Raw genomic sequence first — 273,834 nt, 5'->3', positions numbered from 1 at the left:
TTTCAGGAAGCATTGAGTACTTTCAGAGAGATGTTGAGAAGACAAATTGAACCAGATGGATTTACATTTGCATCTACTATTGCTGCTTGTGCTAGACTTGGAGCTCTTCATCATGGGAAGTGGATACATAGTTTGATGATAGAGAAAAGAATTGAACTAAATTACATCTTATCTTCTGCATTGGTAGACATGTATGCAAAATGTGGACAAATTAACACTGCAAAAGAAATTTTTGATGGTGTCCAACGCACTGATGTTTCTATATGGAATGCGATGATTAATGGATTAGCAATTCATGGCCTTGCTTTGGATGCTATTGCAATATTCTCAAGGATGAAAGGGGAAAATGTCTTGCCCAATTCAATAACTTTTATTGGGATTCTAACTGCATGTAGCCATTGTGGCTTGGTTGAAGAGGGTCGCAAATATTTTGATCTGATGAGAACCTTATACTTGATCCAGCCACAGCTTGAGCACTATGGAGCCATGGTTGACCTGTTGGGGAGAGCTGGTCGTCTAGAAGAAGCCTATGGAATAATTAAGGAAATGACTGTCGAACCTGATATTGTTATATGGAGAGCATTACTCAGCGCCTGCAGAATGCATAAGAACTCTGAGTTGGGTGAAGTAGCCATTGAAAAGATTTCACATCTGAGTAGTGGAGATTATGTTTTAATGTCAAATATTTACTGCTCCATCAAAAAGTGGGACAGCTCTGAGGGGGTGAGATACATGATGAAGGAAAAAGGTGTTCGTAAATGTAGTGGAAAAAGTTGGCTGGAATTTGGTGGTGCAATTCACCAATTCAATGCTGGTGACAAATCACATTGTGAGGCTATTCTGATAGACAAAGTGTTGGAATCATTGATCCATAGAACCAAAACAGAGGGGTTTATGTCTGAAACAGACTTGGTTTTTATGGATGTTTCTGAGGAGGAAAAGGAGGAAAACTTGAATTATCACAGTGAAAAGTTGGCTGTGGCCTATGGGATACTAAAATCAAGTCCTGGGGCTGAAATTCTGATATCCAAAAACCTTCGGACTTGTCTTGATTGCCACTCCTGGATGAAAGTTGTATCAAAGCTATTAAACAGGGTGATAATTGTGAGGGACAGGATTCGATTTCACAGGTTTGAGCGTGGTACCTGTAGCTGCAGAGACTATTGGTAGTCACTCTTGATTAAGCTGGTGAGGATCTGGTTCTTTGTTTTTCTTTTTTAAAGTATGGCTTGCACGTCCTTTTGTTTTCAGCAGGTAGGGTTGTAGGAAGTTAGTCTTCTGGAATGCATCCTCTGAGCTAACCCACGTATTGCCAGGGCCATTATATTTGTGCTCAGACCAAGGAGTTGCCCTGGCTCTTCAATGGAACTTTGAGATAAGAGTTCCTGATCGATTAATTTTCATGTTCTGCTGCAAAAGAAAGCGTAGAAGATCCATCAATTTGTCAACAACTTGTTGCGAAGTTCTTCTGCAGGGTAGAGTGAAATTTTGCGGCTGTCAAGTTACATATTCAATTTAACATGTGAAAAAGGTCTTAGTGTGAGATTGTTTACATATCTTATTTTTGTCTATTTTAAAATGATTGTTAATCATAGATGCTTAAGTCTTTTTATTAATGAAATAGAGCATTATTTGTCTGCAGGTCAGCCTGGAGTGGTACAGCCATTCTGAATTTACATGTTCTAAAGAGCCCAATTTATATAAAGATAAATGCTTGCTTAATCTGGTAGCTGACTCTGTAACATGAGCATCTGCTATGGAGAAGTGAAATAGATCCCCCAAGTTTGAAAATGGAAGCAGCCAAAGCGAAATAATGAAATGTTGCCAGCTTGAAAGGGCCTGCTTTTTGGTAAGTTACATGCTTCTTTTCCCATATATCTATTGCAGATTCTGGTTGTGTAGAATTAGTCTCAAATGGACTGATGAAAGTAGAACTCCACGGTTCGACACTCACACACATAGGCCACCCACACTGTGTGTGTGTGTGTGTGTGTTGCTCGCCCCTCTGTCCCGCTGTTGCCTGCTTTTTCTTTATCGACTGAAATCACCTAGAAGAATCAATGTGGAGTATGTCCAACAAATTGAATACCTACACCTTGCTTTTGTGTTTTTGGAACTATGGGCTTGTTAATGTGCCCTTCCATTTTTGCCCTTCTCCTTTTGCAATGTTATCTTGTCTTCTTTGAGCTAAACTAAATTGAAGCCTAGTGTTGCCTGTTAATAAACTGATTCTGCAGGTCCACTGGAGTTGGACTAAATTTGCTGGTGGTCTTTAACCCCATCATGATCCTAGTGACGCAAATCGTTTTGTCTCCTTGTAGAGTTGCAGTTTGCTGGAAATTTTTGTGCTTCTTTGGACCTGAGTTTGGTGTTGGTGTAACTGTGCAAGGCTACTTGGAATGTGCTGTTCATTTCTAATCCTGCTTTGCTCGTAAACCAACCGTTAGTGCTGCTTTGTTGTCTGCAACTATATGGATTCACTGCTTCAGCATGGTTAGGAAATTATAAGCTTATGAGATAGATAGCGTTGAGGGCTTGGAAAACTAGGAGGATCCAATAGTCTAATCTTGTATGGAGGATCAATTTTGTCTTCTTCTTATCAAAGATTCCTCCTCGAATTCCTTTTTTTTTTAAAGCTTCTCCTTGAATTCTTAATTGGATAAACTGATCTTTCTTGTTGCTCATGCAGTACTACAGTTATTGTCGACCTTATATTTGTTCCCAATAATGAATTTTTTCCCTATAATTTTCTTACATTTCCTTCCGATAAAGATTAAAAGCTGCTGGGAAACAAATTTTTGACTCAGGAATTATTTCATGTGAGAATGACGGTAATCCTCTCAGCCATGTGTTAAATCAAGTCACAAAATAGTTATAACCACTATTTCAAAGCAGTCATCAATCTTCTCAAAGAAAAAAAGTTGCAAAGACAAAAAAGAATAGGATACTGATATTGGAAGTAGTGCTTCTAAAGGCATGATTATGTTGTTGGTTGGGCATCTTCATGGATGGGAAGCAGACGTAGTTTGCCTCCATAAGTTTCAGGAAGTTGGCTTTCATCAATGTCTTCAAGTAGAGTCGCCTTCAGCCGTTTGTCCTTCACAAGGATAATCTATTGGAAAAAAAAAAAAGAGGATATCAGGTGATTCAGAATTTAAAGGCACAAATATCTGAGTGCAGGTCATTTGTGTACCTTTTTCTTGGTATTTTTGTCAATAAATGGGTACAAAGCCTTCCAGACCGCCCTGAATATATAAGGCACGTGAATAATCAACAACTTTCCAAGTCTTTCCGGGTAGTAGTCCTGCGATTGAACTTCGAAAGCAACTCCTTAGGTAGTAACTTTTTTTTTTTTTTGTCACGGCGATAATATTTGTATAACTCACTCTAACTTAATGTAAGAAAAGGAGGAGCCAACGGGATTTTCCGTCGGAGGAAGCCATAGTTAAGTAGCAAGGGTGTCAAACCCTTGACTTCCCAGCCCCTGCTAAGACATTTATACTGACAGCGTAAGAGGCTGTTGGCACTCCTTAGGTAGTAACCATCACCGCATTCGTTGTCACAATTAATACTGACGTTTGAAATTTCAACTCGTGACCTTGTGTTCTTTTGTCATGTACAAAGTTTTCGTTAGTCAAAAAAATTCTGTTGTTTGCCGGCCTGTGACTCGGGGGTTTAAGTTTAGGATTAATTTTCTATACATTGACAGTGTATATACTTTCATCATTAGATGTGTGATACATAATTCAAATATGAATTTAAAAATCAAATTTTGCATATGTATCGTATATCCAACCGTGATAGTATATACACCGTCAGTGTATATAAGATCTACTCTTAAGTTTAACACCTTTGAGGCACTAATACTCTACTTTTTTTTTTTTTTGCCATTTTCAATCAACTAAAGTACAGCTACTAGGTTGAGGTTTAATTATTTTTGGTACAACATATTTCCGTTTTAGGGAACCAAGAGATAACGATAGATGCCATAGCCGCAGTGAGTTAAATCAGGGACAAGTATCTGAGACTGGTGACTTTGAACGTGTTTAATAACCCCATTAAGTACTTAAAATTAAGGGACTACGGTGTTTTCCTATTACGCAAATTGGGCAAGAGTGCCTTGCCATTTTTCTGAGTACTATAATTTATGCTAAAGAATGTGCAATAGTTATAAAGAAATTACTAACCTGCAAGATGGATAGAGCTCCAAGATAGGCACGGAGATCACTGTTACAGTACCCCCATCCTTGAAGATCTGCAATTACTAAGAACTTCTCTTGCCCGGGTGGCATCCTGTCATAGGAATCAAGAAAAACCCAAACATTATCCAATTGAATGATGATTTTTGCAGCGTGGAAGTTGCCTGATTTGCTTTCTCGTTGCTGCAGTTCTTTTTTTTTTTTTTTTTTTTTGACTAATAAACTTCCAGAAAGAGGCAAAGAGCAGTTAGTACCTGGAGCCCAATCTGTCCAAAGTGAAAACTACAAAACCTGGAAGTGAAGAAAACACATTGTAAGATCAAGGAATATTAGCATGTAAATCTGCTTAAGTCTTTTATTGTAGTACAAACGTAACCTACGTACGTTTGAACTCGTCTAGACCTCCAATTTCGTTTTGGAAATGTCTGGCTCCGATGAGTACAGCAATTGGTCGTCCCTTCTTATCTATTCCTTGCACGAACATCTTGTTCTGTGCTATTTCATTTGGAACTTCAGAAGAGGAAATGTGGCCACTGGGAACAAACATTATTCTCCATTTCAGGCACTTTAGGAGCATATCAGAAGCTTTCTCTACGTCTAGATTCCGAGCACGAAGAAACCTTCGGATTGTTAGATCATCAACCTCCTGCAAAACCAATTCAAGATCAGCTATAATAAGAAAACTCCAGGTGATCACCAGCCCTAGTATATTCAAGAATGTCAGCATGTTACAGAAGAATAATAAGGCTTCTTTACGTACTTTTTGAACTTTAGCTGAACGTTTCAAAGAAAATAAGGTCTTTGCGACTTAGATCAACTCTTTGTGATCCATTGAAGGAGAAAAGTATCTCAAATATAGGCCCCAGACTGATAAGAGTTCTTGAATTTTAAAGAGAATATCTTTTACAAAGATATAAGTATGCAGTAGAGCAAAATGCCCCGTCGGGTTGGGTTGGGTGGTAAGGGGTAAAGGATCGTAAGATCTGTTATTTACCCCCAAAAGAAAAAGTGCAAAAGGTCTAATGAGCTAAAGATGAACAAGAATCAATGGTTCTTTTCTTTTTTAGAATCTAATTTAAAACCCAAAAAAAAAAAAAAGAATTCATTGACAGGCAAATTAAGAATATGCTTTACCATAACGATGAAAAAGTGAAGAAAATCGTGCTTAATTAATTGCATGAAAGAGTAGTAACATGATGATGTACCTTGCAAGAAGGATCTTGATTTTCAACTACGGCTCTCATGAGGCAAACTTTGTTTTTCTCCACCTCATTGCTCTGATCACCACCTTGTTCGTCCACAGTACCATTAATGTCTGCTTCTCTCATTATTTGTTGTGTAGGAGGGTTGATCGAAGAAGCCTCGCCCTCCCTTTTCTCCACTATTAGACTATTTTTCCCTCCCGTTTCCATTGCCTTTTTTTTTTTTTGGGCACCACAGACAAAGCTGGAACTGAAGTGTTAAGGTGTCCACTCCCCCAGGGAAGCATTTGCCACCGCTTTTTTCCCATATCTATGTATATATCCAGACATGAATTTGAGGAAGAAAGGAGATACTTGATGATGATGATGATGTAACGGCTCATTAACGCTGCAATTGACTTGAATGAAGTTCCTGTTGGTGTTGGAAATCAATAATTTTGTACGTCTACAATATGCAGAAAAGTCAGCAAGTAATTGCCTGTAAATCAAAACAAGACACATATGCCGCCGGCCCCCTCCCCAGAATTCCAGAAACCCATAAAAAAAAAGCCAAAGGTTTACTTGACTGAGCATTTTCAAATCGTTCTGTCAAATATATTTCCTATACATGTTTTAAGTATCTCCTACATGGTTTTGCCAAATATAATTTCTTATTATTAAGTGGAAAGTATTTGCCATTGAAAATGGATTTTGACACGGGGGAAATTTGACCTACAAAAATTTACACGAAATGGCCCTACTACTTGTACGCGTGACAATGATATGTCTAATTGTTGGTGTTGCACACAAAATTATTGGAATTCAATGCTTCACTACCTAATTAATCGATATAGTGTCGGAGGGTTGTTTGGTGCCGTGACCATGAGGCGTCCAACTACTTGTTTCCCTCTGTCTTTCCTCAGCCATAAATTGCTTGGCCACAAGCCAGGGATGTGATGTAAAGTCTTATGTGCAATGGAGTATATATACTTATATACAATGGACATGAAACTATGGAATCCTGCACTTGTGGAACGTTGACTTATGGACAAGTGCTGTTTTTTTTTTTTTTTCGTAATAATTGTATAACCTGTTCTAACCTAATTTAAGAAAAAAAGAAGTCGTCGAAGAAAGTCACCCGAAGCTGGTAGCCACAGTTACATGACAATTTTGGCGGACAAGTGCATTTGCTGTTTGTAGAAACTGCAAAGTTAGTGACGCAAAAATATCTTAGTAATTGTGACCGGATTAGAAGTTTCATCTATCATGTAGTGCGTCCGCATGCATACAAGTTGGCTGGCTAAGGTTGGACTTCAAAGTTGTATGTTTGTGCACATCCTCTCGGTGATCAATCAATCAACCCATCGTACACCACCACCATGTGAGTGCATATGCATGCATGAATGAATCTTGATACGTTCTACGTATACAAAAATTTGATATTCAAATTGAAAATCAGATAATATATCATGGATTTAGAGTCATCAATGTATATATACTGACAGTGCAAAAAAGATTAAGTTATCAAAGAGTATGGAATATGTATTTGTGTGTACATCGTCCGAAATTGTTCTTCCTAAGTATGCCACAATAAAACTTTGCTACTTATAAGTCAGTAGCTATATATTTATAAATCAATAGTTATGGTTTTGTGGTGAATATTGGTCATTACAAGTAAAAAAAAATTTTTATCACAGCTGAACAGCTGCTTAGCTTTTTTGCCACATATTACTTTTTTTTTTTCCGCTGCAGGTGAGATTTGGGCCCAGGGACTCCCTGGTGGCCATTGAGATAAGCTTAGTGGTTTTGCTGCCACATATTACAATATTGAGTTTGTTTGGATAAGAATTTATTTGGATGATTTATTTGATCCAGTTTCTGTAGCACTTTTTGTGATGTGATATATGTGAGATAAAAAGGTGATTGGAAATTGTGTGTATGATGCAAGCAAAACAAAATCTGAAATTTTTTTTCCAAATTTTTTTACTGATAAAAATGGTAAAGAAAGATGCAGTTATCCATCGCTGTCAATAATGTCTCCGCTCTCAATGAGTTAAATCTGTTAAGAAATGCCCAGCTGGATTGCGCAATTTCAACAACCCTGTTTTTCTTCGGAATTTCCACTCAAGTACGTTAATTTCGGTCTATTTACGCAATGTTAATTTAAAGATCCCCTGCCATAAATAAATTCGGTCGACCATTTACCTTTAGGCCCTGTTTGATAATCCAATTCAACACTCAATTTAATAGATTCTGATTTTACTATGTTTAGACACATTTGATAATAAAAAATTGAACATCTAAATTAATTAAATGACACTGAATTTTTTAGACAAAGCTTATTCCTAAAAATAAGTGATGATTTATTCACTTATCACTGAATGTGATATGCACTCAAATGTATCTGATTTGATATTTAACAATTTAATAACTTAATGGATTTACATTTCAAATTTTAGATTTTAGATTTTCAAATTTCAGCTTTATTAAACACTCCCTTAGTTCGAAAATCAGGAAACGGGAACTGTTTTCCCATACCGTGATATTCGTTTTCAGAGTTAGAAATCCTTTTCTTTTTTTTTCTTTTGGCATCGATTGCACGTCTTTTTTTTTTTTTTTTACCTTCAATTGATAGTTAACACCAAAGAAATTACAGAAAAAAAAGGGGGAGGAGAGTGAAACTACTTCACAAGTTGACACAGCAAGCTATTCGGGCTTTATATATTACTAGAGATGTTCACCGTGCTTGCGCACGGTGGTACGTTGTAAGTATGCCCAGGTTGAGAGGACAGCAAGCATTTATTTAAAAATAGATTTGTTGTACAGAGAAATTATTTAGCTGACCGTGTTTGTTTTTGAATTCTTAACAGGGTTACAGAATATATATTGCAAATGTAAGCACATTTGTATTTTTTGTCCTATAACCTTTGACATGCACTTTGGTAGCTCGTTAGGAGTGAGTACGGAGACATTGAGGTTAGAAAAAAGGAATGTTTGGAAGCATTCGCGTGTTGGGGGTAACTTTTTCAGCAGGAGAGAATTTGATTTGGTAAGTGGATTTTCGTTAGTGGATGGCGTTGTCACAACAGGCAATTGTATGAGAGCCGAAACACCAGACAGATAAACATCAACTCAATGGATACAGAACCTGGTAAAGATGCTCGATGACCACCCAAAGTAACATTGGCAGGACCAGCAAAAGAACTTTGTTTAGGAGGTGGACACTGGCTGGTTCCAACATTAGCACGATAGGCACTACATGGCTGATCAGAACCAGCAGAAACACGAACACCTCTGTGTATGCCTGGTGAAGCCGCTTCCTAGACATCAGCTCCGCGTTTTCTTTTTGAGAGGCGAGCTGTAGGTCCAGGACCCGAAGGAGCAAGGGCCATATTTTTTTTCTTTGCAGCATTAGCTTCCCTGCGGCGCCGCAAGAGGTCATCCTTCTTTTCCCGTGGCATTTCTGCATAACGCTGCCGACGCTTGGCATTTCTATCCATTAAGCTGGGACGGCCAAATTAAACAGTTCACCGGCTCCCAGATATAAGTCAGCAAGCAGCAAAAAAACACCATAACATCGACAAGACACGAAAGCTAAACAACACCGACAACAGCACAACACCACAAGACCGACAGGCTAGCAGACAAATTATGCAATCGAGGTGACCGAAACAATGCCAACAAGAAAGGAGCGGCAAAAGCTAGCAGAAAAAGCAGGGTAGCTTGCAGGGGGAAAAAAAGAACAGGCTAAACAAATTGGGCAAAAAAATTGAATGAGCATGGAGGTCAAGTTGAAAAGCTTACACAGGTTGAAGAGCAGAGAGTACATACAACTCCAGGAGACGCAGCACACAATTTGCATTCAAGAAAGGGAAGAAACACACAAAATGCGGCGTCCATGCGAAACAGAGGAAAAAGAATCCAACATCTGCATATAAACTTCGAGCGTAGAACAGCCAATATAAATGTAAAAGACATAAGTACGATTTCTTAGCTCAACTGGGAGAAAAGGCACAAATAATATAAAACAGCAAGGACTCATCTATAAAAGCGAGTTTCAGTGGAAAAAGGCATGACATTTTCTGTAAGAGGCAAAACCCAGCAGGAAATAACAAAGAACAATTGAAGGAACAAGTTGACAAACACAATGCACACTATATAACCACCTAAGCAGCCGACACAGAGCTAACGAAAACCATTTAAATAGCAGACACCATGGCAAAGCAATATAATAATAGAAACCAAGCTTGCTAACCAGTAAACAAGTCAAACCGAATGCAAATTGGTAGATGAATGGGCTGATTAAGATCAAAACCTGGATTAGCACGAAATAAGAAATAAAAGATGATAAAAGAAGGCTAAAGCGAAAAATAACGAACACCTCTTCCAGCCAACAGCAACAGGGAGTATATCGACATTGATGCTAACAGTCCAAAAAGTGTAGGAAAACCAGGGAAGGCCGAGAAACAGGTGAAAAATGAGCCGCTGGAGAGGAATGTATAAGGGTAGAAGCTTGCATGAGGATACGAATGAAAATGGTACGTTCCATCCCTATGCATGACGAAAAGGTGGGCAAAGGAGCTTCATGAAAAGACGCAAAGAGCGCTCGTGCGCCACAAAATCGAGGAATCATCAAGGCGGCCGAAGGCAGAATAGCCAACGAACATATAGCTGGCTGTGTACCCGAAGGAAGCACCGATAACTCAATTAAGTTCAGGCAACTCGTTAGCTACTCATAATAGGAAGCTAATCATCATTACCCTGCTTTTAACAGCTCCATAAAAAGCATCATGCCTTTCGATAAGGCTGCAGTAATTCATTTAAGTTCTGGCATCTCGTTATCTACTTTTAATAGGAAGCTAATAATCATTACCCAACTTTTAACAGCTCCATAAAAAGCATCGTGGCTTTCTATAAGGTCATCAGTAAAGACACAATAATTGCCGTAAGGTTCCAAGGACAAAAAGCGGTTGATGGTTTTTTTTTGTTCCAAGAAACAAGAAAAGAACAAGGGACGCATATGCCATCTCATGGGCTACTCTCACAACCCGCACGTGAGAAAGACATGGAGGACGACCATACTTTGGCGCCCTCTTCCCAGTTTATATACATTCTTTAAATAAACCCACAGGTTTAAGTTAGGCCACCAATATTAAATCTGTACACTGTTTTTCATCACTCCGATCATGCAGCTTTGTTTGGGCTGAAAGAAAGATCTGTTGGGCTGTTTCTCATCTTAGAAGCTAACTCTAAGAAACCCAAAGCCTTTCATCTCAGACTATAACCCAAAAACAAAATCCAACATATGCTGCCAAAAACATATAGATACTTTTTGCTTTTTGTAGAAGATATCTCTAATATTATACGGCATAAGCTAGTAATTTCATAATCAAATACTCCCTCCGTCCCACTTTGATAGTCATGATTGTTTTTTCACACAGTTTAAGAAAAAATAATTAACTTTGTTGGAACAATCAATTTAGGTAGCTATTTTCCTAAAATACCCTCACATTAATTAGAATATAACTTTATGGGAACTTGAATTGATGGTAAAAAAAAATCAACTCTCATTAAATGGAGTAAGTTTATAGTAACAACAACTTACATTGAATAAGGGTATTTTAGAAAAATTAAAATACAACTACATTCTTCAATTGGAAACTGGACTACAATTTGGAACAGATGAAAAAGGAAAACAGAACTATCAAAATGGGACGGAAGGAGTAAAATATCTCTATAAATTTGACAATTAGGCTAAAACATTCTTGTTATTTTTTTTTTCCTTTTGATGGTCCAGATGGAAGCAATCAATAAATGACAAGTTCATATTAAATTTCCTGTTGATTGCCCCAAATATTAACTCACACTGATTATGAATTATAAAGCTCTCTTGTTTAAAAAAAAAAAGAAGAAAAAATTCTAAATCTCTGCTAGTATGAGAAGTTTTATACAGTCATCATAGAGACATTATAAGTTAAAAGTAACGAAAACATTATGATTTATGGTGCGAGGTGATAATGGTCTAATAATTAAGATTGAAATCTTAAATCTTAAATACGGGTTCAGATTTCCCTTTACCCTTTCTCATCTCTTAAATCTCACGTTTCTCTAGCTAAAAAAGAAATTTAAAAATATGTAAAAAAAACACACACACACACAGTCTTCCATGGTCCAGAATTAAATTAAAGATGATCCTTGTATATGTGAAAAACATGCTACCCCATGGCTGAAGATTTTTTTCCCCCCTATAAAACACCTCAATCAGAAACTACCTTGTATTCACCCAGCATTTTCAGACAATTTCCCTCTCCTTTTAAATCTCTTTTACAATTCTTTTGGCAGGTCAATAAATTTCGGGCGTTAAAACCAAAATTGGCTTTAGGCCGAACCACCGACATGTGATAGAATACTCCATTCCTCAACCTGTTTACACTAACCATACCAATTTCGTCAAAATGTTTTCACCAAAATACTACAAAAGCAACAAAAATCAATGCCGACCCAAAAAAAAAAAACAAATAAAATTCAATGCATTCATTATGTATCGAGTATTTGCTTAAACATAATTGCCACAAAAATAATGCCATCTTCATTAGTGAGCAAACACATAGCAACCTTCAGCACCAGCACCACATGAAAAAGAGAAATAAGCAACCAAGTAGTAATAAGAATGAAGGAGATGGAATATTAAACTAGAAATAAACAGCAGAGCAGCCTTGAGGCCCTTGACTATGAGTTTGGAGCAGCAAACTTCGTAGAAGGGGGTTTTCATTGAAGTGGACTTCTTATCGAACCCAAAGAAAATGAAAAGCTCCTTTCATCAAATCTTCCCCGAATCATATGTTTATTAGCTGTATATTACACTAATCATCAGTAGATCCATATCCCCAACAATAAATATAAAAGAATATATAGAAATACTACTACTCTATTACTCGTTTGTTTCCAGGAGTGTGTATTTTAACAGCTGCTTGACAACCAACTCTAGACCAACCAGTACCATCCCTCCCTTCCTAGTTCCTCCTCCAGGTCTTTCCCTGTTTCTTGAAGCAAATTTCTCACAAACCCTTTTCTCTATCAATTTCATTTCTCTGATTTTTGTTTAAAAAAATAGAAAAAGAAATTGCAAGATTTCATTTTCTCTGTGGTGTGTCAAATCCCAATTTGCAAGAAAAGCCTTTCAACAACTACTTTGCCTAATGACATTCCAACTATTTCTTCCTCCTACTTGTTATTAAGTAAATTGATGCCGAGGCCTTTGTCTTTGGTCTTGGGGCACTTATGCGGTTAATAAAGGATTGATCTTTCTGGGCCATCCTAGGTTCCTCAGTTTTTTGTACTGATTGTTTTTGGAGTCGCAGATTTGAGTTGTGAAGAAAGAAAAATGAGGAACTGGAGATGGGGTTTAATTGGGATTGTTTTTCTTTCTTTTGTGATCAGAACTGAAGCTTGGAAGTTTAGCAAGGCTCAACATGAACACACTGAAAGAATTTCAGGTAACTAGAGTCCCGCCTTGGTTTGTTGAAAATTGTAAAAGGCATAAAATGAAAAAAGTACTGAAGCAGATTTCTCTTCCTGTTCTTACTGGGAGGAATATGATGTGTTCATTTTCAGTTGGAATATGGCTGTTAATTTGGGTTGAGTTGTCTTTGTGTACTGGATTTTGGTGGAATTATTGAATTTTAGATTGATATGGGTGTTATCTTGCACAGTTGCATCTAGGAATTCTAGTATGATTCCCAGCTGTGATTTACCATATTTTGTAGCTTTTCTTGTGAATTGTAGTTATGCCACTGTGGTTAAGCATTCATTGGATTTATTTACTTGTGATTGTTTGGTATTGGGGTTATTGCAGTACTGGGATTTGTTTCACCTGCAAAATTGTCACTTAGAAGTTGGCTAACGTTGGATAGATTTAATAGTGGGCAGGATGGTAGTGTAATGGGTTGGTATGTATGTGATTTCATTCTACTCAAGCATGTTTCCTTGATGGCTGCTGACCTCTGTTGGACAACGTTGTTGGGGTTTAACTCAAAAATACGGCTCTATGTAATTATTGAAGCCAATAATCCATGATTTTGGTTTGAGTTGGCGATGTTTTAGAGGTACTTTTTGGTTATGCTGCTAAGGATTAAGGGTAAACACTGAAATCAGTAAATCTAGTAAACTAATATCTGTAATATGGATGGTCTTTCTGGTTCTGAACGATGTTGTCATGTGATTGTTGATTTTGACCTAGCTTATGCTTCATATTGGATGCTCCTGGTATTGGTTTATATTGAATGGTAAAAATTGATCAAAAAGCTATTATGGGTGTTTGGTGGTTTTGTTATAGATTAACACGCTAAGATTCCTCTTATTTTAGTTGACCTGCAGATAGTTAACGACCACTTTTATTAAGCGCTACCCTTTGGCAGAAGGGAGAGGCTTGTTTCTTAAAACATTCATCCTCCCTGGCACATAGTGTTGGTGTTATTGAGACTGAACTTGTGATGTAAAGTATATATGCTGAAATCTAGTAGGTGGTAAAAAACTAGCTCTTTTCAAAAATCTCATGTTTCACCTGTAGAGAAATGTCGTAGGAAATCTTGGATGATGTGCTTCAAAACACAGTGGGTGTGTTGGTAGGAGATTATTTGTAAAAATTATTTAGCCTAATAGTATAGTAGTTTTTGTGATGTGATGTGTGTGAGATAAAAAGGTGATTGGGATTATCAAAATGTGATAAAAAATTGTGTTTATTATGCAAGCAAAATAAAATTTGGATAAAATTTTTTCCAAATCTTAGTATCCAAACGATCCCAGGGTTTTGTCAGTTGATTGTTGTCGTTTTGTACATGTTTTAAGTATCTACTGGAGGGTCAGGAGCTGAAACTACATACTACATTCGTGGTCATGTTTCTATCTTTGTTGCAATATGTCTGCTGCGTTTACTTTATCATACTTTTATTTTGAAAATTTAGGTAGTGCTGGTGATGTCTTGGAAGATGACCCAGTTGGAAGGTTAAAAGTTTTTGTCTATGAGCTTCCCAGCAAATACAACAAGAAGATCCTGCAGAAGGATCCCCGATGCCTCACTCATATGTTTGCTGCTGAAATATATATGCATCGTTTTCTTTTATCAAGCCCTGTTCGAACCCTCAATCCTGAGGAAGCTGATTGGTTTTATACCCCTGTCTACACAACCTGTGACCTGACTCCTAATGGCCTCCCCTTACCCTTTAAATCACCACGTATGATGAGGAGTGCAATACAGCTTATTTCTTCTAACTGGCCTTACTGGAATAGAACTGAAGGTGCTGATCACTTCTTTATTGTGCCCCATGATTTTGGTGCTTGTTTCCACTATCAAGTAAGATGTCTCTCCTTTTGTTGCCTCCCCCACGTTCCCAACTTTTGTTCCACTCTAGGGATGGTGATAGGAAAAAAAGAAACAGTGGATGGAATCTCTGCTAAAAGATTTATGAATCTCCAAATAATACTGACAGCAGATTCTACTGAAAGTTATCTGGATTGTGTAATTTCTAGGGGGATTTGATATAATTATGATATTTTTTCAATTATCTGAGAAATGACTGGGGCGAAGGGGGGGAGAAGACATTATATGGTCTCTGTTTTCATCTGATGTTGATCATTATTTATGACCATGGCAGGAAGAAAAAGCCATTGAAAGAGGGATTCTCCCGTTGCTTCAGCGTGCTACGTTGGTCCAAACTTTTGGGCAACGAAATCATGTTTGCTTAAAGGATGGTTCAATCACCATTCCTCCATATGCTCCTCCACAGAAGATGCAAGCCCACTTGATCCCTCCTAACACTCCTCGATCAATATTTGTTTACTTCCGAGGGTTGTTCTATGATGTGGGAAATGATCCAGAAGGTGGCTACTATGCAAGGTACCTCTTGCTATTGTGCATGTTAGTGTTTGCTTCTATGATTGTTTCAAAGTCAAGTGCTACATCAGGTTGTCATAGTATTAAGCTTCCAGCAAAGCCAGAATCAGTGTGGTTTTAACTGAATAATTGTATAGTTTGACTGGAGTCAAACTCTTGAAAACTTTGCCCGCATCCTCCCCTTCACCCAAAAAAAAAGGGGCCCCCATAAAAAAGGAGATGATGACTACTGAATAACTTAATAATCGTTCATCTGTAAAGTTTAGCAGGGGAGCTAAATTAGGCATATGCAAAGAGTGAATAAAAATCGTCAATTTGGGCCAAGACATGCCTAGAATGTGAAAATCTTCACTTACAGCTTTTCAAATTTTCTTTAAGCTTCTTGTGAGACACTGACAATATTGACTGATATGGCTAAATCTACCTTTTCTTTTTGGCAGAGGTGCTCGAGCATCTGTGTGGGAGAACTTCAAGGACAACCCTCTCTTTGACATTTCGACCGAGCATCCAACAACCTACTATGAGGACATGCAGCGAGCTATTTTTTGTTTGTGCCCGTTGGGATGGGCCCCATGGAGTCCTAGATTGGTTGAGGCTGTAATATTTGGTTGTATCCCAGTAATCATAGCAGATGATATTGTGTTGCCATTTGCTGATGCAATACCATGGGAAGAAATTGGGGTCTTTGTAGCAGAGAAGGACGTCCCAAAGTTGGATACAATTCTCACTTCAATCCCAACAGAAGTGATACTGAGGAAGCAGAGATTGCTTGCAAACCCTTCAATGAAGCAGGCCATGTTATTTCCCCAACCGCCTCAATCGCGTGATGCTTTCCACCAGATCTTAAACGGACTTGCTCGGAAGTTGCCACATGACAGGAGCACTTTCTTGAAACCCGGCGAGAAAATCTTAAACTGGACAGCAGGCCCTGTGGGTGACCTGAAACCTTGGTAGATGGTTTGACACTGATACTGGAAATTAGTGTGGCATTTCCTCCAACCTTGTTAGCACCCTTGTAGCTGTACTCACCTGCTGTTGTCATACTGCATTGTAGATTTTGATCTTGCAAATGCACGAGAGGTTGCATTTGTTTTTGAGCAGCACATGTCGGAATTTGACAAATTTGGATGTTGCAGACCACAAACAACTCCCAAATTAATAGGGAATCAAGTACAGATGTGTTTATTCTTGATTTTTTTTTTAACTGATCATCAATTCAGTGATTCACTATAGCGCACCATTTTCTCCTAAAAAGGAAGGGCCCCCAGTAGTTTTTGATTCGTCTATGTCACTTCAATAAACCATTTTGGAAAACATTAGAAATTGAGATGGCAGCTAGGGACTTGATTTCCAACGACCCTTTGCATAAAATCTTGCGAGCATGTTAAGCTAAATGTATACTCTCCGTTAGCCTCAATGTCCAATGCATCCTGAAGTATATGAAATGTCTTCCTTGATTAATTTCTACTTTCGCACAGAAAATTGTTAAGTAAATTTTGCAGTATACTCAAATTACGTGCTGAATTTAGACGACTAATCAACTTTTTGCAAATGGCTCGTAACAAATAAATAAGAAAAGTCGCCAAATGTTTCCTCGACTTCATTTGATCATATGCTTGAATTGTGCCCAAAATTAAGTTTCATATATCCACAACCCCAAAAAAAAAAAAAGAAATCACTATATCATAAGTACTAGGAGTAATAAATACAGCTCAATAAAAGATTGTGAGAATCAAGGGGACAAATTGAGCATGTCTTTCAACATTGGACTTGCTGGAACGTAACCAGACAATCATAAACACTCTCTACATTGGGTTTGATGTTTGGAGGTGCTGTTTGGGTTGCCTGCCCCCACGTTCGCTCCTGTGGTCTGAGTAGGGATGTACGCGAGCCGAGCTACTCGCGAGTAGCTCGGTCAACGACTCGGCTCGAACTCGGGTTGACCGAGTTCGAGCCGAGTTTCGAGTAACTCGAATGAAAATCGAGTCGAGTTTCGAGTTGAAATAGCCCAACTCGAGTCGAGTCGAGTAGCTCGACGAGCCGAAGTTATTTAAATAATATATTTATAATTTAAATAATATATATGTATTATAATTATAAAATGACCATTATGGGTATAAGTTATATGAAATTTACAATATATCCTTCTTTATAATAAAATCCTATAATGGCAAAAAAGTAATAACATAATTGTAAAAAGACCTAAAATGAAAAAAAATTTCGAGCCTCGAGCCTAAAGGAAATTTTTCGAGTCGAGTCTCGAGTATCGATTTTTTGGGCTCGCTCGAGCTTTGGTGTATATGAGTCGAGTCGAGCTCGAGTATAGCAATACTCGAGCTCGACTCGGCTCGATTACACCCCTAGGTCTGAGTGAGTCAAACTCGAATGGTGATCGGATTGGTAGAGGAAGGAGAGAGAGGGGGAGAGAGAGTGGGTTGTGGCGATAGTAGGCGGTGGATAGAAGAAGAAAATGTGGTAGAATTTGTTATTATTTATTTAGTTTTTGTAAGTTATGCTTGAAATTGCGTATTTTTTTGAGTTGTTTTTGGGATTTGTTACTATAGACCTCAAAAGAAAAAAAAAATACACCAGATTCAAAGCAGAGCCTTTTATTTTTGGGCACTAAAAATTACTGAGCTTTTTTATCCACAAATGGAGATTCAAGAATCTGAGGCGGTGGACTTAATCGACTTGTTATCAAAAGGAAATTGCTGATCCGAATGCGTACGAACGATGTCTCTTCTAGACGAACAAATTACCGATCCACTAGTAAAATATATTATACACTGTATAATCAACTAGTAAAACTAAAATTGGGATACTCGTTGAAATTCTTGTACAGTGAAAACCAAATCGAGACTGTCAAGTTTGGGATAATTTTTTCGTTTATCTTCGATTATAAGCAACTCAAGTCAGCAAAATGCATTATTGTAATCATGTAATGCCATGAAAATGGTGAACGAATGAATAGGGAGAACAAGGGATTAGCATTTAAAAGTCCAAAATGCGTTACAAATAAATGGTTTAAGAAACCGATTTGAACACCACAAATTTTCAGGAGTCTTGAATCTCCAATTTTATACTATATATATATATATATATATATATATATATATATTTCTAGCAAGGGTTGGCTGACTGTCAATTACAAGTTTAAAATATATAATTTCAGGATGAGATTTATCTTGAATAATAGAATATTATTTGAGATATTATTTAAAATAATTATTATACTATCAATTTTTTGTGATACTGTATGATATATGTGAGATAAAAATATAAAAAAATAAATTAAAAAATATTATTGTATACATATTATTAAAAAAAATTCTTGGATACATATTCCCTTGGGTGTTGGAACGTTGGAGAAGATAAGAAAGATGCAAAGGTGAAAAGGAGAACTTTTGTGGGGAGCATGACAGCCACACTTCACCCATTACGCAGTCTACTCTAATATTGACAACCAATTGCTACATTACACAAAATTTGACATTATCGCCTCATCTCTTCCTCTTTGCTTCCACAACTGCTGGGCAAAGACTCGACGACTCTCACCAGAATTGGGAAGAAGCTAAAGAGCAGTGGAAATGGCCCTGCAGCTACCCGCCAAGACCATACCCTCGCCTTCTTCTCTAGCCCCGACGGGCAATGCTGGCCTCCGGCCACCTTCCGATGCTTTTGCTCTCAAATCGTCCTTCCTCGCCCCTTCTCTTCACCTCTTGCTTCCTCCTCATCAAGAGTCCGGCGCTCCTGCAACTGCTCCAAAATTCTCCATGCGGGTTGCCTCCAAGCAAGCCTATATTTGCCGCGATTGCGGGTAATTTTATTTGGCTTAATTATTTGCTGACAATTTTGTTCTTTCTCTGCTTTACTGAGTTGTTCTGTTACTAGATTGTAAATGCGATTTGTACGATATATGCAGGTATGTCTACAATGACAGAACGCCCTTTGAGAAATTACCGGACAATTTCTTCTGCCCTGGTACATTTTTCTTCGTCTCAAGCTACCACATCCCTTTTATCCTGCATTATCAGATAAAATTGTCCTTTTCCTAAAGCTCTGAAAAATCGTTCGGTACTCATTTTATTCATGTTAATTTCTTTGTTCCCTTAGAAATTAACGTGATCCTTATCAAGGATTTTTCTTTCTGTGTTAGATGCTAATGAGGGTGGTAGTTGGAACAATTTTCGTCAGCAGACTGTCAGTAGAACTTAGAATGTGCACAAATTACTTGTGCAACTTTTTACTTGCATCTTTTACATACTTATGATTTCAAATTGGAGTTTGAAAGTTTGTGGGCTTTTTGGAATGTTGTAGAAATGTTTCGTTCAGTCCTCTATTGGCAACACGACCATTGACTACTGAGACTGAATCTTGCAGTTTGTGGTGCTCCAAAACGAAGATTCAAGCCATATGAGCCCAAGGTGGCCAAAAATGCTAATGAGTCGGATGTTAGGAAAGCCAGAAAAGCACAGATTCAAAGAGACGAAGCAATAGGGTAAGCCATTGGGCTATGGATTTTCCTCCTTGAAGCTTGGTGGAATTGTAAAATCTTAGCATTAACTGATTTCATGCTAATTTCTTGATTTCCTTCTTGGCTTTTTTTTGGTTTTGGTGGGGAGGGCGGGAGCAAGATGTATATGCTTACAGCCTTACACATGTTTTTGTGGCTGTTGCAGGAGAGCATTGCCCATTGGAATTGCGGTTGGAATTGCAGCATTGGGTGGTTTATATCTCTACTTAAATAACACCTTTTAGGCTCAAAACACAGCAACAAAAAAGTTGTGCTCAAACTTCTTGAGACTGGACCAGTTATTACTTTTCATTTCATCATTCAATTTGGTAGTTTATTGGTTAAATCCATTGAGATAAAAAGAATCCAAGAATGAGAGGACTGCTTGGTTGTACTCTTCAACCTTTTTGTGCTTAATCCAGCAACGAAAATTTTGCCTCTACTTTACTGCCAATATGTTATTTTCTCTTGCTTTTAATGGCAATGATGATTTAATTGTAATCGTGTGCGTGATCGTTCACTGCCCGTTCAATTCATGGCAATGAATAGGAATCACATTGGAAATCAAAGATTACATCAACGCCAATCAATCAGTAACTTTGCGAATTACTTAGATTTGAGAGTTTCAGATTTTTGCTTTATCAAACACATTCTAAATCTGTTACATTTGAGCATATATCAATGATGAGTGAATACCGTATCACTTTTGGAACAATTTTTGCTTAGGAAATTCAGTTGGTTATCAAACGTGTCTGAACATATTAAAAGTGCTAAATTAGATCGGAGTCTGAACATGTTAAAATTTTTATTAAATTTAAATATTAAATTAAATTATTAAACTCAAGCAGAGTCTGAACATGTTAAATTTTTATAAAATTTAAATATTGAATTAAATTATCAAATTCAAGCGATATCTTACTAGAATACGGCCATACGTAAATACTTAAATTAGACGTTTCAACAAAAAAAAAAAATTTTGGAACCTTTTTGCCTGCACTAGCTGATTCCCCAAAACCCCAAAAAACCAAAAAGGAAAGGGTTAGTTTTGTCAAATCGTCTCAATTGAATATGTTACTGAATACTGATAACTAGTGGGGGTAGGTAATCTAATCTAATACTGCTAGTATTACTGCCAGTGACCAACTAGCCACTGCCTCCTCGCCGGCGTCCGACACTTTTGCCGGAGCATAATTTCTGTCCCCCTGAGATTTCCCCGAAAAAATTGAACTTCGAACTGACTATAGATTTAACAAATTGGAGATATGGATGAATCGATTGGTTGAGTTTTCACTGTAACTTACTGAGTAACAGAGCAAGTAATTACTAATAGTATATATCAGTGATGAGCACGGGTTCGGGGTCGGAGTCGAAGTCGTCGGAGCCTGACTTCAACCCGAACTCAAGCTCAAACGGTTGGGGCAAGGCGCGGGGAGTGGTGCTTAAGTCCCTTGTGTTAATCGGAGGTGCCCTGTTGCTCAAACGCCTCACCAAGTCCACTACTCGCTGGGACCACGCTCGCATCGTAGCTCAATCCCTCGCCGGTGAAAAGGTAATCTCAAATTCTTAATCTCTAAATTCTCAATTTTCTCTTTCAATTTTGGAAAATTCGAATTTATATTTCTATTAAAGTTTTAATCTTTTTTAGTTTTCGAGGGAGCAAGCGTCTAGAGATCCTGATAATTACTTTAATTTGAGGTACAAATCCTTTCGTTTATTCATTTTTCGACATTTTGGGTTTTGCAATTGTTAGTCGTTGAAATTATTTGGTAAAATGATATTTGGAAAAATCTGTAATTGCATTTTTTTTCCTTTTTTCCAATTAATACACCTTATATATTTGAGTAAAAGAAAAGAATGAAAGAAAGAACTGAACTTTACTGGCAATTCTGAATGTGAATTATCAAATTTCTTATTTCTAACTAGAATGAGTATTTTAGATGGCTATCATGCCCAGCTGCCGAAATGGTTGATGGTTCGAAAGTTTTGTATTTTGAACAGGTTAGTATTTGGAATTGTGACTGGAGCTGTTTCAGTTGATGCTCTTGATTTTTCACGATATTGAACGTGTCAATTCCAATTATATAATGAGATTCTATTTGTTGTGGCAGGCATTCTGGAGAACTCCTCATAAACCATATCGCCAGGTTGATAAAGCGTGTATTTATTGTTTGTAAAACTTATTTCTGCATTTTGCTTATAGTAGACAGCCCAGTTGCTCATTTCAAGAAATTCTGGTGGCTTTATGTCTTTGATATCCGAGCAGTTTATCAATTTGAATGCTTCTGGGAATTTTTTTTGCCGCCAAAGAAATGCTTCCCCAGTTTTCTTGCTCCTTTCTTCTTGGTTTTAGCTATAGCGGTTTAATTTTCTTATTGACATTAACTGTTGACTGAATTATATGTGGCCATTTCCAGAGATTCTACATGGTAAAGCCTTGCCCAAAGGAGATGAAATGCGATGTTGAGGTACTCTTAAAGTTTGTTTTTAATATTTATTCTTGGTACCTTTGTTGTTGCCACATTAAGCCTTAAAGAGTATAATGGTTCACTTGTTGAACTTGTACCATGTAAGCTAAGTGAACAGTTTTTGTGTGCATGGCTATTTGTTTAAGTGTCTAACTCTTGTCTTCAATTGATTACGTTTGTTGGGTTAAACACAAATGCCATAGTTTTTTTGTGGTTGGAGACGAATGGGGATGTAGCTATGCAGATTATTTTATCAAAAATGACTTACAGGTAAGATGACAAAAGGTTTCAACCGTCGTGTAGGGAAGAGACATCCAATGTATCAATATTCAGAAGCTTTAGCAGTTTAGCTGGCTGTCCACATTTTTTCATGATTTCTTGTTAGTTTCTGTCTTTTTGCCCCCTTGGAAAGAGAAAAACTGAATGGGTGCAGGGAGGGGGGTTTGAAAGAGGAAGCTAAATAGCAGCTAGGATACCAAGCTTGGGATTTTCGGTGCTACTTTACTAGCTAATAGTTTTCCTATTTCTTTGAGTTTATAAAGAACTTAGATCTATCAATGCTAAAGATTTTGCCACGTCTCTTTCGTACTAATTGCAGGTAAGTACGCATGCCATCAGAGATGCCGAAGAGTATAAGAATTTTTGTGATCGCCCGAAGGACCAGCGGCCAGAACCTGAAGAAGTTATTGGGGTATGCTTTTAAGCAGATTTTTGCCAGGTTTATGAATTATAGATTATCTCAGCTTCTGATTGGCTACAAAGGCCTTAGAGTGAAATCTCGAAATAAATGAAGAAAATGTCTATATTCTATAAACAGCATAAAAAACAGGTTAACAAACCCATAAACAGAATGTCATTGGGCTTAACTTCACTTTTATCTAAATTTTTTCATTCAAATGGATATTTGAGGATCTCTTTTCCTGAAAAAGACGTCACTTCGTTATTGTATGACGCTGCCATTTCAATCTGACTGGTCAAGGATTTATATCTTCTCCAGCTCGATCTCTCTCTTGCTCTCTGATTTGAGGCCTTCTTTATTTAATTGTGGCTTTTAACTTTGATTTTGTATGAAGGACATTGCTGAGCATTTGACAACTATTCACCTCAAACGTTGCGACCGTGGAAAACGCTGCTTATATGAAGGTTCAACTCAACCAGATGGATTCCCTAATACATGGGTATGAATCCCCATAATTTTTCTCAAACATAATTTTCTACAATCTGCATGTTATGTGTATCATGTGTTCGTCTCCTCCTCCTATATTTCTTTATAATTTTTAAAACTCATTGAATCTTAGCAGAATGGTGCGGCATACTGTACATCAGAACTCTCTGTGTTAAAGAACAACGAGGTACACATTTGGGATAGAGGCTATGATGAAGAAGGAAATCAAGTTAGTTTTCTTTGCTTCTTGAAATATTGTCCCCAAATGTGATTCCTTGAAAATGATGTTGGAAGCTTCTCTTAACAAATTTCCTTTGCCCAATTCTTTTAACTGATTTACAGGTGTGGGGTGCAAAAGGAGGTCCTCACGAGTTCAAGCCAGCTCCTGCTTCAAGTTTTGATGACATGTTCTCTCCCTTGAATTTTCCTCCTCAACCTTTAGAAAAGAGGATACAAGGTTCATTTGTACTTCAAGAATGATCACTTGCTCTACAGAAGCGGAAAATGTAAATACAACTTCACATCCAATATATTAAGAGTTTCTCTTTGGAAAATTTTCCCTTGGGTCATGTATATTGTGGTCATCATGATTGTACGATGAGGAATCTCGATTTGATGAAGTACTCAATCGCACCTCGAAGTATAGGCATTGAGTCTCAAAGTCTCAATTTTGTGAAAGAAAGCATTTCGATTAGGAAAACAAGCTAGGAATGCATCGATCAGGTTTCAGTACTTGCTGGATAAGCCAGAATTCCTGGTTTATGCTGCATTTTCACGCAAGGCAAGAGAACCGGTTGCTGGGCAACCACCTTTCAGGGGCCCGAGGGAGTTAGTCAATAGAAAATATGGATCAGGGTCCTGCCTCATCTAACTGTTTCTGTACATGGGCCTATTGTCTGGCTTGCTCGAATGGTGTCTAATCTTACATCTTTCGTTAGAATGGACGCTCTTGGAATTTCAGTTGAGCTAATTCACATTAATCTCGGTATTAGTGTTTGAAAATAGAAAATTCAGTTATCTTCAAATTCCATGAAATCTTTTTCAAACTCCATGAATCTGATCTCCTGTTGCTTTTAAAATCTCTCTCATATCAACGCAACACATAATGGTTAACCTCTAAGTCAGAACTTTTAGGTTCCCAAGTAGTGGGTATAACGTAGGAGAGATCATCATCATCATCATCATGAGTAGTTCATTTGCAGAGCACAACAACAGAATAAACCAGCAGCAGCCCTGCAACAGATTAAATCACCCGGAGGTTCGTGTCCATCGTTTAGACGACGACGTACGCTGTCTATGTCTAGAGAGGATCATTTCTGTATGTATACTATGTATGCTGGCGTTATTTTTCGTTTGGTTGGTTCTCGTAATCGTTTTAGTGTTCGAAGGGAATCCTGAATTCAAGACCAGCTCCACGTTAGTTTCTCCTTTCAAAATATCCAATTCTCAGATATCAACAAATTGGACCATTGGATTACTGGTCACAAATACCAATTACCTGACTTCTACTATCTATGATGGTTTTGACGTACTGGTATATCTAGACAATGGGCAGTATCTTTGTGAGACTACGTATCCCGCATTTGAGCAAGGATCAAGGGAACAAACGAATGTGATCATAGGACCAAAGGCGTGCGCGCAGGTTCTCACAGCTGCGGCTGCAGAGAATATCAATGGTGGAGTGGCCTATTTCGAAATCAGAATACGGGTTCGCTATAGGCATGCCATGGACAAGCATATGAGTTGGATTTGGCCAGGCAAAAATTGGAAGAAGAGCAACGTCCGGTGCAAAAATGTGGAGGTCTGGTTTCCATCTAATGGCACGCAAGGCAGGATGGTAGGAAAAATGAAGCAATGCATACCATAAAATATTAACACTGAGGTACGTAAATTGTTATTAATATCTAGATCAGTGATGAAAACCTTATTCCCCGTAGCTTGTTATATATTTGTACGCAAGTCAAATTTATTGAATATGCACATTCATTCAATGCAAAAACACTTTATATTTTTTATTCACCAATTAAACGTCAACATACAAGTTTTAATATATTGTATGCACTAAGAGTTCGCATTGTATGTGCTATCGTAACCAAATTATCTATGTACAATCAGGACGGTTGAAACTAGTAACCACACGAAAACATATTTCAAATTAGTGCTGCTAAAATAATACTTCCAACCAGTTTCATTACTTTAAGTGAATGCGAAAGTTGTATTAGTGGACGTTTTATAAGAACGTTGTAAACGATTTATGATTTTAGGGGCATGCTCTGATCCTTAGCGATAATCAGAGTCGAACTCACATAAATTTTTTCTTGCCAAAAAAAAAATTCTTAAGTGGATTAGAATTTAGGCATGCCCCGAGCTTGAGGGATTTTTAATAATATTCATTGTACAATTGGAATTTGGCCTGGCCAAGTCACCTTTTCCTAGTCCACTACTAGAACTACTTTAGCTGTAATTGGATTTTCTCGTCAAACTAGGATTCGGGTTATTCTGAAATTCTACTAATCGAAATCTACCCTTATAATAATGCTCTATCTAGCTATTTTCTTGTCGTACTTTTAGTTCAACTCTCTCATAAATAGCTATTTTCTTGTTGCCACCACCACCACCATCACAATGGGCAGCACAAGTACACAAAACGCATTCAGAATTACTCAGCAGCCACCTTCTTCTGTCGTCTATGGCATCCCTGTGGATGGTGCCGCCGCCTATAATAACGGAACTCCTAACCCCGTGGCTGGTGCCGCGGCCTACAATAGCGGAAGTCCTAACAATGGCAACTGCTGCTGTGGCTGTCTAGCAAAGCTTGTTTCAGCGGGTGTTTGTTTCTTGTTTTTCCTTTGGTTGTTGACTGGAACAAATTTATTATTTATAAACGGCCCGGAATTCTACGTCAGCTCAATGCTGGTTTCTCCTTTCAATGTAACCCAATCTGGAATAATAGCAGCAAATTGGAGCATTGGACTATTAGCCAACGATAGTTCATACATCCTCGACGGATTTGAGGTGTCGCTATTTTATGACAATAAGAAATGTGGCAACAATAAGCAGTATCTTTGCGACGCTAAAGCTGCGGACCTTATGGCTTCTGGGAAAGATCCAGGATATCAGAAACATCTATTGGCAGGGCCGAAGGCTTGTTGGCAGCCTCTGACGACTGCAATTGCGCCTGAGGATATACGCAGTCAAGTCTCATATTTCGACGTCTATTTGGAGGGTCGCTATAGATATGTTAAATCCAAACTCGAACGGTCGTTTTGGCCTGGGAAAGGTTGGAGGAAGATCAGTCTCAACTGTGCCGAGGTGGAAGTTTGGTTTCCCTCTAATGGAACCCAAGGCATAATGTTAGGAGGGATGAGGAAGTGTGAGTAGTTTCTTTTTTAAATTTCATGCTCGTAACTTTAGTGACCAATGCTTGGTCGTTTGATTTTTGTAGTTGAATTCGTTCTAAATCAATAAAATTCAATCGAGTTGAGAACAACAATGTTTGTCAATTGTTTTGATTGAGTAAATAGTTATACACTCAAGTACATGATTGAAGTTAAGATAATATCTTCGACTCTTTTTTTAAAGAACCATTTGTTCTTGATTTCAGTTAGAAACAAGAAGTCCAAACTCCAACGAAGTGCATCCCTAGGTGTAAATTGTTAAGGTCCCAAATTATGGGCATCACCTTACCAACTGTACCACCTGATTCAAAAAAAAAATATTTTTTTTTATTTATAGTGCTCGTAATGTTCTTGTTCAGAGTACCAATAATGTATGTACATGAACATATTCAATTTTTTATGCTAACCTTTTTTAAAAATTTTTTTTTTATTAAATAGAGTTATGAGATATATGCAATAAACGATAGAGAGAAAAATAAGAAAACAAATAGGGGGTCTTTTTTCTTTTCTTATATACTTATACATTAGTAATACTTTAAATTTTTTTCCAATCATACGATAATGGTTGTTTAGAAGTTTAATCAAAAAAATTTATGTTATATCTGGACAATAACTTGAATAAGCAAACTATTGGTACTGTATTTTCAAAATTGAAATCTCGAATCATAATTTTGGATTTTGCAACATCTGATTTATCAAAATCAAAATTTATAATTGGCTCATATATATAATCAAGCTTTGGCCTAGTCAAGTCACATAGTGTATTTTCAAAATCAAAATCTCCTAGCATAATTTTAGATTTTGCAAAATTTGATTATTCAAAATTAAAATTTATAATTAGCTAACATAATCAAGCCTTGGCCTAATTAAGTCACGTACTATATTTTTTAAATTGAAATCTCAAATCATAATTTTAGATTTTGCAAAATTCGATTATTAAAAATCAAAATTTATAATTAGCTAACGTAATAAAGCCTTCTATCAATCAAAATTTATTATTAGCTAAAATAATCAATCGAAAACAAGCCCTCTATCAATCAATCGAGCTCTTTTCTTATCTTTAACACATTGCTGTTAAGCATTTATCGTACTTTTTTTGGTCCAACTCTTTGGTTAAAAATAAAGAAAAAGAAAACGTGGTCATCATCATTATGGGCAGCATAAATACAAACAACGCATTCAGAATCAATCAGCAGCAGTCTCTTCTGTCATCTATGGCTACCCTGTGGATCCTGCTGCCCCCTACAACTACTAAGTAAATCCAATGGGAAAGTAACTAACACCAACTTAATTATGACATGCTAACAAATAGAACTATAAATAACTAGTTTGGTTTAAGACTGTGAAGGTCCCTGCCACGAAGAATTCTTCCTTTGTCTGTTTTACTTCATTGCTTTTTTGCTGTGTTTTTAAACTCGGACCGGACCGGCCGGTCCGACCGGTTCAACCGGGAACCGGTCAAGTGTCCGGTCCGAGCTGCTCTAAAAACTCGGATGACAGAAACTCGGTCAAAACCGGGTCAAAACCGGATTTGACCGGAAACCGGTAAAACCGATGAGAACCCGGTTTTTTATTTGCCTTTTTTGTTGCCTTTTTTTTTTCTTTGTCTATCTAAATTCCTCCTGATCTCTCACCTCTCTAAAACCCATTTTCACCTCCTCAGCTCCTTCAATTTAGCCACCACAATCAGCGCTTGATATCTTTTTTTAAATAAGATTTAATCTTAGATATGGGGAAAAGACCAAAAAAAAAGAAAGAAAGAGAGATGAAGAAAAGAGCAGATTGAAGAAAAAAGATAAAAGTTTGATTATTTGTTAGTTTTGAAAATAAATACCTAAGGATATAAGAATGGAAATCCTGAAAAGAAATAAGAAATAAGAATGGAAATAAAACTCAAAAAAAAAACGAAAAGCAGAAAGAATGGACAAGACTAGCTTGTCCACTTTGTTCTTGAAGTTGCAGTTAGAACCCAGAACAGACAAGACTTCAATGTCTATTGTAAAGCTTACTCTTGCAATGAATCCATGTCAAGAGAACTAAAAAATCAAGAGCATCATCAAAAATTCGCTGGAAAAACTTAAAGATTGCTCAACCTCTTCGAATTCGTCCATCTCAAAACACAGGGGAAATGTTTCTCAAAACATTCGGAGTGGCTGCCTAAGAGCTTTTGCCACCGATGGGCTTGAGACTTGAGAGCTTATGCGGCCTTCTATGTTCTATCCTTCTTTGGATTTTTTTAAAAAAAAAAGAAAAAGGAAGAGTGGAATGAACGGAGAACAGGAACAAGAAAAGGTAGCATTAGTTTAGAAAAGCCTTTGTCGGCGGTTAGAGGTAAAGGAGGAAGGAATTGGGGGAATATTAATGTAGGGTTCAAAAAGCTTTTTCAATATTGTATTCTAACCCCTTGGATATTGAAAAACTATTAACATACCTAGAAATGTTTCATAGTCTATAAATATTCTCCACAAATTTAACTTTGAACTTGTAAATATGCATTAAATTATATGAATTACTATTTGATTGTTCTAATTTCTTTGCACTTTCTTGTTAAACAGCTTTGAAACATCAAACACATATGTATACACCTTTATTGATATTAGCATGCTTTTAGATATTTTACATAATATTTTAATTTCAAAATAATTTTTATTAATAACATTGAAGTTATGACAAATCTAAACTTATGAAGTTGTAAACCACCAATTTAAAGATAAATTTTATATCTTATTTTGATTAAATATTATTAATAAATATTTATGACATATTTATGATGTCATTTAATTTGACCCCAGTTGAACCCGATCGAACCCATTGACCCCTGACCCCTGAGCTCAGCCGAGTCAATACCCGGTCCGAGTCTGAAAACATAGCTTTTTTGCTGGGTTTATTTCCTACAGATCCTGCACTTTTTATTGTTATTGTTATTATTTTTTTCTTTTCTCATACTCGGAGAATGAGCTCCGGCGATGCAGAAGTTGGACACCCACAGCCGCGGGATAATCAGAGCATATATTACCTGGCCGTGGACGTTCGACCGGTAAATTTTCCGATAGCTAGGACCGTCGTGCACCGCCCACCTCGTGGCAACGACAACCAGGTGGTGCATGACCATAACCCTGACCCTGGCTGCCCTCTTACGGTAAAGATAATGGCGCGCCTCGTCTTGCTAGCATTGATTGTACTTTCCTTGTGGTTGCTGATTGCTTTTAATTTGAAATCATTTACCAAACATCTCTAAATACATGCATTCAACGTTACGTGCCACATCAGCAGTATTAGTAAGTGAAAATATGTAGTCTTACATTAAACAAGAAAATGAACAAATATAATGGACAGAGGATCTTGTTTACTTAACACAATCGTCTGTGTTATATATTGGTGATGGAAAATAATTTATATATTGACTCCACTTTTCATGTCCTAAAATTTCTATTTGTTCTACATTATATAAAATGAATAAGTTGGAAGCGGATAAATTCACACCCCTTCATTCTAAATCCATATTTTTAATACATTATATAAAATAAACTTCTTCAAATTTTCTTTGCCAATTTTCTAATCTTTCTTTGCAAGAAAGTTGTACTCTAAGGTTGCTTTGACCTGCATTGGAATAGAAAATGGCTTTTTTTTGGAAGCATTTTATCAATCTGGGAAACAATGAAGCCTGTTTTGTATCTAAAATCCTACCATAGCTGAATAAGTGAAGCTAAAGTGCCGCTTAGACTAAGTGATAACAAAAGGAAAGAGCAAGCTCTTTCATGTTCCCTAGATAAAGAATTCCGAAGAGTGTGACATCATATACTGATCAACTAACCGAGTTATTTTCTCCAATGAATCATAATCTCATCTAGGCATGTCAATGGGTAGACCCTACCCAGACCCAATATATTTGGGTAGGATTTGGATTTAATTTCTCAAATCCAGACCCTACCCAGACCCAGACCCTGCGAGAGAGCCGTGGGTCTGGGTAGGGTTTGATTTTCTAGAATTCATATCCAAATTCAGATCCATACCAGACCTTACCCAGACCGATACATATTTAATTAAATAATATGTATTAGTAAATTTATAAAATAATACTCCCTTCGTCCCACTTTGATAGTCCTGTTTCTTTTTTCACACAGTTTAAGAAAAAATAGTTAATTTTGTTGGAAAAGTAAATTTATTCCTAAGATACCCTCACATTAAATAGAGTACAATTTTATGAGAACTTGAATTGATGGTAAAAAAAGAATCAATTCTCATTAAATGGGGTAGGTTTATAGTAACAACAACTTACATTAAATAAGGGTATTTCAGGAAAATTAAAATACAATTACATTCTTCAATTGGTAAGTGGACTACAATTTGGGACAGACTAACAAGGAAAACAGGACTATCAAAGTGGGACGGAGGGAGTATAATATTTTATGGCTATTGGATCGAATATAGTAAGATTTTATGGCATCAGAATCTGCTTTTAGTGTTGGTAGTTAGGTGATTGATGAAACTCGTGCCAAATTACTTCTAGATATGATTGAAACATTAGTGATTACTAATGATTGAATTGAATAAAAAAAATGAGTAGGTGTTTATAAATTTTCCTATTCTATTATTTATTTGCCATCGGTCCTTAGTTAAATGACTTTTATCTCATTCACTATTTTAGTACTGGATTGCGAGACATTTACCAACATTAAGGTTTAAATAAGAAAAGAGGTACAAAATTACATTTCTTTAATAAGACTAAATATTTATATATATATGTTATGGTTGTTTTCTTTTTTAAAAACTAATCTTAGTTGTCATTGTAATTGGTACAAACTTTTTCAAGAAAAGGAGAAAAGATAAAAGCAAACAAATGAAATATTGGATGTGGATGCAGTTGAATCTTTGAAAATATATAGAAGGAGTCAATAATAATCTTTCTTTGATTTCACAATATTACATTCAACTTGTTGAATGTTAATTTTATTATTTGAAAACAAAAATTAGATGGTATTTATATTATTTATGAACTCTATATATTTTAATTACATTTTTACTTTAGTATGTTCAGAAAATACCCATGGATACCCATTGAATACCCAGATCCATAAGGGTTTGGGTATGGACTTACTTTTTCAGACCCAAAAGAGTCTGGATCTGGGTCTGGGTCTAACTAAATTAAATGAGTTTGGATCTGGATCAAAGGGATCCAACCCAAACCCTACCAATTGACATGCCTAATCTCATCTAATGTAATTTTTTTTTTCAGTACATAAAACTGGATCAATAGTGATTTTTCACTTATTCTCCTTGATAATTCAAACCCGTGAGTTGTCGATTACAGGTGAAACGTCTTACCAACTAGGTTACAATTTTATTATCATATCTAATGTAACGTATATGCTAGTTGGGATGTAACTACAAAGGTTTTTTTTTTTTTTTTTGGGGTACCAAACTTGCTCTAAGAAACCACTTAATCCTTGTGCCTTCATCCATGTTGTTATTTTCGAAAAGTACTAAATAGCCAGGATAATTTTTGGGTACAAATTAAGTTTCTTTTCTACTATGCCCAAACCCCAAAAAAAAAATTTCTTATTAACCACGAATCAAGTTAGCTTCTTACATTGATCTTAGGTGGTTTTTTTTTCCTTTTATACTTTGGGTTCATCTAGTGTAAGTAGTTCTCTTGTTTGCTTCGATGTATTGAACATGTTTCGCCTCCTAATTCGGAAAGGATCACTTTCTAATTGCAAGTTGACTATAAGTAGTCTTAATTTCACAACATGTATTTGTATAGCTTATTGTCTTGAAATTATTGAGCACAAAATACTTTGATTCATAGTCAAAAACACACTCATGACTCAAAAACACAACAACGATGATTGCTGAACAATGTTGAAAAGTTTAGTTGCTTTCTCTTTTCTAGTAATCTTTCGTTTAAAATTTGATGCAAAAAATATTAACCTCCCAATGAAGAAGAACGAGTTGGGCATTACCACATTCATATAAAAAGTTTTGGCTGCATTTTTTTTTTTTTTTGGTTTTTTGCTTGGACTTGGAATAAAACAGTTAGAATAATAAGTTTTAATACATTACAGGTTGCAAACATGATAATGACAAGAGTTTTAGTTTGATAGCAAGGTGGTGTTCCTTGTAATGGTTGCATCATTAATATCACAAGGGCACCAGTACAGCATAATTTTCAAAAGTGGAAGGTGCAGCAAAATTTTGACGAACAAATCTCAAGGGTTTTATATCCAGTTAATTCCTTTTGCAATTTTATAATTAGTAATGAAGTATAATTTACATGTTGACTCCACTTTTTGCTTAATAAAATTCATATTTGTTTTCTATTATGTGAGAGAACTAGTTAGTAAAAAAAAAAAAAAAAGCAAAGTGATAGCATTATATGGTAATTTTAAGAATTATAAGCGCATACAAATATATAAGTTGTTACTCCTTAAATAGATTTTTTTTTTTTTTTGGAAGAGGGAAAATTTGTTCCGGTCTCGACCAACCAGGGGCTCAATAGTTGGTTGGTTTTTGACAAAAAGAGAAAAAAAAAAAAAAAACCAACCTATTCATTCCATTAACAGCGATGGTGATTTTGAGCCATGAATAAAGAAAATAAATTATATTTGAAAGGATCGATCGATGAGAATTTTAAGAAGACGGTTCTTTAACATCATATCAGGCGGCCTAGGAAAAAGCGCTTTTTTTACTCATTTTAAATCGGTAAAAAAACAAAAGTAGGACTGCGTAAAACTAAAAGGTGGAGCGAACAAATCATTATTCTAAATCATCACACTTGTTTAGATATAATTACTTTAAAAACACTAATTTCCCAAATCCAGAACATACAAAGGCAATAGCGGATTTCATTGTGAAGCATTTTTCTTGCTGCATTTGGATTGAGGGATTTGACGAAAGATTTGAAATCCTCTTTAATTGTTTACGATATTGTAAAGGTATTTGAATTTGTAAATGATCAATGATTGTTATCTAATAATTGGTACATTATAAATATATATAGTATTTAAAATATATTTAATAATTGGTACATTATAAATATAAATACCTATTAAGTAATCCAAACCATTAGAGCGATTTGTTATCCTCTAGTGTTGGATAGCAAAAACTAGAGCAAATGCATCAAATTTTGCCAATGTTTTGGTACACGTAAGGTCAATCCGCGGGGCTACACTACGAATATGCATTCAATTGTTCATTCTGTTAAATATTCGGCTTAGATGACATAACCATGCAATTAGTACCCTCATTAAAGATCATGAATTGATGCTTGGTTTTATTTATACTTTGTTGGTTAAAACAAAGCCAAACGAAGGTGATGTTCCGTTCCAACTTCCTAGCAAGCAAGAAGGCAAGAAGCAGAAAAGAGTCGGTCGAGATGCCATTGCCAGTATTGCAGTCACTAGTCAGTAGACATTTTCTCTGAGATGTCTGACCAGCTTAAGGAATTTGGTGTATTGAATTGTGTACCTTTTCTTGGCTCAACCTTCTATTACTTATAAAAGTCTTCATCTGATAGACTATGAGGATATTGAGCTTATCCTCTAACCCCATAGTAGTTGTCACATTCAAGAGTACGAATCTCACTAAGTTACTACAAGTAGAGTCCCTTTTGAATCCAAGTTCTGGCCTTATCCCAAGAACCTGGGACTAAGGTGCTCCTTGCTACGCTTTTGTTTGAGAAAAGCCCGAACAAGACAACTCGGCCGTGACACGGATCCTTCCTCTATATAATACATATTACATAGTTAATTCGATACACGCGTTTTTTTTTTAAATAGTCCGAGAGCATGAGTTCCTTCGATGCAGAGGATGGCCACGAACAGCCGCCCAACAATCAGCGCAGCGCATCTCTTACCCTGCCGTGGATGTTCAACCGGTAATTGTTCCAATACCTAACACCGTCGTGCACCACCACCCAAACAACCATCTTGTCCATGACGATTTACGTCCTCACCCTTGCCTTCTTCCTTGTCTCGCCATAGTATGGATTCTCTTCGTTCTAGGAGTGATTGCAGGAATGCCATTTTTCATTTGGTTTGTCACTGCTTATAGTGTTTATACTAACTACTCTCCCGAGTTTCAGATTGACTCTATTTCAGTGTCCCCTCCTAACATTTCCAATTCTCAAATTTCAACAAATTGGACTATGGGAATTGTGGTCACGAATCCTAACAAACGAAGCCATATTGTTTATGATGGCCTTGAGGTATCGCTATTTTACGAGGCCGACCAGAATCTTTGCTCTACCAGGATTGCGCCTTTGCGTCAAGGACCCAAAAACACAACTACCTTGGCTGCTGAATCACAAGCATGTTTGCAGGATCTCAATGATCACTTGTTTGCAGGTGTAACTGAATCGGCTGCCAGAGCGATCTCAAAGGATTTGCGAGGAGGAATCGGGGATTTTAATGTTAAGTTGCGGGTTCGACACAGATACGTTAATCCATTATGGCCAGGTAAAAATTGGATTCATAAGGATTTTGATTGCTTAAATATCAAGGTTTTGTTTACAAGTGATGGAACCAGTTCAAAGATACTTGGGTGCAAGAACTGTTTTTAGGACCATCAAGTTGGCATGTCGTTGTGTCGTCCAATTTGACATAGAAGTTAATTTTGTCGTCCAATTTTTGTGTCGTTGTGTAATTTTTTTACATAGAAGTTATGCAAATTAAGGAGTAAAACTTGAGTCTCTTTCATTCTTTATGTGATGTACTCTTAATTTTTTGAATGCTTTAGCGTCTCATTAAAAATACATTAAAAACAAGTTAATTATGTTTTTGTTTCACAGAGAAAGAAAAACCTTTAAAGAAAAAAATTGCAAAGCTATGCAGGAGAAGAACTGTATAAGCTAAAGAGATTCTTTCTATTTCTTGGTATAGTTTTAGGAGAAAACTGAGTTTTATGTGTGAGTTAACAGATTAATTGTGTCAACCCATGGATTGACCTATTATGACCTATTTTATACAACTCATTTTTTACATCAATTATAGTGTCGTGTTTTCCATCCCGAATTTCCACCACTAATTGTATAATTCGGGCGAACAAGTAAAAGTTTTGACGGCTTTTTTTTCCCTTAGAATAGAGGTAAAATGATTACATGTTTTTAATAGCATTTTTCAAAATTTTTTCATAGTATAAGTGGAAGAATTAGAATTCGAAATTTCTCATTTACACTTACTTTTTCTGAATCACCTAACCCATACCAAAAAAGGTACTTCAGATGGTGAACATCATAATAGTACCCCCCAAAAAAAAATTTAGCTTGACACCAAAGTGGCGCAAATTTTTTTTTAAGCCATTATTATTTCCACGGGACCATTGGTAAAGGATTTTTTTGTTATACATTCATTTGTTAATGGCTACCGTATTTGGTTGATATAAATCTCAAGTGTATCTTTTCACCCATTCGTTCATGTAGTGTTATACTATTTGGTTGATGTAAATCTCAAGTGTATCATTTCACCCATTTTAGTGTTCAAGTTACATCAAATACTAATGTACACCAATCTAGTAGAAAAGTATACCAAATGATGTAAGACTAAAACCAACTTGACAAATATATAAAAGAAAGGATGTAACTTCTTAATCAGTGGAGAGTGCAAGTGCAGTGAAATTTTGATAAACAAATCTCATGGGGTATATGTCTTTTTGCAAATAATTAGTGATGGACAATATTCCAATTTATTGAGGCCACTTTTCACGTCCTAATATTCCTATTTGTTTAACATTATATAAAAGAACTAATAAAAACATCTCCATGGGTTTCCAAAATATGAGGCCAAAAATAAGCGCATTTTATCCAATTCAAATAATCACGAACAAAAGATAGAGGTGCATAAACACAACAAGTGGAGCGGATAACTTATTTCCCTTATAATTTGCTAGGTTTGTTGATGATGCAAAAACTTTTGAAAACTTTTAATATGGCTGAATATTTTGATTTGCAACTATTATTTGGAGTGATTGATGAAAAAGAATTGGTTATTGAGAGTATAAAGAACTTGAGACATAAATAAATAAATTAGCCTCAACCCCTGATTCATAAATTTTAGGTAATAAAACATGGAAAAATTGTTCAAAACATCCTTTACATTTTGCAAAATGACTTTTTTCGTTCTTCACTTTTAAAAGTATAATTTTACGTCCCTTATAAATTCACATTAGTTAAATTTGATCCTTACCTAGGTTTTCGACTAATTTTTTTATCGGAATCTATCAGCATGTGATCATTTTTAAAAAGCAAAAATGTCAAATCAAATTTTACATAATCCAATCCATAATCCCTCCCATTTCATAAAATAAATTTTTTCGTCCCTCACATTTCACAAAATAAATTTTTCTATTTCTCATATTTTACAAAATGAATTTTTTATCCCTCATTGATCATGTGTCCGAATAGTTTTTTTTAAACCTATGTATATATTTATTTAATTTCACCTAAATAATATGAATATCATGTAATATATCTCTATTTGATTTCTCCTTAATGTATTGTTCAGGTAAAATCAAATAGATATATACATGAGTTTAAAAAAATTGTTAGTTTTGTACTCATGTTTATTTCTTTTTACTCGAAAATTGAAAACAAAGAAGACATTTAATGCTAAACATTATTGAGTGTTTATATCGAATTAAATTGGGACAGAAAAATAAACAAAGGAAAAGTATGATAAAAAGAAGTGATTGGCACTTTGAAATCTTAAAACAATTACAATACAAATAATTCAACTGTTGGTCTTAAGAGTGTCGAGTAGAAATTTTCGATTTAAATTACAATTTGTTAGCATGACTATAGAATTCGAATTAGAACCCATTAATTAGATGATCTTATTGTACAACTCAATAAATGAATTATTACCACAAGAGAAATGGCCACAAACATTGAATAGGTTAACATCGTGAAACCAAATAGATATATACGTGAGTTTAAAACAAAATTGTTAGTTTTAAACTTATGTATATATCCATTGAATAGTATGTGTACAACTACAATTAGTCTGTTTATGTGAAATTAAATAGAAATATATTATATGCTATGCGTACTGTTAAGGTGAAATCAAATAGATATATACATAGGTTAAAAAAAATTATTCATACACATGGTCAATAAGGAATGAAAAAATTCATTTTGTGAAATGTGAGGGACTATGAATCTGATTATGTAAAATTTAATTTGATAATTTTATCCCTAAAAAATAATCACATGCAAGGTATGTGGTGAATTCCGACCAAAAACTAGTTGAAAACCTAGGTATTGACCAAATTTAACTAATGTGAATTTGTAAGGTACGTAAAATAAAAGTGAAGGACGAAAAAGTCATTCTATAAAATGTGAAGGACATTTTGAATAATTTTCTCATAAAACATTATAGGACATGATTATACTAGTTCATCAATTAATTATAACAATTAAGGTGTGCAATGTGCATGTCAATACGGGTATGGGCCTGAATTACACAAAATCAACCCCCTACCTCAACCCATATTATTTTATGCGGTATGCATTAAGATGTTAGATGGATACCAATGAAAAACACAATGAATTTGGATTGGATTTGACTAATCCCAACAATTTGACATGCATAGACTTATATTCGATTAAATCCATTTGCGTTTCTACGATTACCAAATGGAGATAATTTACATGTTGACTCCACGTTTGATATAATTTCTTCTTGATTTTTATTTTGTGAAAGAACCTAGTAAAAGATTGACCCACCAGTTGCCAAAATATGAGGCATAGGAAAAGGGATTTTCATCATTTTATAGGATCGATCTTTACCCATTAATTTCTTTGGGTCGACTTAGAACTCTATCTCACATCAATCTGTATTGCTAGAGAACCAAGCATATCTTTGGGTCGACTTAGAACTCTTATCTCTCTATTGCTAGAGAACCAAACATCGCCGAAACAGAAAGTTGATGCTGAAATGTACCACTAGTTGAGAACTTGAGACATAAATAAATAAATTAGCCTCAACTCCTGATTAATAAATTTCCATGTTAACAGAAAAAATGACAGAGAAAAATTGTGTATATAATATTTTTTATATAGGAATAAAATATCTATTTATACATAAAAATATTTGCTATTATACTAAGTAAATCTCCTATAATTATGCTACAATTATGCTAAACAAATCTACTATGATTATGTTATAAATATGCTAAACAAATCTCCTATAATCATGCTAACATTCCAATTGCCAAGTGCAAACATACTCAGTCAAGATGAGTTCTTCTGCACCATCTAAACATGGCTTCCGACAGGTTGTGGTTCCCATAGTTGATAATCGACAATTCATGGGTGCCGATCAAGTTGCCCCCAGACCCACCCAAGAATCCCCATGCGGTAGAATCTGTGCTATTGTTGCCTGCATAATCCTCGTGCTTCTATGTCCTGGATTGTTTGGATACACGATTGAACTGGTTAATAATTTCAAAGATCCCCGGTTTCAAGTAGAATCTTTCTCATTCTCTGCTCCCAAGCTTTCCACTAGGAGTGATAATATTAATGATATTCCAATAACAGCAAATTGGAGCATAGGGATCTCGATCACGAACCCGGCTAAGCACCATGCTGTCACTTTTGAAAATATTGAGGTATCAGTCTTGTACGATGCCACGAAGATTCTTTCCACGGAAACAATTGGAACATTTCGTGAAGCACCAATGGATGTGACGAGGTTTGTGGTGCATCCAAAAGCGTGGTTGGAAAGTTCAGTCGCGAGTGCCATTGCTAATGACTCAAGGGCTGATGGAGCTGTTGATTTTGATTTGAGGGTTTGGGCCAATTCAACCTATATTATGAAGATTACTCACAAGAGATATCATCTTGTTTTCGATGTTCATTGCAGGAACTTGAAAGTTGGATTTTCGTCTAATGCAACTGAAGGTGAGATGCTGCTCGGAGGATCAAAACAATGTCTGATCGCGGGCTATCTGGAGATGCATACATATAATTAACTATGGAGTCGACTATTCTATTTACATTTTGTATTTTGGCTTCTAATGGAGAATCTGATTTTTGATGATTGTTCAAGTAGATGAGGGATACTTGATTTGCATTTTCTGGATGTGATTCGCAAGTCAGTTTAGTCATTAGCCTTTGGTTTTTCGCAGTTATCTATTGTTCTCGTAATACATTTGCACTTATCTAACTATGGTTTTTCTTTCTTTTTTCCCCTTAATAACACGATAAAGTATATATGGCTGCCATTGTAAAGATATAGTATAACAAGATAAGGGTCCCATCTTTTGTTGTCCTCTGTCTAATGATAAAGAGATTTGAGCTACAATCTTGTTTATAATCTGTTTAAACTTATCCCTTCTTTTTTTCCACTGTTCTCCTCAGTCTTTTATCTCTTTCCTTTCTGGTGCTTAATTTCAATGTACATGAACATTACAGCTTAATTTCTATGGTCCAGTCCGGTTTTCAAAACAATGACTCGAAGAGAAAGTGCCATGCTGCCCTCATTTATTTTCCCAGCTAAAACTGAGAATCTGTTGAAAGGGTCGTGGTCGACCGAAATTGCTCTGGATTTGATAGCAACTACCAATCAAGAAAAAACAGCGGACTGCAGAGATAAAAGTGAAGAGGAACCGAGAAGCGAATAAAATTGTTTGGAGAAAGAGCGCTTTCAAGTGTGAAAATTAAGTAGGAAGGATCATGTATTAATACTAAATTCCGGGTCTTATTTGCAAACCTGAAAGAGATAGTTAAGCGGTCCTATGGTGGAAGAGAGCCTTCAAAATTTGGGGCTGTTCGTAAAAATTATTGGAGATTGCAAGGTACTTAGTTAAGAGCTTCTAGACTTAAATACTTTTTGGACCGGCTCACACTTGGAAATACTTATTGGACCGGCTCACAGTTGGGTAGCCCCGGTCTTCAAATACCTGATGGTTCAAATCGTGCTACATCATCTCGTCAAATGGTGTGGCACAATCTGAGTAATTGGATTTATAAAGACCAGGTCTACCCAAGTTTTGCCCTATTGGACCAGATACTTCGTAGCGATAATATTTTTCAAAATTAGGTTTGTTTTCTTCACATACTTAGGTAGGTGGACCTTTTTTTTTCACTCCTAAGGAAAAAATTTCTTGAAAAATGGACCTTGATTCCATAGGCTTTAATTTTCTCCCTCTTCATATAGGTCTCTGGTGTACAAAATTAACATATCAATTATGATACCTGAGATTCTTCTTAGCAATGGTCGCATCAATTTAAAGAGATATAATACTAGTCAATATTAATCAACCAACAGCTTTTTTCAATTTTGTATAGGATAAGCACACTAAAATGGTCTACCCACCGTAAAATTCTGACATTATCTCCACTTCTATTTTACTTGCACTTGTATTAGAAATTTAGAACACGATAAAAATCAAAACATGATAGGATTAGGAGCTTGTATTAACCCTAAATCAGATCCCATCTTTCCTGCGAGTTCAGGAAGTTCCCCCACTTGAAACAAAGAGTCATTAGCACACCTGAAATAAAATTCTTGTAACTAATGATGCCAATGTATTGTCCTTCTTTCTTTTGTGAGTTCCCCAATTCTAACGTAGTTTTAACTCACAAGATCATTGACAATGGGTTCTTCGGTTGCAGAAGATAAACACAGAAAAAACAATCTCTCCCAGCCTGTTGTTGCTCTCTCACAGAATTATTCATCAGCTCTAGAAAATATTAAACCCCTCCAATCCCCAGCCTGCAGTGTCCACGAACGTTCCACTAGTTGTAACCATGCTTACATGTACCAAAGACTTCGTCCAAGAGATGATCACCCCACTACTCCTTGTTGGATGGTCATCATATCTGGAGTAATTTTTTGTTTAGCAATTTACGTTGTACTCGTAAAAGGGGTTTATAACACGATCGAGCACCCCCAGATTCGAGTTGATTCTGTCCTACTATCTCCTACAAATGTATCTAGTAATAATCAAACGACAGGAAATTGGAGTATAGGAATCCTGATAAGGAATCCTTGTAAACATGTTTCTGTCGTTTTCGAAAATCTTGAGGTATCAATTTTTTACAAAAATACTGAGTTTCTGTCCAAGGCAATCGTTGGTCAACAATTTCGTCAAGAACCCGGAAGACAGACGAGGCTAATTGTACAACCAAAGACGTGGTTGCAAGGAGATGGACATTCTGTCGCGACTGCGATTGCTGATGATGATGGAATCGCAGAGGGAGTCGTTGATGTTGATCTGAAAATTCAGGCCAACTCAACCTACTTGCATTGGGGTATAGGGGGTGGCAAAGAGAATAGGATCTTCCATTCTCTTTGCAAAGATTTGAAGGTTGCATTTTCTTCAAGCACAACAGACGGAAATATGCTCCGAGGATCTAAAAAGTGTTCGGCCAGTTGATAAATCCGTAGAATCCAGGAGGAAAATCTAGTTTGTCATAGAAGTGATAGTACTTCATTTGCACTTTCTATTAAATAACTAAATATGTACAATTTGTCAGCTTAGTGAATGTCCTTCAGCAGCTTATTATTATTGTTTACATAACTCTTTTAAGTGCAGTTTTCTTTCTCCTCCTCTTCACAAACAAGGTATGGCATTTGCATGTATCTAAATAAAGATGGTAAGATAGCGACACCATCCTGAATGTGCCTAAGATTGTTCAGTATAGCACCTCCTATGCATCTGGGGATAGCTTAACTCTTATGGTTCATATTTTGTTTCAAGGATGACGATTGGGGAACTCGCTCAAACTCAAAACTTATCTCGAGTTTCTTGATTTGCTAGCTACCCATACCATACGCTGACTATACCCTCATTAACATGTATAACAGGTTACATGAATCTTGACTATTCTTGTAATTTGGTCAAAGAAGATAATGAAATAGTAAACAAAAAATAAAAAGGGTACCATATTTCTAAAATTTAAACACCACTTTCAAGTCTTTAAACTTTCCAGTTGCAAACAAACTTCCATTTGACCCACAGCTTGGACGTGGGTTGGTGACTGAGATGAAGTTTCTCCATCGGATTATGCAACGCAGATTCAGCAAGGATGTGGTTTGCATGTTTTATGCTAATGCTGCAGAGGGGACTATGCTATTGCTAGGAGGGCCAACTCAGTGTGCAACTATATAATAAAGAAAAACTGGTAACACAATTTCTATACTTATTTTTGCTTTCCCTGTCCTGGAATTTGATTCCAGAATTGCTAAGTTTCATTTCACTTCCAAGTCTTTGGTTTGCTTGCGATAAAGAAATGTTTACTAGTTTGATAACCAGAAAGGGAAAACGGAGATACCCGAGAAGAAAGGACTAAAAATCATCCAGCTGCATTGATAATTACTTGCAATAAAAAGACATTAATTCACATACTTATAAGTTTTCCTCCCTTCATCAGATTTGCACGAGAAACAGGACCACCCAAAGTATCAAGCACAGGTTTTGTTTCCTCTACGGCCTCCGTGAAGCAGTATACAGGAGCTTGCCACTCGGGGTCTTCAAGGACACTACCAACCTCAAATGTCATCACATGTGCTACCATTCCTACAGCAATTTCGACCACCACACATATAACAACTATATAAAACAAAAAAGGTGCAAAATTCCAAGATGTTGAGACACCTTAAAACTGGAGCAACAGATGCTTGTGTATAACCTTTCTAATTTTAACTAATATTTACATGAATTCCACGCGGCTACATTAAATGCTTGTGCATTCCTAGACTAATGAATGATCATGCGCGCATTACGAGCATCTGAAGCATTAATCTCCCCAAAACCAGGTCCACACGAGTTTATCCCTTTGGGGGGGGGGGGGGGAGGGTGGGGGTGGTGGAACCCAAGGGAAGAAATGCAACAGTTTTTCAAGGTTAGAAATATGACCGTCACCAATTCAGATTTTATGCAAAGCTAGACTAATAATAAATTAATAACACATCTTACAAGCTTCATTGATACAGAATTAAGAAGAATAACAAAAGTCAATTTACCTGTGAAGAAAGCCCAATAAACAGGTCTTTTGGTGACACATCCTCATAGTACCAAATGAAATCAACCTTCTCCCACACATTACAGAGAAAACCGTCCATGTATTTCTGACCAAGATATGTTGCACCATCGAGCCAATTTGGTCTTAGAATTCCCACTGGGAAATGCAATACTCTGCATTCTTTGTTTGGAGTCCAAGGTGTAAATGTAAGAGGTGCCATTGTCCCATTCCAAATCATAAAGAAGCTTTCCCAGCTGGTACTGAATGATGTTGAAGTTTCTGCCTCCTGGCCAGTCATACCACAGGTCAACCTTTTGTAGAGATCCCTTACTGTTATTCACGAAAAGAATTGAGTGGAATTGTTCTGGCCATGGGACTGGAATTGGGTCTGTAGATTCTGAGGCAATCAAGGAAAAGCAGAGGGAGGATTCAGAGAGAAGAGTGGTCAAGAAGTAGTAGAAGATGAACTTGTTAGGAGAGAGCTTAGGCATTTTCTTCCCCCCCCTTCTCTGTCTCGGACGTCAGTTTTCTACTGAACTTCAAAGAGTCCGTAGACTGGAATGTGCAACGGTCAGGGTCCTCAGGGAGAGTAGGAAAAGGAAGAGGTAAGAAAGGGGCTTTAATGTTGATAAGGTTTTTCTCGTCTTGTGTAAATAATTCGCTTGCGTTCTTTTATGTGGGCCACAAAGGGGAGTCTATTTCGGTTCGTCCATTTTTGACACACTGTTTGTCCGCATCCTCTGCTTTCTTCGTTTAATGCAGCAAAAGAAACATGGGATGCACCAGGGCAGGTAAATTATCAGTTATTTATGCTTAAGCATCAATGGCTTCCCTGACAAAAGTAGGGATGGACGCATACCGATGTTTCAACTTGCCTACTTCCGAGATGTCCAAACTCTTTTTTCTTGCTCAAAAGTGGCTCTGCATCGCAGCAGTTTTGGGTAGGTAACTTGAGAAAATTCTCCCGTCACTCGTGTAAGTAAAACTTTTCAATGGAACGAGTGGCTGGCTAACTTATTTCACACCCACAATACAAATTGCTGCATCACGTAGAAGACGATAAAGGCAGAGCTTGTCATGGAAGGCTGTCAAGTTTTGTAGTTATTACAGCATGTGTTTCAAATCTAATACAGTCTCCCTCATGCACAGCCTTATCACAAAGTAAAAAACACAGTACTAATAACATGATTTATTTTAGGTAAATATATTCTAGTGTCGCTCTATGCTACAGCCGGCATGACAGAGAACGGCAACAGCTGACCCTTCAGGATCAAATATCGTTACTGATTCCCCACCACTGGGCCATCACGTCCTTTCTTGAAATCATCCCACCCCCTCACCCATGGCTGCCCAGGAGTTGCTCTTGTCTCTGGAGAAGCATGGCTGTTCAGATTGTTCATTACCCTTTTCTGCACATCAGCAAAAACCTGCAACCACAGTTTTAGTGCGTCAGAGTGCAATAAATGGTATTAAAGAATAAAACCAAAACAAACAACTTTCAGTTTTAACTCACAGGATTCATTCTTACTGCCTCTGGAGGTTGCCCCTGACCAGTCAACCACTTCCATAAGTCCGGATTTTCCTGCCAATACATATGGAAACAACAATGAAGAGGGGAGCATAGTCAACTAAATCAAGTAAAAGTGGCTATCCAAAACCATAAAAAAAAATATATATATAGTATTAATTTGAGCCAGACGAATCAATTATCAGTGCTTTGTCTGTCAGAGACCAGAAGCTCAAGAAAGATGAGCACGTAATTAAAATGGCAGAAACTGTAAATCCTGGGCCAGGTCAGACATTACGTGTCTCATAAGACGGAAACCTAAACTGACGTGTGCTATCATGCATACCATATATGCTGAGCAACATTTGCGATATCCTAGTATGAAACAGCCAAGTCATCCAGTGGCAGGATGAACAGTTCAGACGAGTCAAACCAATAAGATATCCAGACCAACAAAATGCCACCTTATAACAAACATGAAAACTAGAAGACGAGGCTTAATACAACTTAATTTCAATCAAATGGTGAAGGGCCTGTAAAGTTCCAATCATTTGAGGAAAAGTGAGATTGAACGGTTGAGAAGCAGAAAAGTCAAGGACAAACGAAGATACCAAGTCAAGGACATGAACAAGGGCTTTAATTCCATTTTCATCCATAGAATGAATATGATCTTCAACCCATCTCCCCAAAATCAAATCCAGCTCCAGGAACCCTCTTTGTCTGCTCCTGTAGAGCAGCCTAAAATTTAGCAAAGAGTATCAGTGAAGCTGGACTACACAAAAGAAAAATCAAATGGTAAAAAGGGCAAAATAAACAAAAGGTATAATCAATACACAACAGAATACCTATTAAACAACCGCCTCTTGCTTTCTTCATTGGAAAGATCAATATTCAGGGCCTGATTTGAAGAATAAAAACATGGCAATGAACCAAGAATTGGCCTAAAAGAGCAGAAACAAAAATGATCAAATAAAAAGTAAGCATATAAATATAGATAAAACAATATTGTATGAGGTCTCTAACCTGTAAATATTGTGAGAGGACATTGTGGAGGTGGCAACTGAGGTCTGATTCGAGGAATTAAGAATGCGAGGAATGGTGAAAAGAAGAGCCCTTCTCAAATTTGCCATCTTGGTAAAGGCTGCATATTGGCATGTCCAATTTTCAGAACTAAATTAGAAATCAGATGCTATATCAAGTTATTGTATGATTTAAAAACGACACCCACTAATTCCCATCATTTGGCAAATAGTACTTCTAGTTCCAGATTTCCGTGTATGGGTCACAATAGACTGCTGATCTTGAGAACCCTAGAGAACTGGAATTAGATGCAACAACTTCCATTTCTAAATCTACATCTAACCTAATCTGCATTTTTTGTTTCACTCAATTCTGGATTAGAGTTGCATCAAACCAAATATCATCATATAGCACTATCATTTACATTATTAAAAAGCATTCCTTTCTAAACTCCTTTCACATACAAATCATACAAGCTGCAAATTTGCTTCCAAACCTACTGCAGCTAAAAGGAGCCTATATGAAGTATCCTTTTCCTTCCCATTCAGTTAGTAGATTTACACAATAAACTCATCTAAGCTCAAATTCGCAATAAACAACTATGACAAATTACAAAGATTTCTAAATTATCCCCTCTACAGAATTTTCCTTCTAGGCTATTGTAAATGAATGCTACCAGAAGCCCAAAATTAATATGTAAATCACAACATCAAAATGAACTGAAAAAGAAAAACTTGTACAGTAAAGATCATTGCTTTACTATCAAGAATAGAAACCAATCTCAACAAAACTCAAAATTTAATAAGGAGAGAGAGAGAGTGTGTGTGTGTGTGTGTGTGGAAAATACAACAAAATGGACAGAACAATCATATCAGTTTAGAACCTCCAACTCCGGCAGGATTCTAAAACTCATCGCGATATTCAAAAATTCAACCGGTAAAATCAAGACATGGATGGTGGTTGATGGAAAGAGGGAACAAAACCGTAATTTCTTGTATGAAATTACCTCAGACGACGGGACTTTGAAAATGTTGCAATGCTTGGGGTTCCCAAATCTTCATCCAAAAAAAAAAAAAAATCAATGACAAAAAGCTTCAAAAAAAGGGTCAGAAATATAATCCTAGGCCTAACAACCAACTACTAACCAAAAATTGGAAAGGAGTTTAAACTTACATCTTGGGCCTCCGTGTAGAACCTTCTGCTTGAGGTTCTAAAGCAAGAGAAGTCAGGGAGTAGATGATTAATTTCTGTAATTCTCTGAATCTGGAGGAAATTGGAATTGGGTTCTTACCTACTGCTCTTTTGATTTGAAGAATAAAGAATTCTAAGTTTTGGGATGCTATTAACGATTACCGATGGAAATTGGGATTTTTTTTTGTTTTTATTTATTTTGCATCGTACATGCGGTGCTAGCGTGGCTTTGTAATGTCCAGTCCGCCTGGTTTCCCGGGAAAAGGCGCAAATTCCTCTCGCAGCTCACTCAATTGCTCATTCGAGCTGAAGCTATCAAACTTTAAATTAATGTATTCGACTCAAAAGTTTGTGAGCTTTGCAAAATTTTCACATACGCATGTATATTTGATAGTGAAATTATAAAAGTCTTTATTACTATTATTATTAAAGAATTTGAGCTCGACTCAAGTTTAAATTCATTTTATTTTCTTGAGTGAGTTCGAGCTCTTTAAAATTTTCTTGAGTGAGTTTAAATATAATATTCGTCAAATTCGAGCCGAGTCAAAATTGAATTCGATGTTATTGACTCGACTTATTGCTATCTCTGGTGATTATTATATTAAATTATTTTTTTAATCAAGAGTGTTTTTACAAGAATATATTGGTTCAAAGGGACATTAATTGTTAATAGATGTTAGAAAAAACTTAAATTGCTTTCTGTGGTGCATGCCTGTGCCTGTTGATGATTTAACAGGAGAAGAAATGACAATGGGTAGTAAAAGTACAATGGTGATCTATTGAGTAGATCAACTCAATGCATCATTTTTAACTCCAATTTTGAATGGCAATACTTTTTTTTTTTATCAAATTTCCTTCCTCCTAATATACCAACCAAGAAATTACGCATAATTTAACTGTAACATGGTGAGCACATATTATATCACTGGTCAAATATTCCAGAGAAAACAGGCGAAAAAAAAAACATTCATAGTGAGGATACACTATTCGAACCTCGAGAATTTGCTATTGCGTTTACTTGTTGAGCTGATTGGTTTCTAAAGTAAAACATGGGCAAAGGAAAAGAAACTTGCACAACTGAAAAGAAACCTATTGGTGCTAGATTAAAATTGTCTTGCATTTCCTTCGGCTCTTGCCTCCATCCATCGCCATGTTGCCTGAGTTAGGTTGGTATGCGACCAAAAATCTCTATGACAGCCCAGTAGATTCTTTACTCCAACAGCTAGCTAAGTTGGAAACACTGCAGTTTCAAAGGCAAATCCTAGCACAAGACTCTGAACGTATATATTTTCCTTCTGTTGTTTCTGGTTACGCATGGTCTTGGCCAAATACAAAGTAGACTGTAACTCAAATTCAACAACAATAGTCAATCACAAGTTTAGAAATTGATTTCACGTCTCTCTGCAAAAAACTTGCCGTTTACAGACAGCTCAGGGAGTAGTGCAAGCCAAACTGCTGTATCAGCCCCATCTTCAGGAGGAATATGCCCAGCCCAGCCAGTCATGGCAGTCTTAACCCATCCTGGGCAATAGCAATTGATGTATATTTTATGACCCTCAGGCCGATCGGACAGAATTCTCGCCATTAGCCTTGTGTAGGCATTAACTGCTAGCTTTGACAACGAGTAGTCTGTATATACCTGCGGCCATCCGCCAGATTCCCAAGTACCATCTTTGACTTGTTCCAAAAATTTGTTCATAGTGCCATCAATTAATTCCTCAGACAACGAGTCCACATCTTCCAGTTGCGCTCTCAACGTAATATTTCCAATTCTCTAGCAGAAAATAAGCAAACAATTTGAATGTTTGATGCAGGAAAATGTATTTGTAAATTAGAAAATCAAGAATAATGTGACTAAAAAGAAGGTGATCTCATAGAATTCTCACACGATTTCTCAACTCAAAGGATTTATTCCACAATCTCTTGTGGTTATTTACTGCTACCATGTGTAAGTATTTAACCACTTGATTGGTGGATTATCCAGAATTGCACAGATTGCCAAGGAACTCATATCAAGAAGCAGACTAAGCTGCTTTACTTGATAATGAATGAAATAGAGAACAGCAATCTTTTTTTTTTTCCTTCCTGCAGGGGTTTTGGGGGTTGAAGTCAAATGGAAGGGAAACATAACTTTAGGCTACAGTAACAACAGAAAAACATTAAGAAATACATATTCTAACAAAAAACACAAGTCCTAGATTATGTGAGAAGACACACAGAATGAAAAGGATTCCAATTTCCTATTTAAGTTTAGAACAGCAGAAAAAGAAGCACATATGCTTTGCCACTACTTGTGGAGGAATATACCTTCCAACAAGTATCACAATTATCATTGTGCATGCTACAGGTACCTCTGTTATTTTGGCCTTAAACATTACATTCATCAAAGCAAAACAAATAGATGTTTTTGGGACCAAAATCATTCCCTGGATCCCAAAGAGGTACGTACGTAACCCAAATTTATTTATTACGGATAGCACAATTACCCAATCAAACAAGTTAACAGGTAAGAAACAAAAGTTCAAGACAGATTTCAGAAAACATGAAAGCAATACAAATAGAAATACATGGAAGTATCAAAGTATTACTTACATTTCGTCGGCCGTTTAACCTTCCCAAACGTGAGGTGACACTAACAATACGAGCACCTGAAGCTGAAGGCCTAAGTAATGGAATCATAGCTTTAATCATGCTTTTGGTGCCAAAGTAGTTTGTCTCAATAACCTTTTCAGCATGTTCAACTGAGTTTTCTGACCCAATATTGATATTAATTCCTGCATTGTTTACCTACAAATTCACATTAACAACTGAAAAGTAGCTTAGCTTCAATCAGAGAGGATATGACAACAGTAAGGTAGAGTGAGAACGCTTTAATAGATAATCAGCCTTCTTCTTATCTATAATCCCTTATTTTCTTTTCTTCTTTCTCTTTTCTTTCCTCCCTGCATCCTTGATGAAATTAATATGTCACATGCAACAATTTTAGCATAAGTACGTATTGAAATGGGTTCCATCATACCAGTATATCCAAGCCGCCATAATTTTGTTGTATCCATTCAGTAAATGTCTCAATTGATGAAGGATTCACTATGTCCAATTGATGAAAGACCACATTTAGACCCCCTTCTTGCAAGACCTTTGCTGCCTCTTCACCAACACCAGTCTCTCGTGATGTGAGAATGACGGTCAATCCATGCATTGCAAGTTGGTGTGCAATCTCAAAACCAATTCCCCGATTGGCACCCGTAACCACAGCAACAGTGTCAGAAGACCACCATCTGAAATACCAACAACATTTACAGATCTTATGTTCAAAGCTTTTTTCTCTAAGAAATGTATTTTCCGATGTTGTAATTTGTCTATAGTTCCACACACACTCACGGAAGTTGTTGCAAGTGAGGAATAGGCCTAACTAGATAAATTATGCTAAAGGATAACTTAATAGAGGACCTGATACTGTGATCAAGAAAAACACTTCTGTTCATTAAAACGTCACAAATTAATAGTGGCTTTATCCAATGATAACATAGTAATGGAGTTAGTTTAGTGGAGTTCATGCACTTAATAAGTGAACTGAAATCTACTCCCAGATTCGTGGATAGGAAGTCTGTGTTTTTAACTACTTCAGAATTATCTAGGATTTGATTCTCTTTATTAAATTGTTCAAATTTACAAATAGTTTAACACATCTCATGTACAAGTCAGATTCATAAGCAATGGACATGAGACATATCGATGAACAAACACTTTATCCATGGAAAATAGAAAGTATTAAATGAGTTAAACAGCTGCCTGTATATTCTAGCCATGTCTATAGCCAAAATGCGACCATGTAAAAACATAGTCAATGACATATGACTAATTTCATAATCTTTAAATATCCTTCCAGTGAAGGACAGGAGATTAGCATACCTCTACTAATTCAAAAGAAAACTGGCATTTCATGCATACATAATTATTCAAGCCATAATTTAGAGGCTAAAATGGGTGAATCAAACTATGCTTTTAAGTGCAATAATTCCAGCATTAACCTTACTGCGTCTAAATACCGTGGCATTCATCCAACCCTACAAAAGTTCCCATTTGACACCCTCAAATCCTCATTCAAACTGCATTATCCTAAAATCTCGCCAACCGCTCTTAATAAGATATGCATTAGATTGAAACAATGAGCTAATCAATTATAAATCTCAACCTAAAGAGAACGCACCGAGAACAACAGAAGATAAAAGGAAAGAGAAAATAGAATACCATGTTCAACCTTAATCCTAATGCTTTTGTAATGTATGAAATGCTGCAATATGCAATCAGCATGCATATCAGAAGGAACCCATTATCGAAATCCAAGTAAATTTACATCCTCAATCAAGCAGATAAAGAAAATTAACCCGTTTTAGCGAACAGATTATGTAATTTCAAGGGCATACAGATTTACAACGATTAATTATTCAGGATTTCTAACAGATACATGAAAGCAGAAGAAATTGCTCCAAGAGTAACTAAAAGAATTACCTTTGATGATCGGAATAGGGAATGGTGCGGAGAAGAGAGATCTCTTGGCGCCTCATTTCTCTTTTCTCCCTTGCCCTTTCTTTTTTATCCATCATTGTAATTCTGGATTCAAGGCTCTGGGCTGTTGGGATTCGTTTGCTCTAGCTTTTCACTCAATTTTTCTTTCTTTAAACTTGTGTTTCTTTTCCTTTTCGTCTCAGATTTTCTTTTTTTCCCTTGGATTGAGATAGAAATGGAGGAGTGCATAAAAGAACAGAAGCTGCGGTTTTTGTTCCCGGCATATTGGGAGCAGACCCTTAGACTCCGCCTCTTTCTTAAACAGCCAACAACTGCCTCGTCATTCTCCTACTTGGTCAATCTTCAATTCTTCATAATCTTTTGGGATAATTTCAGAAACGTCCCTTGAGGTTTTTAACAATTTCATTTAGCTCCCTCAAGGTTTTTAAAATTATACATACCTCCATAATTATTTAAAATGACAATACTACCCTTAAATATTTTAATGAAATTCCCTTGTTTGGTATGCTTATATTTAGAATGACTTTTAAAATTATTTTTTCATTCTTTGTCCTTCTTATTCCTTTTTATTTTAATTTTTTATCAATAAAATTGTAGAACTACTACTATTATCTCTATTTTCTATTGTAACAAAATGTTGAACTAGTGATTTTTTGGATGAGTTAACTTTATACGTAATCCAATGTTTTTTGCTAATCTTTGTTTTCTATTTTTTGGTATTAAAATTAACAATAAATAAAAAATAAATAGCCCAAAATTACTATTAAATTATGATAATTTCACTACTCAAAAAATTCAACTTTAAATTCATTATTTTGACTTTTTCTTTTCATTTTTTTAAATCTAAATCCATAATAAAATACTATCAAAATTATCCTATCATAGTGAGAAATTTATTATTATTACAGTTGCTTATCAAATAGTAGGTATGGACATAAAAATTTTGACACATTTTCCTTATAATTATCTAGATAATCTTATAATTGTATAGGAAAATAAATTAAAAACTCACTACACAAGGGCATTTTTGGGTATTCATTTAAAAATTTGACTAAGTCAATATTATTTTAAAATTTTATTACTAAAACTATCAAATCAAGGGAGGTAGGTGTAATTTTTTAAATCTCAGGGGAGCACAGTGAAATTGTCAAAAATCTCATGGGAGGTTTCTGAAATTATCCCTAATCTTTTTGTTCTATAGATTTCTAGCCTTCTAGGGCTCTTCTTTTTTTTTGGATAAAATAAAATTTCTTGAGGCCCTTTGATAACGAAATTTAATGTGACATTGAATTGATTAAGCACCACTACTTTGTATACAAACATTCAAGTAAAACTCTACTTACTAATTTGTTGAAACTAGCATTTTGACCCATGATGTGCACGGACTTATATTTTAGTTCAAAATAATAATACATATTTATATATTGTAATATAGGATAAAATATATGACAAAGGCTAAAAAATTATACTAAATTTATAATATAGATTACAGTTTATAACCATATATCAAAATTTATAATATAAAAAACATAAATTAGGATTGATTTATTTTCCACGATTTTAGAAAAAAAAAATTTCTCCTATTTTGTAGCCCTAAAATTGTTAAGTGCTTGTAAACTAATGCTTTTCATATATTTTAATATAGATTAAAAAAATCTTTGTAAGCTGTGTTTCTAGAGTTTTTAGAATTATTGAAAACTATTATCATTTTCATTCTCATTTTCAGTTCGCTATCCATTGTCTCATATGACCTTCACACATTCAATCACAGTGCAATTCCTCCTTTCATTTTTTTATCACCTTTGTCATACTCCACAATTTCTTTCTTTCTTTCCCTTTTTCTCCGCCCAACTTTGTAGTTCACTTTCATTTTTCGACCTTTTCCGCTCTTAGTATTCCATTCCTCTCTCCTCTAACTTCCTACCCCTAATTTTTCACGTCTTTTTCTTCATCATTCTTCCAAACCCTTAGACAGCCCCTCCAACCTCCATCCCTCACGCCCCAACATCCTCCAATTCCTTTTCCCTTATTTCTCTCTCCTTCTTCCATTTGGCCAAACCAGAATAAAGTAATATTACAATTTTTCATTTAAGATATATTATGCTATACAAAATCTATAGTTTTCTCTTATATGCTTATGAGAATTATATGTACATATATGTATATACTATGTTGTGTTCGTGTTGGAATTTTCTTTTTTGAATAATAGTAATTATGATTGGCATTTTCCATCTCTATTGGCCCGAGAGTCTTAATTTCTCTATTTTTTTAAATTGAAAACATAATTTAACATATTGTCAATGTTACACTACTATAAAGTAAATTTGGCGAGTAAAATATAAAAATGAAAATTCAATACAAAAGTATAAAAAAATGCCAAATTTAGTTATTTTTCATATTAATTTTGACTTGGCCACACACAAAAATATTGAATTAAATTATTTCAAAATTTCAAAAGAAAAATTTTGTGATTCATTTCATATTCAACCTCCAAATTGAGGGGTTAAACTTTGAAGTAAAAGAAAAATTTCCATAACTTGTAATTTGGTTTTACATTTTAAAATGTACTTATATATGTACTTTCAAAATAAAATTGGAAAGATAAAATTTGAAACAAAAGAAAAACATAACTTGCAATTTGGTTTAACATTTTGCAATATATTTAATTTTACCCCTCATAATATGAAAATCATATAAAATTGAAAATTGAACACAATGGTTGCAAGCATTGGCATCTAAAAATGCAAACGAAAAACTGATAATATCTTACAATACCCCTAACTATTACACACACACATATAGCAGTTACATATTTACATATGAAGAAAACAAAAAGAATACACAAAATAATGAATAAGCATCAAATTTGGATAAGATATGTACAAATTCAGTAGATGCAGTTTATGGTCAAATGTTCTATATTTTTCCACGTTGAAATGCCAATATGACTTTGTTTTTTATTTAGCGATTTCATAATTTAAACTTCACGAATAGTACCATTCTTGAATTTTTAAATCTATGACTAATGAATATTATTTCCTTTTTGTTTTTTTATATAATTTACCATTTTAGTTAAAATTACTAAGTTGAAGGGTAAAATATTGTTATTTACTTTTTTACTTTTAATAGGTGTGGTAATGTTTCCTTTTTATTAACCCTTATATTAATAGTTTTCAAACCAAATTCCTATATAAGTGGAATATCTTCTTACATTTTAAATTCAAAAGGTATGAAAAGGATATATAATAGTTAAAAATTTTCAAAATTCTATATAAAAAAAATGAGGAGTTGGAAGCATTTGTACTTAACCATGCTACAAACTCCTTGTCTAATTTATATAGATATAGATGTTATACCAAAACTCATTCAATTACTATATGCAAAAAAAATTATTTAGAACACACGTTTCTATTCACATGTGCATGCATATTTTCACACACACATGCATGTGCACACATTCTTTTCTATTCACGTGTGTATTCATATCGTCTTTCTCTCTCATGCATTTTTTTTTCCTTCTCTCGTTTATAAAACACATATTCTCTCTCACTATATAACACATTTAAGTAAACAACGTACACTTATAAGCAATTTTTCATACTCTAACCACATAAAATAAGAGTTATTTCCTGGGTTTTTTCTTCCTGTTTTTGTGCAAGCCAATAAAATAAGTGAAAGAGCGCTAAAAGATTGTACTCCATAAAAAAAACAAAATTGTGATCAGAATGATCAATAAATCACTCCAACGAAATAAAGGGTGATTCATAAATAGTTGACAAATGTGTTTAGGCTTTTTAATGTCTTTTGGGACAAGTAAGCCAGGCCCATCCGATTGAAGTAGACTTCTTATCAATTCTCCCATGTTGTGCCCACATGCAAAAAGATTCATGGGCCAGCAGCGCTTAACGTAGTCAATTCGATCATGCAAAATAAAGAACTTGGCTTGATTTATAATAATACAAAATGATGGGCTCTACACGTGTACTTGTCTATTTTTGCTTCATGGTTAAGTATCTTTCCCTTCTGCGTAGATCTTCCGAGATAACGTTCTACCTAGACTAAGATATTTCCGCTTATCAAAATATTAGTTTAAGCTTCCCTCAAGTCTTTTTTTTTTTTTTTTTTGGTGTTTAGATCAATCCTTACGAGGCTCGACTAATCCCACTCCGGCCGGGGAGGAGAGATCTCATCCCCCCGAACACGTTAATCACGGTACTCGAACCCTTGCGAATGGCTGGACAACGGCCTTAAGGAAGCAACCGTGACCAACGAGCTGCCTTGTGAGGGCAGCTTCTCTCAAGTCACTTTGTCAATTTTTTTGAGAATGGCATAATTTCTAGGGAAATGTCACTCCAAAAGCTGCCGACTAAAATTTCAATTCAATGACCACATCCTTTTGTTTTAATATTCTTCTTTCTTTACTAATTAATTAGGTGTAAAATTATATGATAATAAAACAACATAAATTTACAGTAAACTAATAAAATAACTCCAAAATCTAGAAGACTATGGAAAAGAGGCTATTTTTTAACTAAATATTGTCATTAATTATTGACGGAATTTTCTCTGTTTTTTTTCATGGAATTTGGCTTTTTTTTTTTCCTCAAAAACTCAGAAGATGCTGGTGAACAAACATCACATTTTCTTCTCGGTTTGTATGAATTAAAAATTATTTGTCAAAATTTATTTATTTGTATCATCAACATATTTTTTTAATCGCCTATTATAGTATTTTTTTTAAATTGTGTTTGGCTTGCACTTTATTTACAACTTATTTACGCAAACTGACTTGCTTGCATTATCAGCACATTTTTTAACCACTTTTTTATCTCACATATATTACATAAAAAAAAATGCTATAGTAATTTTTTTTTTCAAAACATTATCTTAAATAATCTTCTATTATCTAAACACACTACTGCCGCTCCCAAATAATCTCCTAGTCAAATAATCTATTATCCAAACGCAATCATGAATGACTGGGAAAAAAGCTTGACGCGAAGTTTGGCTCATTGCTACTTAATGCCGCTCCCCTCTTTGTCCCCGAATTCATTAATTTTCACAAGGTCCACACTTTCATCATATTATTGTTACTTGGTCCAAGTTTTGCTTGGTCCGAGTCTTGGAAGCTGATTGATTGTCAGGTTGCAGGCTTGCAGCAGTCTGAATTCTCGCAAGTGCCGGTGGAACACACCTACAGAGAAGCTAATGGAGGAGCAGATAGCTGTGGCAAAGATGGAATGGAAAGCTTTTGTGCTCCTTTTGACTCCCTGAAGCAGGCCCTCCTGGATTAGGAAATATTTTTACTGATTATTTTGCTATTTATGCTACTATTGTCTTATTTTACCAAAAAATAATAATAATAAATTCCATGTCTAGTAAGATACCCCGTCGCTTTCTGTCTCAGCAGAATATCGTAACAGAGAAACTTGTCATTTGTCAAAAATTTTCCAGACAACGACTGTATATCAGATCCAAAACGCAATAAACTTGTGAAAAAGTTTTTTTTTAAAAAAAAAGAAAAAAGAAAAGACCTGCAAAAATACTTCCTACTAGCGGCCGGAAACAAGAATAATCTGCCGTCTCCTAGTCCTATTTTACGATTTGGATTGAAAGATGCAGGGTAATGAGCTAAGCACTGGCCTCAGCAAATCGGACACGTCGGCATCATTGACTGCGCCCATATCCATCCGCCACCCAGTTTTTTTCCGCCAATGTTAAAATAATGATTGCTCTCAAGACTACGTAGCATGCCCTTAAAAACCCGTTCTTTACATTCACATGTTCTCTGCTTCGCCAGTTTCTTGTTTGAGAAAAAATTGAAACTTTCTTCTTTTGCAGATGTGCTGTGAAATTTGGTAAGCTGTTTTTACATTCTTGATTGTTATAGTTTTGATAATTGTTCGACTTACTACTGAATGCTGTTTTGTTTATATGATTCCAAGAAAACATTTGGGTGTCATAAACGTAGACTGTAGGTAATAAATATTCAAGGGAAACAACTAGAGCAAGAACCCATCATCGTTCTTGGTTAAAATTTCTTCTTGCGTTAGTTTTCTGAAAGTAAGTTACCTAAGGAACAGTAGTTCTCTTGTTTCTGTTGCTACTCTCTCTGGTGGAGACTGGAGGATACTCCGATTATGGTCAAAGTTTATCATTTCTATTTCTGTACTGTCTATTGTTATGGAAAGACAAACTTTACAGTTTTGTAGCCCGGAAATTTGAGTATTTTTATGGGTAGTTTTCTGTTGCTAACTTGCTATTCGAATTTGATTTCTGGTTGTAGACTCTTTCTTTTCTCTTTTATTGTCCGTAATTAGCCACCTAAGTTAAAGCCACTGCACTTGTAGGTGTCGGATGCTGCTGTTTCCTTATTGTGATGTTCCTACTTTCCTTTTTTTTTAAATGATCTAAACAATTTGGTCCATGAGGTGAAGAAGAACAAGGAGAATAGGAAGCAAGTTAAGTATGTGATAATCCGCATAGTTAAATTAATGATCCTGCCGCTTTTTTGTTTATCTTGGTGTGTAGCTATGCAGTTTAATGATATGGGTAAGCTATGTTTGTTGAAGGTGATGCAATTGGATGAGATTTTTTGGAACAATTTGGCTATTACTGACATAATTTCGTCATTAAGCTTTCTTCCCTAATGTTATACAGATATATTAAAGAAGTGAGAATAAGAAGATGGCAAAGGGTTCGAAATGCCAGTTCATTTTCCTGGCTACTTTGTTATTGGTGGATACTATTCAAAGTTATTTAATGTCTGGGACAGATGAAAATGGGGTGAAAACTCTTGTCTATTTGTCACCTAAGTTTGAGCTCGGACCAGGATCAGTGATTAATAAGTATTACTATGACATTGATTTCCCAAGAGGCCATATTGCTGTTAAGAGTTTCGATGCTGAAGTGATTGATGAGGCAGGAAACTCCATCCCACTTTATGAAACTTATCTCCATCACTGGGTTGCTGTAAATTATTACCAACGTAGAGGTGTTGAAACGCCCAAATACCATAGCAGCGTTGGTTTTCAGAAGTCAAATTACATTTCAGCTGGGAATAATGGGGTCTGTGCACAAGTACTTTCCCAGTTTTTTGGCCTGGGATCTGAGACACGAAAAACAAGCAACAATGTACCAGATCCTTATGGTATAGAATTTGGTAACCCTGCAGTGATACCTGCTGGTTATGACGAGAAATGGCTTCTCAATGTGCACGCAATTGATACACGGGGTGCAGAAAATAGGTTAGGATGCACCGAGTGCAGGTGTGATCTCTATAATGTTACTGTGGATGAATATGGCCATAACCTGGACCCAAGTTACGTTGGAGGCTTGCGATGTTGTTATGATGAGACCAGATGCAGGTTGAAAGAAGGGTTTCAAGGTGTGAAGCGAAGCCTTTACTTGAAGTACACTGTAACATATGTTGATTGGCATAGCTCCATTGTGCCTGTTAGAGTGTATATATTTGATGTGACAGATAGATGGAAAAGGTCTGATGGAATCAGTTCAAGACATGACTGTCTGGTAATATGTCAAGTCCTTCTATCTGTTATTCTATTTATCTACAAAGAAATTATATATTAAAAAAAAAACTTGTTGATGGATATAGTGAAATTTTTACACGCCATTCAGGATTTAAAATATTCTGTACTACCTTGAAACAGATTGAGTATGATGTCGAGTCTTGCCCAGCTGGTGTTACAAAAGGTGGTTGCGTTCATACTAAAAGTGTAAGCATAATTCTGCCTGCTGGTGGCAACGTCATCTATGGTGTTGCACACCAGCATACAGGAGGAGTTGGTTCAACTCTTCATGGAGAGGTACTTTTGTTGTTTCACGTTTCACTAGCTATGCATCAAAATTGTTGGCAATTGATTCTGCTTTCTGACATAATAGTCATATTTGATAAGTCTGCTCCTTAATTTATTTCCTATCTTTTTTAGAAAAGAAATAAAGGTTTTCTGCACTTAAGTAATTTAAGATATGTGTAATGCTCCTAACAACTCGCCAGCAATTGATGTATCCCTGAATTTGGTATCTATTCATCTTTACATTTCAATTCTATGTAAGGAGGAAGTTCTAGATGTAATTTTAGTAAAGCAAAGAGATGGACAATTATTACTTCAAAAATTTCCAATTGATTTTGTGTTTTGAACCTTTCACGCAACTGTATATCATTTATCGTTCACAGATCTAATGTCAATTAGGGAAAGACCTGCCTTTCCATCTTATGATACTTCAAGCATCTTCTGCCTCTTTTCTGTCTTTTGAGGCTTTAAGCAATAGCCTCATTAGTGTGATGCTCCTTGATACTGACGTGGCATGTCTGTACTCTTAAGTTCATGGCCACAAGTTGTCTGTCTTAAGTATATCTTGTCATTTCCGCTTCTAAATATATTTTCTTTTTAGTACAAAGGCAAGAGAATAAAAGGGAAAGGGCAGAATGAATCTCTTGTTGAACTACCTGACTTTGTGCAAAAGTCATATTGCTAGTAAATATTTCCTCCAAGATTATTGTTTTCCTTCCTTTATACTATAGAAGGCTAATGATGACAAGAAACACGCTGAGTAGTTGCAAGTATGCCTTTTGTGATAGCTTGCTGCCATTGGCTTTTGCCAATAACTGGCATCTAATTATGAAATTGATGCTAAAAATCAAATTAGTTCATCTATTACTTCTGTCTAGTTTCGCGGATCAGTTAGATGTGTTCATATAATTGATTCTTGTTTACTTTTATGCATTATGTTGAAATCTCTGTTTATTGGTTGCTGATTAGGTGGTCTCATAGTGAATTCCCTGCTTTCTTTTTTTTGAGTCTTGATTCTCTGGTGGATTATTCAGGATGGAAGAGTTATATGCTCGTCACTTCCAATTTATGGAGAAGGGAAGGAACCAGGAAATGAGGCTGGTTACATTGTAGGGATGTCTACGTGTTATCCTCAACCTGGTTCTGTGAAGATATCCAATGGGGAAACTCTGACTGTAAAATCTTATTATAGCAGTGAACAAGGGCATACAGGAGTCATGGGACTTTTTTACATATTGGTTGCAGATTCAGACTCGTCCGCAAAACTTAACTCTTCCCAGCATGCTCCAGTTGGAGTATGAGTCTATTCTGTTTTCCTCACGAGCTTTTTAATTAACCAATTTGGAGTGAAACTTGCTCTCATCGTTCTGATTTGTGCAGATACATAAGAGAGTGTTGACGCCCGATTTTATCGTGGGTATGGCGCTGCTAGGAATTGCAGTTCTTGCTGCTGTTATTGTTGCTTATCAGAGAAGAAACCAAAGAGGGGATAACTACGAACCAATAACGATGTGAGCTTGTCTATCTTAATTTTGATGTCTGTTGTATCACCATCTTTAGATGGTTTTAAGTTCTCTCGTCTCCTCCATGTCCTCTTTGTCAACAGTGTAAACCACTTCGTATACATGTACTTTCTGTGGCAATAATATGGCAAGAATTTGTTTGGTTGTAACTGGCAGCCATATGTGTGTGTAAAAGCATGGATCTTCTTTCAGTTGTTTTATTGATCAATGAGCTCTTTAACAATACGAGGAAACAGTTCACCATGGCATCAGCAGCTGAGAATTTGATACTCGCTTTTCACGTAGCATTTTCAGATACTGCACAAGGTGCAATCCTCATAGAACGGAGAGAATTTTATGCAAAGGCTATCGCTAGTGATGGCTCAAAGGAAGAGCTCTGACAGAAACCGGACTTGTCATAGCATTTACATCCAGTGTGTGTGTGTGTGTGTTTAGTGGACATTGTAGTTCAGGAAACGCAAACCATTTTGTCCGAGGTAACAAATCATCTGTAGTAAAGGTTGGATAAATGCTGGATTCTTTACAAATTTGCCAGTCTTCAGCTGCAACCTTCCAGTTCCAGGATGATTTACAATCGTTTTACAACTGCAACCCCATTCCTACATTTAGCTGCACAAAAAGTCGCCAGAGTTTAATACGAATCAAACACACACGTTCTCAATTCCCTACATACAGGAGTCTGTAGACTCTGTACCCATCAGAAAGCGATCCTGTGCTAGTTTGAAAGCCGCAGTCTTTGAAATATTAGAACGCACAACCAAGCTTCTCTACTTCAAAAAATTCATGGCTTTGACTTTCAACTGATAAACTACTGGGCATTGTCAAAATATGGAAGTAGTGCGGAATGGAGAATGACCCCTCCCCCAAAACTAAGAAAGACTCGCTGAAGAAAGACAAAATGGATTTCACTGTCCCTGATGACAATTGAAAACGAACCACCTTTTTAAAACTGTTTTCTCCTCTTTTGAGTTTTGACCATTTCATTTTTTTATGTCTAACAAACTTCCCCACAATGGTTTCAGCAGTGGTTGTGGCCTGTGGGTATATTCAAAACACTCCATTGGAGGCTCTAGCCTCTAGGTGACATATTAATTTGACTTCTTTTTTTTTTTGTCAAACGATCAATTTGACATTTTCCAATGTTCACACAATGGGTATTTGAATAATCTTAAAAGGCTAGTACAAACTTTTGAGAACGATCATTGACCTCATTTGGGCTCTTTATGTTCATCATTTCCAGCTAGAGCTGCTTCCCTGGTTCTTGCTTCTGTAAGTATACCCATTTTGAGAATTCAAATATGGCTCTAAATTAGTTTGGGTTAAAGCTGCTTCCCTGCTTCTCTGGTTCTTGCTTCTGTACTACATACTTCAAACTTGATTATAAATGTAGCACACACCAGATGGACATATGCAGTCAAGAGTTTTAATGCTATCCATTTTCAGTTAATCCTGTTTATTTCCCACAATTTTTCTCTTCTACGTGCTTTAATTCTTTATGTGCTTGTTTCATATGTCTCGGATTTTCAAGAACTACTATGTGCTTGTTTCTTATGTCTCGGATTTTCAAGATAACAGTCCAAAGCTTGAACCATTTGCGTGTCATATTTATCACTGGAATCTAGAACATAAATATTGTAATTTGAACTTCTATGTGCTTGTCAATAGCAAAGTAGTTCTCTATCTCTCTCTGTCTCTGTAGATATGTATCGTGGACGGAATTTGAAGTTCAGTCAGTTTTCTTTCAACCTGGAGTTTGCTAACTGTTAAGAAATAGTAATAAGCTTTGAAGCTGATATCACTACTTGGATTCCTCTGCATTCTTACACGGCAAGTTCAACTTTAGCTTTTCTTTATTTCCAGATAAACAGAATTTCATCATTCTTGTGCGTATCTCAGTCGCTAAATGTCAAAATGTTCCAGATCTTTTGGTTTTTTAGTGCTATAAATGCATGTCTGATACTGTTCCATCCATTAGCTGGTTGATAATAATTGCTTGATCCAGTTGATCCTGTTACTATTCCATTTATTAAGCTGGAAAACTGAATATTATTGTTGTGATGCATTCAAGCTCAACAATTTCTTCTGAATTCTGATAGACATGACAATGAGGAAAAATTCGCAGAGTGTGAAGTACTTGTTCTTCGTCTGCTTTCAGAACTCGCTACTGGTATGGGTAGTACCATATCAGCCATGAAGTAGCCTCAAATTCTGACATGCAAATTTTTTAATCAAATGAGTATCAAGTATATGACTGACTAACAAATTTGAGACTTCAATTGATTTATCTGGTTTTATACCTCATTTCATTTTATGCAGAGAAGACTCAGAAAATGAACTGCAATTTCTGGGTAAAAAAGAAAGGAAAATGAACTTTAATGTCATGTACTAACAGCAAAAATAATTGTTTTACCTGATATGATGACAGAAAGGGACGGAAATGTGTTCAGATTGCTCTTTGCTATTCTCCTTGGTATTACTGCTACTGATGGCAATAGTTCGTTCTACCCAAGTTCATCTAAGCAATGCTAACGGCATCAAAACTGCTGTATTTTTGTCACCTAAGTTTGACCTGGAACCAGGATCAGTAGCTGAAAAGTTATTTCACAATATTGACTTTCCAAGAGGTCATATTGCTATAAAGAGTTTCGTTGCTGAAGTGGTTGATGAGGCAGGGAATCCTGTACCTCTCTATGAAACTTATCTGCACCACTGGATTGCTATGAGATACTACCGACCGAAAGCAGTTGAAAATTCAAACAGTTCAAGCAACCAGAGGTCTGAAAAATCAGATTATGTTGTCATTAAGAACAATGGGATATGTGATGACCATCTTCCCCAGTACTTTGGCCTTGGATCTGAGACGAGAAAAACAGCAACAGCTGTGCCTGATCCTTATGGAATAGAAGTTGGTAATCCAGCAGAAATTCCTGCAGGCTATGAAGAAGGATGGATACTCAATTTGCATGCAATTGATACAAGGGGTGCAGAAGATAAATTGGGATGCACAGAGTGCAGGTGTGATCTGTATAATGTTACTCAAGATGAGGATGGCAATGCTTTGGAGCCAGAATATATTGGGGGAATGAGATGCTGTTATGAGGAAACAAAGTGCAGACTTATAGAAGGGTACAGGAGTCCAAGGAGAAGCTTCTTCATGAAATACACTGTCAAGTATGTCGACTGGGACAACTCCATCTTGCCTGCTAAAATATATATACTTGACGTAACTGCTAGATGGCAAAGATCGAACAATTCTAAAGAATCAAATGGTCACAACTGCCAGGTGATTGACCACTTTCGTATGAGCCGTGCATCTTAAGGAATAACTACTGCTCTGCCTCCAAAATATGCAGAGGCGGCAGTTTTATCATGTTCCCTGTGTATAACAGGATGAGTGAGAGAACCTACATGATGTCTCCTTAGGTTTGAAAAGAACTTGTGTAGACCAAACTAAAATTGACACAAGTAGGAACAGGTCATTAATGGAATTCAAGCTACATTTTGATTGTGATGGAGTCCATCTTAAAGATCATGCACCTATATACAGGTCCTACGAACTTGTCTGAAATCATGAATATTGTGATTAGAAAGATTTACTACTCCTGATGACTCTAGTACTAAAGTCTGTTTTCAAAAGCAATTGGCTATTGCAGATGTTATATATCTTATTCAAGAACCTGTTAACTTTATGATTAATGGTTAAAGTTCTACTTTAACATTATCATTATCAAAGTAGACGGTGTTGCTTCAACCATTTTGCTTTCTTTTAGTGCATTTCCTCTTCAAGTTTTTCAGGAAACTAAAAGGTTTTATCCATCTTGACAGATCGAGTATCTAATCGAGTCCTGTTCCACAAACACAGCTCATGATGATTGCATCCACACAAAGAGCGTATCCATAGTTTTGCCATCTGGGGGTGAGGTCATCTATGGTGTTGCACACCAACATACAGGAGGTCTTGGTTCAACTCTTTATGGGGAGGTAATTTAATTCAAACTTTTCCTTGTCATGCTTACGTGATAGATACATGACAAATTTTTTTCCTTCTCTTCTAGTTCTATCTTCTATCCTTTATGAGATGCACCTAGGACTATCACGTTGGAGTATTCCAGGTTACATTGAGAGGGGAGCTCTCTTGCATTAGTTGAACATTATTATCCTGTATTAGCTTGCAATGCTAATTACAATCACTTAATAACTTTCCTCGACATAGTAATGTTGTTTTTCTGAATTTGAATTTCTGTTCTTTCCCGTCAATTTTGTTAGGATGGACGCGTTATATGCTCCTCCATTCCAATATATGGGCAGGGAATGGAACCTGGAAATGAGTCTGGCTATATAGTTGGAATGTCAACATGTTATCCTCAACCTGGCTCCATTAAAATCTCCAGTGGGGAGTCTCTAACTCTTGTATCCAACTATAGCAATGCTCAAAGGCATACAGGCGTCATGGGACTCTTTTACATCTTAGTTGCTGATCCTGATCAACACTCACCAAACGCTACCTCTGCTCCTCATGCTTCAGTTCATGTAAGATCCTGCTCCACTTTTGTGATCTATCCCATTATTCCCTCTAGGATTACTTGAACACACGATCAATCTTAACGTGGCTTAAACAAATCTTCTTGAGGCAGTGAATGTCTCCGCAGGGGGGGGGGGAGAGAAGGACTGCCAATTAGTGAAAGATGTTAAATAGAGTGTTATGAGAGTATTGATATGCTGTCATGTGATGTGGTTAAGAGTTGTGATTAGAGAAGGTACTAATTTCCTAAACTTAATCAGCTTCTCCTGAGATTAACTATGCAGTTACTTGAGATTATGCAGGAGCACAAGAAAACGAGGCTACCCCATTATGTTTGGGTGGTAATTCTTCTGTTTCAAGCAGCACTGGTTCTTGCTCTTGTTATCACTTATCAAAGGAAGTGTAGAAAAGCTGGATACGAGTCCATAGCGACCTGAGCTTGGCTCATCAATCTCCTCTCCTGGGATTTGGGAACTTCTGAAGAATCACTTGTTAAAGAAAGGCTGTAGTGGTAATTTTCTTTTGACATCTCCTATTCCTCACGTAGAAGTTAAAACTTCAGAGAGTACTTCTCCATTCACCAAAAGTACAGAGGCTAAGGCCTGGTTTTTATTATATATAATAATGCAGGATACTGTTTTCTTGTTCCTGCATGATATGCAAAATGTGATTTTGACTTGGGCCATGAATTAAGTTCTCTCTTGTTTGATTTGGATTCCAGCAGAAATGCTGCGATGGTCTCATTCCAGCTGTGACCAGATGAGAAGCGAATTTGCTTCCCACTCACCCCGGACTCCGAAAAGCACCCATTTTGGTCCATCTGGAAATGGAATAGAATAAGAAGAAAGAATTACAAGTTTTAGACCCTAGAAAAAAGGTGAATATTAGTGGGAAAAGCACACCTATGCGTGTGCAAATTAAGAAAGAATTAAGCCCTTTTTTTTTAATTAAAACTAGTTGAAGTTATTAGAAGTTATAATTTCTTTTAGCAAACAAAACAAAAACAGTTATTAGTAGAAGTTACTAAATAACTATCTTTAGTAGTTTTTCTAGGGATAATATTTGAAAAATTAGAAAAAGATGACCCAAAATTTTAACGCCAAACCCCCTCTTCATGCTTAGGCCTGTAAACTTAGGGTGTGTTTGATAAAACTGGAATTTGAAATCTAAAATCCGAATCCATTAAGTTAAATTGTTAAATATTAAACCAAATACATTTGAATGTATATCATATTCAGTGATAAGTGAATAACTTATCATTTATTTTTAGGAACAAATTTTGCCTAGAAAATTCAGTACTATTTAATTAATTTAGATGTTCAATTTTTTGTTATTAAACGTATCTGAATATATTAAGATCTAAATTCATTAAATTTAAGTATTGAAGTGAGTGATCAAACAAAGCGAATTAGGCTTGTGGCTTGGAACAAGTTCCGTGTCGTTTGATTTGGACTTAAAACAGTTATGCTGCAATGGCTCCAATTTCCAAATTAAGACCGGATCAGGCGCGAATTCCAGTCTCATTTGGTGGTAATTCTGCTTTCTGGCTCCAACTGGAAAATGAGAAAAAGAACTAGAATAGGGGAATAGTTACTACTATTGCGTTTTATCATCCTCTCTGGTTTTCTTTATCAAATTTTCTCTTCGCCCACAGAAAAGCAAGGGAATAAACCGCTTTAATCATCTCAATACTTGGTAAAGTAGAAAGAGAAGAATGCCCATATAAATGTAAAATATGTACCACCAATTTTTTAATACATCAGCTTTAATCCAGTCAAATAAAATACTTGCGGTCAAACGTCAAAACGAGAGGTTCTCGAGCCCAAAATTTTTCAGAAATGGTCTCCAACTCTCTGGCCCACCATGATATGACCTTTCCAATCTCCATCCAGTGCGTCCATTCTCAATTTGCCAGCATCCCAACCTTCCAGGCTTCCTTCCTTCCACACACATTGGAAAAAATCCCTGGACTCCACTTTTCTTTCCTCGTTCAACTCCCCTCAAATGCACAATACATATTTGACACGTGTACATTAAAGATTGCAGCCTGCCATCTCCATCCCCACCCGCCACACAACCATATCATCGTCAACCCCCCATCAATAATAGTTAGTAATTGCATTTTTTGGGTGACCCTCGGACACATTAACATATAAGCTAGTTTGAAGCTGTACACATTGGCAATACTAAAACTTGATGGAAAGGGCGTATATATTTCATTCACTCATGTAACACGAGATTCACAATAGGAGGCCGAGGTTCATAGCCACAACAAGAAAAAATGACCTTGTCTTAATTCAAGTTAACTCAATTGATAACAACGAATTATTTTTTTTAAAAAAAAATTCTGTAATTGAAATTCGTTGTCGATATGAAAATTTTGTCGGTAAAGATTTGTAAGAACGTCGATCAATGATTTCGAAAGCATGCCCTATAAATGTCATCTGTAAAAATGCATGTAAACGATTAGTGATTTCGAGAGTATGTCCTCACCTACGGTGTGATGGTGATCGAAATCAAATTCATCTAAATTTTTTATTACTAAAAGGGAATTTTTTTTTTAATTTTATTTTAAAGAATGACCTTACCTTCTTAGCCTCCTCAATTTGCAACCTCCAATTTGACCATTTTCCCCGAAATCCCAATATTCCTTTCCAAGCCTCCATCTTCCAATTTCTGTTCGGTTACAATTTACTGTCCCCGCTTCCCTCCTTTCTGTCTGAAACTACAGGCCCAGCCAGCCATTACTGCTTCTTTGCCAAAAAGAAAAAGAGAAAAAAATTATCCGTCCCAATTTCCACCTTCCATCCCGGAAGAATAAAGCGACAACCATTTCCAAGCATCCCTCGTAATAAACACGCTTGTGCAATTTTGCACTTTTACTCTTTCAAACTTGGCACTCTTCTTAGTATTATTCCTTTTTTTTCTATTGACCCGAAACCACAAGTAAAGATCCTGTTTAGCAAACCGGGTCAACCCTTCGGATCTTCCTAGAAGGAGATCCTCACCAGATATTCTCTTCTTTCACCTCTTCTCACTCCACTTTCTTCAACCCAATTCGTTAGTTATTAAACTATAAATATTCTTCACTCTCGCATTTGGTATCCCAATTCATTTCTCGTCTGTAAATTCAATAAATTCATCATATTTACGGGTTGGATGTCTAGATCTACAAAAACGTTGAACATCTTGAGACTCGTGGTGAAATTGATAAACCCAGAATTCTTTTGCACATGTCTGGGGCTGGAGAGGCTGTGGGGCATGTAAATTTCCCTGCAATGGCAACAAATGACCGGTCCGGATGCTGCAATCCTGTGAAGAAACCCGGCCCGGTTTCAATGGACCATGTCTTAGCAGCTCTCAGGGAGACTAAGGAGGAAAGGGATTCAAGAATTAAGAGCTTATTTAATTTTTTCGATTCAGCTAATGTGGGGTACTTGGACTATACCCAAATTGAGAAGGGCCTTTCAGCTCTGCAAATTCCAGCAGAGTATAAGTTTGCAAAGGAGCTGCTAAATGTTTGTGATGCTAATAGAGATGGAAGAGTGGATTATCTGGAGTTTAGGAAGTATATGGATGATAAGGAGCTGGAGTTGTATAGGATTTTTCAGGCTATTGATGTGGAGCATAATGGCTGCATTTTGCCCGAGGAACTCTGGGATGCTCTTGTCAAGGCTGGTACTTTACTTGTACTTTATTTTCTTTGACACTGCATTGTCTGATTCAAGTTTCGACTTTTATGTGGTCTATAGTTGTGGTTTCTCTAGTCTATGTGTTTCGTGTGCATATGCTTATAATTTGTATATCTGGATGTTGGAAAGAGATCATCATTCAAGAGATTCTAGAACACAGGTTCACAGTGACTACTAATGTGGTTGCTTTTGGTAGATGGTAGTGGGATACTTAATTTGAGAGTTTGCTCGATTTATTATGGTTGTTATTAATAGTGTCATGTATTAAATTCTGATTGCTATATACCTGGATTCAAAGCTGAGCTACGTTGTTTTATTTCTGTTTAAAATGGCATGTTAGTTTGAACAGAAATAAGCCGTTTGGCTCCTCATGTGGTAGGAATTGGCTGATCTCTTATAGTCTTAAGAAGCCCTGATTGGGTTAGCTGGATACCGACGAATATATCATTGTATCGCTCTTGTTATATCCATCACTTTGTGATCAATCAGTCGCAGAACCTGCACTGCTGGAATAGATTAGTTTAATCTTAGACAAATGACCTATATCGCAAATTTTTTTTTTTTGTGTTGCAGGTTGGGTGGGAGGGGAATATTTCTGCCTTAGCTGTCAATGTATTTGTACATTTGTGAAGTAGGAATTGTTCTAAGTGCAAGTTAGGATTACAAATTAGTTGTTTCTGTTTTTTTTGGGGGGGGGGGGGGGGGGGGGGAGCAGCTTTTATTTTAATTAATTAATTATTTATTTTTTTGTAGTGATAAAGGTATCAGCCAGACTGCTTTCTTAAATGGTTGCAAGTAGTGCAATTATTGTATTATTGCTGGCGGTAATGTTACTATTGCTGTGATCTTGAATGTGGGGATTATATGAGAGAATCGCTATATGGCATTTCACTAAGCCAAGAGGATAAAAGTGCAAATCTCACTTGTACAGAAGTTAATAATCCTGTTTAGTTTGTCTTTGAGTTTGATATCAAGTGGTTACTTGCTATTGGTGTTGCTGTCTATCAACTGTAGTCACTGCATTATTCTGATAAAGATAGGGCTGCTGAAAGATTTCAACCTTAAGATACAACATAGATTGGATGCCCTTTTTGGTTTTTAAGTTCAAATTAAAAATAATAGGAATAGCTTTTATTGTAATTATTACATGACTAGTATCAGTATATCGTAATTTTTGTTTGGTTTTGTATTACTGTCTTGGCAAAAATAGAAACACCTATTATTACAGCTGTAGGTTGAACAATTAAAAAGGAAAAAAAAAGACACCCTCCTTCATAAGATGCAGGTAATTGTAAATCAAATTAAGTTGCTGTCATTATTTCGTAAGTACTGTAATTGTGACGTGTCAAAAGATAATGTAACAAGGATTGAGGCATTACATATATGTTTGTGTGTGGTGACATGGGAGAAAATAAAGTGTTGATGTCCCAGTAGGCTACTGCCAAATAGTAAGATTAAGAAAATGGGTGAAGAATTTGCATAGAACTCATATAATGCGAGTCCTGTCAAGGTTAAGAGTTCAGAATAAGTAAGCTGGATTGATTTATATGATAGTGTGCCCATATTTAGTGAAGCTATTAATTTTTGTGGTGAAGATTTGAGACATGATCTATGGTGTATCTGAGTCCTAAAGACACTCTTGAGAGATAGTAGGTTTGATGTTTGGAGAATTCAGAACATTTTGCAAATGTGTAAAGGGACTAGTGTGTATCTTTTTACTGCTAGTGTTCAAACCTTTTGGCTTCTCAGATGGAAAGGCTAGACTTGTGCCTATTTGTAATAACTCTGAAACAGTGGAATTGGTTTTTATTTCTGTTCAATATCCTTCTTGAGTCCTCATATCCTACGGTGCATTGATAGTTTAGATAGTTTTCCTAAAAACATTAACTTTGGCTTTAATTGTCTGTTTCCATTGGTCTTACTATGTCAATGATAATGGTGACTAAAGGAAGAGTTGCTGATTTATCATTCTTATCTGAGGGTTGGCACATGGATGTCACCGTTTTTATATCTGTGCTTTTGGAAACAACATTTCTAGGTCCGCAAAATGACAAGAATAAGTTTACTCGTGTATTATATTTGATGAATAAGTTACCTGAAATTTAGAACAATTTTCATAGCTGCTATGAGCCTTTAGAAGAAAAGATAAAGGTCCACTTCAATCTCACTGAAAAGTTTACAATCCCCTGTTTACATAATTTGCCATATGATATGAACAAATATTTAACATTCTTATTGGTATTGGATGTACTTTTTGTATCCGTGCATGAGATTCTCCCATATATGCTGGTCTTTAGGTACTATTATGGATCTTTTAAATGCTGTGATAGAACCTAAAAGTGTTCCTTTCAACTTTAGTATTTTTTCCCCATGTTGACAAATTAAATGGTGAACTTTGAGCCCTGTTTTGGATTTGCTAAGTGATAGAGTATTCACCAAAGTATGGATCAAAGTAGATTGGTAAATGACTTTCCTGAGTTGAAGAAATGCTCTTTCTTCATCATGGCCAACTGATTCAGGTAAATTGTCGGGAGATCTTAATGTAAATCTTTGATGAGATACTGATTAAAGGACAAAAAGAAAAACTTTTCCTAGTGCTGAAAAGCCATTTAGTTGTCTGGCTATCTAGAGTAATGGTTTTGTCTACAGGCTTTGGTATCTGAGCACATATAGAGGGTTGTTTGGAAGATCATTATAAAGACAAGTTCTCTAAAATATCTTCATATAAAATTTCAGGTCCTATGGCTCAACGGTTAGTTCAAAATTAGTGCATATGTGAAAATAACTCTCCCACAACCAATATAATACATAAAACTTCTTCATTCGCATTCCCTGAAATTCATAGAGGGTCTGTTTGGAATGTGGGATTTGGGTGGATAGGATTTTAAACCCTTTACCCAAATCTCTAGCTTTTCTGTGTGAAGTAGGAGCAATTTAGGTTGGACATTCACCAAGAATTTAAGACTATAATTAAGTGAATCCAAATTCACCCAAAATAGAGGTTATCGAAATCCATACTTTAACACCTCTTCCTTTCTCTTCTAAACTATTCATTTTTGAGCTTATATGGAGCAAAAGTCATGCCTCCAACTGCTGTTGACCATGACACCACTTATACGGAGCTAAACTTGGCCTGTCAACTGCTGTTGACTGCACCAGCGGCATTCTCTTGCTGGTAGTGAGAGCGCTGGAAAAAGAGCATCTCTGTTAAGTGGGGTTTGAGCCATTCAGTGTGAGTTTGAGTAACGAGAAAATATCTGGTGAGATTGCCATGACGGAAGGATCTATTGGTGGTAAACAGAAGCAGCAGGAAGGTAGGCTTAGGTTTCAATGTTCTGTGATAAGAAGGAAGAAGAAATAGAAACTTTTAGCTCATTGCTTTTGTTAATTGTAATTTTCTTCACCCTGGGATAATTGCTAACCATGTGTTTTTAGCTAATGTGAAAATCTTTCCTTGGATCCAACTCTTTCTGTTCAATTCCATCCCGTCATGTCTTCCATAGGATCCAGATCCATCTTTTCAAATGGATCCAAAGAAAAGACCTTGGCAGAAACATGAGGTTGCTAAGGACCTGAGTGTCATGGGTCTGGGTAATGGGAAAAACCCTTCAATGTTGGAATGAGACTTCATACTCTTATATTCCTTGACCTCTGAATGGGGTGATCTAAATATACTGCGCCTTTTTAATTATTGATGTGCAAATAGAATCCTTTTTTTCCCTATCATAAAAGGGGAAGAAGCTGATTTTGCATGGCATCAAATCTGAAGCTCTTTGATCACCTTGGTGTTGCAGCTTGTAAGTATCGGTCCGTCAAATACTGGCTTTTTTGTTATAAATTACAATTCTTCCTCTGAGCATCCCTTTGGGATTTTCAGAATATTCTTTTATGTGATCTTTTGAAATTTCTTGCATATTGATCCGAAATTAGTAGGTTGTGTAAGATTGAGGATAAATATGATTGCTTTTCTGAGTTTGGACAACGTATGCCAGAATTTGAGGATAAGTCGCAAGTTCAATCTCCAAGTATGACTAGAGGAAGCTCTTTCTCACTTTATGAAAGCACCTCACGTTTTTTTTCATCTTCTTCTTGGGAATATTGTTGGTTGTTATCATTGAATGATTCTATGTTTCAAGTCCTTATGAACCAAGTATTTAGGCCTTCTGAATCTGATTTTTCTGCTAGATTTTCCATCTTTTCCCAGAGCCATTTACTTTAATATCATTATATGTCTTCATCTTATAAGTCATGGCAGTTTCTTTCTTCAGGGATAGAAATGGATGATGATGAACTTGCTCGCTTTGTGGAGCATGTTGATAAGGATAACAATGGTATCATAACTTTTGAAGAGTGGAGAGATTTTCTACTGCTCTATCCACATGAGGCAACTATTGAAAACATCTATCACTATTGGGAAAGGGTATATCTAGTTGATATTGGTGAACAGGCTGTTATTCCAGAAGGCATCAGCAAGCATGTTCATGCTACAAAATATTTAATTGCAGGGGGAGTTGCTGGAGCTGCTTCACGTACTGCAACTGCACCTCTTGATCGTCTTAAGGTGGTTTTGCAGGTTCAGACCTCTCGTGCATCTGTTGTCCCTGCAGTTAAGAGCATATGGAAGGAGGGCGGCTTATTTGGGTTTTTCAGAGGCAATGGGATAAATGTTTTCAAGGTTGCTCCAGAAAGTGCCATCAAATTTTACACTTATGAAATGCTGAAGAATGTCATTGGAGGTAACAAGGAGCACCAGGATATTGGGACATCAGGGCGCCTGGTTGCTGGTGGTTTGGCTGGTGCTGTTGCACAAACTGCTATTTATCCAATGGATCTTGTGAAGACCCGATTACAAACTTATGCTTGTGAAAGTGGGAAAGTTCCAAATTTGGGAAAGTTGTCAAAAGATATATTGGTTCAGGAGGGACCTCGGGCTTTTTATAGAGGACTGGTACCATCTCTTCTAGGGATTATTCCTTATGCGGGCATCGACTTGGCTGCCTATGAGACACTTAAAGAAATGTCAAAGACCTATATTCTTCATGACAGTGGTATGGAATTTATGCTTTCGTTTTTTAATGTCTCAAGACTTCTTTGATCGTTTCCTTTTGCTGTGTTATGGGGATATTGTCTTTTCTACATCATCAAACAGATGTCTTTGGTGAGAATTGCTTGTGGTTTAAATTTAAATGGTTATTGGAAAGCTAGTAGGATGTGTAATTTATTTAGTTTTACAGGCCTTTGAAATCTTGTTTCCTGGAAATTCGAATTTTATGCAGAGCCTGGTCCTTTTGTGCAACTTGGTTGCGGTACAATTTCAGGGGCCCTGGGAGCAACATGCGTTTATCCTTTGCAGGTTGTCAGAACAAGGTAAAACTTCATTACAATATGCTCTTGCTGCAGCTTAATTTGTCTGTCTGGACATTCTAGATTCAGCTCGTGATTTGTCTTAAATGCTAATGCTTATTTTCTCACTTTGTAGAATGCAAGCTCAGCGATACAACTCTGATGCTGCTTACAAAGGAATGTCTGATGTGTTTAGGAGAACGATTAAACATGAAGGTTTCAGGGGATTCTATAAAGGACTATTCCCAAATCTTCTGAAAGTTGTTCCTGCAGCCAGCATTACGTACTTGGTTTATGAAACCATGAAGAAGAGTCTAGATCTCGGGTAGCTGACGCTTTACCTGCTGCTCGTAATTGCGCATTTAGAGATGATGATGAAGAATAAGATTTTTAATCCCATTTGAAGGTATCATTGGTGGTGATATACACTAGGTATTGATTCTCCTGGGGATAGAGTTTGCTGAAGAGCTATCCCTTGGGATTGACTGGCTAACTTATTATTACGCCCGGAATTAAGGATGGTATTTAAATACAACGTCTGTTTATTTGAGTTCTAGGATGTCCTTGTATACTCTAGTTAGATCATCACGAGCAAGATGAATAGATGAGGTTGAGACCTTGCCATTTTTGTCATACCAAATAAGTAATGTGGATGAGTGGAAGTTCCAAAATTTCTCTTTTAAGGATGGATACTCATGAGGTTTGATTTTGGTTTGCCTGTTGAAAATCAACACACATTTTTATAACCAGTAGTTACCCATGCATGCTTTAATGGGCAACTAAGAGCTTAGCATGGATAGCTGATGCGATTCTTTCATTACTGTCTGCAAATTGAGGATGTCAGGGCTATTATAGGATGTTGCAGGGAGTCTGTAATGTGATAACGGATTGGTGAATGTTGTAAGGGGTGAAAGATGCTCATCAGGTTTTTTTTTTGTTGCAGTGATGTGCATCGTTTTGGTTAACAGGAAAATTAAAAAGGAAAAAAAAAAAGGTTGTAATTATTGTTCTTTGATAGATAGCTTTGGTTTCAATTAATGATATTTTTATTCGAAGACTTTGAGTGGCTCGTCGGTCGTTTTCATGAAAGGTTGTCAGCCCTTCCCAGCTTGAAGAGCCGAGCAACGCATAATAAGTACGCCAACTTTTACTATAATGTTTGAAATGATTTTATATCGGCAGTTATAATGCTCACGATTGGTTATCTTAACAATATATACGTACAAGTAGTTAAAGTAAAAGTACTCTTCATCATAAATAAAGCGACAATAAATACTTATTTTTTCTTCTTCCTTTACGTACGCTCTCTCCAGATAACTACCATGCTTATCTTGTAATTTTTTATAAGCACGACAACTTCATGGGAACTTTCTCACTCTCATGTAATTTTTTCACGAGCTTCTTTTTTACTTTATAACTTCAAAGTCAATCCTTTTATTCTCTCTCTGTTGCGAAAGATTAAGATAAACCAACATGTAATTACTAATTAGTACCCTCGTTCGTACGTTAATCAAGCATTACCATTTGTCCCAAATCATCAACCAATGATGAATGATTGATGATCCGGGCACTTTTTATATATATATATAAACCAGAAAAAGTTATATACAGATGCTGAAACCTTTTGAGTTAATGTATGCAGAAAACGTATCATTTGTGTTACTACCGTGCATGAAGTCACTGCCGTTAACTACTCCGGTTTCCCGAACACGATAACAATGGGACTCGAACCCTGATGAGACTGGATAACGGCTCCTAAGGAGATTTGCCGTGACCAACCGAGCTGCCCATGAGGGGCCAGAAAAAGTTATATACAGATGCTGAAACCTTTTGAGTTACTGTATGCAGAAAACGTATCATTTGTGTTACTACTGTGCATGAAGTCACTGCTGTTAACTACCCCCGTTTTATTGATGTTTTCAGGATACATGTTTGTATCGATACAGCGTTGGAGACATTTTACACAGGAAGAAGACCTCTCAAGGTTAAGGGGCAAGATTTTTCATTTTTCTGCAGAATTTATTTTCCTTTTTGAAACCAACTGGAGAGTATTGCAGATCAAATCGGCTGGTGGTATATCAACTTGAAGGTTGGACCTGATGGATATCTATCTACATTTGAAAACTGCAATCGGATCAAGAACGATAATTCTTCTGCTCACCTTCTAAATTCAACAATAAATTATCCTTTGCATCATCAACATCAAGCAGGGATTTAGTTAATTTGGCAAGTGAAATGGATCGACGATCTATCTTGTTTGTTAGTTTCACCGAATCATAATGATAAGTTACGTACGGACGTACGGATAACAAATCAATCTCTCAATCATAAGCCATTATAGTATTACACTACTGATCTGATTAAAACTAGCATACAAATCAATCACCTCATCTGGGGTGGTCGGTCTTACCGGAAGTGAAAAACTAGTACAGCTGCTATATACACGAAAGAAATTCACTTCATTGGAGAATTCATTGGTTAAAGGACCATTATGCATGTACAGCTCTGGTCAAATAACATCAGGTACATTAATTAGTTGAAAATCCAAAAGAAAGAAACGCATCCCCCAAAAAAAAGCAAAAAAAGGAAAAAAAAAAAAAAAACCTGGAAGAAAGGCGTGGCCTTCCCTTTGCCTATATGACTTGCCTGTGTACCCTTTGGCATCCATGAAATGATGATCAAAGGGCAATTGCATCCACGTATAAACAAGTCATTTTCAGTGTCTTCTTTCTCTTCTTTCTTCTCCACATATCTCCGCCACCTTTCTCAAGACTCTTTTTAAGATTTTAAGCTGCAAAACAAACGAGCTAATGATATGATATGTTTCTTGAATATCTATCTCCTCCCTCAAACCCCAATTTATATATAGTGGACATTCTCAATATGAGGTGGAAAAAGAACTTAGTTATGGATAGAAGAGGTCATGATGCCTGCCTTCGTCAAAAGGAAAAGAAATTTGCTGGTAGCACAGCACAATGTAGAGGATGGTGACAAATTTGCATGGTCCCCTCCCTAGCATTATTCTTCTTCTAAGTCATACTTATCCACTAACAAAGAATGCTTTTATTCTTTTAACGCACAATTAGGTCACAAAAGATTGAAAAAATCTTACTCATTCCATGTGGAAAAAAGTGAAATTTAAAGCGAGTGAAAGAATAGGGGTTGCAGAAAAGTTTGTCAACAGGTGGCATGGCATGCAATGTGAATTTTTTTTTTTGTGTTTGGCTGTTGTTGGTGGTTAAAGTAGTCATAGGCTATGAAATAGAAGTGCATATATAGATAAATAGAGGAGGAATATATATATACATTCTTTTCTTGCATCTTTATGCCTTTGTTGTAGAGTACAATCACCTTGCACCGTCCACCTCTTAACACCTCATTTGATTGGAATCTGAGAATCTTTTTTAGTCCAAAGGCACTAATCAGATTAGTGGGAGACATTATTATCTGACCAACGACCTCAATGCGGAAAACATGGATGCCATTGCCATTGCCATTGCCATGCTTGATGAATTTCCAAAATTTATCTTTTTTGATGAGACGATAATGCTTGGATGGAAGCTGTAGGGCTTTGGGATGGTGATAGCACGGACCTCTCTCTTTAATTGCTTTTCTTCTTGTCATATTTCGTTACTTATCTAATACAGTAAAATGCTTCAAGAACTTTTATCCATCTATTTCCTAAGCGGGCAAGCGCTGAAGAAACAGTTTGACTGTTGAGGGGAGGGGCAAAGTGAAACCAGCCTGTAAATACTACATTGGATTAGGTGTATATTTACCTTTCCATTGTGGCTTTCGCAGACCTCGTGTATGAGGAAATTCTCCCAGTTTCTTCGCTTCGGTATGGGAGTGTAAGTTTTGAAACCTTTTTGTTTTCGGCCATAACCAACCATACAAACACACCAAGATTGTCGTTCCCCAAAAATGCCATTAAAAATTTTATGGTAAAAGTTTTTCATCTGCATGTACTACTACAGTAAAATATTTTAAAAATATCTCCAAAAACAATTAATTCAAATGGAGCCCGAATTTGTTCGGATAAGACCAATCGGTTAAGTTTTCATGAGTATATTTTTTCTTTTCCCTGACCAACCTCCCTTGAGAGTGAGACTACCCATTTTTAATCTTCAAAATTTTATCACTATGCTCTCCATAGGTTTCTAAAGTGCTATTAGCTTCTAATTTTGAAAAAATCTAGCGTCTGAGGTTGTCTTCAACTATTTCTTCTCTCAGTTTTTAGCTTCTTTAAAGCTAAAAGTTAAGAACTAGAAAATTATAGTAATTTACAAGAGACCACCTACTCTATTGAATTCTAATACTATGTAAACTTCCCCTTCTAAAGTCAGCTTTTCAAAAAGTCAGAATCTCTTAAAGGTAAATATTATATCCTTTATCGATCTAACCACCAAGGTGGACGTGCCGGAGTGGTTATCGGGCATGACTAGAAATCATGTGGGCTCTGCCCGCGCAGGTTCGAATCCTGCCGTCCACGTTTTTGTGTTATTATGTCATTTTCCTTTTTCACTCCACTCATGCATTTTTCTTACCACTACAGTGTGATCACAAAATGATAACCTAATCCCACATATTCAACAAGTTCAGTTCAAAGACTCCTCCCAGTCCCAGCTGAAGCTAAAATTCCAGATTGCGTCTTCTCTTCAAAGCCAATTTTTGACGCTAACCAACCAAATTGAAATACATACATTGCTATGTAATTTGTTTTGAAATAAACACACACACGTTACCAACCTACCAAAGACAGCCAAAATTCATACAGGGCAAAAGCCTCGACAAATGAATCCCCCTTCTCCTTCCGGAGACAAAAAAAAAAATAGAAGAAAAACCCACCCGCATTCCACAAAGACCATTAGTATGCGCTAGTAATAATGCATAAACTATCATCGAAGCTCATTAAAACTCTCAAACTAGACTGCAAAACCATAAAACAAGTCCACCAAGTCCATGCCCAAGCTATCACAACAGGCCTCATTTCTTTCCATCCTCCTACTCCCTTCCTCGCTCAAATCCTCCACGCTTTCACTTGCCTCCTCGCAACTTTTTCGCCCTCCATCTCCACCGATCCAACTTTCTCATCCTATGTCACTACCCTCTTCAATCTCATTCCTGACCCATCAACATTTTGCTACAACACAATCGTTAGGGCCCATACCCTCCTCTCTTCCCCTGAAACAGCCTTGGCTTTGTACGCTAAAATGTGCCAACTCTCCATCCCACCTGATACCCACACCTTCCCTTTTGCCCTTAAAGCTTGTGCCCGGATGAATTCCTTTTCACTTGCCAAAGCCCTCCACTGTCAAGCCCTCAAACTCGGGTTTATAGCTGATTTATTTGTTTGTAACAATCTCATTCACGTGTATTCTACTGCCGGTGATGTTCACAGTGCGTATAAGCTGTTTGACAGGAGTTCCTACAGAGATACCGTTTCATATAATGCGATGATTGACGGATTTGTTAAGGCTGGTGACACCGTGAAGGCGAGGGAATTATTTGACCAGGTGCCTAAAAAGGATGCAGTTTCTTGGGGTACCCTTTTGGCAGGGTATGCAAAACTGGACCGGTCCAGGGAGGCTATTGACCTCTTTGATCAAATGCTTGTGTTAGGAGTTAAGCCTGATAATATCGGACTGGTTTGTGCACTTTCGGCTTGTGCACAGCTGGGAGAACTGGAAAAGGGGAAAAGAATACATGAATACATCTTGCAAGATAGGATTCAAATCGATGCGTACTTGGTCACTGGTTTGGTGGATTTGTATGCCAAATGCGGGTGCATTGAGACTGCTAGGGAGTTGTTCGAGTCCAGTCGTGAAAAGAACTTGTATACATGGAATGCAATGCTGGTTGGATTTGCCATGCATGGTCATGGAAAGCTCTTGTATGATTACCTCACCAGAATGGCTGATGCTGGTATAAAACCAGATGGGGTGACATTTCTGGGCGTATTGGTGGGGTGTAGTCATGCAGGTCTAACCAATGAGGCTAGGAGGCTTTTCACCGAGATGGAGGGTGTTTATGGAGTCCCAAAGGAACTGAAGCACTATGGTTGCATGGCGGATTTGCTTGGACGCGCAGGCTTGATTGAAGAGGCTGTGGAGATGATAGAGAAAATGCCCATGGGGGCAGATGTTTATGTGTGGGGTGGTTTGCTTGGAGGTTGTAGGATGCATGGCAACACTGAGGTTGCTGAGAAAGTGGCACAGCGTGTGATAGCCATAAAACCTGAAGATGGTGGGGTATATTCTGTCTTAGCCAATGTTTATGCAAATGCAGAGAGGTGGGATGACTTGGTGAGGATGAGGAGATTGAGTGATAGAACAAGGGTCAATAAAAGTGCCGGTTGTAGCTTGATTCAATTAAACGGGGTATCACATGAATTTGTTGCTGGGGATGATGCTCATCCTCTTGCTGAGGAGATACATTTGGTTTTAAATGTACTTGAGCAGCATAAATCTGAAGCTGTCTGTTAAAGTTTGAAAGACACAGCATGTGAAATTTGTCTGGCTTCCTTGACAAAGAAGGTGGCTTAAAACAAAGAGCGAGAATTAGGTAAATATTGCACCATGTCCATTAATTAGTGCCAACAAAAATATTTGGCCGAAGTGTAAGATCATGTCTATCAAGACTGTTTTTGCCGGGAGGCAAAATTTTGATACAGGCGAGAGAGAATTTACAAGAGAATTAAGCTAAAAAGTAACTAAAAATGTCTCTTAAGGTGATTATGCCTTCTACTTGTCGGCTGCTGGCCTCAATGACAATAACACGCCGCACAGCTGGAATGAGCGTAAGACAGGATGAGTTAAACTTAATATATAGAGCAGTTCAAGAAGGTTTAACAAACAGCAAGAATAAGTGAACCTTGATCTGAGAGAAGCTCCATCACCCTATACAAGGAATCAAAACGAGTACAGGTCTGATACCGACTTTGGCTAGTTACATCTGCAGTCTCCAGCGCCTGAATCACAGAATCAGTACAGGAAATTCAGAAACTTCTATAAGGACAAAATACTCTCCTCGGCTCTATTGTTCAGTGTCAAATGTAAAAGGTGCGATTACATGTCTAAAAATGGCTCAATGCAGAAACCAACCACGTCAAGACTAGGCCAGAAGTCAAAATGAACGGACATTCATTGAAAATCTTTAAATGTTTGTTTATCATCAGATTCAAATGATAATTCTCCTGTAGACACCTGGGATTTAAGATTTTTTTGTATTGCTTTGTTCAATCTCCAGAGATTTGAAGTTTCTGGTGGATTTCATTATGATATTACTTTGTGGTTTCTCAACATACCACAAATCTCAACTGTCTACTTGACCTCATTTATCTCTATAGCTTCGTCCACACCACACATGCTTTATGTTTCAATGGAGTCACCAGATACAAATTCTCATGGATATGGTATCTTGAAGTACAACATGACTCATTTCAGGAATCCAATTACTTGAAAACAAAAAGCAAGTAATATAGCTGCTTAAAAAGTTGCTAGAAGGAACAAAAGCAGCACAGGAAAATAGTATTTTAGGTTATGCCCAGATCTAAAGAGCACGTAAGGCTGCTACAAATATATGAAATAACACATGGTGAACCTTTCTTCCATTCAACAGATCCTTTTGTGTGTTATGAACTGTTACTGCCTTGTATGCAATACATCTGAACACTGTCTACTGATAAGTCGAGATCTCTCATCTTTTATTAGGATCAGATGCAAGAGATGGGAACTACTAATATGTCAAAGATGCTCTGGTCACCCACAAGGTTTAAAATATAACAGATGCCAGAAAGTATGATTCATGTCAACTTACTTGAGATATAATTGTCTGATCAAGCTGAATACGAGTATAACCATTGCTGTTTGCCAAGGAGGTGATATCACTACATGAACATAGTCATGTTACCATTTAGGAAGTTAATACAAGTGAAAGAAATTGATGTTTTAGCCATTAACCTTAGTAGATTTGTAAATACTTCGGTAGTTACCTCTTACAGTACACATCTACAAGAATCCCATTGTCATCAACTATAGGTACAGAACTTACACATGCTGTCAAGAAAAGATCAAAAATCAGAAAAGGGTATATACAATTTAAGCGAATAAATAGTATCATAATAATAAGACCTAGAGAGTTCAGAATTATAGTGATCTCCATGCAAGAATAGGAAAGTGAAGGAGTGACATAATGATCAACTAAATGGGACACTGAAAGATACAGTCTTTCTTAACAGGAGATGTGATTGCAAAGTAGCTCGTTTCTTATAATGTTTTCAGTGTGCAATAATGTTCCAAAGAGAGAGAGAGGAGTTTAAAGCATACAGTAGGAGAAAAAGAGAGTCACACTGCACCTTGGATTAATAAATTAAGAGCTGAACTAAGTGGCTCACTGGCTCGCAATGTTAGCAGTAGACGATCACCGCTCTTCCCAATTTCTCTAGCCCACGTACCTAATGGCAGATTACCAACTGGTTGCTGCAGTAGAGGCAGAAACTCCAGATGTCTTCGAAAATGCCCGCATATATCTACAATTTAAATAGAATGTTAAAAAATAATGGTTGACGTCAACAGCAGATGAAAGAATTAATTGAGTACTAGACATCAAAGGTATGGAAATCTCACGTTTTAGTATTCCGGAGAGGCATGCTATGAATAATAAGTTAGGACAAGACCCATCTTCACTTGAACTTAAAATTGGAACTGCAGAAATCTTGTTGTGCAGAATCCTCAAAGCCACATCTTTCAACGACTCATCTGGACCAGCCTGTTGATTGCACCAAATGAACATAGAAAGGGGTTTTACCTGCTCTTTGTAAACTGGAGGTAAAAGTTGCTAAATAGTCGAAACCAGAAAACTGAATCTTCAAAAACTTTGCAATGAGAAATATGCTTGGTTTCCTGATCCATGAACCAAGAAAAGGAGACAAAATAACCATGATACATCATCTTATTAAGAATATTTACTTGGATTAAAGCCGTTCGGCAAAGCGGCTGTGAGGTCCCACTGACTTCTCTATGATGTCGAAATTTTATATCTTTCCAAGCAGAAATTGTGTGCTCTTCAATTTCTTCATCAGTCAGTATAGCACGATTACGGTCAAGCTGCAGAAAGTTTGAATTTTATGCAGTCACACATGAACGAAAATGGTAATATCGGAAAATTGCTCGAAACAATGACATGAAGTGTATGATAGGAAAAAGAAAAGAGTCAAAGACTATCAATCATTTTGAATCATCATAATGGCTTCGATACAGGTAATCAATTTCATTTAGGATTCTCTTTATATTGACAAATCATAAGAACGATTATGCTATTCCTCAAGTATCACCAGGAATAGGAAGCCTAAGATCAAAAGATTTAACTGCAGAAAAAATTGTGAACTTAGGAATTTTGACGCTTTACCTTGACTTTTATAAGTAAAACTTTTGTTGAGTTGCATTATAACAAGGTTAAGAAATCCCTTTACATGCTTGAGATTAGGATACCTACCTGAATGTTTTGGTATCCAAAGTCTCAACAATAACTAAATTGCAGTAAGTTAGATGTTGACAGTATGATTACCTACTCCAAGATGGTAAACAAGTTGCCCATTGAATCCAGCACTTGATTCTTTTACATATTAACATGTGCAGAACCATTATGTAGTTACTTTGTACTATACATTGCACTGCATAAGATAGTAGCACTACATGTTCACTCCTCTCTTTCCTGTTTGAGAGATTACCTGATATCCTTTAGAATTTCTTAACATTGATACTTGTAAAGGTAGGACTTGTCCACCTTGGAAAGTGATAAGTGATTCATATCACAACAGGTTAACAACTTAAGAGGGCGAAATTAGATTCATCTCTGCCACTTGGTAATCATTACAAAAAAATAAATAAACACAACTTTTCTCTGAATATTAAACTCAGATTGTTAACTTTGGAGTGTTTAGAAAATCCCTATTTAATTTTCCCTTAGTTTTTTTATTTTATTTTAATTTTTTTAGGGGTGTCCCGCAGGGAGTGGACCCCGCCGACTATTCCCCCACCCTCCACAACTTGCTGGCAGCAAGGTTCGAACCAGGGACCTAAGGCTCCATCTTCAGCAACCTCAACCACCAGACCAAGCCCTGGAGGGCTTAATTTTCCCTTGGTTATGAAAGCTTAAATAGATGATTCAATTACTCTTAAATCCTAGGAAGTAACAGCTGGAATATGAAAATATACCTGCAACAAAATCGATATGAAATCGGAGGCAGTCAACATCCCCACAATCTTTGTGTTTTGTTCATCCCACAGAGGAAGAACTGCAACACCCTGAAATCAAATAATTGAAAAATGCCACAATGTTAAATAATTGGAAAAGGGTTAAAAAATAAGAAAGAGTTTCATAAATAGAGAAAAGGATTGAAGAAGAAACAAGAAAATAAGAAGCTTTTAAAGGCTTTTGCATTTACCAAGAATAAAACTACATAACAGTTCAAATTGATTGACTCGACTTCTCCATAAGGCCTTCCTATAATTCATTAAACAGTTATTACTTTCCAAATTAAAGAAAGAGTGTTACTTTTACGGTATCCATAAGTATATAGAAGTCCATTTCTAGAAAGCGAGTTTAAAGTCTCTCTTTAAAAAAAACACTGAATTTAAGAAATCGACTTCTTCCTATCCCTCCTTCACTGTTATTTTTCTTCTCTTCTTTTGAAATTCACATCTTTATTCTCAAACACATTAGACATCATCAAACATCATCCAATCCAATCTTCCCAAAGCATATGAAGATTCAATGATGCATCTTCACAGCTGGTTTACCCTTTCAAACGATAAAAATGAAAATCAACCACAATATACTCTTAAGGTCCAAAACCAATGACAATCAAACGACAAAATATTTATAAGGGCCAAAACCCAAAATCATATTCACCTATAAACTTTCTGTAATCCTAATTTATGGGTTTGGACCAGCCACTGCACGCTAATGGTGCCTACAGTACTATGCAATGTAGGCTCTTGACCTCGTATTATTTGCAATCACTGGGTCCAATGAAAGGTTTGAAGTTTTGCAAATCATTTGTGTTGGAAAATTGGTGGAAGAAATTGGTATCAATAATTACTCAGTTATTGGGATCACTTATGGTAAATTTGTGGTGAACCCGTGGATGCCGTCTCCGGTTTGTGCAACTTCCATAATCTGGAAAATGTCCAGCTCTTAGAAATCGACTTTAAAGTTGATTTTTGAGAAACCAACTTCCATAATCTGGAAACCATATTTAGTTAATTTGGAATAAGAATATCAATATTGGTCTAAATTGCCCATTCATCAAATTTCATAAATTCCGCAGGACCAATAAATTTCTGACAACTCAACTACATTACTTGTAGCATTGCCAATAGGATGAGTGTTTTTTATTTTTACCTTACGATTCGTGATACTCTTTTTCAGGAACTCAACCTCCAAGAGCAAACCAAAATATAAACAGTGACAGAGAAGGCTGGCCAAATAAAATAGGTTCTTTAACTAGTTATAGGCTACTATGCATACAATAACATAAACAGGAATTTACTTGAGTAGAGAAAGGCAAAGAGATTCTACCTCTTCATACATAAGATGGAATGCCTGCTTCACTGCAGCTCCAACATCCAAAGCAATAACCTGTTTTTTAAAGCGACACCACCGTAAGTAATCACTAACAAGGCAATAGCTAAAACATCATTAAAATAAAAAGAAATTTGGATATAAGTGAAGTAGAAGGCCTTCAAACCTTGCCTGAGTCAGGCATCAAGTCATATACTGTAGATGATGACAAATGCAGCGACAGACGGTAACGCAAAACATCAATCTCGTTGATTGGCAATTGAAATACAGGTTTATGAAGTGAGCCACCAGAAGGTGTCCCCTGGTTGGTTAACAAACAAACAAGCAGCAGATCACATACAAGAGTCAATGAAACAGGAAACCCTGTTTTGAGTCTTGAGTATTCCTGTATCAGTCTTTGCATGAATGTATGTGCATAGAGAGAGAGAGAGAGAGAGAGAGAGAGAGACTACTTGATTCTGATGTAAAGATTGAGCAGAAAAGGAAGGACATAAGATTTCTGTTTCCTCCACATAAGCCACGTTGTTAATCATTCCAAACCCATCCCGAACACAATGCTGTTCCTCGTCAACTCGCCAGACATCATCAACCAAGTACTTATACTACATTAACACAACTGCATTATATCTGATGTAATGACATAACAGATTTACCTAGTATTATGTCACTAGAGAACATAATGGTATGTGTGAAAGTTCAGATAAATCACCAAACCAATTTGAACTAGCTCAGAAAGACATGCACACATTTGCGCATAGACAAGGATTAACTTAAGTGCTACATGTCCATGAATCTGCAGATTTCTATGATGAGCTCCCACATATACATGTTAATGCACATTCTCAATAACACTAGGCGTATATTTGCTGGAAACATACTGATGCATGTCCAGGAAGAAAGATTTTAGCTAAGTTTATCACCATATCCAGGAAGAAAATGCAGAAATCAGATTGTGCAATTCACAGAACCATGGCCAACTCAGGCTTGCTGCTTTCTACTTCTCGTGAATCCAACTAAATTTCAAATATTGCAGCACATCCTTCATCTATAAGTCCACAATTCTATCGAAAACATAATCACAAATACCACCTTTGATTGAGCACACTTAACTACTTTTACTTAAACTAACACTGCTAGCCCTATCAAACATGACTGCATGAAGATGAACATCGTAAAAATCCAATCTTTACCTGATAATAACCCGGTTGAAGATCCAAAATCCTCTGAAAAACAGTGGCACAACCCTCCACATTAATCATCTGTATCCTCTCTGTCCACCTAGAAATTTATATGAATAGATACTAAGCTGAATTAAAAGATCTGCTGAAATAAAGCTCAAAATTTGCTGAATTAAAAGATACTAAGCTGCAAAGAATCAGATAAGAAATTTAATGAAAGGAATAAAAAAGTACCCATTAAAGGAACCACAAAGAAAAACTCTCCCGCCCCCATAACGCCAGGTAAAAACTTTGTGAACCATTTTAAATCTTGAAATTCGTCAGGCGAATTTTGGACCAGGTTTCCTGAATATGTACATGGATGAATGCCTTAATTTATATGGGAAGAGAAAAACTGTGAAAGCAAGCTGGGTAAGAAACTTAAAAATATTCTGGGCCGTGAAGAATCCGCCTGCAAACCCCACTAACAAAAAATTAGAAGTGAGGAAAAGTCAGTCTGGGCTTCGATTTTTCCGATGGAGCCAACCAAAACTAGTACTAGTGAAAGTGAAGGAATCATTAATTTATGAATTGGAGCTTGTCAGAATTTTGGATACAATCTTGCTTTGTAGATACGATGAGTTCATTAATATAGGTCTAGTGAATTTGGAGTTTGTGCTGGGAATAGTTGCAAAGATTCTGAGATTTTGGTTCTTTCATTTTTTTTTTTCCCTCTCTTTTGATTCTTCGTTCCACCTTCCCCGATGGGTTTTGGGTTTAAGAATTCGGTTCGACTAAGCCGTGCGATAAAGGCGTGATAATATGATTTAAAAGTAACCCGCCTTAGAGCGTGCCAGCTTCAAAATCTAAAGGCGCGGTTGAAATTTTTATGCAGTAGAGACACGTCAACATTAGCCCATGGGGTGAGGTCCGTAACAGATAAAAAGGGTGAGATTTACGAGTCACCCCTTAGATTACATGCAAATACATTTATTCTCGCAGAACGCGCTCCAGATGCAGTTGAGATCCTCTGTGCCATTACTCGGTACCAAATTCAGTGTCAATCCCACTTATCACATGATGGTAGAAGAAATTTAAATAAATAATACATGATAAATTAAATAAATAGGACACTTGACATAAATATAGAAGTGGCACTGAATTGCCACTGGAAAAGTGACACTGAGGATCCCGTGTGCTCCAGATGTCACTTGCAAGTTGCAACCCTCAATTATCTTCCGAGACAAAAAAAATATTAAGAAGCATAAATGAATAAGAATGCATGGTAAGAAGGTGAATTTTGGACGGGCGAGCCGAGTCGAATGTATACGAACTCACCTGCCAAGAGGGAATAGTCGAAGTCTTGTTCTTCGATCTTACTCTGATACTTAAATCCGATATGGATCGAGTATTAGACGAGGAGTAAAGTAGTACGAGTAATAATGAATATATACCTATCTTAAGTAAGAGGAGGTATTTATACTAAGAGCATCTCTAGCAAAATGATGAGATCTACTGACTGTCTGACGTTGCATGATAATCTAGGGCGACGGTGTCAGAAACAGGACAACAATAGAGTGGCTGTCAATCGCATCAAGTCACCAGTCATCCGTCACATCATCGACCGAGGCGTTAGTAATGATGACAGTTTGGCCAAGGTGATCAATGATATCAAGGTGACTCAGTCAAGGTTTTTGAGAACACAGGGACTGAGGCGATTTACCTCGGAGTTGTTGAGGTACCTATACATGGAAGCAAATATTTGGATAGATTCGGTCTATATAGATCTAACGATTCAAAATTTATCACACCATCTCACTAATTCGAGTATTAAAAATGTAGCAAAATTTGGACCACTAGATCTACAAGACAAACGCTTGGATAAACCCGATTTATGTAGACTGTGGGTATCATCTCTGCCGAGATGGTAACTAAGCTCGTTTGCTCCGTGAAGATCCCTGCCTTCGTCGTTCTGAGTTGAGAATCACCTCGGCCAATCATATTAGTTTCATCTTCACTTCAGATCCCGTCATGAGCCCAACACCTAGCATCTCGAAGGTGGAGATAGCCAACTATCGTCAAGTTGATATGACTACCTGCCGCCCTGGTGGACAGGGTTACGACTAAGCCTGCCGCCATAGACTGCCATCTGGCAACCAGTCAGGTTTAGACGTCATATTCTATCTGTAAGGTTCTTCTCTATAAATACTCCCCATCATCTATAAATTAGGTATGAAAAATCAACTGCGGACATTCTAAACAACTCTCTCTTCACCCCTTCACTCTGTCCCCAAACTGACTTTAGCATCGAAGTGTGGATCGGGGGATATGACCCCGGTCATTATGTATTTTGGCAGGTGAGCATGTGCTATTGACTCGTCTCGTCTGTTCGAAAATCACCTCGTCATAAATTTATTGATTCAAAATTTGTCACATCATCTCATCAATTTAACTATCAAAGATGCAATAAAATTTGGACCACTAAGTCTACAAGATCGGATCTACTGTCAGCGAAATGATTATCTCATTTTCAACTTTAGGCATGTACCATTCGAAATTGCAATTGGCAAAATGATCATGTGTGCCTCTTATGGAAATGATGACGGGGCTGGTTTCACTTGTTTGTAAATCATTTACGAATTTACTATATATATATAAAGGCCCACCGCCACTCCGATTTTCACTCGTTTGAAAAACTCGGACCAAAGTTCTGGAAAGATGACGCGGAGCTAGGAGACATGCCCGAAGCGGCGGTGTCCTCTTAGTATTATGACACGTGCCCCAAATTGCCAGCTGCTGCAACCCAAGCCCATGAATGTACCCTTTTATAGGCCATCTATATGACATGAAAAATGTCAATAAAGTCGGTACTTGAAGATAATTTCTGGCACATCTATCAAGATTTTGAGCGTAATTTCTTAGCAGCTTGCAAATTCGCGGAAGATTTTCTGCATAGTTACTGCTAAAAACTTGCTAGCGATCATGGCCCTGAGGTCCTCGGTGAGTGTGTAAACTGTAATGTTACTTCATTCAGAGCCGATCTTGGCTGTGCAGAATGTACCTTTTTCATCAATTAACTGGTTTGATCGATTCAATTTTGCAGGCTCAATTGAAATATTATTTCAGTCGCTTGAGAACTGGTAGCGGAAATTCAGGTTTTGCAACATCAACCATTCCCAAAATGAAGCCTCATGCCCCAACAGCTGATATTGATCATACCCATGAACCAGACATGAAACTATGGTAGGTTTTCTTTTTGTGCATTCTTCTTGTGCTAGAGGGAAAGAGGTTATCGGATGTTATCAAAACAAGGGATTGTGGCAAATTTCGAAGGAAAAACCTGTTGGCTAACATTTAATTGCTAGTACTAAAGTTTCAAAAGATGTTATGATACATGAAATCTTCAAGGCAGCATTTTTTATTCTAAGTATCGTTGTAGTCTTCTTAGGACGTAGATTCTAGGTTTAAATATTCATTTTTCATTCGTGCCTCTTAAATTTGAAAAGAATTAAAAAAAAAATTATACCATAGCTGTAGTGGTTATAATAGCATGTACTGTATAGGATACAGTAAATCTTTTGACAATGACCAAGTGATGATTCTTTTTACTACTTTTAAGTAGTTTTGGATTAATTTTATTTTAAGTGCAGGCCATTGAAGGCAGAGTTTGTTCCAGTATACGTGGCACTTGGGTTGATAGCTATGTCTACGAGTTTTGGAACATACACGGCATTGCATCAGCTGAAGAGGGCTCCAAATGTGTATGTGAAGAAATCAAGAAGGGAAACCGTTCCAGAGGTGGCGGAGCCGGAGCGGGTGGCGGAGGATGTCGATCAGTTCATCAACAAATCTTTCTTCAGGAAGGTGGCTCATGTCCAAGATTCTGACCGCCAAGACACCGTGCCTAATCCCATCGCCGGAGATGTCTATGCATGGTATGCAGCATGCATGGACCATTTATTCCTCTACTAAATTAGTTTTATTTTGTTTTTTTTTTATCCCCAAAATAAGAAGTAGATTAATGAAAGGAACAACACAAAATCCAACCCCCTTAATATTAATGTTGTCAAGTCGTTGCAATTCTGTCCTGTTTGGATTGTTTTTTTTTTTTTTTAACAAAAAAAGTTTTACTATTGTTGCGAATGCATTTTTCAGTCATCTTTTTATCTCACATGTATCAAATAGTTATAGTTTATTCTTGTATAAAAATTCCTAAAAATAGCAATCCAAACGTTACAATTTTCTACAAAAATTTCCACTTCCCAACAAGTAATATTAGGGAATTATAAGCACTTAGGTTTACACAAAATTCTAAGCGATCAATTGTAAATGCAGGAAGCCACATTTCAAAGCGGCGACATTGAAAGATGTTGGAGCGGAACCACCGAAAGATAAACCACCTAAAGATGCTTGAGCGTATAGGCAGCGTCCTTGATCCTGCAGGACATTTGCTACTACTTTTCTGGCTCTCTGTTTCTCTTAACTTATAAGGCAATGAGTTCTATTTTGATGATCGACTGTAAATTGTTTTGAATAATATGAGACAAAGGGATTTTCTTCAGGATGTAAATCCCCTAATGGTGTTTTTTTTTTGTTTAAATCAATGAAAGGGATCAGATTATTCTGTTTTTGAGTAATTTGTTCAGTCTTAATTACAGAGAAGAGAATAGTAAACGAGAAGAATTTTGGTCCATCATACATATTTTGGTCAAATTTGAGCACGCTAATCATTTTTCATGTGGTATGGCATGTCATGTCAATTTCAGAGCTCCGTTCAACGGGATCCATCAAGAAGTTAGGGAATCAAATTCTTTGACTAATTTTTCACCAAAAAAAAAATTAAGTAAAATTGACTTTTGCATTGTTTTTGCAAATTGAGTGATCTTTATATAACTAGGCCAACTTTTAAAAGAGTCAGTGGCCACCACCTCTCTTGACGGACCAAATTGCCTGTCCCTCATGGGCAGCTCGGTTGGTTTCAGCAAGTTTCCTTAGGAACTGGTGTCCAGTACCCGTAAGGGTTCGAGTCCCGTGGTTATCGTGTTCGGGGGATGGGGCTTCTCCTCCCGGGCCGGAGTGGGATTAGTCGGGCCCGTAAGAATTGACCCGGAGTGGGTCCGTCAGCAAAAAAAAAAAAAAAAATCATCTTACAATGTATAGTAAGTATCACTTTTATGTCATGATACATATTAATTTTTTAAACAGAGAGAAAAGATAGAAAAGACGAATGCATAGTTGGGACATTTTTTTTTCCAACTAGTAATGTGAAAAGATATTCCCAACTTTCTTTCTATATTTCTAATTTGACCTGATATCTTTTGTATATTTCCACAGCGGCCTGCTATCCTTTTATATTCATCTTATCGTGTACGTGCCTAAGAACTCAATTATTGCATTAAATAGTTAATATCCCATTAACTAATTCCAGCAATGTATATTTTCCTTTCGCCAATGTAGATAACTATATGTCAAATTTTCAATTCTCATACATTATTTTCCATAAAATTCTTCATGATATTATCATGCCAAACAATTTTCTAGCACTCACATATTATTATTTCTTGAATCTTGACCGATGAAAATTACAGTTGGGATGATCGCAAAGCATTTGTTTGGTACCAGTTTTTCAAAAGATAAAACACTCAATTCACATTAATATTCACTTCTGCCTTGTCTGGCAGGTTCCTTGCAATTACTCTCCCACATCATCCTTTAATTTATGAATTTTAATGTGGAAATATTGTCTGGTTTATTTAGTAGGAAACAGGGAAGGAAGGTCCTAACAAGGAATATACTGTTTTATATACTTCCATCAACCAATCTTTATCTTGGTAGACTTGGCTCCTGTCCAAAGTCAACGCTCTCAACATCACAGGCATCCATCGAACAATCCCTGATAAAATACCAGCTTTCCCATTTGTTTTTTCGGGCAACAGGCAGCGTTTCTCCTCTATGAACATGGGGTCGACCGGAGGAGAACCAGCATGGCCTGAATTGCTAGGAAGGAACGGTTGGGAAGGCCTTCTTGATCCATTGGATGATAGTCTCAGGGGCCTGATTCTTCGCTGTGGCGATTTTTGTCAGGCAACCTATGATGCCTTCAACAATGATCAGAATTCCAAGTTCTGCGGCAGCAGCAGGTATGGCAAGAAATCATTTTTTGAAAAGGTCATGTTGGAATCAGGATCAAATTACCAAGTTATTGGTTTCATCTATGCCACGGCTCAAATAGGTGCACACAAGGCGATTTTTCTCCGCTCATTGTCCCGCGAATCCTGGGACCGTGAGTCCAATTGGATTGGCTACATTGCTGTCACAACAGATGAATACAGCCAAGCCATAGGCCGAAGGGAAGTTTACATAGCATTTCGCGGGACAACAAGAAATTACGAATGGATCAACGTGTTAGGTGCAGGGCTTAAGTCTGCAGAGCCACTCTTACGTCCAAAAGCTTGGAAAAAAAGGGAAGATGGAAGTGTAAGCACCAGTGATAGCGATGGAGATGATGAGGAGAAGATGCCAAAAGTTATGCAGGGTTGGCTCAAGATTTATGTTTCCAGTGATCCGAAATCGCCTTTCACATATCTAAGTGCCAGAGAACAGCTTCTGGCCAAGATTGAAGAGCTGAGAAACCTATATGAAGGTGAGGATTTGAGCATTACTTTTACTGGGCATAGTCTTGGAGCAAGTTTATCAATTTTAGCTGCTTTTGATCTGGTTGAAAATGGGCTTCACGACATCCCTGTAGCAGCAATTGTTTTTGGTAGTCCGCAGGTGGGAAACAAGACGTTCAATAACAGATTGAAGCAATTTCCAAATCTTAAAGTCCTCCATGTCAGGAACAAAATCGATTTAATCCCACACTATCCGAGCCATTTGCTGGGGTATCATAATTCAGGAATCGAGCTAGTTATCGATACTAGAAAATCGCCGTTTTTGAAAGACTCGAAAAATCCTAGTGATTGGCATAATTTGCAGGCAATGCTACATGTTGTAGCTGGTTGGAATGCAGCTCATGGAGACTTTGAACTGAAGGTAAAGAGGAGCTTGGCTTTAGTAAACAAATCTTGTGGATTTTTGAAGGATGAATGTTTGGTCCCAGAAAGTTGGTGGGTTGAAAAGAACAAAGGAATGGTGCTTGGTGAAAATGGAGAATGGATTGTTGCAACACCTGCAGATGAGGACCTACCAGTCCCTGAACATTGATGTAGAATCCCCATAAAGATTAGATTTGAGTGGCTACTAATGAATATAATTTGTTCTTTTGCTTTTTCTTTCTTAGTGGTTTCTACTATTGCGCCTTTGTGTATCCCTATCTACCCTTCATCTGCATCTGATATTGGACTAAAATTGTCGGCAAGGCTTGAATTGTCACCATCGACTTCAATGTTAAAGTAAAGAGCTGATTTAGTCGAAATCTGAAATAGGATTGGCAGCCAATTTGTTCTCTTACGATGTACAAACAAACCTCTAAAATGCACGTCAATTTAGAAGGCTTAGGTAAAAAAATAATAGCATGACTTCCACTTTTACCAAAAAAATTTGTTTTGAAGTTTTGGTATTTGCAGAGAGCTGTTACCTTGGATTGATTGGATGATGGTATGCTTCCGAGTTCCAACTAATTTTCAGTTTGAAAGGTCTAAGTTTCATACTGTCATGCATTCACTAGTGTGTCACCATGATACATCACCCAAAAAACTAAAAAAAAATCAAGTTTTCATTGTGCATTAAGTTTTAACTTTGGTTGATTTCCTGATTACGAGTTACCTTTAAGTTTGTTCTGAGAGGTCACTCAATCTATTACTCCAAATCTCAGGATATGTCATCATATTTTACTATTTTTTTTCAAAAAAAAAGTAAATTTCATTAACGAGATTATTAGAAATCGTTTAGCATAATTTGATTTACATCACAAATACTGCACTAATAGAGGTTAAACATGTACAAGAAATAACAGACCTATAAAAATTTGAAAAATTATGAACATATCTGAAAAATATTTAAAAAAATTTCAGAATATCTTCTAATAAGATGAATTGCTACAATTCCCTTCTCTATACAGCACAATCATCAAATCTACTAATTAACTGCTTTAAGATCCAATAATGATGATGAAATCTGTCGAGATAAACTTAAGATCTTAAAAATTTTCAGATTTAACAATCATATCTAATAATAAATAAGAAAAAATTACATAATAATTATTAGGAACTCCTGGGAGAGCAAAAAAAAATTACTCATTAGGAACTCCTAGAGGAGAAATAGAGAACTCCAACAAAAAATACTTTAGGTGAATTTTTATTAGAAAAATAAAATAAAAAAGGAATTCACGGAAAGAGAGACCATGATAGTCTCCCTCTTGAAGAGAAATGCCTTTCGAGAAGGAGAAGAAATAGAGTGAAGAAGTTGGTGAAAGAAGTGAGGGGAAGAAGTAGTTTTAGAGGCCCGGTTTGAACACCCTATCACATATTTTACCATTTTGGTAAGGATTGTCGATTCAAGACTGCCCTTGGTAATGTTAGGTCATGAGTAAAATTCTAGGCTGAATTATATTTTTGGACCCTTAAACTATAGATTCATTTCTACTTTAGCCATTCAACTTAATTTTTTGGAAATTTTACCCTAGGGTATGCAATTCATCCATTTTAAGTTTTAAATCTCAACTTTAGACACTTTATACTCTAAAATATGAAATTCATCCCATAAAATTGTCAAATCTAACAGAATAAGACATAAGTGGCGCTCATAGTTGAAACATTGGGATGACTTTTATACTTTGGGTGGTAAGGCATCTAAAGTTGAAATGTGAGAACTAAAATGGGACAGATTTCATACTTGGAGTACTAAAGTGAAAGAGCTTAAGGGTCCAAAGTGAAATTTAACCAAAATTTTAAACCATGGTTGGAGCAATGAAACATGTTGGAGCTTCCCGGACGGACATCTCCAGAGCCAAAGAGAACTGGAACCTCATCATTGAATGGGATTTTTCCCACAAATATTTTGATGGGAATCAGCCTTCTTGTACATGACAGATGATAGTATAGACTATAGATAATGTATTTCTTTCTGCAATGTTTCGGTAGCTGCTGTGCTTCCACCGAATGTAAGCTTCCCTTCATTTAAGGAAAAAAAAATCCACAAAGCTATATATAGTCACCCATGTTTTTAAGATTCATTTACAGTTTTCCCTACTTAGCAGTATATAAAATCATCATAAGACACATTTCTGAATTCAAACCTAATCCAAGACATGATCAATATACCTTTACACGCATTTTGTACGAAATTTATGTACTAATAAGTTTAGAGGTGTCAATCCCCTCTGTCCACAGTGGCCACTTCGTCTGTTTGTCAATTTTCTATATTCATTTAACTGTCATGCATGATTCTCTACTTATCCTATCCAGCATAGAACAAGGAATAGAATATATATATTGGCACTTCATGACACTCAAGAGATCATGGACAGTTTTGTGTTAGTTTATAGAATCCATACCCTTCTGTTTTTAGCTCATGCGTTTAACTTAATTTAGACCATAAACTTGCCATCGCAATTATTAACAGGATAAGATCATGGGCAATTGGGTAGGGAATTCCATTCAGATACCATGATTATGGAGTATATATGTCTTTCCCCCGTTGACATTAAAATGGTTCCCAAAGGTTACATGTCTATGCACTGCCATAGGCCGGTATAGATAAACCCAATCCTGCTTAGTACGCTGATTAAGACACCCAAAGAACATTCCAAGCCTTTGCAGTGATGCCTTTTTGTAAAGTCTAGTGTCCTATACAAGAACCCAGAACAATGCACAGAAGATCTGTAGGTAGCCAAAGAGAAATAGAGAATACTCGTTACAAGTATTAAAAGGTGGCGGCCTTGACCAGGGAGTGCGTTTTGGCGTCTTTGATGGTGGTCCAGGAACCTCACCATCAAAACCAAACTATATGCACAATAATGGTACTGTATTTGGCTGCATAACCACTAAATTAACATACTTCAGTGCATTCCAGACTGATTAATCCATATTTATGTGTTCAGCACTGGCACCGGTTGTCGTTTGTCGTTCCCTTCGAATTCTTGATACATATAACCAAGCAATGTTTCACGAATAATTGGATGTGAAGACTGCTAATCGCACAAAATTAAAGTCTTATAGTTGAATCCTTGTGATATTGTGGAGGAAATTAGAGTCATCGGGGGGCAGGGCTCCCATTTCTCCTTCGAAAGTAACCAAATGCGAAAGAAGAAAGAATTAATCTTTCCTACACTAACAGTATATACATTATCAGCATTTGATGAATGACAACTATGCGAAATTTGAATTTAAAATTCAATTTTTACACACGTATCATGAATCAAACGGTGATAGCGTATACACTGTTAGTATATATAATATTTACTTCAGAAGAAAATGACTGCAAAAGTAAAAGTGGCGTTAATTTTTATTCCTTTTTAACTCGACCCTTGGTTGAGTTAAGAGTCGATTCTCTTATTCCCTCATAAGATTAAGCCAATGAAGGTTGATCTTTGGCATATAATAAAGACACATGGATCTATGAACTTTATCATCTTGAAGCTTTAATTAAGCTTTATAGACTTTTGGGACAAGGAACAAAACGACACGTTGGCTTTGCCTGGTTTTACATGGTCTAAGACCACCACTAGCTGCAAGTGATCGAAAAAGTGATTCAAGATTGTGATGTAAGGCAAATTATATCAGCAATCAAGTGCAAACAGAGAACCATTTCGTAGGTATAAAAGCCCAGCCATGGTTAGTGCCCATGGCATAGCTGCGAGAAAACAATTCAATTAGAATTAATTTCCCAGATATGATTGGAGGAAACTTTCAGCTGCCCTCAAAGGCTTCCAGTATTCTTAGTTATACAGCTATTGATAATGGCTAATAATGTTAGAATATGGTTGCCCGAGGGGGCAGGCTGAAGACTTGCTCCATTGACTCGGAAGGCTTACATTTTTGTTCTTTAACTCGATCGACCATCAAGCATCACTATTGGCGGGGCAGAAAATTCCATTCGCCTCTTCAGTGTCGTTTTTCCAGGGAAAAATGAACTTAACTTAATATAATTTGCTTCCGCGGCTTATTTTATGTATTTGCACAGGAAAACTTGCATTTCTATTTGAGTTGAACTTGGGTGCAGGTATCAAGCTGGACTTGTCAATACACATCAAGAATCACTTCCTGGAATGGAGAGCTAGTCCTATATATGTTATTCCTAGGTAATTATGTGGTTTGAGTGATAACCCATATATGTAGTGTGACTGTTAAATTACATTATTCATCGTTATTTCTTGAACAAAACAAAGTGATGAAATTGTTAGAGGAATTAATTGCCTTCGTTACCATGATGAAGGCATGGCTTATTGACCAACCTAATCTCAACATTTCCATGTTAATACAGACAACCTAATCTGTTGTTCGAGTCATATAATACTGGTACATACCTAGAAAAAGGGCTAATCAAGCTCCTTTGGCCCGAAAGTGATGATACTGGTTACTTATTGTTGACAACCTTTTACTACCATGTAACTAAGTAGTTATTGGAAGGTGAAGTCTCAATGTTTTGGCAGCAATAAGTGAACCACTTAAAAAACGGGCAAATCCTAGTATGGAAAAATTAGCAAGGAGGAAGCTTGATTTGTTAGGAAACTCTCTTGTTTTTTTCCACTTCCTCCAAAGTTAATTAGTTTGAGTATATATCAATTCCTTCCCCATCAAGTTAAGCCTAATTATTCCAACTTACACTTAGAAGTTCCAAAATAATAAACTCATTTCTTCTTGCTGTCCTCTCTGGATGATGAGTGGCCTGGCCAACTTTGTCGTCCTCGTCCAAGAAAACAATCTCTTATTGACGGCCCCTTCAAGGAGGTGGAGTATCTTCTATGCAGCATCACTTGTCAATACTTGATTGAAACTTGCTTCCACGGATTCACCTGATCTTTGTTATATATGTTTCCTGCATTGAAACTACTCCATGGAAAAACAAGGTCTTGTTTAGTTCTTTTAATAAAGAAAGCCACTAAGCCTTTGTTTTTATTAATTTTTTTCCTTGCATACCATGCCTGGAATATCAAGGGCATATTGCCTGGCTTCATGAATTTCTTGTACCCTGTGACGCGAGGAGCAGAAGCACATGTATTTTCATATAATATTTACTAAACAAAATTAGAACTCAAACTGCAAAGGAGTTTGTTGGAAAGAGCAAGGAAACTGCAGCCGGAGGGGGCATATTTTTCTACGTCGTTCAATCAATGAGGTTCACAAGATGCTATATATATGGAGGTAGCTCAAACCCTTTTCTCCCATCTCTCTTCTTCCTCTCTTTTTTTTTTTCATTTTCAAATAAAACATGTGCTAGCTAGTACTAGTGTATGGATTATCAAGAAGTCTTTGGAGATCCAAAGTCAGAAATTATTTTGAAACTAACACACATTCTTGAGTTTATGCTAATTAAGATGACATGAAATTGATCAGAAACTCAGCTTTCTCTGAACTCTCTCCCTCAACGGCTCTCCGTCTAGCTTACTAAATAATGGTGGCTTGGACGCTTGACGTAGGAGACGTTGAGGTGATGGTTCAGTAGAAGCTGATTTTCTTCATAGTTTTGAGCTGCACTGCTGCATCCATCCGGTGATATTACTATAGGGGTCATCATCAGTGTACGATAAAACAGATGGTAATGTGACACTAGCTGCGCACGAAGATCGTAACTTTTCAATTTGTGTGAGATCTATAGTACAAGTTTTGGACTAAGTCATGAGTTATAAAGTTGCTTTTTTTTTTTTGTTTTTAATATAACCAGACATTAATTACTCGAAACCATGATCATCTGGGCATGCTGCGCTCCCAAAAACTCTCAAGAATCAGAATTAGTTTTAGAAGAATTACTTCTAATGTTGACTTGTGTATATGAAGATCTGCACCATTTTATCACAGCCTTTGGAGGAAGCAGTTGCAGGAAGCCCATATATTGAAGGTATTCAATTTTTATTATCTTTTGTATTCAAGATTTTCTTTCTTTTACTTTTTTTTTAGTTCTTTTCAGGAGCAATTACTTCTTTGGTCTCTGATCTTACATATTTGAGGTAGACTAACTATGCCCTCTTATCATATTAAGACAAAATAGAAAAAAAATTGCACATGTACGTGGCTCATCATTCCAGAAGTAAGTCTAATTTTCTGCCGTTTTATATCTTACACAACAACCGATTTCACCATATATGATATAACCCGGAAGGATATGACGAATTAACAACCTTTTTTTTTTTTTTTGTTCATAAAACTGAAATCATCAGTTCAAATCCTTTGTTTATCCATCATTTGGAAACCCAATATGGTGCAATAACGTATAGAAATATCATAAGGTGCTGATGCCATTCCATTTGCAACCTGTTTCTGATTTCTTAAATAATCAGCCTAGCTATAGTGGTATCTACTTACTCTCAGAATTTATTTTATAATTATTTCCTGAGGAAAAGAAAATTAGAATTATGAGTACGTAAATTTGTGCAGAAGTACCTTACATTGCATGGCTAAATTGTCCACTCAGCCACTAACAGCTAAAAAAGAGTTTAATTTCACAAGCAACATAGAATCCCGTATATAGTTTCCACTTAAAGCATGTACTTTATATAGCTGAAAACAAAAAGGAAAAGGAAAAATAAGTGTTTTATTATTTGTACATGAAACAGGAAATAAAGAAAAACGTAACCAGTAAGTCCCATTTAGAATTGTGAGCAAGTACTAAGAAGTTAATGTAATAAAACCACAACTTGTTGCTTCATGTATAGTATTCGAGTATCAAAAACTTTGGGTTTATTCTCAGTTGATTATTTTAACGGATTATAAATTTTGATTCAGCATTTTTTTTTTTTTTTGCTTTGTAGTTAGATTATAAATTTTTTAATTATCATAAAAGCTAAAATCCATAATCTATTAAAGACTAACTTTAACTGATTTTGATTATTTGGTATTATCACTTCCATAATCAAATTTTGCAAAATTTAGAGCAAAGGAGAACAAGGCCTTCATGAGTTAAATTTTTTTTGGTTGTCTCTTGGAAAAATGGCTTTCAAGACTAAATTAGCTAGGTAGTTCATTTATTTAAGCACAGCTAGCAATTCGTTTGGAGAACAAGTGCTATTATATTAATATCGTATGGGCTTCTTTGAATTTAGTTGTGAATATATACTGAGTAAGTAGTAAAAGTTTTTGACCCTTGAAATTTTAAGGCGACTTAATAGGAATTATTTTTCCAAGAAAAAAGTTACCAAACCTGTGTTCGAATGGAACTTGGAGACCAAATGTGCTTGGGCAGGTCCTGAACAACGCAACTGTGAACCTCTGATTGAAGAAACAATGGCAATCAGGATTGCACTGGCTAAAGCAAAGTTGGAAGGGTGGAGATTCAGACAGATTGTAAAGTAGCAGTGGAGAGAATTATATTGGGAAACACTGCTGACCCAAAGATTGGATATTCAGGTGCTGCAGAGGGAATTTAGAGAGTGTTACTTCTCTTTTGTTCGAAGAGAGGGTAACCATCATGTTAGTCACAAGTTGAGAAAGTATGTCGTTAACTTGATTAGTGAAATTAAGTAGCTAGAAGGACTTCTTCCCTCTCTGGTTAGTTACTTTAGCTAGAGCAGATGTAGGGGCAGTTGCTCCAAATTAGCAACAGCTTTCGGTTTTTAAATAAAATGTTATCGTTGGAAAACCTAAAAAAAAAAATGAATGGAACTTGGAGAAGTAATTTACCCCACGCTTAGTATAAATCACTAGAGTTACTAGGGTTTGTTCATGTTGTTGTCACCTGAAACGTGCCATGAAATTATAAAATGAAATTAGCGCGCTTATCTACTATAACCTTATCAAATTATTTGGATAAATTTCCTTTTGCATTTATATACATATATGTGTGTGCGCGCACGCGCACGCAAGCACGATCCTGGATGCAACCCCGCACCATTGAGTAGGCCGCTCTTCTAGTTTATCCCTGTTAACGAGGATAAATTCGCCTCCTCCTTATAGTATAAAGATATAAGATGGATGCAAAATGTCAAGGGAAGTAAATGGATTATCTGCTTGTCATCTTCTGGTTATTGTCTTCAATCCTTATAATTCTACTCATAATCTACTACAAATCATCTTAGCTTACATTTATAAAAACGAAAGAAATTGTGAATGTGTTGATTGGTGTTTGGCCATGTCAAAGGAAATTCAAATTCCTTTTACGGCAGGCAATGGATAATGGATGTCCTCCGTCTTTCACAAAAGAGGGCATCAAATCCACATTTGGTATAGTATTAAGAACATTTGTCAATCTTTGAAGCAACTTTTTTCCACTCAGTTGTGTCGTGTCGGATTGGCTAGGAATCATCAATTGCTGCGATAACTTTACAATTAAGAGAAAGTTTTCATAAATTCTTTCTCGTTAACACAGGGCCAAGATAGATATAGATATAGATATATATATATATATATATATAGGTTAAGTATGATCAAGTTGATAGGAAATGTTGACTCAGTCAATTTCATGTTGATAATTAGTCTCGATTAAGAAAATTCAATTTACAAGCATAGTTGTTGGATTAGTTGTGGTTGGATTCAACAATTCGTGCTTAATCATGTAAAAAGCTTTCTCAAGGCTTTTGTAAATCGTAATCATTCTATTCCTCTTTCAGGTGAAGCCGTGGAAAAGTTCCATCTTTATCAAATCAGTGGCGTGCTTCCATTCGTTAGAGAATAATAACTAAATAATCAAATGGACACCAGTACTAGTGACAGACAGGATAAAAAGCCCACCAGACTGCCCAGCATTTTTTTATGTTATCAAACAGATCCTCAGTACTCATGCTGCTTAAAATTTTTTTTTTTTTTTGTAACATGTCTAAGCAGATGATTCTAGATCAGCAAAGTGAGATGTTACAAATATAACCAATATTTTTTAGTAAAAGAACCTTATTATAATCTTAAAAAAGATATATCTAACTCCACCTATTACAAATTGAACCTTATAAAAGAGACTCGCCGAGTATTACAGACTCTCAAATTATATCAGCAAGAAATATACGCTAGAATGTTTTAATCATGGATGGGATTGTGGGTTTAAGGTGTTATTCGTTCATTCATTGTGACTTTCTATGAGGTCATATTACTTCTTTTTAATTATTGGGAAATTGGAATTTCTTCAGGAACGATTACAGGTGCTAGCGAGTCGAGCCGGTCGCAAGCTGTTCATGAGTGGCTCAAGTTCGAGCTACTTCTTCAATTATTACAAATCTCAAGTTGCGCGAGTTTGAGTTCTCTTGTAATATATTTCTTTTAGTTATAAAATGACCGCTATGTATTTATATTTACACAAAATTTGAGTTTTGTTAGAGTATTCAAACTCGATAAGGCTCAAGAAGAAAATCGAGTTTTATCAAGTCGAGTTTGAGTTTACATATTATCCTTATGAATCAAGTCAAGTTACAAGTTCTCTTACTCGATCGTGTAAAGCTGAAGCTCAAATAGCTTAGAAATTCAATGAATTTGAACTTGAGTACGAGCACTACTCAATCTCAACTCGACTTGTCACCAACCCTACATTTGTTGAATTTAATCCTTCCTTCTTTGGGTGACAAATCATACTTTTTTTTTTATTTTGTGGCTGAAAAGGGGAATTATACATTTCTTGAAGGAGTAAGTAGGAATGTTCTAGCCCCTCCTGGGCAGCTCGTCTGGCAACGCACGCCTCCTTAGGAGCGTTTGCCAGGGTTCGAGTCGTGCAGGGTTACCGTGCTTGAGGGGATGGGGCCTCTCCTCTCGGGCCGCTGGGGATTAGTCGGGCCGCCTTCGGGTCTTGACCCGGACACCCCAGTGTCGAAAAAAAAAAAAAAAAAAAGTAGGAATGTTCTGTTCTCACCAGAAAAGATCAAGTCAAGCAAGCTAAAAACAGTGGCCCTACACATTGGTCGGATCAACCCATTTCCAACGGTGGATCTAATTCCACTGCATCACGACTACTAATCTCGTCACTACTAATTACGTGTCATTTTTTCATTCGCCCACCTCACGTGGCTCCAAATATCATTGGCTGAAACCACTGAGCCTCCGTGCTTTCCACGATCTACGTATATATATTTAGATATAAACTAAAAATCTCCTAAATATCATTCTTTTTTTTTCCTAATTATCATTCGAAGCTCTCACTTTTGCTCTCTCTAGGCCAGGATACAGAGCTTCTGGAGACTTCTTCTCATCTCCTTCTCTTTATTTTTCTCTTCAACCCGTAATAATCGATCGGCTCGGCATTAATTTCGAATTTCGTTATTGAGTTCTTTTCTTTTTCCTGAGAATTTTTTTTGGAAATTTGGTGGTAAATAATGGAAAGAATGAAGCGAAAACCTAATCTGCGGTATTTGCTGCTGATGCTTGTTGTCGGATGCTTTTTCTCGCAGCTCAAGGCGTCGTCTAATTCTGTAAGTGTTGAATATGTGAATGTATGATTGAGTTTTTTGAGGTTCTAGCATTGGATCTGGTTTGGAAGTATGAATTTTTCTGTGTAACAGCTTTCTTGTTTATTTTTTCAGGAATTTTACGAGTCGTTTGAGGAGGCAATCGAGGGGAGATGGGTTGTTTCTGAGAAGGAGGATTATAAAGGTAAAATTTTCTTTATTGGATCTGTTTTTGAATTTCTCGGTTTTAATTTCAAAGTTTATTTGTCATTCAGCTGTTTGATTTCAGTAAATATAGTTTGTGCAGTCTTGTTTTTTGCAATTTTTTTTTTCCGAATTTGTATGATTTGAATCTTTTGAGGTGGATGGAAGTGCCTGATGTTTAACTTGAGATAGTGCTATTAGATGTTGAATTTGTATGTTATTCTGTTTGTACATGTTTAGTAGACCATGAGCCGTGGGCTTGGCTGGCATGATCACTTTGTTAGGATTAATCATTACTGGATCTTTGACTTCTTAAAGAGCTAACTTTTAATTGTTTTGAGTGAAATTGAGATTACGTGCAGCTGTTTTTATAGTCCACTTACCTGCAATTGTGTTGTACTATTAAAAATATTTTTTATGCTGAACTTTAATGGATTTGAGTTGCATTTTTAGCACTTTTTAGTAGGATTATTTGCCGACTGTGTGCAGATTTATGCCCTTGGATACTAGTGTAATAGTGCATTCAAAGATTCTAAAGATATTGTCATTAAAGCTCCACAAAAATGAAAATTGACATTGCAACACATGATAACTTGTGGCATGTCGTGGCTTAATGGTTTTAAGTTTATCCAACATTGGCACAGCTCTTTATACGAATTACACACACTAGAAATCATTCCAGAAAAATGGAACCTTGTTTTTCTGTTTGTTTTGGTTTGGGGGAGGGCGGAAGAAGCAACCTTTATTCTCTATGGTTCTGGGTTTAGATAGATAAAAATTTAATTGTTCCTTCAAATTTTAATCTGAATTAAACTTGATGTGAATTTGACTAGTCTGATCCCTGAAAGCTGCTCACAAATTTGCATGGACTAGCATTGGTTTGTTAGTCATAGCTGTATAGAAACCAAGCTAGGAAGATTTAGTGAGTCCTGAGCATCTATCCAAGGCATAACTGCTGGCTTGAAAATTTGTACTGTAGTAATCAAGAATACAATACTTTATGCTTACCCATGAAGTTTAAATTTATGGGCCTATGCTCGTTTTGATGTATACATGTATTTATTGAGAACAGTGTGAAAACAATTGTCTGCCTGTCCCAACACAAGTTGCTTGTCTCATTGAAGCCAGGCGTGTTTTGTTATTTGTTGTTTCCTGTTCTGATATAAATTGTTTGTCTCATTGGAAGCAAGGCATAGTATGTTCTCTGCAGTGTAGTAGTTTATCTAATTAATTCTGTTGCTAGTAGTTATAGAAGCCTTACAAAGTGGCATTGGCATTAGCTCTTTGGACAATGTTGTTAGGTAGCTCTCCTATTTTATACTTGCTCTTAACTGATGAGTTTTTGGCTGCGTAGGTGTATGGAAACGTGAGAAGAGTGAGGGACATGATGATTATGGGCTTCTTGTCAGTGAGAAGGCGAGGAAGTATGCTATCGTAAAGGAGCTGGATGAGCCTGCTGATCTTAAGGATGGAACTGTTGTCCTCCAGTATGAAGTTCGCCTTCAGGAAGGATTGGAATGTGGTGGTGCCTATCTTAAGTACCTTCGACCCCAGGATGCTGGGTGGATGTCCAAGGAATTTGATAATGAATCTCCATACTCCATTATGTTTGGACCTGATAAATGTGGAGCCACGAACAAGGTTCATTTCATCTTGAAGCATAAGAACCCCAAGACTGGAGAGTTCATTGAGCACCATCTTAAGTTTCCACCCTCTGTTCCTTCTGACAAATTAACTCATATCTACACTGCCATTTTGAAACCTGACAATGAGTTGCGGATCTTGATTGATGGAGAGGAGAAGAAGAAGGCAGACTTTCTCTCAGCTGAAGATTTTGAACCACCACTTATCCCTTCCAAGACAATTCCTGATCCAGATGATAAGAAGCCTGAGGACTGGGATGAGAGGGCCAAGATTCCAGACCCTGATGCCACAAAGCCAGATGACTGGGATGAGGATGCACCACTTGAAATTGTGGATGAGGATGCTGTAAAGCCTGAAGGGTGGTTGGATGATGAGCCTGAGGAGATTGATGATCCTGAGGCAACAAAACCAGAAGACTGGGATGATGAAGAGGATGGTGAGTGGGAGGCTCCCAAAATTGACAACCCCAAGTGTGCTGAAGCCCCTGGTTGTGGTGAGTGGAAGAAACCAATGAAGAGGAATCCTGCTTATAAGGGAAAATGGCATGCACCAATGATTGATAATCCCAATTACAAGGGTATTTGGAAGCCACAGGAAATACCAAATCCAAGCTACTTTGAGCTTGATAGGCCTGATTTTGAGCCTATTGCTGCTATCGGCATTGAGCTTTGGACAATGCAAGATGGTATCTTGTTTGATAACATTCTGATAGCAAGTGATGAAAAGGTTGCAGAATCATACCGAACAACTACTTGGAAGCCAAAGTTTGAGGTAGAGAAAGAAAAACAGAAGGCTGAAGAAGCAGCTGCAGATACAGGTGCTCTTAAAGGCTTCCAGGTAACTTATTGTACTGCCTGTTTGTTCATTATTTTCTGTATATGCATTGCTGCTTGCCTCTCATATCAGTGTTTGAATAATTTACAGAAGACAGTCTTTGATCTCCTCTACAAGGTTGCAGACCTCCCTTTCTTGGGCGAACACAAGCTCAAAGTCTTGGTGAGTCATGGGCTCATGTTATGTGCTGTTTTATAATTCTTTGAATTTGGATTCCGTGTGTGGCTAAAGCATATATGCGTTTATATTGTTGCAGGATCTTCTTGAAAAAGCTGAGAAACAGCCAAACCTCACAATTGGTGTTATCATCTCAATCATAGTTGTTATCTTCACACTTCTATTGAAGATCATCTTTGGCGGGAAGAAGCCTGTGAGTCTTGGGCAATTCTTTTATTCATTTCATTCTCTTGATAGTAAAAAGTCTCAGCTTATTGGAGCCTTTCTGTAGCTCATCATATGTTGAATTGCTTTATCTGCAGGCTAGAGCTAGGGAGGAGCCAGAGAAGACTGAAGAGCCAGCTCCTGAATCTTCAAGTAATCAAGAAACCACTGAAGAGAAGGAAGAGCCAAATGAGGATGCAGGTGCTGCACCACGTAGGAGGATCAGGCGTGATAACTGAGAACTGTGTCGGATGCTCCAGGGGGCAGACTAAACACTTTTTTGGCTTAGATATTTGGGTTTAGTTCTTTTGCAGTTCTGGAATTTTCACTCATCGGAATCTTGAGTTTTTCCCTAGGATTATTTTGACCGTCAATGTATGACTATGTATATGAGACTATTGGATTGGGATCAGCAGGTTGCTTTCCTACGTAGAGAGGTCATGAATTTTCACATTATTAAGTTTTTTAATTGTTGACGTATTTTGGCAGATCCACCACTGAGTTCCGTCGAGTCTCAATGATATCCGGATTTGCCTATGTTGATTAGCCCATTCCCTCGTTGGAATTGGAGTTGGAATTGGAACTGAAACAAGCTATGCATTTGATAGCTTCAGTTGCCGCTGTGCCAGAGGGCGATGTTGCGCAACTAATAGGATCCTTATGGTGGTTAGTAACTGTCACAAGTTGCTAAGCTCTGTACGAGTCATTTGGTTCGAACTGCCAATCTTTAAATATCTCAGTAACAGTAATGATTTTAACTAACATTAACATGGGATAACTTAAAAAAAAAAAAAAAAGAACTCAAACAATTGTCGTTATAGATATATTAAAATTATCTGCAAAAATGAAGACGATGGTTATTTACCAACATTCGTCACTAAAAATAACACAATATTAGATCAAATAATTGGCTAGCTCAAAGAACAAATTACTGGTTTTCAATGAAATCGCTACTTCGTATAAAAACATGTATACAACTGTATTGTGTAGAACTTGGCAAAGTCTTGCATTCAACTCCATCAAGAAAAATATTCGACTTTTCAAATTAGAAAACCCGTTCGTAAACTAATAGGCTTCAAAGCTTTGGACTTTTTTTTTTTTCCATCTTGCAGCATGTCTTCATTGATTACTTCCATGGCAGATCTATGCGTAATAGATAGAGCAGTGAGTAGTTATTTCGAAATTGGGGGAATGGTGAATAGGAATTTGAAGAATTTTCTTCTTTACTTTTTGTGCTTTGCGCAAGCACAACATATCCAAATGTATGAAGTCTGAATTTCTTTGGCTGCGATAAGAAAAATCCCTACCTGGGTTTTGGAGGGTGGTTGCAGCAGCACGTTAGGAAAGAATGGCTGTATAGTCAATGGTATATAATACTATTTAGGAGACAATAGTCAATGGATAGAAAAGAATGGCTGTATGATTCTTCTTGCTTTTATTTGATATAAAATGGTAAATATTAAACCTTGTCAGCTATGCTCATTAGTTATTCAGTTGACAAATTTTTAATTGGTTGCTGAACAACTTATAAATTATGCAATGATCATAGTAAAACTTGTTGGGCTATGCAATTACATGCATTACCATATAGATGTTTACTTTCAGGAAAATTTGAGTTGTGATAGTCATTACCATAAATATTATAAGTTTGCTCTCAGGCAGACCTCTTGGATTGTGATAGTTTTAATTTCATGCTCTTCTTTTGCCATGATCAATTCTTCAATGCAATAAATGGACATTGCCATCTATCAATTTCTTTTGTTTACGTCTGATGACTGTCATCCAGTGATGTTTAACATTTATACTATCATTCCAACTCAGTACTCATTACCGATTATCTGGTACGAATTGAAGATTTTGATATTCTTGCCAGCCTCGTGGCCAACCTTGTGGCATCTGGAAGACACGAAATCTTTCCTTTTTTTATTTTTTTTATTTTTTTTTGTTTTGGGTATAACAACACAATTACGTATGATGCAGTTAAGAAAACTTTCGTCAAATGCGCTGGTAATCCTGCTCTGCAAAACACAAGCCAAATGCCTGTACACTCTTCTTTTCTTTTTCTGTTATCAAAATAAAACCAGCTGCCCGAGCATCCGGTTTTGCTTTTCCGTGGGTAGGCGTTGACTTTTTCTAAAATAGAACAGTAGTAAAAAACTTGGAGTCGTCCTACTGTGCCGCAGAAACCAAAGAGGAGAGATAAATGCAGGACATATTACAGCCTTAGAAGATTTACTAACAGTTATTTGGTCGGAGTAGATGAAAGTAACTATAAAATATAACTGATCAGTGAAAATACATGCTTTCATCTCAAGTCTAGACTATCAGCGGGTGATTTAATATTTAGACGCTATCGGTAAAGATATTGCGCCATTCTTCCTAAAACAACCGAAACTCGCCGTAATATAGCACGGCGTACCACCGCAATTCCAGGTGCATCAGCCTTTTTAATGGATCTCTCCTTTCATCTCTACTCTTACGATGAGGAACACGATTTTTCGGGGAAGCAGTTGAGAAGGGTTAATCAAACTCGAATAGAAATTAACAGAGAAAACTGCTCCTAATCAGAGTAGAAAAAGCCCATAGCCAAGTAGCTGAAGAAGGTTCAGCTTAGCTGCAATTCACCTTTGAGTTCGGTGAAAGAGAGCCACTTTGCATAACATGGGTTCCACGCTACAGCTACAAGAACAAGATAAACACTTCCAAACCCTCAAGTTTACGAATAACTCTCTTCCAGTTCCCCAGGAAGAATGGGGGAATATTTGAAAGAGGGCATTGTGGAGATCATCCCATCCAACATATACATCTTTAAGCAATTACCTCGACTTTCTAAGTTTGTAACCCCACCAATCCAGCCTGTACTAAACTTGTATCCTTGACCTGCAACCTGCCCCCTGAACTGATAACTCAAATTACAGGCAATTGTTTCGGACATCCACATGCCATTACAGCATGGCATGTTGACACAATTTTGACACTTCTTTTTCAAGGTAACAAATTATAATAGAAAAATATGTGAAATTCAAAAAATTGATGTATGCCAATATTTATGTCCAATATTAACTTGACAATCTCTGCTACACTTATAAGGAGAAGAACGCGATCTGCTGGAGTTCGCCTTATTGAGAGTGTATAAGTTAAAAAAAAAATGGGAAAAATTAAAAAATAAAAAAAAAGGAAAACAAAATTTGTCCCCTCTCCTCCCCAACAACATTTTCACGCTAAAACCGGTTACAAAATTGAAAGATGAAAGCTACTTTAACAGCTGATGTTTTTGTATTTTTATAGCACTTCATGCCTGTAACTTGTAGCTGGCACAATAGTCCTTCTAGATTGACTCAGGCTACAAAACTGGTTTCTTACCGCTTGCCTGCGGCTTTCCTGATTGGAGGACCGGTGTCCTCATCATCGGACTGAATATCTCCATACTCCCACATCCCAAGTCGTTTCTCCCGTGCCTCGGTCTGGTACTTTTCCAATTCATCCAAGGCCTGTTGTCTGTCTTTTGGTTCCCATCTTCTCCTTTTCTCCAACCTAGCAAGCCCTTCCTGGAAAAATTTTTCAATGGAATCAGAACCTCATTACCATTTTTGATAAACCATAAATAAAGAAGGGGTGTACCGGTTAGCAAATGGAAATAAAGCATAATCATTCAAACCTGTAACATGATGGCATTTATGCTGGTGTCACTTTCTGTATCAACCAAGGTAACCATAAGGATATTTCCGGTTCCTTGTCCTTTAACTTTTCCGCCAGAAAGGTCTCGGTCCTCAATCACGGCCTTGAATTCTTTGGGAGCACTTAGCAAGTGTTCACTCAGGCGCACAGCTGCTTCTTGCCCGTAATCCTCCTCCAGGCTTGGGACCTTCAAGTATGCAAGCGAGCATAGCTGGGCAAGGCCAGGTGCAGAGGATACAGAAGGATCAACGGGTCGCAGTTGACTATAAGGAACAACTTCTTGGTTTCCGTAATCAATATAGAAAACTTCGAACTTGTCACTAGGGGATGCAACAGGACCTCGAGGAGCACTTACAATCTTCACAACATTCAATTAGAGAACATTAAGAAAACAAGTAGGTAGAAGTATAATTTGACAGAAGTTGAACATAGTTGAGAGAAATTCAACACAAAAAAAAAAGAGAAAAAAACAGCGAGTCAGCCATAATCGTGAACTCACTAAAGCACGGTTCCAGGAGTTATCTGCACTAAACTGAGCAAGAACAAGATCACCCTTCTTGGGATTAAAGGCACCAATAAGAGGAGCATCTTGAAAATTCAAAGCAGCAAGTTGTTTCTGAATAGATGCTACTTTCTGATCAGCAACTGACTGAACATAAAATTTACCGCCTTCAAGAACTTCAGTCACAGTCACCTGAAATACATGAAGCAAATAGATAATAAAACTCTTTCAAGAAATAACATATGACCAAACTATTGTTCATCTAGTGCGACCAGCTACCTTGAACTCTTCTTTCTGTCTTCTTTCGGAAGTCGGATTGTTAGAAACCTCCTCTCCTTCAACAAAATTCTCCCATATCTGCATGCAATGTGTATCAGAAATATGATAACAGGACTAATCCCAGTTATCAGAAATATGTTTCAGAGAGTTCTCACGATTCACCTTCAATTTTTGCCTTTTTGCAGATTGCTCAGCCTGCACAAGGAGATGGGAATCTGGGATACGGTCGGTCCCAAAGGAAGTTTGAAGCCTTGCCAAGCCAGCTTCCAAAAGGGTTACAGCCATGTTGGTTTTTGACTCCCACAATGATCCCAGGAAGGTCCCGGTTCTATCAACAGTTTCCACTTCAATCTGAGTGAAAAAAGGAAGAGTTAGATAACGAGGAATCATATTACAGGCAGCTAAACACTCTGATGAAGGAACAACTGCCCTACCTCAACATCCCTCTGCATTATCTTCCGCCTCATCAGTGCAATGGCTTCATCTGAATAAGGCTCATCACGACCTGGGCATCTGACTCCAGAAAAGGAGAATGCAATGCTGCATGTTTCTTTAGGTATTAGCAGTTTAAACCGATGACCACTCAGGACATACTCCACCACAGCAGGCATCCTCCTATTCCTTTGCAAAAATGGCAAGAAGTCTCTGGCTTTCTTTGCTGAAGCCTAAGAAATTAAAAGGAAAAATACCGGATCAGCAACACGAGTCTGTCAAAACTAGACAACTGTATGAAGTTTAATGAAACTAACCGTTAGCAGGTCTGTAATGTGCATGGTGGGAGGATCCTTGGCAGAATGGATACCCTTCTTTCCAGCAATAGCACGAGATTCAGCAGAGAGAAGGGCATCATAATAATTTGATCTTTCCTCGAAATCCCGATGTCTGATAACAGATGCAAAGCCCCGAGAAACTAAAAGCTCAGCAACGTTCACCCCAGCCTGCTGACCGCCAGCAGATGTAGCAGGTGGAGCATCTTCCCCATCCTTAACTGGAGACACCAGGAAAACTGAGCCAAAGTCCATCACCCTTGAATCTGCACCAGGAGCTGGAGCTACAGGTCCCTCTGCCAAGCTCACCTTCCTGGAATACTCCATTGAAACATGTACCTGAGATGATACAAGATCTTTCAAGCTCCACATCTTATCGTCTCAGGATATTTAGGGCCAAAAAGGTTGTTACATACCTGACGGCCAAGAAGGCGGGTTCTAAGAAATTCCTTGGCTTCCCTGGCATAGGGAGCGGGTTTCTCATCCCTACGAGGATTCCCTATTTTCGGACACCTGATACTAGAGAGATTGACTCGTCGCTCAGCTGATGGATCTCCATATGGCACGGAATCATCAGCTACAACAATGCAATCCCCACTGACAACCTCAATTACCTGAAAGGCAGATACGAAGATAAGCGAACTCCAACACTAATAGTACGAGCCAAGCAAAGCAAAATTGCAGATGATTATGAATCAACCAATACTTACTTTTCCTGTGAAATTCTGGTCATGGATTGCCTTTGAATTTGTGGCGGGGGGAACATAATTTGTCCAATATCTCAAGCGGCCCTTCTTTGCCTGAAGTTCTGCATTCTTCAACTTCCGCTTGGCATCATCCTCCAATAAGCTTGCACTCCACTCAACATATTTGCCTAAACCCTATACCATAATAGACGTAACAAGGGAAAGGACAATTAGAATCACTCAATGAGGACTGATAAAATTAGAAAATCTAAAGGAAAATAAACTTTAAAGATGACGTCGAAACAACTAAAGCAAGCAATTAACACAAGAAAAAAAAAATCATCTGGACTACATCTTGCAGAAGTTCATATACTCAAGCAAATGGCAATACAACTGAAGCTTTTATACCATACATGTTCAACAAGCTCCAATGCCAGGTCCTTTGCTGAATCACCATCTTGATAATATACTGAGCCTATCAAATTGCTAAATTTGTCAACACCCTCCAAGACAATCCTAACCTGAAAGTCATGAGATTAGAATTGATACAACAACTCAAGAAGCATGAGAATGAATTATAACTGTCCAAATACTCACATCTCTATTCAGCACACGAATTTCAGTGAAGTGTTTAGCTTCTCTCCCAAATGCATCAGGCGCAACTTCAGTGATAGATGCTGAAGACGCTGCAAGTCTCTGGGCTGATGTTAGGGGTGCACGAGGCTCAGCAGAAGAATCACCATTTTGTTCATCAGAGGCACTCTCACTTTCCACAACGGCTTCTGCTGTAGCTCTTCTTCCCATAGATGGTGCCTGGTTTCGAAAGGGCAATAAAAATCAGATCACATGGAACTGGTAATTTCATAGCCAAAAAAAAAAAAAAAAGAACTTCACCACAGAAGTTTAAAGCTCAAACCTGAATGCCGGCAACAAATACTTGAACAAATCGAAAATCTGGAAGCAAATAAACACGAAGTGTGCTTCCATCACGAATCTGCTCCACAATGGCTTCCATTGGCCTCCCCTTATTTGCAGAAAGGAGTCCCATTGCATCTAGGTTACTGGGATCACCAATAGCAGAGGGAGGCAAATTCCTGATAGATGCCTCAGCGGCACCTGGTACCTGAAACCACCAATGCAATGAATGCGTTGGCAAACAGTTCTATAAGCTTTTTGACAAATATTGTTGTACAACAAGATGACAACATCCGCCTAATCCGAGAACAAGAGCATCAACAATGCAATCCTAATATCAGGTACTTTTTGACATAAGATAGAGCAGTTAGATGTGTATCTCAGGTATATGGGAATGCGTATTAAAGTTTCTGACTCTCACCTTGCTCCAACGACCAAGACCCTGCTGCTTGGCTTGTTCTTCAAGATGCTGTAACTCAGCCAAGAAGGGACTAGCTTCTGCTTTTTGTTGTCCCTGCTCCCTAACCTGCAGCAACCACTTCAGATTAATGCTTAATAACTCAAAAGCTACAAATTGTAAAACATGTTCACAAGGAAACAAATATTCAAGCTCAACCTTTGCCCAGCCTTCGGAGACTACAAGCAACGCTACATTCTTATCTCCAAGAAAAACAGAGCCAAATTCTCGGCCTATGGATGGTACTGTGTAATCCACTCGGAACGTGACTTCCTGCAAGAAAATAAATCATGGTATTAATAAAATTCTCATCTTTTAAAAGGAAAGGAAATATCACATGCAGAAACCAGAAAGATCAGTCTTTTAGCACCTTCCCAATGCAAAGCTTTCTCAGATACTCTCTGCTGGCCCATGCAAATGGCTCATCGACACTACCTCTACGGGCCTAGAAGAAGAGAAAAGTTAATCAACAGAAAAGCAGAATCTAGTATTCATCAACCCAAAGGCCTCAAACAGAATAGCACACAGATTATATAAGAGCATAGCTAATGGGGGGAAAAAGGCAAATCCCAAGTCCAGAAACATAACAGGACTTGAAGCACAAATTTTCTAAGAAATCAGTAAAAATATGAGCTCAAGGCTGATCAGTCTAAAAAATTCAGCTAAAAAATCCAGGTCTATCTTTAAATCTTGATATGGTGAGAAGTTATTCAAGCTTATCAAAAGATCAGGAAAGGCCCAGAGAGAGAGCGAGAGAGAGAGAGAACGACAACAAAGAATACCATAGTTTACACTACACAAAAGAATTCAATATCTCTGTCTGAGAAAGAATACCAATTTTGGAGCAATCAAAGATGACAAAGTGATCGTCTTTTCAGGAGGTATTTCAGCCTTGGTGCTCCCAACTATCACCAGACTGTCTCCTGATGGAACAGCTTTCACTTTTCCTCTCAGCCAACCTGTTGCTCCAGCTGTTGACGCCATCTCAACAGCTAAATTGCTGCAAAAACATAAACCTGGTCAGCAGCCTATTAAATCACCATCCTTTAAAAAATTAATGCACTTATATAACTTCAGTACTTTATCAGAAAAGACCTCCACCAAGATTCACCTCCCAATTGTAGGCACTATATATCTCAAGTAATTTAAAGCCACTTCGTGCTTATTATAGGCACTATGTATCTGGATATCTCATTCAATCCATTTTCAAAACGGACAAAAATGATAGTATCCACCAAATGGACCAATGATTTTAATTTTTTGAACCCCAATGCTCTCATGCAAGCAGCAGTCACCACAACAGAGCAAAAGGTGAAGATGAAAATGTCTATGTCAAACAAAAATGTCTTATCAGTTAAAGCAAATAACTCCACATTCATATACAACCATGTACAAAGGACAGATATAAGACTAGGATGTCACAGGCTAATTAACAGATGGCACAATTGCATTAATTTTGCCCAACAAATTGAACGAAACATAGCAGTAGCAACCATACATCTGGAGAGCTACAATTCGAATCTTTCACTAAAAAAATCAGCCGGTAGTGCAATAATTTAGCAAAACAACATCTTTTGATTAAACTTTGCACCAAATGTTTTTTAACAACTTAGCAAATCTAACCATTCGATTTGACTTTTAACCAACAGTAACAGAAAGAACAATAGTTATCAAAAAGAGAACTAGATACCATTATTCCAACAGCATACTCCAAATTTATATGCAATGGAAGTTATTAAGTGCAATCATATAGAAAAATCCGTTGAAAATAACTAAAACATTATAACCACAAAAATAATATCTTTGCAACCAAAGAACCAAGTTGAAATTGTGACATTGAGATTTCAGATACAATACTATATAAATGAAGTGCCTTTGATTCATCATAAAATCAATGACAGTTATTAAAAATATGCATTCATGTTAACTCCATAAGATAAAATCCAAATCTTCATTGAGGGAAACATATTGAAGACATAATTCCAACAATAATCACATTGGATGCATAATTCCGACAACAAACGAATCTTTTGCAGCAAAAGTTATCAAAATTAACAATCATTAGAAACAAATCCTTGCAAGGAAAGTACAAAATCAGTCATTCACTATCTCCATAAACAAACATCTGCCAAAATAGAAACTTGAGATCAAATAAAACAAAATCTCACAACTTCAGAAACAAACCATGAATTTATCCACAAAATTATACCACATCATATAGACAATTTTATTAGAAAATAAAAATTACCTCCCTGACAGAACCAAAAATCTATACTTTCAACAAAGCTCAAAAGATTTAAAAATTTTTATTCATACATAAAACTACTTTTCGTTCAGGGATCATGCACCATCAGATTGAGAAATAAAATTAAATCACACAGATAGTAACTTGCATTAGATTTGGCAAAAACGGGAAGAAGAAAAAAAATCAAACCAGAGTATCTACACATGCATTTTACAAGTTTAAGCATATTTCACTATGTAATAATCATTATTTCTTACATGAACAGAAAAAGATCCGCAATTTACACATCAACGATCAGCTGAATTAAACCTTAAGCCACAAACATAAAAAAAATCAATAAAAAACAAAAGCAGCTCAATTCACTCCGCAAACACGCATGCAAGCATATATAAGCATATATACATTAACGAAAACTCATACATAGACAGAGATCTGAGACTTTTACCTCAATGATCAGTGTGAAATCAATCGATCGGAAGCGGAGGAGCGAGAGGAAAAGATTAAATCGATCCGGTTGAAGTTGTTCTAGAAACTCATGGAGATTGACCTTCGGATCGATAAATTCAAATTCCCAAGGATGGAGGACAGACTTTGGCCGGAGAAAGAGAGTAGAGAGCGAGAATTGAGATGCAGCGGTCGGACGGCGGATCGGAGAATATACATGTATGAAATAGGAATGGATATATATATAGTGTGAGAGAGAGAGAGAGATGGGGACAGTGAAAGAGATATAGAGAGTGAAGGAGGGTAAGATTCGGATTTCACCTCCATTTTGGGTAAATTTACTCAAAATGCCATGAGGGAGTTCGTGTAGGAGTGCAATACACTACTGTTAGCAAGAAGTACATAAAATCTATCAAAAGTTTGTACTGCTACTCCAGTCAGAATTTCGGATCACCGTGTTCAGAAAATTGCTTTCGTGGTCCTTCATATTTGGAAGGTTCTTCTTTTCCGGACTTTTATAATTGAAATACAGCAATTTGGTCCTGACATTTTTTTTGGGGCTAAGTTGGCCTTGAGCATTATAGTTTTGGTTTTCTCTCTATGTTGTTGATGGCTTATATGTTGATTTGCTGAAACAAAGTTTGAAACTCAAAGTTCAATTGTAAACTATTTAATGAGTACTTATCAAGTAGTCAAAGGTATTTTCAAGTAGATTACACTTGAAAAACTAGTTTTATATAAATATTCAAATGAATTGGGGTTTGAACTCAATTTTTTCAAGCTTGAATCTAGACAAGGGATGTGAATGAGTTTTTTCAAATGATATGATAGAAAGAAATATTATGAGAATGTCTCATAAACCCAATCTATTGATTTCTTCTAATAGATTAAAGGATTAAAAACAAAAAAGTTTCTGTGGTATATATAATATATAGAAAAATTCTCAATAGTTTTAAAACATACAAAACAACAACTCATGTTTTGAACTAAATTGAAAACTTAACAGAATCCAGTAAACTTAACGGTAAACTTAACGGAATCCGACAAGTTTAAAGGCCGAGATCGTCATTCTCGTTAAATTCAACGAATTCTGTTAGTTTACGATTTAGTTCAAAACATGAGGTGTCATTTTGTATATTTTGAAATCACGATAGGCTTTTCTATATATTAGATATACCACATGGGACTTTTTGTTTTTAACCCTAGATTAAATAAAAACCTTATATTTCCATCATTGAAATATTAGTTGTATATTTTTCCATTCAAAACAATAGGGAATGAACTTAAAGGCTTTTTTAAGGAATCTTGGCACGGGGCTTTGAAGTCTTAATCATAGTTTAGAAAGATGAAGAAATTTAATTTGGTGAGATTTAATAACCCATTACCATAGACAATTTAAATCACATGATCAATTCGACTTAAGGTCTCATAGTAAGATAAGTTATTTATTTTTATAGTACAAAAAAGTTAGGGCAATTATATATTAGTAATAGGCAAGTTCTATGAGATATATATCAATTGAATGAATGTTGAAAATCGATATAATATATAAGATTGCGATGACATCTTCATTTGGTGGCCAAAAGAATTTAGCTTTTAAACCCAAAAAAAAAAACCAAAACTATGGTGCATGTAATTTTAGGATAAATATATAATCAATCGCTTCCATCCAATTTGAAGTAATTAGATAGGATACATAATTCTTTTATGTCAGAATCCATTGAATTCGATCAAAAAAGACATATTTATTGAAATCTTTCAAATTTTATGACTTCACTTTATGAAAAAAGCATATGATTTAACTCTCAAATTATGTACATATATGACATGACCGCCATAGTTTCTTTTGCATGACAAAAATAATTAACTATGTATGGCAATAAAATTACTATGTTTTAAATATCCAGACTAAATACTTATATTTTAAAGATGTGAGGGACTATTCAAGAAATTTTCCATTTTCAATATGAGGGGGCACTTTTTGTTAGTTGTAGATTAATTGCTTTTCTGATTTCAGTTGAGGAGGTGTTCAACACAAAGAAGGAGGTGGCCACTGGCCCGCTTTATGACGACAATGAAGAGACACGTCAGACGGCGGACCAAATAGAAAACTCGCATGTGGATTTTTCTCCGTTACTTTTGCCATGTCATCACCACGCTGGTTGGCGCGTCGGTGGTACTTACGAGGTAATGAGCTCTTTGCAATTTGAATCTACTTGCGGTTAAAATCTGTTATGCTTCTTTTTCTGGGACGGTACTTTGTTGATGCGAGTGGAATGAGCTGACCAGCTGAGTTCGTTCGTTGTTTGGATAAATTGGATGACCGTCGAAATTGGACTTACCCCGGAGATTTTTGCTCTAAGTGTTTACATCTCGCTAGGATGTCTTATATTCAAACAAATCCCTAGAAATCTTTCATTTAAATTGTCATCTTTTTTTCTTTTTGTGGGATGAGAATTAGGGTTATACACTAGAACTAGAAAGTAGAACCCACCTCAATTTTGTTCCATAAAAAAGGTTAAGCTTATGGAATTATTTGGGGTTAGATTAAAATGGTCATGCCGATGATAAACAACCCAAAAGTAATTTGTTATTGCCCAGGCATTCCTTACATTTCATGAAATTACTGATCCTTTTCTTCTGTAACCTATATGGTCAAAGCATTACTTCTCGAAAAGAAATTAGAAGCATTACATATTGAAAAGAAATTAGAGATAGCAAAATTCACAGGCACTGTTTGATAATTTAATCTCACAAAGCTTAATGAATTCAAATATTAGCATGTTCAAAGCTTTTGACGACAAAAAATAAAACAATTGAATTAATTAAGTGATATTGAAATTTACAGACAAGACTTTCTCAAAAAAAAAAAAAAAATTAATAAATGATACGTTATTCACTTATCATTTAATATGATATACATTCAAATATATCAAATTTAGTATTTAATACTAATTCCGTAACTTAAAAATTTCATATTTCAAACTTTCGTTTCAAATTTCAATTTTATCAATCGCACCACCCTAAACGTTATCTTTAATAGTATTAACTTTCCTCGCTGAACTAACCTTCACAACCAAACTACTCAATTAATGTCGATCACTTGCAGTAAAATTCACCTTTAATTCTCTATTTCATTGTCACTACATTGACATGGTTTTTGAACATGGTCAACAAGATTTTGTTAGTTTTACGGATTTAAAACATGTCCCAAGCAAGTCATTTTTCTTTTAAATTTCACGTCATGAAACAAAAATTCCATTCCAACATCCACTTCTTCCGCTCCCACATTTCCTCCCTGCCAACTGCCATCGGAAAAAAAGAGACAATAACCATTAAAGGACCAAATATTGAATTCCCAAGGTTCTGAGTAACTCCCCCAGTTCGATTTCTACTAGATTATCTTACAAGGATGCCCATCATGACGACAGGTATGTTCGACTTCGACCACCCAGTTAAGAAGCATCCTAAAATGCATTTGACCAGGCACCCTCTAATAACCTCACATGGTAATGTTGCGCAATTCCAACTTATTCAACTCAAGCACAGGACCCTTTATTTATTTAATTAATCGGGGGCAATAAACTGGACCATAAATGTTGAAATGGGGAACGTCGGGATGCTTTAGCCAATTTAAACAATTCTCAAAATAAATTAAGAATTTAAGCAATTCTCAAAAAAAAAAAAGGGAATTTCTTTAGGTCAAACAAAAATACATATGGTAGCTTATATAAAATTCTGATGGTGCAGTCATATTGACCATCATGCATCACAAGTTATATAGACTATAATAAGAAGAGGGGTACCGGATCAATAGCTTCAACCGCGTAATTGCCGTGGAGGTATTTGTTTAATGGGTGGATTAGGAACCGAGTCATTAGGTCCAAGGTCATCAATAGGAGGACGCTGTTTGTGATGATCAGTTACTGACTGGTAAGCCATTGCCAATGCGAGAGCCTGCAAAATATGTACTATTATATATTGTACGAGAACATGAGCTGCTCCTAATCAAGGTCAATCCTGTGCAAGAACCAGTGTAAAGGTGAACAGGCATAATATTCATCGCATGATATCAAAGTTCTTCCGACTTCTAGGAAGCAAAAGATCAGTTTTTGCAAAGATTCTTGCATAAAACTCTCAAGTGTATTAGATGATATCTCATCCTATTTGAACCAAATAGTAACTCTGCCACACAAATGATGAAAGAAATTGTACTTATTTCAGCCTAAAGGATTATGGGTCAGATTACTTACAATATGGTCGTGCGCTGGCGGAGCATAAATACCGGTGGTGATTGTAGTTCTCCTTCGGGTGTCTGCTGTTGGTGGATCGGATATCTTCTTAAATCCTGCAGGAACAACAATAACAGGTATACCTACAAGGTTGCCCACACACACTCTTTCCCAATCTGTGGCATTTCCAACAAATGCATCAACTCTGAAACTTTCTTTAACTTCCCGTATAAGTTTCCCCCGCGCTCTTTGTGCCTGCGAATGACCATCAAAGTTTTTAACCGCTCCACAATCATTATCAACAGTGCTGGGTCTTGATTTGTAAGCTATTTTTAATCTTCAAAGCATATGGCAAGGACTAAGAGTCCAGAAATGCCGTCGAGTAGTCAATCTAAGAAGTTCGATTGTGTGTACTAAATTGAAGCCACTGAAATTTGGCATCAGTGATTAGAAACAGGAGAAGCGGATCCTATAAGCATTCTAAAAAAGCAAACAAAGTCCAAGACCTGTTAGAAAGTACTGAATATATGATTTGACGCTAGGAACATGAAAACTCAGATATTGTGCATGAGTACAGGAGATAAACCGAAAAATTTACATATCTTTATAAAAGAAGATACAAGAAAGGATTCAGTGGACTAAAGAGATCAAACCCTGTTTGGCTCAGTTGCTCAAAGTCAAATGCCTAAACAGCCTTAGATTTTCATAATATTGGCCAATGCCGGAGTAATAAATAATAAAGTTTATCCACATCTATTCTTCCCCAGCCCAATTAAAAAGATCAGAACAACTCTGAACTCTGTTAATCAAAATTTCAACCAATAACCAATCAAATCATCATGATAGATGCCATCGAGCCAATTAAACTAGAAGTCTAACAGTTATGCATATTTTAAGGTGTCCTGCATTAAGAATATCCATCTCCTCCAGATCCAATGATATAGGCATTTTACACTATATTACACAAACCACATTAAGTGGCCGTGATGGCACATTAACTTTTAATAGTTGTGCTTCCCAACTCAGAAAAAGAAAAAGGAAAGAACAGAAGTACCCAATAAGAAGAAGCTACCTTTTATGTAGATTTTCCCATAATTGTTCATTTTTCAGTTTTGATGAATCACTTAACAGATGACATACCTGCACATAGTCTACTGCAGGTATAACACGTGCTCGTTGAAGTTCAAGAGGCCACTGATCCTGAGCTTCATATTGATCATCCAAGTTAGCACGCTGCCATTCATCGAAGTGGGCCAACATGTCAACGTCCATTGTAAAATTCAAGATGCCTTGTGCAGATTCAACAGTGTAATTCAGCTTAAAGGGGACCATGTTCACCCCCTTTGATTTAAGCACATCAACAACCTGTAATTGACACCCAAGGATCAGAAATAGGATTACGAAACTTAATTCAGGTAAAGGACATATTTTGCTCACTTCCATCTCAGCATCCTCCAGATATCCAACAGTTAGCTTTGTTATGTCCACTGTAAATGGATCCACCAATGGAATATCCTGGGATGAAAGATCTTCCGGATCCTTTCCTCGTATCATATCCAGAATGATTGTGCAGTCTGCTGCACTTCTGCAGAAAGGGCCTAATTTATCCTGTCAAAGAAAGAGACCTTAATTCTGAAACTCATAGAAAATGGAAAGAAAAAGAAAAAATAAAACTGTATAGCAAGCAAACTACTACCAAGCTCTCAGATATGCTCATAACACCAGTTCGACCAACAGTTCCAAATGTGGGACGCAGTGCAGTCACCCCACAACGAGCAGCAGGGTAAGTTATGGAACCAGATGTTTCTGAACCAATAGCGAATGGAACCATACCTATATGTAAAGGAAAGAGAATGTCCAAGTTGAACGTGTGAAGCTCCAACTAGTTATGGAAAGTGCTCGCTAATGACAGAAATACACCTCACCACATGAACACATTTTTCACCCAAAGAGAACAATGTTATGCTGGTATAATACAAGAAATCAGTGCCATAAAGAGCACCATAATCCAGGAAGATACCTGCAGAGGTGCAAGCAGCTGGTCCAGCAGATGAACCAGTGGAGTATTCCTCAATATTCCAAGGATTCCTTGTCCTGCCTCCAAACCAGATATCATCGTACGCCAGTGACCCTGAAACGAGTTTTGCAACAAGAACTCCCCCAGCAGACCTCAGCCTGTATCATCCAGAATTATCCTTTATCAATACAATGTCAAAGAGTACTAGTTGTAGCATCTGCAATATTCTAGTACCAGGTACCTTTTATACACCCAAGCTTCAATATCAAGAACTTGATCTTTAAAAGTCTTTGAGCCCCAAGTCGTCCTGTAATGCGGGACTGCAATGATGTCCTTTAATCCATATGGAATCCCATGTAGAGGACCTATGCAAGTCAATATTTTCACATGATATTAGCTATAATGTGGTTTGGAAGCAAATTCCAGAATAGAACAAATAAGAAAATTGGAAACACGTGCAGATGACAAATAAAAACAACTGCTGCTCACTTAACTGTTTTCTAAGGTTTCTAACTAAATAAAAAGTATGGAAGCATGATGGCGATTATGTTTTTGAACTAGCCCTATACTTTAAGATCTTTGTATTCACAGGCATCTGTTAAGATTTGCCAGTCCATGGAAATATATATCACTGCAAATCCAGTGTGGAATTAGAAACAATGGATAATTACCAAGGTATTTGCCTTTCACAAGTAAATGATCGGCCTCTTTTGCCTGCTTGTATGCTAATTCCTCAGTGATAGTGACTACTGAGTCAAGGACAGGACCATACCTGCCACAACAGCACCAGTAAAGAGTCTTCTAAATACTAACAGATGATACTAAAACACCAGAAAGATTGGTGATACCTTTTCAATCTCCTTATAAAGATCCCCGTTAGCTCCTCTGACGTAATTTGTTTTGTTTTAATGAGTTGCCCCAATTCAAGGACCTGAGGCATCCATAAATTATATTTGAAAATGGAGCAATTAGTCACACAATATATGGAACTGAATGCATGATCATATGCATCATGCTTTAAAACTATATGGATATTATGGACCTACACTCATGAAGGCAATATCTTCATCACTTTTTGGCCTCCTTACACCTTCAAGAGAAGGATGACTGAACCTCTTGGTCGCCTGCTGTAAACTTTCATTTGTCCGTGCAGGGTTGAAAACCAAATAAGATGGATAATGCAATCCTCCATTTTCAGAAGCCACTAACTTTCGATTGGTTTTGATAATTGGAACATTAAACTCTTTTGCTGCCTTTTCAATATCCCGTACCTTGAGAAAACCAGCACTTGCATATAAGAAACACCAAATGAACATCAAAATATACAATTTGTTAAACGTCAGCAAAATACCTTATTATCACTAAAGAAGCTAGCATCAAGTATCTTGAACAGACTTTGGAGCTCAGAATCATGTTTAATCTTTTTCAAGCATTCACTACTGTGAACATCCAATTTCCTGCTGTCCTGGTCAAGTATTCTCAAGAACATCAACACAATAAAATAATTAACTTAACATCATCCTAGCTTCCAAATGCACTACCTGCACATACAGGTCGAGGATTGACCCCAGACTCCCTGATATACAATTTCCCAGATTTTTTTATATGAGCTCACCTGTTTTGCAAATGTTAGTGGTGCATGTTCGGATTTTTTCAAGGATCAAATGACAGTAAGAGTAATGAGATATACCCCAAAATAAGTGTCTAAACTTTTAACAATATAAACTCTATAAGTTGGTTTCAAAATTTTCACACACTAGATTTACCGACTTGAAAGAACCTTGCCGAAAACATATCTCCACATTTTAATGATACTCCCAAATATGCATAGATAGATGCTAATGCATCAAGCTGGACTTAGCGCCAACAGCTGGCAGAATAAAGATTCCTTATTAACTTTAGTAACAGGAGAGCAATTATGTGACCTCAAGCTAATGGTTTCAAGTCTCTCGAAAAATGACGGATACCGTTTGATGATCAATGTGGCCCGAGATCCACTGTGAAACAGTTCTATGTTGAAAGAAAGGAATCATATAATTTAAGATATGTTATTCAGTGTTCCAAAAAAAAAAAAGGAGTGAGCGAAGAAATTGTGATGAGACTGTAGTGACAGAGGAACGAACTCTAGCAGGAATAGCATCTATCTGAGTAGAACCTCAACTAAAGCAAATGTGAAGTTTAACCAATCAACCACTGAAGCAAATATGAAGTCCCTAGCCTCAGTAATTATAAAGAGCAAAAGTACAGAACTCAGAAATGTCTGGTCTGTAGCTTTCTTTCATTGTAGTCTAATAACAAGTAAAGCCTCATTGTACATCTTCTGTTTAATCCATCAATTAACTTCCAAAGCTTCATTCAACAGCAAACGCTACTATTATTCAACATTTAGAACAAGGTTTTTAACCAAAAATATAAGCCATATACTAAATTTTGAGCGCAGTACGTTTTTTTTTTGGGATATGTTCACACTTCATATCAGACTCAAGTGAAAAGGAAGATACATGGTGGCTTTCCAATGAAAACAATTACTCAAGTATCAAAGCCAGCAATTAGAAGAAGTCAGAACTACTAATGACTTCTTCCACACACCCAGAAATAGACAATCGAGGGGAAACTTGTCATTAAAAGACAAAGAAAAAAGAAAAAAGAAAAAAGGAAGAAGAAGAAGAATCTCTTATTTTTACTACACTAGAACATCTGTTGCAGGAAAAACTCAGATGCAGTGCAGCAACGATGTAGAGTCATACTGCACAATAAACCATACACATTTTCTAAAGAAGCTGCTTCTTGGGTCCCCTTTAGGCCTTTATGATGATTCATTCACTTATAATATGAAAATAAGAACCGGAAGAGAGACAGAAATTGAAGTTCAAGTAGTACCATATTGGTAGAGTTGGCGGCAAGTACCCGGCGATGGTCGTCTTGGATGAAGCGGTGCAAGCTACATTCTTGGCTGCTGTACCCGTTAAGGAGTAGGACACAAACTGCAGAAAACTCCAGCAGACGTGTCCATCCCAGAAGCCTTGTACGACACATGGTGGACTACTAATTTTACCACGTTATCCAACGAGTGAAGAGTTCAGGTCCCGCCTCGTCTTTGGCCTCTGCAATTAATCAGTCACAGTCTGCTAATTTGTACTCTGATTTTGTAGTTTGGAGCTCAAATCTTGCTCGAATTCCAGCACTTTTTCGTACTCTGAAAGTCAAGATTAGACTGATTAGACCGGCGGAAGTTTTGGCTTCGTTTGGGAGCGGAGGATTTGGACAGAAAAGAAAGGGAAAGAAGAGAAAATCATTTGTTAGTTTTTAGTAGAAAAGAAAAAAAGGGAAATGGAAGGATTTAAGAGGATGAATGGTAGATAAAATTTTTCCTTCTAAATTGGAGAGAAATTGAGAGAAAGTTGGAGGAAACTTATGAAAGTTTTTTAAAATACTTATTTTATCCTTAAAAATGTCTTAAATAAATATTTAATGACATTGATATCCAAAATCATTTCATTAATTCTCAAAATTCCCAAACAACATAACAACCCCTTCTCTTCTCTTCTCTTCTCTTCTCTTCTCTTCTCTTCTCTTCTCTCATTACTTAAGTTTTCCCTTCTTCTCTTTTCTATCCTAAACTCCCAAACTTAGCAAGGGAATTTGTACATTAGGTCCGCCAGTTTCATGTCTTATCTTACTATAGGATAAGCATAGTACAGAGAAAGTTTCTTCAGTTTCTTGCTTCTTTCCCATTTGATAATATGATATTTCTCAACTTTTACTTCAGCAAATGTATCCATTTATATTTTACTGTAATAGCATAAGCAATCTCTAACATATGATCAATCTTTGCCTATTAGAAATATAATAACAATAATATCTAAACAATGGTAGTGTTTTTCTTTTGGGTCCTATGGAAAATCTATCTTGACACTTGAGTAATGCTAGTAGCTTTCCTTGACCTTTTTCAGCAAATAAAACTTCACTCTCTCATAAGCAACCATTTATAATATTCAGGTCTAAACTCTAAAAGTGGATACAAAGCATACACTTTGAGAACATAGAAATTCTATTTTTTTTTTTTTGGTCAAAAAGAGACTCCAATCTTGATAAGGGAGGAAGGGAAAAAGACAGAATTTAAAAGTAAAATAGAAAATTTCATGAGATCAATAATGTCTCTACGAACTAAGGCCCCATTTGACAAGAGAGTTTTTTGAGTATTTGTCTAAAATTTTACTGTAACTTACTATAAAAGTTTTTAAAATTTTGTTGAAGTGTGTGTTTTTTTTTTTTGAATATTTTGAAATGTATAACTTAAAAATTTAAAAAAAAGTTTTGAGGTTAATGTAATTAAAGTTTTTAAAAAACTTATAATAGACAAACTTGACAAAAAATTTGTCCGTGAAACAAGGCCTAAGTTAGATTACTTGAACATCAACTTCTAACTTACAATTAACTGCCTTATTTTAAAAAAAAATTTTATTAGCTGCATCATGAGACAAGTTGGGGGAAATGGTATTTGCATTTCTCAATTAACCTCTAGAAGACTAGAACCCCTTTTGTTAAATGAATTGGATGAAGTGGCTAAAACAGAAGTTGGGCCATTCTCCAAAGGGAAGAGAGAGTTTAAAAAAAAAAAAAAACTATCGTAACGTGCACAAGTCGCTTTTTTTCGTTGAAAGCCCGTGTACGTTGACCACCGGCCTTTCAGGGTTCCAGTTAACCACCGGCGATGGCATCCAAGAACGCAATTAATAAAATAAAAAGAAAAAACCTTAGAAAAGTGAATATAAAGAAGATGATGGGCCCGGTTGTAATATCCACGCAGAATCTTTTGATATTTGACCTGGGCATTGCCGAACTGGGGCTTTTTCTACTCCTTGAATGCTGGCCATTTCTTTGTTTAAGCGAGGGAGTGCATTGCTCAGGAATCTGCCTATAAAGGTTCTTCCTTGACTCTCTTTTATTCGGTAAGTTTAATTCTTTACCCTGACCGCCACTGAAAAAGTGAAGAGCTACCAGCTTTATATATATCTATCTATCAATCTATGTTTGTGTGTGTGTGTGTGTTTTTTTTTTTTTAAAAAAGCTTTTTTCCCTTTTGTTTTTTCTTGTTGATCGCATTTTGGATTCTTTTGTTTTAGAACTGTATATGTCATCTATAGATTTAAATTGATGATTTTGTTTCTCCTTTTTTTTTTATGTCTTGGGGCGTGTGGTTTTAGAGCTAATTGTTATCATCTTGGTAAAGTTAGATTTAGGTGAGTTGGCAGATGGCTTTTAATGTTTGCAGATTTTTCACATTTGTGGGAAAATATATGTCAACCATGAACGAGTGATTGTAGTTCTAAACCCATACCTGGAAGCCTTTGAAACACTTTTTTCTTTTGAATTACATCCATTTACCAGTTCTGGTGATTGAGTTACAAAATAGCAAGGAAAAGTGGTGCCAGTGACAATAAGGTTCAGGGGTGTGTCGTGTTGATTGGAAAGGTAATAGGTGGCTAAACAACAATAATGTTCAAGAATAATAAAGTTTACCCACCTAGGAGCCCATCTATCGAGGGATATTGCCGTGCTCTTAAATGTGTATCGCCCATAAGCTTGACGCTCGACGCTGGAGGGCGGAGGGAGGGAGTGCTGGAGCAAAAGGAGGAAGTGGTTGGACTGAGGTTGTGCTGGATGTTAATAAGATGGGTAGACTAAAATTTCATTTCCCAGTTGTCTATGTAAAGAGGAGTAAATTGTTTATGCCTTTTATATGTGGAAAGTACTTTCACATGAAGAGAGTACTAACCAGAAAAACTTGTTCTGGCATGTCTCTAGCATGGCCAATTGAAGGGAGGACATTTTGCTACTTTTGGCTAGTGTTTGTAGCCATAGAATTGCTACAGGGACTATTTTGGCTCGTGTTTGCAGTCATAATTTTCCCAATCATGCGGCACTCAGATTCCTACTAACTTTAATGCTATATCTATTGGATTGCATTTTTTGAATAGGGGCTCTGCCTGGCAATGGTTGCTTATGATAATTGGAACTGATACGTTCACTTGAGACATTTAAATATCCCAGACCTTTCATTTCTAGATTTTGCCAAGCAGCTATCCTTGATATTTGGTGGTAATTCAATTTCACTAACATTTGTAAAATGGAAGCCCTACAACTTGCATTGAGTAGGAGAGGCAAAATGCAGCTACTTAATGCAGAAGCAAAAGCTTCAAAATTTGAATCTTACCTTTAGAGGAGAAATCAATAGACAAATGAAAACTTCCGTTGGAGATTTTGATTCTGAATTATCATCCTTGTGTTAATTTATATACTCTGGTGAGCAGTTGATGATGAACTTTCTCAGTTAGTTTGGTTTTGCTTATGATTCCTTGTTTGTGATCTTTTGTGGTTTATTTATTTTTTGGGAGTGTGTATGTATGTGTTTTTTTTTGGGGCAGGGGGAAGAGGGGGGGGGGGTGTTGTTTGTCCATTGTTAATTTGTTTGTCAGCTGTCAGCAGCTTTACTTGCTTGTGTTTTACTTTTTCTGTTTAACGGATTGGCAAGATTTTTCTGTGACAACCTCAGTTTTGGCAAATCATAGTATGTCTTATCCTCCCTCAAAAGATTTTTAGGGTTGTCCTGGGTTTTTCCTTTTGTAAACCCTTAGGATAGGTGGAGAAATTTTGTAAAAGACATTATTCACCTCAGATTTCTCTATATCAACTTCAGTAGTTCTTACTGTTTATAAGAAGAGATAATGTTTTTCAATCATTTAGGGAAGCATTTCGCAGTTTATAGTTTCAAAGTATGCGACCACCGCAAGAAAAGTTTGTACTGCTTGGCTGAGAGGTTTGTCATTGGATGCAGACATGCTCAAAGTCCCCCAAAATCAGGTTGCTGGTCACCAAGCTGGTGGGGGAAAGCTTGGGCCACTTGTAGATGATTCTGGGCACTTTTACAAGCCTCTCCAAGGAGATGAACGCGGATCTAAAGAGGTTGCATTTTACACTTCATTTTCTTTAAACACTAAGGTTCCAGATGACATCCGCAAATTCTTCCCGATCTTTCATGGCACTCAGCTTGTTGAGGCATCTGATGGATCTGGCTTAAAATCTCACCTAGTTTTGGAAGATCTTACTTTAGGCCGTGTCAATCCTTCAATAATGGACATCAAGATTGGCTCCAGAACTTGGTCCCCACAAGCATCTGAGGACTACATAGCGAAGTGTTTGAAGAAGGATAGAGAATCATCAAGCCTCCTGTTAGGATTCAGGTTATCAGGTCTACAGTTTTATACCAACAAAGAATCAGTATTCAGGAAACCTACAAGGAAATCTGTTCAGAGTCTTTCTGCCGAGGAAATTAAGTTAGTTCTGAAAAATTTTGTTTCTTCTAACACTTCTACAGAGTTGGAATCAAAACCAGATTGTGCTTTTGCATCACTTGTTTTTGGTGGTCCCACTGGTATTTTGTCACAGTTATTTGAGTTGAAATCATGGTTTGAGGATCAAACTCTATACCATTTTTATTCTGTCTCAGTTCATATGATGTATGAAAAGCGGCTTGCTTCAGAAGGAAGGAATCCTGGAGCAGAGATTAAGCTTATTGATTTTGCACATGTTGATGAAGGCAGGGGTGTCATTGATCACAATTTCTTGGGTGGGATCTGCTCTTTAGTAAAGTTCATTTCTGAAATTCTTAGGGCTACAGATGACTGCCCAACCAAAGCTTGTTCAAAAGATGCTCAGAAGAAACACTATATTACTGATAATGGAATAAACTGATTGAAGTAAATTATCTGCTGGTAGGGGCTTTTAATCTCTATTTTCTGCTTGTCATCTTTTTCTTTTTTTTTCTCCATTTCCTTGTAAAGTTCTATAATCTGATGGTGTTTGATGGTGAATACTTAAGATTTTCTGTGGATTCTGGAAAAGTGTAAAATATCATTCAGAAACCAAAAAGAAATTCAACCAAATGTTCATGTTAAGTTGCTTTAAAACATTTAGGTCTTAAATGAGCATGCAGTATTCAAACTTTGCTTAGTTAGATAACATAATTTTTATATTTCCACATGAATTTTTCATCTACCAAATATGTAGTTTTCCACCTGCAGTACAATGGACCTTGAAAATTTGTAGCAAGTACAAGTGTTTCGTGGGCTGTTTTTTGTTTTTAACTTTACCTAACTCAATTTGTTTATCTTGCAGGGTGATGAAGTGGAGAATTTTTTTCTTTCCCTCTGGGACAAGTTACAGAAGTGAAGATCAGATCGAGCTGTTGGATTTTGCTGATTCGGATATGCTTAACTTTACTTATGGTCAACTATTGAACATGTTCAGAAGATGCTAGTTGGGACTTGGGAAGCAACTGTTGCTTTATATTGTACTTGTTCAACAAATATTTTAGGCCCTAACTCTTCTATTCGCAGTTTACTTACCACTTCTAGCAAGCTTTTCTGATTGGTCCTTTAGTCTTCTGGATTATTGAGTATTGCAGCTACGGTTACTGGACGAAACTTTCCCAGAGTCAGTAGTGACTTTTTTCTTTTTTTTTTTGCGCACATCTAAACCTAATCTACTCTTACTCCTACTTCTAGGGGTGGAGGGGGGAGATGAAACATATTCTATGGCGTGATCCAACTGAGTCAGGTTCAGGAAAATCTAACGGGAACTAAATCATCATCAGATGGGTGTACCACATTTCATAGAACAAATTTCATATTAAGTCATGACGAGAGAAATCCACCCTTCTTTTTCTTTATTTGATGACCAGGTGGCTTTGGCAGTTTCTTCTCTGAAACATTAACAAGGAAAGACTAGACTGGAACATTATGTCTCAAAAGTAGGGGACATCTAACCTTTCGACAAGGGAAAGTCACCTCCATTTTAAGCATTGAATGAGGAGTGAAGTGAACTCCAAATGTTACCCCTTCAGATGCAACTCCCGTACTTTATATTCACATCGAAAACAACTCAAATATCAATCTATGTAATAAAAACAGTAATGAATTCACCTCCTCTCTCTCTCGGTACCTTATTGATAGCATGCTTCGTTGTCTGCCATTACCAATGTCAGGCAGCAGACACGGATAATCTCCATGATACTTGCCCAACAGATACAACCCAAAAGACCGTCTTTATCAATGGCTTTCCATGCAAGAATCCAGGCAGTGTTTCGGCTTCTGATTTTAAATCCTCCCTGTTGAATGACAAGGGTGATACAGACGATATTTTTCGTTCCAGCACGACTCTGGTCACAGCTGCGGAATATCCAGGGCTCAACACTCTCAGCTTGTCAGTTGCGAGGACTGACTTAGAAGTGGATGGCCTGGTAATGCCACATGCTCATCCGAGGGCTTCTGAGATGCTCTTCGTTAGTACAGGTGTGGTGATTGCAGGATTTTTTGATACCAATAATGTCATGTTCCGGAAAGTTCTTAGAGAAGGGGATGTATTCGTCTTCCCAAGAGGTCTTCTGCATTATTGCTTGAACAATGGGTTTGAGGATGCCACCGTTTTCTCGGTGCTGAATAGCCAGAATCCTGGGCTTGCAAGTATTCCTGGTGCCGTCTTTGCACCTGATGATTCAGAATCTATGGAGAAATTGAAACAGAGATTAATCTCCGTGTCAAGATTGGACTATGAGCGGCTCGAAAACACGACTTTCTTCTAGTGAACTTCGTATTACAGCTTAGAAAATGATGTATTTTTCTTGTAGATGTGGAAAAATCAATTCCTTTTACCTTTCTTTGAGAATTATAGTATGCAGTTGCTGGATGTGAATTTTGATGTACAAAGATGTCAGCAGAGTTCAAAAAAGTGCTTGGGAAAATTTGGAAAGTGCCTGAAGAATATTTTTGAAGACTGACGCAAAGAAATGATATCAGTACCATAAAGAAATTCTTGTTAGCTAATCTAATCAAATCAGAAAAACAAAAAAAAATAAAAATTCATACCGAGTAAACAAGAATATGCTATAGTTTTTTATATATTAATTAATCAGTCAACTTACTTGAACTCTACTAAGAGCTTGCCTTGAGATCACAAGTTCGAGTCTCCGCTACGCTGGATTCCTCCGCGCACTTAACGTGTTCGAGCCGGACGCCGGGTCCAGGCCGCAGGGGATTAGTAAGAATTGACCCGGACATCCTGTGTCATAATCAAGCTTGCAGTTTTGGACCCGCCAATTCTACATTCACAAACGAACGAAACGTTTGCCCGTTTTATCTACACAGCTTTAGGAATTGCGCCAGAACGTAAAGACAAACGCTTTAGGATTTGTCAACAACTTTACGCGCCAAAACGCACCTATAAATAACTGCCTATACAAGATGCGACTGTCCAGAGAGAGAGAAAGAGAGAGTAAGTCAGAAGAGTTTTCTGTAATCTGCGTCTCATAGAGAAAGAAGTCACATTTCTTTCGCGAGAGAGAAAGACGTAAATGGGGATTCTCTGCTTCGTACTGGATTTGAGAAGCCTCTCGCCTTCGCTACTTCGAGACTTAAAGCAGGTTCTCTATGCGTCGCGACACTCGAATCTTCATCGCAGCGTTCTCAAATTTTAGCCTTTATTTGATCAATTTCGTCTTAATCGCATCTACGATGAACTTTTTTTTTTTTTTTTTGGTAACCTAATCTCCGATTCCTCGGCTCATTTTCGTGTTCTGCAGTCACTATTGCAGCTGGCGAACTACTACGCTATCTACACTCCGAGCGGCGGCAATAGCGGCCTTAGAACTCAGTCAAAGCCGCTGCTTGATCGAATTGGACTTTGCTATATCTTCACTAATCGCATTTCATGCTCCGTCGAAGTATGTAGCTAGCAATTTGCAATTTTGATAATCATTCCACACAACTAATTATATTTCCGTGTGCTTCTGAGTAGTTTTGCTTAATTTTTTGATATACGAAATGAAGCATGATTGAATTCGTTTTATTTGAAATGTTCACGAGGCCACGGTTTTGGAGATTTATATTGACGTTTGGAAAGCCTGAATTTTGTTCCTCTTTTCAAATATTGACGTGGCGTTCAGTGGTGAAAAAATAGAAAGAAAAAGGAGTGAATAGCTAATTGATATTTTGAACTTGATAAAGTGCTTTTTTTCGTGTTTGTGATAGTGCAAAAAAGGATTTGCATTGATAAACAGTGATAGTTCATATGTTGTCCAGCTGAAGGTCGCCTATAGTCCAACAGGAAACTTCAGTCTCCGTGATTTTCACCATGCTGTGAACAATTTGCCTACTGATGCTTTTTCTCCCGAGTTTGACATTTCTGGTTCTCTATCTTGTACTGGTAACATGACTAATATGAATCAACGTTATATCTTTCATGTATATATCTATCTTGAAGTGTCCATAATATGTTAAATCACTTCTATTTCTGATTTATGGATTTACTTGATTAATGTAACAGATTTGAAAATTTCAAGCATTCTAAGTGATAATGTTCTATATTCCTGGGGAGGACATGCTAGAGATATTACAAGAAAAGTGTTTTTGATTAGTGCTTGCATAGTTCAGCATCTGGATGATGATACCAAAAAGGTTCTCATGGTGAGTAAACTGGACCGATGTCATTGATCTGTTATTGCACTAATGCAGTTATCTTAGCTCTCAGTCCAAATTTGATGGCTTTCTTTACCAGGATGCAGCAGACATGTGTGTTTCTGTGGAGTTTATTTTCATTCAGCACATAACAAACCATCTTGGTGATGGTGTTGAGAATATTAACAACTTCATAAAGCAAATTGGTGATCTTGAAAATTGCTCATTTCGATCCTGTCTTTCAGGTTAAGCACCATCCTTGCCTATCAAAGTTTCATCTCTTTATGCATTCCTGATCTTGCTTGTCTTGGAGAATGGAGTTGAGCATGTATGGTGGAAACTTGACTATCAGCTCTCTAAACCTAAACTGATTCCAATTCTCAACCACCCAAACACAAGATACACCTCTTAATTAAATCTACAACAACTCAACAGGATCTTCCTTTGAACATTGTATTATTGATGGGAACTGATAAAAAAATTTTGAACTTACTGCATATTAGGAAAGAGTTGTGGATGAATTATTACAGAACTATTTCATATTCTAAAAGAGTAATTTTGCAGATGCACATGTGTTTTCCAGAATGGCGAAACAATGGTTTCAGGAGCTGAAAGATGACATGGAAGAACCTCTACACTCTCGGTTTATCTTCAAGTCCAATCTGCTATACAATGTCAACCAGTTGTTATGCAACTTGTGTAGATGTTTCAATCCTGTAGTTGATGGGTTCATTCCTTGTCAGGTAAATAATGCATACCTAGAACATCTATTGTTTTATACTCTTACTCCTGACAAAAATGAGATAATCATATATTTAGTTTGTTTTCTAATGCGCCTACTTTTCATGTAATTTTGGCCATCAGACATGTTGGTGTCATGGCATTCCACTTGACAAATCAAATGTGGACCAGAGCAAGGGTTCTTATTCTTGTCCAGAAACTGGACAAGATCTTCAAGAATTGGATCTGAATGAAAACTCTGTCAAAATTGGAGAGAATACAATCTTGTTTATGCCCTCCTTTGAATGCCGTCAGAAGCTACCACAAATAGTTTCACCAATTGATTTCCATGTCATTGAACGAACTCCTCTAGGGTCACTAAATGAAGGTAGTTTTGTCCTTTGGAATAACTGCATTTCATTCTTCAATCACAAAAGAAAATCAGTCTCTGGAGCTTGTTTTATTCCTTAGAGGGGAAGGATTATCCTTATTTTACCATAGGTTGTCTTTATTGGAACTTACATAGACCATCTCAGTTCTTTCCTCCAGAGCTTCTGGCCTGTTCATTCTCGATTAAGAGTTGAATGGTGTTCCTTGATTTTCAATTGCTTGCAATTAGATTTTCAATTAATTTCTTTTTAAAATATTAGTTTACTCTGAAAATTTTCTCTAGAAAGATAAGTATGAACGTTAGATACTCCACAAACAATCTATATAAAAAGGGCCCGAAGATTGAGTTTTAACACTTATCGTTTAAGATGGATGGGGATCACTCTTTCCAGGCTAGTTGTATGCCACTAGATATCGGTTGTATAAGAACATTACTTAATCAAGGCGAGGCCACTTGATCTTGCTTCCAGTTGTTATACTGCAGTGTATTGATGCTGTAGTGATCCAATGAGTTCACTGCTTGTGCAAAAGATTTAGAGTCTTGCAGGACTTTGGTCTAATAACTCCTCAGCATAGACTTGCAGTTAATTTTGTTTTTTATTGTGTTATGGAACAGGGTTTATTTTTGGTGCTTCATATGTTGTTGCTCCATCAACATTTAATGAGTTTGATGAGACTGACAAGTCAGAGCAAAACAATCAACGTATGGACAGGGATTTCCCTCTGTTTTATATGTAGCAATGCATCTCTTATGTCAGATGCTGATCTTGGTTTTAACTTTAGTTGGTTAATTGTGGGTGATTATTGGGAAAGGCATTTTACAACTCCTTTTCTGCTTTTGCCTTGTTCTGTGGCAGTTTTTCAAGTGATCTGTCATCTACTAAATTCCCTTGATCAGGGTTTGGTTTGTTCTTCAAATTGCAATGTTGAAAATATGAGGGAGACTTCCTTTCTCTGCTATTACCTTCTACTGCCTTCAGATAAAGGGATGCTTCTCCGGGTAATTGGTCTGATACTCATTGGTATATGTTTTCTTTCAACTTCTAGTTACATTTTCCTCTTCTGCACTATTTCTTCCTCTCTGTCCATTCTGTTGTAATCATATTGTTCGCTATTGAAGTTTTGCGTTGGGTCATTTCCTTTGTCACTGATAGTGTTTGAGGAAATACTTGTCAGTAAGATAACAGTATTGATCTACAGAAAATTAAAATTCTTTTTATGTTACTTTCTTAATAGATTCGGATTGTCTTCTCCTAATTTTTGTACAGTATAGAAGAATTTTCTTCCTGCTTAATGCCCTATTTGAGATTGCCAAATGTGTGTTCTTTCAAGGGTCAGCAAATTTTTTTATTGCTTGTCTCTCTGCCTCATAGTTGTTCTGAGTAAAGTATATCATGGAATTTTTAGCGGCTTGTGGCATCAGAGGAAATCTTGCCTGTTGTTGATGCAAATCAATTTCCTTACCCTACAATGGCCAAAGAAATGGAGAGCTTGGTTCGGTCCTCTTTGCTTAAGGTTTTATTCTCTCTCTCAATCCTTGCACTTGCACCCACACACACTCACAGATGTGCATGCACACAAGCAAACAAACGCACGCACACACACACACACGTCATTGTTCCTTTTCCTCATACATGCAGTCTATAAAGATTACATGTGTGTTAAGGTGTGATGTATATTAATTTTAGATGTTACTTTGAGATGATTTCTTCAATTTGATGAGTGAGAACAAAAATACATCAACATGCATGCTTAAAGCAAAAGAGAAAACTCACCACATTTTCTTTGGACAAGGAATTGGTCTTTCTACATTCTAAAACTATAATTTTCATGTCTATCATTGTGCCCAGATTGAAGCAACTACCTACTGTCCACTACAGCATGAGAGAGGCTTCCATCAGAAACTAAACTTCCTTGTAAAAGAGAGTCTACAATTTGGGTAATCATCTTGTCTTTAATCCTTTGGCATCATTGTGACTGTGCATAGGATTTAGTTGCAGATTTCCCATTATTTGATTATGGATGACTGGGTCCTCTAAGTGAAAGAGGAGTCCCCCTGCCATTCAGGGTTTTCACTTAATGGAAGTGTAATATTTGCAATGTTCAACAATAAGATTCACCATCCTTTTGTCTTCAGAAAGTCCCTTCACATAAATAATCAGTTGCCAAAGCCAGTGGTCTTAACATTTTAGGCGAGGAGTGAAATTCTCTGCAAATATGAAGTTGTGTAGCACAAAATTGTCCGGGTTTTCGCAGTTGTATTATGCATTATGTTTCAGTCATTTGTGCTAGATGAAATACAAAGCACTTCTCATATTGCATACTTCCAGAATTACCATTTTGAGTTTTTATTACAAAAAACTGGTGCATTTTCTGAATTTTATATCTATTGATGTGCTGTACTATTTCTAGAACATCTTACTGCACTTTCATTTGCATAAGTGCAATCTTAATACTAGTGGTTGTAAATGCAGCTGCATTTTTGAAGGTACAGCATTAATGCTGGGGAAGATTTTCTTCTTTGATAAATGAGAATCTCTTGTTACTATAATATTTCCATCTCTTCAGTTAGTTGTTTACAAGGAACCAATTTCGTAGATTGCCTTCCAAATTGGTTATATGAGCAATACCTCTGATGTTTTTATGACCAGGCTTGTGCACGGTGTTGGGGAACTACTGCTTTTGATTATTTCCTGATCAAAATTTTCTTTTTAACTTGTGTTTATTCAGTTTCATTTGCATTATCAAACCGTCCAATTTGTTCTTGATATATCAGATCACTAACTTGAGATTTGATTAAATCAGAGCAATACCTCCTAAGATTAGAGAAGCACCTGTAGACTTTTCGACTTTGAAAGACTCAGAAGAGGTTGTAGAACCAACCCAAGCAGCTGCAGTGGTTGTCACAAAAGAGAAAATGCCACCACTAAGTGAAGAAGTACAGGAAAACGAAGCCAATTCATATATTGAAGAGGAATGGGAACAATTGATTGTCACTGAACTACCCCAAATACATTCACCCATACAAGTCTCCAAGCCAAAATTGGATCATCCACTACCATCACCATCACAGAGCAACAGGCAAATAGATGAAAAAACTTCAAAAATCCTGGAGAGATTGGAGATTCCCAGGCAGTTAAAAAAAAAAGCAGTTTCACCCAAAACCCTGGGCATTGGCACTTCTCAGACATGCATGCTTACTAAGAAGCCTCTTATCCCTTACGGGCCTTCTCGTGCTGATGATCAGAGTACATTGGCCAGCCAACCAATAAAGCCCAATTTCCAAAAGCTAAAGAGGAAAAGATAATTGAAGGAAATTCTTATGTCGAGTCCAATGTCGCCCTGCACCAAAATGTTCACGAGGTTGGTCTTCTCACTCTTTTTTAGATGCATCATGCATGATCTTCTACCGTGTAATATCTGGTGGGCATCTGAAGAACAATGAGGTTCACCTTTTATTGATTCTGGGCCAGACAATCTGGTAACTAAAATTCTGTAAAACTTTGTCAGCATATACTGGTAGGAAATTTTCAAACAGCTACAAGTCTATACATTAAGCTCATACCGCATCAATCCTCTGAAATTTGTCTTCCAGAAATACGCATCATGAATCATCAAATGGATGCCTTATTTTGCTTATAGCACCTCATATTCACAACTTCAAAATTTCACAATCTGTAGTTTAATTTCTGTGGCCCCAGTCCACTTTTTATAAAGTTCTTATAATGGAGTTGGATAGCTTCATGAAAAGATGGGCCTTGCTGTTGAAGTTTTCAAACACTCTTGCGCTTTACAGCCCTAAAAATGCTCATTTATACTTATCAGGAAAACATGAGGGCATCCAAATTTTAAAAAAAAAAAAAGAAAAAGAAAAACTCACTACTGCCATGTAAGATGCAAAAATCACAATCCAATCCTATCTACTGAGCATTAGTTTACTTCTCTATTCAGTTGTTTCAAGTGCAGCAACGAGGTTTGATCATTTATTTTGCAGTAATTTTCACTTCTGCTCCTTTCTTGTTTACCATTATAGTTTCTCTTTTATTTGTTGTTGTTGCTGCTGTTCTTATTTTTCTGGTATCTCTATACAAGACAAAGAGGAGAGTACCCTCAAACTCTTGCATGAAGGAACTGTAAATTCCATTTTTAACCTAACTGGAGGTACGTTTTGAAGTTCAATTCATCTCTATGCCATGGCTAGCATTTTTTCTCTTTTATGCACATGCACTAGCATGAATTTAATCTTCACCTGGAATATCACATTGCTTAAAATAGATAACATGTTAGCCATGGCATAGAGCTCAACCTAGAAAATCTGGACATCTTAGGAGTTTTAGATGATGTCAAGATGTCTCTCCTCTCTCACATCTCAAGCTAATTGCCTAGTTTGCAAGCACTAGCTTGGGAAAGCGGACAAAATTTAGACATTTATTTAACTTGCACAGCGACATCAAAAAATCTGGATGCGTGCATTATCTGCAAAAGATAGAGATGAGAGTTTTACGGCATAGCGAAACGTTAGATTGATGTTGCTTTTTAACTTTTTGAGTTAGACCATTCCATGATTGAGCTTCTTTTTCCAAATAATGCTGTGTGATTGAAGGCCCATTGGTCCTGAATACTAAAGTGGCATCCTTTAAGTGAAAGAAATATCATGTTGGATGAGACTAATACGAAGGTGATATGATGCTCATAAGTTGCTGATTCCAGAATCAGGAAAGGTGACGTAGGACTGGAGACGTGTTATGACCATTTGTGTAACTACCTGTCTGGAAGCAGATATTCCACTTTAGATCAAGATGATTCGTTTATCGTAATAGTGATTGTGGGAAATTGCATCTTGTAATTAGGCCCCACACGTGCTGTTATATGCGTTAGGGAGGTTGCTGGATGGACGATCCTGTGCTTCCGCGTCCCCATCAACCTTGTAAAGTTAAGCAGGCTTCCCTGTCGACTTGTTGAATCTGTAACTGGTAGGTGCTTGCTTGAATCCATTTGCAGTGGACATAATGTTTGTCTATGTTCAAATAATTAGAAGATCTTTTAGATCTATCGGCAACAACCAGAGATTTATATATATGTATTTTTTAATTTTGAAACGGGTCAAAATTACTGTCCTCATTGTAAACCTTCAGCCTCAACTCAAATGGGGCAGGTATAACTAAAAGCCGACCAAATTGCCAATTCATTTTCTTCATAGGATCAGATTACTTCCGCCTCTTGGTCCACCTTTACGTGCTATCTTGGTCATGTTTTAGTATCACATCGTTTAGCAATCTTGATTAACTCGTGCCCGCTGGCAGATGCAGACACTACCGTCACATTACCAATGTAGAAACTGTATGTCACTCACAAACATGTATGAAGTGGGTATTGAAGCAATAGCAATATTATGCATCATGTTATTTCGTTAGGAAACCAGTATGAAGTGTGAACCAGGTGACTATTATTTCGTTAGGATAATAAAACATGCATGAATCGTGAAGACATTGATGAATGATGAGTTTCTGGAAGCAAAAGAAAGCGGAAAAAAGAAAGTGGGAATACAATATGCAACAATATTTGGTGCACTTTCATTTCCAAGCGGATCATTACATTACATCTTTATTCAAGCGGAAAGAACAAATCAACTCTTGTATACAACAATGATAATACTTGTATAGAAAGATGTACATTGTATTACATTTACACGGTCAATAATTTGGGGTTGGTGGTTGATCTTTTCCATTACACACCAAACATTACAGTAGTGCATCACCATTATCTTTATGCCTCCTCCATATAGTGTATTAAACAAACAGTATAAAAAACTAATTCAATTGGGAAAAAAAAAAAAAAAAAACTCAGTGACTCCAAATGACGCTTTCGCCATACTGCTTGTCAAGCCAGTCAAAATTATACTATACTATACTATATAGCATCTACTAATACTACTATCATCATCTGCTATACTCCAAGTTTCAAAAAAAAATAAAAAATAAAGTCTGGCATACACCAAATGATGGGTGGGCCACCAACTAAACAGGACCAATTCCACTATTATGTTCTCGTCCTCCATTTCTCCTTTTCTTAAAGTCGTGATTGTCCGCCACTCCTATAAGTCCATGGTTGGTTGTTATTTATAACACAGCACAAAGCCAACGCAATAAAATATTTTCAAACTAATCTGCCATATCGTCTGTACAGGGTCGCGAGAGAGAGTGGAGTCCAGAGGGAAGGGCTTTTCCGGAGCCGTACGCGTTGAAAATTCCTTCTCATCAAAAGTTCTCTTTGTGGAAATCAAATTTGGTGGAGGTCTTGTGAGAAAAATCGGAAGCTAGCTGCTTCAATTCCTTGGTAAGTGCGGGTGCCCCACAGTAGAAAACCCCTGAAAATTGTGGAGACAAAAAAAAAAAAAAACTCCAAATTAGGAAAGTAAATAAAGTAGTAGAATTTTGAACAAAAGAAATGTAAAACTACTAGCTCCACATAAATATTTTATGTGAACGTAAAACACGATTCCAAGCTATCATCATCAAACAAAGTACAACCACTACATTATGAACTGATAATATCTGTTCTCTCTATCTTCTTTTTTTATTATTATTATATATATATGTGCTTTTTCTTTTATAAAGGCTATGAGCAGTGTTACTTTTACCACCTTTATACATGTTTGGAATGGATGTAAAGGCTGGTAGGGAAAAAGTTTAATGTTCCATACCAAGGGGAAGTCTTTGTCTTAATGCAAACCTATCTCATAAAACAAAGTTAGAATTCGACATTAGTCCGACTTTAATAAGCATGCATACACCTTTATTTATTGTTCTCTTACGAGAGATGGGGCTTTGGATGACGCCAACAGCTAAATAATAAACTATCATCTCCATCCTAGGAAAAGAAATAATATTTGGCAAAACCAGTTTCACAGGATACTATTAAGCTAAAAACATGACAAAAATTAAGTCATAATGAGAACAAGGATGTATATATATCCATTAGGTGAAATTAAATATACTAAGAGCTTCTTCTTCTTCTTTTCTTTTTTCAGAGGAAATATATAAACTAAGAGCTTGAATAGAAACTTACCAACTCTTGCACTCGTATGATTGAGAGCGATGCGTTTGTATACGTTACGCCAATTTGGCTTGGCAAAATGAGACTTAACGCGGGTTCCGGAAACAATATCAACTCCATGTTTGGCATGGTTGAGTGACTGAAGCATAGTGATCAGGGCGGATCGAGCATCACCTTCTTCATAAACACTAGTACAGTAGTTATGCATCTCTATCACTCCCTTCTTGTCCATTTCAGCAACTTCGTTCATTATTCCCTTGAACCAATCAAATGAACCTTGTTCTCTTGTGACCCAATAGAAATATGCCCTTTTTGCTTTGAAGTTCCCTCCACTTCCTGACCCTGATTTTCTCTTCTGTGTCAAGGGACTAGAATTTGGAGGAACAGGGCCGCCGTCTTCTGGTGCTCTGGTGCCATCCTCCAAGGCACTCTCCTCTGCTTCAATGGCTTTCATGTTGTTCACAATATCTTTAACTATGCTGATCATCGGCGTTGCCCCTATTCCCAGCCCCACCAGCAAGACCACGTCGTATTTCTTGTAGTCTTGTGCTGGCGCTCCATATGGTCCATCAATCAACACCCTTGGGAAACTGTTCATCACGTTTGTCGCGAACATTAGAGTCAAAAAATCAATGTACAATTACATGTTATCTTCCACATGGCACAAACTAGAATCTTTTCACTCTCATAATCCCTCCTGCCCATTAGACAAGAAATTTAAAAATGCAAAATCTTGACTCGTGAATCACGAAATAGAAAAGGCACCAATAAGGTTACTTAACGTTTGCCTCCTTCAAATTGAAGTCTTTACTTTACGGGTCTCCGTACTTTAAATGCATGAACGTGAAAGTTGTAAAAGTAATTAAGATGCTACTCACTTGGGATTGTTTTCTCCTTGCAAACAATCAGCTCGGAGGAGTCCGCTTTTCCCTGTAGGTGGAGGCTGACATACCTAACCAAGATCACATTACCAAAGCAATAGTATATAATTTAGTAACATTCTCAAAAAAATTAACCTCTGATAGACTAAGGTAAACGTAGATCACACAGTATAAATTGTTTTTTCCTTCTATCCAATACTTGAATTCTAAAATATCCTACTAAAATATATTTTCCTCTTTTTTTCCCCCTGGCATTTTGAACTGCATGGATTGGACCTTCTCAGTCAATATGTATATATACATATATACATATATATATATTTGGTCGAGGATATGGGAAAAGAGTCAGATATTCTGCTGCAATAATTGTGAATGCAATGTGTAAAACTGGTTAGTAATACTAGGACCATGGTCTGTGATTATGATGGTTTGTTGGGATCCTATAATTAAGGTGCTAACTTCAAAGATCTGCAGGACAATCGTTGAAACTTAAGATTACCACTTAAACATCAAATGTCATTTTCTACTTCGCTATTAGTTGTTACTTGTTCCCTTAATATAATAGACTTTTCAAAGACAACTGTATTCGAAAGCTCAAGTAGAATGGATGAGTACTAGAAGCAAGCATTACAGCTATAGCAACTCCAATAATGGCATATTAATTATTGCTTTCTATATATATAGCAAATTCAATTCCATACTGTCACATAACATGGGAGAAAAAAAATTTCGAAAATGGGAGGAATAGGAAGCCTCAGGCTTAGGCTCACCTCTGAGAAAACAGTTCTGAGTTGTCTGGTCCAGTCACCAAGAGTTCGAATATGGACGCTCAAGTAGTCATCTCTAGGGGCCGAAGTTATGGAGAATGGGTGCCTGCATATTTTGGACCACTAAGGGTTAGAAGAAGCATACGCCTTAAATCTAGGCTACAAAAATTAAAGGGTTCACCCCGAAAATGGATTATAAATTATATGTGCAAAAGAGGACTAAAAAGAAGGGTCCTATGCCCCAACTGAATTGGAGTAAATTCCTTGAAATCACTCTTTTTTTTTTCATAGAAAATTGTATCTTCTCATAGAAAATTCCTTGAAATTGTTCTTTATGTAATTTCAGTCATATGGTTAATATTTTACATGTGTAATGAATAAGCAAAATTTAGAAAAATTGATTATCACAATTCACGAGTAAAAGTACGTTGACTGAAAAAAGATCAGCTACCATTCGAATGGAGACACAGCGGCGCAGTTGACGAACATGTACTGCCCACTTTTGTATTTGAAGCCCTGCGGCTTTGACATGTGAAGAGCCAACACGTTCCCCGGATAAACAGCCACCTACCAAAACAAATTGGTGCACCAAAAATTGTTAGTTTTTTTTTTTTGCCCTTTTCTATAGTTGAAAGGTGTACGATTCTTTCATTCAGTAAAGTAAAAAGTACGTGGATGCTAATCATAATTACCTTGAGTATTTTAACAGCCTTAATACTTGACCTAAATGCTCTGATCAATCTCTCACCAGCATAGAGTGCGATTGGAACTGCCAGGTACATCCATGTCTGCCATTGCCAAATTAAATATGAAGAATACGTGCAAGGTTTCAGGGAATTGAATGCTTGTTTTTATGCCAATAAAAGATTTGATATGATAGAAATATCATGATCAAGATTCAAGAATGAAAATGTGTACTCACCGTCTTCTTGTACCATTTGTGGGTCAAGTAGAGCCTGACACCATGAACGATGAGGAGAGCGTAGACAATGACAAAAAGGTGGTGGGAATACCAGAAGGCGTTGAAGCCAGTGAGTTTCTTGAAGGGTCTTGGTAGGTTGACCCTGTTACGCCTAAACCATGGGGTGGCTAAGGTGAATGCTATTGCCATCAGGACCACCATTATGATCCCGGTTACTCCCTCCACGCTCTTCACAAAATGCCAATAGCTTGCAGGTTGTTCTACTCCAAAATAAGGCTTCAATGCCTGGTATTTTGCAGGAGATGCATGTAGGATCCGAGGGAAATCACACGATAGATGAGCAATTGCATGTATTCCGACACCAATTGCTATTGCCACTGCTATCACCTGTAAGAAAATTCATACAGCCATTAGCCTAATAATTTATTGTCCAACCCTGCGGGAAAACTAATAATTATTAGTAAGGTTTTAACAAACATGACTTACTTTGTGAAAATTGAGGTTGTCATCAAATGGAACAGCAGCACCTAATCTCGTCTTGTTTCTAAGCCAGGTGATGGTGTTTCGACAGACCGGTAGCAAGATTAATGCCATGTTCAGCTTCAATGTTTCGGCCGCCCCCTTGGCCATGCAAACACAAGCTCCCATTACGTCATATGCTGGTTTTTTCCTTTTGTACTGAACATACTTCCAAGAAAATAAACCAGCCATGACCCCAATCCACAGGGCAATTACCCAGACTCTTTGCCAGTTATCTAGCAACAAGTACTTCAAATCTTGACACCATCTCCTTACAAAACTGTGGTCCGTTGTTGGTTTCAGTTTCTGGCTTAGCATTTGACTCAGGTTCCTGCTTTCACCTCTTACGGATTGATTTGGAGCTTGTAACAATAGCATCTCCAAATGTTCTATCTGATCAAGGACAAAAAAGAAATAAAGAAGGGGAAAATAAAATATAATTCAGGGACGCACTGAAGATATCTATAAGAAAATCAGAATGGATGACGGGAGGGGATTAGGTTCATCACACCAGCATATTTATTGACAGGATCAGGAGATGGTTTCCCAATATCGTTTACCCCGTCAAATCAAGCTAACTAATCTCTTAAAACATATTAAACTAGTTTATTACCAGAATAAATCCACAGTTGTTTGGGTCTAACTCTTCCATGATCAATGCAGCATATTCATCGGCCTGTCTCTGAATGTTTGAAAGCTTGTTGGCTGAAGCACTGAGGGTAATAATCTGCAAGTGAATTTTTTTTTAAAAACAAATGAAAGGTAGTAAACAAATTATGCATATTTCACCAAACCAAATCACCTGTCAATTTCTTTTCACCTTACCATAATTGAATTGCCAAAAGTCAAAAAAAACACGGAAAATTCTTAATTAATTTGTGTCATTGCAATTGTATACCAGCTGGCTAGATCAATATGCCAATTCCTCGAGGAGAAAAGAGGAATTAATCATACCCATAAGAAAACAGAACAAAGAAATAGTTACCTCTCTGACTTCATCTTCCGTAATTCTGCCATCCGCATCTTTATCAACCCTGCATTATATCATCATATATACAATTAATTAATCATAAAACACTACCCAAATTGTTCAAAAAAAAAAAATCATGGTGGAAAGGAAAAAAAAGAAGAAGAAGGAAGAATTGTGTATGAAATGATGTGGGTTTAAAGATTTATCCCATAGACACTTACATGTCAAAGAAAGTTTGAAGTCGAGAATCAAAACTCTGATCAGAAATTTGGTCCCAAAACTCTTTAAGCTGTGCTTTATTGATCGAACCTCCGGTAATATTCCGCCTCCGACCAAGAGCATCAAAAAGCTCCCCAGCAAATTCTTTAGACTCCTTGTTCATACCTACCATAGCAACATTCACAGATTTTCCCCCGTAAGAATCAACGAGTCCAAAAAAGAATCCACCAAATTTAACTACTTACCGACCAAATTGTGAACGAGAAGCTTTATAAAGTTCATGGTAGTTAAGACTATTTTCTTCCTTGCTTACCTATGCATTCACAAAAGAGTGAACGAGGAAGCAACCCATTGGTGGTGTCTGTGAGCTCATCAAACCGCTTCTCCACCGCGGCCCAACCGGCGCCACCATCAGTTTTGCTGATGAACTTCAAGCCCTTTAAAGCATGAGCCGCAGCTGACTTAGTCCTATCAAATTTTCCCATTTGAGGCCTTTTTGATAACGAAGCCAGACGCTTGAGCTCCTGTGAAACCTGCCTAATCTTGGACGAGGCATTTCTCACCACTGATGAACCAAACGATGATTTCTTCTCCAACCCTCTTGCCAACAATGCCAACTCGGGGTCTTCTATCGGAGCTCCGTCGGCGGTTTTTACGCTGTGAACCGCCACGGAGTCATCGCGAACGTCGAGAGTGATCTCGACGTATGCATCGTCGTTGTTGTTTCCGGAGCTGGAATTGGCATTGCCGGCGGAATCACGGACGTTGAATCTTGCACTTTTTTTGCCGGTCCTTTTGTTCAGAGGTCCGCTCAGCGGACCGCTGTAGCTTGTTCTATCATTGCCGATGATCTCATTGTCCGAATGGTGATGATAATGCTGAGTTTCCGGGCTTTGCATTTTCTCCGGCGAATTCTTCGACCGAAAAACTAATTTAAAAAATTTTCAAACCAGCACTAGCATGCAAGCTCAATGCTTTTTCAGCATAGATAGGGAAATAACACCCCGAGAGGTTTGGTTATGTTGTATATAAAGCAAAGATTGGAAGGAGGACAAGTTAGTTTGTGGAGTTATATATGTAGGGAAGAGTACTTTTAACGAGAAGGATGAATTTTCAATGGTGAATTACTAAGGAGAGGAAAGTTGAAGAAGTATGGACGGCTGGACGCCAGGGACAGACAGAGTAGGTAGTTCTCGTGTTTTTTTTTTTTTTTTTTCCGGAGTTTTCTTCACCAACCTTGAGTTTCTTCAGAACAGAAGTGAGGCCTCCCACCTATATATTTGTTGTTGGAAGCGGCGGCCTTTGGAAGCATAGAAGATAGTTCTTCCGACCAACAGGCCAAGGACTGTTTGTTTTCTTTTTTTCTTTTGACTTTTTTTTAATCTGTATAATGTTGGTTGAAAAAGGTGGATTATGTTTCGGGGTTGGGATGGTTTGAGAAAAAATAATTTGTAACACAAATTTCAATCTATCTTTTTATTTCATATATGTTATATGACAAAAAATATTAACAGTAAGTATTTTAAATAAACATTTCACATAAATTCCTATCCAAACACACTTATCTGTAAAATTGAATGGGAGTCTAAAGAAATTCTTGACTAACATGAATGAGCAACGACAAATTTAACCGCTTAATGTTTTGTAAGAAGGGCAGGATTTATATATAGGCGTTCTAAAATTAGAAAGTTGGTGACATTTAAAGAAATATAATTATTATTTGGTCAAGTGATCTTGATTGCATCACGTCGTGTATATATATATATATATGTGCGTGTATGCACACATTCACACACAAGCTTGGATTTATACTTGAGATAGATAATTGTCTATTAACGTAAAATTATATTTTGAATCTCAATTAATATTTCGGATATAAAAAGTTGGGGATTGTGTAATGGCATGATTAACGGGTGACATGAGACCTAGACAAAGCGTCCCTGAAATGTTCTTAAGAGTTCAATTACCAGGAAAGTTCTAGCCGATCGGTAAAAAAAAAAAAAAAACATTATAAAATGTTTCCGGTAACAGATTTCGAAGCTTCCATACTTCTTCCGGGTGCTTGCCTATCGCAAACTTACTGCATTATTGTAATCGTGGGAACAATAAAATATTGCAAGTGGATCTTCAAACGAGCTTGAGTGGTCCAACAATTTACTAAACTTTTTTGTTGTAACCTAATAAATTTTTGTATAAAATCCAATAGTTGATTGTAGTGGATCTTGAAACAAGTCGCGATTGATTAATTACACTTGCCAAATGTTCTTTGTTTCCATTAATTTGGTTTAAAAGCTTTTTTCAAAAAGTTAAGATAAGATTATTATTATATTATATGTTGGAGAAAAGAATGAAGTGGATGCGAACCAACGTTACACTACTATTACATACTACAATAGTTAGTTCATAATTCCACTCCCATTTATTAATTATTTCATTTTCACAAGCAAAACAAAAGGCCCTCCACATTGGATTTTTTTTTTTTCAGCAACGGTATAACCTACTCTATCCTAATTTTTTATGGAGAGAGAGGGAACCTAAAGAGACAGTGATAAGGGGTTAGCGGGTATACAGACTTAACTACATCAAGGGAGTGTTATGACACAACTTTTAAATTTTTTTCACTACAGTTGAGGTTTGAACTCTCATCTACAACCCAAGAAGAGACTTAAAATCCTTCCCCGTGACCACTGAGCCATTGGCCCAGTGGTTCCCTCCCCATTGGATTAAGTAAGTATTGCAGTTTTTGCTTGATGTTCTTCCAGTTTGACTATGTATAGGAAAGGGAGAATTTCCGTACCAAAATTAGTTTGCTAAATGCTAGCTTGCCTAGATTTTAGGTTCGTATGTGACGCTAAGTCAACGCTTATTTTTCCATTTGGAGACGACAATGGCTGCCACGCCCGCCATAAAATTCTTCTTCCCTTCCCTGTGTAATCTGTATACTCGTCTAAGCTTCTTGTATTGTAGTTGTATACCTCTCTCTCTCTCTGTATCTATCTGCCTTTTTTTTTTTTTTTTCATTTGGGGTTCTTCTGGATAAACTCTCTAGGACATGACAAGACCGAATGTCAGTCATTTTCATTCATCACTGTATATATAGTTGCAGAAAAGCAAGTGGGTGGGTTTAGCAGCAGGCAGACAATTTTTGATGTGTATATCAAAGTCGTGCACATGTTGGAAACGTCCAAGGCTGCATAAAGCGTGTTTAGCTGTCTCCCTATATCTCTCACATCCCACTTTTGTTTTTTTTTTTTGTTTTAAAGATTTTTTAAAGATTTTTTATTTTTATTTTTTTTTGTGAATAAGAGTTATTGAACTCAATATTGAATGTGTTTGGATAGTAAATTATTTGAAATAATTTTGTGAAAAAAATATTATAGCACTTTTTTGATGTGATGTATGTAAAATAAAATGACGATTAAAAAATATATTGATGACGCAAGCAAGTTAGTGTGTATAAATAAAATGTAAATAATGTGCATTCCAAACACACTCTATATCTCTTATTTACAATTTCTCTCGCTGAATTTATTTGATTGTACTATATCAGGAACTGCAAAAAACCAAATATCCCGAAGGGGTATCTAAAAACTTATCCAAAAATAAGTTTTTCCTTTGAATTTATCCATATAACAAAAGAAGTGATGCACTTGATATATATCAAAAGATTGTACTTGAGTCGCTCCATTTTCCTTACGAGGCATTTATTTGGTTGGACTTTAATTACACATAACATATTTCAAATGGCCAACTCATTTCTAGCTAGCAGCTTTTCAGTCTAGGATCATTGCCTCAAAATGATCTCTTGATTACGTTTGCACCTATATATACGTGTTTAATTGCATAAGAGTTTTTAGGGCTCCTCACTAACTAGTACTCGTAAAAGATACTACTAATATTCTTTAGCCTTGAACATGAGAAAAGTTGTATGAAGAAATATATTTGTAGGCGTTCTAATGTTGTAGTTCCAAATAAGACATGGAACCAATTCATGTATGCAAAAGAGTGCCATGAAGAAAAATAGGTACGTTCTAGAACCCGTTTCTGACCCCTATAATTAAATTTAATTTAATTTTAGTCTAAAGAAGAAAAAATAATAATAATGTATTTGATAAAACATATATATATACATAGTAGTGTAACGTACGTTTAAGAAATTTCATACTATTGAGCTGTTAGTCTAAGATTCTGTTCAGTGTGGCCTGTTTCTCACAGTTATCGGAGCAAAAGTAATTAAAGATTAATAATTGCCAAACCATTCAATAATACTGGGATTGCCACTAATTAATTCAATTTAGTGAATATCAACAATAAAAAATATATACTGGTAGTAGGCAAGGACGCTGCATCACCTGACTTAATCAAAATGTAATTCATTAATTTAGTCATCCCAACGTCAAAACCTCAATAAGAATAAAGTATAATTAAGATGACATTGATATGAGTTATCAATCCCTAATGGCACTAGTGCTTCATCGGAAAATGAAATTTGTACACTTCTTTTTTATTCTTTATATACCAAACATTATCTTTTTTTTTTTTGTCCCTGAATCATTGGATCTTGCTTCTACGAATCCATCTATGATAGATGGTCTGATTCCAAAAAAAAAAAAAAACAATTAATAGTGAGTTTGAAATATTTGTAGTATTCGAGTAATTAATCTAAGATTCTTTCCCTTTTTTGTCTGTTTCTCACATTTATGGGGCCAGAAAAGTTATTTAATATTAATAAATCATTTAGTAATAAAGACAATTTATATCAACACTAATAAACATATACTACTAAATAAGAAAAATGCATTACCTGACAATGCGTATTGATTCCTTAATTATCTTTTGCTTCCCAAAGTCAAATCCTCTACAAGAAAAGTATAGCATGCTTGAAATAAGCGTGAAAAGGTTCTTCATTAAACAAACAAGTTTGTACTTCTTCTTCTTTGTCTTTTTCTGTATTTACGAACAATTTTCTTGTTTCTTTCTTTCTTTCTTTTTTTAAATTCCCTGAAACGAATTTATGTAGGGTCCTTGGACATTTTCTATTTCCGTAAGCTGATATATCCATTTCATTCTGTTGTCCAAATTCATTTCACCATCCAAGAAAATATAATATATATATATATATATTTTTTTTGTAGATTCTTCACTGGTTTTCTCCCAGATAACTAGTGACATGAATGCCCACAAAAGAAAAGAAAAATCTTTTCTTTGTTTCTTGAGCTAATACTACTCTTTTCTTTATATTGACGTTCATGCCAATATAATATGTGATTAACGACTAATCACGCATCTGTGTGCTACCGGAACAATTGATTTCCCTTTTTTTTTTCTTTGCTCTTTCTAGAACAATTATTTGGGATTTTTTTTTATATAGTAATGTAACAATTATTTGTATTTTTTATATATATATGAGACAAAAATGTAGTTAGAAAAATAAAAAAATATATATATTTATGTTGCAAGAAATTTTTTTTTTTTTTTAAAAATCGCTTTCCGAACAAAGCTGCGTTTTGCTTCAAAATTTTTTTGCGTATACTCAAAAAACGCTCGCCAACCCTCACTATCGTTTCATAATATTACTTACTGAAATTTGATACCTTACTCGTGTGAAATTAAAGCGCTCAAGGAAACTTAGGCACCCATCCCATGATGATTAGCTAGAATCATCTTCATGTTTGAACATAATTCCTAGGTCCAATACTTTCTGGTCAAACTCGAAAGGGGCCATAAAAAAAGTGGATAAATCTGTGAAGGGGAATTAGGTAGACGAATTCCAACCCAAAAAAAAAAAATTTTCCAAGTTCAACTCAAGAAACAGTAGTAGTGTTTAGCAAGAGCCCTCTATTTTCTTGAATATGCACTGCGGCTAGAAAATTAGTCCCATCCAGAAAGCCGACTCTTAGAAGCTTTTTTTTTTTTTTTCTTTTCTTAGGGGTTTCCTTCCAGGATGTTTTACGTACCTTGAGACGTGCTAATATACGCGTAGATCTTAACATGACGTAGATGGATGTACGTATCGTTTACTAGATTACCACTACTAGTAATTTCTTAGCATTAATTAATGCAATGCGCTCCTTTCCTTTACTAAGGAAGTATGAATGGAGAGACGAATCGACCATGAAACGTTCTTTTTGACTTGTTGAGTTGCGATCCCAATGTTGTAGTTTGACGAAGGGCCACTGGTAAAACTTGATGTGGTCTGCCGTCAACTGTGAAGACCATTGGACTAAGCTAAAACGCGTAACAGGGAAAGTCGTCAGGGAGTTGGTGAGAGCCTCTTAGCTTAGACCCTCTCCAGCCTCTGAGACCCTCTCTGCCCGTGTATGGATTCTACGTACATGTGCATGCATCCATGGAACAAGGAATTTAAGAACTTGGTATTAAAGAAATTTCTTCACTATTTTCTTTTTTTTTTTTTGGGGTTGAAAACTAAGAAAATTTGCTATCTTTTTCCATTTTTCTTAAAATTTTGAATTTAATGGAAGAGACGAGTCAGATGACAATGAAGACGTAACTTATTTTGTAAGACGCTTTATCTATAACTAAGTGGTCAATGTATTTTGATTTTTCAAGAGATAGGTGGGAACCTTGTGTCTGAATTTGAGCTACTTCATTCCTAATAGTAATGAAACAAAGTCGATGATGTTTGTACAAGTAACAAGCTGGAATTGGAAGTTTAATGATATCATTCATTATATATTTCTCACTTCATACTCCAACTGCGTAGCTAGATGATAACTCTTTTGAGTAAGATAAGTTTAATCGTAATAACAAAGTCCATTTGCTTATGAAAGTTCTAATCGAGTGTTAAGAAGTAGTTTTGATACCTCAGAATAGGAGGTCTAGTTAAAGTTTTACTACTAATACGTTTGGAGCAATATGAATGATTTATCTGGAGCGTTAAAACCGAGATTACTAAGTAAATTATTGCACCATAAGACAACATAAAATGATTGGTATCAACCGATTGGTTGAAATACCTTAATAACTAGTTTGTCACATTCGATGAAAGCATGTCCTAATTTTAATCGCTTTCTTGGGACTAGGGAGCCAATCATCCTAATTAACTTGAGATCTTCTCAAATATTCAGTAGTATACCATGCAGTTTCAGACTGGGAGGGGGATTTCAAGATAAAATAGGAGTTCCAACCTTTCCTCTTTTTTTTTCGCAACGATAACATTTGTATAACCTAATCTGCTGTATTCTTAGAATATATAGTATTTTTGCGTATTAGTATGAAACATTCTTGAATATTGGTGTATCAAAGTAACGACTTAAAAGGCATGAATGACAACGTGGACTAGTTTATCATTGGTGGATTGAACTCATCAGTTTGATTGAAAAACTTTAATGTAACAGCAGTAGAATCTTGTGATTTTGATTAAATTGCTTTTCTCCCGGCCATTGGGGTGCCATCAAAAAGCTATTGGATTACCTTTTAATTCATTATTATAATTTTTTTTTAAAGAGCATTGGATTATCAGCATTTGGTTTTCTTGTGGCCAAATATCTCAGTTTAAAGGAGTTTCAGAGAAGGGTACTTGGCATCTTGAAAGTGATTTAATACTCTTAAAAATCCTGTCATCCATAACCATAACCCTCCAATTTAATCTTTGCCTTTCACTATTTTGTATTCTTAAAAATTAGTATATTCTTTTTATCACCATACAATCTAAAAAAATTACATTCTAACCAACACCTTTAATTATCAAATCTACAGAATTTATTACATATTAAAGGAATACTATAAACAAAAAGGTAAGTACTGCTTTCACCACTATGCCCAAAACTGTACCCCAAACATCATTCTACACAATCTATTCCCCAATATAACAAGTGTGAAAAGGGCAATATTTGACTCCTAGATAACTCTTCGTGAGGTTAACCATCAATTCACTTTATTCCAAGTCCAAAATTCATGGACAATAGAATAAAAATCCATCGTTTTAAACCACCCAGTGGTAGATACCAGGAGGATGGGGGATTGTTGCTTTGCTGCCATGGGAAATTTATTGGGACTGAATGCTCCCAGCCCATTTTGACAAGAAACGAAAGCGCAAGATGGAAGGCCCAATTCCTTTTACCGGTTCAGAATGTCCAAATAAGCTAATAAAAGGAGGCTAATGGAAGTATTGTTGGGCCCAAACCAAAACTACTACCAGGACTGCGGATTAAATGAGGCCCAGATAAAATGAAGCCCAAACTTGCCGAACAAGCTTCTTCTCATGAAGATCAAAAAGGGAGGGAAAATTCAGTTGAAACGTGTAATTTGGGGGAAGAAGGAGGACAAATTTCTTCCCTCCAATTTCTTTCTCGTTTGTAGTCCATCTTCATTCTTTCAATTCTTCCTGTTTTTCCAAAATTTCACAGAAGCTGCTGATAATCAATCTTTTTTTTTTTGGTTCTCTAATTTTTTCCCTTGATTTAATCCACTTAGTTATTTATTATATTTTTTCCATGAATTGCCATGAAATTAATAGTATGATCGTACGCTCAGATTCCTACCATCAAACCCTCAGACGCCATTCATTCAGTCTTTCCTCAAACCCTCCGAAAAAACCCAGAATCGGAACTGTCTGCTCGGCTTCAATTTTCATAAAACCCCTTGGACTGCCATTATTCTCAAAAACTACCCAATCGCCCAGCAAATCATTCCATTTAGAGCCTAATAAACCCTATACAATTGGGCGTGATTATTTTTGCTGCGATTTTCTGTTTATTGACAGGAAAATCAGTAAAAGCCACTGTCAGATTTTATTCAATTCTTCGGATAAGAAGGTATTTTTAGCTGATGGTGTATTCTTTGGTATTGATCAGATTGAATGTTCTTCTCGGGTCAGGGCTTCACTGAATGGGGTTTTCGCCAATGGAATTAGGATACGAAAAGGGGAAGTTGTGGAATTGCATGGTGGCGATGAGATTTTACTTTCTTGTGGCAATGGAAGTGATTGTAATGTAGTTAATAGAATTGGATTTTTTGTAGAAAGAATTGTTTTATCAGAGGAAGTTGTTGATAGGAATGTGCCTAATTTGATGGCAAGTGGCATGTCAATTGATTATGGTCCTGTCAGACTAGCAAGTAATAAATTGGACGTGAAGGCAGGCTTTTTGTTAAGCATGTGTAGAGATATTTTGTGTAGTAATGATCCGATTTCATTTATGAAGAAGCATGCTAATCTTGATGGTAAAATTCGTAGTTCATATTCTAGGAGAAGTGGGAAGAAGTTCATCAGTTTTTTAAAAAGTAGTGGTGTAAAATCAAGTAGCGAAGATCGAGTACATAGGCTAGAGGTCGCACTTTCTGAATCCCCTGCTAATTGTAGAGATGCGGTAGTTAATTGTTATAAGGGGACTATAATTTCTTCTGAGAGAAACACTGGTTCTCAAAGCTTTAGTTTTAATGAGAATGCTGAAGAAAAAGTGGATAATTATCGTTTACAACAAAATAATGGTGTGAATGTAAGTGGCAAACCCAAGGCACTGTCTTTGGACTGTCCGAGGGTGGCGGATATGGCTTTATGTGATAGGAGTAATGTAAGCCAGGATAAGATTGAGGGTGGTTATGTATCGCCACCAGGAAGGAAGTTTTATTTGAACCGGCTTCAGTTCATGGGCCATTGCTCATCAGAAGCTCAAGATGTTGTTTCACTGCCAGAGCTCTTTTATCCTGTTGAATCTCTACAGCGGGTATTTATTGCAACATTTACTAGCGACATACCATGGTAAGTCCACTTCATGTGATTGCTCTTCTTTGTTGTTTGCCTAATTTGATATACTAGGCATCTAGTTCAGAAAGCAATATAAAGCAACACACTATCTCCATGTTTTGCATGTATTGGCTGTGAAATATGTACCCATTTCAACACTTATAAAAAAGTCTTAAATGATATTTATGTTCATGGGTATACTAATTTACTAAAATGTTTATTTTTTTGTAGGTTTCTGTCCTATTGCAGGATTCCTGCCCATCTCCCAATAACAATTGCTTGCCACAATGCTGAAAGGTGTTGGAGTTCAAACCCTGAAAGAAGAACCTCATATCCTTTTACAGATTTTCCGCGTTTAGTTGTGGTGTAAGTTGCATGATGTGGACTCACTTTTATCAGAGAGAACTACGACTTGATAGAGAAGTATGAGGTCATCTACCTGTTATGTAATGTAGTCTGTTGTAATAATAGGTATCCTCCTTTTCCTGAGGTTATAGCTTTTGGTAAAGACCGTAGGAAGTCAGGCATTGCTTGTCATCATCCAAAATTGTTTGTGCTGCAAAGAGAAGACACCCTTCGGGTTGTGGTTACTTCCGCAAATTTGGTGGCAAGACAGGTGGATCTCTTATTCTTCATGTAATTCTGTTGGTCTTATCATTTACACAATCTGAAAAATATGATGTTTTTCTATTTTTGACTTTCGCTTATGTACATCATTGCGGATTTCTGTTATATCCATTTATCTGATTTGCTTTGCTTAATTGATATTTTTTTATGCATAATTGATAATATTCATGAGCAGAAAAGGTTAATTCATATTACAAAATATCTCTTATAAGCAATTGTATTGCTTAATAAGACATGGTGGCTGTATGATCTGTTTCTGGCTACGAAAGCACACAGGGATTTTGGAGAGGTGTCAACTCATGTCCAACCGAAATACAAGCTAGGTTAAACCTTCCAGACTAAGTCAAATTGGCAATGGACCTAGATGCAACTTTTATATTTTTTATCTTATTTGATTAAAGTTAGGTGGGCTGCCCTACTTTCAGCCCGAAGTGGAGGACTAGTAATTTGACAGTCTTTGCAGTTAGAACAAAAAAATTAACATTAATTGGTTATGAGTGAATCCAGAAAGAGTGCTTCTTGAAGCTTTCAGAACCAAATTTTTTAACAATTTTTGTCGATTTGATGCAATCTGCTATTGCTTTATTCTGAAGGGGGAAAAATCAGATTGCTGTGGGATTTCCTGAAAATCCTAATGGTGTTGTCTAATTTTTTTGCTAGGACGGAGAGTATGTTGTTGTGCATCGGTGCTTGTTTAGATGTAAGCATGTTGCTATTATTTGAACAGTTCTGACTCCTTTTGCTTTTTTTTTTTTTACTGCAGTGGAATAATGTGACCAATACAGTCTGGTGGCAAGATTTTCCTCGTTCTTGTACACCTGACTATGGTTCACTATTCAATCAATCATCTTTAGGGGGAAATAATCAAGATTCAAAGTCCGATTTTGGTGCTCAGCTGGCTGGATTTATGGCTTCTTTAGTAGCTGATGTACCAAGTCAGGCCCATTGGATTCTGGAACTGGCCAAATACAGTTTTAAAGGTGCTCTTGTACATCTGGTTGCTTCTGTACCAGGAATCCACACGCCTAAAAGTCCTTACATGTTGCACTCAAGACATTTTCTGTCTGTAAGTAATTTGTTATTAGCACTCAAGACATTTTCATACTTTTTAGAAAGTTCTTTTTCGGGTGCATCCTTCAAGACCTTGTCTTCTACAACCGTTCTAATTTATCTTTACAGTCTATGGGCTTTTGAGCTTGTAAAGCAGATTGATCTGCTTTAGTCATGTATGTGTCCTTGGTGTTTATTCAGTTTTCATTTTTTACTAGGATAATAATCTGGCCAAGCAGTTGTCTGTATGACTTTTCCCTTCTTTACCTGAGAGAATATGAAAACGGCTTATTTCCTTCTTTTACTGTTGTTGTTGCTTGGTATTATTTTTTAAGGAAATTTTCATTTCTTGTTGGGGTTCCAAGTTAAGTGGACAGTTGAATCTGCATGTTGACAGCTTCTTCTGGTCATTGTTCGTGTTGACCATGTTTTCAATACTCTACATTTCATTCACGTTATTGCCATTGTATGAATCTGATATTCTGCTCAAGCACATTGTTTCATATTTTAGGGTAACAAGAACATGCAGAAGTCCTCTGGCAGAAATTTGCTCGGTTCGGTTGAAACATCTGTGGTTGGTATGAGCCACCTTTTCTGCACATCAGTTGATTCAAATGGTGTGAAGCTAAAGAAACTGGCTGCCTTTCTTCGAAAGTGCTCTGAGAATGCATATGGAATGTCAGAGATTATTTTAAGGCGAGAGACTAATATTCTGGCTGATGTAAATGCAGTGAGTGTTCTAATTCCCAATCCAGAAGAGTTTTCTTTGGGAGGTAAAATCAGCTTGCTGACTCAGGTTTTGCATGCTTCTTTGTAATTAAATAATTTTGTCAAGCCATACTATTATATAGGCAGGCCATTATAAGTTCATGTGATGAAGGCTGAGCTGGACCTTAAAATGTCACGTGGCTGCTCTGTAAATTGTACAAAACATATAAACTCCAGTACAACTTAATCTCCAACATGCAGTGCTTTTGTCCTGTAACTTTGTTTTGGATCTCTGCAAGCTGTGTCAAACTATAGATTTCGGTGTTTCCGTCCAGTGAGAAGCTAAGTAGTTTAAAGCTCTGTTTGTTTCTAAGATTAATTTTCTTTTCTTCTTTGGCTAGATTGTGTTCAAATAGGATTTCTACCAAGAGATGTTGCACAGTGGGTAGCTCCACTATCAGATGATGGCTTTTTTGCATTTTCAGCATATATTTACCCAAAGGAAGTCCTCAGAGCAGCCTTAGAAGGAAGCTACATCAAAGTACAGTTGATACTTTATGTCTCCCAAGTATGTTATAAATCCATGTTATGTAACCCCTTTCTATTTTGTATTAAGGAAACCACTATTGAAAGTGAATTTCATCTGTTTCAGGGCCCATGCTTTTCAGGAATTTCAAATTCCTTGAGATGTCAGCAAGTTTCTGCCATATGCTCACTAGTTTCATCAATTCATAGATGTGTAGGCCTTTGGCGTCTTCAAGAGGTAGTTCTACTGGGATTTAGTGAACTATTGTTTTGTTTGTGTAGCCTTAATTATCATACAGGATCTTGTTATTATTGTGATAGCATATCTACCTATGCATAAGTTTTTGTTGAGCAATTGAAAGAAACTCGCAGAAGTTGAAAGGATGTTTTACATTTTTGTCTGTAAACCAATGTACGAGGCTTGTCAACTGTGCAGACTCTCAGCCTGAAACTGTTCATACTTTCTGTTGATTGCATGTTTAACTCCAGTAATTCAATATTCTGAAATGTCTCAAAATTGGACAGCTAGTGTTGTTTCTGGACTTTCTAAAGGGGGACTGATCCTCTTCTGGATTACCTTGCATCTTTTTTCTCTTCTTTTATTGTCACTCCAGTGTGTGTACCATGTATATATCACTATACTAATAGGTTATTTTCTGTGTTTTTCCTACTGTTCTCTTTTTAAGTGTATAGAAATCATTGAAGTTTTGGCCCTAAAAGTTGACTCATTGATGTGGCCTGGGTTGGTTGGATTTAAATAGAGGATCTATGCTGTTTTAAAATTTAAGGATGCTACAGGAAAGTAGTTGGTATATATCTGCTATTGATCATAGAACTGGCCTTTCTGTGGCATAGGACTACATCACGTCCCAGTCCAGAAGCTGAGCTTTTCCACTTTTGCATCTTTGTTTGCAGGTTTTGGCTCCCTACAAATGGCCTGAACACTTAGAGACTGACTTTCTCTTTGGTGAGTATTCCATGCCAAATGCTGAACCATGATATCTGAAACACAGTCTCTATCTTGCAATGTGATGTCAATTTGTCCTTTGTAAGGCTCATCCTCCATTGGGTCTGTGAATGCACAATTTGTGGCTGCATTTTCAGCAGCATCTGGAAAACGTGCAGCACAATTATCTGAATCTGAGGAGTCTGATCCACATGTAAGAACCTATTCTTTTTAGGATTGCAACCAATGAAATTCTTAGTACTTTCATTTGGACTTTGAAGCTGATAACTGGTCCTCTCAGTGGGGCTGCTGGAGTGCAAGTCAAGAGCTAAGAAATCCATCTATCAAAGTCATTTTCCCTACCATTGAAAGGGTGAAAACTGCAAGTTGTGGAATTTTGGCATCTAAATACATCCTGTGCTTCTCACAGGTACATCAACTTGTCTTTCACTTACGAATCATTATTATAGGCATTTTCATTTCAATTTCAGTTGAACAAGTATATTATATATGTCAAAATGGCTCTACTACAATTTAATATTGGGACTTGATTTATCATGAGAGGCTCCACAACTTTTCTTATTTTGCTGCAAGGGACATTAACAACTACCATGTTAAATTTGGATATTACATAAGAAAGTAAACAATCTTAATTGAAAGACAAAGAATTATGATTTTGATTGGATTTGTGCGTAGCAGTACTGATTAATCTGGTTGAAAAGATTTGTTCTTTAATCAACAATCTCATTTTATTTGTGTCGACAGAAAACGTGGCAGAGGTTGAAAAATGTTGGCATACTTCATGATGCTATTCCTTATCCCAATGAGAGAAGTGGGTTCCCTATGCATGTGAAGGTAAAATATCCCATCCGAGTAATATAGGCTCGAAGTTAATTCTTCTAGAGGTTGATTATTATCTCATAAACTTCACTGGAAGATTTGCGGATTAGTTCCATCTCTGCACTTATGATTGAGTAATGACTTCTCTGTTTCGGAGTAGTTGTTTAGTTTCCTGCACAGAATCATCAGTAAGAACATATAACCCTGTTGACTTTCATTATTTTGCTGTTTTTAAAAATATTATGTGCATGTCCTTCACTCTATTTTTCTTTCTGGCTCTCGCAATTAAGCCTCCACCTGACTCCTAAACTGTTTAGTTTTGTTGGTTTATTTCCTACTTGGGACAATTACCTTAACTCTTCTCAACTTTTGGCCTTGCATGGCATAGTGTTGATAAATGATGTGATAGAATTGACTACAGTTTCAAGGTTTAAAGCTTCTTGTGATGTTTTGAGAATTTTGCTCTTTATGGTGTTGTCCTAAAGGATCCTCCAATTTCATTCTCAGGCATATTTGTGTTTGTGCTGAAAAAAGTAAAAAGAAAAGTGATTTTGTTGAAAAGCAGGTAGCGCGAAGAAGGTTCCAATCTAAGACAGATGCTTCTTCCTTTGGATGGGTTTATTGTGGATCACACAACTTTAGTGCTGCTGCTTGGGGCCGTCCGCTTCCAAATACCGTTGACAGAAAGGTGAACGTGAATGAGAGAAATAGTTCAGTATTAGGTTCAAGGATTCATATCTGTAATTATGAGCTCGGAATCATTTTCACCGTTCCCCCATCAGATAAAAAGGACAATGGGGATGAAAAGCACGGAAACTTGGATGACATTGTGTTGCCCTTTGCTACACCTGCCCCAAAGTATAAGCCCAGAGATGAGCCAGCAACAGCCCAAGCGATGAGGGAGGTGCTTACTGAAATGGAGAGAGAGATGGATGCAGCTATAGCAATCAGTGGGGAGTGTCCAGATGAGGAAGATGAGGTATTGGAGGCTGCTGATTTTGTCACGGTGGAGAAGGAAGATGAAAAGGCTTATGCTGAGAGGCTTTGGAGCCAAGTTGATTCGTCCGAGAGCTGTTGAAAGTCATTGAGGAATCAAGCCGACAAAGAGACTACTTGACCTTGGTGAAGGTAGCGCTGGGTCAGAAGTAGATGGAGGAGATTCAAGATGATCCTGAATCCCCTTTTGTTACATTAAAATATCATTGGAATTGCATAAAGGGGGGTATGACTTGATACGTGTTGTAATACTCTGCAGGTTTGATATAGAATATATAGATAGTTTATTTAGACAAGAAATTGCCGATACATAAAGCAGGATTCTGTAAGGTGTAGTGTAGGATTGAATTTCTGTGTGTGTTGTTCACACTCTTTGAAACCATTGCAACGGCAATGCAAGAAGTGAAGAGTAATGATGTACCGAATTCATGATTGTACAAGAAGGATGAGAATAAAAAGATGCAGTTGGAGTAGGTCCCGTCCCATGTCCTCCATTTATTATAATTGATCCCTGTTTAATAGAGTTTTAAACTGATTGTGAATATTGTCGGCTGCCATACCCACAGGGTCTTGGACCTGATGTCCAAAGGCACGGAGACGTACTGTAGTTGTTTCTTGTGATGTATGCAAGGGAAACGTGTTGTAATCGAGATTGCATATGAAATGGAACATTGATTCCAGACAGATTCCTCTTTCTGCTCCTAAAAGTGATTTCCAAATCAAAATTCAAAACCGCAGCATCGGGGAACATGTCACCTTCAATCCCATTGACCAAATGGGTTCTGCAACTGAAGTCCAAATTCAATGTGGCCCAGGCCGCAACTGTTCTGAGAGACGAAATGCCCCCATTGAATTTATTTTATTCACGTGTCCCTTATTTTCCACTCCACGCAACAAAATGTGTTGCAATGATACAACTGACTCCGGTTTAATATCTTGTATTAGGAATCTTGTATTAAGACCCGAGGTGTATTTGTTTTGTAACGTTATCGTGGTGATGCTGCTCGATTACTTGTCCTCATAGTTATGCGAGTCAGAGTCTGTACGGAATCATTCAATTCTGACAAAATTGAAGCAACTCTCTAAATTCTGAAAATTACACGTATTTTTCCATATTTGCAAAGTAGATAAGTTCTACGACACGCTACAAGAATTCAAGTGTCCCAATTCAATTCTTTTCGGAGGGGTGGATTGAGTGATTCGAAAAGAGGGAAAGGAAGGAGTACAAGTAAAACGAATCGGCAAGTAAATAAAACAAAAAAAAAAAAAGGAAAGAGAAAACAAAAACTTCCTTTCAACCAAGGCATTCTTTCCGTGAGAGTCTTCAATTGACAATTACCTTTGCGTGCTTTGATCCGATTGGTGATATGGTCTTGCAAGTTAGACCCAAGACCTTTCCCAATTCCCCACTTCCCCCCAACCCTAATTCTCAATCAAAGCGTGTGTTTCAGCTGCATCCTCGTGTACATTTTCCGCCGACGAAAGCCACCTTAATTTTGTTTTTCCTTTCAGATTCAGAGGCAGTGGGCACAGACTCTTCTGACCAATTTCACAGAATTCCTCAGCACTGTCGTCATTTTAATTTTCAATTTTCCAATTCATCATAAATCACTTCCAAAATGATTTTTTAAGTTTTAATTTATACACAAATAACTCTGAAATTCTAGCCTTATTCACATTTTTACTTTCCTAGAGATCAAAGCGTATATATCTCCACTATAATTAAAAATGACGAATAATTTTGGACGTAGTAAGATTTATATTTTCTATATTTAAACAAAAGTTTCGCACTAGCAGTCGCGTGCTATCGTACAATATGCAACTTCATTCATTCAAATTTTAAATTTTTATTTATTTAAATTTTTCGTCCACTAATAATTCAGAATGATCGATTTGTAACGTAATTAAAATTCAATCGATGATACTCTTTGATTTTTGAAATATAAAAGTACATAATGTAAGTATTATAATCCTAGTCTTAAAAAAGGAAATTTGTATTTTTCATAACATATTATTGTTCCAAGTTTCCAACGACATCAATCTAATCTTAAAAAAGGAAGAAAAACAAAGTGAACAAAATAACCAAAAAAAAAAAGAAGAGAAATCTCGTGTATAAACGGACACGAGTGTAGAGCCAATTTGCCAAAGGACCCCGTCCCGAAATATATACCTGGCTTTTGACGCCAACTACCCAATGAATCGCAATTACTCCCTATTCTACTACTATTAGACTATTGCTTGCTTTCTCAATTCTCCTTCTCCATGTGCTAGCTTTCCCAGCAAAAAGTCCCCATGTACTTGAAATACCTCTGCAAAATCTAAACTTTAACCATTTTGTCTCCTCACAATCCATTCAGTTTTCAAGATGGAATTATCGTGTTCATCATCTCCGCTTTCAGTTCATTCCATTCCTCAAGGTCACCGCCGTCTTTCTCCCCACAACCGCCACCACCACCGCTGCCGGAATGTTATTTCTCTTTTCCCCAGCTACCCTCCTTCTACAATCACCAGCACCAGCACCAGCACCAGCACCAGCTGTTCTTCCTCTTCTTCTTCTTCTTCCTATTTTGGGATTTCGATTTCTAACAAAACCAGGATTTCTCTTTCGTCTGGAAAAGCTAAGTCAAACCGATCGTTGTATATTGTAGCTGGGGTGTTTGAGAAATTTACTGAGAGAGCAATTAAAGCGGTTATGTTTTCCCAAAGGGAGGCGAAAGCTTTGGACGTAGAAATGGTGTATACCCAGCATCTTTTGCTAGGACTTATCGCAGAAGATCGTGCTTCCGGTGGGTTTTTAGGCTCTGGAATCACAATCGAGATGGCTCGCCAAGCCGTTAAGAGCATTTGGCATACCGATACTGATGCTAAGGAGGAGAATGGTAAGGGTAATGGGAGTGGTCTTGGTCCTGAGGGGGCAGAGGTCTCGGCCACTGATGTGCCGTTTTCGCCGAGCACTAAGCGGGTTTTTGAGGCTGCCGTGGAGTATTCGAGGACTATGGGGTATAATTATATTGCGCCGGAACATATTGCCGTTGGGTTGTTCACTGTTGATGATGGAAGTGCTGGCCGTGTACTTAAGAGGTAGTAAATTTTGAATTAGCATATTTTTATCTATGAATGCTTTTACTCGCTCAGAATTGCAATTTTTTTAGTGCTTTATATTGGTCTTATATGGACTGCTGAAACTATTTTTGCAACTTGTGATCAAAGACAAAACTAGGAAGGGGTGGCAAAACAAGTCAACTGGGAGGTAAAAAGATAAAGATCATTGTAATGATGATTTCCATGAATCGCTTCAATGCATTTCGTATGTTTGGATTAATGATTATGAGAACAATTTGAATCATGAGTTCTTTGAACTTTTTTAGCCAAGTATTTTCTGTGATCAAATTGTAAAGTAATTTTGTTGTGCTTTCGTGCAGTTTCCTGAACAACTTATAGGAGCTGGGAATTTAAAAAAAAAATTACAAAAATACAGAGACACAAACAATAAAATTTCAAGTAGAAGCTTCTTTTTTCTAAATTGTTTGGGCTGTTTCTCTATTTTGCCAAATTTTCATTTCTTGAGCAGTGGAACATGTTGTGTCAAGTTATTTGTCGATTATCACTGGCGCTACTGGGTGAAATATTTGTTAAGAATGTTTTCAGTAGCATTTTAGCATTTTTGGCTAATAGTATGTTTAAGTTGGTTTACATGCCATCTGTTACTTCCTACAATGGTCCAAATGTTTCTGGTCGAATGTGTCAGGATATAAAGCAATATACTTTTCACAAATTTGAAACTTTCTCTATGTGAGGCAAGACTAAATTGATTTCAGACTAGGGGCAAATGCAAATCACTTGGCAGCAGTTGCCATCACCAGATTAGAAGGAGAGCTAGCCACGGATGGCAGAGATCTTCCTAGACGGCCTCATGAAAAAGCTCCTGCTGCCAAAGCCAGCATCGCAAGATCCTCTCAAAGAACTGGAGATAAGAGTAATCATTCTCTTATTCTTGTTCTTGGTTTCTTAATGACTGGAACAGGAATATCTGATTTAAGGTTTACCCTTTTCAATAGAAAAAAATGCACTGGACCAATTCTGTGTGGACCTTACAGCACAGGCGAGTGAAGGTCGCATTGATCCTGTGATTGGCCGAGATACTGAAGTACAGAGAATCATTCAGATACTCTGCAGAAGAACAAAAAATAATCCTATTCTTCTTGGCGAAGCCGGGGTTGGTAAAACAGCAATTGCTGAAGGGTTGGCAATCAAGATTGCGGAGGGAAATGTGCCTTTCAGTCTCTTGGTGAGCCCGTAGGGCCATCATTGAAATTCGTCAAATTCTTTTATCTTAATTAAACTATGATTCGTATATTCTGCTCTGTTTCTTAAGATAGTTGTGCTCTTCATTTTGCACAGACAAAGCGCATAATGTCCTTAGATATAGGTCTATTAATCGCAGGCGCAAAGGAGAGAGGTGAACTGGAAGGACGCGTGACTACATTACTTAAGGACATCAAAAAGTCAGGTGTGCCCATTTCTTTTTGGTGCATTTGAAGTAAGTCGTCTACTGTGGCTTAACTTGTTGTGACAGCATTGCAGGCAATGTCATTGTTTTTATTGATGAGGTCCACACACTTATTGGTTCTGGGACAGTAGGACGAGGCAATAAGGGATCTGGTCTTGATATTGCCAATTTATTGAAGCCATCACTTGGACGGGGTGAGTTACAGGTAATACTTCTTCCTTGGTAGATGCTTTAGTGTGCATTATGTTACCGGATACTCATTGATACCTGGACAAGAAATCATGTTACACTGGTATGGTCATGGATATTGTAAGCTCATGTTTCTAATCTTAGCTTGGAATTAGTAGCCGAAAAAATGAAGTCAATTGCTGCCTGTGAACACGAGTTTTTGATCATGGCCTGTGGCTTAAGAAGCAAGGGCAAGTGAGAAGCAGAGCCTAGTTTGATATTCTGGAAAATAAGCTAAGAAAGTATAGTGCTACAGTTTTAATCGTCAGATCATCTGGGTTGCTAAGCATGTGGGAAGAAAATGGATTCGTCTGTATTAGGTTCATAAAACAAATGATGACAAGAGTAGGCATGAATATAAGGCTTTGAAAGTATCTCTTAGCATTGTCACCACTCATGCACAATGAAGTAGTTGGCTTAAATTGTGGAATTAATTGATGCTTGAGCTACACTGACATATCGACCTGTTACAGTGTATTGCTTCTACAACCATGGATGAATACAGATTACATTTTGAAAAGGATAAAGCATTAGCCCGAAGATTCCAGCCTGTCTTAATTGTTGAACCTAGCCAGGTTTTGACTTCATTACTATCTTTTTAATACTTATGGTATTGACAATGCTACAAAGTATCTTTTGATGCCTTCCTGCTGATAAGATGTTCCATGCCTTTCTGTAGGAGGATGCAGTCCACATACTGTTGGGATTGCGTGAAAAGTATGAGTCTCATCACAAATGTAGATACACATCGGAAGCCATAGATGCTGCTGTGCATCTGTCAGCTAGATATATACCTGACAGATATCTTCCGGATAAAGCTATTGATCTCATTGATGAGGCAGGAAGTAGAGCACGTATGGAAGCCCATAAGAGGAGAAAGGAAGAGCAAACTTCAATACTTTCAAAATCACCAAGTGATTATTGGCAAGAAATTAGAGCTGTTCAAAACATGCATGAATTGGTAATGGCATTATTCTATGTTGACTCAACAGACTTTCTATGGAATTTGAGTGACTCCCTTAGTCTAATGGCATTGATCTTATCTCTCTACTTGCAGGTCCTGGCAAGTTCATTCAAGGAAAAGGATGATACATCCAAGAGGGAAGAAGATAGCAGATTCACTTTGGGACCTCCTCTGCCTTCCATTCCTACAGATAATGAGTATGATTTTGCCCTTTATTCAATTGTAACTAGATAAATAGACTTCCGTGCCTTTAGATTGAATGCAGTGTACTTTTTTTTAAACAATTCTCTTTTGCTGCAGTGCTTCAGTGGTTGGACCTGAAGAAATTGCAGTAGTTGCTTCTCTATGGTCGGGGATTCCAGTTCAGAAGCTTACTGCAGATGAAAGGGTGCTTCTCTTGAGTCTTGATGAACAGCTTAAGAAAAGGGTTGTTGGTCAAGATGAGGCTGTAGTTGCCATATCTCGTGCTGTTAAGAGATCCCGCGTTGGCCTAAAGGACCCAAATAGGCCAATTGCTGCAATGCTTTTCTGTGGCCCCACTGGCGTCGGCAAAACTGAACTAGCAAAAGCTTTAGCAGCGTGCTATTTTGGTTCAGTAAGAACTTGAGCCTCTATCGTAACTATGTTATAGTCAAATACTTTATGCTAAAAAAGAACAATAAAAATATTAATGTCCCTATGAATATCACGTTTACGAAGTGAAAGGCCCTTATTGCATCCAACATTCTAGGAATCTTCTGGAAGTTGAGTAGTTTGGGACCATCCTGTTTTGTTTCACTATATTTGCTACAAATTTTGCTTATGATTCTTTCCTTTCTTGTTATCATGTCTGTGTCTTACAGAGTTTTTACATACTGCATTTCGTTTTTTCCCAAATATGGTAATAATTAGTTATTTTTGATGACCATGGTTGCAGGAGTCAGCCATGCTCAGATTAGACATGAGTGAATATATGGAGAGGCATGCAGTGAGCAAGTTGATTGGATCACCCCCTGGTTATGTAGGCTACGGTGAGGGAGGAACTCTTACGGAAGCTATCAGGAGAAAGCCTTTCACAGTCGTGCTGCTTGATGAAATAGAAAAAGCACATCCAGATGTTTTCAATATTCTTCTTCAGATGTTTGAAGATGGTCATCTTACTGATTCTCAGGTTTGAATTCTCAAAATGGTGGATACCAAATTCAAGCTATTCCTTTCAAATTTTTGAAGTTATGGTTAATTATCTCATATTGTGGCTTCTTACATCTCTATTCCATTGAATTTTGTTTATAGGGTAGAAGAGTATCATTCAAGAATTCACTTATTGTGATGACATCTAATGTGGGTTCCACTGCCATCGTGAAAGGAAGACAAAACTCCATTGGTTTCTTCATTAGTGATGATGTCTCTGCATCATATGCTGGAATGAAAGCATTGGTAATGGAAGAGTTGAAGGCTTATTTTCGTCCAGAATTACTTAACCGGATAGATGAAGTAGTGGTGTTTCGCCCTCTGGAGAAGCCACAGGTTCGTCTTTAATGATTATTCAGTAATTATTATTCTTCAGAAGATTTCTTCTGCCTCTTATGAAATCTATAACAGCACCCCTGACTATTCAGCTTGTCCATTTTAACAGTGTGGGATAAGTCGCTGGTGGCAATTCTTTAGCATTATCGATTTCAGTAACCATTTTTTCTTTCTTTTTATTCTTCAGATGCTTGAGATATTAAATCTGATGCTTGGTGAAGTGAAAGAAAGGCTTACCTCCTTAGGAATTAGTCTGGAGGTATCAGAAGCAGTGATGGACCTCATTTGCCAGCAAGGGTTTGATAGAAGTTATGGCGCTCGGCCTCTTAGGAGGACGGTCACTCAAATAATTGAGGATCCCTTGAGTGAATCTGTGCTTTCTGGAGATTACAAGCCTGGGGATGTTGCCATAATTTACTTGGATGATTCGGGTAACCCTGTTGTCACCAACAAATCAAGACGGAGTATCCATTTGTCTGATACATCCTCAGTGTTGTAAATGAGTCGTCGAGGAGAACGTCCACACAAATATAGTATACACTTTTTAACTGAGAACGCACCTAAAAAGTGTACATAATCTATTCATTCTTGTACAGACTGAATTACACAGCCCAGAATTATTCGTTGGACAAGCACCGAAGGTCATGAATTCACATATACATTTTTCCAAAATGGTTTATGCTATATATGATCTGCTTTTTTACTTTTGAAGGAGGAATTACTGCCATCAACTTTGTACATACTATTGGTATATATTACTTACTATTGCCATTGTCAACTGCCCGGATAGCCAGTGATATTATACTTTGGTGTTGCAACCGGTTAGCAATTTGCAAATGCCGTAGGGATCAGAGAGTTGGGGAGAAATACTATACTTCTTGTAACACCACTTGTGGTGACAGCATTTCAGGCAATGTCATCATTTATTCGATGAGGTCCACAGATTTGTTGGTTCTGGGATGGTAGGACGAGGAAATATTAGATAAGGGATGTTATTCAATAGATCTTGCACCGTAATTCCTGTTCACTCGATTCCAATCATGCATGCTTCTTCAGCAGGTGAGATTTAGAACAAGATACATTCACTTTCTTACTTGTACGAATTGCTTGTTTTGTTGCAACATATCAACGTCCTGATTAAGGAGCAAAAGTTTCAAGAGGTTAATTTTGCCAAAATCATTATTCTTTTCAAGTAGTCTGTTCAGACATTTTTTTGACAATTATTAATGCCACATTCGAGGGTATCATTGCAAAAACATTCTCAGACATCCGGCATCTAATCAGCAAGATGCATTTTATACTGCATACACATTCTTCAGCAAAACTTAATCACAAAGTTTGCAAGCATATACGGCTATAATTCTACCTTCATTGCCTTTTGGTGAATCCAAAATTGTCAAAAGGTAATTCTGAAAGATACAACTTAACCTAACGATGACTAATATGCTTCCAGTTCAATGGTTACGAAAACGTGGTTAGGAGTACATAAGTGTATCTCTAATTGGACATAACTAGTATCTGACCGACCAACCAAAAAAAAAAAAAAAAAAGAGCTGCAGGCCATAATCCTCAAATTGTCAACCGCTTTTCAGTACTCCAGAAAACTTGCAAATGAAGCAAAGCCCACTCTTTACTCCTGAAAGTTGACAATTTATACAGTTGAAAAGTATTAGACCTAAAACAAAGTTCATTTGATACTTGAAAAGAACTTGTAAAAATGTTTTGCACTCTGCAAATAATACAGTTTAACAAAACTGGGCTACAGGACATAAAGAAATCAAACTAGAATGAGACATTAGCTATTCCCTACACTTTTAATCCCACCCCCCCGGGGGGGGGGGGGGGGGGTTTGTGTGAAGAAGGGAAACTGCTTTACACATTTTGAAGCCATCAACTAGGGGATGTGAGTATGAATCGTCATTGCATGCTTGAGATAAGCACACAAGTAAATATAATTGCTCAAGTAATAGCTGCAGTCATCAATAAAACTGCACAAAACCGAATAAGGAGAAAAGGGAAAAAGAAGAAAGCAGAGTAGCCCGTCATAAATAAGTTCTAAGGTTTATGAAATGTCAATATCCTGATTTTCTAGCAGCAGTAAGTTGTGAATCTTGTGATTTAGGAACTAGGTCGGAAGAATACCAATGTTCAATAGCTATCTTGAAGAGGCCTAATACAAAAGTGAAGTGAGCCGAACAGATAATTGGTTAATCATTCATGTACTATACCATGCAGTGAAAATGTGTGCGGTTGATGCTGAAAGTGACAATTCAGGAATAGGTCAAGCACAGCTAGATTTTTGCTGAGCAAGCGGGTTGTAGCAGTTTTCATATGTTATAACAAAATTTATGATCATTTCAGCTATTCCAAAGGGGTTTTTAATCAATTCAGATTAATGACCAGATTTTCTCAAGCAAATTCTATTTACTACGGTCACAACATTTATGTAACTGGCCAAAACAAGAAGTTCACAGCAAGAGTAATGACAAAGTTACGTGGCAAGACCTGCTCCATTTCTTCAGGACCATCATTCTTATTTTCAGATTCAGCCTTTCCAGGTTGATCATTGGTTTTTTCTTCACTATCAGTAACCATTTTGTCCTCTCTGGCATTTTCACTTTTACCTGCATCATCAATCTCTCCAATGTTTAAATCAGCAGGAAGTTGGCCAGTTTTCAGTGCCTGCACAAAAGTTAACACCATTGGGTGCATCAGCTGGAATTTAGAAAAGTAAAGGTTGAAGAACTAGAATTAAAGATGGAAATGAGTAACAGATTTGCCAGACTGAAAATCTGCACCATTCCTTCTTTCCCTTTGACAGAGAGTACTTTCCATCCAGAGAGTACTTTCCATCTCAATAGTCAAAATTCCTTCACTACAAAATGCATATAACCTCCTTTATGCCTTTTTTTTCAAGATACTTAGTCTCAAAGATTTCAAATTCACATGTTTGTAAAACAAAGGGAAGTATAGGTGATTTTGATTACAATTTATGTGTATTCTATGCAGTGAAAGGACCACCAAGATCAGAGCAGAATCAAATGTTGTTTATAATTCTTCATATGGACTTGTAAAGAACTTCACCTGTTCAAGCCTTGCCACCTCTTCCAGAGTTTGGGAATTCACAATTGCAGCCTGCAGATGTACACCAGAATGTTAATAAACTAAAGCAAAACACATCCAAAAGACAGGTAGGGCAGTAGAACAAAGTCAAGCAAGAAGAATAAATTTCAGAACAGCAGTCACAAGAAGAATCTTAGGTTTTGGGAGTACAAATTGAAACTGCTTTTTATGTACTAAAATGCTCCATAATCATGAACTTGAAACTAACAAAAAAAATTTTCCTTGGGATCTAGAATTGATAGAAAAGTTAAGCTTTTAAAATCAATAGTTCAGTTTCTGAAAAAAAAAAATAAAAATAAAATCTGACAAGAATACCTTAATAGCTAAAATTTGTTCTTGTGTAGGAGCAACTGCTTTAGGTGCTTGCTCCTCCTTTGGAACCTCTGGGGTGCTTGGAACCTCACCGGGTTCAAATGTCTTTGTAGATACCTTTTTAGCTTCTTCTTCAGCTTCTTTAGATGCAAATAGACTATTTGCTTCAAGTCGCTCCTGTTTCAACGAAAAAGAAAAAAGTCTATATAAATATTCCAAACCAATTAAGCTCAAAAGTAGTGAGAGGTCAAAATCCATATGCAAAAGTTATGCTATAATGTATGGTTGAAAAGAAACACTATATAACTTACTTTCTCAATCATTGATGTAATCAGCCAGCACCAAAATGCTCACATTCTCAATTTGTTTCCATATGATTGCTAATATTTAACACCCTTCCACTAGAGAATAATTATTTACTTCTGTTATTTATGAGTTGGAGCGACCAAATAAAAAACTCTCTCAACTTTGGCTTAAGTTTCTGTTTAATTTCCCAAAAAAAAATCCAATATTCCAGTCTCAAAACTAAACAAGCACACAGTATTAAAGCACTTGCAACCCGAACTTTAGCAAATAAAAGTCAACATATCAGTTGCAGCAATAATTACGCTGACCTTTTGTTTCACTTTCTTGAAATCCAACACACGCAGAGACTTAAGTTTGTGGATGACATACAACCGATAATTGGGTTTCTTTGTAATATTGTTATCCAGCAGGCTAAGGAATTGCAACTTGGGAAGCGATGCTAGTGGATCAATCTCAACCAAGTTAGTCAGTCTGTTGTTAGTCAGGACCAAAGAATGCAACTTTGGCAATAGCTCTGCAACGTTAAAATGAGACAAAGTAAAAACATTTTTCAGTTAATTAAAGAAGAAAAAGAAGGAACTTGTTTTGAAGCATGATATCCACTAACATTTAATTGTATTAAGGGTCTCACCTCCAAGGTTGGGATTAATTCGAGTAATCCTATTGTTGTTCAATAACAAAGTGCCAAGCCGGTTAAGAAACGGAAAGTTTTCGAACTTCACTATCTCATTATCGGACAAATCAATGGTGTCGAATTGATCCTGAACATACAAACCAGCATCTTGAATTCAAATAAATTCCCCAAAAACAAAAACCCACAAAATATTCTCGTTGAAATAAGGAGGGAAAGCTAACCTCAGTAGCACCCAAGTTCTCAATGACTGCGATCTTGTTTCCTTCACAGAAAAACAGATAGTAGCAATTAATTTAACAAAAGAGTTTTCAATCCAACGGATATACTTCATGAATTTTAGAAATTTCAGAGGTAATTGCATCAAAAGAAGGTCAATTAAGAACGTAAGTAAAACCTTGTGTAGTAAATTAAGAGAAAGGAAGGGAACCTCGAAGATCTAGCTCGCGCTCCCGAATAGCATTGAAAAAATGAGGGCTTTTCCACATCAGGTCTGCTGTTAATCTCACCATTCTTTCCGGGTTGGGTTGTTGGTGGTGGTTCTACTCTTCTTTTGATGATTCGTTCCCACTTCCTAGAGAGGACTGCCGGGGCAGGGGGGTTTTGCTGCTTCGCAAGAGTGACAGAAACAAAACCCTCAGCTTCCCACGTTCTTGAGCTTAAAACTGAAATTTAGACGCTGCAGGAGTGTAAAATTACATATATAACCTCCGGCTTTTCTTTTTGTTAATTTCTTTTTGTTTTTCTTGAAAACTTTTTTGCTTTCTGGTTGTAAACAGGATGAATACTTAATAATAAGAATTTTTCGTGTCTTTTTTTCTTTTCTCTTTCTGGTAATAACAAACTTTTAAATCACGCGACAGTCTTTAAATATGTCATTATTTGAAATAATTTTTGTGCTTATATCAACAACACATTTTTCAATAAATTCTATTTATTTCACGTAAATTAATCACAAAAAAGATTAAATAATACACTATCCAAAGAATTCGCAAAAAAGTGCTATAATAATTATTAAAAATAATATTTTAAACAATACACCATCCAAATCCAAATATATACGGTGAATGCAAACTATTTGCTATAGTCTATCATGATGCATAAAGTTGTTTTTCTTATGATAGAAACAGAAGCAGATGATTTTGAAGGCAACTGAAAAGTCATTATATAGGCATCGTCTTTGAATGAATCATTTACTCCTGTATAGTTTGATCATAAGCCGTTTCCACAAGAAGCATTAAACCTTGACCAAAGGATCATTAACACAAGAGGATCAAAGCCTTCAACTTCACCCTTTTCTTGCCTGCACAATTAACACCAGAGGGTGAAAGCCTTCCATTTAACTCCATAAGAAGGAATAGACGCAGATGATATTTAAATATTCAGCAATTTGCTGGAGAGTGGAGCTTTCGATATCAAATCAGTTAACCCTCATTTGTTCCTTCATTTTCACTATGTATGCTAACTAAAAAAGCCTAGACAAAAACTTATCAGGCTACGACGAGCGGACTAATTCCAAAAATTCAATACAAGTAGGATGAATGGTGAGCAGGCACAACAGGAGGAATTGCACCAGCCGCGCGCGAACCACCACTGTGATATGATTCGCTTTCAACAATAGAATCAGCAAACTGATAGAGATCAGAGGCAGAGCTCCTATGTGCTACTGTCGAATTAGAAGGCAACCCTGGAAAGTTGTCCAAGGATGGTGATGTCCGCTTATACAAGCCAGCAAGCCCATAAGATGGAGGTTGTGCAGCATAAGCAGGAGCTGCCAGCCGTTCACTCACGGCTGTATCACCCCGCAATCCATATGGGTGACCATCATAATGTATTATATGTCCTGCTGCATCTACTAGTGCTCCACTGTGGACTCCAGCATAAGAACCAGTTCGCACAACACTATGGGCACTTCCCGATATACCACCACCTATTCCAGCTCCAAGGACATCACCACCAATTCCTACAACAGAGCAAGCAATGCCCTCTGGTAACAACCTTGCACCAGCTCCATGCAATGCAGATGGTAAAGCATAAGATCTGTTTATGTGTCCATGGACTCCATCCAGAATGTTCCTCTCGCTATCAATATGAATATGTACTTTCTGCTGCTGTGGTCCTTGACCAGTGTAACGTGACCGTTTGACTTCTTGGCTCTTCAAATTTGAAGAATCAGTTTGATCTGCTTTTCGTTTTGGAACTGCCTTCTCCCTTATATGCTTGTCAGAATCAGCAATATCTTTCTCCAAGCTCTTGATTTTCTCATTGATTTGCCATCCTGGTAGAAGCTTTGAGGGATCAATTTTATGACTCTCCAAACACTTGACAACAGATGTCAAAGCAGACAATTGCTTCTTCTTTGCCTCATTCTGCAAAAACAGGCAACTTGCAATCAGATGAAAAACAAGACAAAAAGGACGCAAACAATTCTGAGCTCAAACTGAACCTACCAATGCAGCCAATGAACCCTGTGTTGAACTTTTCGTTTTCTTGGAGGTTTCTTTAGACTCTCGCAAAAATGAAGTCAAAATTGTTTGAGGATTGAACTTATCCTCAAAGCCAAAAGTACAAGCAACATCAACAGCATCAACAGCCATTTTATTCTTCACCATCCAACCTATTATGTCTGAAACAGACAAAACAGATTGCTTGGCCAGAGACCACATATAAAACAACAAGTGCTATGAATACAAACTACCTTTAGTACAGCAAACTCACCTAGGTACATTCTAAGAATGCAATTACTTTTACAAAGAAAAATAAGAAAAGAAGAGTAGAGGTAACTAAATATGGGCAAATAGTTCAAGTTGCAAAAAAAAAAAAAAAAAGAACAAGCTAATGCAAAGAAGGCAAGAAATGGATGTAATCAGAAAGTAACATGTCTTGAAAGCTGCTCAAAGCATTGCAGCTGCAAAGTGTGCATTTCAAGTACATACTATCAAACAAGATAAACCTTAAACACACGGTTCAATAGTTCAATAAACTTTTATAGGAAGATCTAGTTTACAGTCAGTGGAGCCACTTAAATCACCCATCACAACAAAAGAAAATCAGGTGCCATCTAACTAGAGAACTATTTACTAAAAGGACAAACATGCATGGAACTGGTAAATTATATGTGGGCAAACATGGAAAAAAAGCAAATTAAAAACTTTAAAAAAGTTGCAAAATGCATCATCTGCTGCTCAAAAGAGGAAACCAGCTATTTGGCCCACAAGGCTACTTGAAAAATTCTCTAGAACAGCATATCCAGTTTAGCTGCTCTTGCAAATTCAAGATGCCAGAGTGTAAAGATGATTAATTAAACAAACACACTAAAGAGTCTTAACTATAACTGTAAACCATTTATATGGACCAAATAAAGTTTGGCAGTCTAAGCTACCATAGTCGAAAGTGCTTAACATTTTACTTGAGCCAGCCTTTGTAGTCAGTAATGGGTTCATAGTCCTGTACACATTGGTCTGAACATCTTTTCCAGTCAATTTAAAAAAAAAAAAAAAAAGCATTTACCATGACAATGACATCTATCAGTTACAAGTATTTTGCCAATAGTTTCACTTGTGGCTCTCATATTAGAGAGTCTAATAAGTTCAACAACAAGGTACTGACAAACCAAAACACTTGTGTGAACTGTTCCTGCTTCTCTAAAGACCTAGCTAATCATCCTAATATGTTCAAATGTTAGGTTTTTATTAAAGACACTACACTAAGGCACGACGAATTGCTGCACCTGATGTTCCTGTAATACGCTTAACCACAACATTAGGAATTAGGATTTTAATAGTTAAATGAAGTACATAGTTAGCATACAGTACACAAGCAAAAACAAACTATAAGCATCCATCAAAAGCATATAAATCAACAGCTTAAAACAGCATCTAAATATCTACTACGAAACAAAATGTAAATTAAAGTTTCTTAATATCTTTTTAAGCGCAAAAAATGAGACCTGAAAACTTGGTGACAAGAACACTTGATCTCTTCAAAACACCTGCAATCTCCTTTACATTACCGGCTCGAACCAAATCCCTGAAATCGTCATTTCTAAACCCCGCAGGTATCCCAAAACACCCAAGAAAAAACAACAATCCTCTGGCATCGATCTCACTAGCCTTAGCCAAACCTCCTTCATTAATCAATCTCTTTCGCCAAGCCATAGCAGCCTCAGCGGCCTCTTCTTTAATCGCCTTCTCAATCTTAATCACTCTATCATCGCCACCCTCATTTTCCATCAGCAAAAAACACTCTAACACTAAAACAGAAGCCTCCCTCGCCGGAATCATGGGGGAATCTTTAGTATAAGCTTTACTCCCTTGCAAAAAAAATCTCCCAGAGCATTCAAGAACCAATTTTGCCGGATTAGGCGAGAGTTCCAATGCTTTTGGAACTTCTTCTCGGAGTTTATCCGGTTCTCCAATATTAGTTACCATGTATTTCCGAAGCCCCCTGCTAGACATTAATGTACAAAGGCTTTCCAGCTCTGATTGACATGATTTCCCTTTTCCTTTTTCTTTTTCTTTTACTGGAGAAGGGTTTGATGGCGGTCGGGTGGAGGTGGGCGGAGGGAGGGGAATAATGGGTAAAATTTCACGGGGTGGGGAGGAAAGATTGGATTTTTGGAGAGATAATTGGGAATCAAGAGCGGAATTAATGGAATCGAGGTGAGCTTGGAGGTCGTAATAGCAACTGTGGAAGGTTTCAAGGGCGGCGGACAGGTCGCGGAGGTAGGTTATTGAATTGAGAAAAGATGGGACAAACGGAGGAGATGACGGGGTTTGTGGTGGTCGAGATGGGGGGGAAGTGGTGGTGGTGGTGGGTTGTGGTTCTTGGTTGATAGGGGTGGTAGTTTCTGGTTGCGGAGGTGGTGGATTGGGATCGTGTTCAGCCTTGATAGGCGGAAGCATGGGTGCCGTTACTGCCGGCTGCGCCATGGGAACGATGGTTTATGGTCGTTCGCGGGAGTACGAGGATTTGACTAAATATACGTCGAGCATCAAAAAAAGGAGCCAGTGCCAGTCAGTGGGATTAGACATCCCTGTCGTCTCTATTTTATCTTGATTTCACGTCTTTGCCCCTTTGCAACCAAAAAAAAAATTTTTTGGGGAAATTTTGGGGGAAAAAAGGGTAATGAAAAGAAAGGATATTCATGAAAGAGGACTCACACTTTTACTTAATTTGGTGCCCATTTTTCAAATTTTTCCCAAAAGAATTTATTTGGTGGTTAAGTACAGTCCCTTTTTTGGTTGCCTTCCTCAGTAGCAAAAAAGAAAGAAAAGAAAGGGGAAAAAAAAAAACTTGTGTGTACTTCATATGTTCCCATTTTTCAAATTATTTTTCCAAATTTTTTCGCAAACAAAAATTGATTTGGTGATTAATTACAGTCCCCCTTCTTTTTTTTTTCCTTCCTAAATAGCCAAAAAAAAAAAAAACAATCTTGTATATGCTCGATCTACAGCCTCATAAAATAAAAAAATCTGACACTTCTATGAGTTTAACACGAGGGATTGTCTCAGAAACTCTCTCAGTTGGAGCGTGAAAAGCTTTTTGTGGAACACAGATACCATCGGGCATGAGAAAATGGTTTTTTCTTCCACTTCACAATAAAAAGCTGACAGTTTAAATCAGGAAGAAGATGCGTCAGGGGAGTAATTCAATTCATATTTAAGCATCCACCTTCAACTGTTAAAATCACAATGTTGTACTATAATGATCTTTTGCAAGCATCATTATGTATTAGAGCGATCAGAATAAGGAAATTGAAATCCTGAACAGATGAAAGTTCATCATGCATCTAATCTAATCCAGGTTCCTACAAGTAATTTATCCAATAACCTATCAGTCTGCCACTGAAAATGGTGGAGAAGAAGATCGCAGCATACGCGCAGAGGCAGCAGAATAAAGAAGCTTATGGTCCTTTACTACAACCAGTGAACAAAAAGAAATAAGATTATAGTTGCCTCCAAGCAATTCAAACATAACGGAAACCAACTATCTGTCCCCAGCATAGTTCAATCAACACCAAACATCAAAGTTTAATACACATACTATCTTATGTTTAGCTCTCTTGAAAGGGTTCCCAGAAGTCCTATTTTTAGTCTCAGAAGAAAGTATTTAGCCTGTTGTTTTAATTCACTCATCAAGTACCATGCACCAAGCTAAGCAAGTGAATCATCGCCCGGTTAAATCAGACAGGACGTGTGAGAATACTCTTCCAATTAGTAGCCCTTATTGCCTCGTATTCGAGCTCTCATGTCAACCTAAAAGCAGGAAGATTTCGTTAGTTTCCTGGACATGCACGAAAAGTGAAGTAATGGAACTAGCAATGCAAACAAATAAAGTTAAATTTGTTGGTAGATTCACATTTTCTGAAAAGCAGTATTATTTGAATAATCTAAGAGCTGCAATTCCACAGAGGCCTTTATGATTAAGGGCAGGATTACTCCCTTACCGATTATCTTCAAAAATAAGAAATTGTTGTCATATGGGCAAAGAATGCTGAGCAATCAGAACCGGGGCAAGATTACAACATTCAGATAGCATCAAAAGCAGGACAAGGATTAAAGTTAACACTATGGAAAAGCAACACTCTACTTCATAGAAGTATGGGCATACAACAACCATTTTCAGTCATCTACTTCTTCAGGAAGCACCGCATGCACAAGACTCAAACACATATTATTGCTTAGCCCTCTATACCTGATGTATACGTGACTTCAGAGTTTTGATGACAACATAAAGATTAAGATTAAGTAGGAGAACACAAATGATGGATAATCGTAACTGAATCTTCAGCTACAATAACCTAAAAGTGCAGCTATAAGTACTAAACTAGCAGAAAACTAAAAAGACAGAACACTTATAAATCAACCTCACTTGGAACATGATAAGTGATGAACTGTAACTACGCAATAGTTATATGGTCAAGAGTAGAATAGTCTAAATGCTATCAAAGTTTGAGGGATATGATATCTTATTTTCTCTCATCAAGGTAATGGATGAGAGTAAATCAGAAAGTTTCATTGCAATCAAACAAAAGAGCAATTCAGCCATTAGTGGTTTCATGCCATCAGATAGAAGCTTGCTAATACATACTAATATTGAAAATTTTAGTGCCAATGGCTTGCACTACATGGTTAGACTAGTTGCTCACCAATTACCCATTTACACTTCTGATATAATAAGATTTCCTTTGTATGACAGGAGGCTTCTAGCTTTTAAAGTGCAGAACATTAGCAAGTTCTTTTTCACACCACGAAGGTTTCAAGGTCAGTCAAAAGATAATTAAATGGCATCCTAATTTGACAATCAGCAGCAAAAGTGGTATTTTATTTCAAGCAAATGCTATGTCCAATCCAAGAACAAATATATCCACAGAATAACTCTTTCTAAGAGAATACTGAGGCAAGACAGTGCCTTTGCAAGCTCTGACTAGATAATATGTCTCTGAAATATATGTGTGTGTGCGCGTGTGTAGATACATACATACATACATATACATACATACATACATACATATATATATACGTATATATCTGTACACATACATACATACATACATACATACATATATATGTGTGTGGATACATGATAGGGCTGTCCGTTGGATATAAAAGACGCCGAAATGCATTAGAGGTGTCAGTGACTTAATTTGTAAACTTTAATAAGCCTAAACTCCGGGATATCCATTTTTTGGTCAATTAGTTGCAAAAGATCATACAAAACAGCTAATTACACGTCAATATGAGTATTTTGAAACTAATTCATTCCTTTTCCCTTGGCAACCAAAGACAGTGCAAGAAGGAATTTTAAGCATGCTTAAAGTCACAATTCAGCTGAGAACATCCAAAACATGCCGAGATCTCTATAGCACCATGAAATGAAAAATACCTATAGTAAAAGCAAAGTCATGATGTAAATACCTAGCACACCAAATCTTGTGTTTTTGCATTATGATAAAACAACCAAACTTTATTCCTTTTCTTTCTTTCTTTTTTCATAATTTGATAAGCAAGACAATAAACCTTGAAGTTATAAAGGCAGGAGGGGAAAAAACACAAGAACGAAAGTAAAGATACCTGGCCTCTCTTGCAATTGAAATATGTTTCCCTTAGTCCCACACATTCACTGGAAATTAAAGGGGTTTTCTCCTTAGCACATTCCCTATACGGCCTGTTCTCAACCTACACAAATTCCACCCCATCACGTCAACAAAGACAAACGTCCTGCAGGTCTACGGCATTATTCAACACCAAATTGAATCTTTTTAACAAATCCCCGAGCTCAAGAAACAAATATCAAATCAGATAACAATTACTAACACCTATTGATCACCTCCAAAATGACCCCTCCTAGTCAGAGACAGCTATGAAGTTTCATCCATTTAATTAAGAATAAGAAACTAAACGTAAAACCCATTTGAGAGCAGAAAGAACTCTGGCTTGCAAGCTCAAATTCTCAATATTACCTCACGGTTTGTCATTCTTGGTAGAAAATTTTAACAACGGGTGAAAGGTGATAACTGAGATTAGATACAGAGAGGGATTATCTGATGAGGCGAAAGGGATTTACCTTAACACAGTCGGATTCACTAAGGCACTTGACCAGTTCCATGGCAAGACCCTTGCAGGACTTCGACATTTCTTTCGTTTCTTCTTCTTCCTCTTCGTCGTTTACCTTTCAAGAGTTCTCTGTCTCAATCTGTGGGATGGGGGCGATGGAGGAGTGTTTGGGTAATGGTTGGTGGGCCTACAATCCTCTGGGCTGAAATTCGACCAAATTGTTTATTAGGAGAAACTTGTCTCTCTGGGTGGGGGGGCTGGGGAATGGAGGAGTGTTTGGGTAATGGTTGGTCGGCCTACAGTCCACTGGGCTTAAATTTATCAGAAGACAACAGACATCTTGCCCATGTTCTAGAAATTAAACACCAATCAACCACTATTTGTCAAAGAATTTTAATCTTAATCTTAATTTTTTTTTCTCTGTCTTTTCAATTAATCTAAATTTTTTAAATCTCTTGTAACATTTTACAAGCACCATTACCCACTATGGAAAGGGTAGACAGCTTAGAAAAGAAAAGTGGAACTTGAGATATAAAATAATACACATGTATTAGCAAGCAGCCCAATTTGTTCAATGAGGTACTCAAAATTGATTATTGCCTGACTTCATTATGTGTAATGAACCTTTTAGTGTCAACCCCGGATTTTTCTTTTTTTACCTCCCCCACTCCCAAATTCTCTTTCTACTCCAAACCTGCCAATCAAGATTTAAACCCTGATCTATTAGATGGGAGTTCAAACTCTCTGACCACTAACTCCGCGAATTAGTGGTTTAGTATCAACCCTGGTAAATGGAATTATGACTAAATTGTAATGGTACTATAAAGGTTTACAATACATTAATTGAGATGCAACGAATTTAGACACTATGAGCTGACACGATATTAATGTATCTAGACAGACACGATGGTAAATACAATGAGTGAAAGGTTAAGAAACAAAGACAGCATCAAATACAAGGAAAAAAGAAAAGTAAATGGATGGGTTTCACAATTACGTCCTCCTAAATTATAAGAAGGGATGGGAGGGAAAAGGTAGGAGCGACAACAAACTCGTAATCTGCACTTGTAATAGTAAAACTTAGACAGAGAAATATCATCACAAAGTTTTCACAATAATGTCATTTACTGTCTTTGTATAATTATTTCACTTAGGCCCTTCCCTGATAATAGCATTCATTAACACGAAGATAAGAGCTAGCACGATTAAGTGATTAATGACCGTTCACTCTCCGTGTGCACTTTAACATTATGATTTCATTCCGCCCACAATCTTACAAGATAGCATTTCTTTTTTCCTTTTTCAAAGAAAACTTAGGTACCGTTTGTGACTATAAATTTTTTAGAAATTAATTTTGAAATATTTTCTTTAATACATTTTTAATGAATTTTTTTGTCAAATATATCACATCGCCATTGTACAATTTTCTATAAACACTTCTAAAAGCTCTAATCCAAATGAAGGGTCTATTTGAATGGTGATTTTTTTGAGTGTTTATATAAAATTTTATTGTAAGTTATTATAGAAATTGTAGAAAAACTTTTGTTTTGTTTAAGGATTTGGAAAAAAAAAAATTTGCCCTTTTTTCTTTTCCTTCTCCTGTTCTTTTTCATTTCTTCTTCTTTCTCCTCCCTCCCTCCCTACCGCGACAATCACTATCACTGCATCCCTCTTTCTTTCTTTTTTTTCCTTCCTCCCTTCTTTCTCCTCCTTCCCCCTCACCCTCTCTCTTCCCTTTGTCCCCTTTGGTCGCGTGACCCGTTGTGCAACCAAAGGGGGAGGAGGTGAGAAGAGTGAAAAGAAAGAAGAGGAGGAAAGAAAAAAAGGATAATGCTGACGCCACTAGCTAGCGATGGTAGGATGAGGTAGAGGGAGAAACAAAAGAAGGGAAAAAAAAAAGAAAAACTTATTTGTTTTTGAATATTTTAGGGTGTGTATATTAAAATTTTGAGATTTTTTTACAAATTATTATAGACAAAGTTTTTAAAAATTTTTGTCCATTAAAAACAGGGTAAAAAACTTAAGTGCCAAACAGGCCGAATAGAGGTCTGGGTGAGCCAAGCCACTCGTGAGCTTGGTCAAGCACTCGGATCGAACTTGATTTGACCGAATTCGAGCCACTAGCTTCGTACGTGAGTCAAATCTGAGTATTACTCGAATGTTCGATGAGCTTAATTAAGTATTTGTATTATTTTTATATTATATATTGTAATTATGGAATGACTATTATGAATTTATATTTTAATAAATTTACATGAAACAACGTTCAAAACTCAAACTCGACAAGGTTTACAGTTTACTTGATATCATGCGATTTGAATTCGACATTATTTTCCAGTGCGTTGAGCCGAGTCCAAGCTTAACGTCACGAACTTATTCGAAGTCAAACAATAGCATTGGCAGTGATCAAAACTCGAGCGCTACTTGAGCTGGATGGCACCCATAGGCCAGAAGTTACGTTACTGATTATCTACCGCCCAATTGAAAGACTAGGTGATATTTGTGCACGTGCTTTGTCACCTTCACACGAGGTGAGAGATAAGAGAAATGAAAAAACTCACTCTGCATCCCGGATGCAAATAATAAATCACTATAGAAATACATACGTGCTTTAAAGAATAACGCCTACATAAGTAGGGGTGGGGGACAATTGGACCCCAAATAAGACCACGACATTTTAGGCATTTGGGTCCCTATTACTGCCCAACTCTCAAGTTGATGTCCTTCGAAAAAAAAAAAAAAAACTCTCAAGTTGATGGTAGAGGATAGAAAATAGAAAGACAAAATGAACAAAAGCAGAAGTGCCGTTAAGGGAATCGGAATATAAGATAAATTTAACTAAAAGGATCATCAACCTTTGCAAAAGTCATAAATAAGAAAGGAAAGGCGAGTTAGATTATTGAGGCTCAGACATGAAGACAGACAAAAAGAAAAAGATCATTAGTACTGATGTTTAAGTATTTTGGAGAAAAAAATTGAATGTTATTATGGGCACTCCCTCATAAAGACAACATGGGCAGATAGACAGATAAATCATGAGAATGGCGGATAGTCCTAGAACAAGCGCGACAACTACTGTTTCCCTTTCAGCCAAATGGTTACATTTTAGTCCCCACGATACATCTTTCAATTCCCACCTCTTCATTTGCATCATCATCGTCTCGTCATGTTCTTCTCCTTCTACTACTCCTTTTTCAAGTACTAGTGGTACAAATTCAAGAATCCCATAATCCCAGATAAAGCAAAGACGGAACCTTTTTCACTTTACTAAAAGCTCTTTCCCTTTTTGCTAAGTCTAACACTTCTCTATACTGTTTTTCGCCCTTTGCTGCTCAAATGGCTGTGGCAATGGCTTCTTCTGGGACAACTCCTGGGCTTTATACTAATCTAAAGGCAATTGACAAGCACCCCATTGCTAAAGCTTCCCTCTTTACTTGCCCTTTTGGTTCGGATCCAGTTCAGGGATTCTGTAATTTTTCCAAGAAAAGGTCTTTGCTCACATTTGGGATTCTTTAATTGTTTCTGAGCTAACTGGATTTATCTTGTATTAAGGCTAACTCATTAGTGTAATTGTCTAACCCTACACTTTATTCATCGTTTTAAGTTTTGTTTATCTGTAATTTTTATCTGATTGCTGCTGTTGGACCAGATTTTAATTTGACTAATATTTTCTTAACTTGCAACTAAACTTTAGCATATTGAAGCTCTTCTGTCAACTGGTTGCATTATCTGGAAACTACCGTGATTAGCTTTATGACTCTGTCTCTGTTGCATTTTTAGAATTGCACATGGCGTTAAAATGCTGCTTATCTTATTCCTCAAGTTAAAACCCCCTCCCACAAAAGTTCTTGTCATGCCAATATCCTGTTGGACTAAGCTGATTTATTGGTAACGGCTCCGCTTGGGTGTTTTCTTGCTAGATGGTACAAAATACATTAATGATTGAACTGTTAATGTCTTTTGCATCAAAACTTTGTCTTTTTCGGCGTTAGCAGTTAATTGTTTCTTATTGGCTTTTTTTTTTTCCTTTCCTTTTTTCACCTAATTTGGTGGTGATTTGATGCCAGATTTCCATCTTCAGAAGCGAGGCTTCTTTTGCAAGCGTCCCCAGCTGCAGCTGTGGTGGTAGGTAGTCACTGTTGGTTAACCCAGTTGCTTATAAAGCTGATTGAATCACCAATTTCTTTCCATTTTGATATATTTATCGTTTGTTTGGTTTTTCCAAAAAGCAGGGCGAAAGCCCGCAAGAAACTGAGGAAGTTCCAATTCCCAAAGTTATAATAGATCAGGATTCTGACCCCAATGCAACTTTGGTGGAGATCACATTTGGGGATCGCCTTGGGGCTCTTATTGACACAGTATGCTGCTGCTGTCTTTCCTACTAATTTGGTTGTTGATGCCCCTCACTCGCATTCTGATTTTGTGGTGATCAATAGATTGTAAGGTTTCATTTGCTTTTTGTATGTCTATTGACTGTTAACAATTGCATTTCAGATGAATGCGCTTAAAAATCTCGGGCTCAATGTTGTCAAGGCAAATGTCTATCTTGATTCATCTGGGAAACATAACAAGTTTGCCATCACAAAAGTGTAAGTTAATGTTTATGTATATTTTCCTTATGTGCCTTTTCTTCACATCATGAACCATGCTCTTATAATCTTCATTTCATGTATATGATGCACTATGTAATAGCATGTTTGCTTAGACTGCATTTTCTTTCAAAATATTGATCAGTAGGATCAGTTTATGGAACTGGCATTGTACGTTTGGCTTTAAGTACTTATTGGTTGGGCTTGTTTGCAGTTCTACAGGTAGAAAGGTTGAGGATCCTGAGTTGCTTGAGACCATTCGTTTAACAATAATCAACAATTTGCTTGAGTATCATCCGGTAGTTCTTCAATTATGCTCACGGTCATTAAGATTATCTTTTAGAGCACTTGTTTCTAACCTTTTAAACATTTTAATTATGACCTTAGGAGTCAAGCTCACAGTTAGCCATGGGGGCAGCCTTTGGTGTTGTGCAGCCAAGTCAGCCGGTATTTTAATCTCTATTTTGCAAATTTTATTTGTCTCTTGTCGTCCACAAGTATGAACCTGTCCTTCATAGCCTCTCTGAATGAACATGCAGAATTCAGATGTTATCTATCCTCGAAACTATCACCCATTAGACCCCTGATGTTCATTAGTTGAAAGTTCGAATGAATGCTGGGCCAGCTAGATATCATAATTCCTGGAAATAAGCTATCTAACTGGTTTTTAACTCTTAGTGGATGGCACTCAAAAATGCATATTGTCAATTGATAATTATGGTGAAATTGCTTTGCTAGCCTGATATATATATATATAACCACTGACCAAGTATTTAGAGACTTCGTGGTTGCAAATTTTTGTGGTCTTATATTTGCTCAAGTCAAATTGTTATGTTGAACTTTTCAGGTTGATGTTGACATAGCAACTCATATCCGTGTCTATGATGATAGTCCAGAGCGAAGGTACGGCATGTTTGAATTTGTTCTGTATGCATCATTACAAGAGCACGAGTTCAGGACTGAATCCAATGGCTTTCAAGGCCTAAGCGGAACAGCCTGCAGTTGATGCATGTCAACATGCAATACTTCAGGTCAAATGGCAGGCAGGCATAACATAAAATGGTTGCTTCATTGCAGTTTATTGCAAGTTGAAACAGCAGACCGCCCTGGATTACTTGTGGATCTTGTAAAGATTATTACTGACATAAACATTGCTGTGGAATCAGGAGAATTTGACACAGAGGTAAAGACTGCTTACAACTTAGCATAGTTTTATCATGTGCCTGTTTGATAATGAAAACAACATCGCAACACTTTAAGATTTTGATTTTGACATCCAGGGCTTGTTGGCTAAGGCTACGTTTCATGTCAGTTACAATGGTAATGCCATCAGCAAGCCCCTTCAACAGGTAAATTTGGCTATCATGACAATACACTCTTGCAATACTAAGCTATCTGAACTTAGCTCAATCATCAGTACAATGTCTGAATCTTTTGCTTTTGTGCTACATTTCAGGTTCTTGCTAATAGCTTGCGATATTATTTGCGGAGACCATCAACCGAAGAGGCGAGTTTTTGATTCACCTAGCGAAGACGACAACTGTGAATCCTACATAATTAATGAAGCGCTGTAGCCTCGTTTTTGGAACAAATTATGCTTCGAGTTGCTGAATACCGTGACTTGCAATTTTTCACTGAAGAAATCATTTGAAACTTCCATTGGTGGTCTGATAATTATGACAACATTATACAGTGATCAGATTATCAACTTATAGTTTCATACATTCTGGCACAATACATGGGAAATTGCTCCAGTTAATTGAAAGTAATCAAGGAAAATGTTACAGGGAAGGTATGGCACTTTTACCAACTCTATGCCTATATTCGGGTACTCTGGAGGCCATCGTTTTCTTTAGTCAACTTTTACAAAGAGTTAACATGAAATCGCTATGCAGAACCCCTTTTTCCCCCGTTTCGGGGCTTATCCAGATTGATTACAACACAAGAATGCCCTTTGGGGTTGAGGATAAATAGGCTAATGCTATCCGGGGCCTTTCATTTTCTGGATGAAAATGAGAAACAGCCACATCCCATTCCTATCTCATCCATCCCCCCTTTCCTTTCCCTCTATTTTTCTTCCCTGGGACGTGTCTTGGCAGCCGTCATTAAGTTCTTGTGGATTTATTCTCATTCACGTCTATCCAACAAATATGGAAGTTCAATTGCGTTACTTCAGAGGATAAGCCGCCCCATATGGAGACCTGCTTTAGGCCCACTCAAAGTTTTGAGAGAGCCAGAGAGGATAAGAGGGTATGGGTGAATGGACCTTCATTATCCCTTCCATCATTCGGATTCAGTCCCAGACTGAATATTCTTGGACACTTGCACCATGGTATTCTAACAATATACGTTCAAAATTGCTAGAAAAAGGCATATGGGAATAAATTTGAAGAAAAAAACTTACCAGTACAACTAGATAAAGTAGTACAAAAAAACAAACATTTGACTGCTTGGAAAAGCAAACTATACATGACCTTATTATAATTGCTCAAGCAATCCGCTGGCATCTTCTGTGGGTGACATTTGGACTTTGCTTATCAAATGTGCATTAAGCCCTAAGAACTAAAGGAACCATATGATATGACCGCAAGAAGTCCTAATTCCTGAATTTGGTTTGAAACTTTCTCGTTAGACAGGAATCGCCTACTTGTTAAACAAGGAAGGATGAGTGGTAACTCAGATCATTGAAAAATCCAAGCAATGAATGAAGGATTGAGGAAGTTACTTGACGCATGGAACTGGACAAGGGGGCGGCCTTATCTATCCAATGAATTAACGTGACATCCACGGCTTGTCCGGTTCCATATCCAAATAGCTGCTAGGCACTAGCAACCAACCCATGACCTGTGCAGAAAAACAATCGTCAGCCTTCGTTCTTCTTGGAAAACTAAACAGGCTTAGCTTAAATTAAAGTCACTTATCCAATTGGGATAATTTCAAAAACCTCCCCTGAGGTTTGTCTTAATATCACTCAACTCCCCTCAAGTTTTTAAAATCTCACTTACCTCCCTTGTCAACTTGGCAAGACTAAATATTCCTATAAAAGGTCATAAATTGACAATATTACCCTTGCTCTTAACAACTGTTTAACCAAAAAGTCAGAACAAAATAAAATTTTAAAAGCAAAAAATGTAAATTAAAAAGCAAATTACTAGCTAATAATGGTCCATATTTCTTTACATTAGAGTCACGGTGGAATAGCAGAGATATGAATAAATTAAATCTAATCAAAATCAACCACTTAGGAGGATTTTAGAGAATAATTAACACCTTATAAAATTTCATGCATAGTTACAATTAAGGAAGTCAAGATATTTTTTAGAAAAATATATTTTAATTCATTACATAGTTTAAGTTGTATTGAAAACTAAAATAATCTCTTCATACGTGTGAATTTTTCAAGGTGTAAATTTTGCTTTTGTTCAAATACAACTAAAATAAATAATTTACTTCAAGAAATTTACACCTTATAAAAATTTAACCTTATTTTGTTTTTATTGTTGTTATAAATTTCATAACCAAGATAATATAAGGGTAGTATTGAAACAAAAATTTTATCTTTCTTGTATTTCTTCCAAAGGGGTTAAAATGTTATAAGAAATGTCAATCTAAGGGAAGTACGTGAGATTTTAAAATCTCAGGGGAGCTGAGTGATATTATAAGAAACCTCGAAGGAGGTTTCTGAAATTATCCCTATCCAATTCCTACTTTCCCACACTCACTAGTATAAAAAAGGCATGGTATGGTGTCCACAACTTGACACAATTCCAAGCCAGAGAACAATCTCTTGGTGTAGAGAGTGAGGTCAGACATAATGGCAACTTCAGCAAGTAGAGGAGCTCAGACGGTGAACTCCATGTATTTCAAGTAAGCCCTTTTTCTACATTTTAAGTTTTTTTTTTTCCAGACTTCTATTTAGGCATTCTTATACTGGGTTCAGGGGTTAACACAAAAATTTGATGTCCGACTTGATTGGAAGTGTTGCCATCACATTTCTTTTTTGGGTTTGTAGAGATGGTGGTACACTTAAAAATTGTCTATGTTCGAGTAAAATTGCAAAAACTCGAAAACGACGAATACTAATAGATGGCTATAAAGGGGTTTGATTATTATCAAAAAATGTGATTTTAATTTGAAATTTTAGTGTTTGTTGTTGTTACTTCTTTTGTAGTTGGTTCACAAAGTATCTCAAACTGTTGTGAGATTATCATCGTTTAGAGTTGTTGATTTGAAACGTATCTTGTACGTTATTTTGGTTCTTGGGTACTAATAAATTCTTACTTAAGCAAAAAAAAAAAAAAAATTGCAGAGACCCGGTTCACCTTATGCGACATGCGACTAGATTTCGGCTTGTTCGAACAATTGCAATTCGGAAAAGGAGCAAAAACCCTTTTCTCTATGCATTAGTTGGATGCATCTAATTAATTAGCTGATTTGCCAACTTCTTTATCTAGCTGTTGCAGAATTATCGCATGCAAGATAAGAAGCCACCTAACTTAAAGAGGTCAAAATTACTCGTAACATGTTGAGCACAAACCCAAATTCAGGAAAAATCAAATAAAGAATCCAGCATATAAAAGATTGAATTAAAACTGGTGGAACCAAATTTCATGTCAAAAACTACAGAAATATGATTTTGTAACGGTGAAATGTCAAAGGTTAATAAAAAGTGGATATCTTCGGGATCGATGCAGAAAAGAATTCGCACATTTCACTCTTTCGGGAGGTAAAATGTGCACTGCTTTTGGCCGGGGGTTTTTTGTTTTTTGTTTTTTTTTTTCCGTTTGTAAAATTGATCAAAGTCACATGCAACGGCGGGCATTGACATTGTGGACCCAGTCTTACAGAGATGGGAGGGTCCTCCAACTAGCTCCAAGTTTTAAAAAAGAGATAAAACTGCGAAGTAAATCGGGTTATGATTTTCTATCTCAAGTAGTACTGGAAAATTTTAATTTCAGAATTTTTATATTTTTTGTAAACATATTTTTTTAACACGTTTTTATCTTACATATATTATATCACTATAATATATATATTATAAAATTTTCAGAAAATAACAATACAAATGGCTCAGCTCACAAAAGATATGAATATCATTCTTGAAAATCCAACTAGAATTATTACAATCATGGTCAAATTCAGAGCAAGTTGCTCTGTTTGGATTGTAAATTATTTGAGATATTTTTACTGTAGCACTTTTTGTGATATGATGTATGTGAGATAAAAAGGTAATTGGGAATGTAAAAAGGTGTGTTGGAAATTGTAATGATGATGTAAGCAAATAAATTTTGATAAATAATCCTCAATCCAAACAAACCAGCACTAGCTAATTTTAACTCTACATCTTATCGTTTTCCTTCTTCTTACTCCCTCCGTCCCACTTTGATAGTTCTATTTTCCTTTTTCGTCTGTCTTAAATTATAGTTCACTTTTCAATTGAAAAATATAATTATATTTTAATTTTGTGATATGATGTATGTGAGATAAAAAGGTAATTGGGAATGTAAAAAGGTGTGTTGGAAATTGTAATGATGATGTAAGCAAATAAATTTTGATAAATAATCCTCAATCCAAACAAACCAGCACTAGCTAATTTTAACTCTACATCTTATCGTTTTCCTTCTTCTTACTCCCTCCGTCCCACTTTGATTGTTCTATTTTCCTTTTTCGTCTGTCTTAAATTATAGTTCACTTTTCAATTGAAAAATATAATTATATTTTAATTTTTATAAAATACCCTTATTCAATGTAAGTTGTTGTTACTATAAACCTATCTCATTTAATGAGAGTTGATTCTTTTTTTACCATAAATTCAAGTTTCCATAAAGTTATGCTCTAATTAATGTGAGGGTATTTTAGGAAAATAGCTACCTACATTGATTGTTCCAACAAAGTTAACTACTTTTTCTTAAACTGTGTGAAAAAAAAAATCAAAACTATCAAAGTGGGACGGAGGGAGTATTTTTTTTCCCACCTCCTTTTGGATTTTCATTTAGCGCAGAATCGATTGGTTGTACCACCTCCGAAACATAATAGTCTCGACCAAAATTTGGGTAGATCCGATTTTTAAAAATTCAATGATTCAAATTGCATGACGTCACTTGATGAGTTAGCACGATACAATCTGAATCATTAATAAATCTTTGAAAGTGTTTCCAAGTTTGAGCCAACAGTTTGGCCAAAAGGCAAAAGCATGTTTCTAAGAAAGTAGATATTGACTCGTGGATGCAACTCCACATTTTGGTGTTTGGTTTGGAGTGTAGGACCTTTTTGATTCACGCTCTCTCTGGCTCCCATTCCTGAATCATCCTCCCTTGGCAGGCATTTAAATTAGACATGCAGTCCATGTGGTGGCTATACTTGTGTGTGGGCAATGGTCATAAATAAAGAGAAAAAAAGAAAATGCATGTTGGGGAAAAAAGAATTAGACATTCAGCTACAATAATGCTGGAGGTTGATATGTGGTGCTGTGACATATATGATGGGCAATTGAGCTACAACCGACCAAATATTAAATGGTACTGGCATCGTAAATTGGGTACAATAAATTAAAGAAGAGAAACAGCCAAAAACAAAAAGGAACGAAGAAAGAAAAAAAAAAACCTTAAATAATTTGCTGTTTATGTGTAAAAATCAATAATGATTGGTTTCCTCCGTTTCTAAATTTTCTAGTTGTCCATGTGTATAATTGAATCTTGTGTCTAACTGCCATTTTCTTTGGTTAATAAATGCAAATATTAGACCAACGCTGCGGAAAGCCTTCCACAGAAAAAGCAGTCCACCGGAAACGGCTAAGTTGAATGGGGAGGAAATGAAGAAGAAGAAGAAGAAGAAGAGTAGTGTGGCTGGAAATAATCATGACGGAAATTGGTGGGTTCCAGATGATCGAACTGGAATATTTTATCCTAAAGGCCAAGAAAAAGTCATGGAAGATGTTCCGTCCGGGGCAGCAAAGGATATTGAAGCTATTAATTGGTTCCATAATCATGATTTACAATGAGATTTATGTTCAGCGGCGCGTGAAAGAATTTATTTGTAATTCTTGCAGATTTATTATTATTTCTGTTCTCAATAAAATGTTTCCTCGTGTGGTTAAGGTTATTGATAGCGATGGAACAATTGGGGTGTCGTTAAGTTTTATTTCGTCAATAAAAATAGAACAAGTCATTACTCAAACATTATACGTGCTCGTGAGTTTCAATTATATGTTTGTGTTTTCTTCTTTGTTTCCTCCTATCGAGGCTACATTTTTCAACAATTTTTTTGTCTTTCTTGTTTTATAATTGCTCAAAATTGATAAATGAGGACTAATTCAGATTAGCCTTGTTCGACCGGAGAGACAAAGGAAAACGAGTGTGTTTTGATTGCTGAATTATTTTATATAATATTTTATTTATATTATAAATATATTTTTTAATTTATTTTTTTATATTTTTAATTATTATTTTATCTCACATATATCATATCATAAAAAATACTACAATTACTCCGTTGAAACAAAATTTTCCCTTATAGGCTGCAGAGAGATATCTCTGCAGGTGTGTGTGTTTCTTAACTAGGGGGGGGGGGGGGGCTGCAGAGAGATACATGCGCCTAAAGTCTTTTAGTAAAATAATTCCAACAATGTGACTCGTATCACTTAGCCGGTCAATAATAAGATTATTATAATCAAATGCGTCAGACGTTTGTTTGGGGAAGATGTGGTGAATAATCCTCGTGGGGGCACCAATGATATGATGGTTTGGGCTGATGCGCTTGATTGGGACAGGGGGGCAGGAGAATAGGGTAAAGAAGCTGTGCCATGATACAACGGTACAAGGGGGCAAACAATAAAAATAACAATCACAATTAATTCTAATTTTTTTCTTACAAGTGTTTTCGGATATGCATCTTTTAATTTTGCACTTCCGACAAAATTTACTAGAAAATGAATAGCTGAATGTCTAACCTATCAGCAATGCTGTTTTTAGAAGTTTTTATAAAAAATATATATAATATAACGATATGATACATGTGAAATAAAAAAAATAATTAAAAAATACGTTTATAGAAAAGATAAAAAATTTTTTAAAGAAAACTCCAATCCGAACATATTTTTTATTTGGCTATTACATTTGGAATACATCATTCAAGTTATCATTTGGATAGGAGATTATTTGCCCAAATATATTTGCTTACATCACCATTACAATTTCCAATACACTTTTTTATCTTCTCAATTACCTTTTTATCTCACATACATCACATCACAAAAATTGTAACAGTAAAAATATTTCAAATAATTTATAATCCAAACACACTCAAGCCATTTCACACTCAAGACAATCTACCTCAAAATATGACGTGACCTTATAAATAACTCGCGTACTATGCCAACGTCATTTTCCTAGTTAAGGTGTTAACATTAGGAAAACAAAAGACAATAAAAAACATGAAAGTCATTCTAATTAGATTAATTTTGTTATCAAAATTTTAATTTTAGGGGAGATTTATATAATTTTATAAACTTTAGGAGAGGCTAGTAAAATTATTAGAAATTTCAGGGAAGGTTTCTAAAAGAAATTATCCCATGACTAAATGAACGTTGAATCCCACCCGCCGGCCGAACTCCGAAGGCCTTCTTCACGCTTCGTCATCAGCCGCTCACACCCCTCCGGCGAAGCTAATTGTGGTAGGTAAAAGCCAACGTGGAAAAGTCTCATCTACATAAGTCAACACATCATCATGTCTACCACCAAACCTTAATCCTTTAGGTGGTCCCATTTCCCCTGGCCCCACCCCCCAAAACAACCGTCCTCAACCAATTCTCAGTCTCTCGGGCCAGGGGACGGACGGCTTAGATTGGTAGTCATTTTTTTGCCCCCCAAACGCAATTTTTTTCTTTCTTTTTTTTTTGAATGGAAAATAATTTTGACATAATTGATATGTATGGTATATGAAATATATATTTTAATGTTGTACATCCATTGCTCTAATAATTTTGGTATTTTTAACATTATTGACGTGTACAGATTCACATGAACTACAATGTGACATATCATACGTGTGAAAACAAGAGTGTGACAAAAAAAAAAAAAAAAGGTATAAGATATCACAAATGTGGTATAATCCTCATATCTTCTTCTATATTCATTCAATTATAATTTATTCGGGTTTGAGAAGGGAAAGTAGCTAGCTCTCAATTCCCACCTACCACACGCCCACAAACCAAAACCCCCCGAATCAATCATGAACATCAAACATCTTTTCTCGGTTTTACCCCTGAACAACCCCCATATACCTGATCATCCTCCATTTCACCAACCAATCCCCTCCATCTACCTACAACAATATGAGCCCCGCATATTAATATTGCCCCATCTGCCCAATGGACTCCCAGGAGAGCAGAATAATTACATCGCGCCTCCTTTTGACTGGTTCCATTTCTTGAATCTCTTAATTTCTTCCCTAGCTTGTAGTAACCCTTCAATAAGCCCTTTTTCAATGGCTGTCAAAACAAAGCAAGAAGAAATCATATTCCGATCAAGGCTCCCTGATATTTACATCCCAAAACATCTGTCCCTGCACACTTACTGTTTCGAAGACCTTCCTAAGTTCAGATCACAGGCTTGTTTGATAAATGGCGCCACCGATGAAATTTACACTTTCGAAGAAGTTGAGCTCACAGCAAGAAGAGTTGCATCCGGGCTTAACAAAGTTGGTATACAGCAAGGAGATACGATCATGATCCTGCTGCCAAACTCGCCGGAATTCGTGTTCGCCTTCCTCGGTGCATCTTTCCGGGGAGCCATATCCTCGATGGCCAATCCATATTTCACCTCTGCCGAAGTCATAAAGCAAGCCAAGGCATCCAACGCAAAGCTCATCATCACGCAAGGCTGTTATGTCGAAAAGGTCAAGGACTATGCATGTGAAAATGGGGTGAAAGTCATGTGCATCGACTCTGCACCGGAAGGTTGTTTACACTTCTCGGAGCTAACCGGGGCCGATGAAAGGGAAATGCCGGACGTCGAGATCAGCCCTGATGATGTGGTGGCGCTGCCGTACTCCTCCGGGACTACTGGACTGCCCAAGGGGGTGATGTTGACCCACAAGGGACTTGTCACTAGCGTGGCACAACAGGTTGACGGAGAAAACCCAAATTTCTATATACACAATCAAGTGATGATGTGCGTTTTGCCTCTGTTCCACATATATTCGCTGAACTCAATTTTGCTATGTGGGTTGAGGGCCGGCACAACAATCTTGATCATGCAGAAATTTGACATAATTCCGTTCTTGGAATTGATTCAAAAATATAAGGTCACAATTGGGCCATTTGTGCCACCAATTGTTCTGGCCATAGCCAAAAGTCCAGAGGTTGATGAATATGACCTTTCGTCGGTGAAGACTGTCATGTCTGGAGCGGCACCATTGGGTAAGGAGCTTGAAGATGCTGTTAGAACCAAATTTCCTAACGCCAAACTTGGTCAGGTAAATGATATAGACTTACTACTAACTACTAGTATAACTTTTTATTGGTTTTAGGCAGGCATAGATTTTTTTTATTTCCCCTTGTTTAGCTTTCATTTCTTTTGGTGTACGACGTATGAGGAATATTTTTGTGGTGGGGGGGAAGCCACGGCACTGGAATTGGAGTGTGTGAATATGCACTTTCCAGCTAGTTTCTAGCACTCTTTTTGAAGACTGTATATTGGCAGAGGTTGAATTAAATGGGGGAGTGCGAAAATCAATTCACTTTTGTGACCTATATGAATTTCAGAACTGAGAACTATCATTTAGTTTAGGTTGCTCCGGGTCAGCATTGAGAAGGATATAGGACTGGAGTCATTAGTCCTATTTGATTGCTGATTGCGGGTCAAAATTACCATGATCTATTATTCTGCGTCCTACAATTTCTTTGTTAGCATCAACTTGGTTTTCCGCTTTTAGTTTTGGGTGTGGGAAGGATGAGGATGGGCAGGATCTATGTAATTTAACATTTTAGCTTTGGGAATTTAATGCTTGTGGGTGAATTTAATGTTTGGAATAATTACGGTAGCACTTTTTTGTGATTGTGATGTAATGAAGGTAAGATAAAAGGGTAATTGAAAATATAAAAAAGTGAATTGAAAAATATGTTTACGGTAAAAACAAAATATTATTTGAAAAAATTTGATATCCAAACATCAACTAAAGAATTAGACTAAGAACTATGCAGGCCCTACCAAGATGGGAACAAGAAAACAATGATGCAAAACTTCTTTGTGTGTGTTCTTGTGCGAATATGGTTAGAATACTTGTTCAAAAGTATAAACACAATATTAATTAACAACACATTCTACGTAAATTCTTGTGTGTACTCATACATGGTAACTCTTCACTGAAAGGGGAAGAAAAATCATTTTCATTTATGATTTATGCTCAATGAAATAGCTTTAAATATGCATTTCTTTCAAAAAAGTTTATATATTTGAGTTCAGAGTATACATAATTTAAAGCCACCGTGGTGACCCAGAAAAATTTCAACTCCACAGGAAAACCAAAGCCAAAAAAAAAAAAAAAAAAAAGAGGAAAGCTGATGATGCATGACTAGACGACATTAGGGAAAGTAGCTGATTAATTATCTGATTCAGACGAGGAACAAATATTAACGGTAGAAAATGCATGCAGGGTTATGGGATGACAGAAGCCGGCCCTGTGCTAGCAATGTGCTCAGCATTTGCTAAGGATCCATTTGAGGTTAAATCAGGCGGATGTGGCTCCGTTGTTAGAAATGCTGAAATGAAGATTGTAGATCCCGAAACTGGTTCCTCTTTACCCCGAAACCAACCTGGAGAAATCTGCATCAGAGGTGACCAAATCATGAAAGGTAGGTGTGGTTATAATTTTCTCTGAGGGACTCTTTCGTGTAGTTAATGGTGTCTTCATTTCTGTCTTTGGTGGGAAAGAAAAGTCTACGTCTTTGTGGCGGCTTCATGGTTTTGGTTTGCCGACGGACGTATGCCCTGTGCATATGGGACAAGTTAATTGCACCGAATCATCATTATTAACTCTCTTTCCTTCTCATCGTTACAAACAATGGCTACTACCCAATTTTTGACCAGGCATAGAAAATCCTTTTGGTAAAGACCATTAAAATCATAATATGAGGACCAGCAAATTTTTGTCCTTTTTGATTGAAGCATTTATGTTGGCATAATGAACCAAACTTTTAGCAATTTTTTCTTGTTGAGAACTGGCGTTTTATCAGGTGATTTCTTATTTAATATGTCTTGTAGGTGGTGACTCCCAAAAAAAAAGAAAAAGAAAAATGTACTTAGTATGTTATAAATAGGATGTTATGTGATATATATATATATATATATATTTAACAGAGTCAAAAAGAGTCTCTAAGGCTGCTTATTGGATCTTTATTTGTGTAACTATTTTTTTTACTTTAAAAGATATGAACAACATTGTAGGTTGAAATTATAACTCCAAAATTGGAGTTCTACCCATCCACCAACAAAAAAAAAAAAACTATGGTAAACCTAAAACTCGGAAAATCTAGGTTGTTTCGAGCTGGCGACTGATGGATCATAATTTAGACAAGGAACAGAATTAGGTAAACCTAACAATGAGAGAAAACAAAAGAATGCTTGTTAATCAAATACACAGAATCATTATGACAATCATCCGTCCTTTTGTAGCCAATATCATAAACCTCCCTTCAGGGAGGTTTCTTATAATATCACTTGACACTCTTAAGATTTTAGAAATATTACTTATCTTTCTTCATAATTGTAAAAAGACTATATTAATCCTTTCTGGACACATAATTCACAACACATCAAATAAATGGAGCTCAAAAATTAAAAAAAGAAAAAAGAAATAAAAGTCACTTTTTTCTTTTTCTCTTTGCATCATCATTCTCTCTTACTCATTTTTTGGATGACTATGAAATATTTTATTTATAAATTATAATAAATTGAATTTTGTTTATATTTTACTTTTTGTGATTGTGATAAAGTAAGATATGATTTATTTGTTTAGTTTGAATTGATTTTTATAATGATTGATACAGTTTAATGGTTTTAGCAAGAGTTGAGAAGATGTTGGAAAAAAATATAAATTCATAAGAAATCATTTTTAGCATATAAAGTTAAATTGATGCAAGTGTATATCTTTTCAAATTTATAATTTTATGGGGTATAACATTATGATGTGGTAGTATTACAAGAGATTGTTTTTGAGGTGATGGTTTTCTTGAAGTGAACAAAGTGGTCTAGGAATATTTTTATTTAGAAAGTGAAAGAGTAATTTAGGGTTTTTAAAAATTTTGTTACACAAATAATAAAAGTAAAGGAGGTAAGTGATAATTTTAAAACCTTTGGGATCCCAGGTGATATTAAAAGAAACCTCAGGGGAGGTTTCTGATATTATCCCTATTTTCTTTGGTGGATTTAAAAGTTAAATGTTGGTCATAGTCTTGTTTTTCCTGGGCAGAGCTCAAGAAATATAGCAGTAAAACTAGTAATTCTTTTGGCAGCGAAACTTAAATTTGTTTCAATCACTCACCTAAGAAAGAAAACTAACACGGATAATTAGTCCTGTCAATTTTTGGGGGTCGGGAAAGAAAGTCATCCTACTACAGATCTTAACAGTGTAGCAGTACAAGTTTTCCTGGACGGGAGTGATGAAACCCGAGTGACCTGTTTCTTATTTTGCTCACTGTCTAGGCTATCTTGATGACCCTGAAGCCACAAAAGCAACCATAGACGGAGATGGTTGGTTACATACAGGTGATGTAGGCTACATTGACGAGGATGATGAACTTTTCATCGTTGATCGCCTTAAGGAGCTAATCAAGTACAAGGGGTTCCAAGTCGCACCCGCAGAACTTGAAGCCCTGCTCCTCGCTCACTCTGACATCTCAGATGCTGCTGTTGTCCCGTAAGTCGAAAGTGATTAATTACCTTTAGACAAAAGGGGTGTCAATGTTGTTGTCATCAAGACAACAGTTTATGTCCTTAATTACCACCATGCTATGTTTTTTGACTATCAAGTGAAAAAGCGATCCTTAGCATTGTTGTTGGTCAATTTCAGAATGAAGGATGACGCAGCAGGCGAAGTTCCAGTTGCTTTTGTTGTGAAATCAAAAGATTCCAATATCACCGAGGATGAAATTAAGGAATATATCAAGAAACAGGTCATTCCATTATAGTAAAGCTGGATATTCAATCGTTGTTTTTGAGGTTTTTGCTGCTTTCAGGCCATTAAATTGGCGTTCTTTTTTGCTGTTTTCCGTGGTGAGCAGGTGATATTCTACAAGAGAATAAACCGTGTGTTTTTTGTTGATGCCATTCCGAAGTCACCATCTGGCAAAATCTTGAGAAAGGACTTGAGAGCAAGACTAGCTGCTGGCGTGCCAAAATAAGCAAAGGCAACAGCAAATTGGCAGCTAATCCAGAGGACATTATAGCGCAAAAACATCTGGAGTTTTGATGCGGTGCAACTGCAGACAAGGCTCTACAGCTGCCGATTATGGTGTGTAATTGTCGATTTAGCTGCCCTTTCGGAAGAGAGACAAAATATCTGCAAATCTTACTAAGACTTTGTCCAATTTTCATATGCTTGGTGGAATTTCTCTGAAAAAAGAAAAGACAAGCACTACTATTTCATGAGGCAATTATTTTATTTTTTTCCCTGAGTGATTTTCTTTTTTCGGTTAGAGGAGTAATTGTTTCGTGTTAGCAATGTTCGTGCCATGGCAATGAATTAATTACTGGTTCACTTGCACGAGAATTTTGAAGTGATTTGGGTGGTAGGGGAAATTAAAGAAAAATAGAGCGTCTTAATCGGCAGTTAGAGGAAAATTTCTAATTCCTATAATTAGTATGTGACCAAAGTTGTGGTTGCATCGTTCCTGTTATATTAATGGTACTTTTATATGATATGAATGTCCAACTTCTTTTTAAAAAAATGGAGTTCGGCATAAATTCTACGGACCTTTTGTTTTTCTTGAGAACGATAAATTTGATGGACCTTCTGAAAATAATAATTCTGAAAACTTTAGAGTTATTTTCCCACAAGGGGATTATGATCTAAATACAGGGAAAAAAAAATATAGTATACCCTATTGGCTATTACAAAAAAGATAACTTTACCTTGGCAAAATCTTCAAACCAGTAAAGGAATTCATAGTTATTACAAAATTGTGATTTACCAAAAATAAACGAAATCTCTTTTTTTTTTTTTATATATAGAAAAGTACCTTAAGTTTCCTGAAGAGCTTTGGATGTTTATAAGGATATAAGACTGTGTCCATGGAACGCAGAAATCACCAGATTTGAGTCTTAAAAATAATAAGTAAGTTTCTATAGCCGTATTGGAAGCCAATAGAAGTAGTTTCTAAATTTGGAAACGAACTCCATTCAATTTTCAATTCTTACCATTTCCAGAAAAAAAGCGCAACATTAGGAAGTCTAACAGAGTCAAAATTCTAGTTGTACGAGGATGTTGAACCATAATCACTCTCTATATAAACAATGACATCTAATTTCTTACGTATCGAATTGCTAGGTCCTCCTCCTGTCTGTTTCAAGATTTGATTGTAATTACTCAATTACATGCTTTTCTTGATATTGTGGGTTTTTTCTTCTTTGGGTTTTTCCATAAGCAATTCTATGGCTCACTCGAGAAATTCTTCATCTGGTGATGGAAAACAAGTGCTAAGCTTACCCTTTGGATACAGATTTTACCCTACCAATTATGAGCTCATACGTTATTTGAAGCATAAGATTCTTGAGAGAGAGCTTCCTGCAGATATTATTCCAACCATTGATGTATATTCGCATAGTCCTGATCAACTTCCGTTAGGTAAAGTTCAATTGTACCCGTCTGTTGGAATACCTTTGCGGTTTGTCAATTTCATGCAAAATTAGATTCTTGTATTGGTTCCTGCAAAATAGCAGCATTCTGCATCGAGGAGGAGTTGTGGCATTACATTACATCTTCTAGCAAATCATAGAGCTTTGCACAATTCTTGATCTTCTAAAAATTGCATTACTCGGGTGTGAGAAGGTTGACAGGGGAACAAAAAATGTAGAAACTCCACAATTTTCTTCTCCTCGGCAACACAAATTTCTATAAATTCCAACATATAATTGTATAATTTGGTGAGATTGATCAAGAAAAAGGGGAAAGGAAAGGGGTATAGGTGAAATTTGATATATTGGTCCAGAGTAGAGAAGTCATTTGACAAATGGATGGCTCTTTAAAGGAAGGAAGAAATGTTAAACCACAGGGAAGTATCATATAATTGACATCCTTTACCAGAATGACTTATCCGCCCTCCCTTCCCTCTTTGGTTTTCTTGATCAATGTCATCCATTTATACAATTTTATATTGGAATTGACTGATATTTTTGCTATTCGGGAAACTCGTAAAGTTTGTTTTCAGTTCCACTTCTAAACTTTTTTTTCTTCTCATTTTCTTAACCCACTAGAGGGTAAATTTGTATAAATGAAAGTGACAAAATAGTAATCAACTTAGAAAACCCACACAACATTCGGTGGGTGACTCTCGAAAACGTGCCTTCATCTTGCACTTTCACCCAAAGTATAAAGCGGTACTAATTATTAGATTTGAAAAACACTAGGCCTAGTTGTTAAACCATTGGAGAGCCAAAAAAAAAGAAAAGAAAAAGTGCGGTGTACGCTTTTCAGAGTCGTGAAAAGAGTTTTTCCGAAAGGAAGGTATATTTTCCTTCTTTTTTTTTTCGACCATCTAAGGCCTTGTTTGACAAGCAAGTTTTTGGTTAAGTTTCTCTGCTATAAGTTTTTTAACAACTTTAATTACAATAATTTCAAAAAACTTCTCAAACTTTTTAAATTATACATTTCAAAATATCCAAGTATTTATACACTTCAAAAATTTTTTCTACATCTTCTACAGTAAAATTTTAGATAAATATCCAAAAAATTCACTTGCGAAACGAGACCTAAGTTTGCAACCTATGAGTTTTTGTATTGTATTACCCAAAAAAAAAAAAAAAAGTTTTTGGAGAAATGCAAATCACAAATTCCCACCATAAGTTAATGCCACGGAAAGTTTGAACGCAAGCACGATAAAAAGGGCTTGTCGGAAATTTTGATAAAGCCGAAAGTAACGCGGTTACTTGAACTTATACGCTCGATTTGATAACAAATTGTAGGAAATAATCCAATTGTAATTGTACGGAACATCTTTCAAATTGGCTTGACTTGAAGTCAAAATGTCGAAGATAAAGACACCGAAAAGACGAGTCACAAACAAACTCCCGGAATTCCAATAAGAGAAGGCTGCTTCCAAGGTAAGCCATCTGAAGAATCTACATATTACTCATTTCCTATCCAAAACCCCCATTTTCTAGTAGTTTACTTCATCCTAATTCCTTCATAGACAAAAAATTCCCTTGTTTCTTATGCGTTATGGCTCAAGAACCGGCATTATTGGATCTCTCCTGTGATGATTTTTACTTGTCTGCACTTTTTCGTGAGACGGATGAATTAGATTCGGAAGATGATCAGATTTTTCCCGTATCAGATGTGAAGTATGCTGAAGGATTGCAGTTGCAAGAAGCTCTAGTGGCTTCGATGCTCCCAGAACCGTCTCAGGGTTATTCGACACTTAATATTGCTGCTAATGCTGCATCATCATCATCATCAGCGAGTTTTAAAGTAGAACAGGCAGAGGAAGCAGTGACAGCAGAATCGGGCGAATCTTCACTGAGTTTTTGTGAAATTTGTGTGGATAGAAAAGAAAGTGATCAGATGTTCACGATTCAAAGTTGCGGCCACGTGTTCTGTAACGAATGCATTAGCAAACATGTTGCAGCCAGACTTGAGTACAATGTACACGGTATCAGGTGCCCTGCAGTGAATTGTGGGAGGGCGATTGAGTTTGATTCTTGTAGGTCTTTTATGCCTAAAGATGTATTGGAAAAGTGGGATGAGATGCTTTGTGATGCAATGGTTGATGCATCTCAGAAGTTTTATTGTCCTTTTAAGGATTGTTCGGCGATGTTGGTGAGAGATAGCGATGAAGTTATTAGGGAATCCGAGTGTCCTGTTTGTCGGAGATTGTTTTGTGCTCGATGTCATGTGCCGTGGCATCCTGGGGTTGATTGTGAAGAGCTCCTCAGGCTGAATCAGGATGAAAGAGGAAGGGAAGATCTTATGCTGAGGGAGCTTGCCAAGGCGAAAAGTTGGAACAGATGTCCTAGATGCAAATACTACGTCGAAAAAAATCAGGGCTGCATACACATGACTTGCAGGTCAGTTTCTACTTTCTAGTGCTCGTCACTCCTGTGTTTGGGAATGGTGATTGTACCATTACTTTTATTTTTTTTTTGTTTCTAGAATCTTGTTGTGGCTTCCTCCTTCTATGACTAGTATGGGTGATCCCTTGATTATCACAGCCTAGCCTAATCACAGAGCATTGTTCAAAGACCAGAACCAGGAACTCACAATCTCCCAAACCTGGTTGAGTGTCATTGTAATAAAAATATGCTTACCACTGATTGAACCATTATAAGAAATTAGCAATTGAAACTTGATGTTTATTGTATCAAATCTTCTTCTAAAAATGTTCCTCCTGCCTCCATTGGCTTCACTTTTTTTTTTTTCTTCTCCAAAACTTCTCAATGCAAAGCCCAATCTAGGTCTAGAATTGTCTGATCCATAAATGTGTTTTGTGTGGCACAAGAGAAAAGGGATAATAGGGAGGAACATAAGAAAGAGGAGAGCTCGAAGAGGTGGAAAGATGTGGGATTTGCAGAAGCAAGTGCAGGGACGTTGCTCTTGATTTGATCCCTGTGGTATATTACTTGATGGTTTTGTACAATAGAGAAGCGCCAAGGAGACTGATAAGTTGCGATAGATAGTTGTCGGGAGAAATTAACTTCCGTATCTTAATTCCAGAATTCATTTTACACCAAGTTATGTAAAAGATTTTCTACCGGAAAAAAATTTTCCTGACCTTTTTGCAGCCAAACACCAGAAATTGAAGAAAATATTTTCTGGAAAAGATTTTCAGTCCAGACAAACAGACCCTGAATCAAAATTATCCATTTCTTTATCTTTATCTGTCTATGCATTCGAGGATCCTGGATGATTCAAACAAACAAATCCTACATTCAATACTTGAACAGAAACAGATGGGAAGTTGAAAAATGTCTTCTTTATGAGTGGTGATGCAGGTGTGGATTTCAATTCTGCTATGCTTGTGGAGAACCTTGGAGTTCAACTCACGGTGGTTGTCAGCAAACATAATTTCTGCACCTCAGCACGAATCTTATGTACAAGTTTCAACTTAGTTTGTCTGAAGACCATTGATTATGGGGAAGCATCTATAGTACTATCAACTCAAAACTTGAGACTCTAGCAAATGGACAACTATAGTAGCAGTGCACAAGTAAAGAATGTACCGGACGTAAAAAGGCGGTTGAAAATATAAAAAAAAAAAGGGTTGAGAAATGTGTTTATGATGTAAGCGAAATATTATTTGAAAAAATTTGGTTATCCAAACACACTTTTTGTTACTAGGTTCCAAGACTTGATCTGGGCTTGATGGATGTTTTGTTGAACTAAATTGAACTGAAATGGAGAAGAAATTGCTTGTTCAATAAGGTTGTCTGTTCTACTTCTATTCCTTTTCCTTTTCCTTTTCTTGCAGCATCATGTGACATGAAAAGAATCAATTTAGAGCTGGTTGGTTAATCGTAAGACGTTCCCTTGCATCTCTCACTTTGCCTTTCCATGCCCTTTTTATTTTAGTACGTTTGTTCCCAATAAAAAATACAATAGAGTCAAGGAAGTTGGGAAGAAAAGCTCCATGGAAGCGGAGCTGTCGATACAGACTTATGGGCCTGGAAGTCATAGGTTGGGGGCCTTGGAGCTGGAAGCTTTGGGACCAGGATGGATGCTACATTTAGGGTTTGGGGCGCTTAACGTCAGCATATCAAGGAAGGATGTAATACGTTGGTCATATAAGGTATTTATAAGTCTACACTAACAACCTTGCTCTTATGTCTTTTAACACTTCAAACTTCCAAGATAGACTCTCCATGTAATTCTATTTCATATATTTCACCAAGAATTTTTGTTAGCGTTATATGCATTATGATCTTGAAACTTCAACTTCCAAGATAGACTTTCCATGTTATTTTTTTTCATACATTTCACCAAGAATTTTGTTAACATTATATGCATTGTGATCTGAAACGTTGTGATTTTGCCGGTTTTAGATACCACATAAATTGAAATGGTTCTTCTTAGGGCTTGCATACCCTAGGTAGATTTAGACTCACTTAGGGGCAGTTTGAAATTGCAAATAAAATGTGCTCACCGTTTCTTAAATTTAAGAGCATAGGTTTTGGACATTTAAAGCAATTCTTTCTAGCTTAAAATTCAAAAATAAAAACAATTAACTTTAACAATTTTATTATAATTTTTTAACTAAATAAAGAGATAAATATTTTTTTGTAAATTTAAAATTGCAGATTATCAAATAGAAAAAGTACTTATTCAATTAAACGCCCGGACAATTACTTTTAGTCAAAGAATTTTATTATCATATTGTTTGGGGCGTATACTTGAATAAGGATTTATCAAGCATTTAATAAGTACTTTCATTGGTGAAAGTTCTATTCATTGAAGTGCTTTTAGATAAAACTACTGCAACTCCAAACAAACAGGCTTTTAAATGGTTCTCTTAGTCGTATTGAACAAATAATTAACGGTTAAAGAGTGTTCGGAAGTTCTAGAATCACAATAATTAATGTTGAAGGAGTAAAAGTATAAGATGGACGTATTTTGAACCTAAAGTATCTGAGTGTTTGTAATCCATTTAGCATTTCTCAGCATATTTTCCTACAAAATACCCTCAAAAGAGTTAACAGGGGGGAAAAGAAAAGTTTACAGGTCAAAGTAGAAACTTCACAATTTTCTTCTCGTCGGCAACACAAATTTCTATAAATTCCAACATATAATTGTCTATTTTGGTGAGATTGATCAGGAAAAAGAGAAAAGGAAAGGGGTATAGGTGAAATTTGATATTTTGGTCCAGAGTAGAGAAGTCATTTTGACAATAATGGATGACTCTTTAAATGAAGGAAAATGTCAAAGCACTGGGAAGTATCATATAATTGACATCCTATACCAAAATGACTTATCCACCCTCCCTTCCCTCTTCGGTTTTCTTGATCAATGTCATCAATTTATACAATTTTATATTGGAATTGATTGATATTTTTGCTATTAAGGAAGAATTAATGGCACTTGTAAAGTTTTCAGTTCGACTTCTAAACATTTTTTTTCCTATTTTCTTAACCCACTAGAGGGTAAATTTGTATAAATAAAAGTGACAAAATAGGAATCAACTTAGAAAACCCACACAACATTAGGTGGGTGACTATTGAAACGTGTTTGTTTCCTTCATCTTGCACTTTTACCCAAAGTATAAAGAGGTACTAATTAGTAGATTTGAAAAACACTAGGCCTGGTTGTTAAACCATTGGAGAACCAAAAAAAGAAAAGAAAAAAGTGCAGTTTACCCTTTTCAGAGTCGTGAAAAGAGTTTTTCCGAAAGGAAGGTATATTTTTCCTTTATTTTTTTAACCATCCAAGGCCTTGTTTGGCAGGCAAGTTTTTTGACTAAATTTGTCTGCTACAAGTTTTTTAACAACTTTAGTTATATTAATTTCAAAAAACTTCTCAAAAATTTTAAACTATACACTTCAAAATATCCAAAAATTTACACACTTCAAATTTTTTTTCTACAATTTCTACAATAAGTTACAGTAAAATTTTAAACAAACACCCAAAAAATTCACTTACTAAACAGGCCTAAGTTTACAACTTATGAGTTTTTGTATTGTATTACCAAAAAAAAAAAGGTTTTTGGAGAAATGCAAATCACAAATTCCTACCATAATTTAATGCCATGGAAAGTTTGAACGCAAACACGATAAAAAAGGGCTTGTTCGAAATTTTGAAAAGGGATAATTCACAAACCTTCCTGAGATTTATAACAATTGCACTCAACTCCCCTCAAGTATTACAAATTACACCAATCTCCCTTGTCACAATAAAATGACTATAATGACCTTCACTTAATAAATAATTCATAGTATAATGAAATAAGATTTTAAAAAAACAAAGAGAAACCTGACCTTTTCAGCGATTCTATTAACAAGTTACAACCAACAACGATTCTCTCCCACTTATTATCACTTTATTCTCATCCGTTAACCCCTTTCTCCTATAATTCGATCTCAAATTACCACTAATTATTGCCTATAATTGCAGCCAATCACATCACAAGTGATCCCTTAAACTCTACTATATATTCCTATTTTTCCTTTTTTCTCTTTGAAATTGCCAAATCATATGTTTAGTTGAGGGATTGGATTTGATGATTGAAGTAAAATCCTATTTCATGATCAAATTAAAAGGAGATGAAAAGCCACACAATAATAATGAAACAAATAATGCAATCATTGGTCAAAAGAGAAGAGGGATTGAAATAGGTAAATTTGCTAATTTGTCTATCATCCATCTAAAAAACTTTTTAAGATGTTAATAAGTACATTTCTATTTCTTTTTATACTTGACAATTGTTGGTTGTGGTTTCACTATGGAGATAGAGCTTCATCTCTGTATTTAAGCCGTTAGCATGTTTGGAGATTTAATGGTAGGTTAGATTATTTTGTTTTAAGTAGATGTAGGCATTGGGTTTGAAGTTTGGGGTGTGATTAGTTATAAATAAATTTTGATTTTTGGCAAAATGAATTTCTTGGAGATCTCTATAGTCATAATGATGCATTTTTTTAAAAAAAATTTGATTAATCCCATCCATGCCTAAATCTCCCATAAGGATTGTTTCCAAGGCCATTACGTGGTTCATGTAGTTGGAGTTAAACCACTTATATGGAATCAAACCATGGTATCCTATGTTGAAGATTATGCAAACACAATAACAATTGATTTGCAGTTTGACCACATGGAACCATATGGTGAGAATATTTTTGAAAAATGGAACAAATCTTCAGAATTGAATGCATGTTTTGGGAGAAACAATTTTATGAATATGATGATGGAATTGTTTGGGTTTAGAATTTGAAATTACACTATTTGTTAGACTATTTTGTTAGTATAGTGGTTTTAGTTGAAATATGAAAAAAAACAATTGGCAAAATAATTTTTGTTTTATTTTTGTACAAAAAAGGGTAGTTTAGGATTTTTAAGAAAAAATATAGCCTTCTCGGTCTATATTATTATATATATAGTAAAAGCAAGGGAGGTAGGTGTAATTTAATAAACTTGAGTGGAGATCTCTGCAATTATCAGAAACCTCCCTTATACGGTTTCTGAAATTATCCCTTTTGATAAAGCCGAAAGTATTGCGGTTACTTGAACTTATACGCTCGATTTGATAACAAATTGCAGGAAATAATCCAATTGTAATTGTACGGAACGTCTTTTTTAAATTGGCTTGACTTGAAGTCAAAACGTTGAAGACAGAGACACCGAAAAGACAAGAGGCACAAACAAACTCCAGGAATTCCAATAAGAGAAGGCTCCTTCCAAGGTAAGCCATCTGAAATAATTTGCTAGGCTCCTTCCAAGTTATTCCAAGTTAAGCCATCTAAAGAATCTGTTAATTTGCTAGGCTCCTTCCAAGTTATCCCAAGTTATTCCAGGTTAAGCCATCTAAAGAATCTGTTAATTTGCTAGAAGGAGTCATTCCAAGTTAAGCCATCTGAAGAATCTACATATTACTCATTTCCTATGCAACACCCACATTTTCTAGTAGTCTACTTCATCCTACTTCCTTCATAGACAAAAATTCCCTTGTTTCTTATGCCTTATGGCTCAAGAACCGGCATTATTGGATCTCTCCTGTGATGATTTTTACTTGTCTGCACTTTTTCGTGAGACGGATGAATTAGATTCGGAAGATGATCAGATTTTTCCCGTATCAGATGTGAAGTATGCTGAAGGATTGCAGTTGCAAGAAGCTCTAGTGGCTTCGATGCTCCCAGAACCGTCTCAGGGTTATTCGACACTTAATATTGCTGCTAATGCTGCATCATCATCATCATCAGCGAGTTTTAAAGTAGAACAGGCAGAGGAAGCAGTGACAGCAGAATCGGGCGAATCTTCACTGAGTTTTTGTGAAATTTGTGTGGATAGAAAAGAAAGTGATCAGATGTTCACGATTCAAAGTTGCGGCCACGTGTTCTGTAACGAATGCATTAGCAAACATGTTGCAGCCAGACTTGAGTACAATGTACACGGTATCAGGTGCCCTGCAGTGAATTGTGGGAGGGCGATTGAGTTTGATTCTTGTAGGTCTTTTATGCCTAAAGATGTATTGGAAAAGTGGGATGAGATGCTTTGTGATGCAATGGTTGATGCATCTCAGAAGTTTTATTGTCCTTTTAAGGATTGTTCGGCGATGTTGGTGAGAGATAGCGATGAAGTTATTAGGGAATCCGAGTGTCCTGTTTGTCGGAGATTGTTTTGTGCTCGATGTTATGTGCCGTGGCATCCTGGGGTTGATTGTGAAGAGTTCCACAGGATGAATGAGGATGAAAGAGGGAGGGAAGATCTTATGCTGAGGGAGCTTGCCAAGGCGAAAAGTTGGAACAGATGTCCTAGATGCAAATACTACGTCGAAAGAAATCAGGGCTGCATACACATGACTTGCAGGTCAGTTTCTACTTTCTAGTGCTCGTCACTCCTGTTTTTGTGAATGGTGATTGTACCATTACTTTTTTGTTCCTTCTTTTTTTGTTTCTAGAATCTTGTTGTGGTTTCCTCCTTCTATGACTAGAATGGGTGATCCCTTGATTATCACAGCCTAGCCTAATCACAGAGCATTGTTCAACACGACAATCCAGGAAAACGTATATGTTGTAGGCACAGGAAAGAGGAGCAATAGAGAGTAATAATGGGCCATTGAAGGCCTCGGGAATTTTTAGAAAACTAAAACCAGAAATTTTTTTCTTCTCCAAAACTTCTCAATGCAAAGCCCAATCTAGATCTGGAATTGTATAATCCATAAATGTGTTTGTGTGGCGCAAGAGTAAAGGGATGGTAGGGAAGAACATAGGAAAGAGGAGAGCTCGAAGAGGTGGAAAGTTGTGGGATTTGCAGAAGCAAGTGCAGGGACGTTGCTCTTGATTTGATCTCTGTGGTATATTACTTGATGGTTTTGTACAATAGATAGTTGCGATAGATAGTTGTCGGGAGAAACTAACTTCCGTATCTTAATTCCGGAAGTCATTTTACACCAAGTTATGTAAAAGATTTTCTACCGGAAAAAAATTTTCCTGACCTCTTTGCAGCTAAACACCAGAAATTGAAGAAAATATTTTCTGGAAAAGATTTTCAGTCCAAAACAAACATGGTACCCTGAATCAAGATTATCCATTTCTTTATCTTTATCTGTCTATGCATTCGAGGATCCTGGATGATTCAAACAAATCCTACATTCAATTACCTGAACAGAAACAGATGGGAAGTTGAAAAATGTCTTCTTTATGAGTGGTGATGCAGGTGTGGATTTCAATTCTGCTATACTTGCGGAGAACCTTGGAGTTCAGCTCACGGTGGTTGTTAGCAAATATAATTTCTGCACCTCAGCACAAATCATATGTAAAGTTTCAATTTAGTTTGTCTGAAGACCATTGATTATGGGGAAGCATCTATCGTACTATCAACTCAAAATTTGAGACTCTAGCGAATGGACAACTATAGTAGAAGTGCGCAAGTAAAGAATGTACGCTGCCTAAAAAAACGGTTGCGAATATAAAAAAATGGGTTGAGAAACATGTTTATGATGTAAGCGAAATATTATTTAAAAAAATTTGGTTATCCAAACACATTCTTATTTGGATAGGAGTTTATTTGGATGATTTATTTGAGATAATTACTGTAGCAATTTTTGTGGTGTGATGTATGTGAGATAAAAAGGTGATTAGGAAGATAAAAAGGTGATTGGAATTTGTGAAACACATTATTTTGTTTCAAATCTTCTCAATCCAAACACCCAAGACTTGGAGTATCAATTACAGCATTCAGTTTTGTTTGGAGTATCTATCATTTATCAAACGCTAATGACCAAACTCTTTTTTATGCTTTTAAATGGGTCTAAGGAGCTTAATTTGAAGATTGAACCGGATTCATTTGACATTTAGACCAGCAATAGTTGTTTTTAAGTTCTTTTTTTCCTGTTTTTTCTTTTTGACAGGAAGTCGGTTGTTAAATTACTGTCCCGCTTCTATGTTCATTTAGTGTTCCAAGTCAGTGAGTTGAAGTTTGTGTGACCTGATGACCACATATAGTGCTCTAATATATTAATTGATGTATATTTTATCACTAAGTTAAAGGGACAAATAATCACGTAAGTAGATTATATGTATTAATAGTTACGAAATCTCAAAGAAATAGATTCGTCGTATGATAATTTTTCATTGTATGATAGTTACTCGGGTTTATTTTATCACTAGATTAGACTTAAATAGATTGAATTTGTTTTTAATTTGAGACTTGTGATGTGAAGGAATCTAAACTCTATAAACACCATAGCTCCTAATCTTTATCACCACTCTGAACGATGGATATGTGTTTTTCACGTATATTGATTAAAACAACATAATATAAAATAAAATTAGGGATAACGTTTTGGAGGGGAGGAATGGATTGAACGGCATCGAGAGAGGGAGGAGTTTCAAAACCTCTCACTTACACCCATAAAAAAAAAAGTTTAAAAAGTGAGGAAAGACATACAATAGAGTTAAGAAAGTTGGGAAGATGGGCTCCAAGCTATGGAAGCGGAGTTGTCGATACAGACTTGTGGGGGCCTTGGAGCTGGAAACTTTGGGACCAGGATAGATGCTACATTTAGGGTTTGGGGCGCTTAATGTCAGCATATCAAGGAAGGATGTAATACGTTGGTCATATAAGGTATTTATAAGTCTACACTAGCTAACAACCTTGCTCTTATGTCTTTTAACACTTCTAACTTCCAAGATAGACTCTCCATGTAATTCACCAAGAATTTTTGTTGGCGTTATATGCATTGTGATCTTGAAACTTCAACTTCCAAGATAGACTTTCCGTGTTATTTTTTTTCATACATTTCACCAAGAATTTTGTTAGCTTTATATGCATTGTGATCTGAAACTCTATGATTTTGCCGGTTTCAAATACCACATAAATTGAAGTGGTTCTTCTCATACCTAGGTAGATTTTAGACTAACTTAGGGGCCGTTTGAAATTACAAAAAAAAAAAAAAATAAAATTAGGAGCAGAGGTTTTGGACATTTAAAGCAATTCTAGCACAAAATTCAAAATCGGTGCTTTTAGAATAATTTTTGTGTTTTGAAAAAAAAATAAAATTAACTTTAACAATTTTATTATAATTTGTTTAACTAGATGAAGAAATAAATATTTTTTAGACATTTAAAATTACAAATTATCAAATAGAAAATGTACTTAATCAAATATATGTCCTAAACATTTTAATAATTGTTTGGGGCGTATACTTGAATAAGGATTTATCAAGCATTTAGTAAGTACTTTTACTGGTGAAAGTTCTGTTCATTGAAGTGCTTTTAGATAAAGCTACTGCAACTCCAAACAAACAGGAGGCTTTTAAATGGTTCCCTTAGTCGCATTGAACAAATAATTAACGGTTAAAGAGTGCTGTTTCCTTTCTTTACAAATATAAAAGCATCTTTTTAAGATGGCTAGGACTTTGTCAAGAGTAATAAGTCCTAAACAACTCGATTAAATTCAATAGAATCAACCCAACCCAATTTATATAAAATGAATAAATAGAAAAACGAAGCATTGGCCCCACTACCATTGCAATATTACGTCCATGATTAAGAAGTCTGGTCTGGTGTTCATGTTAAAGTGTGGATTTCAGCAGTGTTCAACCAATTCTATGTACCTGCTTTTAAAAGATTCATCTCTAAAATTCAATGAAGTTTACCAATAGGAAGCAGAGGATGAGCAATCTAACAATTAATATATCCTATTGTAGTTAACTTCTACTTAAAGTTTAAGACTTAGACCGAATCAACGTACTTAAGATTTATTTTTTCTTGATGAACATGTAGTCAACTTTGATGGAACGCGTACTAAAATATCTGCGTGAAATCGTTGGAGGAAGTGCGGAGAGTAGGTTAGAGGTATCAGATGCTGAATATGCAGAAAAATTACAGGTCGAAGAGGCCCTGCAGGCTTCTCTGGCCAATCTTCAGATATCCCACCACAAAAGTCCATCATTTAAAGCCAAACAGGCTGCAGGTGAATCACAAACAGTATACTGTGAGATTTGTATGGAACGAAAAGAAAGGCACGAAATGTTCAAATTTGAGACCTGTTCTCACAGTTTCTGTTGTGATTGCGTATCCAGACACACGTCGAGGCAAAGATCCAAGAAAACATTCATATGATAACTTGCCCGACTTTAACTTGTGACCACATCATTCAACCTTTTTCTCTCAGGGGTATAATCCCTGAAATTGTTTTTGCTCGATGGGAAAAGGCCTGGAATGAGGCAACAATCCCCGATTCACAGAAATTCTATTGTCCGTTCAAGGATTGCTCAGCCATGTTGCTGAATGACGATAAGAAGGGAAAGATGATCAGACAGTCCGAATGCCCAGTATGCCGTCGATTGTTCTGTGCACGATGTTATGTCCCCTGGCATGGTGGTTTCAACTGTAAACAATTCCAGAAGCTGAAAGTGAATGAAAGAGGCAGCGATGATCTGAAGGTGCACGTCCTTACTAAGGAGAAGAAATGGACCAAATGTCCCAACTGCAATTATGTTGTTGACAAGGTTGCAGGATGTATTCATATGACTTGCAGGTCAGCTGATTCTTTTGCTACTATAGTGCAATATGTCTATAATGTGATATTTTTCTTCCCTTCTTTCTTGATCTGATGATCTGAAAGATCCAAAAATAACTAATATTGTAGAATTCCAGTCCATACTCAGTGTCCCCAACTGACGAATGCTTGTTAGACTAGAATTTGTGACATCTCATATGCTGATCTCGATGCTTCATTTCAAGACCCTTCTTTAATAATCATTCACGCTCTCTCCCTTTTTTTTTTTGTTTGGTTTGGCGTGCTGTTGCATGCAGGTGCAAGTTTGAATTCTGCTACAAATGTGGATCAAAGTGGAGTGCAAGACACTGGCGTTGCCAGGCATGAACGATAGGATCATACTCATAGTTAGTAAGACTGGTTCAGCTCCAACTAATTTGGATAGAATCCATTGTATCTATCTCTTGATAACTGTATTCCAAAGCAATGAAGTTTCAGTAGTGTTTGTCATTTTTGATTAGTACTGTGTTGGCGACCAAGGCGCCTTTCACCAAGCAATTAGCAACTATTGGGTAGATTTTATATTTTAGCTTCTTATTCTATCCAAAAATCAAAATTTAGATGCAAAATCGATCGAGAATATTTAAAAGGAAATTCAAAATCAAAGTTTCAAATCAGGTAAAGAGTTGGTAGGAATTAGCTGTAATTAGTCTAAGAATACAGCTATATAATTAGTCTAAGATAGCTGCTGTAATTAGTCTAAGAATACAGTTATATAATTAGTCTAAGATAGCTGTTGTAATTAGTCTAAGAACACAGCTGTATATAGTCTGTAATTACAGACTATATACAGCTGTACATGGCTGACCATTTAACCTAGTTACTTGTATAAATAGATCAATGAAATATGAAAAACATACTTTTCAGCATAATTAATAACTTGGTATCAGAGCATTGGGGTTTTTTTCCTTGCTCTCCTCTTCTCTGAAAATTCCAGCCATTCTTTCAATAGCCCACAGTACTGAAATTTCTTCTCTAAAACACTAATCACATCACAATATGTCAACCAAACCTGATGTTGAATCTCCTAACAGCAAGAATCTCTCCACTCTAACCATACAAGATGCTTCTTCTTCCATCCACATTAAATTGGATGGCATTAATTATCGAGTTTGGTCCAAAATTTTGGAGATGCATATTGCTGGAAGAAAAAAAAAGGGCTATATTAATGGAAAAAAGGCTGCACCAGCAGTAGATGATTCAAGTTATGATGAATGGGAAGCTGAAGATTCTCTCGTCAAATCTTGGCTTATTAATTCAATGAGTGATAATATGATATCTCACTTTGTACAATGCGGCACAACAAAGGAAGTTTGGGATGCTGTAAAAAGAAGTTACCTTGATGTATCAGATTCCTCTGAAGTTTATGAACTAATGAAGAAGACTTTTCATTTACAACAAGATGGTCGGCCTCTAGCAGAATACTACAACGAATTAAACTCAACATTTATGGAGCTCGATTATCGACGGCCCTATGACATGACATGTGCTGCTGATAAAGAAAAATATAGAAATCGTATTGCTGAAGATCGAGTTTATATTTTTCTTGCTGGGCTTGATAATAAGTTAGATCAAGTTCGCAGCCGTGTTCTAGGTACTTCTCCTTTACCAAGGTTAGAAGAAGTCTACTCCATGGTTCGTAGAGAACTACAAAGACAAGTTGCCATGGGAGCAGAATCACACTTTGAGGCTTCAGCTCTAACTGTTCAAAAGAGCACTCCTATTGCCATTAATGGAAATTCTACAGCCTCTCAGTCTCGATTTTGCACCTACTGCAATAAGAATACACATACAATTGATGTTTGTTGGAAAAAGCATGGCTATCCAGAATGATATAAACTTAAGCAAGCTGAGAGAAAAAATAAAAAATTGGTTCATAATACTGTTGCTCAAAATGTTGCTGCCATAGACACTACTCCATCTTCTGTGTCTCATGTGTCTCGAGCATCTTCTCAAGAAGGTATTTTTGGTTTGTCCGATATTTCTGCTCATCCTAGCACTTGGATTATTGATTCAGGGGCTACTGATCACATGACTAGTAACTCTTCTATCATTGACTCTCTTACATCTTCACCTGTGAAGTCTGTACAGGTTGCTAATGGAAATTTTACGCCAATCATAGGCGCTGGAAATGTGTCTCTTTCACCAAAGTTTTCTATGTCCTCTGTTTTACTTGCACATAAACTCTCAAATAATCTCCTCTCCATTAGTAAAATAACAAAGCATCTTAACTGTTCTGTCATTTTTCACTCTACTCATTGTGTTTTTCAGGACAATCTTACGAAGATGACGATTGGCATTGGTAAGGAGAGGGATGGTTTATATTACTGGGAAGACAATCGAAGCATAACAATATCTACTCGAGGTTTTCAAACAAAAAGTGGGACATCAGACATAGAAAGAATAATCCTTTGGCATCGTCGACTAGGACATCCATCTTTTTCTTATTTAGAGCATATGTTTCCTAAGTTATTTTTCAATATTTCAACTTCTAGCTTAAGATGTGAACAATGTGTTTATGCAAAAAACCATCGTGTTCCTTTCAAAGTTAGTTTTAATAAAAGTGTCACTCCTTTTTCATGTGTTTATACTGATGTGTGGGGTCCTTTCTCAACTACTTCTACTTCAGGACATAAATATTTTGTATCTTTTATTGATGACTGTACTAGAGTCAGTTGGGTATATTTGATGAAATCTAAGAGTGATGTTTGTCATATTATTCCTCAGTTTTATAACATGATTCTTACTCAATTCAACACTAGAATTAAGGTTTTTCATTTCGATAATGGTCGTGAATTTGTGAATCGATCTCTTGCTGATTTTATGATACAACATGGCATTCTTCATCAAATCACTTGTATTTACACACCCCAGCAGAATGGCACAGCAGAACGGAAAAACCGTCACTTTCTTGAAGTAGCACGAGCCTTATGTTTTACTATGCATGTTCCAAAACATTTTTGGGCTGAAGCTATTATGGCTGCTGTTTTCCTCATTAATCGAATGCCCGCTAAGGTTATTGATTTCCAAACCCCTTTGAGAATGTTATCTAAATTTCATTCTATTCCTACTGCTCTTAATATTTGTCCAAAGGTTTTTGGTTGTGTATGTTATGTTCATGTTCATTCTCATCATAGAGATAAACTTGATCCTCGTACTATCAAATGTGTTTTCCTTGGCTATTCTAATTCACAAAAGGGATATAAATGTTTTCATCCTCCTACGAGAACCTACTATGTGTCTATGGATGTTCAATTTTATGAAAATGAGTCTTATTTTTCTGGACATATGTCTGCGGTTCCTCTTCAGGGGGAGATTAAAAGTAGAGAAGAGGAAAAATAATGGCTAGGAGAAAAAAGGATATGGATCTTAGGTATAGAGAATGCAAAGGAAAATGGGAATTCCTTAGTTTTAAATGATGGTCAGGAAAATAAAATTGAAACTAATAGTGAGAGACCAGCTCATCTCTTTGAGAAAGGATATTCTAGGAGAACAAAAGATATCACTGTTATGCCTCCTGGTTCTTGTACCTCCCTTAATGATAATACCTCCCTTGATGATACTACCATGCTATCGAATGAATCTTCCAAGATTGACACTAAGGTATGTACTTCTTCTGAAAGTCTTGACTCATATCCTAATATTGATCAGAATAGAAGATATCCTCTTCGTGAACGAAAAGAACCTGATAGGCTTGGTTTTTCAAAAGCTTCCAATGTTTCCTATCCAATTTCTGATTTTATATCCTATCACCGTTTGTCTAAGACAAACTTGACATTTGCTCTTCAGTTGTCTTCTGTATATGTTCCTAGTCATTTTTAGGAAGCCCTTGATGATCCTAAGTGGAAAGATGCAATGGTAGAAGAAATGATGGCTCTCCAAAAGAATTCTACTTGGGAAATGATTGAGTTACCAATGGGAAAGAAGATCGTAGGGTGTAAATGGGTATTCAGTGTCAAATACAAGTCTGATGGGACAGTTGAAAGATACAAAGCTAGACTGGTTGCAAAAGGCTACACTCAAACCTATGGTATTGACTATCAAGAGACATTTGCACCCTACGGTCTTCTTTCCCATTGGTAACTCAACCATTTTCCAAGTAGAATTCTTTTGGAGAGCCATCATTTCTTCTACCATTGCATCTTTCCACTTAGGATCATCAAGGGTTTCCTGAAAATGACTAGAAACATATACAGAAGACAACTGAAGAGCAAATGTCAAGTTTGTCTTCTGTATATGTTCCTAGTCATTTTCAGGAAGCCCTTGATGATCCTAAGTGGAAAGATGCAATGGTAGAAGAAATGATGGCTCTCCAAAAGAATTCTACTTGGAAAATGGTTGAGTTACCAATGGGAAAGAAAACCGTAGGGTGCAAATGTCTCTTGATAGTCAATACCATAGGTTTGAGTGTAGCCTTTTGCAACCAGTCTAGCTTTGTATCTTTCAACTGTCCCATCAGACTTGTATTTGACACTGAATACCCATTTACACCCTACGGTCTTCTTTCCCATTGGTAACTCAACCATTTCCCAAATAGAATTCTTTTGGAGAGCCATCATTTCTTCTACCATTGCATCTTTCCACTTAGGATCATCAAGGACTTCCTGAAAATGACTAGGAACATATACAGAAGACAACTGAAGAGCAAATGTTCCTAGTCATTTTCAGGAAGCCCTTGATGATCCTATGTGGAAAGATGCAATGGTAGAAGAAATGATGGCTTTCCAAAAGAATTCTACTTGGGAAATGGTTGAGTTACCAATGGGAAAGAAGACCGTAGGGTGTAAATGGGTATTCAGTGTCAAATACAAGTCTGATGGGACAGTTGAAAGATACAAAGCTAGACTGGTTGTAAAAGGCTACACTCAAACCTATGGTATTGACTATCAAGAGACATTTGCACCGGTTGCCAAGATGAACACTGTTCGTGTTATATTGTCACTTGCAGTTAATTTAGACTGGCCTCTACGACAATTTGATGTGAAGAATGCCTTTCTTCATGGTGAGTTGACTGAGGAAGTTTTCATGGATCCTCCTCAGGGGTTTACACTAGAAGAAGGAAAGGTGTGCAGACTGAAAAAGGCATTGTATGGATTAAAACAATCACCAAGGGCATGGTTTGGAAGATTGAGTCATGCCATGGAGGAGTTTGGATTCAAGCAAGCTTCAGCAGATCACACGCTGTTCTATAAACGTAACTACAATGATATTACCGTGCTTCTTGTCTAAGTTGATGATATGATTGTAACAGGTAATAACAAAGAAGAAATTGAGAACTTTCGAAGTTACTTAGCCAAAGAATTTGAGATTAAAGATTTGGGGACTCTTAAATATTTTCTTGGCATTGAAGTATCACGGTCCAAGCAAGGACTCTTCCTTTCCCAAAGGAAGTATACATTGGAACTCCTAGCTGAAACTGGTATGTCTGCTTGTGAGCCAATAGATACTCCGATTGAAGTGAATCATGGCCTAGCCTTCTTTTCTGATCAGATTCCAACAAACAAGGAAAGATATCAAAGGATCGTGGGTAGACTAATCTATTTAACTTATACCAGGCCAGATTTAGCATATGCAATCAGTGTTGTTAGCCAGTTTATGCACAATCCAAGTGATCAACACATGAATGCTGTTAATCGAATCTTGGCTTACTTGAAATCAGCTCCAGGAAAAGGTGTCTTATTCTCCAAACACGAACATTTTGATGTGGTTGGATATACAGACTCTGATTTTGCTGGTAGCAAGTTGGATAGAAAATCAACTTCTGGATATTTGGCTTTTGTTGGAGGCAACTTGGTGTCTTGGAAAAGTAAAAAACAGAACGTGATTTCATTATCTAGTGCAGAGGCTGAATATAGAGCTATGCATCATCCTATCACAGAACTCTCTTGGCTGAAAATTCTCTTAAAGGAGATTGGGTTTAGTCCAAAAGGTTCTATGGTATTATTTTGTGATAATATGGCAGCCATTAAGATTGCAAATAATCCTATTCAACATGATCGGACAAAGCATGTTGAAATTGATAGGAACTACATCAAAGATAATCTTGATTCCGGGACAATTGAAATTCCCTATACTAGAAGTTCAGATCAGTTGGCTGATATTATGACTCATGCTGTTATTAGTAGCTTATTCAATGCATCTCTATCCAAGTTGGGCATTTGTGATATCTATGCCCCAACTTGAGGGGGAGAGTTGGTAGGAATTAGCTGTAATTAGTCTAAGAATACAGCTATATAATTAGTCTAAGATAGCTGCTGTAATTAGTCTAAGAATACAGCTATTAGTCTAAGATAGCTGCTGTAATTAGTCTAAGAACACAACTGTATATAGTCTGTAATTACAGACTATATACAGCTGTACATGGCTGACCATTTAACCTAGTTACTTGTATAAATAGATCAATGAAATATGAAAAACATACTTTTCAGCATAATTAATAACTTAAAGTAATCAAGCGAAAGCAACCCTTTGAGGGTCGTGAATATTGTCACCATACGATTTAGTGGTACATGTTGGTTTGCTGCACTGTATATAAGGATATAGCTGATAAACTGAATATATTTTCCATGGAGAAAAATCATAATTACATGTAAATTTCTGCTTACATTAGAATTGTACGTTCTACTCCTGAACAGGGAAAAGAATATCAACAGATCCTGGCTCAAATCATTGAAGTACTTTCTCCACATTCATGGAAGGAGTACTTACAGTTCCATATCCACCAGATGCTGAACAGGCAGAAGATCTACAATTGCAAGAGGCCCTGGAGTATTCCGTAGGTAATCTTCAAATTTATATCCCAACTCGAAAAAGCGATCATCTGGAGCCAAAGAAGTCGCTGGTGAATCATCAAATACATCTTGTGATATCTGCATGGAAGAAAAGAAAGACGTGATACGGTCAAATTTGGAAGCCGCTTTCACTGTTTCGTTCCATTGTAAAGCCAGACATGCTCGCGCTAAAATGGAAGATATTATTTGTATTGTAACTTCTCTGAATTCAGACTGCAACTACATCATCGAACCTGCTTTTGCTTGAGGTATAATCCCTGAAACAGTTATTGCTCTATCGGAGTGCGGGAAATATTCTTGATTCTTAAAAATTTTACTCCGTATGAGAATTGCTCGGCCATGCTGGTGAATGATACTGAAGAAGGGATCATTAGGCAATCCGCAATCCTGATGCCCCATCTGCCCACTATTCTTCAGTGCACGGTGTTAGGTTCCGAAGCATCAGGGGTTAGAGCGTGCAGAATTTCGAAAGCTGAGACTGGATGAAAGAGGTAACAATGATCTAATTATGGTGCTGTCCTCGCAGGGGATGAAAGAGAAATGTACGCTCATCCCTTGAAAGGAAAAAGGAAAAGGTTGTGTCATCAAACAAACAATGTAAGAAGTACGTCGATAATGAAATAGTACTAGTATCATTTACTAGAAGAAACATGGCCACTTGTTTTTGCGAGAACTTGGACTAAAATGAAAAGGCCAAAAGTGTAGTGATGAGAATTACTATATTCAAAAAGATTGGGGGAGCCATATGAGAATCAAGTAAAGATGAGGGGGGGAGGAACATGGCAATGGCATCATCATTCCTTCATGTGGCGCCAAATAACGTAAAGGTACAACTGAGAATAGCGTAAACACAAATTTGGGATTTTGCAGATATAAATAGCGAAATTTGAAAGGCCAGAATTAGTCGGAGCTCAATCTGCAAACGTCTCCGATGGCTCTCTTCTTCAAATCCGACCTATTTTCCCCCCTCGGCCTCGCTTCTCTTTCTTTCCGATTCCCAACTTCTTCTTCCTCACTCTTCGATTCCCGAATCATTCCAGCAACTAAATTGTCCACAAAACAAACCGCAATCGCCTGTTCTTCACTCAATTCCGGGAATGACGAAAACTTCCAAGACTCCTCCAATTCCAACGGATCATTGAATAACCGAAGATTATCCAAACAGTCCTCTTGGGAAGCCAAAGACGAGGAAGGCAACGATTACCTTTACACGCTGGGTAAAGAGTCGGATAATATGAACATTGCTGTTGGAGCTAGAGCTGGCATCATCGATGACCTCTTCGCCGGCAATTTCCTTGGGAAAGATTGTAATTTGCTTCATTTTGTTGTTCTTCAAGAATTTTAGTCTATTTTTTTTGTTGTTCTGAAAATATCTGGGAAATTTGATGATCATTTTTATTTGAATTTCAGCTGATATTGTGTTCGATTACAGACAGAAAGCTACAAGGTCGTTTGAATATCTGCAAGGCGATTATTACATTGCGCCGCTCTTTATGGTACGTTAATATAGTATTCTTCGACGTAATTTATCTGGCAAAATTGTCCTAACTATGTTGTTTAATTTATCATAATTTTTGAACTAATTCTTTTTTCCCACTGTGGCAGGATAAAGTTGGTAAGTTCAGCAATTCGTCGCAAATGGTAAAAAAGAAAAAAAAAAACTGAATTTTAGCTGCATTGAGAAGTGAGAGTGATAAAATTTGGTACTCTCCTCCTTTTTTTCTTAAAAAAAAAAAAACTAGTGGAAACAGTCATCTATATCTCCACTTGTGGTCATAAGTCCTAAATGGTATTCCTGCGTTGTCCTGATACCTGGCTTATTATCCGCACAGTGTGCCATATCGCGAAGAACTACCTTGCTCATCTGCTCAATACGAAAGTACCACTCATCCTAGGCAAGTATATAGTACTTTGTTACCTCAGTATCAGAATCTGTGATATGAGTTAAAGATTTACCAATAACCAATTTAAAAACTTATATTGTCGCTGCACCATGCCTTGTGCTGCTCGTGTTTTATTTGTTCTGAACGTTATAGGCATTTGGGGTGGAAAAGGGCAAGGGAAGTCATTTCAAACTGAACTCATTTTCCGGGCCATGGGAGTTGAACCTATTATCATGTCTGCTGGTGAACTGGAATCAGAAAGAGCTGGTAAGATGGTTCCTGACAGTTCCATGTAATACTGTGTGCATCTAATATCTAAAATGTTTATTTATTTTCCCTTTTGAACAGGAGAACCAGGAAAATTGATACGTGAACGGTATAGAACTGCTTCTCAAGTGGTTCAGAACCAAGTTAGAAGCTTTATTACTTTCACTACTGGTATATGTATATATAGGATTGTGAATTTATTAGTTGCCATACTCCATTTTATACTTCTTAATCGACCTCCAGAATGTAGCCTTCCCCTTCTGCTTCCTAGCAAAATGCATTTCTTTAAAAGGTTATTGTGCTGCTGTTGATTGAATGAGTATTTAAACAGATATTAGCAAAGGAGAGCAAGGAAAGATAGACAAATTTGGATGATCACTAATATGAGTTGAAATACTTCATCTGATGTCAAGTCACTTGAACAGAGAAAAAGTTGATAGATATAATGGAAGGAATGTTCAGCGTTATGAAGGCATTGAATTTGAGCTGATTCAAGAGTATTTTTGTTGCTTGCTTTATCCAAATATTTAGAGCAGCAAACCTTCTCTTCCATCTTATAGAAGCTTTATCAGCTAGAAAAACACACCTATTAAAATCATAAAATACTGTCTGAGGTTTTTTTTTTTTTTTTTCAATTCACTCAACTTGGTTTAGAAATAAAGTTCAATTTGGTTTTATTTGGATTTTGGCATATGCAGGGGAAAATGAGTTGCTTGGTTATCAATGACATTGATGCTGGTCTTGGAAGATTTGGTGAGCCAATCTATAAGTTGGATAAGCAAATCTATTTCCATTTTCTCTTTCTCCTTATCTTTCTTATGCAATACGCCTTTGTGTTCTTTTACCCACCTTTTTGAGTTTATAAAATTGCCTCCATTGATCATCATGTTATATTGTGATCTTCTGAAGGTAATACCCAAATGACTGTCAATAATCAGATTGTTGTTGGGACACTGATGAATTTGTCTGATAACCCTACGAAGGTAAGTATTGGGCAAGTCTGGAAAGAATCAGATGTTACAAAGAGGATCCCTATTATTGTTACCGGAAATGATTTTTCAACAATATATGCGCCGTTGATTCGAGATGGAAGGATGGAAAAATTTTACTGGTACTTGTAATGCTTACGAGTTTAAATTTTGCGTTATGCATTTTAGAAATGATTGCTTCATTTGATTTGGCATGTTGATATATATTTCAAGGATATCACAGAAGAATGATGGTTAAACCTGTATTAACATAGCAGGCCGTGTAATTCCATCCAAATATACTTGAGCATATGAGGTCTTACTGAAATAAGATGGACTAGTTTATAAAACCTTGATTATAAAATATATTGTTTATTAGATACTGGTTTCTATGTTCTAATGGTAGACAATTAGTAATCAAATCCAATGAAAAATTTTGTATGTTGAAGCTATGATTAATCTCTTTTAAGTACTTGACCTAAGGATTGTTGCGTTGCTCAGAATTCAGTCAAGTACCTCCGCTTTCTGAAACAAAAACCATCATGAAATGATTAGAAGCTACTCAAATCGATGAACTTGAACTCAGAAAATGAGGTAGTTAGGTGTCATTTACTTGAATTGACAGATGAGTTTCTTAATAGTTCTTCACCAATAAAAATAGCAAGCAGAATTAGCTTATTGGTAGAGCAGCAGATGTCATGTTTGGAACTTTAACAAATATTGCAGTTCAAATTCTGTACTAATAATTGGTTGCTTTTGAGGTTGCTATTTGCTAGTGCAAAATTACTGTTGACATGCTACTGTGATTACTACGTGACAGCTAGATGTTAGTACTCAGTTTTGTTATTTCATATGTTGTGTGCTTTTTCCCAGTTCCCTTCTCAGATGCAATTTTTATGAACAGGCAGCCCACCCATGAAGATATTCTGAATATTGTTCACAGGATGTATGAGAAAGATGGCATGTCAAGGGATGAAGTTGGAGAGATAGTGAAATCATTTCCTAATCAAGGTAGCTATGAATCTTCATATATGATGAATAAAACTTATCTAGTGCCAAGAACATTTAGTTTGGATTGCTATACATTCTCTTATTATTACCTTCTGACAACTAATTCAAATTTTTGCTTGTTTCCTTAATTAAAGAAGTTCTAGTTAGAATTAGAAGTGTGTCTGCACCGTAATTAAGTTTGGCATAAACTAGATAGATGGTTTATGAGAAGATCCAGAGCAATAACTGTGATTAGAACAGCATTTGCGTTGGCCAAAAGTGTACCTACTAATGAATTTCTTTTGAGTCCTTTAAGGAAAATGTGTTATCTTTGGTGATGTTAAACTTCTTTTGTTCAGAAATTGGACATTCATAATCATACTCAATTATGACACTGAACTGCAATATGCAAACTGGAGGATGTCTTTGTTTTTCTGTTTTTGCTGATCTTATTCAAAATCTACTGGCAGCCTTGGATTTTTATGGAGCTTTGAGATCTCGAACGTATGACCGGTCAATCTTAAAGGTGCAAAATATTCAACTGAATTATGTCTTTTTGGTATTTGTACGTTGCTGACAACTCCTGATATTCTTTAAGAACTATCTTGAGCTCTTCACGTATGCAGGTGCGACCGCATCTTGCAATGTATTATACCCCTTCCACTTAGGCTCACTTTTGAGTAATGACTATGAGTGAACAAGTTAATTCTCAAGGGGACATATTCTTTGCATGAATAACCATCTATGCATGTGCTTTCAGACATCTATGCAATATAACTTTGCAATGCTTAATCTATCTAGTCACCAATGAGTAATATACTTCAATACCACGGGAGATGCATTTTGAATCTCTACACTCCAGAGAAATTTTATATCGTCTAACATTTTCACTTAGCAAAAGACTTCCTCAAGGTCACAGCCAGTTGTCTGTCCCTGTTGAACTTACAAATGTTATTATATTCTTTTCTCTGATATATGTGAGACTCTATATCTTTTTCATCTTTGCGTTGCTTTCCCAGATTCAACATATTTTAAAATATTTAGTTCAACTTCTTTTGTTATAGTGGGTTGAGGATGGTGGAGGGGCCGACAACTTGGGCAAAAGACTTTTGAAGCAAAAAAAGGATGGAAAACTTCCAGTTTTTACTCCGCCAAAGGTAAATAATTTTACAAAAGAAGAAAATTGTACTTGAGTTTTTTTGTTTCTCAATTTTTATTTGTCTTGAAAAAATGAGCTGCTAAAATTATCTGGGGTTCTTGCTCAAAAAGCAAACCATAGAAGCTTTACTGGAATCAGGGCATTCTCTTGTCAAAGAACAAAGGCTGATAATGGAGACAAAGCTTTCAAAGGAATACATGAAGAATATTGATGACTAACCGGTACGAACAAATATTCCCCTCGGAAGATAGTAATGGATTATGATACCCTATATAATTTTGTACATGAAGTTCTTTCTGTTGCACCATAAAGGCAAAAGGCTTATGCACACGTGTTTGTTTCTCAGAAAAACGAATCTCAGTGAATGCAGCAACATTCTTTGTACCCATCTCGTTAGGGAACGTAGTATCCTTGCAGAAAACATGGTTATAGTGGGTATCTGTAATGTTTGTTAATCTTATCAAGCTCATGGATTTAGGTGATCAGTTGATTTCCTGATCCCATGATCCTTCCAGAGCACAGCTTTCGTTCCCAGTTCATCTATGTATATGTTGTTATCAGGCGGTTTTGTGCTCTCCATGGAGTTGCATGTACATTTACTGCTATTAAGAAAATAACTGAATTACAGCCTGACAGACCCATGGTGATTTTGAAAGAACGAGCACTGCTATTGGAAGATCAAACGTCGTTATCCAATACTCAAGAAAAGGTGGGCTATCAATTAGATGACAGCTGATCATGACGACTGGATACACGAATGCGACTGAGATTTCTCATTTGTCGTCGTTATGAGCAGTGGAATTTCGATTAAGCACTGGAAAGTGTAGGTATCAACCTAGTGTGGTTCTGATTCATCTAAGTGTTTGCTTATTTAAAATAGCCAAGTCGGAGGAGGGGTCTCTATCTCTCCCTCGAAGGCATAATGCAAAGCAATACCCTACCTGTTGATACGCTTTTATGATGCAAGGTAATAACAACGCCACATTCAGTCCATATAACGAAAAATATGGACATAGATTCTCAATCATTACGTATATTCTATTCTTGAATAATGCTAACTCCTGTGTTCATTTTTCCAACTTGAAGCCTGGTTTCGGACAATTTGAATCTTATGCCCGTCCACTTGAGATAACCGATCGAGAGAGAGGTCTATTCGATATGGTAGCTGAAAAGCAGAGGAAGAAAGAGAAGCCTGATATGCACATTATTCTCCGAAATAGACATGAAATCATTGACTAAGGAGACTGGCCTTTATCCGTTGCTTTCACTTCCTGTTCTACCTAAGCTAAATAGCTTACGCTTTAGTTAAGGAAAATGATATGCACTCTGCGATTCAATTGTCATTCAACGGTAAATGCAGGCCTAATAATTTTGAGCTTGATTCCAACAAGAACTGCTGAGTGTGCTGAGTTTAAGATGTATAGCGGGAAGCTTTTTATAGTTTTATATGATAATCGAAACGTTATACAAAGTTTCATCCTCTTTTTTTTGAGAATGCGAAGAATGGAATATAAGAAACAAAGAGAGAAAAAGGGGAATTTGAACTCAAGATCTCTCATTTCTGAAGTTTTAACTTTATTCACTAGATCACAACCTCCTTAACAAGTATCATGGTCGTTGCTTGCCAAAACATTGAACTGACCTTCTATCAGTTAGTGCCGAAAGAGAGAAAACTGGAGAGTAAGTATTTTTTTTTCCCTTCTATTTTTCATGTGGGCTGCCAATGCCATGGAATCCTTTGACTTAGCAGAAGAAACAAAAACACTACTATGAATGGCACGGCACACTCGATAATCAAACTAGCGTACAAATTGAAGTTTCCAATGCACCTTTTGTGAACAGAAAAACAAAGGGTGGGGAATATTAGAAGACTTTGCCCACCACTTGGAAAGTGGGAACAAAGGCCACTTAGCAATAGTTTTCAATTTCATTACCATTCACGTCTAAGCGCAATGTCTTGTTTCATGATTGAACCCTACAATTCGAAATCAACCTCCTAAAAGCTTTCTAAGAGCACATATATATGATAATAAAATTTGATTAGATTCAGCTTGCTTAGGCTGTCGAATTTGGAAATTGTAATTAAAATTAACAGGGTTTTCTTGTCTTGTTTAAAGGGGATCCCACCTAAACATTTTTGTGCTCGATACCACATAAAGGGTTTTCAGTGATACCACATACTATCGTCATTTATATTTAAGAGACAGTTTTGTGCTCGATTCATAAGCATTTAGAAACGAAGATGCATTGATCGACAGGCCATCAAGAAGTGAGGAAAGTTTGGTGACCTCAAAAAAAGGTTGTAAAAGGTGAATTGTCTGGCACTCAAATTGCTAGTTGAAGTTGACGAAGCAAAAACGAAAGCCATTAGCCATAGCCCATTGAAGTTGAAGGATTTAATTGAGCACCCATATGAATAAACTATGCTTATGCTCTACGATCTGGTTGGTCCAGTCTTGATGTTATTATTGGACTCCACCAGACTAGAATTGTCAAAGAGTGAAGAAACTGATGACTTGAAAAAATCAAAATTTTGCGTATGTTTTGAATAATTTATTGCATCGATGGGTCCCATAAATTGATGTCTTATTAAATCATTGGGACCCTTTGGGAGGAGGGCATGCTTGAGCAGCAAATTAAAGAATTATTGAGTGTTCACATTTCCTTGAGAAAAATTAATTGAAAACTGGTAATGGTCAAGAGCACTCTAAATTTCTTTAGAACTTCAAAACACGTATAACATGAAATATTAACTGAAAGATCAGGCCTCTTACCAAAAAATACATATTGACTACGACGGATTAACAAACTAATAATACAGCAATCGTACGATGGGTTAAAGAGGAAACATTAGTGGAGGATACTTTGGGCTTTCACAGAAATGGTTGTAAGTGCTAATCTCATTATTACAGACCACAAGAAGATCGTATTATATGACTAATCAAGAATAGTTGCTAGTATTGATGAGTTTTATTCGTTTACAAAATCATTCAAGCCTCCCCGTATGATTTTTTTTTCTTTTTTGGGTAAGTGAGAGATTTTGAATTCAAAACCTTTTGATTACAATTCCTTTTCCCTTATCATCTAACCCAACCCTATCCAATCCACGTATGATCATTGTTAAACCATCACTAAGCGAAAGGTAAGGTGGTCAGGGCTCACAGGCCACTGCGAGAATCTTTCTTTAGATTTCCCTAAGCATACTTGGATCCCATATACAATTAATGCATGTTTACAAGTCAAGAATGACATCAATGCTGTTCTGCACTAACATAACTCCCCCTCTAATGGTAGTTGAAGAGTAACAATAGCTAAGCACTGAGAGGCACCTGTGCAACCATACAAATATATTGGAGGAGATAGTTGAAATGCTATTGTTTATTTCTTTGCATGCAAAGACCATGAAATGGACTCAAAGCTCACACACTATCAATTAGAAATCTAAACAGCAAAAAAGAAGAAAATGATTAATGAACAATTGAAAGCAAGATTTGAAATATTATTTGAAATAATTACTGTAACACTTTTTGTGATGTGATGTCTATGAAATAGAAAAGTAATTGAAAATATAAAAAGGTGGTTGAGAAATGTGTTTATGATTCAAACGAAATATTATTATTTGAGATATTTGTGCTATCCAAACACCGGTCATATGACAAAACTACCCATCCTTCCATGATCATCCTTAGAGATGGTTCATGCATGTTTGTCTTTGTCTGATTGGCTGGAAGTTTATTGTCATCAACTTCAAGTTCAAAACCAAAGAGAATATATGAGTTTTGAGAGTCAGTCAATATGTAAGATGAGCAATCTTTTTCATTCCCCATGATCCAAAAAAAATGAAAAAAGGCCCTCAGATTATTAACGTTAACCGCGTGGACTAGACGGCTACCGACACTCACCAATGTCTATGGGAATTGGAGAGGCCAACATTTTCTATAATGGTTAATCAAACTAGACCACGTTAATTAACATTATTGTTGTGATTCCGTAATTCATGAATCATGATTAGGTAGGTAGTCCTGCAGCTTTGCTGCTATCTTTGGAAGCTCAATTAGGGGAGGGCTATAATTATCTTTCTTTCTTGACAAATTAAGATAGCCACTGAATAATAATTATCATTTCTTGTAGAACCCTCCTAACTTCCATTCTTGCTTAAATGCGTTGCCTTAAAAAAAAAAATGAAGCCAATCCTTCGTCGTCGTCGTCGTCTTCTACTAAAAGTATCAAGAAGTACTTTAACTGCTACATGTTTTTCTCTTCTCTTTTTCCCTCCTAAACCAGCTTTGAAGATGTGTTTGTGTAACGTTGCTCAGCACATTGAATTTCCAGGGCAACTTTGTACTCATTTAGCACTTAAACTAAAACAGGTTCTAAAAGCTAAAAGATCCAGCCACAAACATAATCATAATGCTGCAGCATTTGGAAAATTTTAAATGCTTCTTTCTTTCTTTCATTTTCCGTGACAAAGAAAAAGCACAACATCATGCATTTTCAAATCTAAACAACCCCAGTTAAAATAATTAATGTTTCACAAATCCATAGTTCGAAGTATTAAAATCTTTCATCTGGTTGATCTGAAACCGAAATTCGATTGTTGTAAAAATTGTTGAAACTAGAGTAATCAACCTAAATGTTAGTAAAAGGTAGGAAATGCTCAAGACAAAAACAATAATGTGCTTTTGAGAAAGAAAGTGTAGAGTAGGCAAAAAAGAAAAGAAGAAGAAGACGAAGAACTCGAACTCGGGTTTTGTGATGAATTCCAAACTTAAGGTTGTGTTTGGATTGTATTTTCCGTCATTTTTTATGGAAAAATTACTGTAGTGATTTGATATATGTGAGGGAAAAAGGTGATAGGGAAATATGATCACGAAAAATGATAATATTTTTCGACGGAAACAAGCAATCAATCAAGGCCTTTAAACACCGCAAGATAAATCAGTTTCCCCTATTAATCCGTTTCCATTTCAGGCTTTTTAGCAAGGAAGCCAATTATGATTTATGACAGAGAGCCGTCTCAAATCTTGGGGTAAAAACTTTCCAAGAGTCAAACCGCCCCCAGTGACAGGCAGACCAATTGTCTCCTTAACTTTCAATCTTATCCACTAACTTCATGACACGTTTCCCCGTCCATGATCCATCAAAGTCAAAATTGATGGGAAAAGGGGCAGACCCATAATTGTAAACCAAGCCCCCCCACCCAAAACTGAATAAACAAAAAACTCCTCGTCCTGCATTAACCACGTGTCCTAACATATATTTTTATGAATATTGAAAGAATTGCATGAATGGTCCTTCCTTTATCCTCTACAAATTAATTTTACTCTTTCGTCTACAAATTTACAATTATGCAGCTTGATTTATGACACAATCAAGATGCAGCAATTCGATTTTGGACCAACCTTTTGCGCCAAAAGATCAATATGAAAAAACAAACTTCTTCATGACACAAAAGGCGTCCGTCTTAATCTCAAATAAGTGAGAGATAAAGGGATTAATTCACTGAAAATTTGTAAAGGATTAAATCGGAATAAAAAAGTGAATAAAGATGACGTTTAAGATGAAAAAAATGTCCTAATAAACTATTAGACAAATATTTAAATATCAAAAAAATACATTTGTACAACACTAATAATCAATGACATTTGAGAAATGAGTGCCCAATAGCAAATTTGCCTGTCTAACAAGTTCACCGACTCGTGTGTTAAATTTGGCACTACTATATAGTAGGTAGAACTAAAGTATTTGCGTGTGAATTACGGCAAAAGTAAAAGATTGTGAAAAGGAAGGACTGGCGCTGCAAATTAGACCGTATAGAAGAAAAAGTTGATAGTTATAGTTAAAAAAGCCCACCGCTGCTGTCACGTGTCGGTGAAAAAAGATTCCAATAATATTTATTTTGAAAAAAAAAAGACAATCTAATTAGTATATGAATGAATTATGAATTATCTCCACACCTCAGAGCCCGTTGGCCTCACCAACGCAACGGTTAAAACATAAACTCAAGACGGACGGACGGACGGACTGACTGACTGACTCCCCACTCCCCCAACTTCAAAAATCCACACACGACACGCCACAAGAGTGACCATTACTCCTTCAACAGAGCTCTCCCCCGCAAAAAAGAAAAAGAAAAAGAAAAACTTGTACTCGAAAGCTTCTTTCTTTCTTTCTCTGCTTTCTTCGGTTGAGAGTGAATTTCTGTTGATGCATAATAGTTTGAAGAGAGAATTGAACAAGGCATAGGTCTGGCCGGGTTAAGGGTGTTTTTCAGCCGACTCGGAGGAAGGAGTAATAACACTAGTAGGAAGAGGAGAAAACTGAGGGTAAAGATGATGGATTGGTGGCATAAAATGGTTTTTCCTGTAAGAAGAGTTTGGATTGCTGTTTCTGCACGCGTCAAAGCTCGCAAAAATGGTTTGCTCTCTCTTTCTTTCTCTGATTTTTTTTTGGTTTTGCCTCTAGCTCCTTTTCCTATTTTTTCCCACCTGAATCTTTAGAACTGGGCATGGGAGCAGGGGAAGGGAAATGCTAGTGGTCTTTCTTCCTCGTTCTTGAACCATCGTTATCAATTGTGAGTGTTAGCGTCAATAATCCTTCCACCCGTCTGTTCAGAAGTGTGTGTGGTGGTGTTGCTACTTTACCACGTGAATTTTGATGTTTCTGCTTGCCACTGGAAAAAAAGAAGCCCATAAAGTTCTTTTTGCTCAGAAGATGAGGAGAAAGAATCGTTTTCTACTCATGTACTGTTTCCAGAGAAAACAGTACTTGATGTGTTGATGCTCGGTTCTTTCTTTTCTTTTCTTCTGTTTTGGTTTAAAATTTTGTGAAGCAATATTCATTTATTTAGTTATTTTTGTTTCTATGCTAATGAGTTGGGTTTTTTAGTTATAGAGTTATGTTATTGTGTAAACCATGGAGAAGATTTCTGGGGAAAGAGTCCTTAAATTTTTTTTTTTTTTTATTCCCACCCTGCATAGTTTGATGATGATAAATGGAATTTGAACCTACCAGTTACCATGAATTATTCTTTGGTTTGGTGAGGAAAACACAAACGAAGTAAGAAAAGGGGAAAGATGTCAGCACAAAAGAAGTAGCAATACATTTGTTAGAATTATTATCGTACAATTTTGGCACTTGGTACTTTGGCTGGAATTTGTATTTACAATGACCTCTTACCTAGTTTTTAACTTTATTGGAATAATCGTGTGACAGCAGATTGTTGCATACAACTCTTGGAATTGTACTCTATAGATTTGTTAAGCTGTAAAAAGAGTTGCGTTTGTCGGAACCAAAAGAAAAAAGAAATAAATGTAGTGATTTGTTGACGGTAACTACTGTAGAATACTATAAAGCATCTTATTGGCGTTGAAGCAAAGCATAAATGCTTGGCCTTTCTGTGTTTCCTGATAAATTTGAGCGAGAAAATATTCTAATAGTCTTTTGGAATTGGTTCTTTTCTCTTCGAGAAATTTATCCAAGTTGACCTTACTCTTTGAGATGGAGTCCTTGTTAAAAAGGGTGATAGATGACTATTATACATAGTGATTTTCTTTCTGTTACCATTTGAGGCGCAAATAACAGGCCCTTTGATGCTTTTCTCTGCAAAGTTAACCTTTATTAATACTACTTATTAGATCTTGGCCGTTGGTAGCCAGGTATATGATCTGCAATACAAAGGGATGATGCTATGCTGATGCTTGAGTCAGTAGTATTCCTCTAATAGTTAATTTCCTGAGTAGCAACACCAATATTCTATGAGGGAAGGTTTATCAGAATGAGTTTTAAGGGGAGCTTTATTTTGTAGGACTGTATATTTTAAGGTGTTAACTTTAGCCTAAATTGGTAGGATTATGGACCCTTGTTAAGGCCTCCGGCAAAATATAATCGCCGCCTGGTTTCAAAAAGAATTTTATGGGTTCATCTATACCCCCTCCCCGTGAAGGGTTCTGGATATCAACTTCAGTTAGAATATTCCAGGGTTGATGGCTACTAGCACTAGGCAAATTTTCTAGAAGCCAGGCTGCAAGATATTGTATTCGTAGAAGAAGCCAGACCCTTTGGTTTGGTGATGATGACTCGTGAGTTTGGATACTATTAGAGAGAGCACCACTACTGCTATTAGTGATAAAACCAGAGAGTTAAGACCCCACATTTGTCCGCCCTATTCATTGCCTTTCCTTAATAATTGTACCATTACTGATAAGTCATAGTCTTGGAAGTCACAGTACAAAATGTTCATCAGAAAAATGGAACCATCTTTTGATCAGACTGGCTTATCTAATTCCACTATAGTACGAGAATTCTGATCAGACTGCTTTATTTGGGATGAGAGAGAGAGAGAATAGATGCTACTGCTGCTGATATTAATTAGGTCCGTCAGTTCTGAGTTCTAACCAGGCTCTTAAAAAGTACTACTGTAGTACAGTTTCTGGTTTTTTACCCTCTCCAAGTTGTTCTTTCTTTAAACATTCCACTAACGGTTGCATGTGGCCATTAGGTTGGTTAGGTTAGGTTATTTCCACCAGCAGCCATTGCCTCATCTGTACCTTTCTTTTGTTTGAGCATGACTGCTTTGTTGGATTTCAAGTTGTATTAAACAAATATATATCCTCATCCACCTGCGAGATACTTGTTTTTTTTAATGAGTATGAAGTGATGGTCAAAAAGATTTCACAACCAATAAGATTTTGCTGCGTACATCCTGTGCAGAGAACTGACAAGCAGAATGACTACCCGACCCAATTTTTTTTTTTTTTGGTTGGCTGGTCTTAGTGGTTCATACATACTCCCATTTCAGGAATCTGGTTCCTCATTCAGCTTTATAAAATTGCACCGCCGCCTTTTTTCCAGCGAACATATGTCATCGTTATCTAGACAAATCGTCATCATCCGCATAGTTTTCTGCAGCTGTTTTTGTTTTGGTAAATGAAAGAACAGTAGTACTTTATTTAGATTTCTTGCAGACTTGTACACATTAAAATGGCCCTTATCGGTTTTGTTACTGTCAGGTGCTGGACTTTTGAAACTCAGGGATGACATACAAACTTGTGGATACGAGGACGTCCAAGTGATGTGGGAAATGCTTAGGAGAACCGAGTCGGAGTTGATGTCTCGCCACGCTAAGCGTAAGCAGCACCGTCATTTCTGGAGGATCTTCATATGGTCCAACCATAATCATGCCTCGTCCTTCGCCTCAAATCCTGCTCAGTGAGCCAGCCCAGTTTTACTCCAATAAAGCAAAAAAAAAGTCCTGATGACATTCCACAGCAAGTGTTTTTCATGGATGGAATCATCATTTCTCCAGCCTCCAGCCTGCAAAGTGTTTTACATGGACGGTTCAGACCACACCGCTTATAGCATGTTCATACTCTACCTATATGATGTATTTCATCCCTCTTCCCTGAACACATAAGAGGTCAGATGAATGTGTGTTACATTGACAAAAGTCAGATGTAAATATTATTGTGTTTTGTCATGATCCACAATCATCTTACAGCAAAAAGAAATTCCAATAAGTTCATTTTTCCTAATTTTGTGAACTTGTTGAGCGTTCACGTTGAGACAATCATATTGTGGGTCAAATAATATACAGTTAAAGAAGTTACCACAATACCTGAAGGGTTTAATTATACATATGTCGTTAGTTATATACAGAAAATAAACTAATTTTTAAGAGCCATAAAAGACAAAAGCAGGAGATAGGTGTTATTTTCTCGAGTGATCCAAGTTAGAAAAGTAGCTCTTCAAAAAGTGTCATCTCGGCAATGAAGTTATATGGCAGAACTTTCGTAAGCTGCCGATGGATTCTACATCCTAGCTTCAGGGTTCCAATCGGATTGGCTTCTGTCTGTTTGAGGGCAATCAATGGAAACTTCAAACCATACGTGCCATCACCAGTTTGTATCAACCCTATGGGATTCACAAGGAGATGAGATGAAGGTTTTACTCCAAGAATTTCTTTTGCAGTTGACCTGGCAGGAAAATGTTTAATGGCAAGATATGGGATCTTAAAGATGCCAGATGTGGGCGGTTGCTGGTCGTTTCTTCCTGCAGCAAAGATCCTATAGTCTACATAAGTTGTACCAGCAACAAAGAGGTTAAAGAATATCAAATTTCAGGTATCATGTGCTTCCTAGGCTGACTAAATATGGATATCATGCACCTCGTTTTCAGGCTTCCAAAGGATGATACTGAAGTCAAACTCGAGCATATTCAACTTGTTTGATAGCAATGAATATGATGCAGAAAAGAGAAACCACTCCTTCCCCACACCCCCCAAAATCCTATCTTTGATTACTGAAAGGTAAAGTTCTGTAAGCACTATCCTGCTTTAACTTCATCAAATCCCAATCCCGCGTCTCAGATAAGGTACCAGATTCCATTTTGCCACCTCGGAAACCCAGCCAACAGGATCCAGTAACCACCTCCTCTTACCTCACCACCACGGCCAGCTCCAAACCAGAGCATGCCGCCACAAATACATCCTCAAACCAGCTTCCCAAAAAATAGTCACAGTGATCGCTACTAACAACCAAACTTAGCGAATATCAACCAGACCACACAATACTTGCAACCAAAAACTGCTACATCGAACAAAAGAACCCTCCTCTCTGCGATTGTGCTTAGAAAATAACTAAATCCACCAAAACCACGCCATTTTCCTTGCAGTCATTGCCTTCTAGCACACTTCTATAATCAGCACAACGGTCGCCACTCTCTGGAGCATCACGACTGGATTGTCAGCACAAAAAGAGTGAGTTTAACAGTTGTGCCATGGACCCATCAAGAACCCAAATACTAGCCTATTAGGTAACTACCTGACCTAAGCAAGAAAACCCATATAATGCTCCTTGATCAATCAATCAGGGACCTTGTACTTCCCGAAAAGGTCATGTAGCCTCGCCATGAACTCCAATTTTCCTAGAATGTCCTCCTTCATGAACCCTTGGCCACTACCTTTTTCTGGTTACACCTCAGGCGCCAAAGTATAGACACCAGCAGGTCATCCAAGGCCCCAGTCAATCACCAGAAAGACCCTAGAAAAACCATAAATAGTATTACCTCTCCTCCACATTTAGATGCCTGGATAAAACGTCAGCACCTCTCCAAGCAATGATTGGGGCACATTGTTCCCTGCAGTCATTTTGTCCGACACGAGATAGAGCTGCAATCAGAGCCTAATCCTTTTCTTCATGAATGGCAGGACATGCACAAAGAATTTTCTGCCTTCCCATTTTATATGCAATATCTGAAATTGCTTACTCTGTTTCAGTTCATCTTTACCTCGAAGGCTCGAAGTATCTTGTTGTCTCAAAAGATAAACAAGGTAAAAAATAAAAAAAACCAAGAAGAAGAAGAAAAGTTTTCTAATAAATTAGATGAAAATTTACTATTTAAGGAATTCAAGAAATTCAGCCAATTAAGCCTTCTAGGTGAGTTAAACATACAGTTCTAAACCACGACTTTCATTTCAAAATCCAAGCAACTTTTTTCAACAGCAGTCCACTATTTGCCCAACTACAGGTAACTTACCAGCAACCAATAGTAGATTTGGGAAAGAAGCAATCTGAAATATCCATAGCTATTCTAAACCCACATCAAGTTTTTACGAACTAGAGTTTGGCCTTTCTGTTTCCGTAAGCCAAGTAGATTACAACAAATTGACTCGAGCTGTGCTGTAGATGACTTGGCTGAACGAAGGGCCTGCTTTCAGCCTTAAGGGGAATGGTGGAGCCAATTTGTATGATATTAGCTTGCCAGATTGTAGGAGTTATAACGCATGCTTCATACTTCAGCCAGATTGTATGATGTCAATATTACTGTTTCTTCTGACTGTGCAGTAATAATAACGCCAGAACACTGTCACAGCTCTCCCGATAGCAGAGCTTCTCAAGACCCCCAGAGCAGAAAATCTGTCTGGCTCACATATATTCAAGACTTTGGCTGCAATCAATAAACATGCAAAAGATAAAAGTAGCAGCAACACACACATCACAGTCTTGTTAAGATTCTAAATTTATAAAGCCTTGTTTTATACCAAGCATCAAGAATTGCCCTTGTAAACTGAGCTGCAAATACACTTGCGTAAAAAATGCTGCAGGACTGGCAGCAATCTGTAGACATCTGAGCCCAAAATGTACTCATACGATAAACAGGAAATATACCTCAAAACAAAATCATGGAAAAAAAATTCCTGCTATAGCAGCGCATAAAGCTTATCTCAGCTGATCGATCAGAATGCTTAAGATTTACAACTAGAAGCAACATGTATTGTCCTTCCTTTCTAAATGAAAAAATTGATTTTTCCTTCCTGCTATGAAAGTTGTTCAGCATTATACAAAAATAGGGGATTATTTGAACAAGCATGAAAACGGAGAAATTTTACAGTTGCTGGAAGCACTTAGTAGTGCCTTACTATAAGTCTCTTCTGCTTCATGTTCCAAATCATTCAAGATACTTGACATGCATAAAATTTTGGACTAATCCTGTCAACATGAATTTAGGATAAACATATCACCCAAAAGATTAAAAAATAAAAAAGTAATAGCTTGCACTCAGTTGTGTTTTTCGTTAGAAGTCAAAAAGGAACAATGTGAAAAAGGCAGAAATGACAGCATATACATGCACCACCCGGGACCATAGGGCAGAATCAAGCATTCTGTCTAGTTGAAAAATTGAACACACAACAGCAATGGGAAGATGCAAAGAATGAGTTACATATTCTTTGATCATCCCACTCATTATTCAGAATTTTATCATACTTATACACATCCAGTAACAAACGAGAGCATGCTGTAAGGAACACTAGGTGAATTAAGATACAGACTCCACTTCACTACTAGAGTTTACGCTCAAGACTAGTGCAACTAAAACCAGAAGGTACAATTCAAGACCAAAAATATGGATAACACCAAAAAATGATAACTCCATCCCATTTAGCGTACAGACAAACTAGGCTAACTGGTCAAGGCTACTCAGAATTGCAAAACTCAGGATATGCTAATAATAAGATTCACAAAGCAAACTTTCAGTGTTATGTCTAAAGCATTCCTGTGCTAGTGAGCGCTTACAGTTCTTCATGACAGATTTACATAGAGGATTGACAAGTTTTCCACAATGCTAAAGCTAGCCAATTGCATTATCCATGTCAACCAGTTGATACCAATTTAACTTCCTCAGTCATGAACCATGCAACAACATGCTTATAAGTTTCAAAAGAATAAAATCACCCCACGATGCGAGCATTAAGGTAGAGAAGCTTCAGTTGGTAAGTAGTTCTTTTGGACAAATGAAAACTGATATATATCTCAATAAGGTAACACAATACTATTCAAACAAATACTTCGGTGAAAATTGAAAACTTTGGTTAATTAGATTCCAATCAATCTTGATGTTGGAGATACATACACATGAACTCTTGCATGACGCACTTTCACCTTTCTGCTAATGTACCTACACTACACATTATTCCTGCAAAACTGTTCTAAATTTTCTCATTAACTGTAAATTACAGGAGAGAGCAGAAAATATGAAGTGAGATTTATGCTAATCATACAACAGTGCAACCAAATCTGGGGCACTTCCTCTGCAGATCCATTTTCGCTGGTTGCTGAAAAATTGGATTTTCTGGCCGATGGCAAGCCCATGGCAGGATAAGACAAGGATTCCCTGCTCTGGTCCCTATCATTTTAAGAGACAGTTTTACCTCGAGCAGTAGACTGGTTCAAAAGGCCATGAAAGGAAAACCATCACTTTACTGATGTGCTTTAAGCCATGAAGAACAGAATGACCTTTGACCCAGCAGCGACCAATCCTTGTCTAGCTGGGTGATAATGAAGTCCAGGTGCACAACTTATTCTTCAAATGCATGTGTACAAATTCTCTCCAGCAACAAGGGCCAATCTTCACCAAGCTGCTGCGGATTCAGCTCCATGGCAACCCTAAAGTCTTGCAAAGAAATAGGGCAATGTGGTCTATGCTCAGGCACGACTTCTAATGGCCTACCGCTATTCTGCATCTGATAAAGATGACCAGGCCTGACACCATTAACAAGCTTCATAGGTGCCTGATGCTTCTTGTTCCTTATTGGTTCATGTCCTGATCTTGCCGCCACAAGATTGACACAAGAGCTAATTAATCCCTTCAAATAAACGTCCAAACCATTATTCAACAAATTAGCACAATCAGTCGAGACCCCTTCAAGGCCCTGTGCTGCAGCAATCTGCTCCATGCGCTCTCTCAGATTTATGTTGTCCAACAAGACACCAGAATTGAAAGTACTAACAAATTTACTGCTACTTGCTATGGGCAATGCTCTGCGTGCCCCACCTACACTGACTGGGAGAAATGGAACTCCAAGCGGGGCTTGCAACTGACTCCTAGCATGCATCTCTTTTGCAGCTCCTCTGTCTGACGCTTCATTCTGGTCCTTGCTATGTAGAGAAACTAGACCATCTTGTGGCCCCTTTGTTGCTGAAAGCTTAACAGGATGCAGAGCTGAAGCCTCCTGGACATTCTCTACCTGCTGCATAAGTCCTTGATGATGCTGCACTGATCCTTGAAGATCAGGTGGATGAGAGATCCCATTCTCCAAGATAACACTAAAATCACCCGAATCTTTAATTACTATTTGCGGAGAAGAAAAGTTTGTCTTCCCATTTGGCCCAAGAGCACTGCGACGATCCCCAGCTCTCCGATCACGAGACCCTGTCCTGGCCTTTCGTGGTGATAAAGGTAGCATGTCACCATTTGGCAAACCTTGCAGGTTGGAAGCCTGCGCTGCAGCACTATGGGACCCATTTTGGTGGTAACCATCATTGGGAGTCTCTTTACTCCCAACTGCAGTAATGGACTTCACAATATCAATGTCATGACTTGGCGGCGGAACTTTTGCACTACAAGCATTCTTCAAGATTGAGCGAATGAACTGATTATGTAGGGGAATGTTTTCTCTGCCTAAAATCCTTACACAAAGCTTATTAAACTCAACCTTGCTAATCTTCAAACTCAATAACCTATTCAAATAATAGAAGTACTGCTTGGACCCCTCTGGCCCAAGTTTCCTCACTATTTGAGCTTTCAATTCAGCAAGATTGATCCGCGAATGCTGCTGTGGCGGATGCATTTCCCTCAACATTTAAACTCCATAAACAACAACAATGAAACAGTATACTATATCATACAATTCCCAAACAACAACGAATCAGAGACGCCCCAATTACACTACTAAATTAGGGTTTTACTCCGACATCAAAAACCCATCTTCCAAACAAGATTTAAACCCTCTATAAGCAAACCCAACAATGCCAAACCAATACCCACCTCCAAAACCCAAACTTTGAATTGTACAACAATTGGTGGGATTGGGTTGACATCCTGAGATCCCAATTCCCCCAACTTAACTAACTCTCCCTCCAAAAACCCAATACCGCAATATTTCAAATTCCAATTCCACCCAACTCAAAACCAAACAGACCCTCCCTTTTTTCCACTCAAAACCCCCACCGAAGATGCCTCCCTCCAACTTCAAGCAAAACCCACAAATTTAATTCCCAATTCCAATTAACTAGAAACTACCAATAATTCCCACAAAACCACAAGATAAACTGAAAATGCCACCTTTTATCAAAAGATTCAACCTTGAAGTTTCCCAATTCAAGTTCAAATCTTTTTCATGAAATTCCAAAGCACAACACAGATTCAAGCTTAAAAACTCAGAGAAATTAGACTATGTAAAGCCAACAAAATTTATGGGCTCACCTTATTTAAGCTCCAAATACTGATTTGAATTCTGGGTCTCAACAAAAATGGGAAAAAAGTAATAGTTGTGAAGTATTACTTGTTCGTTGGAACCCAGGTTGCTTCTTCTTCCATTGCTCTTTGTCTTTCCTTCTTATTTCTTCCTCTTTCTCTCTCTAAAAAATTATTTGCATTCCAATTCTCCCTCAAAAATTTCAGAACTTTGTTTTCTTTTTTTTATTTAATTTTCGAATCAGAAATCGAAGACCCTTCCCCTCTACCCTTCTCTCTCTCTGATCGCTCTTCTCTTCGATACTCACTTTCTCTCTCTTCTTTCTTTCTTTCTTTTTCTCTCTTTTTTCGTTTTTGTGTCTGATTAGAAAAGATTAATATTTTTTTCCTTATTTTTTTGGGGAAATTTTAATTTATAGCAGCTTCTGCTCTACACGTGGTCTTGGCGCGTGTATTCTACTCGCATCAGCATCTAGAGCTTTTACTGACGTGCTCAGTAATGATTGGAAGTTATATTTCTACACCCAAAGTGCGTGTCAGGAGATATGTAGTTTATGGATACATATTATTTTATTTTAATTTTTGCCCGGGAAAATTGAGTACCCAAAAGAGAGAATTTGTCAATGCAAAATACTAATTAATCAAGCCAAGTACAAAAAAAAAAAAAAAAAAAAAAAAGAGTCAAGTACAAATTTCATTCCATCATTCTTGTGAGGTATGAACCAATCCTTGTGAGGTTTTTCATGTCATATAAGAAAAAGAATGAAAGTTTTAAGATACTCTATCTAACTCATCCAACAACTATTGATTTACAGGTTTTAGTATTTTTGTTGAAATGAATCTTTAATTGAAGCAAAAATTTCCCCAGTATGCAGAGGAAATACTTAGTAGTTTTAAACACTATGCTGCTCTGAATTCATGAGTAGCGAGTACTACAAAGTCAGAAATCTCAGCATGACATCAAGAAATCTGCTTTTCCCCCTTCTATTGACTACTCAAGATTCATGAAAACCTGTTTTTTTTTTTCTTTTTCTTTTCTAAAGTGTTTTTCTATTTTTTAAGCAGTATGTGATCAATTTTCATGAATTTCTGATGTGGGGTTAGCTTCCTCAGGCTGACTTAAAGATAGATGCATGATGCAAGTTTGGAACAGAAATTGGTTGAATTAGGACGTTTCCTAGTTTCCAGTTTCTTCTTTGCAAAGAAGGAACGGAGCTACCTCAATTCATTTGCAAACAGATCAAATACGAAGGACGAATAATTGTCGAACAAAAGGGATGTCATGCAAATAGGAGTATGCAAGCATGAAAGGCTTATAGCTGCCTGACATGGCCTCGTCCACCGCCCCCCTACTTTCTCCCTGTTTTCGTTTCAAAATTTTCTACAGGAACCATGACCATGTAATCTCTCTTTAATTGGGTTTTTTTTGGGGGGGGGGGGGGGGGGGGGGAGTGGGGGGATGTCAAAAATTCACATCACAGTGTGTCTTTTTATCTATTGAGTAATTTCTATTGGTTGCAACATTTTATCAAGATGACCAATTAAGAATAGGTTGACCAGCTTCTGCTCACTTAGTGGGGACAAAGAAATACACCAACCAGTATAACTCTTCCCTATCTTTAGATGTTTGGCTAATTTGGACCATCTTTGACTGATCTTTGAATTGGCCAACTATGTACAAGTTCACTAAATCTCTTGACTTGGGCAATTTTTGAGCTAGGACTTGGATTGATGCTTTGATTGGCAATCAGACCATTCTTGATCCTTTCTTTGTCTATTCCAACTTAGCAGTAGTGTCATTAAAAGGTTTTCTCCCTTGACCAGACACTATATCAGGAGTTTGGAGGAATATGCCCAAGTGGAGTAGAAAGATAAGGAGTGACATGCTGAAGAGGAATCCTTGTCCAGTAGAAAGATATGGTGTGATAGTAGTCCTTGCAGTGTCACAAATCAAACATTTATTTCAAAAGAAAAGGAAATTATTCCTGAATAAAGGAAGCCATAGACCGAAGGATAGAGCCAATCACTATCAAGAAATTTTTGGTTTTGAGTAACCCAAAAAGAAGAAACAATAGGTCTTCGGTTTTGACAAAGACGATCTCGTCCTGTCAAAGAGTGAGGCAGGGGAGATTCATGTCCTGCAGCAGAACAACAGAAGTTAGATGGAGGAGGTACTGGGCTCCTCCACTACTTACCATTTTAAAGTGTTCTTCACGGTTAAAACAGGCAAAGAACACTTTACTGGCGAAGGCGAGATCATGTAGTCCAGTTCTCAGGTATAGGAATTCAAGACTCTTCCGAGCAAATCTTTCTCAGATACACAATTCCAACCGGCAATCAAATGTCAATAGCTCAGTCTAGGCTTCATATTTGACAAAATTGTTTCAGATTGGGGTGAACCTGAACGTCTGGGTTCATGTATGCTTAAAGAAAACAACAAAATCTTTTCATGACAGCTTTTAAAATGCATTAGAAGAAGAAAAGGAAAAGAGAAGAGTTCACAGAATTCATCCTTCTGGTCTCACAGGCTTAAGGAATACCACATCTTTACTGCTTACAAGATGCAACCTTGTTCCACATGCATTCCTCAAAAATGTATTTTCCTGTTAATTGAGGTAAAGCTGCGGCACTGGGTAATCAGAAGAGTAAATCACGCATGCCCAACAGTATTCAGTCATCGCATATTAATCTCAGATGTCCAAGGTTTCTCATTCTCTTGGCTGTAATTTGTGGAAAAAATCATTGTCGAGAAAATATACATTAAATTCTGCCTGATGATGTGAAAAACAATCATATCTTATAGATACTACTGATAATGCTGAACTTAAAGTTAATTTGGGTAACAGGATGGAATTCATTCAAAGCACACAAACAATTAATTATAGAGGTGGTAATTATAGGGAAGTATGTAACCTCCTCTGACAATCCTTTAACTGGAATGCAAAGTGCGTCAACAATATCGTTTCCATTTCAAGGAGCCGAAAAAAGGCCACCAACCCCATCAACAGCTTGGCGGTTGCAATGAGAAGCATCACAAAAGCAAGAACAGAATCAAGACTAGGAAAAAACACCAGACTCTAGTGTCACAAAGGGTTAATAACAGTACAAACATATAACAAGTTTTCTGAAAAAGCAAGTAAATGAATTTGAAAAGACTGCATTTACCATAACACTCCAGTTTTCATTTGTTACTTTTCTCACTTTAAGAGAGCAGACTTCTTTCCTCCTAATACACAGAACATCAGGACCATGAGGTTGATAATGAAATCTTTTCCTCCAACTACCAGGAGTTTGCAGCTTTGAAGCTTTTCTTTAACTGGATGAGCTGCTTGGAAAAGGGATGGGCAACACGCTGATGTATAGGCGCATTAAATTCTTTCTCCCCGTCAACACAGAAAGGAAATCTGAGCTAAAAGCTTCCATGGTCCACCCAACCTTAACTGCATCCAGATAACCAAAATAAAATCAAGAAAAAAAATTAAAATGTAAACCAGTGACATGCATAAAACTAAGCTACAGCACACTTGCTGATGTAAGGAGGACAGGTTGGTATATTCCTTCCCCAAAATCGACCCCAAAAAAGAAAAAGGAAATAAAAAAATTCCATTGTTCTGTCTAGGAGAGCATGGGAAATAAGATTTGGCCCCCTACAAGTTTGTAGTAAAGAGAAAGTTACCCCTGCATGATAAGTTTCTCCATCTTCTCCACCCTAGCCCTCCCCCCACCTCCACTCTCATATCCTGGATCCCCCATACTATAAGGTAAGAGACAATCTTTTTAAAACACACAAGTCAATACACAGTGTCTAAAATTGGAAGGATTCAGATCATAAGATTTGTTTGCGATGTCAGCAAGAAAAAAGATTTACAAGCGAGATTCCTCAAAATTAAAGTGATGTGGGGAAAGGAATCCAGCAAATGAATATTCTATGAACATAGGTAAATGCTATCATCAAGGCTTCTCTCATGAAACATGCATAATGATTTTAAGAAAGGATCAACATAGATCTCATGAAATCTTGGAGCAGTTACCTTATAGGTTCTCCTAAGGCTTCATAAAAATCATTAATGAAGTGGTAGAGAAAAATTAGACACATAGTGAATGAGCAAGAACCAGGATTTTCCAGAACTCTGACAAGCTAAACCAAACAGGACAAGCATACAGAAACAGCAATATACCAATTTACCATCCCATCCCCACATCCCCTTTTGTCCACGAAAACTCCGTGACCCCAATTTACTGCACCGAAACATTTCCGAAGCAGCAAACCATCCGGAAAGCTAGTTACACGTTTTCCCAACCCCCTTCAAAGTAACGTATAAAGGCAAGAAACAAAACCAACTAAAACAAAACATGACAAAATGTCAAACTGAAAGTTGTTACATGGTAAATAAAATGGAATGCACAGGTCCACTATTGCAGCAATTTCCTTTATTAAAGAAACTATAATCAAAAGATAGCATGATACAGATAGAGAAAGAAACACATACCAGTGATTCGGGCAAAGGATCTTCTGAAATTCAGATCCATCACCACTGAGGTATTCTGCCTTAGCATTCAAGGCATCTATCTGAGCTTCAAAAGGAAAATGGAAAAAAATGAAACTCAAAAATCAATAACAAATGATAATCAATAAGGAGTACAAAGAAATCCAACAGAGCAAGGACCATTCTCTTCCGATTCTAGTCTTAGGCTGTATACTTATATGATGACAAGCATTATACTATGCAAATCCACCTAGATCAATATCAAATGATTTTAGTACTGAACCCACCAAGGGGATATATTTCAGAAAAATTATATTACACACTGGAGATCATGCAAGACTGCATTACCCTTTTAAGATGTTACTGTTCATATATCGATAACATTTGTAGAAAAGTTTTGAAAGAAATACTAAACTAGCAAGAATAAACAGAAAAGGGAACAACAGATGTTACCACAAAATTAAAGAGTAAAAAAAGGACAAATTGATCTCTTAAGAATTTATATATTCAGACGGTCGCAGTTATTGACATAATATTAAGCCAACTGGCTCCGTTTCAAAAAAAGTCCAAAATTAAGGCCATTGATACAGAAAATTAAACTCATTTTATTAAAAAATCAGCTTCCCAAACCAGCAGCATGAATTCACTCCAATTTTTTTCATCCGAAAATTAGGAACACTTTCAGCTTGACTTCGAAGGGCATGCGTTCTGGCACTGGAGTCCAAACACATGCTAGTGTGAGAATGAGAGAGATACAAGAAAATAAAAATGGATTTAAAAAGGAAAGGAAAACAAATGGTCACTCTTGGAGATAGAACCAAAATGCATACAGATAGATCGCTTTTTCCAGTTTCCACTAGACTTTTCTTGATTCATGATTATTTACAGAAGCCCCTATATGTGCACAAACAGTAGATTAAGCCCCAATGACCATTAACAAAGCAGTAACCTACAAATCCAGTAAACTGACGAACTTGAATTGCACCGAAGCAGAGCAAAGGAATCATTTGTTTGTTATGCATGCTGGACAAGGTTTATTATTTCCAGTGTCGTATAAGTTGATACTACAAGCCATCAATAAAGACAAAATTTAAAAAAAATTAAGAAAACAGGCGCAATAGTTTTCCTATAATAAATGAAGGTCAGATTATACATCAGAAACTTCCCAAGACCTTAAGGTCACATCTTTGGAATAGACATTGCAAATAAAAACACATTGACTGTAGAAATTGAAGAAAGAAACCTTGCCACCACCACATTCATAGTCCTAAAGGATGTTCATGAAACAGTCCAATATGCCTGAAATGCAGGGAACAATTCAAATTAAGATATAAGAAGCCTATGAAGACTAATCTAGTATGTTGCACAAATAGCTTGCTGCTTTAGCTGCAAAATACAAAAAAATGATAACATGCACATTACTGGATTACTGCACAATGGAACAGAAAAAATGCATTTCAAATGAAATAACATTAAATTGGTGCTTCAAAATGCTCAGAATCAAGTAAAATTAAACTCTCTAACCAACTGGAATTGATCACTAGTTGTTCATAACCTTTGTCAGCAACATTACAACCATACAATGAATCAATTTTAGTGGCTTCTTTTCTGAGTCACCACTGAGATGCCTAAGATATATCACTTGTGAAATCCTAGTGGTTGGTATTAGGCAACATATGATTGCCTAGCATGAGAACAGATATTAAATGGTGTACAGAAGGACGAGGAGTTGCCTCTTGTTCTTAGATAGAGAGAGAAGGCTTTTACCTAATTAGAAACATCTGTTCTCCTCCAGTCATCACTTTCATCTGAATATTCACCTCGACATCTCATTTTATCATCAACCTTGCGTGGTACCTTCGTACCCCGCATTATACTTGATAGCTCCTGTATTGAACAGGAAGTACTTTTCTCCATCTTATCTGCAAGTATCTCAGTCTGCTCTGCAATTCCTAACCCAATAAGTTTGTTTCTCAACAAGTTACAGGTTTCAGTATAAGGTGGTAATCCTTCATCAACCATCATTTCAAAATATTTACATGCCTCCTGAAGATTGTGTTTCTTCTTGCATAGACCATGGACCATTACAGCATAAGTTGAGACTGGAGGATAAAATCCTCTCTGATCCATACTCTCCCAAACCTTTTGAACTCTATCCAGTCTTCCCACTCTGATAAGCATTTTTAGCACCATATTGTAGGTATGCCTATCCAGCTGGCACCCATAATCATCCATTCTTGAAATCAGCTTAAGTGCTCTATTCACTTCATTGTGATCACAATGAAAAGCTAGAATAGCATTGTAACTCCAGACGTCTGGCATCACTCCCCTCTCTACCATTTCGTCCAGAAGTAGGTATGCTTCCTCCACATTATTATTCTTACAAAGCTTCTTAATAATACAATTATAAGTATACACATTTGGCACAAGATTGTACCTTTTCATCCTATCCAGAACTCTAAAAGCTGAATGCATATCATTTACTTCAACAAAAGCATGAATGAAGATTGAATAACTAAAAGCATCAGGCACAAATCCCTTCGACCTCAGCTCACTGAACAACTTATATGCCTCATCCACTTTCCCTCCCTTACACAAAGACTCCAAAATACTATTATAAGCAAGTAAATCAATTTCAGATCCTCTACCAAGCAATTCATCAAACAATTTGCTGGCATTGCCCAACTCCCCAATCTCACCCCACCCTCTGATTAAAATACTGTAACTTTTTGCAGTTGGAGTGAAATCGTCCTTAACCTTATCAAAAAATTCCTGGGCATGTCTAACATGCTTTTTTTTGCAAAGCAGATAAATAAGCTGATCAAGGTCATTAACAGTCGGGGTAATCCCAAAATCAAGCATTTTATTAAAAGCCCTGATAGCTTCAGCTGGCAAATTAGCTCTACTATAAGCCCTGAAGACAATCCAGAAAATTTCTGAGCTGATCTCAAATTTTCGAGTATCCCTCATCTCGACAAGAAAATCCCATGTTAATGGAAACTGTTTACTACTGCCTAAAATATCAACTAAAATATGATGGCTATCTTTACTATGCTGAAAACCCGGTAATTCCCTTGCCCAGAGGAAGAACCTGTGAGCTGAAAAGCTCAGATTTTTACACCGTTTAAGGACTTGTTCGACTAAGTTGGTTGACATTTTGGAGGAAAATGGATGAAGGACTGATTGAATATCGTGGTGGGGGCTTCTGTAGTCGCTGAGAATTCGAGAAAGCTCGTTCACAAGGTCCGGGGATGGTGGGTCCTTGTCACAGAAAGATGAAAAGGGTCTAAAGGAATGGGCTTTCTTGAGTAACGATTGGAGTATATCTTTTGTGGTCTTGGCGCGAGAAGAGACGAATGTGATCGCCATTTTCCGTTTCTAGATATAAACTGAAACTTGAAGAATCAGCGGAGTATACATATATGTAATGATATCTCTTGTATCTCAGCTAACAACGCCGTTCGGGGAATAGCTGCAAGAGCAACTCTGCAACTCTGGTCTGGAATAGCGCACGTTAACTGGAGACGATACGAAAATTACGAAAATTTGCATTCGGATCCTCTATGGTATGGGCTAATATGTTTATTCTCATGAAGTTCTGCAATTTGACATTTTAGTCCTCTAGACAATTGACCTTTCTGTTCTCCATCCGATTAATTGGGAAAAAAAATTCCAAAAGTTGACGTACTCGTAAATAGAGGAAGTAATTAAAAGAATGTATAAACTTTGTAGTATTTGGCCTTAAAAAAAAAAAACTTTGCAGTGTTTGTATGCTCAACAATAAACAGAATCTTTGAGAACAAGGCTACATTACTTACAAACAGAAAAAAAGGCCAACGCTGTAGTCCCTGGACACTTCACCTATCCTCCATTTTAAGTTTTCATTTTCACAATGTGTATAATCTTATTTTCCTATCGTTTCAGAAAAAAAAAAAAGAGTATAATCTTATTGCTTTCAAAGAGAAACGGAAAAATCTCTACTACTTGATTTAGAGTTATTTTTACTAATATTTTCTTTTCAAAAAATTTATAAGGTTCCAAATTCATATTTGTTTTTTGTCATTTGTCACTTATCTACTCTACTATTATTCTTACTCCTATTCTTACTCTAAAGTAATCTAGGAGAACTGGACCTACAGGGAACCGACGAGAATTGAACCATCATCTGAAGGTCCAACTGGACCTACAGGGGAATCGATAAGAATTGAACTACCATTAGATAAGATAGGTGTACTACATACCCGTATGGATTTGAAGAAATCACACGCAAATGGTGGGGAATCGATAAGAATTGAACTACCATTAGATAAGATAGGTGTACTACATACCCGTATGAATTTGAAGAAATCACACGCAAATGGTGGGAGACAAGATTTAAACCTATGATCTCTCACCTCACTAAAACTTCAAGTCTTTGGCGTTAGCCAACAGCTTTGGGCTGTTGGTTCCAAGTTCAATAATGTTGTGGAATTTAGGATCATGGTCCTCATGTGCAATGTGACTACACACGCACAGTGAAGGTGGGCCAAACATATAATTACTTTTTCCTTTTTCTATGAGATGCTCTCTTTTTGTTAACAGAAAAAATTTGGATGAATTTGATTCCGATCACTATTACAAATTAGAATATATTTTAGTCTATAGGTTGCTTACAGAATTTTTTACAAATTATCCACCAATACAGCCCTCACGTGAAAGTTTTTTTTTTATATCGCCCACTAACCCAACTCATCAACGCAACCTTCCCTTCCACAAATTCAGTCTTTCTCATTAATTGGACCCTTTTTGTAAAGCGAATAAGAGTGGAGTGCTGACATGGTGCGGAGGGGGGCAAGGCATTGAGCACTTTGGCACACAATCTAAATTTCATTTGCTAGCACACAGAAGTGGCAGCCACCAAATACAGACAAGAGCAGTAAAACAAAAGGAGATTGGATGCCTACTGTCTAAAATTCCTAATTAAATAACAGGAATTGTTTAGTAGACCCATATTAATAGGACTTTCGTCTGGCATTTGTGAAGAGCTTTCTTCTCATTCAAATCTCACCTTCAAACTCCTATAGACAATTAAAGACATTGCTCCATCAGTCATATGATCACAATCCCTTTCTCTCCTACCTCAGACTCCTCTTTCCTACATACTTATTCAGGGAAGGCCCCAACAAAAGTTTTGGGAGAAATTTGTAGTTCATTCACCATTGAAGGTACCTAGCTGTCATTTCCTTTCAATTAAAGTTCAAGCTGTTTTCTATTTTTGTCCTCTTGATGTACTTGTATGTTAATTGACTTGCTCATTTTGGTTGAAATAACATGTGCATTTTATTCCTTAGAAATATATGATGTTACAACCATAAAGGAGTGTTTTCTATTCGTGCTTTTATGCCAATTCTTCCATAAAATGTCTTCACCTGAATAAATCTCTCTATCGTCAGCATAAACTACCAATCAACTAACTGATACATTGGACGTTGAGACTTGATTGAGTGGCACTCCAAGGTTTCCGATGGTGTAATAGAAGCCCCGGCCCGGATCTGAATTTTAAGCTGTAGATTACAGGGGATCACTATGTCAATATGATGCTTAATGTTTGCGTTCATTACTAAGTAAAGAAATAAACCAATAACAGTAATGGCAGTGAAAAATTACTTAAGTGGCAACATTTTCTATTTGGATTGGGGGATTTGACAATGGGTTCAAGATTCTCTCAAATCCCTCTAATTATTTAGATTATTTATGGGATATTTGACAAATAGACCGATTTGAGTTTCACCAAATTCTTCAATCCAAACAAAGACAACTTCTTTCTTTTTTTCCGTAGGTAGAACCTTTGTTTTTAAACTCGGACTGGACTGGCCGGTCCGATCGATCGAACCGAAAACCGGCCAAATGTCCAATCCGAATTAACTCTAAAAATCGAAAAATTAAAAATTCCATAAAAAATCGGGTTTAACCGGAAAAAGAACCGGGTTTCTTTTTTTTCTTTTTACTTTTTTTTGAAAGGTCAAAATATTTTTAATATTATGTTTTGACCCCTAAGTTGTTAAAAATTATTAGTATATCTCAAATATTTCATACTTTATAAATATTGTCTTAAAGTTTGGTGTTATTTTTCCATTAAGTCCATAATTTTAATTCTAAACTTGTTAATGCTCATTAAATAATATAAATTGCTACTTGATTGTTCTAATTTCTTGTTAAATATATTTGAAACATCAAATATATATTAATATACCTTTATTAATATTAATATGTTATTAGGTATTTTATATATAATATTTTAATTTTTAAATAATTTTTATTTATGACGTCATCCGGTTCAACTCCTATCGAATCCGATTAAATCCATTGGTCTCTGAACTCGATTAAGTCGATACCTGGTCCGGTTCTGAAAACATGGGGTAGAACAGAATCTCAATGCATCGACTTCAAAACACGCTTCAGAGTTTGACAATTCAAGATTATCAGTCTTACTTGTGCACTTTGGACGATATTGGTGGCACATAAACTTGTGCCACGTTAAAGTTACTCTGTGAAGGTAAAAAGAAGCAAAACAAAAGTCAAAAAGTAAGGCTCGTAGCAACTAGCTAGCCAAATTTCCAAACATGAAAACGATCCATAGAGCCACTAAAAACTGATTCCTCAAGATAATAGAACTTCCAAGGATAGGAGACTCTTTCAGAAGGAGAGGAGATACAATTTGTGGTTGCAAGAAACTCTAAAGCAGTCCGTGCTACAACTTGTTTGGATGGAGCTTCCTTTAAGCTACGCCAGCCGAACACGGAGACAACCTCTGCTGATGTAGAGATCCATCTTTTGTATCATCAAAAGCTTTTCTTCTTTGCTTTAGAACATAGATTTTTTTGGAACCCTTTAGTTGGAGCCAACTTTTATGCCGTATACTAAGTTCTTGATTACTAGTTACCTGAGGCAAATAATGTTTGAAGGAAGGGAGTGGTTTCCCCTTGGTGTTGAATTAGAGCTGTGGTGTTGAATTAGAGCTGTGTTTAAAGCTGGCTAATGCTCCCAGTGCTGATGCGATGTATTCCACCAGTTGCCTGAAGGCTTGATTGTTGGTGTATCGATCCGTCCAGCACCGATTACCAGTTGAAACTGCTATCAACGAGTTCGGGTAATGTTTCCGTTTAGTTTTCGCTTTCTGAGCAGTAGCTCAGGTAATCGATTGCATCATTTAGTCGATAAACCTTATATATTAACCTCAAGTACAATATCCTTTCGGTCTCAATAGTTATACATTCTTTGCGTATAAACAGCAAGAAACTCACCCTTTATTTATTTTTTTTTTTTCGAGGAGGCAAGAAAGTTACTTTCAACAACATATAGGCTTTTTTCTCAACAACATATAGTATTGTTTTAGGCCTTTTTCTCAACAACATATAGCTTACTTGCAAACTTATACTCGAAAAACGTAGTATAGTTTTATTCCTTTTCTAGGTTAGAGTATGTCTAAAATGTTAGGTTACTAGATACTTTTTTTTATCATATAGGCCTACTATAGTGTATGAGTATTGTAATCGAAAATTAATCGGCCACTCAACCATGCACTCATTATTGGAAAATATCAATTTACATTTTGAGAGTATTAATATTATACTTTTGAATATTCATTCTTTGGTTTTTGATATAATGCCCTTTTTTGCACTTGGTTTTTGATTTAATGCCCTTTTTCCGCATTTAATGAATTAAAAGAAACATTGGAACCCTTGGTTTAATCCCCATTCCGGCCAAGCCAGTCTAACCAAGAAGGCAAAAACTTGAGTAGGCTTGATTTTGTAGAGCATGTGATTCAAATTTTGTCGTATTTTCAATTTTTGGATTGGTAAGATGGTATGATAAAATTTGGACCTATGATCTACATAGATCGGGTCTACTCAAGTATTTTTCCTTATTGGAAAGAAGTAATTAATAATTTTAGATTAAAAAAAGGATTATAACTGGAAAATGTCAAAATGGATTGGTGAAATTGCACGAGATCAACGAACGAACGATTCAGCAGAATATAGGAGATCAGCTTCCACATCAGTAGACTTGTCAGGCCGATCTTTAGTAAGGCCAATTGGCAATGTGGCCCAAAAACTGACCAATCAGGCTCCTGAATTGGGCCACAACTCAGCCCAAACTTTTGAGTACTTATGAGGTTTTACCCAACACAGACTTGAGCTTCACATTTGCAATTCTTCAGGCTTTAAAATTTAACTAGTTTAAGCTGTCTTCCGTAGAGCATGTCATTTTGAAACTTTGACATGGACGGACGAAACAAACCATTGGATGCCTTAATCGGGGCTAAAGATTGGCTTTAGATTTATCAGATCTTTATTATGTAATGACTACCAGACCTGACTTCAGCCTAACTCGAACTGATGGGAAGTCCGTCCCTTTTAAGAGGATTGTGGTATGGGTAGAATTGTTATCTGAGTTGAGTTGAATTTTAAGTAGTACTTGAACTCTATTCAAATAAAAATGTTAGAGTTCAAGCTTGTTGAGTTCTTCAATGTTGACCTTGAGTTCGAGCTCAATCGAGTTTAAACAAGTTTTAATATTGATTTTTTATAAAATAAATTTCATAATTTTACAATAAATAATTAAAAATTATATCATAAATACGCTACTTGATAAGGTTCGATGAGTACTTGAGTATTGATTTTTTCTACTCAAAATCGACTCCACTACCTTATCAAGTAAATCGAACTCGGTCAACGTTGAGTTCAAGTCGAATTTTTAATTGAACTACTCGCGAGTCTGAATTGAGTAACTTGATTAATGATACCCTAGTCGCAAAATCGACTTGAAGCTGGCTTTGCCCGATTAAGGTCCTATACTCGCATACAAGGAGACCAATTTTATGGATACTATTTCTTCTCCAAAAAAAAAAGGAATTCTAACAAACTTGCCAATTTGCCATAGAAAATATTAGAACAATACTTTGACCGAGTGGATGCTAGTTTATTCTTATGGGAACATACTCCCTTTGCGCTTCAATGAGACCAAATAACCTCCATTTTTTTTTCTTTTTTTTTTTGTGGAGCTTTTCCTAGTTGTCTTAGTCGGATGTAGTACTCCTTAAAAGTTGAGCTTGTAAAACATTCTTGATAAAAATACTCGGCCAAAATGAACCAAGATGAAACTCGACATGTGGAGTCGAATAAATAATACTCCTATATGATGATTGTTTTGGCATGGCAATCAGTCTGAGTAGTTCCTCCACCGGATAAATGAAATGGCTGATGAAACTTTTACCCGGAAAGACTGACATGAGTATCTAGACAGGTTTCTTCTCCTCCAGGTTTGATCCCACAACCAAATCCAAAGAAATCCGTACCCTTTGTCGTGCAACAATATATTGTCACTATCAATCCATTTTTGCATTTGACAAGAGTTCCAAAAACCACAGATCATAACCCCAGGCAACAATAACACCAAATCTATACAAGTCCACCACATGAACATGGAATATATGTGGTAAACTTTAGAACTGAATAATCAGGAGCATGTTTTATTTAATTGCTAGTTTTTTACCTGTTTGTTCCAGTGACAATTTGATAGATTTTAGGCCAACTTTGTGGCTTGTGTGTTTTATAAACTAGCCTACCTTCCGGACTGCGAAACATCTCGGGTTCTTAACTAAGAATGGTCAAGAGGTTCAATATATCAAGAGAATCTACTCGTTGAACAGTTGAGTTCTAAAACTCAAGCCCATACTTTTTGGATACACAAAATTTTTTTTGAGTACTATTTTACTTGCATCATAAATTGTACAATTCACTTGAGTCACGAGCTACATGTCCAATTCTCTATTTGTTTATTGGGGATTGCAGAATTATTCAGCAGGATACTCCCAAAACCATCCCTTTCCTCTTCCTGGAAAACAATTTCTTTTTCTTCTTCCTCGATTAAACAATCATTTCGTGTGGTCAGAATCCTGAGACTTTGTCCAATTATGCAAGAAGTGGAACTAGGGAAGGCAGTTCCACCTGCCTATAAAAACAAAGATGCAGCAATTCACCTCTCAACCTTGCCTTCTTCTTCAACTTCCTACACTCCCATGGGGTCTTACTCAGGTCAGAACATCATCATACATCTATACAACTTCTTTTCCAAAATTGATTTCAAGAATTGATTTTTATTTTGTTCAGTAGCATAAATTTCATTTCTTGATCAAAAATCTTTTACCCTTTTGACTTACAGGGCTAGATGAGGCTGAGCAACGCTTGCTAGTGGTGGATGTGAATGAGAATGAACATGGAAGCGGGAATGAATCATCAGATGCTAAAATTCAGATAAGGGAACTGTCAAAAGTTTCAGACAAGAGTGTTCCAATCCTGAACAAAGTCAACGCTGATATTCCTAGAGGCGTGATCATGGGAGTCATAGGGCCTAGTGGCAGTGGAAAGTCTACATTTTTAAGGGCTCTCAACAGATTATGGGAGCCTCCATCCAAGACTGTTTTTTTGGATGGTCAAGACATTGGTGACCTCGATGTACTTGCTCTTCGTAGAAGAGTTGGCATGCTTTTCCAGCTTCCTGCTCTGTTTGAAGGTGAATTCAAATCATAGCACTAATTCATGAGCTAGCTGATTGTGTAGAGATAGGCACTGCTCTATCTTGGAAATTGAGTTGATATGTTGATCAACTCAAAAAAAAAAATTTGAGTTGATATGTTGATCAAACAAACTAATGTCTGTTTATTGAGTAGATATGCTTCCTAGGAAATGAGATTAGTACTTAATTCCGTTCTCCCAAATTGTGATTTTTTTTTGCCTTCCTCGCAGCTGAATATGCATATCGACGATGTTCTGCATCTCCTGTATTTTTTGTTATAAGGATCTTAGAGGAGTGTCACAATCTGAAAGAGGTCTATCCCCTACTGCCTGCTAAGTCACTCTGCCCCATAGAAGGCTATGAACTTTTGATACTATTACTACTGTCTGTCGTGCTTCATTAGATTTATGTGGTTGAATCATCAAATTGTGATATCCGCTTACATGTCAAGGATGGTCCCTGTGTCATTCATTGCCTAAGCAGCTGATTGATATAAGTATATAACCATCATCTGAGCCTGGGGTATCTAGGCTAAAAAACAGCCAAAGAGAACTAGTGAGACACCATGTTCTAAGTTTTGTAGAAATAGATTTTTTGATATCATAATGTGGTTTGATGATAAATAGATTGATTGACTGATTGATCTCGTTACCTACTGTGGACTTGTGCAGGCACAGTGGCTGACAATATAAGATATGGGCCGCAGCTAAAGGGGAAGAAGCTGACTGACAATGAGGTTTATAAGTTGCTTACTCTTGCAGACCTGGATTCTACTTTCTTCAGTAAATCTGGTGGAGAGTTATCTGTTGGTCAAGCTCAAAGAGTTGCTCTTGCTCGTACCTTAGCTAATGAGCCAGAGGTAAGATTCATATGAGACTGCAGGACTCCAATAGTTGTATGTCTAGGAAATTCTCTTTTTATGGAGTCTGTAGAGTTCCAACATTTAACATTGCGTTTCCCTTTACAATTTAGGTTTTACTACTTGATGAGCCGACTAGTGCCTTGGATCCAATTTCAACACAGAACATAGAAGATGTTCTTGTAAAATTGAAGAAGGAAAAGGGGATGACTATAGTTATGGTCTCTCACAGTATCAAACAAATCCAGAGGATTGCTGATGTAGTTTGCCTTCTTGTCGGTGGTGAGATTGTTGAAATCTTAAAACCTGATAAACTATCTGAAGCTAAGCATCCTATGGCATTAAGGTTTCTTGAATTGAGCAATTAGCTTCTGCAATAGGGAAAAGCATAATGACTTGACTTAATATATGTGAAGTTAATTACCAGTGCTTTTTATGTTTTTTTTTTTGTACCCGTCTCATTGTTTTCAGCTTTCCTGTGCTTTTGCAAGTGTATTATATTAAATTCTTGTGATGTTTGAAGCTCAGAATTCTTATACCAAATTACATTTATCCGCTGGACTTTGTAAGCCTATAAATGCCCCTAAAGCAGCTCAAGTATGATGATTAGCTTTCGATTGGCAAAGAATGTTCACGGTGCCTTTAGATTTACTCTGGATGTGAATATATATGTTCGTTCAACCTGTTTAAATTTCTTTCTTGTTCTAAAAAGGAAATGATTTGGAAACGATTGTTGTTAAGACCGCGTTTATAATACAAGCTTTCCTGTGCCATTTATCATCCAGGCCAAAATTTCCAGAGTGAGAGTTTCTTTCTTGAGCTCGTAATAACTCTCTGCAAACTGCTTTTAAGTCAACTAGTATGTTGCAGTTCTCTGCGAGAACGGGTTAGTACAGAAAGATTTGCTGCGCGGTTTTGAACTTGCAAATTATGAGATTTCACATTTTAGATGGATCTCGTATAAACCAATGCAAATTCTACTTTGAAAACCATTTCTAGTTTATCCCAAAACACTGGAGCAGAACTAAAGTTGCAAACTGTTTAGCTAAACTATCCCTTGTCAAATTGTGGCAACAAGCCACAGAACAAATGAAATAATCGTCAAGCTAGCCCCATGGCTGAGCCGCAGATTCGTGCCTGCACCATGAGCAGCATCTACAAGTGGTGCATCTGCAGCTGGAGTAGGACCCGGCATCAGCGGGGAGGCGGTGGGAGGCTTGTTGGGGCAGGTATAGCTGGGGATATGGTCGAGGATGAGGTGGGAGACTTCGCCGGGGGCATCAGCGGAGGGGGAGACGGTGCTGGAGTAGGGGACTGAGGTGAGCTAGTGCCGGTACAGGTGCAGGCAAATGCGATTGGGAGGAGGGGAAGAGAGTTTTGAGGTGGAATTGTCAACGGGATTATCACAGTGCTAATCTGCGAGACTGAGACGTCGTGTGGCTGGACAGCAATGGACTTAACCAAATTGGCACCAAAGTGTAGCACCTTTGGCAGCGGAACAAATCACAACACTTCCAGTGCCCGTGTCTGTCGCATTTAGAAAACCTGGTTGGCCAGTGGCAACTCCACTGGCTTGAAAAAGAGTTGTGAGAATTACAGTTTTGTTTTGTAAATGCTGGAGCTTTCGAACATCGTAAAAATCAAGAATTACATGTACACTCATGATGGCCTTGAGTACGCCTGCTGGTTTTCCTGATAGCGGGGACATGCCTCCATTATCTTTTTTTCTTTTTTGGGGTCGAAGCAATAAATTGTATTGCTTATGTCAAATGTATGCACAATCTTAGCATCTACAAAAGTTTGCCAAAAGTATGTACGATCTGTGTAGGACATGCCTCCATTATCAACCGCTAAGATAGTGACTGTTTGGCGTGAATTTATGGTGTTTGCTACACGGGTTTGAGTGATATAGTTAGTTAATGTGTTTGAAATGTTTATAACATTTGTTTAACCGGGGTCATATTTCACTCGTGTCATATTTTTTAAAATATAAAATTAATTAGGGAAAGTAAATAAATACAAGGGAGAGTATGTAAAGTTAAATAGAGAAAGTACGTTGATGTAAGACAGAATAATAATTGTTAGCATGTGTATATATATAATAGGTTTAGTTAAATATTAAATGTGTCAACGGTTGCCCGAACCCGTTAGAAAAACCCGCGTTTATATTGGCTAAGAAGTTGAGTGATGTTAATATGAATCAGCACTGTAGAAGAGAAGAGAGAAAGAGAACAGAAACTGGTATTTGAAACGCATTATGTCAATTTCTCAATGACAAATAGCAAGATTTGCAACAAGCATTGGAGAAGAAGGTAAAGGATAAGATTTTACATCCAAATTGGGTATAGACTACAACCGAAAAACTGCTTATAGGAGTAATGTTCTTTCCGCCTAATTTGGTGGAGAATTGTGGCTTCAAATCATCTGTTTTCCGGATTTTGACTCTGTCCCATCTGTCTCGTTTTTACTTAAGTGCCACGTGTATTGTCCTACTGACTTATCCCCCGATTGCAGGACTTATCTACAATAAAATTCTAAAAGTTATTAATCAGTATAATAGAATTCTAAAAGTTATTAATCAATACACATGACAATTAAACAGGGAGGGGACAAACGGGACAAAAAGGAAATCCCAAACAGACGATTCCAAGCAGGGGGGAGAAGAGAGAGTGTGTGTATGTGCTTGCATTTTGTTTGACATCGTAATAATATTGTACAAATTCTTTTGTTTTGTATAGGTAACATATTAAAATTTGGGATATGATGGAGCTCTTTCTCCAAAAGGATAAGATAAATGAAAGAGGAGAAAAGAGCGTGATATCTATGAACTGGCTACAAAAGAGAGTATATTGATACCCAGTTGATATCTATCGATCTATGGAAGGAATAGACAGCAGCAGTTTAATGAAATTCTGTAATTTGTTTGACCTGCATGGGCTTGAGGCCATGCCTCAAGGCAGCTTTCCACACAACATCAATCTGATCAACATCGATAGCTCCCACCTCATGGTGTTTCCAACCTTCAAGAAAATGAACCACCCCACCGGCATGGCAAGCATGAACTACACCTCTTTCCATTGTGTACTGGAGCAGTATGGAGAAGAGTGTTAGTAGACACAAACAAGAAACAAACCAAACTCATTGCATGTTATTATTCATTTAAATGGTTCATTAGCGTTTTCCTACAAATGCTAATACCTTTAAGTCAACTGTTGTTAATCTCCGAATGATCGATCGAAAAAGACGATCTATGACATTGAGGCGTAGCCAACTAACATGCAGGAAATAAATAAGTTGATCATGCTAATGAATGAAACCATATTTCCACCCCCCTCCCCCCCCCCCCCCAAAACAAAAATCTTCAATAGACTTTCATCCTGAACTTGTTTTCTTGGTGTAATCCCTGTTTTTCTAAGATAATAACGAGACTGAAAGGTGATAAAGTCAACTCTACCTCGCATGATCCAAGGCCCTCTACATCTTCTGGAAGTCTCATTGCTGCTAACTTCCCGAAAGTACAATCCCTGCGGAAAGGAATGACGGGGGGAACCACATACTGATGAAAATGTGTCCCTGATGGCGCCCAACTTTGTTCCCGAGGAGTAGTCCACTTTCCAATAATCCATGTCTAGTGATTCAAAAAATAAAAAGGTGATTAGTTATTGTGAAGCATCGTGAATTTCAGGATTACACCATCAAAGTCAATGACCATGCTAAAAATACAGTAAGTAGGAAAAGTTGGCACTAGACAGCACAAAAAGAAAGCCATCTCCCCCTTCAAACAGTATTGATCAGATAACATCTTGATTGTCCAGTGGTTTACTTAAGGACATGCAATTCTTCGTCCGACTTGACAAATTCAAACCAAGGATCCTGAATGACCAGATTGTACAAGAGGGAAATTAAGAAGGCCGCATAGAAGGAGATGCATGGAAGGACATTTTCAGACACGAGTGATGCTGTTCATGCTCTGTTATAAGATTGGTTTTCCTTATGCTTCGGGTCTCTATACAAGTTGGAGTTCTAAACAATCTTCACCGAGATAAGCACATAGATTAGTAAGCAAAATCTGGTCAAGTTATGTTTCTTAAAGAGGATTTGGCATCCTCCAAATTGTCTTTGTCACTTTCACAAATAAAATTCTATACTAGTATATATGCAGAATTAATCCATGTAAGTTAACAATAACTGTTACCTTGCACTGCTTAGCTGCTTGATACTTGGTTACTTGAACAAGAAACTTTTGGAGTTCCTCGGGAGCTTCCTTTTGGATTTTTAGGAATCTCTCCGTGGATTGTGTAAGCATCTGCATATGTATAAGGACCTTACCAAAAATGGAAAAATAATGAAAAGGGCAATCTTTGTTGGATTTAAAAAGGGAATAAAAAGGCAAATGTCTATCATAATAGCAGCAACATGCCATCATTGTGTTGATAACAAAATAGTACATTGTACATTCTGTTCACGAGAATTTTGCCTTAAAGATTTTATAGATTTCAGCCTTTCTTCGGCTAGCTGAACTGGTATTTGTATGTGGCAGCAGCATGTTGTTCTTGTAGCAAAGACATTTCAAAGGGAAACCGCAAATGAATCTAAAACTCCACTCATATCCCAACTGTTAGTAGGTGACTAGGTGTCAAGCAGCTCTTACCAGAACCCTGACCCTTCGACGAGCCAGATAGAGGGCAATGGCCCTTCCCAGTTTTGAAGTTGAACCTGTCAAGAACACCTCATCAACATCTCGAGGAATCTCGTTTAGGATCACAGCAGCAGTCAAGGTGTTTCCATGGACGACCCGAACTTTAAGATCAGGATGCTTGTTAATAAACAGCGTTCCACCTCCATTCAGACTTTCATTCTGTCAAAACATATTTCAAGAAGTGAATCTTTACCCAGTCGAATCATCAAAACTTTTCAGTAGAGATCTGTGTAAAGCATACTGAAGAACATGTTTTTTATACCTTGCAAATTTATGTACTAGTTTTGAGTTTTGACCATGGTTCTTTCCCTACAAACTTAACGGGCAGTTCATTGTTCAAGAATTTATTTTGAAATTTCATCATCTAATAATTTAAGCTCAGCATTGAATAAGTAATAGCAGTTCAGCTAGAAAGATAAACAAGGTAGGATCATAACAGGAAAAGCAAAAGAAAAAGGACCGAGGCCAACCTTGTTTAGTGCGGCAAGGCTAATGACCTTGACACCAAGTCTATCCGCTCTAAGGATGGCTTCTTCGATTTGCTTGTTTATGCCGTCTGCAGCAAAAGGTAAGAAATACTGCAAAATTTAAAATCACAAATGCTTCAGATTAAATCGGTAAAACCTGATCACCTAAATCAACAGTAATATCAACTAGTTTTCTCTTAGTCCATGATACTGAAAATCTACATGAAAAATAAAAGCAGCTACAATGTCCGCTAATTTTCTCTTTCAAATAACATATTCTAGTGTTCTTTATCAAATGAATTACAAAGTTATCTATGAAACTTAACCTCCAATAATAAACTGCAGAATTTTATAGCTTGTCCAGTAAAAGAAATGTTTAGGAATGAATAAAAAGCTGTGGATACATGTCTATTAATCATGAAGGTCTGAGTTTCTACTTTTTACGACATTCTAGTAACTTGCATCAGGTTCATAGAAAGTTATCATATGTAAGAGAATACAGCAGATAAAGGAGTAAAGCAGCTACCTGGAAACCAAACCTTGGCACAACCCATGTCTGGTGCAGTCTGCCTCTGAGATTGTAAAAACTGACCAAAAATGTCTTGGACTTGGCCCACATGGCAAGCATTACTAAAAAGGTAGGAGGCCAGAAAGGAAACAGGAAGAACTTTTTGCTAAAAGGTATGGAATTGAATGATCGGAAAACAAATGGAGTGTGCAATGCAGCCATTATATCCACGACGTGGCCAAGAAAAACAAACCCTGGTGCACTTGTTTCTGTCCAGCCAAGAAAAGATAGATAAATTGAAACACAAGGTGATCAAAATTTTTAGAAGCAAAGTAACAAGCACTATCATAAATGAGATGCCTGAAAGACAGCTGCTTCTGACCACTCAGATGTGCAACTCATCATTACCATGATGATCTTTTGAGTTATTGGAGCAAGTTGAAGGAAAAAATGAAAAACGAAAACTACGTACAGAAAAAATGCCAAACTAAAATGAGGACCTTCCCCCCCATAATTTACTGAACACCTGCACATAGCTTTGTATTGTCGAAATTACATAATGCTTCAGAAAGTGCAGCAAAAGTACCAAGAAGATGTTGCAGTAAGTCATTTTTGGCAGTAAAACAATGAAATCTAGAGTAATAAAGTATTGAGTTATACAATCTTAACAAGCATAATGTCTGACGGATGATAGAATCATGTAGATAAAGACTCACTTTTCCTTGAGCTTATATCTTTGTGGAGATCCCAATAACGAGTGTTTATTGTCTTTCCCAATATATCATAAACTGGCATGAAGAGGCAGAAATTTGTTCTCATGTCCATGTGGTGTATGTTATGGTATCTGCAGAGACAAACAGAAATTATATTTGTGATTATGGAGTGACTTCAGTTGTAACTACTACATGTTAAAGACAGCAACTTTATTTGCTTTTTGGTTTAATTCAAATTTTTTGATATCAATAATTAGAATTTTTTGCAAGGTGTTTTAAGTTCTGCATTTACTTGGCTGAATCGTAACAGTACCACCCATCAACCTAGTAGGAAAGGAACTACTCTCATACTGTTAAATGTACGTCTCCCGATGACTAAGCTTTTGAAAGAGAGCTCTTAAGTGATAAAAGAGAGAGAACAAAGTGAGCTCGAGTTGATCTTAAATTCAGATCAAAACAGCAAAATCATTTATCTGGCCTCCATTAAATATCTAAATATTTTTAAGTCCAGCAATCCAACAACGCCCAAAAAAAAAAAATTGTTTTGTGACATCTATCATTAACTAAGATTCAGTTGCATGGTGCCCCTGCTATATCCTTGCATCACTGCTCTGCAAATTCCTACTTCAGAACCTTGTGCAATAAATGGCACCCAACACTACAGAACTTTTTGCTTCCTGAGCCAACATAACTGCACTTTCTACTTCACTTATTTCTGAAGGAAAACCAGATAAAGGCAAAGAACCGACAGGCAGAATTCACAAAGAGAAAAAAAAATTAAACTTGCTCAAAAAATAATACGGAAACAGGATCTTCAGACTTACGTAGGAGTATAAACAAGATATCTGAGAAGTGGAATATTCTCAAAAAGATGATGAGGAATAACTTCCACATTGCTATGTCCCAAGCATCTGAGCATATCAAAAAGCAAAACATAACTGTACAGTATGCTTATTGATCCATAGCCGATAAAGACAGTGCCCAAGATTGGTACTCCTATAACTATACATAATACCAGATGTTCAAGAAATGTTGCATGTCCAGCTGCACAAGAAAAAAATGAAAAAGAAATCATTGGCCAATAAATCTTTTAACTTTTTAGTAGCTGATAATGTTGGTAATACATCATTTTTTTTACCTGTGAACGGATGTGAAACTTTAGAGCTGTGATGCAGCCAATGGTAATCTGTGAAGAGATTTGGGGAATGCAGTAATCTATGTAGCCAATAATAAACTGGCTCCGAGACCCCAATGTGGAGTGCAAGACAACAAAAAATACCCCTTCCATCCCAGAGGGGAAGATTGGTTAGAGATGGGAAGCTCCAGTAGGCCAGCACAGCCACAATAGCATGAAGAATTAAGAAATTATCCCTGTCCCACCATAAAGCATAAAACTGGTTCACGAAATAATAAAGGATGACAAATGCTAAAAAAAAAAAAAAAAAAAAAAAATTCTGGTGAGATTTGGACATGGGAAGGCGAAGGAGAAAGACAGTAAATTGTTACCAATTCCATTCTGCATCAATTTGCTTAAAATCAATGCCCTCTTCAGAAATCCGGCGAGTTCGATTGAGGAAAAACATATAATCATAAGAGCTCCACAGTTGATAAAGGAGACCTCTTAGGAGGAACAAGAGTAGAATATGTAAGCACCAACTACTCCCCTCGGTGCCTTCTTCAGTTGTAGTAGTAGGATACAAGTATTTTGCAAGAAGTGCCACGTAAAACAAGTACTGTATCATCCCATAAACCAATGCACAAAATCAGTAGAGACAAAACGTTTTTCATATGGAGGAAAGTTGGAAACAGACAAAAATACACATAAACATACATACACGCGCACAGAGCATGACATACCTTGTAATTGCCATAGTGTTCCCATGGCCAGGCAAACAGGGGAGCAGTCGTTGTCCCAGAAAAAGCAGTTCTTTTATCTGGGATTGTTATCCTTGCTTGAATCATTGTAGTAACCTTTTCTCCCTCCATTTGCGGAAACCTCCAAAGCTACTATAGCATGGAACTTTTTTTTTTTTTTTTTGAGACAGAGCTCGCTGAAACTTATTTCAAAATAACTAAAATGGCTAAAAAGAAAGCAAACAATAATGACAAAAAAGAACAAACTTGGTAGGGTAATTAAAACAACATGAGAATGAAAACCACCCTTTAGTCATTTTTAGCCTTGCACTGTCACTTTTAGGCTTGACTCTTGCTCAAATTTATATGTATAGATTCCAAGGAAACAGAATACTTATAGGACTTGAAAGAAAGCAGCCTATCTAAGGATACAAAGCTTTTACCGTTCATAATCATGAAAAACTTCTGTCTATGCGTAGCAATTGCAGTTTTCAAAATCCCACCTGCTAAAAATTGACAAGTAACCAATCGTCCATTTCTAATTAAACAAATCAACTTTAATAGTTGACAGTTGTTGGTTGTGCCATCACATACAAAGAAAGGAATTAATGAGAGGTGTGTATGGTGGTGGCCAGTGACTTGCTACATTCTTGGGATTGGGGGCAGAGGGGGGGGTGGGTGGCCGGTAAATCAAGAAAGTAGTGGATTTGGATTACAGTCGAGACGTTGATGGTATGATTGTTGTAGAACAGCTCAATACTTTTCACTTACAAGTTTCTCTGATGTTGGCCCTGGCTCCAATGAAGCTTTCTTATTTGTGAGCTCATTGAGTAGTGTTGAATAACTGCAACAATGTTCATCGATTTTGTGTGGATATGTAAGCCATGAGCTTGGGCGGAAGGGAAGGTGGGGGACCAACCGAACCGAACAACTTCCAGTGCAGAGTAGCAGTGATCTTAACAGCTCTGTACCTAACTAACAGCCCATGAAGTTTGGACGCCCGAATTTGGCTTCTGTTTCTTTGCAAGTACAAGCTTTGCTAGAGTTCATACTTTGGCAAGCAAGCCCTTGATGTTGGCATCAATTTAGCAAATATATGGCTTGATTTGGAGCTGTTTCGTGTTCTTAAAAAATATGCCACTTTTATATGATAGACCTACGCTAACAACATGGAATTTCCTAAGCCTGGTCTTGAGGATTCCATGCCATCATAACTTTCTTATTGTAGCATCACAAGATTTTGAAATTCACAAGCACAATAATGTAAGTTCAAAATATTACTTGTTAATTACTACTGAAACGCTAAGACAAAATTTTAGTTTTATGTGGACGTATACAAGATGAACCCTTTATTTTATTTATAGAGAACGAAAGTACCTAAAATTTGAGGATGATAATAATAAAGTAGTAACTTTAGATTTCAAGGTGAATCGCATTACTTGTTTATATTAGAATGCAGTGAGTGGTTTAAGTATTTGCATCTCTCAAACTCACTCCATTCTCTTTTTCTTTTTCATTTTTTTCCTGGTAAGATGTTCTAAAGTTATTCAATGTTTTTGAGGAGGATAAAGGCGCCACTGGAGTGCTAGTTGATATTTGCATGTATGTACGGGTTTAAGAACGCGACGATACAACAAAAAGTAAATTGAAAAGGGTGCTATCATCTTTCATGCACGCATCCGGTTGCCCATAATTCAAAGACACACCTACGTGGATGATTTTAGATTGAAGAAATTGTTTGGTGAACAATGGGACACTTCTTGTATGAAAAGAAATTAATGATGAATTAATCGGAAAACAAAGCTCATTAATTGGAAAACAGAAGCTAGTACGCTAATGTCACTGCGATTGATTTGTCATTTATCTGTTCAGATTGAGAGTGCAATTGTCATTCTCATTTACTTACAAGTTAACATGTTTCTCACAAACCACTGAGCTACGGCCCGGTGGCCACCGAAAATTTAATTCCTCTCTGAGCTGTAGATCAGGGGTTTGAATCCTATCTAATGCAAAGAGGTGTCGAATCAATCCACCATCTTCGTTTTTGCTATGAAAATATCTCATAGTTTCAAAAAGTAAAAAGAATGGTCATAAATAGAAGAGGAAATTAATTGAGATGTTTTAGGTATCTTTTTCCTTAATAAGAAGCATTTTAAAAAGTTTTCCTAGTAATCGACAAACATATATTGTGAATTATTTTGAAATTCGATGAACGTTTAAGAGACTTGAGCGCTGTATAAAATAACTGGATAATGAAACTTTACAACCAAATGATGTAAATTTTGGAAATTTTATATGTGCTTGCATGTTTTTTTAGTTGAAAATGAATAAAACTTCTAAATTCGGTTTAAAATTGAAAAGCCACCAAAGCATTTGAACTAGAATTTGGTGATCATTAATATGTCCCTGCAGTGATTGCCCAGAATTTAATTTCCTTTTGGTTTTTACCGTATTCAAGAAAGATAAAGAATTTTTGCTTCCAAATTTGGTTGGATAAAACGAATTAATTTACCTCAACAAGCACAATAGCATGTCATAGAAATTCACAAAATCGAGGATGTCCTACTGTTCGTGTCATTTTCATCTGGGACTAGAGGACAAGTCAACAACTATCCTCGTCCCGCTTTACAAATTAATTTACTTAATTGAGAATAGAAGAGAGGACAAAGAAAAGAGAGTTAGTTGTGCAATTAGTATGTGCTTCCAAGAGATTTTGTGATACATTAATTGGGGGGTTGGTATGTGCAGTGAATCATATACACTCTACCGTTGCTATTATATGATTACAATCTATTTTTATTTTACTTGTTTAGACTCTGGTCCCGGTTTAGGTATATGGATCATACATGATCTAGACTCAAAGGTCAATTCAAATCCAAATCAAGATCAACATGGATTATACATTCCCTCTCCACTTTCAAGTTTCAAGTCCATCATAATTCACGTAATTTTCAATATTAAAACCATGTTTGATAACTCAATTTAATACTATTTACATATTATACGTTCAGACATTTTTTGTAACAAAAAATAGGACTTGATTAATTAATTGGTTCTCTATTGTTTAACAGAACTTGCTCAATACAATAATTGATAAATTGTTCACTTATTACTTAATACAAAATACTATCAAATGTTAAGATTTCAATACTTAATAATTGAATAAATTAGCGGATTTAAATATCAAGTTTCAAACTTCAGTTTTATTAGTGCTGTTAAACGAACCAAGCTGCTCGTTAGCTTGGTTCATTTAGGCTCTTTTCTGTTCGATAACTGCTCCTTCGAAATTTTATATGAGTCAAGTTCGAACAAACATTTTGGCTCGACAAGTAATCGAATGAATACAAGGCCTAGTTGTCATTTCACAAAATTTAGGGTTAGTATTGTATTCCTAATTCCTATTACAGGCTTTTCAGCCTCTGTTAGTCTCAGACATGTGTTGCTCAAACGCCTCCGAGTTTGGATTCGAATATCTCGAGAGCATGTTCGCAAATGACTCGTTTATGTTAAATGAGTCGAATTCGAACTCGAACTCGAATTAGGATTTTGCTTAACGAGCCGAACACGAACACTGATTTGAAACTTGAACATTATCGAACGAACACGAGATTTATTTGAGTAGTTTAACAAACAGTATTTAAACACGAGATATTCTACTTATTTACGCCTCTAAATTTTATTAGACGCACCCTAAATCTGCTAAAACAAGACCGCTTTAGCCGCAGCTTCTGGCGAATTTGCAGCAATTATTACTCACATCGGTGATTGTTCAATTTTTCATGGACAACGGGCAAAGCTTTTCATAGGTTATTTTTAATGTTAGAAAAAGGCAAAATGATAGACTTTAATTCATCCAGGGATCATAGGTTCCGGCGGCTTCACCAGATTGAACCTAATTTATTAATGGTTTTAGTTTTCTGGCATTTTCGATTTTGTTTTCAGACCATCTAATGCGACAGAGATTGAATCTTTATTCAATCCATCCAACTGGCAAATGAAACTCTGAAAACATAATTGTTGTTTGTCAGGAAGCCACGATAGTATTAAGCTAGATATCAAAGCTAGATCACAAGATCCACAACCTTTGGTTCCTTTTTCTACAGACAACATTAATAAAAAATCAGGCTCAAGACCGAACGTAAAACCAATTTAGTATCATACTCCCTCCGTCCCACTTTGATAGTCCTGATTATTTTTTCACACAGTTTAAAAAAAAAGTAGTTAACTTTATTGGAATAATCAATTTAGGTAGCTATTTTCCTAAAATACCCTCACATTAATTAGAGTATAATTTTATGGGAACTTGAATTGATAGTAAAAAAAGAATCAACTCTCATTAAATGGGGTAGGTTTATAGTAACAACAACTTACATTGAATAAGGGTATTTTAAGAAAATTAAAATACAACTACATTCTTCAATTGAAAACTGGACTACAATTTGGGATAGACGAAAAAGGAAAACAGGACTATCAAAGTGG

General features: G+C 36.7%; 39 protein-coding genes, 1 non-coding gene and 1 pseudogene across 59 annotated transcripts in view; 27 read left to right on the top strand and 14 right to left on the bottom strand.

The window, feature by feature from the left end:
- Positions 1-2,678, top strand: part of LOC113768609 (pentatricopeptide repeat-containing protein At5g50990) — a 4,148-nt gene extending 1,470 nt beyond the window's left edge. The window contains exons 2-5 of one of the 2 annotated variants that reach the window (XM_027313036.1): positions 1-1,188; positions 1,317-1,531; positions 1,643-1,849; positions 2,238-2,678. The exon at positions 1-1,188 is cut by the window's left edge and continues 347 nt beyond it. In XM_027313036.1, the coding sequence (XP_027168837.1) occupies positions 1-1,170 (1,170 nt within the window). In that variant the 3' untranslated portion in view covers positions 1,171-1,188; positions 1,317-1,531; positions 1,643-1,849; positions 2,238-2,678. The remainder of the gene's footprint in view (positions 1,189-1,316; positions 1,532-1,642; positions 1,850-2,237) is intronic. The other variant, XM_027313037.1, reaches the window with a different exon arrangement.
- A 144-nt stretch (positions 2,679-2,822) lies between these two features.
- On the bottom strand, positions 2,823-5,675 carry LOC113768669 (phosphatidylinositol transfer protein 3-like). Its single transcript, XM_027313118.1, has 6 exons — positions 5,405-5,675; positions 4,584-4,845; positions 4,454-4,490; positions 4,188-4,293; positions 3,194-3,304; positions 2,823-3,112 (listed from the first exon to the last, which is right to left on the bottom strand). The coding sequence occupies exons 1-6, from the start codon at positions 5,609-5,611 to the stop codon at positions 2,981-2,983; spliced, it is 855 nt and encodes a 284-aa protein (XP_027168919.1). The 5' UTR covers positions 5,612-5,675; the 3' UTR covers positions 2,823-2,980.
- A 6,575-nt stretch (positions 5,676-12,250) lies between these two features.
- LOC113768345 (probable beta-1,4-xylosyltransferase IRX10L) lies at positions 12,251-16,473 on the top strand. The gene is made up of 4 exons (XM_027312665.1): positions 12,251-12,876; positions 14,344-14,732; positions 15,034-15,275; positions 15,713-16,473. Exons 1-4 carry the CDS (start codon positions 12,765-12,767, stop codon positions 16,224-16,226), a joined length of 1,257 nt encoding a protein of 418 aa, XP_027168466.1. The 5' UTR covers positions 12,251-12,764; the 3' UTR covers positions 16,227-16,473.
- A 2,229-nt stretch (positions 16,474-18,702) lies between these two features.
- On the top strand, positions 18,703-20,227 carry LOC113767772. Its single transcript, XM_027311959.1, has 4 exons — positions 18,703-19,089; positions 19,195-19,253; positions 19,653-19,770; positions 19,952-20,227. The coding sequence occupies exons 1-4, from the start codon at positions 18,860-18,862 to the stop codon at positions 20,028-20,030; spliced, it is 486 nt and encodes a 161-aa protein (XP_027167760.1). The 5' UTR covers positions 18,703-18,859; the 3' UTR covers positions 20,031-20,227.
- A 663-nt stretch (positions 20,228-20,890) lies between these two features.
- LOC113768266 (chromophore lyase CRL, chloroplastic) lies at positions 20,891-23,963 on the top strand. Its single transcript, XM_027312547.1, has 9 exons — positions 20,891-21,334; positions 21,431-21,480; positions 21,723-21,783; positions 21,894-21,929; positions 22,200-22,250; positions 22,849-22,941; positions 23,324-23,428; positions 23,552-23,644; positions 23,758-23,963. The coding sequence occupies exons 1-9, from the start codon at positions 21,128-21,130 to the stop codon at positions 23,893-23,895; spliced, it is 834 nt and encodes a 277-aa protein (XP_027168348.1). The 5' UTR covers positions 20,891-21,127; the 3' UTR covers positions 23,896-23,963.
- A 15,081-nt stretch (positions 23,964-39,044) lies between these two features.
- Positions 39,045-39,779, top strand: LOC113767942. The gene has a single exon (XM_027312148.1). The coding sequence runs from the start codon at positions 39,045-39,047 to the stop codon at positions 39,777-39,779; it is 735 nt and encodes a 244-aa protein (XP_027167949.1).
- A 3,175-nt stretch (positions 39,780-42,954) lies between these two features.
- Positions 42,955-44,417, bottom strand: LOC113767622 (annotated as a pseudogene).
- Positions 44,418-44,782: 365 nt separating this feature from the next.
- LOC113767714 (succinate dehydrogenase assembly factor 2, mitochondrial) lies at positions 44,783-47,765 on the bottom strand. Of its 2 annotated transcripts, none has more exons than XM_027311892.1 (7): positions 47,477-47,765; positions 47,310-47,358; positions 46,307-46,424; positions 46,129-46,224; positions 45,895-46,009; positions 45,290-45,358; positions 44,783-45,203 (listed from the first exon to the last, which is right to left on the bottom strand). In XM_027311892.1, exons 3-7 carry the CDS (start codon positions 46,411-46,413, stop codon positions 45,057-45,059), a joined length of 534 nt encoding a protein of 177 aa, XP_027167693.1. In that variant the 5' UTR covers positions 46,414-46,424; positions 47,310-47,358; positions 47,477-47,765; the 3' UTR covers positions 44,783-45,056. The 2 variants fall into 2 exon arrangements, with proteins under 2 accessions (XP_027167693.1, XP_027167692.1); XM_027311891.1 differs by having other exon boundaries at positions 45,895-46,021; positions 47,477-47,761.
- A 620-nt stretch (positions 47,766-48,385) lies between these two features.
- Positions 48,386-52,277, bottom strand: LOC113768101 (carbonyl reductase [NADPH] 1-like). The gene is made up of 4 exons (XM_027312339.1): positions 52,007-52,277; positions 50,514-50,772; positions 50,087-50,281; positions 48,386-49,268 (listed from the first exon to the last, which is right to left on the bottom strand). The coding sequence occupies exons 1-4, from the start codon at positions 52,099-52,101 to the stop codon at positions 48,873-48,875; spliced, it is 945 nt and encodes a 314-aa protein (XP_027168140.1). The 5' UTR covers positions 52,102-52,277; the 3' UTR covers positions 48,386-48,872.
- A 5,346-nt stretch (positions 52,278-57,623) lies between these two features.
- LOC113767760 lies at positions 57,624-61,535 on the top strand. Of its 2 annotated transcripts, none has more exons than XM_027311942.1 (5): positions 57,624-57,882; positions 58,685-59,554; positions 59,695-59,850; positions 60,873-61,133; positions 61,219-61,535. In XM_027311942.1, the coding sequence occupies exons 2-5, from the start codon at positions 58,712-58,714 to the stop codon at positions 61,351-61,353; spliced, it is 1,395 nt and encodes a 464-aa protein (XP_027167743.1). In that variant the 5' UTR covers positions 57,624-57,882; positions 58,685-58,711; the 3' UTR covers positions 61,354-61,535. The 2 variants fall into 2 exon arrangements, with proteins under 2 accessions (XP_027167743.1, XP_027167744.1); XM_027311943.1 differs by having other exon boundaries at positions 60,873-61,139; positions 61,219-61,310.
- A 2,257-nt stretch (positions 61,536-63,792) lies between these two features.
- Positions 63,793-66,474, top strand: LOC113768845. The gene is made up of 4 exons (XM_027313351.1): positions 63,793-64,644; positions 65,187-65,342; positions 65,628-65,891; positions 66,186-66,474. The coding sequence occupies exons 1-4, from the start codon at positions 63,799-63,801 to the stop codon at positions 66,318-66,320; spliced, it is 1,401 nt and encodes a 466-aa protein (XP_027169152.1). The 5' UTR covers positions 63,793-63,798; the 3' UTR covers positions 66,321-66,474.
- Positions 66,475-68,748: 2,274 nt separating this feature from the next.
- Positions 68,749-75,667, top strand: LOC113768569 (calcium-binding mitochondrial carrier protein SCaMC-3-like). Of its 3 annotated transcripts, none has more exons than XM_027312980.1 (4): positions 68,754-69,561; positions 73,844-74,623; positions 74,852-74,942; positions 75,055-75,667. In XM_027312980.1, exons 1-4 carry the CDS (start codon positions 69,117-69,119, stop codon positions 75,245-75,247), a joined length of 1,509 nt encoding a protein of 502 aa, XP_027168781.1. In that variant the 5' UTR covers positions 68,754-69,116; the 3' UTR covers positions 75,248-75,667. The 3 variants fall into 3 exon arrangements, with proteins under 3 accessions (XP_027168782.1, XP_027168781.1, XP_027168783.1); XM_027312982.1 differs by having other exon boundaries at positions 69,478-69,557; XM_027312981.1 differs by lacking the exon at positions 75,055-75,667 and having other exon boundaries at positions 68,749-69,561; positions 74,810-74,882.
- A 3,661-nt stretch (positions 75,668-79,328) lies between these two features.
- On the top strand, positions 79,329-79,410 carry TRNAS-AGA. The gene has a single exon. It is a non-coding gene; the product is annotated as a tRNA-Ser (tRNA).
- Positions 79,411-79,804: 394 nt separating this feature from the next.
- On the top strand, positions 79,805-81,410 carry LOC113767941 (pentatricopeptide repeat-containing protein At5g61800). Its single transcript, XM_027312147.1, has one exon. It carries the CDS (start codon positions 79,805-79,807, stop codon positions 81,401-81,403), a length of 1,599 nt encoding a protein of 532 aa, XP_027167948.1. The 3' UTR covers positions 81,404-81,410.
- A 68-nt stretch (positions 81,411-81,478) lies between these two features.
- LOC113767485 (sucrose nonfermenting 4-like protein) lies at positions 81,479-88,383 on the bottom strand. Its single transcript, XM_027311596.1, has 13 exons — positions 87,917-88,383; positions 87,695-87,782; positions 86,957-87,106; positions 86,671-86,805; positions 86,502-86,561; positions 85,136-85,225; positions 83,888-84,025; positions 83,546-83,687; positions 83,275-83,448; positions 82,912-82,975; positions 82,737-82,806; positions 81,792-81,888; positions 81,479-81,706 (listed from the first exon to the last, which is right to left on the bottom strand). The coding sequence occupies exons 1-13, from the start codon at positions 87,982-87,984 to the stop codon at positions 81,615-81,617; spliced, it is 1,368 nt and encodes a 455-aa protein (XP_027167397.1). The 5' UTR covers positions 87,985-88,383; the 3' UTR covers positions 81,479-81,614.
- A 2,154-nt stretch (positions 88,384-90,537) lies between these two features.
- LOC113769489 lies at positions 90,538-92,267 on the top strand. Its single transcript, XM_027313945.1, has 4 exons — positions 90,538-90,661; positions 90,765-90,904; positions 91,312-91,596; positions 91,997-92,267. The coding sequence occupies exons 1-4, from the start codon at positions 90,644-90,646 to the stop codon at positions 92,073-92,075; spliced, it is 522 nt and encodes a 173-aa protein (XP_027169746.1). The 5' UTR covers positions 90,538-90,643; the 3' UTR covers positions 92,076-92,267.
- Positions 92,268-93,469: 1,202 nt separating this feature from the next.
- Positions 93,470-94,970, top strand: LOC113767671 (phospholipase A1-IIdelta-like). Of its 2 annotated transcripts, XM_027311842.1 has the most exons (2): positions 93,713-93,801; positions 93,894-94,970. In XM_027311842.1, exons 1-2 carry the CDS (start codon positions 93,753-93,755, stop codon positions 94,865-94,867), a joined length of 1,023 nt encoding a protein of 340 aa, XP_027167643.1. In that variant the 5' UTR covers positions 93,713-93,752; the 3' UTR covers positions 94,868-94,970. The 2 variants fall into 2 exon arrangements, with proteins under 2 accessions (XP_027167642.1, XP_027167643.1); XM_027311841.1 differs by having other exon boundaries at positions 93,470-94,970.
- Positions 94,971-104,848: 9,878 nt separating this feature from the next.
- LOC113768024 (calnexin homolog) lies at positions 104,849-108,674 on the top strand. The gene is made up of 6 exons (XM_027312239.1): positions 104,849-105,143; positions 105,255-105,324; positions 106,678-107,804; positions 107,892-107,963; positions 108,058-108,171; positions 108,281-108,674. Exons 1-6 carry the CDS (start codon positions 105,048-105,050, stop codon positions 108,419-108,421), a joined length of 1,620 nt encoding a protein of 539 aa, XP_027168040.1. The 5' UTR covers positions 104,849-105,047; the 3' UTR covers positions 108,422-108,674.
- Positions 108,675-111,196: 2,522 nt separating this feature from the next.
- LOC113769601 (ribonuclease TUDOR 1) lies at positions 111,197-118,359 on the bottom strand. Its single transcript, XM_027314110.1, has 17 exons — positions 118,157-118,359; positions 116,301-116,466; positions 115,837-115,911; positions 115,626-115,739; positions 115,431-115,535; positions 115,011-115,217; positions 114,692-114,907; positions 114,508-114,615; positions 114,119-114,289; positions 113,825-114,022; positions 113,391-113,747; positions 113,076-113,306; positions 112,804-112,992; positions 112,642-112,719; positions 112,360-112,554; positions 111,841-112,218; positions 111,197-111,730 (listed from the first exon to the last, which is right to left on the bottom strand). Exons 2-17 carry the CDS (start codon positions 116,448-116,450, stop codon positions 111,542-111,544), a joined length of 2,961 nt encoding a protein of 986 aa, XP_027169911.1. The 5' UTR covers positions 116,451-116,466; positions 118,157-118,359; the 3' UTR covers positions 111,197-111,541.
- Positions 118,360-121,833: 3,474 nt separating this feature from the next.
- LOC113768613 (glutamyl-tRNA(Gln) amidotransferase subunit A) lies at positions 121,834-127,664 on the bottom strand. 3 transcript variants are annotated; one of them, XM_027313039.1, is made up of 13 exons: positions 127,285-127,664; positions 125,946-126,019; positions 125,756-125,864; positions 125,451-125,675; positions 125,253-125,335; positions 125,076-125,176; positions 124,646-124,769; positions 124,408-124,562; positions 124,084-124,220; positions 123,825-123,995; positions 123,528-123,752; positions 122,409-122,642; positions 121,834-122,112 (listed from the first exon to the last, which is right to left on the bottom strand). In XM_027313039.1, the coding sequence occupies exons 1-13, from the start codon at positions 127,438-127,440 to the stop codon at positions 121,975-121,977; spliced, it is 1,932 nt and encodes a 643-aa protein (XP_027168840.1). In that variant the 5' UTR covers positions 127,441-127,664; the 3' UTR covers positions 121,834-121,974. The 3 variants fall into 3 exon arrangements, with proteins under 3 accessions (XP_027168840.1, XP_027168841.1, XP_027168842.1); XM_027313040.1 differs by lacking the exon at positions 125,946-126,019 and having other exon boundaries at positions 125,756-125,869; XM_027313041.1 differs by lacking the exon at positions 125,946-126,019 and having other exon boundaries at positions 125,756-125,869; positions 127,312-127,664.
- A 1,406-nt stretch (positions 127,665-129,070) lies between these two features.
- Positions 129,071-132,924, top strand: LOC113768829 (inositol polyphosphate multikinase alpha-like). 2 transcript variants are annotated; one of them, XM_027313334.1, is made up of 3 exons: positions 129,071-129,330; positions 131,243-132,179; positions 132,583-132,924. In XM_027313334.1, the coding sequence occupies exon 2, from the start codon at positions 131,245-131,247 to the stop codon at positions 132,157-132,159; it is 915 nt and encodes a 304-aa protein (XP_027169135.1). In that variant the 5' UTR covers positions 129,071-129,330; positions 131,243-131,244; the 3' UTR covers positions 132,160-132,179; positions 132,583-132,924. The 2 variants fall into 2 exon arrangements, with proteins under 2 accessions (XP_027169135.1, XP_027169136.1); XM_027313335.1 differs by having other exon boundaries at positions 129,071-129,356.
- A 437-nt stretch (positions 132,925-133,361) lies between these two features.
- Positions 133,362-134,197, top strand: LOC113768830 (germin-like protein subfamily 3 member 4). Its single transcript, XM_027313336.1, has one exon. It carries the CDS (start codon positions 133,379-133,381, stop codon positions 134,045-134,047), a length of 669 nt encoding a protein of 222 aa, XP_027169137.1. The 5' UTR covers positions 133,362-133,378; the 3' UTR covers positions 134,048-134,197.
- A 603-nt stretch (positions 134,198-134,800) lies between these two features.
- LOC113768655 lies at positions 134,801-142,021 on the top strand. Its single transcript, XM_027313098.1, has 13 exons — positions 134,801-134,884; positions 135,044-135,184; positions 135,543-135,666; positions 135,787-135,926; positions 136,018-136,162; positions 136,482-136,660; positions 136,782-137,025; positions 137,644-137,730; positions 137,885-138,027; positions 138,435-138,542; positions 138,878-138,966; positions 139,833-140,390; positions 141,061-142,021. The coding sequence occupies exons 1-12, from the start codon at positions 134,816-134,818 to the stop codon at positions 140,332-140,334; spliced, it is 1,971 nt and encodes a 656-aa protein (XP_027168899.1). The 5' UTR covers positions 134,801-134,815; the 3' UTR covers positions 140,335-140,390; positions 141,061-142,021.
- A 579-nt stretch (positions 142,022-142,600) lies between these two features.
- On the bottom strand, positions 142,601-149,559 carry LOC113767326 (respiratory burst oxidase homolog protein C-like). Its single transcript, XM_027311376.1, has 12 exons — positions 148,675-149,559; positions 148,364-148,526; positions 148,158-148,206; positions 147,786-147,899; positions 147,140-147,565; positions 146,654-147,040; positions 146,424-146,519; positions 146,183-146,298; positions 145,735-145,837; positions 144,962-145,035; positions 144,096-144,673; positions 142,601-143,394 (listed from the first exon to the last, which is right to left on the bottom strand). Exons 1-12 carry the CDS (start codon positions 149,258-149,260, stop codon positions 143,285-143,287), a joined length of 2,802 nt encoding a protein of 933 aa, XP_027167177.1. The 5' UTR covers positions 149,261-149,559; the 3' UTR covers positions 142,601-143,284.
- A 7,263-nt stretch (positions 149,560-156,822) lies between these two features.
- Positions 156,823-164,178, top strand: LOC113767518. 3 transcript variants are annotated; one of them, XM_027311637.1, is made up of 12 exons: positions 156,823-158,082; positions 158,299-158,433; positions 158,539-158,683; positions 159,458-159,760; positions 160,256-160,517; positions 160,938-161,020; positions 161,105-161,215; positions 161,893-161,944; positions 162,031-162,137; positions 162,225-162,353; positions 162,689-162,778; positions 163,329-164,178. In XM_027311637.1, the coding sequence occupies exons 1-12, from the start codon at positions 156,842-156,844 to the stop codon at positions 163,839-163,841; spliced, it is 3,171 nt and encodes a 1,056-aa protein (XP_027167438.1). In that variant the 5' UTR covers positions 156,823-156,841; the 3' UTR covers positions 163,842-164,178. The 3 variants fall into 3 exon arrangements, with proteins under 3 accessions (XP_027167438.1, XP_027167436.1, XP_027167439.1); XM_027311635.1 differs by having other exon boundaries at positions 160,854-161,020; XM_027311638.1 differs by having other exon boundaries at positions 160,854-161,020; positions 163,271-163,352.
- A 1,792-nt stretch (positions 164,179-165,970) lies between these two features.
- On the top strand, positions 165,971-171,678 carry LOC113768039 (chaperone protein ClpD, chloroplastic). The gene is made up of 12 exons (XM_027312266.1): positions 165,971-166,840; positions 167,578-167,735; positions 167,818-168,047; positions 168,161-168,269; positions 168,344-168,474; positions 168,971-169,072; positions 169,177-169,458; positions 169,555-169,658; positions 169,762-170,056; positions 170,378-170,611; positions 170,734-170,967; positions 171,155-171,678. The coding sequence occupies exons 1-12, from the start codon at positions 166,125-166,127 to the stop codon at positions 171,464-171,466; spliced, it is 2,907 nt and encodes a 968-aa protein (XP_027168067.1). The 5' UTR covers positions 165,971-166,124; the 3' UTR covers positions 171,467-171,678.
- A 626-nt stretch (positions 171,679-172,304) lies between these two features.
- LOC113769538 (U2 small nuclear ribonucleoprotein A') lies at positions 172,305-175,976 on the bottom strand. The gene is made up of 8 exons (XM_027314009.1): positions 175,770-175,976; positions 175,564-175,604; positions 175,340-175,469; positions 175,017-175,222; positions 174,406-174,579; positions 174,052-174,102; positions 173,473-173,649; positions 172,305-172,603 (listed from the first exon to the last, which is right to left on the bottom strand). Exons 1-8 carry the CDS (start codon positions 175,849-175,851, stop codon positions 172,598-172,600), a joined length of 867 nt encoding a protein of 288 aa, XP_027169810.1. The 5' UTR covers positions 175,852-175,976; the 3' UTR covers positions 172,305-172,597.
- A 622-nt stretch (positions 175,977-176,598) lies between these two features.
- On the bottom strand, positions 176,599-180,314 carry LOC113768787 (protein FRIGIDA). Its single transcript, XM_027313272.1, has 3 exons — positions 179,289-180,314; positions 177,790-177,965; positions 176,599-177,708 (listed from the first exon to the last, which is right to left on the bottom strand). Exons 1-3 carry the CDS (start codon positions 180,268-180,270, stop codon positions 176,863-176,865), a joined length of 2,004 nt encoding a protein of 667 aa, XP_027169073.1. The 5' UTR covers positions 180,271-180,314; the 3' UTR covers positions 176,599-176,862.
- A 732-nt stretch (positions 180,315-181,046) lies between these two features.
- On the bottom strand, positions 181,047-184,041 carry LOC113768173 (cytochrome c oxidase assembly factor 5). The gene is made up of 3 exons (XM_027312430.1): positions 183,908-184,041; positions 183,415-183,519; positions 181,047-181,596 (listed from the first exon to the last, which is right to left on the bottom strand). Exons 1-3 carry the CDS (start codon positions 183,974-183,976, stop codon positions 181,555-181,557), a joined length of 216 nt encoding a protein of 71 aa, XP_027168231.1. The 5' UTR covers positions 183,977-184,041; the 3' UTR covers positions 181,047-181,554.
- A 2,922-nt stretch (positions 184,042-186,963) lies between these two features.
- LOC113767885 (ACT domain-containing protein ACR11) lies at positions 186,964-190,296 on the top strand. 2 transcript variants are annotated; one of them, XM_027312088.1, is made up of 10 exons: positions 186,964-187,385; positions 187,965-188,022; positions 188,127-188,255; positions 188,392-188,486; positions 188,701-188,785; positions 188,874-188,933; positions 189,334-189,389; positions 189,564-189,669; positions 189,767-189,835; positions 189,943-190,296. In XM_027312088.1, exons 1-10 carry the CDS (start codon positions 187,234-187,236, stop codon positions 190,003-190,005), a joined length of 873 nt encoding a protein of 290 aa, XP_027167889.1. In that variant the 5' UTR covers positions 186,964-187,233; the 3' UTR covers positions 190,006-190,296. The 2 variants fall into 2 exon arrangements, with proteins under 2 accessions (XP_027167889.1, XP_027167890.1); XM_027312089.1 differs by having other exon boundaries at positions 186,965-187,385; positions 188,130-188,255.
- A 1,973-nt stretch (positions 190,297-192,269) lies between these two features.
- On the top strand, positions 192,270-195,587 carry LOC113768864. Its single transcript, XM_027313373.1, has 2 exons — positions 192,270-192,353; positions 195,228-195,587. The coding sequence occupies exons 1-2, from the start codon at positions 192,301-192,303 to the stop codon at positions 195,484-195,486; spliced, it is 312 nt and encodes a 103-aa protein (XP_027169174.1). The 5' UTR covers positions 192,270-192,300; the 3' UTR covers positions 195,487-195,587.
- A 2,200-nt stretch (positions 195,588-197,787) lies between these two features.
- Positions 197,788-203,246, top strand: LOC113768452 (4-coumarate--CoA ligase-like). The gene is made up of 5 exons (XM_027312813.1): positions 197,788-198,959; positions 200,139-200,337; positions 202,187-202,400; positions 202,554-202,656; positions 202,765-203,246. The coding sequence occupies exons 1-5, from the start codon at positions 197,970-197,972 to the stop codon at positions 202,882-202,884; spliced, it is 1,626 nt and encodes a 541-aa protein (XP_027168614.1). The 5' UTR covers positions 197,788-197,969; the 3' UTR covers positions 202,885-203,246.
- Positions 203,247-205,780: 2,534 nt separating this feature from the next.
- On the top strand, positions 205,781-208,137 carry LOC113769598 (probable E3 ubiquitin-protein ligase RNF217). The gene is made up of 2 exons (XM_027314105.1): positions 205,781-206,764; positions 207,689-208,137. Exons 1-2 carry the CDS (start codon positions 205,920-205,922, stop codon positions 207,759-207,761), a joined length of 918 nt encoding a protein of 305 aa, XP_027169906.1. The 5' UTR covers positions 205,781-205,919; the 3' UTR covers positions 207,762-208,137.
- An 81-nt stretch (positions 208,138-208,218) lies between these two features.
- Positions 208,219-214,425, top strand: LOC113769599 (probable E3 ubiquitin-protein ligase RNF217). Of its 2 annotated transcripts, XM_027314107.1 has the most exons (4): positions 208,219-208,482; positions 211,938-212,079; positions 212,474-213,203; positions 214,053-214,425. In XM_027314107.1, exons 3-4 carry the CDS (start codon positions 212,524-212,526, stop codon positions 214,114-214,116), a joined length of 744 nt encoding a protein of 247 aa, XP_027169908.1. In that variant the 5' UTR covers positions 208,219-208,482; positions 211,938-212,079; positions 212,474-212,523; the 3' UTR covers positions 214,117-214,425. The 2 variants fall into 2 exon arrangements, with proteins under 2 accessions (XP_027169908.1, XP_027169907.1); XM_027314106.1 differs by lacking the exons at positions 208,219-208,482; positions 211,938-212,079 and having other exon boundaries at positions 212,103-213,203.
- Positions 214,426-216,631: 2,206 nt separating this feature from the next.
- Positions 216,632-217,727, top strand: LOC113767940 (probable E3 ubiquitin-protein ligase RNF217). Its single transcript, XM_027312146.1, has 3 exons — positions 216,632-216,826; positions 216,922-217,379; positions 217,658-217,727. Exons 1-3 carry the CDS (start codon positions 216,632-216,634, stop codon positions 217,725-217,727), a joined length of 723 nt encoding a protein of 240 aa, XP_027167947.1.
- A 7,370-nt stretch (positions 217,728-225,097) lies between these two features.
- On the top strand, positions 225,098-230,088 carry LOC113768062 (ribulose bisphosphate carboxylase/oxygenase activase, chloroplastic). The gene is made up of 13 exons (XM_027312293.1): positions 225,098-225,498; positions 225,602-225,687; positions 225,797-225,806; positions 226,024-226,086; positions 226,228-226,341; positions 226,423-226,484; positions 227,040-227,094; positions 227,251-227,452; positions 228,214-228,320; positions 228,770-228,825; positions 229,364-229,456; positions 229,569-229,679; positions 229,805-230,088. The coding sequence occupies exons 1-12, from the start codon at positions 225,123-225,125 to the stop codon at positions 229,674-229,676; spliced, it is 1,332 nt and encodes a 443-aa protein (XP_027168094.1). The 5' UTR covers positions 225,098-225,122; the 3' UTR covers positions 229,677-229,679; positions 229,805-230,088.
- Positions 230,089-235,435: 5,347 nt separating this feature from the next.
- Positions 235,436-238,991, top strand: LOC113769557. The gene is made up of 2 exons (XM_027314036.1): positions 235,436-235,875; positions 238,470-238,991. Exons 1-2 carry the CDS (start codon positions 235,791-235,793, stop codon positions 238,670-238,672), a joined length of 288 nt encoding a protein of 95 aa, XP_027169837.1. The 5' UTR covers positions 235,436-235,790; the 3' UTR covers positions 238,673-238,991.
- Positions 238,992-242,803: 3,812 nt separating this feature from the next.
- LOC113767367 lies at positions 242,804-245,519 on the bottom strand. The gene has a single exon (XM_027311433.1). It carries the CDS (start codon positions 244,595-244,597, stop codon positions 243,314-243,316), a length of 1,284 nt encoding a protein of 427 aa, XP_027167234.1. The 5' UTR covers positions 244,598-245,519; the 3' UTR covers positions 242,804-243,313.
- A 2,534-nt stretch (positions 245,520-248,053) lies between these two features.
- On the bottom strand, positions 248,054-253,154 carry LOC113768495 (pentatricopeptide repeat-containing protein At1g52640, mitochondrial). Of its 4 annotated transcripts, none has more exons than XM_027312876.1 (4): positions 251,466-253,154; positions 250,942-250,997; positions 249,702-249,781; positions 248,054-248,651 (listed from the first exon to the last, which is right to left on the bottom strand). In XM_027312876.1, exon 1 carries the CDS (start codon positions 253,065-253,067, stop codon positions 251,466-251,468), a length of 1,602 nt encoding a protein of 533 aa, XP_027168677.1. In that variant the 5' UTR covers positions 253,068-253,154; the 3' UTR covers positions 248,054-248,651; positions 249,702-249,781; positions 250,942-250,997. The 4 variants fall into 4 exon arrangements, with proteins under 4 accessions (XP_027168677.1, XP_027168679.1, XP_027168678.1 ...); XM_027312878.1 differs by lacking the exon at positions 250,942-250,997 and having other exon boundaries at positions 248,054-248,219; positions 248,377-248,651; XM_027312877.1 differs by lacking the exon at positions 250,942-250,997 and having other exon boundaries at positions 249,702-249,786.
- A 3,154-nt stretch (positions 253,155-256,308) lies between these two features.
- Positions 256,309-261,763, top strand: LOC113767730 (ABC transporter I family member 17). 2 transcript variants are annotated; one of them, XM_027311911.1, is made up of 5 exons: positions 256,309-256,827; positions 259,632-259,774; positions 259,902-260,252; positions 260,927-261,114; positions 261,228-261,763. In XM_027311911.1, exons 2-5 carry the CDS (start codon positions 259,654-259,656, stop codon positions 261,480-261,482), a joined length of 915 nt encoding a protein of 304 aa, XP_027167712.1. In that variant the 5' UTR covers positions 256,309-256,827; positions 259,632-259,653; the 3' UTR covers positions 261,483-261,763. The 2 variants fall into 2 exon arrangements, with proteins under 2 accessions (XP_027167712.1, XP_027167711.1); XM_027311910.1 differs by having other exon boundaries at positions 259,532-259,774.
- A 1,573-nt stretch (positions 261,764-263,336) lies between these two features.
- Positions 263,337-270,358, bottom strand: LOC113767651 (protein ECERIFERUM 3-like). 3 transcript variants are annotated; one of them, XM_027311815.1, is made up of 12 exons: positions 269,359-270,358; positions 269,008-269,234; positions 268,640-268,872; positions 268,326-268,545; positions 267,505-267,632; positions 266,807-267,057; positions 266,284-266,391; positions 265,766-265,972; positions 265,310-265,438; positions 264,569-264,742; positions 264,043-264,198; positions 263,337-263,648 (listed from the first exon to the last, which is right to left on the bottom strand). In XM_027311815.1, the coding sequence occupies exons 1-12, from the start codon at positions 269,485-269,487 to the stop codon at positions 263,604-263,606; spliced, it is 2,007 nt and encodes a 668-aa protein (XP_027167616.1). In that variant the 5' UTR covers positions 269,488-270,358; the 3' UTR covers positions 263,337-263,603. The 3 variants fall into 3 exon arrangements, with proteins under 3 accessions (XP_027167616.1, XP_027167617.1, XP_027167618.1); XM_027311816.1 differs by having other exon boundaries at positions 265,310-265,420; positions 269,359-270,355; XM_027311817.1 differs by having other exon boundaries at positions 263,337-263,635; positions 269,359-270,354.
- Between the last annotated feature and the right edge of the window lie 3,476 nt (positions 270,359-273,834).

Source organism: Coffea eugenioides, chromosome 4 (genome assembly GCF_003713205.1).
Source record: "Coffea eugenioides isolate CCC68of chromosome 4, Ceug_1.0, whole genome shotgun sequence".
NCBI lineage: Eukaryota > Viridiplantae > Streptophyta > Magnoliopsida > Gentianales > Rubiaceae > Coffea > Coffea eugenioides.
Note: the sequence above shows the minus strand (reverse complement) of the source record. Positions and strands in the feature narration are given on the sequence as shown.

Excerpts from the sequence above, each read along its gene's own strand:
- LOC113767941 (XM_027312147.1), top strand. The coding sequence starts at position 79,805 with ATGCATAAACTATCATCGAAGCTCATTAAAACTCTCAAACTAGACTGC.
- LOC113768495 (XM_027312876.1), bottom strand. The coding sequence starts at position 253,067 with ATGGCGATCACATTCGTCTCTTCTCGCGCCAAGACCACAAAAGATATA.
- LOC113768452 (XM_027312813.1), top strand. The coding sequence starts at position 197,970 with ATGGCTGTCAAAACAAAGCAAGAAGAAATCATATTCCGATCAAGGCTC. Across the intron at positions 202,401-202,553 it reads TCAGATGCTGCTGTTGTCCC|AATGAAGGATGACGCAGCAG; the intron begins GTAAGTCGAAAG and ends GGTCAATTTCAG. Across the intron at positions 202,657-202,764 it reads AGGAATATATCAAGAAACAG|GTGATATTCTACAAGAGAAT; the intron begins GTCATTCCATTA and ends CGTGGTGAGCAG.
- LOC113769599 (XM_027314106.1), top strand. The coding sequence starts at position 212,359 with ATGGCTCAAGAACCGGCATTATTGGATCTCTCCTGTGATGATTTTTAC. Across the intron at positions 213,204-214,052 it reads TGCATACACATGACTTGCAG|GTGTGGATTTCAATTCTGCT; the intron begins GTCAGTTTCTAC and ends GTGGTGATGCAG.
- LOC113767326 (XM_027311376.1), bottom strand. The coding sequence starts at position 149,260 with ATGCAAAGCCCGGAAACTCAGCATTATCATCACCATTCGGACAATGAG. Across the intron at positions 147,900-148,157 it reads CGGAAGATGAAGTCAGAGAG|ATTATTACCCTCAGTGCTTC; the intron begins GTAACTATTTCT and ends ATTCACTTGCAG. Across the intron at positions 145,036-145,734 it reads TCAGAACTGTTTTCTCAGAG|GTATGTCAGCCTCCACCTAC; the intron begins GTGAGCCTAAGC and ends GATCTTGGTTAG.
- LOC113767885 (XM_027312088.1), top strand. The coding sequence starts at position 187,234 with ATGGCTGTGGCAATGGCTTCTTCTGGGACAACTCCTGGGCTTTATACT. Across the intron at positions 188,023-188,126 it reads CCCCAGCTGCAGCTGTGGTG|CAGGGCGAAAGCCCGCAAGA; the intron begins GTAGGTAGTCAC and ends TTTTCCAAAAAG. Across the intron at positions 188,487-188,700 it reads AAGTTTGCCATCACAAAAGT|TTCTACAGGTAGAAAGGTTG; the intron begins GTAAGTTAATGT and ends GCTTGTTTGCAG.
- LOC113768024 (XM_027312239.1), top strand. The coding sequence starts at position 105,048 with ATGGAAAGAATGAAGCGAAAACCTAATCTGCGGTATTTGCTGCTGATG. Across the intron at positions 107,805-107,891 it reads GTGCTCTTAAAGGCTTCCAG|AAGACAGTCTTTGATCTCCT; the intron begins GTAACTTATTGT and ends AATAATTTACAG. Across the intron at positions 107,964-108,057 it reads AACACAAGCTCAAAGTCTTG|GATCTTCTTGAAAAAGCTGA; the intron begins GTGAGTCATGGG and ends ATATTGTTGCAG.
- LOC113769557 (XM_027314036.1), top strand. The coding sequence starts at position 235,791 with ATGATGGATTGGTGGCATAAAATGGTTTTTCCTGTAAGAAGAGTTTGG. Across the intron at positions 235,876-238,469 it reads CGTCAAAGCTCGCAAAAATG|GTGCTGGACTTTTGAAACTC; the intron begins GTTTGCTCTCTC and ends TGTTACTGTCAG.
- LOC113768569 (XM_027312980.1), top strand. The coding sequence starts at position 69,117 with ATGTCTGGGGCTGGAGAGGCTGTGGGGCATGTAAATTTCCCTGCAATG. Across the intron at positions 69,562-73,843 it reads GGATGCTCTTGTCAAGGCTG|GGATAGAAATGGATGATGAT; the intron begins GTACTTTACTTG and ends TTCTTTCTTCAG. Across the intron at positions 74,943-75,054 it reads TTGCAGGTTGTCAGAACAAG|AATGCAAGCTCAGCGATACA; the intron begins GTAAAACTTCAT and ends CTCACTTTGTAG.
- LOC113769489 (XM_027313945.1), top strand. Across the intron at positions 90,905-91,311 it reads GAACCAGACATGAAACTATG|GCCATTGAAGGCAGAGTTTG; the intron begins GTAGGTTTTCTT and ends TTTTAAGTGCAG. Across the intron at positions 91,597-91,996 it reads GCCGGAGATGTCTATGCATG|GAAGCCACATTTCAAAGCGG; the intron begins GTATGCAGCATG and ends TTGTAAATGCAG.
- LOC113769538 (XM_027314009.1), bottom strand. The coding sequence starts at position 175,851 with ATGGTGAGATTAACAGCAGACCTGATGTGGAAAAGCCCTCATTTTTTC. Across the intron at positions 175,223-175,339 it reads AATTAATCCCAACCTTGGAG|AGCTATTGCCAAAGTTGCAT; the intron begins GTGAGACCCTTA and ends TTAACGTTGCAG. Across the intron at positions 173,650-174,051 it reads AGGTGGCAAGGCTTGAACAG|GCACTGAAAACTGGCCAACT; the intron begins GTGAAGTTCTTT and ends ACTTTTGTGCAG.
- LOC113768613 (XM_027313039.1), bottom strand. The coding sequence starts at position 127,440 with ATGTGTCGTACAAGGCTTCTGGGATGGACACGTCTGCTGGAGTTTTCT. Across the intron at positions 125,865-125,945 it reads TCCTCGACCTGTATGTGCAG|CAGGAAATTGGATGTTCACA; the intron begins GTAGTGCATTTG and ends TGACCAGGACAG. Across the intron at positions 124,770-125,075 it reads TGTGAAAGGCAAATACCTTG|GTCCTCTACATGGGATTCCA; the intron begins GTAATTATCCAT and ends TGACTTGCATAG.
- LOC113767942 (XM_027312148.1), top strand. The coding sequence starts at position 39,045 with ATGAGTTCTTCTGCACCATCTAAACATGGCTTCCGACAGGTTGTGGTT.
- LOC113768345 (XM_027312665.1), top strand. The coding sequence starts at position 12,765 with ATGAGGAACTGGAGATGGGGTTTAATTGGGATTGTTTTTCTTTCTTTT. Across the intron at positions 12,877-14,343 it reads ACACACTGAAAGAATTTCAG|GTAGTGCTGGTGATGTCTTG; the intron begins GTAACTAGAGTC and ends TTGAAAATTTAG. Across the intron at positions 14,733-15,033 it reads GTGCTTGTTTCCACTATCAA|GAAGAAAAAGCCATTGAAAG; the intron begins GTAAGATGTCTC and ends TGACCATGGCAG.
- LOC113768101 (XM_027312339.1), bottom strand. The coding sequence starts at position 52,101 with ATGATGGATAAAAAAGAAAGGGCAAGGGAGAAAAGAGAAATGAGGCGC. Across the intron at positions 50,282-50,513 it reads ATGGCGGCTTGGATATACTG|GTAAACAATGCAGGAATTAA; the intron begins GTATGATGGAAC and ends GTGAATTTGTAG. Across the intron at positions 49,269-50,086 it reads GGTTAAACGGCCGACGAAAT|AGAATTGGAAATATTACGTT; the intron begins GTAAGTAATACT and ends ATTTTCTGCTAG.
- LOC113767367 (XM_027311433.1), bottom strand. The coding sequence starts at position 244,597 with ATGTTGAGGGAAATGCATCCGCCACAGCAGCATTCGCGGATCAATCTT.
- LOC113767714 (XM_027311891.1), bottom strand. The coding sequence starts at position 46,413 with ATGGCAAATTTGAGAAGGGCTCTTCTTTTCACCATTCCTCGCATTCTT. Across the intron at positions 46,022-46,128 it reads AAGAGGCGGTTGTTTAATAG|GCTGCTCTACAGGAGCAGAC; the intron begins GTATTCTGTTGT and ends GCTAAATTTTAG. Across the intron at positions 45,204-45,289 it reads AGGCAGTAAGAATGAATCCT|GTTTTTGCTGATGTGCAGAA; the intron begins GTGAGTTAAAAC and ends CTGTGGTTGCAG.
- LOC113767518 (XM_027311635.1), top strand. The coding sequence starts at position 156,842 with ATGATCGTACGCTCAGATTCCTACCATCAAACCCTCAGACGCCATTCA. Across the intron at positions 159,761-160,255 it reads ACTCAAGACATTTTCTGTCT|GGTAACAAGAACATGCAGAA; the intron begins GTAAGTAATTTG and ends TTCATATTTTAG. Across the intron at positions 160,518-160,853 it reads AGAAGAGTTTTCTTTGGGAG|ATTGTGTTCAAATAGGATTT; the intron begins GTAAAATCAGCT and ends TTCTTTGGCTAG.
- LOC113768039 (XM_027312266.1), top strand. The coding sequence starts at position 166,125 with ATGGAATTATCGTGTTCATCATCTCCGCTTTCAGTTCATTCCATTCCT. Across the intron at positions 168,475-168,970 it reads TTGGACGGGGTGAGTTACAG|TGTATTGCTTCTACAACCAT; the intron begins GTAATACTTCTT and ends GACCTGTTACAG. Across the intron at positions 169,459-169,554 it reads TTCAAAACATGCATGAATTG|GTCCTGGCAAGTTCATTCAA; the intron begins GTAATGGCATTA and ends CTCTACTTGCAG.
- LOC113768655 (XM_027313098.1), top strand. The coding sequence starts at position 134,816 with ATGGGGATTCTCTGCTTCGTACTGGATTTGAGAAGCCTCTCGCCTTCG. Across the intron at positions 135,927-136,017 it reads ATACCAAAAAGGTTCTCATG|GATGCAGCAGACATGTGTGT; the intron begins GTGAGTAAACTG and ends TTTCTTTACCAG. Across the intron at positions 138,543-138,877 it reads TTCGGTCCTCTTTGCTTAAG|ATTGAAGCAACTACCTACTG; the intron begins GTTTTATTCTCT and ends CATTGTGCCCAG.
- LOC113767485 (XM_027311596.1), bottom strand. The coding sequence starts at position 87,984 with ATGGTTCACAAAGTTTTTACCTGGCGTTATGGGGGCGGGAGAGTTTTT. Across the intron at positions 87,107-87,694 it reads TTCAACCGGGTTATTATCAG|TATAAGTACTTGGTTGATGA; the intron begins GTAAAGATTGGA and ends GTGTTAATGTAG. Across the intron at positions 81,889-82,736 it reads ATCAGACAATTATATCTCAA|GCGCTGGAGACTGCAGATGT; the intron begins GTAAGTTGACAT and ends TCTGTGATTCAG.
- LOC113768845 (XM_027313351.1), top strand. The coding sequence starts at position 63,799 with ATGTGTTCAGATTGCTCTTTGCTATTCTCCTTGGTATTACTGCTACTG. Across the intron at positions 64,645-65,186 it reads CAAATGGTCACAACTGCCAG|ATCGAGTATCTAATCGAGTC; the intron begins GTGATTGACCAC and ends CCATCTTGACAG. Across the intron at positions 65,343-65,627 it reads GTTCAACTCTTTATGGGGAG|GATGGACGCGTTATATGCTC; the intron begins GTAATTTAATTC and ends CAATTTTGTTAG.
- LOC113767760 (XM_027311942.1), top strand. The coding sequence starts at position 58,712 with ATGGCAAAGGGTTCGAAATGCCAGTTCATTTTCCTGGCTACTTTGTTA. Across the intron at positions 59,555-59,694 it reads GTTCAAGACATGACTGTCTG|ATTGAGTATGATGTCGAGTC; the intron begins GTAATATGTCAA and ends ACCTTGAAACAG. Across the intron at positions 59,851-60,872 it reads GTTCAACTCTTCATGGAGAG|GATGGAAGAGTTATATGCTC; the intron begins GTACTTTTGTTG and ends TGGATTATTCAG.
- LOC113767651 (XM_027311815.1), bottom strand. The coding sequence starts at position 269,487 with ATGGAGGGAGAAAAGGTTACTACAATGATTCAAGCAAGGATAACAATC. Across the intron at positions 267,058-267,504 it reads AGATATAAGCTCAAGGAAAA|AAACAAGTGCACCAGGGTTT; the intron begins GTGAGTCTTTAT and ends TTGGCTGGACAG. Across the intron at positions 266,392-266,806 it reads TGCCAAGGTTTGGTTTCCAG|TATTTCTTACCTTTTGCTGC; the intron begins GTAGCTGCTTTA and ends TAAATTTTGCAG.
- LOC113767730 (XM_027311911.1), top strand. The coding sequence starts at position 259,654 with ATGCAAGAAGTGGAACTAGGGAAGGCAGTTCCACCTGCCTATAAAAAC. Across the intron at positions 259,775-259,901 it reads TCCCATGGGGTCTTACTCAG|GGCTAGATGAGGCTGAGCAA; the intron begins GTCAGAACATCA and ends TTTGACTTACAG. Across the intron at positions 260,253-260,926 it reads GCTTCCTGCTCTGTTTGAAG|GCACAGTGGCTGACAATATA; the intron begins GTGAATTCAAAT and ends GGACTTGTGCAG.
- LOC113768173 (XM_027312430.1), bottom strand. The coding sequence starts at position 183,976 with ATGTCGAAGTCCTGCAAGGGTCTTGCCATGGAACTGGTCAAGTGCCTT. Across the intron at positions 183,520-183,907 it reads GTGAATCCGACTGTGTTAAG|GTTGAGAACAGGCCGTATAG; the intron begins GTAAATCCCTTT and ends GAATTTGTGTAG. Across the intron at positions 181,597-183,414 it reads TCAATTGCAAGAGAGGCCAG|GTTGACATGAGAGCTCGAAT; the intron begins GTATCTTTACTT and ends TCCTGCTTTTAG.
- LOC113768062 (XM_027312293.1), top strand. The coding sequence starts at position 225,123 with ATGGCTCTCTTCTTCAAATCCGACCTATTTTCCCCCCTCGGCCTCGCT. Across the intron at positions 227,095-227,250 it reads TGCTGGTCTTGGAAGATTTG|GTAATACCCAAATGACTGTC; the intron begins GTGAGCCAATCT and ends GATCTTCTGAAG. Across the intron at positions 228,321-228,769 it reads GAAATCATTTCCTAATCAAG|CCTTGGATTTTTATGGAGCT; the intron begins GTAGCTATGAAT and ends ATCTACTGGCAG.
- LOC113767772 (XM_027311959.1), top strand. The coding sequence starts at position 18,860 with ATGGCCCTGCAGCTACCCGCCAAGACCATACCCTCGCCTTCTTCTCTA. Across the intron at positions 19,254-19,652 it reads GGACAATTTCTTCTGCCCTG|TTTGTGGTGCTCCAAAACGA; the intron begins GTACATTTTTCT and ends TGAATCTTGCAG. Across the intron at positions 19,771-19,951 it reads CAAAGAGACGAAGCAATAGG|GAGAGCATTGCCCATTGGAA; the intron begins GTAAGCCATTGG and ends TGGCTGTTGCAG.
- LOC113768830 (XM_027313336.1), top strand. The coding sequence starts at position 133,379 with ATGAATTCACCTCCTCTCTCTCTCGGTACCTTATTGATAGCATGCTTC.
- LOC113768864 (XM_027313373.1), top strand. The coding sequence starts at position 192,301 with ATGGCAACTTCAGCAAGTAGAGGAGCTCAGACGGTGAACTCCATGTAT. Across the intron at positions 192,354-195,227 it reads GTGAACTCCATGTATTTCAA|ACCAACGCTGCGGAAAGCCT; the intron begins GTAAGCCCTTTT and ends TGCAAATATTAG.
- LOC113769601 (XM_027314110.1), bottom strand. The coding sequence starts at position 116,450 with ATGGCGTCAACAGCTGGAGCAACAGGTTGGCTGAGAGGAAAAGTGAAA. Across the intron at positions 112,219-112,359 it reads ACTCCTGGAACCGTGCTTTA|ATTGTAAGTGCTCCTCGAGG; the intron begins GTGAGTTCACGA and ends AATGTTGTGAAG. Across the intron at positions 111,731-111,840 it reads TAAATGCCATCATGTTACAG|GAAGGGCTTGCTAGGTTGGA; the intron begins GTTTGAATGATT and ends AAATTTTTCCAG.
- LOC113768787 (XM_027313272.1), bottom strand. The coding sequence starts at position 180,270 with ATGGCGCAGCCGGCAGTAACGGCACCCATGCTTCCGCCTATCAAGGCT. Across the intron at positions 177,966-179,288 it reads TCTTGTCACCAAGTTTTCAG|ACATAATAGGTTGGATGGTG; the intron begins GTCTCATTTTTT and ends TGTCTGTTTCAG. Across the intron at positions 177,709-177,789 it reads AGGGTTCATTGGCTGCATTG|AATGAGGCAAAGAAGAAGCA; the intron begins GTAGGTTCAGTT and ends CTGTTTTTGCAG.
- LOC113767940 (XM_027312146.1), top strand. The coding sequence starts at position 216,632 with ATGGAACGCGTACTAAAATATCTGCGTGAAATCGTTGGAGGAAGTGCG. Across the intron at positions 216,827-216,921 it reads CTGCAGGTGAATCACAAACA|ACACACGTCGAGGCAAAGAT; the intron begins GTATACTGTGAG and ends TTGCGTATCCAG. Across the intron at positions 217,380-217,657 it reads TGTATTCATATGACTTGCAG|GTGCAAGTTTGAATTCTGCT; the intron begins GTCAGCTGATTC and ends TGTTGCATGCAG.
- LOC113768829 (XM_027313334.1), top strand. The coding sequence starts at position 131,245 with ATGCTCAAAGTCCCCCAAAATCAGGTTGCTGGTCACCAAGCTGGTGGG.
- LOC113767671 (XM_027311841.1), top strand. The coding sequence starts at position 93,614 with ATGAACATGGGGTCGACCGGAGGAGAACCAGCATGGCCTGAATTGCTA.
- LOC113768669 (XM_027313118.1), bottom strand. The coding sequence starts at position 5,611 with ATGGAAACGGGAGGGAAAAATAGTCTAATAGTGGAGAAAAGGGAGGGC. Across the intron at positions 4,846-5,404 it reads ATCAAGATCCTTCTTGCAAG|GAGGTTGATGATCTAACAAT; the intron begins GTACATCATCAT and ends TTGGTTTTGCAG. Across the intron at positions 3,305-4,187 it reads GAGCTCTATCCATCTTGCAG|GACTACTACCCGGAAAGACT; the intron begins GTTAGTAATTTC and ends GTTCAATCGCAG.
- LOC113768266 (XM_027312547.1), top strand. The coding sequence starts at position 21,128 with ATGAGCACGGGTTCGGGGTCGGAGTCGAAGTCGTCGGAGCCTGACTTC. Across the intron at positions 21,335-21,430 it reads AATCCCTCGCCGGTGAAAAG|TTTTCGAGGGAGCAAGCGTC; the intron begins GTAATCTCAAAT and ends AATCTTTTTTAG. Across the intron at positions 23,645-23,757 it reads ATGATGAAGAAGGAAATCAA|GTGTGGGGTGCAAAAGGAGG; the intron begins GTTAGTTTTCTT and ends ACTGATTTACAG.
- LOC113769598 (XM_027314105.1), top strand. The coding sequence starts at position 205,920 with ATGGCTCAAGAACCGGCATTATTGGATCTCTCCTGTGATGATTTTTAC. Across the intron at positions 206,765-207,688 it reads TGCATACACATGACTTGCAG|GTGTGGATTTCAATTCTGCT; the intron begins GTCAGTTTCTAC and ends GTGGTGATGCAG.